This window comes from Suncus etruscus, chromosome 14 (assembly GCF_024139225.1).
Source record: "Suncus etruscus isolate mSunEtr1 chromosome 14, mSunEtr1.pri.cur, whole genome shotgun sequence".
NCBI classification, from domain to species: domain Eukaryota; kingdom Metazoa; phylum Chordata; class Mammalia; order Eulipotyphla; family Soricidae; genus Suncus; species Suncus etruscus.
In genome coordinates, this window is record NC_064861.1 from 64,123,331 (window position 1) to 64,367,358 (window position 244,028).

The window sequence follows — 244,028 nt, forward strand, 5'->3', positions numbered from 1 at the left end:
TACCTAACACAAAGGCAGACAATACAAACGAACTGGGGACAGCTGGAATGCTTTTGATTTTTTTTTCAGAGAGTTGTTCATTCTGTTTCTAATAAAGGGGTTTAGCCATAACTACAATTTAAAAAAGTAATCAACTTGTTCTATAAAAAACGAAGGGGAGACTTTATGTAAATTATGTTCTGAAATTCTCCTATAATAGTTTTAACTGACAGTAATTTGAGTCTGTTTTTCTTAACTCAAGTCTTGGAGCTGTGTTCCCTTTTTATATTTATATTATTCTTCCTATCTTTCCCACTTTCTTTTAAAAAATTAGTAATATATATATATACTGTTAGCTTTGTGACCCTGTAGCAACTTAAAAGGAAAAGGCCACTTTGGTCTGGGGTAACCCAGCAACTAGATCCTGCAGGCACAGGCAAAGGGGGAGGGATATCCTCATTCCTAAGATACAGGAAACAATGCATTTTATTTTTTTTCACGAACGGTGCTGTTCTGAAGTCTTCAATTTTCCCCCCTCTAATAGGAAACAATATAAATTTTATTTTAAAAAAAAAAGCAAACTAAAATTTCTTGAAATATCACTTCTCCCTGAGTGGTAATGAGTGTACTTCACTTGTCACCTCAGTGCTTTACAGTTTGAAGTAGTCACTTACTGATGATTCTCACGAGCCTTAGGCTTTCCAGGGTCATCTCATTGACTTAAAATGAAGAATTAACTCACGTTACATCTATAAAAAGCAAAATCACACACTCCAGAACTTGCAGTTGTAGCATTAGTTACACAGTTTTGGGTGTTCTCGCCATCTGTGGGATGCCTGCTTCTCACTACAACCTGTTGTCTGGATACATGCTTACGTCTTTCTTTACTTTTGGCATGTAGAAAGCTGTTAATACAGTTTACAGCCAAATTGTGTGTGGCTTCTATATGTAGATAAGATGTTTTGGTATTCTTGTCCATTTTATTATGATTTTTTAAGTGTACAAAAGAAATAGCCTGCTATATGTTTGTTGAGGGCTACTTTTCTGTTCCGGTATTTTGTTTGTTTGTTTTTCTATCCTATACATTTAGTTTAACTTTGTGGAATAGTGGTGTTGGTTTTGTTTATTCAGCCAGATTCCCCCTATCCCTTTTGTGATGGTCTTCCTTCATTCTTTGAATGTGCTATTTTTCTAATTTGCTTTTTCTCCTTATTCTCATATATTCTTCCCTAAACCCTCAACCTTTTCTTTCTTTCTCTCTCTGATTGAGAGGCATTGAATTACGTTTTCAGTAGTACAGGCTTCTTGCCGATATGAAGGGAACTTTTCAGAAAGAGACCTACTCTGGGTCATTTAATTTTGAATACAGTTTTCAATCGTTCAAGTTTTGGATGGTTTATATCTAATGTGTGTTTCATTTTTTTGGAAAGCTATATTTTGTATTTAGGAAATGGTATACTATTTTGCTATTTGTACTGAGTGAGTACATTGGCATAAATATAGAAATTTATATATATACATATATATAAACTATTCTTTTTTTGCCACACATTTTTGTGGTAAATTTGTGAGTTTGTCTGATGTTCTACCACAACGTGGCGTCTGATAACAGTGAGGGGGGGGTTTGTTATGTCTTTATTGAGTATTTAAGTATCTTTTAAAAACAAATGACCTGTTCATCGGTGGCCATTCCATCAGGCAGTTCTTAATGTTATTGGTGAGCTAAAGGCAACTACTGTGTGTTTGCTGATCTTTCACTCAGCAAAATGTTAGAGTAAGGAAACCCATCAAGGCCGTTGTGTCAAATGGTGTTTCACAGAATGAGCCATTCAGTCTTTGCTCACTCTATATTTAATATTTTATTATTCTTATTATTAATTGGCTTTCTGTATTCTATGCCTATTATTTATAAAGACACTAAAAAACATGTTTGTAATTTTAATAACATTTTCCCCATCTTGTAATATTCAGAACTACTTTATAAATTCTCTGAACCAAAAGCATTTTTCTCAGTATCTCTTCTCTCCACCCTTATTAGGAAAAATTATCCAGTATAGTTCAGGTTATGAGAAAGACCAGCCACACAATCCAGTGCTTCAATTTTAAAGTGTAAAAATCAACATCTGGGGGTTGTCTAGTATTAAAGAAAGCTTACCCAGCTGTTATGAAATAAGTAGAAATAAAATTGTGTTGAATTTATTTCTGTGTTTTTCTGAGTTTTTTTCTAACATCTTTTCAAAGATTACAGAGGAGACTCGGGAAATCTGTTTGTTCAAAAATTCCAATTAGAATGTTAATACTGCTTTGTGGATGAAACGATGGCAAGAAGACTGGCTTGTGTGCCTCTGAGTTCTGTTCTGTTATTTAGCAAAGGATTTATCATTGTAAAATGCAAGTTGCCAATGCCAAGTCACCAGGGACCAATATGCTGTTTTATAAAAACTAAATTTAGAACAGAACATATACCTGAACTGTAGTAGTATGATTGAATGGAGGCAGAAAACCCAATTTTTATTTTCATAAATTTTGTGGTTATTTATATAAGGGCTGTGCTATGCTACCATATGCTTATCCGGTAATGATGGATTTTTTATTTTTTTTTAACATTGTTAAATGTCCCTTACCCCTAAAGGTCAATGTTAATTAAGTACAGCATACTTAATGTACAATTTGGTCACAAAAAGTATTTGTCTTCTTATTGAAGAATTGCTCAGTGGTCAGTGGTTGATACTTGTGCTAATTAATAGTGCAGCTTTTAAGAGTCCTGTTACAAGTTGTTGCTTTTTTAAAGGAGAGATTCAGTGAGCCAACAAAGGCCTTGAAAACAATTTTTTTTTATCTACTTATGGCAGAAGGACTAAATTATGAACCACATTTTACTACTTTATACTGTTACATTCTTGCTTTTAGCAGCTCACTTTAATGCTTGGAGCTTATGTCTGTGTGTGTATGTTATTCCTTATTGTCATGCCATTGATAACAATACTGACAACGGGGGAAGATAATTATGTCATATTTTTGGTAAGCTTTTTCATGTTGCATTGTAATCAGACTTTCATGTCGTTGTTTAGCCAATGTAAGTTTGTTTCTTCAGTCACTCTAGAACAAGTTTTTTTAAAAGCTTTGTTTATTGTAAGTGGTGTTAATAGGGGACTTTCCTGCTTTCCTTTCCTTCTTTTTATTCCGCTCCCTTTTTTGTATTACTAAATATGTTATAGTTGAGAATTTTATTATAGTGTATGTTTTGCCCATCAGAACATGAATTTATGTGCCTACGAAAAATAGTGTCAAAGGAAATGTGAAATAAGTTATATCTGAGCCCTTCTAGAACTAAGATAATTCCTTTTGACCATCAAAGCCATTATAAATGCTTGTTTTAGAAATGTGAAATCTGTTCAGAAGCATCAATAATTTAAAAAAACTATATTAAATGCTATAAGGATCAGTCTTGAATTCAACATGGTTTATAAATATTCACTACAAATAATTTCAGAATGTTCATATTTCTTTTTTTTTGGTTTTTGGTTTTTGGCCCACACCCGGTGACACTCGGGTTTCTCCTGGCTATGCGCTCAGAAATTGCCCCTGGCTTGGGGGGACCATATGGGATGCCGGGATCAAACCAAGGTTCGTCCTGGGTCAACTGAGTACAAGGCAAACGCCCTACCACTGCGCCATCACTCGGCCCAGAATGTTCATATTTCTGATGAAATTTACTTTTCAATATGTTTCCTATTGCGTTTCTTTCTTTTTTTGTTTAGTTTTTGTTTTGGTGCCATACTTGGTGGCACTCAGGACTTAATCCTGGCTCTGCGCTCAGCTGAAAAAAATCACTCCTAGCAGGATCAGGGTACCATATGGGATGCCAGGATTGAACCTAGGTCTGCTGCATGCAAGGCAAAATGCCTTACCGATGTGCTATGGCTCCTGCCCCCTAGTGTTTTTCTAATTGAAAGATTGAAACCTATTCCTTTACTCTGCTTCATGACCACAGGCTCATCCTTAACCATTATATCTGTATGCCTTTTTTACATGGAGGAACACAGTGAGAAAGAGACTGTATAGTTTAGTGACTTTATTGTTTAAATTACTTCAAGTTTATATCCTAATAAGTGGGTTTGTAGAATCAAGATAAATTATAAAGAGGGTTTCAGGGCTAAAGTGGTAGTACAGTGAGGGGGTAGGGTGCTTGCCTTGCACACAGCTAACCAAGGTTTGATCCCCAGCACCATATATGGTCCCCTAAGCCCCTCCAGGAGTGATTCCCTGAGCACCACCAAGTGTGGCCCCCAAACAAGAAAATAAACAGTTTCTCCTGCCAATTAGCCTATGGCTAAATTGTAGAGCTTGTCTTTTTAATGTAATAAATATAAAAATACCTACAATATCATTTGTAAATTGTCCTAATTTTGAAATTCTGTTTTATATCTAAATGCTTATGGAAAAGTGCCTTTTTAACCATGATAGTGCTCCTTTCTTATAATTTCCCTTTTCACTATTGCCAAAACACAAAAAACAAGTGTTTTTAAAATATTTGACATTATATTTTTCTATTTTATCTTTCTCTTATCCATCTCTTGATTATTTAGAGAAAACAACTGAAGTTTCTAACTCCCTTTGGCATAAAGTATTAGAAAAGCTACCTGTTAAAACTGCTCCTTTGAGCCAGGTTAAGTAAAAGATCACAGAATTAGGAGTTACAGAATTAAGGCACTGCCTTGCATGCAACCACATAAGTCCCTGAACACAGCCGGGGTAAGCCCTGAGCGCTGCTATGTGTGGCCCAAACCACCACCACCCTTCACTTCCTCAAGACATAGTCATTCTATTTAGGCTTTATTAAATTAATTGTAATCTTCATTTCAACCAATTATTGGTAGTTGTTATTTGACTGCTAATTAAAGTTATACTATTTTTAGAGTCCATGGACACATATATGTTATTAAATTGTTTGAAGCATCTTCTGATATTAAATAAATTCTGATTAAAATAAATTATTTAGCAGGCCAGAACAGAGTACAGAAGGTAGGGTTTTGCCTCACACTCAGCTGACCTAGATTCAACTCCTGGCATCCCATACAGTCTCCTTAGCCTGCCAGGAGTAAGACCTGACAACAGAACCAGTAGTAACCCATCGATAAGTGTGGCCCAAAAACAAACAAACAAAAAATAGAAACACATTAAATGTAGTAGTGTCAATATTTCTAATTAGTGCTAAGTAATTCATTATAATGTATTTATCAGAACTTCAGTTACTCAGAAAAATAATGTCCAAGAAAATGAAAAAATATATATGAGTCCTCCCAATACTAAAATTTCTTTTGTAGGGGTGGGCCTACACCTGGTTGTGCTCAGGGATTACTTCATGGCTCTGTGCTTTGTAATCACTCCTAGTGGGCCTAGGGTATATAATATGCTTGGGATTGAACCTGAATGAGCCACATGGAAGGTAGCCTACTGTATTATTGCTCCAGCCCCCTAAAATAATTTCTTTTAACTTATTTTAGTTGGATTAAAATTTCTCTTGGGTTGGCTTTGTTTTGTTTTGTAATTTCTGCTGATGTTCAAGCTCCTTAACTCTATGGTAATACTATGAAGAAAGGGTCAACAACAGGGTAGGATCATAGAAGCTAGAAGCTAGAGTTACATTCTCTTTGTGAGTCGTTCTTGACTGTTAGTTATAATGAAGATTACTGACCTTTATGCAATATTCTTAATACACTATTGATATTATGCACTTTACTCAATCCAAAGAAGTCAAGATCTGTATGGTATGGTAATGATTCCTTCTTAGTACATCTTAACTATTTATACTATTTATGTTCCTTTTTATTTTGGTTAACTAACTTGGTTTAAATATTATATGACTATTTTCTAAAATGATTATATGGGGCCAGAGGGATAGCACAGTGGTAGGGCATTTGCCTTGCACGCAGCCATCCCAGAATGAACCTGGGTTTGATTCCTGGCATCCCATATGGTCCCCCAGCCTGCAGAGAGCGATTTCTGGACGCAAAGCTAGGAATAACCCCTAAGAGCAGCTAGCTGGGTGTGGCCCATAAACCAAAAGAAAAAGATGATTATATTTCAACGGATCATTTTAGAAATGCTCGTGTCCCACTTACTGAGTTACATGTTTGAGAGTTAAGACAGCCCTTTTTCTGTGTATTTTGTGTTACGTATGTAAAAATATATGGTACAGTTTTCTATCTATATACTATAGATAGAGAAATCAAAGTGTGATTCTTAAAGTGTGACTCCTCAGCCTACCAGCCAACTTCAGTATGCCACCTCTAACCTAGTTAGAAATATAAACTCCTGAGCCCTATCCCAGGCCTACTAAATCAGAGACTGAGTTTAGGCCAAGCAATCTGTCTTAAGCCTTCCAGGTAATTCTGTTGCATAGTCAAGTTTGGGAGCTGGTATAAACAGTATACATATAGTAAGATCTAGAAAGTTTTTCCCCCCGCTCTATATATAGATACCAATATACATTATTATTTATGTAAATGCAGCTTGACTTGATTACCCATAATTACCTATTGGCAATAACTTATTCTGAGGATTGCCTATAGAAATATGCTGTATTTTAAGAACAAACACAAATTTGTTATTGATAAGTTCACTTAGTTTGACATTTTTCTACCACTCACTAAAAAGTTTACATTAAATGACTGATCTAAATATGTAAGTGCAATATACAATATTTCTTTGAATTCTTAAGATATTTAAGTAGTTAAGATAATTGACGGGTGCTAAAGCTTCCTGTTTAATCCCTAAAATTGGTATTTTGAAGGCAGTGATAATACAACTTTATCATTCATTGCCTTTTTATGTACCAGCAAACCACATTTCTGCTTTGGCTAAACTCTCTGAATAATATTATTTGTCCTTTCCATGTACTCATATGTATATCTGAGATACCAAATAAAATGACTAGTCAGAATAACAAAGGATGCAATTTAAATTATTTTTTTAACAAAATAAACTTATTTTAGAGCTGGAGTGATGGTACTGTAGATCAGGTGTTTGCCTTGCATGCAGCTGGCCTGGGTTTGATCTCTGGCAACCCATATGGTCCCCTGAGAGCTGCCAGGAATGATCCCTGAGCAAATTTCCAGGCTAGGTATGATCCCTGAGCACTGCTAGCTGTGACAGAAAACAAACTTATTTTAAAATTAGGAAAAGAATTTGTGCCTCTGACATTATTTATTGAAATAAATCTTAACGGATAATGCATTATAAAATATAAGTGTTTTTCCTTTCTCAGTTATAGTAAATATAATGAACCACAAGATAAGTACTTTTCTTCATTTTAATTGTTCAAATCTTTCTACAGTTATTTACAAATAATCAGTTAACTCATAAAAGATAAATGCATATTTCAAAATAAAATGATACTAACTTTGGGACTGGAGAGATAGGCAGGGCATTTGCCTTGCATGTGGCCGACCTGGGTTCTATCCCTGGCATCCCATACGGTCCTCCAAGTCCCAACAGGAGTAATTCCTGAGCATCCCCAGGTGTGACCAAAACAAAAGCATCTTAACTTTATAAAAAGCACTGCTTTCTTTACTTAACACTAGCAGTGGAAATGTAAGTGGCTTACTCTACAAACTGGTGCTAGCAAATACATAAGCAAATTATTTGGAGATGCGCTAGCTACATTCTTCTTACTCCCTCTCCCCCACAACTCCATCTTATAGACTCATATATATTAAACCCAAAGGCTTATCATTTTATCATAATTATACTTGATTTCAACTTTTTAATGTCTCATTTTTCAGTGTCAGGGATCAATATATACAGATGGCATGTATATATGCCAGGGTCTCGTATATACAAAACATGTACTCTTATCACTGCGTGACACTGATACATCTTTGGCCTTATAGAGTCCTTTTAAAACCCCATAGTTAATCGTTTCAGCCCTGTGCTTGCTCACTCGCTCGCTAGCTCTCACAAGGAATTTCCCGGTTTTGAGATAATTTGTAGGAGTTTTTCATTGTTATTTTAGCTAATGAATCTCAGGACAACATACACACACAAACACAAACAACATATCAGACGTTTAAAAGTGGGTTTGGAATCAGGTGAATGCATTCAGTGAAGTACTATCTCACACTGAAATGACAATGACTTTAATTGCTACAGATGGATTCCAGTGACTTTAAGCTAATCTTTCGGTCTAATGAATGTATCTGCTCCCCTTGTTCCTTTACTTTTAACTAATAAGCTCCAAGTAATTGCTTACTTTTAGACATTAATTTTCTTTTTGTCTCTTCATATCTATAAATGTTAACCTATTACAAGTGGTTTAGCTGTCATTCTGCCATTTAAATTTTGTATTTAAGTTTATTTGCTTGAGCACACTGATCAACCACTGAACTGCCTTCTTCCATTGTTCTGCAATGACATAAAGGTCACATTTTTGTGTATATGGCTTTCATAGTTGAGATTTCATAGCACTGACACCAGATATTTTCATTTTGTTCTCTGGGGGAATTTAATTTGCATATATGTTTTTAGCTATCTGTGATAACTTGTTAAATATTAAAAAGATATTTTGCTTCTATCAGAACATTTGTATACTCGCAACTATATTTCTGTAAACAGCTGCAGTCAAAAATAAACATTGAAAGTTTTCATTTTGCAGTGTGTGACTTCCTTTTTCTCTCAAACTTTATGATGTCATATTTATGGATGTCACCTTTGAGCAACATGACTTATGTGGCTAACATTATAAAATAACAGTAAGATGAAACAGAAATATTTGAATGTATTTACTTTATGCCTAGAAGTTTGCCAATGTACAAAGTGACTTAGTGTGACAGAATTCTCAAATTCTTAGTTTAATGCCATGGTAGGGCTGGAGAGATAGCACAGTGGCGTTTGCCTTGCAAGCAGCCGATCCAGGACCTAAGGTGGTTGGTTCGAATCCCGGCATCCCATATGGTCCCCTGTGCCTGCCAAGAGCTATTTCTGAACAGATAGCCAGGAGTAACCCCTGAGCACTGCCGGATGTGGCCAAAAATAAAATAATAAAAAAAACTGCCACGGTAACTAGTCATGTAGTATAGAATTGTGTTTGTTGAGAACTGTCTTCCCACCCCTCAATTCTTTTTTATTTTTTTAAATTTTTTTTTCCACCCCTCAATTCCACATCTAGAGACAGTCTTTTTCTCATCTTCTGGAAATTATTTCCACATAATTAAATTAGTATTTATCAGAATATAATATATAAAAAGAATGTGTCACAAGACTGGAGTAATAGCACAACAGATAGGGAGTTTATCTTGCACACAGGCAACTCAGGTTTGGTCCCCGGCATCCTATATGGTCAGGAGCAATTTCTGAGACCAGAGCCAGGAATCGTAACCCTTGAGGGTCACTGAGTAAATGCCCAATTTTTTTTGGGGGGGGGGTTTTGTTTTGGGCCACACCCAGCGGTGCTCAGGTGTTACTCCTGGCTGTCTGCTCAGAAATAGCTCCTGGCAGGCATGGGGGACCATATGGGACACCGGGATTCGAACCAACCACCTTAGGTTCTGGATCGGCTGCTTGCAAGGCAAACGCCACTGTGCTATTTCTTCGGGCCCGTGCCGAAACTTTTTAAGAGAGATATCACGCTGGTCCGAGTGCAGTGGTGTTTACAATTAATTGATCACAGCCGGTTACAGATTTCTTTGTTCCTTCTCCACTTCCACTGCTTCACTTGACTAGACTAAAAAAAAAAAAAGGTATATCACTGGGGCCGGAGAGATAGCTTGGAGTAGGGCGTTTGCCTTGTGTGCAGAAGGTCGTTTGAATCCCGGAATCCCATATGGTTCCCATAGCCTGCCAGGAGCGATTTCTGAGCGTAGAGCCAGGAGTAACCCCTGAGCGCTGCCGGGTGTGACCCCCCCCCCAAAGAAAAAAAAAGTATATCAGTAATGGTACTCAAAAGCATGGGTAACTATTTTTTTGGGGGGGGGCCACACCCTGTGATACTCAGGGGTTACTCCTGGCTATGTGCTCAGAAATCGCTCCTGGCTCCAGAGACCATATGGGATGCCTGGAATCGAAATGAGGTTCATTCTGGATCAGCCACGGGCAAGGCAAACACACTACCACTGTGCTTATTGCTCTAGTCCCTGATGACTATTTCTTTTAAATATAAATAGATGTGTTTAAATGTGCATTAGGAAAAAAATTGTTTATACATAGTAGACTAAGGAAATAAGAATTAAAGGAAAAAATGTTAAATAAAAACTAATGAAGTGGGCCCAGAGCAATAGCACAGAGGTAAGACATTTGCCTTGCATGAAGCTGACCTAATAGATGGACCCGGGTTCGATTTCTGGAATTCCATGTGGTCCCCTATGCCTGCCAGGAGCAATTTCTGAGTAAAGAGCCAGCAGCTCCCAGGTGGGGCCAAAAATAACAACAAAAAAATTAATGAAGATAGTGCATAGAGAGTACCCTGAGTAATAGTATAGCAGGTAGGGCACTTAACTTGCATGACCCAGGCTAAATCCTGGCACCCCAAAATGGTCCCTTAAACTTGCCAGGAGTGATCCTGGAGCACAAAGCCAGGAGTACACTTGAACACTGCCATGTGTAGCAAAAAAATAAAGTGATGAAGATCATGAACACTGATTTATATATGTATATATGTAATTACAGTCTTCTGCTTCACTCCTAGAAGTGTGCTTATGCCTCATCAAAGGTGATACCTGGGGGCCCGGAGAGATAGCACAGCGGTGTTTGCCTTGCAAGCAGCCGATCCAGGACCAAAGGTGGTTGGTTCAAATCCCGGTGTCCCATATGGTCCCCCGTGCCTGCCAGGAGCTATTTCTGAGCAGACAGCCAGGAGTCACCCCTGAGCACCACCGGATGTGGCCCAAAAAACCAAAAAAAAAAAAAAAGGTGATACCTGGAGATAATACAAGTGGTAAAACACATGACTCGTGTAAAACTTGATATTACACTGCCTCCCCATCTGAACACTATTAGGTGGCACCAGAGCACTCGAGCATGCTCCCTATTTTATAAAAGAACAAGGGAATAGGGGCCGTGGGATAGCATGGAGGTAAGGCGTTTGTCTTGCATGCAGAAGGTTGGTGATTCGAATTCCAGCATCCCATCTGGTCCCCTGAGCCTGCCAGGAGCGATTTCTGAGCATAGAGCCAGGAGTAGCCCCTGAGCACTGCCGGGTGTGACCCAAAAACAAAAAAAAAAACAAAACAAAACAAAAAAAAAGAACAAGGGAATAAAGATAATCTGAGTTGGTCAATAATTAGTTTATGAGCTATCCCTGACAGTACTCAGGGCATATTCTTGGTTTTGCACTTAGCAATCACTCCTGGAAGACTTGAGGGACCATATAATGTGTCAGGGATTGAACCCAGTTTGGCCCTGTGCAAGTGTCCTGCCTGCTATTCTAGATATCTAGCCTACAAGGACTGCTTCTGGCTCTGTGCTCAAGGATCACTGCTGGCAATAATGCTGGAATCAACCAGAGTTGGCCGAGTGCAAGGCAAAGTATCTTTTTTTTTTTTTTTTTTTTTTTTTTTTTTTTTTGGTTTTTGGGCCACACCCTGTGACGCTCAGGGGTTACTCCTGGCTATGCGCTCAGAAGTTGCTCCTGGCTTCTTGGGGGACCATATGGGACGCCGGGGGATCGAACCGCGGTCCGTCCTAGGCTAGCGCAGGCAAGGCAGGCACCTTACCTCCAGCGCCACCGCCCGGCCCCCAGGGCAAAGTATCTTAACTCCCTATACTATCTCTGGCCTGGAAGTAGCCATTTTTTTTTTTCTTTTTGAGTTTTAGCCCACACACTTGGGCTACTCCTGGCTATGCGCTCAGAAATTGCTCCTGGCTCGGGGACCGACCATATGGGACACCGGGGAACGAACTGTGGTCCGTCCTAAGTCAAGGCAAACGCCCTATCGCTGTGCCACCAGCCCTGGAAATAGTAATTTTAACATATCCAAGTCAAAAACATTTACGTGTGTGTGTGTGTTTGCACATACACTATTTCCTTGTAAAAAGGCACACATATTCTTCAGCAATGTCAACATTGGGGAAGATAGTACAATGGGTACTATCCTTTTTTTTTTTTTTTTTTTTGGTTTTTGAGTCACACCCAGCAGCGCTCAGGGGTTACTCCTGGCTCTATGCTCAGAAATTGCTCCTGGCAGTCTCAGGGGACCATATGGGATGCCGAGATTCCGACCACCGACCTTCTGCATGCAAGGCAAAATGCTATCTCTCCGGCCCCAATGGGTACTATCTTACCTTGCATGCCATGAACCTAGGTTTGATCCTCTGTATCCCATATATTCCTCCAAGCCCATCATAAGAGATCCCTGAGGATAACAGGTGTGATCCAAAAACAATTAATTTTTCTTTTAAGGATCGGAGAGGTAGTACAGCAGATAGGGCACTAGTCTTGAATACAGCCAACCTGGAATTAGGTTTGATAACACAGCACCTGCTATGATCCCCTAAGCTCTGCCAGAAGTGGTCCCTGAGCACCTGTCGGATATGCCCCACCCCCCAAAAAAATAAACAATAGTAAAAAGTTTTCTCTTTAAGATTAGAAACATAATTCAAGAGATGGAGCAAGGCCCTAAGTCCAATGCCTAGTATCTCTGGGTATAAATCCTAGTGTACCCCAAGCATTTCTGGACAAGTCACTACCAACAGGGTAAAACTTCATAGGAAGAGGTCCCTCGACCACCCTTACCAGGCCTCTTTCTCACCACCAAAAGATTCCTAAGTGAAGAGAAATAAACACTGTGCAATGCTGGCCCAAAAACAAACATTTGGGCCCGGAGAGATAACACAGCGGTGTTTGCCGATCCAGGACCTAAGGTGGTTGGTTCAAATCCCGGTGTCCCATATGGTCCCCTGTGCCTGCCAGGAGCTATTTCTGAGCAGACAGCCAGGAGTAACCCCTGAGCACCGCTGGGTGTGGCCCAAAAACCAAAACAAAAAAATTTTTAATACAGAAAATAAAAATTCTATTCCATCTCTAACCCTTGTCTTCCTTTTTGTTTTTATTGTGGGGATTTTGTTTGTTTGGGGGCCACACTGGCAATACTCAGAGCTCTGCACTCGGGAATCACTCCTGACAGTGCTGGAGGTGTAGGGGAGAGGACATATACAATGCCAGAGATGAAGATGAAACCTGATTCAGCCTCATACAAAGCAAGTGCTATCTTATCTCTCTGTGCTATCTCTCCAGCATTGTCTTGCTTTTTCTTCCTAGCATTTGTTACCAACTGACGTGTTCATCTATCCTTCTTTGGAAATAGAAATGCCAAGTGCTTGGTGGGTTCTGGCAACTGAGGGTACCATTGTTCCTTGGCAGTTATGAGTGAGGTTGTTTCAGGTTTCAGGAAACCTTGCTTTGCAACATCTCTTGTTTTTTTGTTTGTTTTAGGGAGGTTTTTTGTTTGTTTGTTTGTTTTGGGTTTTGGACCACACACAACAGTGCTCAGGGGTTACTCCTGACTCTGCTCAGGAAGCATTTCTGGTAGGCTCAGGACCATATGAGATGCCAAGGATTGAATCCCGTTTGGCTGCTTACATTCTATCCCCAAAGTCATGGAATCAGAGAACGTGTGTGTGTGTGTGTGTGTGTGTGTGTGTGTGTGTGTGTGTGTGTGTGTGTGTGTGTGTGTGTTTTGGGCCAGAACCGGCAGTGGAGCTCCTAGCTCTGTGCTCAGAAATCACTCCTGCCAGGCTCTGAACCATATGGGATATCAGATTCAAACTCAGGTTGGCCGAGTGCAAGGCAAACACCCTACCCACTGTATTTCTGCTTACCCTTTGGGAGGTTTTTCTGCAACATACCTCAAAAGGGTGGGTTTTCAACATAACACTACTTGAATGATAACAAGTGGAAGTGAAAATACACTAGGTCGGTGGTTCAAATCCCGGCATCCCATAAGGTCCTCTGAGCCTGCCAGGAGCGATTTCTGAGAATAGAGCCAGGAGTAACTTCTGAGCGCTGCCGGCTGTGACCCCCCAAAAAAATACACTAGGGGCTGCAGTGATAGTACAGTGAGTAGAGCACTTTGCCTTGCACACAACTAACCCAGGTTGAATCCCTAGCATCCCAATATGGTCCCCCCAGCACCATCAGGAGTGATTCTTGAATGTAGTGCCAGGAGTAAGCCGAGAGCACTACTGAGTGTGCCCTCCCCCAAGAAAAAATGAAAAGAAAATGCACTTCTGTTTATTGGAGGTTTAAAACAGCATACCAGGGAAAGGCACTTATTTTGTGAGTTGAATGCCCAGTATTATATAGTCCCTCAAGCCTGCTAGAAGTGATCCCTGAATGTAGAGTCAGGAATAAGCCTTGAGCACAGCCAGCTGTAGCCCCTCCAAAGAAAGAACATTATGCCAAACTAGATTTTACGCTTACATTCTATTCCCAAAGTCATGGAATCAGAGAACATCTTTTAAAGGAAAGTCAGGAGCCAGAGTGATTCTAGCAGTGGGCAGGGCACTTACAAGCAGCTGACCTGGGTTTGACCCCCAGCATCCCATCTAGTCCACCAAGCACCACCAGGAGTAATTCCTGAGCACAGAGCCTGGAGTAACCCCTGCGTATCTTCAGGTATAACCCCCCGCCCCCAATAAAAGGAAAGTCAGAGATGAAACAGTAGCACAGCAGATAGGTTGTACCTGTTGTAGTAGCAACAGGTAGGTTGCTTGCCTTGTACATGCTCAACCTAGGTTCAATTCCCAGCACCTTATTTGATCCTGCAAACCCACCAGGAGTGATCCCTGAGTATATCCAGGAGTAAGCCCTGAGCATTTCTGGGGAAGGCCCCCCCTCAAAGGAGAGTCTCTGATTTAGCAGTGAAACCAGCAGATGTGGACAGATGTGTTTCAAGGTGTTAGTTTGGGGCCAGAGTGGTAGTGTAAGCGGTAGGGCGTTTGCCTTGCACGCACTGACCTAGGACAGACCACGGTTCGATCCCACGGCATCCCATATGGTTCCCAAGCCAGGAGCGATTTCTGAGCACATAACCAGGAGTAACCCCTGAGCGTCACTGAGTGTGGTCCCCCCAAACAATTTAAAAAGGTGTTAATTTATTTCTACAAACAGTAAATTTAGCAGACTAAGTTAAATAAGAGACTTTTATTAGCTCTTTATTTCAAGGTACTTGTGTATACTGTATCCAACAACAAAAGCTGAAGGGAAAGTAACGCAATTGGGCATGTCAGTCACTGCAGCAATTAAAGCCAATATGTATTTATATCTCATAAACAACTATGGATTACTAACACCAAAACAAATCCCTTAGGTCAGACAGGTTCAGTCATTTCTTTCTCTGAGAAAATTCCCTGTGGCCATACACCACAGAGAGGTAATTAAAAGAAAAATAGATAACTAAAGAGTTGAATGCTGTCAAATCAGATTTATTTTCCTAAAGAAAAAATTGGCTTTAAAAAGAAATCAAATGATGTAGAAAACATTAAATAATGCCCAGCAGCTCTCTACTTTTTACTGCTTTACATCATAAGTAGCCCCCTTGTGCCTAGTCACATTTTCCAAGATACTAAGAATCAGGTTTAATAATAAAAATTATCCCAAAAATGTATGAATGCAGTCTGTTTTCTCACACATCCCTGGAAGAGAGAATCACTTTCACCTTCTAGAGAAGAACTAAAGTCACACACCTGTGAAAGAAGACCAGGGGCCTGAGAGATAGCATGGAGGTAAGGCGTTTGCCTTTCATGCAGAAGGTCATGGGTTCGAATCCTAGCGTCCCATATGGTCCCCCGTGCCTGCCAGGAGCAATTTCTGAGCCTGGAACCAGGAGTAACCCCTGAGCACTGCCAGGTGTGACCCAAAAACCACCACCAAAAAAAAAAAAAAAAAGAAGAAGACCAGACCTGGATTTTTCTACAAAAAGAACCAAACTATTTGAACCTTATTTGATGGCTTTGATCTGGTTATCAGTTGGGATGGATTTGCCCAAGTGATGACCCACAGAAAGGCCAATTTTCTTGTTTTTCTGCTCTTCCTGGACATCCTTTTTCATTAAGAATCCTGCCTGGAAGTTTAGCTCAAAGAGGTTGCTTGGAGCAAAATAGAGTGCATTCTCATCCCAAATAGTCTCCAGGCGCTTCTTCCACCCTTCCAGGATCTGAATTCGAGCATCAGCAGGTGTGTGGCCAATGCTGTATGTCAGCTGCGGTGCTAAGACTTGGAAGCCGCAGAAATGCAGAATGCCACTCTGTGGAGACACAAAGCCATGGATTAATAACAGAACAAACCCTATTAGCCTGATCTAACCTCCCCAACATGGAGGCCAGAGCAGGCTCCTGGCCACGCTTCCTCCCCTTCCACTCCCCATGCCTACCCGCCTGTTGCCTATTTTAGCCCATTCAGCTATGCTCTCCTTTAAGTGAATAAAACCTTGAAACCATGCCAGCCCAGATTGTCTGCCAAAAGTGCCGGAAGTTCTATTACATCAGGGAGAGTCGCAGCTTCTTGGCAGGTGGCTTGTGCATTTCTCTGCCTTTGCACCCAACATGGCAGAGGAACTATAATCAATTATCTCACCTTTTTCCTCTGTCCAGGCTTGGCCACCTCATTTGCCCACCACCCTCTTTCTTACAAGATGTAATCTTGAGAGGGCCTGGCACCATCAAAAAGCTCATGTTAGACTACAGGTTTGTTCACTGGACCAAATCATCATGTAAGTGGCTTGAGCTCCACTAGCCTGGGAGATAGAGCAATTGGAAAGAATTGGGGTACATGGTTCTAGGAGCAGGAGAGAATGGGGATGGAGATGCTAGACTCTGACAGCTCCTCCACAAGCTTAGGGGTATTGGAAGACAGGGCTGTCTTAAGAGGAAGCCCTCGGGAGCTTTCCTGAGTCAGGAGCCTTTCAGCTTCACACCTCATGTCTGCTCTTAGCTGCTCTCTGGAGGTTCTGAAGCCCAGAGAAAGCTCAATTAATGAGTCCCCCAGAAGGTTCGTAGTCAGCGAAGTACCTGAATAGGCCAGAGAATAACATTCATGTCCCCATGGACACCCTGGAGAGAGTACATGGAGCCGCTGCCACCTGTGGTGATGGAAAGCAGCGTCTTCTTATTCTGCAAGAAACCAAGAGACAAGGTGTCATTGATGCTTTGCAGCTCAGGGGGTTCTGAACCGGCCCTGAACAAAGAACACACCAGCTTGGCCTGTATGTGTTTTCCCTTCCTTCACACTGGGACTCCCTCAGAAGTACCAGCCTGCTAGCTGAGCTAGCTCTGGCCAGTGAGGCACAGCCAGCTGTGCCACCTTCAGGGCCTGGACTTCCTATTGGTTGTTTCTCTTTCCCCTATCCCCAGCCTGGAGTTTCTCAGGGGTTACTTCAGCCTCTGTAAGGGGGACATGTAGTGCATGGGATCAAACCAGGCAGCCAGATTTGTCTCCAGCATCTGAAGACAGGCTTTCTCTTTTTTTCCTTTGATATTTTGAAAATCTCTGAGCAATTCTAGAGAGTGGTACAGGCACAAGCCTTCCCACACCTCACAGCTTCAACTCTGAGAGTCGTCCAGTCTCACCCCTTTGTGTCTGAGTCCCGTGCTTTATTTAGTTTTTGTTTTTTTAATTTGGGCCATGACTGGTTGTATTCTGGGCTCTCCACCTGGCTTTGTGTTCAGGGGTGACTCTTGGTGGTGCTCAGAGGGGCCATATTTGGATCAAAACCAGATTTCCTATTCTACTGTTAATCTGACTCCTGCTATGTTATTTTTGTTTTTGTTGGCAGTTTAAGGACCCACCCAGAGGTGCCAGGACTTTACTCCTCAGGACTACCCCACCCTGGTATACTTTAGTCCCACACATGGTTCCCCGGTCAGTGTTGCACCCTAACTGTACAGCTCACTTAAGGAGCCCCAGGATTGGTCTGGGTCCAACTGTGAACCTACCCGGAAAGGGCCCTTGTCATACATGGCGGCATAGGTGTAAGCAAACTCTGCAACCAGCACGCGTTCGAACCAGCCCTTTAGGATGGCGGGGACTCCGAACCACTGCAGTGGGAACTGGAGAACAGCATAGAGTCAGATCAAGTGCACAGCACCTCCAGCCGTGAGATGGCCAGATTCTCTTCTGCCGGCCAGTTCCTTCTGAAAAACTCAAAACAGCTTTACCCAAACTGGCCCAAACCACCCACTTCTCAGGTGGGGGAGCATCGGGTGCAGTTGGGGATCACTTTCTGTTGTTGGTTTAAAGAAGGAAGATTATATAGGTTGTCTCTAAGTTAAGTGATTTTTTTTTTCTAGAAAGATGGCACTAGGCCCTCTAATTGTGGGGAACCTCTGACTTAGCACAGTGAGGCAAAGAAAGTGCCTCTTTCAGTGCCAGTCAATTGTCTGCTTCTGTTTCTGATGTTAAGAGAACCCCCCCCCCCAAAAAAAAAGAAAGAAAACCCCAGGGGCTGGAGAGATAGGTAGGGTGCTTGCCTTGCATGTAGCTAATCCAATCCCGACATCCCATAGGGTCCCCATGCCTGCCAGGAGCAATTTCTTAGCGCAGAGCCAGGACTAACCCCTGAGCACCACTGGCTGTAACCCAAAAACAAAAACAAAAACAAAAACAAAAAAAAGCCCTAGCAAAAATAAATAAAATATTTTATGGTATTACTTTTGGGCCATACCCTGTGGTGATCAAGACTTATTCAAGGCTTCTTCACTCAGGAATCACTCCTGGTGATGCTCTGAAGACCACAAGGGATGCAGGAGATCAGCTGAGTGCAAGGCAAATGCCCTACCTGCTGTGCTATTGCTCCAGCCCTAAATAAGATCCATTTCTACAAAATCATGTTTGGCGGCAAAGCCACAGAGGCAGAGGTTGAAGATAAGGTTCGCCTGGATGTGGTGCTGTCAATCAGTTTAGGAGTGGCACCAAATGATAAACCTTGGACTGTGCTCTCAACCAGCTCAAATCCAGTCCCTCTGATCATGCACAGCCCCACACAGACACACATGCAAAGGATGCTGCATATCAGGGAACTGCAGGAGAGATTGTGTTTAGTCTACCGATGATGATGGCAGAGATGATCTTTCTCCTCCTCGACTCAGGAATTAAAAATCAATCACTTTCCTTGCCCAGAAGGAAAAGAGTACTGAGAAGGGATTTGTAGAAAAAATTCACAGCTTTCTACAGCATGTGAGGGGTCTGATGAATAGAAGAGGGCCAGTGTTATTAAATATGAGATCTGTGTTTCCACCCAGGCTCTCCCACCCTCTGCATGAGTTACCTTGTCTCTTAGGCACCAAGCTGGTCTGCAGTTCTGAGAGCTGCTCAGACTCGGGAGACAGTTTGCAGCTTCTCAGTATCACATTTGTGATTGCCCTGAGTTGCAGCTTTGGTTTTGTTTTGTTTTTGGGTCACACGCTGTGTGCTAAGGAGTTACTCCTGGCTCTGTGCTCAGAAATCGCTCCTGGCAGGCATGGGGGACCATATAGGATGCCGGGATTCGAGCCACTGTCTGTCCTGGATCAGCTGCATGCAAGGCAAACACCCTACCACTGTGCTCTCTCTCCGGGCCTTATCTGCAGCTTTTAAGGTAAATGTGTAAGTTGGCAAAATGAATTTGGTCCCTGTGAATGTTCTCCTGTTCAAGCTGAGGATAGAATTTGTTGACTTGATGGGGCTGAAGTGTTAGCGCAGCGGTAGGGCATTTGCCTTGCATGTGGTGGACAAAGGACAGACCTAGGTTCAATTCTCGGTGTCCCATACAGTCCCTGAGCCAGGAGCAAAAATAAAAAAGAATTGGTTGACTTGGGGGTATGGAAAATTAACTTTCTATCAAGGAAAAGTATGAAATGTAGTAGGGGCTCAGCCCCCAGAGCCCCCTGATGTGAGTTAAGATGCCCCTTTCTTAGGACACTTAACTCCCAAGTCCAGGAGCAAGCACAGAATATGCCAGGGTCACTGAGCTCTGACTTGGCCCTTATTAGGATTGGTGGAAAATTTGGAAGAGTCACTTCGTCAGGATCTATATTACCTTCAATATGCCTCTATTCTGCACCAGACAACCTATTCATTGTATTAAGGGTACAGGGAGCTAAGGCATCCCAGAGAAGCAATTTAGAGACCACAAATGTCCCTTCCACTACTGTAGAAAACACAGACCAAGACAGCCCTTTTGAGATACTAGCTGGTGGCATGCTTGTGCCTTACCTGCAGAGCACTAGGTCTTGGGGTAGAAGAAAGGACTTCAAAGGTTAGATTATTTGCAATGGATCAGATAATTGTAAAAACCAGAAAGAGTTATCAACCTGCTTGGGACATTTTTCTAGCATCATACATTCTACTTTCAGTGTCAGACACAGCCAAATGGGCAGAAACACACTGTAAGAGGCTCTTTCTGTGCTAACTGCTAAGTGCTGAAGGGAGAGGTGAGTAGAATTCTATAATTGCTGCTAGAACAAGGGCAGGAAACCTGCACAGAGCCATTAGCAATATTTAGGAGAGCAGGCAGTTTTGGGTATCAAATACCAGGCCTCCTATAGGCATAGCTGCAGCCCCAGCCCCCAGACCTCCACGATGTTGATGTTCCACCACACCTGGAAAATCACAAGGTCTGCTGCTTCCAGTTTCTTCTGCTCAGCCACAATATCTGGGCTCAATCTACCTTCTTTATATGCCAGGACAGACTCAACTGGGTACTGGAAGTTCTCAGGGTCCTTCAGTTTACCTGCAGGATAAAAAAAGAGAAACTGAGGCTTTGAGCCAAGGAGATTGGTGAGACCCAGGAGAGAGGGGGGAGCAGACAGACCTCAGAATTCAGGGCACTGACAGTACCTGTCATGTCGTTCTTGGAGATGAGGGGGTTGAAGTTCATAGCATAGAGGTCCGATTCAGCCACCTCCCAGCCCTTCCCCTTCAGAGCCTCCACAGCCGCCTCCTTCATGGCATAGTTGAAGGATGTCTTCTCAGAATGGGCCAGGACCACTAGTGCCCTCTTTCCTAGAGAGATGACACAGGCATGGTGGACAAGGTGGTGCTGGTAGACATTTAGTAGACTGTGTCTAACCAGAAACAGTAAACAAACAAACAAAAAAAAAAACACCATTGGTGTGTCAGGGAGATGTTTAAGAGACTGGAATGGTATGGTGGGGCCATAGCCAAAGTACAGTGTGGAGGACACTTGGCTTGCACACAGCTGACCGACCAGGGTTCAATCCCTGGCATACTATATGGCCCACCAGAAGTAATTCCTGAGTGCAGAGGCAGGAGTAATTTATGATCATTGCCAAGTATGCCCCCTTGCAAAGAAAAGAAAAAAAATTTTAAGGTTGGAATAAGGGTTACTCCTTGACCTCCATCCCATGGTCTCTCAGTACTGCCAGGCCCAAACCCTCAACTGTCTGGCCTAAGTACTCAACTGACTGAGCACTGAAAGGGAGACAGTGCTTAGGAGATGCCACCCACCCCCACAAATACCAATGGAAGAAGGGGACCTTTAAAGTTTAGTAAGAAAACAGTGGATAAATTGGGTGCTGGAAAGATAATATAGTGGGAAGGGTATTTGCCTTACACACACCCAACCTGTATTCAATCTTCAGCATCCCATATGGCCCCCTGAGCACTGCCAGGAGTGATTCCTGAGTGACGCCCTAAGCACTGCCAGGTATAAACCAAAAACTATAAAAAAGATTTTAAAAAAGAGAAAAAAATAATTAGAACACCCTACACATAGATACCCATAGCTAGTGAAATCCTAAATCCTTTTTTATTAAAACAAAAAAAGCATACAGGGCTGGCTCAAAGGGCTGAGCACAGGCTTGGCATGCAGGAGACCTGAGTTCCACCTCTAGTACCATGTGGTTTTCCAAGCAATGATGGGGAGCAACCACCAAGGTCTTGAATATTCTTGGATGTGTCCCAATATTCCTTCCCCTGCCCCAAAAAAAGAGGATGTGGGGAAAGAAGAGGCAAGAGAGAGAAGAGAGTATAGGGAGTAAGGAGCTTGACTTGCATTGCAGCTGACCTGAATTTGAATCCTCAGACCCATAAATTTCTCCCCAGTACCCTCCAAGAGCACACACTCCAGAGCACAATGCCAGAAATAGCTCCTGGTCACCCCTTGGTGTGGCCCAAACCTCCTTTCACCCACCAGTAAAGAAAAGGAAGGCCATGTTAGAAGGGAGATTTGAGGGCCCGGAGAGATAGCACAGTGGCGTTTGCCTTGCAAGCAGCCGATCCAGGACCAAAGGTGGTTGGTTCGAATCCCGGTGTCCCATATGGTCCCCTGTGCCTGCCAGGAGCTATTTCTGAGCAGATAGCCAGGAGTGACCCCTGAGCACCGCCAGGTGTGGCCCAAAAACCAAAAAAAAAAAAAAAAAAAAAAAAAAGAAGGGAGATTTGAGGTATTCAACAACATAGAAACATCTTTATCTATTAGCATTGCACGAAGGGAATCCAGGGAATGGGTCCCGATCCCACCTACACCTGGCAATTTGCCTTCGGTAGAGGCAGGTGAGAATTAGTGAGAAGTACCTGCAACTTTTTTAGTGGAAGAAAATAAATAGAAAGGGCCGAGTCAGCCAAGGCTCTTCCACCTTGTAAAGTTGCCCACAGCTGGGAGGGTGCCCCTTAGTTAAAGGCAGCAAGTGGGCACTGGGACAACCTTGAGTAAGGTGAATTCTCTGTGCTCAGAACCACGTAGGGCAGAATAGACTCGGAGGTCGCTTGGATTGGTGGAAGTGATTTCCTGCTGAGCACCTGGGGCTGGGAAGGCAAGTTGAGTCTTCCTCAACTGAGGACCTCACTTTTTATCTATAATGTGAGTGGAGCCAGTAGTAGGTGGGCAGGTGGCATTGATGGCAGGGTGCTAATTTGGAGCCCAATGCCCATGCCAGCTTGGCAGGGTTTGGTTGTCAGTGACTTGCTGGGTAAAAGTGGACCAACCAGCAGCTCTACAGCAGTGTCAGGGTTACCCCATGGGCCTCCCTACTTTTCTAAAGGTACATGAAAGCATTTCACTTTATGAAATACCTAACTGAAAGGATGTAGGCTTGTGTATGGGGAGAGACAGAGACACTGAGAGACAGAGAGTTTTGGTTTGGGTGCTGGGGTGGAACCCAGGGTACCATACCTATGATGTATGCACTCATCATCACTGAACTACATGGTTTTAGCTTTTTTTTTTTTTCGGGCCACACCCTTTTGATGCTCAGGGGTTACTCCTGTCTAAGCGCTCAGAAATTGCCCTGGCTTGCAGGGACCATATGGGATGCCGGGGGATCGAACCGCTAGCGCTTGCAAGGCAGACACTTTACCTCTAGTGCCACCTCGCCAGCCCCAGCTTTTTATTATTATTATTATTATTATTATTATTATTTAATAGTAGTAGTGGTGGTAGTGGTAGTAGTAGTAGTGGGGGGGGGCTTCTTAAGCCACACATGAAGATGCTCAGGGGTTGCTTCTGACTGTGCACTCAGGAATTACTACTGGTAGTGCTCTGGGTACCGTATCTGAGATATCTGGGATGGAACCTGAGTCAGCTGGTGTAAGGCAAACACACCCTCCTGCAGCCCTATCACTAGCCCCAAGATAATCAAGTTAGGAAGTGGGAACCAGGGTTGAGAGATTAGACCAGGCATTTGTTTGGAGTGAGCATTCTAGAAGCCAGTAGCACCCCAGCTGCAGGGCTGTCCTGGCAAACTCCTTCAAGAGAGCTACTTTCTTCAAGCTGCCAATCTCTGGGGCATTTCCAGTTTCCCTATGTGCTGCATATTATTTTAGGCTTCATGCTGTTAGGTAGGATTGGTAGGTTGTTTGGGGGATCTGAGGCTCAAACATTCTCTTTTCCATGGAAATTACTGGAATTAATTTTGATATTTTGCTCCATTTCCACTTATAAGAGATCTCAAAGGAACACTCTGATTCCAGGGAAGCTGGGAAACGGTCAGTCGAATTCAGTAATTTTCAGATTTTTTTTTTTTTTTTTTTTTTGGTTTTTGGGTCACACCCGGCAGTGCTCAGGGGTTACTTCTGGCTCTATGCTCAGAAGTTGCCCCTGGCAGGCACAGGGGACCACATGGGATGCTGGGATTTGAACCACTGTCATTCTGCCTGAAAGGCAAATGCCTTACCCCCATGCTATCTCTCCGGCACCCTCAATTTTTTTTTAACACTTGAGACCAGTAATTGAGATCAATGGTTAGTTAACAAGTGTAAGCTTACCATCTATCAATATGCATAATGTATATGGCAAGAATACTTAATTCATATATATTTAGATCTTTGGGGGGTCATACTGGCAGTGCTCAGGGGTTACTCCTGTCTCTGAGTTCAGAAGTCGATCCTGACAGGCACAGGGGACCATGTGGGATACCAAGATTCGAACCATTGTCTGTTCAAATCAGCTATTGTAAGGCAAACACCCTACTGCTGTGCTATCTATCTGGCCCCTTAATTCATATATATTTGTATTGGGTCTACTCCAGGCTCGGTGCTCAGGACCATGCAAGACTCCTCTATGCACAGTATATGGGCTCCAGCCCTTAGAACCAGATCTCTTGACCTATATATAGTCCTACTTTCTGTTTGGAGGGAACACACAATTGTGCACAGGGGTCACTCCTGACAGTGCTCAGTGGACCATATGTGGTACAGGGGATCTAACTGTGTCGGCCATGTGTGAGGGAAGTGCCTTAGCCTGAGACTCTCTCCCTGGCATCCTCTACTCAATATTAACAATCTTTTCCTAAATGATTTTTTTTGTTTTTGTTTTTTGTTTGTTTGTTTGTTTTTGGGCCACACACGGTGTTGCTTAGGGGTTACTCCTGGCTGTCTGCTCAGAAATAGCTCCTGGCAGGCATGGGGGACCATATGGGACACCGGGATTCGAACCAACCACCTTTAGTCCTGGATCGGCTGCTTGCAAGACAAATGCCGCTGTGCTATCTCTCCGGGCCCTCCTAAATGTTTAATTCAAAGCCACTTCCTAGAAAATGAGAAAGTTGAGCTTTCTATCCCATACTTCAAGGACTTCACCTTCTTCTATCTTGGGGCGTGCCTGTTATCTTTAAAAATAAACAACATAGTTGACCCATAGCACAGCAGGTGCTATGCTTTGCATGCAACGCACTTGGATTTAATCCAGCATTCCATATAGTCCCTGAAACTTGCCAGAAGTGATACTTGATGAGCACAGAATCAAGAGTAAGCCCTGAATTTTGCACTGCTAGCGGTTCAAAATTTTTACTAAAAAAATAATTTTGTTGGAGCCGGAGAAATAGCACAGCGATAGGGCAATTGTGTTGCAAGCAGCTGATCCAGGACGAACAGTGGTTTGAATCCGGGCATCCCATATGGTTCCCTGTGCCTGCCAGGAGCAATTTCTGAGCACAGAGCCAGGAGTAATCCCTGAGCACCACAGGGTGTGATCCAAAACCCCCCCAAAAAATTCTTTTTTGTTGTTGAGGGGCCAGAGAGATAGATAGTACAGTGAATAGGATAATTGCCTTGCATGTGGCTGACCCAGGTTCAGTCCTTGTATCCCATATAGTCTCCCTTGAGTCTTGTGTGTTTGTATGTGACACCCAACAGTGTTCAGGACTTACTCCTGGCTCTGCACTTAAGTATTACTCCTGGCAAGTGTGGGGGACCATATGCGACGCTAGGGATCAAATACAAGTTGGCTATGTGCAAGGCAAACACCCTCCCCAGTGTGCTATCTCTCCACCACCCATATAGTCTCCTAAGGCCATCAGGAATAACCCCCAAGCACCTCCAGATATAGCTAAAAAGAAATTTAAGATTAAAAAAACAAACAAAAATTGGGGCTGTGGCAATAACAGAGCAGGTTAAGGTGTTTGTCTCGCATGCAGACAACCTACCACAGCCAGAGACAATGACAAGGTGGCAACAACCCAAGTTTGATCCCCGGCATCCCATATAGTCTCCTGAGCCTGCCAGGAATGATTCCTGAGGACAGAGCCAGAAGTAACACTGGAGAGCTGCCAGGTGTGGCTCAAAAACCAAAAAATATTTCTTTGCTTTTTGAACCACAATCAATAACGTCATCTCAGGTGTTACCCCTAGCTATGCACTCAGAAATCACTTCTGGCTTGGGGGATCATATGGGATGCCGGGGGATCAAACCATGGTCAGTCCTAGGTTAGAGCGTTCAAGGCAAATGCCCTATTGCTTGCACCACCACTCTGGCCCTTTAAAATTAAATTTTTTAAATAAAATTAAACAACAGAGATAGAGACATAACTCCATAGGCTAAGCACAGGCAATGCACATAATGCGGACAAAAAACAAATTCTTGTCTTTGGCGGGTGCAGGTCTACTGTGACCTGTTGACTGCCCCTGGGGACTACCCTCTCCTCATCTATGCTTCCTCCCTGCAATGTTCTGCTTCCCCTCAGGCCAGACTGGAAGCAAGAGCTTTTCCTAACTAACTGTCCCAGGTCAGACTGGAGTGTACAAACCTGCATTTTCATTGACCAGGTAGTGAACAAAAGGTAACACTGGTGGAAGACTGTGATACCTCAGTGTAAGATCAGGTTGGTCTAGCTTCCTCTCTGTTAGGGCAGAGCTAGGAATCTGACGCTGGGCCTTCTACAGTCAAGGCAACTTTTCTACTACTGAGCTACATTCCTGGTTTTTTGGTGATGCTCAGGTGATATTCCTAGCTCTGTGTGCAGGGGTCACTCCTGGCAGTGTTTGAGGGATCATATGTATTGCTGGGGATTGGACTAAAGCCAAGGTAAATGCCTAACTCCCTGTACTGTTTCTGTGACTGCAGCCTAGTTATCTTTAACGGTCAAAGGGTTCTTACCCTCAAGATTGTTTTGGCAGGAAGACCAAGCAATTAAGGAAAATAAGCAATCATAACTACTAGGACAGGCTTTCAACCTCACTTCATGTCTACAGCTTCTCATCTCCCTAAAATCCCTAAGGGAGATAAAGGAAGAAGATGCTAATACCAAAGGTATTTTGTTTGTTTGTTTGGGGGCTACACCCAGCAATGTGCAGAGGTTACTCCTGACACTGCATTCAGGAATCACTCCTGGTGGACTGAGGAGACCAAATGAGATCCCAAGAATCAAACTCAGTTTGGTTGCATACAAAGCAAGTGCCCTATTTGCTGAGTGCATCTTCTGGGGGGAGTCACATCTGGCAGCGCTCAGGAGTTACTCCTGGCTCTGCACTCAAAAGTCACTATTGGCAGGCTCGAGGGACCATATGGGATGCTGGGATTTGAACCGGGATTCGTCCTGTGTTGGCCATGTGCAAGGCAAATGCCTTACCGCTGTTGCTATCACTCCGGCCCTGCATCTTTTGTCTATGCCCATCACACAGGATTCAGACCCTTCCACCATCCCTCCCATCCCTTTGGGGTAATTTGTATAATTTACATATAAATACAGCCATTCTGTAGGGTTACAAAATCAAGAAATTATCCTAGCTCTGTTAAAGGAGGAAGAGGAGGTTGAAGGATACCAGGAACTTTGTTAGCTGCTACCAAATACCCTGTCCCAGGGAACTTGGGGTGGGACCCCAAGACTCTACTGGTCCCTTCTCAGAGTCTAACAGTCATTTATCTCACACAGACATCTCTCTGCTTCTTTTCTTTCACTACTATGAGATTCTCCGCCTGCTTTCACAAGCCTCAGAGGGAAGGAAATGACCAAGAGGTTGAGTCCTGCCACAGTGAAGGAAGCAGCTTGCTTTCTGTCTACTTTGGTAAGAATCTGATCTCAAAAGGGTCTGTCTGGGCAAGAGTCCTCCACTAACCTGCTGTTGGGAACAGAGGAGGAGTTAGTGGTGGTGAGGAAGGGGAAGTGACCCTGGAAACCGATTCATCAGCCTTGCCTGATCAAAATCTCCCAGATGTACTTTCTCCTGGGCAGGCTTGGAGTCTCCAGTCTGTTTGATTAAAGCTCCCTACCCCCTCCTTTCTCTCTCCTTTCTCTTTCTCTCTCTCTCTCTCTCTCTCTCTCTCTCTCTCTCTCTCTCTCTCTCTCTCTCTTTCTCTCTAGCTTTAGCCTTATATTTATATTTTATTTTAGCCTTATATTTATTATTATTATATAGATTATCTTCTGTGCTGGGATCAAACTCAGGGGTTCTTGCACCTGCCAGCTTCTGCCACTGAGCCACATCTTTGTCATTTATACTTTGGTTTGGAGACCATACACGGCAGTGCGAGGGGAGGGGGGGTCATATCAAACCCAGAGCCCAATTGGGCCTCCTGCCCTTTGAGCCGTCTCCCTGACCACACACCTCATGTACTTGCTTCCCAGAAATGCAGGCCATTGTGGGGCGAGAGAAAGCTCAGCAAACTAAGTGCAAGCCTGAGGCCTGGGCCAGAACCTCCATCACAGAGCTGGGAGCAGAGTCTTTTTGTAGAAGGGAGGGATGGAAAAGGAATATTAATAATTCCTTCCAAACTGCCTTAGAACACTAGTACAGCGGGGAAGGCATTTGCCTTGCACACAGCCAATCCAGATTCAATCCCAGGGATCTCATATAGACCCTCTGAACCCTCCAGGAGTGATCCCCGAGTACTACTGGGCGTGACCTAAACCCTCATACACCCCCCCCAAAAAATACCTTATGGCAAGGACAGAGAAGTTGTATCCATGGCCAGATTTGTTTTCTGCTGGTCAAACTTAGCTATCCGTTTTAGAAAGGAAATGCTGAGATCAGAGTGATAGTCAGAGGAGAGAGTACTTTGCCTTGCATGATCGACTTCTATCTCCGGTACCATATAGGGTCCCCTGATCCCACCAGGAGTGATATCTAAGCACAGAGCCAGGAGTAAAGAAGCCCTGAGCATCGCCAGGTATGGACCCCAAAACAAAAACAGAACCAAAACAAAACAAAACCAAAAACAAAAAGCAAATTGTGCTTCCAAGATCAAACCTCCGGACAGCCACAGTCCTTGCAGGGTGGGTAGGCTGGGGAGACCCCAAACAAAAACAGAACCCAAAAAGCAAATTGTGCTTCCAAGATCAAACCTCCGGACAGCCACAGTCCTTGTGAGGGGGGTAAACAGGGGTCGGGGCTGGTGGGGCCAGTCGGGACCTGCAGCCGGACTAGTCTGGAGCTTGGAGGGAAAGAAAAATCCCCAGGCTCCTGCAGACGGGCGCTAAGGGCACTCACCGGCCATAGCTCTGGCGTGGCGCTGATTGGCTGGGCTGCGGGTTGCAAGGTGTGCTGGGCAGGCAGGTCCTCAGGTATTGAGACCCCAACTTGGCAGACGCTGTGCTGTGAGTGGCACTTGCAGCTAGCTCGCTCTTTCTTTATACCCAGCCAGCCCGGCCCACTGGAGCTGGGCAGCCAGCACAGGCGGGGCTACGGGCCGGGCCCTGGGGTGCAGGGTGGAGCCTGCATTGGCCGCAGCTTTAGGAAGGATGCAAAGTCCTGGGGTGGGATGGGGATGGGGGGCGAGGAGGGGAGTAGGGTTTGGCAGTCAAGGGGACTGGGCCTGGTGGGGACGAAAGGCATGAGGCCAGGCAACTACCTGGGCCCTGCAAGAGGAAGTTTCTGGCGGTGTGTGTGTGTGTGTGTGTTGGAGGGGTGTCCAGATTCCTCCTCCTCCCGCCTCCCACTTTGTGCTGGGTGCCGCTCCCCAATCGCAGACCTGCCCATCGCCCCAACAAAAGCTGCGGCCGGGGAACTGAGGGCCTTTCTGCGCTTGGATTGCGCTGAGTCACTGTGACTCCGGATTTGCCATGGGAAATGTGAGGGTGAAAGTCTGACAGCCTGGGCGGCCCCGCTGGGAAAGCGCCTGATCCAAGCACTTGGAGGGATCCTCGAAGGCACTGGGGGATGCAGGGGTGGGTGGTGGTGGAAGTATTTGTAGGTTCAGACCTCAGACCCCTCAGCACGGGACGGGGATGAATTGGTCCCCAGGAGCTAGTTTGTGACTGGTGAAATGGGCCCCAGGACCCCTGAGTGAATTGCAATGGTCAGCAACCTTTTTTTTCAACTGAGCCAAATCTCGCCAAAACCACGATTGACATTTATTTTGAGAGCCACACAGGGCGCGCACTGACAGAAGCTAGGAGCGGCCGCCCGGCACACAGAAGAGCCAAATTAAAAGTGGAAAGAGCCAGATGTGGTAGGGTAACAGCAGAACAGAGATGTTTCCTCTTATGGAAGAGAGGAGGCTGGTGTGAGTGGCAGGGGAGCCGCAGCAGCTTTTGGAGGGATAAATAAGCTTTAAGAGGAAGAAAGGCCCAGGCCGGAGCGATAGCACAGCGATAGGGCGTTTGCCTTGCACGCAGCCAACCCAGGACGGAGGTGGTTCGAATCCCGGCATCCCATATGGTCCCCCCATGCCTGCCAGGAGTAACCCCTGAGTGCCGATTTCTGAGCACAGAGCCAGGAACAACCTCTGAGCGCCGCCGGGTGTGACCCCCCCAAAAGAAAAAAAGAAAAAAGAGGACTAGGGGATATACCCTAGGAACACAAAAATACAATACAAAAATCCCTTCCTCACACCTATGTTCATTGCATCGCTATTTACAATAGCCAGACTCTGGAAACAACCAAGATGACCTTCAACAGATGAATGGCTAAAGGAACTGTGGTACTGGGGCTGGAGAGATAGCATGGAGGTAGGGCATTTGCCTTTCATGCAGAAGGACGGTGGTTCGAATCCCGACATCCTATATGGTCCCCTGAGCATGCCAGGAGCGATTTCTGAGCATAGAGCCAGGAGTAACCCCTGAGTGCTGCTGGGTGTGACCCCAAAAAATAAGAAGAAAGGAAGGAAGGAAGGAAGAAAGGAAGGAAGGAAGGAAGGAAGGAAGGAAGGAAGGAAGGAAGGAAGGAAGGAAGGAAGGAAGGAAGGAAGGAAGGAAGGAAGGAAGGAAGAAAGGAAGGAAGAAAGGAAGAAAGGAAGGAAGAAAGGAAGGAAGAAAGGAAGAAAGAAAGAAAGAAAGAAAGAAAGAAAGAAAGAAAGAAAGAAAGAAAGAAAGAAAGAAAGAAAGAAAGAAAGAAAGAAAGAAAGAAAGAAAGAAAAAGAAAGCAGAAACGGGTACATATACACAATGGAATATTGAAATATTATGCAGCCGTCAGGAGGAATGAAGTCATGAAATTTTTCTATACGTGGATATACATGGAAACTATATGTTAAGTGAAATAAGTCAGAGGGAGAGAGATAGACACAGAATAGTCTCACTCATCTATGGGTTTTAAGAAAAATTAAAGACATTACTGTAATAAGGCCCAGAGACAATAGAGTTAAGGGGCTGGAAGGGCTGGAAGGACTGGCTCACAATTTGAAGCTCACCACAAAGAGTGGTGAACTCTGTTAGGGAAATAACTACACTAACAACTAACATGACAATGTTAAAGAATGAGAGAAGTAGGGGCCAGAGAGATAGCATGGAGGTAAGGTTGTTGAAGACTGTTTGGCATAACTAAAAGCCCTTTATACTAAAATCAAAATGGAGTCTCTGAAAGTCTGAGCAAAAGTGCCTACATGACAATTAGCAGGAGCTGCCAGCCTGAGCAGCTAGCAAATGTGGCCTTTGCCCTTGGACCTAAAGAAAAGGGGAGTCACTGCATACCTCAGAGCTAGGGGAGTCAACCACAGGCACCAAGATGTTCCCATAAAGATAGAGGCTGGTGGGCCTAGGCAGAGATTAGATCTTATACTTTGTTGCTCTAACACGGTATGGGCCTCATGATTGATGAATGCCAATCTCATGATGTACAACCTTGTTAATTTTGAAAATTTTGAAAAAACAAGATGTGCCTGAAAAAACAAGAATGCCTTGCCCCTTTCTCTTTGTTTGGCCTGACTATAAAAAGCTTGCCCCCTCCCAGAATAAACGGACTCTTGATCGGAGCTTTTCACCTTGAGTCTCTTTATCTTCCCAGCCCCTCTTTTCTTTCAGGCCAGAATCCTCTTCGTGACTCGGGAATAACTGTTGTGGTCTCCAGCCTGGACGAGGTCTCTGGGGGGCTACATAAGGTGTTTGCCTTTCATGCAGAAGATCATTGGTTCAAATCCCGGCATCCCATATGGTCCTCTGTGCCTGCCAGGAGCAATTTCTGAGCATAAAGCCAGGAATAACCCCTGAGCACTGCCAGGTGTGACCCAAAAACCAAAAAAAAAAGAAAAAAAAAAAAGAATGAGAGAAGTAGAATGCCTGTCGTGAATACAGGCAGGGCTGGGGGAGGAGGGGAGCATTGGTGGTGGGAATTTTGCACTAGTGATTGGGGGTGTTCTATTTATAACTGAAATCCAACTACAAACATGCTTGTAATCATGGTGCTTAAATAAATATTTATAAAAAAATGAAGAGGAGGAGGAGGAAGAAGGAGTAGGAGGAAAAGAAGAGGAAAAAGAAGAAGAAGAAGAAGGAGGAGGAGGAGGAGGAGGAGAAGGAGAAGGAGAAGAAGAAGAATCCATTTAAAATGCCATTATTATAGGGCTGGAGAGATAGCACAGTGGTAGGGCAGTTGCCTTGAAAGCAGCCAACCCAGGACGAAAGGTGGTTCGAATCCTGGCATCCCATATGATCCCCAGTGTCTGCCAGGACCGATTTCTGAGCAGAGAGCCAGGAGTAACCCTGAGCGCCGCGGGGTGTGCCCCAAAACCAAAATAAAATAAAATAAAATAAAATAAAATGTCATTACAGGCCCAGAGGAATGGCACCGGGTTTAGAATGACTGTGCTTCGAGTGTGAGGTTGAGGGTCCAAACCCGCAGGGTACCACGTGCACGAACAAGATCTTGACAGCTCTGATGCTGGTGCTCCTGAGGCTGCAAGCGATTTCCAGCTGCATTTGGCCAGCTCTGTGAGCACCACACAAAGGGTTGCAACTAAGAGGATTAGTGTAGAGGGTTCCACCTGGCCTGGGCGCCAAGGGAACAGCTGTCCTAGCAGCGGCCCTCCAGCAGTGGGTCTTGCCTACTTGCTTGCAGTCCTGGCCACCTACTTCTCCTCCTCCCGTAGCAGCTGAGCTGAGCAACAGGAAGAGCCAAGGCTGGGTCCAAAACTGAAAAAAATCCTGCACAGACCCTTCAAATAGAGACCCCACTGCAGGCCACTGAACTGTGGGGGAGTCCACAGTGTGTGTGTGTGTGTGTGTGTGTGTGTGTGTGTGTGTGTGTGTGTGTGTGTGTGTGTGTGTGTGTATCTATCATTCATTCTTTCTTGCAATCATTCCTTCCATAATTCCCACCATCTATGTGGACACAGTGCTGTAATTTGATGTGGAGCTGATTTCACTGGCAAAAACTGGTGAGGGGCATTTTCCTCCCACACCTCAAAAAGTTTGGTAGACGCAATGTCTTCAAAAAGAAGCTTAAGGAAGAAATAAGACAAAAACAAACAAAAAAAAAACTAATTTTTTTTTTTGTTCTGTTTTTGGTCCACACCCAGCAGTGCTCAGGGGTTACTCCTGGCTCTCTGCTCAGAAATCGCTCCTTGTAGGCACGGGGGACCATATGGGATGTCGGAATTTAAACCACTGTTGGTCCTGGTCGCTCTACCACCATGCTATCTCTCTGGCCCCAGCCAAAAAAAAATGTTTTTTAATTTATGGACCACACCCAACAGTGCTCAGTGGTTACTCCTGGCTCTGCATGGCAGGCTCATGGGACCATATGGGATGCTGGGGATTAAATCTGGGTCAGCCATGTGCAAGGCAAATACTCTACCTGCTGTGCTATTGCTCCAGCTCCAGAAAGAAATAATTTTTAAAAGATCAGTATAGCCCACAAGGTTGTTATGTGTTGGGTGCACTGAACCCTGACAGGAGTGACCCCTGAGCACAGGGCCAGGACCAGGTGTGGCCTCCAAACAGAATTATATAAAGTGAACAATCCAATGCTCTTTAACAGTTTAGAAGTTGGCATTTGGCACCATAATCTTATTTTAGGATATTTGCAACCTGCCCCAAAGAAAAACCTTGCCCCCTCATCAGTCCCTCTCCTCTTCATGCCCTGGTCCTGCCCCTCCTTGCCTCTCTACCCTTGGACCTATGCAACTGCTCAGCCCTGCTCTTGGACTCTGGATTTGTTCATTCCGAGAGTTTCCTGTATCAGATGTTGGCCAGGGGTTGGCTTCTTTCTCTTAGAACTATTTCAAAGCTCATCTGGGTAGCAGCAAGTTCTCCACTTCTGTGTCACTGAGTGATGTTCTGTCCTGTGATGATCTTTGAGTGGCTCCGCCATTCCTCACTCTGATGAACGTGGGAGGCAGTTCCATTCGGGTTTTGTGAGCAATGCAGTTGGTACTGAATGTTTGAATGTTTGTGTCAAGCTTTTGCATGGACACATCTTTTCCCCCCTTTTTGTAGAATGCTAGACTTGCTTCCCACCTGTTCCCAATGTTACAGTCAACCCCACTGTGCCACTTGTGAAGGCGGGAGGGTCTCCACAACTACCTTTTTGTCACCTGGTTTAGTCACCTTACACCTGGTTTAGTCACATACCTTAATGGGTGTGAACAGTCCTTGTGTTGCATTTACTTAATAATGACTAATATTGAATTTCTTTTGTGCATGCATGTTGGCCATTCACAAACTACTCAGCTTTTATTTACTTGGGTTTTGAGGGGCAGAGTTGGGGATCATACTCAGGGCTGCACATACGCAAGGCAGGTGCTCTATAACTGACATACACCCCTAGTCCCAAAACTCAATTTTATTTATTCAGTTTAGCAGTCATACCTGGCAGCACTCAGAAGTGAACGTGGAACAATATATGATGATGGTGATCTAACTGGAGTTGAACTTGCTTCAGCTATAGCACAGCCAAGGAAAGGCATTTGCCTTGCACTAAGCTGATTCAAGTTCACCCCCTGCCATCCATTTGGTCTCCTGAGCCCTCCAGAAGTGAGTACTGAGTGTAGAGTCAGGAGTAATCCCTGATCACTTCCATGTATGGTCCCCAAACAAAAAAACAAATCACATCGAACATATACAACACAAGCATCTTAATCCCTGTACTATCTCTCTAGCCCCCCAGATTCACAACTTAATTGAGCAATTTGTCTTTTTATTAGTTATAAACCCTTTTTCCCCAAAAAAATTTATCTTGTTTTCTTTTTCAGTATTAGGAGCACTCCTGGTAGGGGGCTACTCCCAGCTCTGTGTTGTGATCATTCCTGACAGTGCTCTGGAAACCAATGGTGCTCAGTCAGGATTGATCCTGGGCCTCCTACATGAAAAGTATATGCTCAGCCCGTTAGACTATCTGAAAAGATTTTTTACGGGGCCAGAGCAATAGCACAATAGGGAGGGCGTTTGCTTTGTATGTGGCTAACCCAGTTTCAATCGCCAAAATCCCATAGGATCTTCTGAGCCTGCCAGGAATTATTTTTAAGTGCAGAGCCAGGAGCAACTTCTGAGTGCTGCTGGGTGTGGTCCAAAAATCTAAAAATAAAAAATAAAATAGAACAGACAAAATTAGGAGGCTGGAGTGATAGCACAATGGGTAGGGATTTGCCTTGCATGCAGCTGACCCAGGTTTGATCCCCCTGGCATGCACATGGTCCCTTGAGCCTGCCAGGAGTGATTTCTGAACACAGAGGCAGGAGTAACCCCTGAGCATTGCTGAATGTGGTTTAAAACAAACCAAAAAAAGGTATATTTTTACAAGTCCCTTATCAGATAGGTAGGTATCACAAATATTTCTTTCATTCTTTGCGTTTATCCCCTCAATTTTTGGACCACACACGGCGGCGCTCAGGGCTTACTCCTGGTTCTGTGCTCAGAAATCACCCCCTGGCAGGCTCAGAGGACAATATGGAATGTGGAGAATCGAACTGGGTTAGTCCTGGGTTGGTTGCATGCAAGGCAAATGCCCTATCCCTGTGCTATCGCTCTGGTCCTTCCCCCCACTTTTTTGTTTGTTTTTGGGTCACACCCGGCAGCATTCAGGGGTTACTCCTGGCTCTATGCTCAGAAATCGCCCCTGGCAGGCACGGAGGACCATATGGGATACCGGGATTTGAACCATCGTCCTTCTGCATGAAAGGCAAATGCCTTACCTCCATGCTATCTCTCTGGCCCCGAGGAATCATTCTTGGCAGGCTCGGGGGATCCACCCAGTAGTCAACTCCCTATCCACTGTACTTTTGCCCCTTGATAAGGTCTTTTTGAAATCTATAGTTTTCATTACAATGAAGCCTTCTAGGTCTGTCTTCCCATTGCTTGTGCTTTAGCACTGTCTAAGAAATCAATTGCCTAACATATAGTAACAGAGTCTTAAACAGAATGGTATAAAATCGTCATAGCTTTAGAGTTTCTGTGGTTCGGTCTCTAACATACTCAGATGTACTTTTTGTGTATAATGTGAAGTGGAAAATAAAGGCCATTTTAGAGACAGGAAAGTCGAAGTGGTGATTTGTCTGGGCCATCGCAGCACAATGTGTCACTGATGTCAGAACCAGAACTTGAACCCCACCTCAGCCCCACCCCAGCCCTGCTGCCTCTCACTCAGAATCTGAACTCTTTTTCTTTTTTTGGTCACATCCGGTGACACTCCTGGCTATGCACTCAGAAATTGCTCCTGGCTTGGGGGACCATATGGGACACTGGGGCATCGAACCGCAGTTCATCCTAGGCTAGCGCATGCAAAGCAGATGCCTTATGCTCTGTGCCACCGCTGTGGCCCAGAATCTAAACTTTTTTTCATTTTCGGTTTTTTTTTTGCACTCAGGGGTTACTTCTGGCTCTATGCTCAGAAATCGCTCCTGGCAGGCTTGGGGGACGATATGGGATGCTGGGATTCGAACTACCGTCCTTCTGCATGCAAGGCAAACGCCCTACTTTCTTGCTGTCTCTCGGGCCCCAGAATTTGAACTCTTTTTTTTTTTCTCCTCTCTGGCCTCAAGTTTTATTAGTTTTTTTATAATTATCTTTATTTAAACACAGTGATTACAAATATGATTATAGTTGTATGATTACAGTCATGTAAAGAACACCCTTCACCAGTGCAACATTCCCACCACCAATTTCCCAGATCTCCCTCCTCCCCACCCCCCCACACCTGTACTCGAGACAGGCTTTCTACTTTCCTCATTCATTCACATAGTTATGATAGTTTTCAGTGTAGTTATCTCTCCAACTGCACTCGTCACTCTATGTGATGAGCTTCATGTCATGAGCTGCACCTACCAGCCCTCATCTCTCTTGTCTCTGAGATGTCTTTCATTTTTCTTAAAGCCCATAGATGAGTGAAACCATTCTGCTTTCTCTCTCCCTCTGACTTACTTCACTCAGCATAATAGAAGAATCTGAACTCTTAAGTCTGACTCCAGGGCCCTGGCTCCACAGAGAACATGTGGATCTGAAGGGCCTCAGCTTCCAGGCTCTGCCGGCTTTAACTTGCTGTCACAACTGGACCATCCCATTCCCCTGCAGTCTTCTCAAAGCGGGCCCTGTCCCAGGAAGGTCTCTGTGTAGGGTGAGCACTGAAAACAGTGGCCTCGGGCTTCCCCAGGGAAGCACATGCTGGAGATGATGAAGCTTTGCTGGTTTGACTTCATTATCTAGATCTAAAAATCAGGGACAGGAACATCCCCCGGGGCCCTGTTCTCCTGATGATCAGATACAAATAGCCTCATTAGTCCCCAGCCCAAGTCCTGGTGTGCGGCTGATTTGTTGCATAAGAAGACCCCAAAATGCCATTTGCAGTCCTGAGTGGCGTGACTGGCTTCCACAGAACAGACTCAGTTGGAGTTGGGATTGGCGGCCCCAGGTACCCAGATGCCTGTTGTCCTCGATGGGCCTGATGACCACCTGCCCAATATCCCTGAAGGAGCTAGGTCCTCAATCTGAGGAGACAGGCACCTTCTGCTGTCACCCAGTCCCACCCTGCTTCAGTACCATCATCTCTGTCACCTGGGACATGACAGACCCTGGTAACAGAAAGGTAAGGTACCACCTGAACTCAGGGTAGCAGAGGGACGAAGTGCAGGTGAGAGAGAGAGAGACAGAGAGAGAGAGAGAGAGAGAGAGACAGAGAGACAGAGAGAGACAGAGAGACAGAGAGACAGAGAGACAGAGAGAGAGACAGAGAGAGAGAGACAGAGACAGAGAGACAGAGAGAGAGACAGAGAGAGAGACAGAGAGAGAGACAGAGAGAGACAGAGACAGAGACAGACAGACAAAGACAGAGACAGAGACACAGAGAGACAGAGAGAGAGACAGAGAGACAGAGAGAGAGAGAGAAAGCCCATCTATTTCACTACCATCCAGTGAAAGTCATTCCTCAGCCTCCTTGTGAACACACCCCACAATGGCCTGTGAGCCTCCTGTGAGCCTGGCAGAGCAAACTTAACTAGCAGAGGAAAAAACATTTCTTGCCCCGCCCAACTGTTTGCCCCAGGCACTCTGACTCACACATTTCGTGTCAGAAGCATTTAGAAAAGAAGCCTAGGAACCACTCAAGGGCTTCTAGGAGGAGGTGGCACTAAGAGGCCACACCCATGTCCCCAGTGTGCCAAGGCCTAGGGCCATGAGCCAGTGTTGTGGGGCAACCTGCTTCCTGCCATCCAGGTTCTGGAATCAGTCTCTGCCCTTTCAGTCAAGCCACAGGCTTCTATGTAGGACTTAACCAGGATCCTGCCAACTGCAGTCAGGAGACCTGGGCTCTGTTCCAGCACAGTGCCCTGTCCTGTCTGGGCGCTGCCAGACCCAGAGTTAAATCCATGAACTTAAGACACCAGGGTGCGGCAACTACCCCCTCCATTTCCTCACTCCAAGTCTGGATATACAAGGCTCTAGCAATTGGGTTCCAAGAGTTAGTACAGTGAATAAGTTTGAGGTCCTTTGCATTTGGTGAACCCCAGTTCATTCTCCTGCACCACATATGCTCCCCTGAGCATCACCAGGAATAGTCACTGAGCACTAAAAAACAACAAAAATCCCACTTTGCAGTTTGGAGCTGATTCCAGGCCCTGGGTCAGGATGGCTACTATGGACAATCTCGGGAATGTCAGCCACCGTGAACAAGAAGAGTGCATGGGGACTCTGCTGTGCTTCCAATGTCTTGAACCAAAACTTTCCAGGATGGTTTTCTGGCAGACAAGCTTGAGAGTCAGGTTTCTCCAAGCATGATAAATATGGAACTTCAGGGCTGGAGACTATGACAGATCTGTATGGCCAAGACCCGGGCTTGATCCCTGGCCCTGTTGGTCCTCTGAGCCCCGTCAGGCATTAGCCTTGAGCACTTCTGGTGTGGCCCAAAAACTTCTCACCTATAACTATGTCTTGGCTACAGCAGTTACTCTCTTTTTACTAACTCTAAATCAAAGATTTTGTTTTAGACAAATGATAGTCATTATCTGTTGCATGTTATTAAAACCATCCTGTACTATTTAGCAAACTCTAAGAGCAAGAAATAGCATTTAAATTTACCTTAAAAGCTTGTTTATACTGGGCCCGGAGAGATAGCACAGCAGTGTTTGCCTTGCAAGCAGCTGATCCAGGACCAAAGGTGGTTGGTTCGAATCCCAGTGTCCCATATGGTCCCCTGTGCCTGCCAGGAGCTATTTCTGAGCAGACAGCCAGGAGTAACCCCTGAGCACTGCCGGGTGTGACCCAAAATCCAAAAAAAAAAAAAAAAAAATGCTTGTTTATACTGAAATGTGTTTGATTAGAAGCAGATGGAAATTTATGGTGTTGTAGTTGTTAATATTTCCCTTCAAGATTTAGTTTTCGGGGGGCAAGAGCGGTAGTACAGTAGTTAAGGTATTTATTTGCCTTGTACACAGCCAACCCAGTTTCCATCCTTAGCATTCCATATAGTCCCCTAAACCTGCCAGGTCTGACCCCTGAGTGCAGAGCCAGGAGTAAGCCTACTGGATATAAGTACTGCTGGATGTCACCCCCAAACAAAGTATTTTATTTCTGGAAAAGTTTAAATATTTGATTAAAAGATCACAAAAGGAAAATAATGTCATATTTTTTGTTCTGGAAAGGATTAAGAGATTAAAATTTCCTTTCACAAAAACTTTGGTTTTGGGGTTCTCAGAGACTACTCCTAGCTCTGTATTTGGGGGTCACTCCTGGTAGTTCTTAGGGGACAACAGCATTAAAGATCAGACCTGTACCTTCAGCAGGTGTTCAGCTCATGGAACCTTCTCTTTGGCCCTTAAATTTTCAGAAACCTGAGTACACAGTTTCAAGTAGAGGCAGTGAATTCAACACAGGATGTTTGCCTTGATGTGGTCACATCATGGTACCGCGTATTGTTTCCAGAGCACTGCCAGACATGATCCTTAAGCACTGTCATTTGTAGTCCTAAATCACATTTGCCCTTCTTCCCCAAATACATAACTGGCAAAACTGAGATCACTTTTAACTTAATAAAGTGGTATAGCCTCATGCATTTAATAGAACTGGATGAGATCTGGAAGACGGAATAAGGAATTAAGACTATAAAGGAGTTAAGCCAGAAGCTACCCCTTGTTCTTACAGATTTCATGCCTTTTTGCTGTACTGGGAAACCAGGGTAAAGGGAAATGTGCTCTGTTGGGGCCAGGCAGTTACCTGGCAGAACATCTATCCTTCATCCCTTCCCTCATCCCTTCTCCCATTGCATCCTAGATTCAGTGAGAGGCAAGAGCATCCTGGAACTAGCTGCTCTTTCCTAGTGGCCTGTAGAGGGAGTGATGCCCTTTCCTGTTCCCTACACTAGAGGCAATAACTGGGAAAAGCCACTTTTCTTAATAGGGCTATGGTTCATGGTAGTGCACTGTCTCTGTGTGTGAACTGCTAGTTTGGTTTCTGGCAACACACATATACTTTTACTTATAGGGGTTGGAGAGAGAATGCAGGCAGTAAGGCACTTGCCTTGCATGTGGCTGTGACAGTGGCAGCGAGGAAAACAGGTAGAAATGGGGCCGGAGAGAGAGCATGGAGGTAAAGCATTTGCCTTGCAAGCAGGTCAGTGGTTCACATCCTGGCATCCCATATGGTCCCCAGAGCCTGCCAGGAGCGATTTCTGAGCATAGAGCCAGGAGTAACACCTGAGCGCTGCTGGGTGTGACCAAAAAACAAAAACAAAAACAAAACAGGTAGAAATGGGAAATGGTATGCTTGCTCGTAAGGTCTGACTATGTTCCCTAGGTCTAACCACTGACCCAGTGGTCCCCTGCTCTAACCCTGAGCTCCAGTTGCATGTCACCCCATCTACAGGCATTCGAGTATGAATTTTACAAAGATGGAGATGGGATTCACTTTGTGCTCTGAGTCCCACCTGTATACTTGTCAATTAATAGCAGATAAACTGAAATTGTCATCTGGACACTCAAGAGCTATGAGGCAAGTTTGGTCAAGTCTCAGGAACCTCTTCTTGTCAAGACTGCCTATGTGGGGCCGGAGACATAGCACAGCGGTGTTTGCCCTGCAAGCAGCCGATGCAGGACCTAAGGTGATTGGTTCGAATCCCGGTGTCCCATATGGTCCCCCGTGCCTGCCAGGAGCTATTTCTGAGCAGACAGCCAGGAGCAACCCCTGAGCACAGCCGGGCGTGGCCCAAAAACCAAAAAAAAAAAAAAAAAAAAAAAAAAGACTGCCTATGGAAGTCTTTAATTTTTTTGTGGGGGAGGCCTCACCCAGCAATACTCAGTGGTCACACCTGGCTCTGTGCTCAGAGAACATTCCTGGCATACTCAGGGGATCACATGGGATGCTAAGGATTGAACCTGGGCCAGCAAGGCAAACACCCTCCTCACTATACTATTGCTCCAGCTCCTTTGTAAGTCTTAACCTAGTCCTACAGGAGTAAAAGGGAGAATGCAGGTCTGTTAATTAGTGACTAACTGTAGCTTTTCACAAAGGGAGAAGGTGCACCTGAGTAAGGAAGCTAAGAACTGAGAGTGTGATGTCTGCTGTGAGGAGACCCTACAATCTTTAGCGACAGAACATAATTTAGCTTTGCAGAAGAAAATACAAATCATGCGGGTGTCTGCTGTCAGATGTTGCTTAACGGTCAGAGGACCCAGAGCACCCAGAGGTTTAGAAACTATGCTTTTGCAAGGCAAACACCCTTTTTTTTTTTTTGGGGCCACACCCGGCGGTGCTCAGGGGTTACTCCTGGCTGTCTGCTCAGAATAGCTCCTGGCAGGCACGGGGGACCATATGGGACACCGGGATTTCAACCAACCATCTTTGGTCCTGGATCAGCTGCTTGCAAGGCAAACGCTGCTGTGCTATCTCTCCGGGCTCCACAAACACCCTTTATACCTCCAGCCCAACTGTTTTATATATAAATTGACTCACTGACTAGCTATGTGGAGTATTGTTTGTTCACACTGACAAGCTGTGGGAAGGTTTCGTAAACCCATGGGGGTTTACAAAAAAGAAAAAAAAATTTTTAGAAATAAAAAAAAAGTATATATAAAAAAAAGAAACTATGCTATCGACTTCTCATTAACTGACCCTGTCACTAAGCACTGTTTTAGCAGATGAGCAGGACTGAAAGGAAGCAGAGGGTAGCAGCCCTCCTGACTTTTGGAACCTTGTTTTTGTATGTATAAAAAACAGAATGCGGGGCCGGGCGGTGGCGCTGGAGGTAAGGTGCCTGCCTTGCCTGCGCTAGCCTAGGACGGACTGCAGTTCGATCCCCCGGCGTCCCATATGGTTCCCCAAGAAGCCAGGAGCAACTTCTGAGCGCATAGCCAGGAGTAACCCCTGAGCGTCACAGGGTGTGACCCAAAAACCAAAAAAAAAAAAAAAAAAACAGAATGTGAGGGGCCGGGCAGTGGCGCTAGAGGTAAGGTGCCTGCCTTGCCTGCGCTAGCCTAGGGACGGACCGCAGTTCGATCCCCCGGCGTCCCATATGGTCCCCCAAGCCAGGAGCGACTTCTGAGCGCATAGCCAGGAGTAACCCCTGAGCATCACTGGGTGTGGCCCAAAAAACAAAAAAGAAAAAGAAAAAAAAAAAAAAAAAACAGAATGTGACGTGTGTGTGTGTGTCTGTGTGTGTGTGCCCGAGTCACACCTAGCAATGCTCAGGAATCCTTCAAGGGGCTTCCTGACCTATGCAGTATGAGGTATCAAACAGGGTCAGTGCTCTCTGGCCCCTTTTAAAGTTGGAGTAAGCAAAACATTTATATATACGGTTATTGGAAAAGGTGAGCCATTCAGGAAAAAAATCTAGTTCAGGAGCATTTGGAATTAAGTCAGCAACTAACACAAGTTAGTTTTAAGTTCCTAAGCCCTTTCCCACCTGCAGTTTTGCTCCACATGTTACAGTGAAGAAAACACTAAACTCAAGGAATAATTACAGCTGGTCGTACGACTCAGAAGCAGCCTCATACAAGGCTCGACTCTGGTGGCATCAAATGTTGGGTAGGAAAGTCATGTACAGTCCCTGGGGATTGTGAAAGGCCTCTTCCAGGTTGGGTAGGAAACACTTTTCCTAGGAGGCCCACAGTCACCTTGCAGTGCAGAGAAGCTTGCAGAAAACAACGGGTGAAGCTATTCAGCTCTGCTGAATGACTAGAGTATTTCAAAAATATCTTAGAGGGAAAATACTTGAAGGCCACTGCAGACACACCAAGAAAACCAAGAGAGACTGAGTAGGATCTCTGGCACCATCACCAGGAGTGATCCCCGAGTACTACTGGTGTGACCTCAAACCCCATCCAGCAGAGACTGGAGAGATAACAGAGCTGTAGGGTGTTTGCCTTGCACACAGCCAATCTAGGACAGATGGTGTTTTGTATCCCAGTATCCCATATAATCACCCAGTCTGCCAGGAACGATTTCTGAGTGCAGAGCCAGGAGTAACCCAAGTGCCACGGGGTGTGACCCAAAAACCAAAACAAAAAACAACAAAAAAACCACTTGTAGGTGGGCCAGCCAGGCTCTAATTCCTAGCACTGGTTGGACATTTATCTCCTAAGCGACCAACTTGGAGTCCATCCCTGGCAGCCCACATGGTCCCTGAGGCAGCCAGGAGTAAACCCTGAGCATCCCCCAGAATGGCCTAAAAGCAAACAAGAAACCCACTGTTATCCTTTAAATCCAAGATAGTTAACAATGTGGAACACACTGAAGCTTACAGTCACATTTATTAATAAGTACATAATCTTTAGGTCCATTCTGGAAAGGCTGAGGCCTGGCTCCAGGGCCTTGTATTTTGTCACTCTTGCTCCCTCAGGATGCCACGGAGAGCCCAGCTGTACCACAAACCCAGTCAAGGCGGCTGGGCCAGCTCCGCAGGAAATGAGCTGCCACACTTCAGTCATGCTCCAGTTCATCTGGGGTGCAGGCTCTTCACCTTTTCTTCACAAACTTTTTCCTGGAAGCATTAGGATTTAAGCGTCTCCTCCCGGCTCCCAGGGCACCGTCTCTGACCTGGAGGGTGGCTGAGCGGCTGGAGATGTCGTTCTCAGCGAAGGGCGATAGCCCGGCGATATAGTCAGGGGCGAAGACGTCGGTTTTCTGTCTGGCCTTCTGGGAGAGTCGCAGCTGAGGGAAGCGCTGGTCCTCGGTGAGATGGGGGTTGACGGCATACTTGCCCCCTTTGGGAGTGGGAAGCGAATACTGCCAAGGAGACCAGGAGAACCATAAGAAGGGGCTCCAGGACTAAACGTCACATCTTGCCCAAGGTGGAGGGGGACAGCCTGGCCAGGCCATGCTTGGAGCACTCACTGCCTGCCTCCCAACAGGCAGAAGCCTGCACATAGCCCTTTATAGTGCTCCAGAAAAACACACAAGGATGGAAAATGGAGGAAGGTTGGGTGGACTCTGGTGCTGAGTATCAGCACCTTAGCCTCTTAGTATCACCGGAATAGAAAATAGACTCACAAACACACTCATAAGCTGTGTGGAATGAGGGCTGAGTTTGGGGATTCCGTGCTGGGGACAAAGGGCTCTTCCATCAATTGGTATACGTCTTTGGCCCACTGCCAGCCAAAAACCAAGCTCAGCCTGGAACCCATAGTGCTGCAGTGTAGACGGTGCTGCTTTAATCAAGACTATCCAGGACCCAGCTGCTCTTGGGGCAGTCTGACGACAGGGTCACTACCTAGACCAAGACTTGAAACCATGCTCAAATGGTGAGTGGGTTCCAGGGAAATGTCAATGCACGTGAGGGACAAATAGAAGCTGACAATTCACCACTGGCAACTGCCATGGAAAAAACTGATTACAACTCTTATTTCTCGCTGTAGGCCACACCTGCCTGTGCTCAGGGGTTACTTCTGGCTCTGCACTCAGGGATTACTTCTGGTGGGCTCAGGGGAGACAATATGGGATGCAAGGGATTGAAGCCGGATCAGCTCTATGCAAGGCAAATGTCATACCCACTGTGCTATTACTCTGGCCCTGACTTCAACTTTTAACCACTGTAGCTTCATGAGGGGGCAGAGTGAAGAGGGTCAGGCAGATGCTCTGCCCCTAGTGGGCCCCTGATTCCCCCCAGCCTTGGTGATGATCTCACCAGTTATTTCACTAGTGACTAAGTGACTCTGCGGGAAGTCTGGATGGAGCCAGGCCTGACACTGGCAGGTTAGACAAGAGCTCTGTAACTGGGTCAGTAAGGCCTCTTGGGTGACACAGAGAACTACATCCCACTTAATCGGGTGACCAAAGCTGCTGTCAACAAACTTAGGTGCCATTACAGTGTCTGAGAGAGCACTGGCATCTGAATGACAATGGCAATGAATGACAGGAGGCTTCGCAAAACCATGGAGTCTACAGAGATCCTGGTGGTCTACCAGGACCAACCCCAAGGTCATGAACAGGTCAGGGAAGATGAGAATCGAAAAGCTGCATCTGTCCCTACAGCCCAAGCCCTACCCTCGCCTCTAGAAAGATAATCTGTGGTCACGTGGTATTGTAGTGCTGTGTATGTGAGACAAAGTCTTTGTCCAGGGGCCAGAGAGATAGCACAACAGGCAGGACCTTTATTGGGGCCGACCCGGATTTGATCCCTGGCATACCATATTGTCCCAACTCACCAGGAGTGATCGTTGAGCACAGAGCCCACATGTGCTGTCCCTACCCCCTTACCCAAATCAAAAGCTTTGTCCAGTAAAATAAATGCTCAAGCATCAAGGGGGAATCTCTGTACAGTTCACTCTCAAATAGTTTAGGACCTAAATACTAGGTAACCAGTGTGGTACTGGGGGGGGGGCAGAGATGGCTTCGAGGCCTGATTTTCTAGGCAGCTAAATGAGTTCTATCCTGGTGCTAAGGGGGTCATGTCCTGTTGCTGGGTGTGAGGCTCTGTTGCTAGGGTTAGGAGTGCATGTATCTGGAATGGGAGTGGGTTTGGGATGCGCGGATGTGCTCCACTCACCCGCAGGCCACGTGGGTTCAGCACCTTGGGGTTGCGGGAGAAGTGCATGTGCAATGCGCCATCAGTGCCAATGGTCACAGACACCTTCTTCAGGGTCCGGTTCCCACAGTGGGGGCAGAACACACGTGTCATGTCCGACGTTGTCCTGGAGACACAGGAGTGGCAGGGGCTAGAGTCTGCCCTGAGGGGCACAATCGCGCAGCAGGCAGAGGCAGGCGGTAAAGAAGGGGTACAGGTTGTGGGCCTGGCACATACCTGAAGCAGCCGTGGCAGCGCAGTACATAGTTGCGGGCTTCTCGAATGAGCTGTCCGTCCACCGCCAGTACATGCAGTCCCATCTGCAGCAGCACATTCTGCAGCCATCAGAGGACAACAGCTCAGGGCCACGGTGACCAACTATGGGACCACCAGCCCTGCTCTGCCTGCCAAGGGGTGTCTGTGCTAAAGGAAAGGAAGTTTGGGAACCCTCCCCCCCAATAGTAGGAGATTAAGGATGAGGCCAGGGCTCAACTTTAGATACATGATTTACATGTGAGAACCCTGACTTCCATCCCCTGCATTGGATGGTCCCCCAAGCACTATGGGTGTGGCCCCAAAGACAACAGCACATAGGATAGGAATCCTGACTGTCCCCAAAGCTGGGGACCGTGGGCCTTTATTTAGACAAGTCTGTTGGCACTAGCTGAACAGAAAGTCTATTCAGAGCCAGGAAGCAAAATCAGGGCCTCCTGTTTCATCAGTTAGATGCCTGCCTTGTGGGCTGGGAGTTAGCAGCTTTGACACCCCCAGCCTTGCACCGAGTATAGATTTGCACTAGCAATCAAGAAAAATACCCATGGGCCTCCAACAGCAAACACTCAGCAAACTAAGTCTTTTTGGGAACTCCCCAGTCTGGGTGTCCCACCCTCTATGGCACCTAGGGTCACTGCTCTGGGCCCACCCACGCACCTGCATGGCGAAGTCTGTGGTCACGCAGCCCACCCGCACATCCAGTGGGACGGTGCACTGCCCCAGCTCCTGTCGCACCCGCTGAATATTCCTGGGGGTGATCCACCCACCACTCTCCCCGTCACTATCTTCATCATTTCCATCTTCAGAATCCTCCTCCTCGTCCTCACTGGCAGCACCATCACTGTTACAGTCCTGGAACAACACAGCAACAGGGAGATCAGTGCCTGGGGCCATGGTGCAGAGAAGGCAGAGCCACCTGCTAGGGTCTCACCAGCAGCTCCTGAAGCTCCTGCTCAATGTTGGGTAAGGGGTTCCTCCAGTACACAAATGAGTTGAACTCCAGCTCCTGGGATGCAGCAGCAGGTTCCCTGGACTCCGTGGGTTGGCATGGTTGCTTAGGCTGAGACTGAAAGGAGAAGACATTTAAAACCAGACACCTGAGAAGGAACAAGGACAGAGGCAGCCAGCCCAGGCCTCACCTTGGAAGGGAGATGGAAGCCAGACACGTGCAGAGGTGTTTCTGGGTGCTGGATAGAGGAGCTTACTGTGACCTTTGAAAGGAAAAGGAAAAACCACTGATAGGGCAATGCAAAGCCATATGGCTTGGATTACCCCCCATCCTCCCACAAAAAGTAATTGAAATAGAAAGGGTTGGAGCCATAGTACAATGGGTAGGCATTTGCCTTACACATGGATAACCCGGATTCTAATCCTCAGCACCCCATGTGGTCATCTAAGTGAGTATAGCAGAAACAAAAAGCAAATAAAAAGCATGCTATCTATGACAATGTTAAAAAATTACTATCCACTCTGTATAGGTGTAATAGTGTTCCTGTGGTTAACTTTAGGGGAACTAAAGCAAAAAGTAGCTACCAGTGATATACCAGAGTTCCAAATAATGAAAAGATGAAAGCAAGGACCAGTGAGGTGGCGTTAGGTAAGGTGTCTGCCTTGCAAGCACTAGCCAAGGAAGGACCGCGGTTCGATCCCCCGGCGTCCCATATGGTCCCCCCAAAAAAGATGAAAGCATAAGTCATCAACTGACAATTATGGAAACAGAACACCAACACTGGATCTACTACTACAATCATTCTCTGCAGCAAAGTTGCCATGTCTTTTTTTTTTTTTAAAGAGCTAGGGCAAAAGAAAACCCAACAATGCTTATGTTACCTTCTCTGGTTCTTTTCTGAGGTGAGACACTCCCACAAACTCTGCTTCTAGCTGGTAAGTGAGAGCCAGCACCTGGATGTCCGTGGCAGAGAGGCTGGGATAGTCCCCGGTTTTCTTTGAAAACTCAGTTACTGCAAACAAGAAGGTTTCAAATTCAATTAGAGGTCCCCCTCTCCCCCAAAAGACCAGAAGACCACTCTGGCTAACCACAGTAAAAGTATGGGCAGCACATACTTCACAGGTGAACACTTTCGTACCTGTGAAGTGCTCATCTTTTCCCACTTGTACTGAAGAAACTAGACATTCTACTGTCAATACGGTTTACTGAGACCATCATTCTCCATGCAAAGAAAGAGGTCCTTAAAGTCATGCATGCGGTAGAAGGCCTGCTGCCAGTCTACTGTGTTAGAAGACAAAATCTCCTCTCCTATATTTAAAATGCTCTGAAAGTTTATTAAGCTACATTGCTTGCATGATCAGATTCCAAGATGAGATGGAAAATTTATTTTTACCAATAACTGGTTGTCTTTGATAAAATCAAAACACTGGGCTCCCCTGAAATACATATTGGACAATTTCGTGTATTAAAAACAAAGATGGTAGGGTGCTTGCTGTGCATGCAGCAACCCGGGCATCCCAAATGGTTCAACCATGCCAGGAGTGATTCCTGAGTGCAGTGCCAGGAATAAACCCCTGAGCACTGCCATGTGTGGCCCAAAAAGCAAGGCCAGAGATGAGACTCTCTATCTAACACAGAATAGATAGATGCCAGTCACTGCTATTCTCCTGAAACACCAGACACAAAGATTTCTGACACATTAAGGGAAAGTGTCTTCTGCTAAATTGCCTAAGGAAAAGCAGACTCTGTTAGTTTCCTAAAAATTGAGTGGCACCAATTTATTGGGCACTCTGACCAAATCCCAAGAAATAACAATAGTATTTCTGAAGAAAAATGAAAATCATGAAGGATCACACAGCTATGGATTGGGAAAATGACTCAAAAAAAAAAAAAAAAAAAAAAAAAGCCCCAACCAAGAAGCAACTCCAGATCCTAAGCTGCCGGAGACAGTGATCAGTAACAAACTATAATTGTTCACAACAGTCTCCTCTCTTCTACCTCAAAACTCTAAATCAAATTCAATACCTTGGATTTTTCCTGGGCATTGATACTTAGGTTCTAGTTTGTTTTGTTTTGGGGCCACACCCAGTGATGCTCAAGGCTTATTCCTGTCTCTGCACTCAGGAATTACTCCTGGAGGGATTCGAGGGGCCATATGGGATGTTGGGGATAGAACATGGTCAACTGCGTGCAAGGCAAACACCCTCACTACTGTACTATCTCTTGAGCCTCATCATCCCTTAGGTTCTCAAGAGGCCCACAGAACTGATTCCTGAGCCTATGGCCAACTGTTTGGTTTCCTTTCGGGACTCAAAACGGTCAGCCACCTCTTTCTGACTTGGGTGAGGCATCCTAGAACAGTCTTCACTCTAATAAGTGAAAAATAATTGGGTCGGAGCCAGATATCTGGGCACTTCGACTTGGAACGTAAATGCATTTCTCGATGCTTACAAAGAGTTCAACATTCCTCATCTATTATATAGATATTTATAAAAGAATAGTGGGATTTTTATCTTCCCTCTGACTTGAATATTATTCCTCTATATTGCATGAATGAGAGATTTCCATTGTTTCCATCAGAGTAATATACTTGCTTTGATTCTTAAAAATAAGCGAATAAGGGGCCGGAGAGATAGCATGGAGGTAAGGAGTTTGCCTTTCATGCAGAAGGTCGGTGGTTCGAATCCCAGCATCCCATATGGTCCCCGTGCCTGCCAGGGGCGATTTCTGAGCATAGAGCCGGGAGTAACCCCTGAGCACTGCCGGCTGTGACCCAAAAAACAAAACAAAACAAAACAAAAAGCGAATAAGATATAAAAATTATTTGCTGAATTACTTGTGAAGAATGCATTTAAAGCTAATTTAAATGTGTTTGGATTCATAAGACATTACTTCAAGTGGTGGTAAAAGTAGTCTTAAGAATTTGCAAATACTTTAGGTTTTCCAAATATAAATGAGAGAGAACATTGTATAACAACCATTCTGCTCTACTTTCAATCCAATCCAATAAAAATCTTAATTTTAACAAAGAGTCCAACATACATTTCGGTCAATGTGCCTACATTTGTGGAAAAAAGGAGCAAGGCCAAAATTCTGAGTGGTCATCCCGGGGCACAAACTTGGCAAGGCCTAGCTGCCTTCTGGTCCGGGTCCCACCACGACCTAAACTAGAAATTTCGTGCAGCTTCTAACCCAGTGCTTGTCAATTCTTTTCTGTCATAGCCCCCTAGGAAGAAGAAAACATGTTTGCAACCCCCCCGTGCGACTGTAAATAGTATCATTAAAAAAAAAAAAGCTTTAACCTGCAAAACAAAGAATATATAAAATAATTTGAGCTGATTTTTTTTTTTTTTTTTTTGGTTTTTGGGTCACACCCGGCAGTGCTCAGGGGTTACTCCTGGCTCTATGCTCAGAAATCGCTCCTGGCAGGCACGGGGGACCATATGGGACGCCGGGATTTGAACCACGGACCTTCTGCATGAAAGGCAAACACCTTACCTCCATGCTATCTCTCCGGCCCCTGAGCTGATCTTTTAATCAGAGGCGATGTCTGGATGAATGGCTGCAATGAGCCCGTTTTGCAAGGCAGAGCTTTGCAATGCAAGCGGGGTTGGCAGCAGGACACAGCAACTCTCCAACAGCTCCAGAGACATACAGAGACATAAACGCGGGGCTGAGCTTGTGATGACAGTGTTTGGGCCTTTGCACCGGCCCCGAGTCCGGGTCCTCTGGCTCGCACTCACCCAGGCGAACGTACTCCGGGAAGGGCTCCTTGAAGCGCAGCTCGTAGGGCAGCACGGCGAGCCGCCGGCGCGTGGCCTTGTCCCGGATCTCGCTCACCACATCCCGGATCGTGTAGATGTTCTTCCCGAAATCCTGCGGAGGGAGACACGGCCCGGCTCACACCCCGCTCCCGGGACTGCATTTTTTCTTTTTTTTTCACGGCAGCCCGCCCACAACCTGCAACCCCTCTCCTGCAACCGCCCTGGACCTGCAGAGCCGCGTTCCGCAGGAAAGCCCCGGTGTCCGCAACAACGTGCTCCACCGCCGCCATCTTGACCGGGCGCATGCGCACACGCGGCTCGAGCGCCCCATCCGGAACTCGGGGGCGGAACCAGAAGTTCGTAGCGGCGCAGGGCTCCCCGCGCGCATGCGTGCTTCTGTTTCCAACCCGGGCGGGCTCGAGCTACGGGTCACCTGGGGAACCGTGGCAGCTGCCTTAAGATTGGTCGCTCTTCCAGGGGCCGGAGCAGTGGCGCAAGCAGTAAGGTGCCTGTCTTGCCTGTGCTTAGCCTTGGACGACCGCGGTTCGATCTCCCGTTCGATCCCCCGTGTGTCCCCTATCGCCAGGAGTGTTTCTGAGCCAGGAGTGACCCCTGAGCAGCACCGGGTGTGGCCAATAAAGCAAAATAATAACAAGTTAAAAAATAAAAAAGTTAGCCAGGAGAGTCACTCCTATTTAATAATCTCAATGATTCTGGGAAACTGATGCTATTTTAGTTCTATTGTGTTTATTTGGGGCCCCGCACTCTATGGACCTCAGGGACTGCACCTGGTTCTGTGTTCAGAAGTCATACATGGCGATTCGAGGGGGACCATATACAGTGCCAGGACTGCTGCTTAGTACCCCGACTTTGTTTTGAGCCATTGGAGCCGAGTCTATGCCTTACCTACCATATCCACTATATGCCTTATCCACTATACTATTTCTGCTTCTCAGCCAAATTTTTGTTTGTTTGTTTTTGGGCCACACCCAGCAGCACTCAGGAGTTGCTCCTGGCTCTGCACTTGCTCCTGGCAGGCTCAAGCTTCTTCTGGTGATGTTCAGGAAACCAAGAAGTGCTTGGGATTGAGCCTGGGCCCTTGGCATGCAAATTTTGTGCTCCAGTCCTTTGGACTCTCTTTCTCTCTGGCCCTGATACTTTAGGTTTTTGTTTTCTGGGCTACACCTAATGGTGCTGTGGGGATCATGTAATTGAACCCAAGGCACCAGCATGCAAAGCATATACTCCAGTTATTTAGGCTATTATGCTCATAAATTTAAAAACACAAACAAACCTCAAGATCTTCCAATACTGTAAAATCCATAGCAGACAGTTTATTTTTCAGTGCATTGATGAATTCTTTAAGTTTTCTGGAGACCTCACATTGGAGTGCTCATTTGCTACTTCTGGATCTCTCTTCGAAGATCAAACCCTTTGGTGCTCAGAGGACCAGAGTACCTGATGGTACTGGGAATCAAACTGGGGTTGGCTACACATGAAGCAAAGACCTCAGTCTCTCAGACCCCAACAACAATTTTGTTTTGGGGCCATAATTAGCAGTGCTCAGGCTTACTACTATTTTTGTGCATAGGACCTGGGGTGCCGTATGTGGTGTTAGGAGTAGGACCTGGACTGGCCGTGAACAAGGCAAGAGTCCTACATGCTGTACTATTTCAATGTCTCCCAACAACAAAAATTTTTTTGAGTGGGCCATATACAGCAGTGCTCAGGGCTCACTTCTGGTGTGTACTCAGGGGTTATTCCTGGCTCTGTGCTCAAGGGTCATTCTTGGAGGTGCTTGGGGGACCATATGGGATGCCAGGGATTGAACCTGGGTTGATGGCATGCAAGGCAAATGCCCTACCTGTGTTTTCACTCCAGCCCCAGCTTCTTTTTTGGTCAACATGGATTACATATAGGAGTCAATAGGTTATGTAGTAAAGCCAAATTGTGTAGGTGTCTATCATCAGGTTTGTGTAATTACAGTGACATACTTTGACAAACTGTCTAAGATCACAATTACCCCAACACATCCTTACTAAGTGACTCGTGACTGCCCAAGTATGCAGATACTCATACAAAGGGTATGCGCAGTTCAGCATGCTTGGCTGTGGTCCTTTTCCTCACAACTTCCCATGCCCATGCCACCAGAATCAAGATTTTCCTGATGGGATGCATGCTGAGTTTAAGTTGTTGAAAGGTCAATATACCAACTCCTGAATTTGGAATAGGAACAGGAAAAAAAGAGAGGAAAGTGATTTCATTTGTTTGCATAAAAGGGCCCACCAAAGGCAAAGACCTCAGATGAATCATCGAACAGTGGTTAAGGCTAATTAGATGATTAGTATTAATTTTAATGGTGATTGTAAGTGAAAAATAGAACCTTTATTTAACATGTCATTGTGATTGGGGAGATAGCACAAAGGGCTGAACACATTTTGCATCTGGGAGCAGAGCAGACCCTGAGCACCGTGGCGTTAGCTTCCCACATAAAATTGACTTAAAATGGCTTCTATTGGAGTGCAGAGTGATAGTACAGTAGGCAGGGCTTTTAGCCAGTCACCATAAGTCTATCCCCAGCACTGCATATGGTCCCCTAAGGTCCTCCAGGAATGATCCCTACCCCAATTCCTAACGTTCATCTATTCTGTAGTCTTAGAAACTAATTCAGCGTGTTGAGGACATATTCTGAAGTTCATCTGCTCTTGTGTTACATCCAGAGAAAGAGACTCCACTCACTAAGGCTGAGCGTTTGATGTTTTCTGGAGCAGAGCAAACTGCCCGACACACACTTTAGCAGGCATAGGTCTGCAAAACGGAGCAAATAATACCAGATATTTAGTTAAATTTGGCTTTTTTAGAACTAACAATCAGTAGACATCTGATATATTCCACTCAATATTTGGGATGTACATCTTCCAGGCCTAATGATGAGAAAGCCAAAAATTCCCTGGGTGTCCTGCGTCATCTACTCAGCAGCTAGAAATACCTAATCATGGGCTGGAGAGATAGCATGGAGGTAGTGCGTTTGCCTTGCATTCAGGAGGATGGTGGTATAAATCCTTGCATTCCATATGGCCCCCTGAGCCTGCCAGGAGGAATTTCTGAGCATAGAGCCAAGAGTAACCCCTGAGCACAACTGGGTATGACCCAAAAACCAAAAAAAAAAAAAAAAAAAAAAAAAAGAAATGCCTAAATCTTCCTTCCACCTTCAGTGGAAGTTCCAGACGGTCTCTAGGTTGGATTGGATTGGATTGGAGACACGCAGGCCGGCCTCAATGCTAGTCAGTGGCTGTCCTGTAAGGGGCTCAGGCAGGCAGGCAGGCCTAGGTGTCCCAGGCAGGCCTAGGTGGCCCTTACCTGTGGGCCGGCCAGCCTCTTCCGGGTCAGGTGACCACGCGCGGTCACGTGACCCGCCCGGAGTGCGGGCGCTGGAAGGCGGAAGTGGCGAGGAGTTGGGCGCCGCTTCTGTGGCCGCGGCAGGGAGTGAGTGAGCGGCGGCGGCTCGGGGGGCGCGCGGGGGGCGGCGGTCCGAGCCGGGGGTGGGTGGGGGCGGCGCACGGAGCGGGCTGGGCCTGGGTGGGGTGGGGGTGCCCGGCCCGGGCGCCGGGGGGGCGGTGGCTTCCTGTGGGAGGGGCCTGGCGCGGCGGTTCCGGCCTCCGAGGAGGGGTGTCCCGGCTCCCGCCTCTGCAGGGTGGGCGCTGGGGCTGCCCGGGCGTCGCCAGTGGCGCCCCAAGGGCCAGGGATGCCAGGCACGGAGAGAGTGACCTTTGTGCAAGGACCGAGAGCGGAAGGAAAAGGGGGGACATCAGGCAGGGGTTTGGGATGCGCCTGCGAACGAAGGGGGTGCAGGACGGCGAGGGGAAAGCGCAGCAGACCCCTGTGCAAAGTGGGGATCCGGCCACCCCCCTACCCCGGATCACTGGCTCTTCTTTCTTGCTTTTTTTTTTTTTTTTGCAAACCCTGCTTCACCGAGACTCTGAGATCGGATACCTTATGCAGTTTTATTTGAAACTTCTCGAGGGCTCCCCGAAATCTTCAGCATCTTTGCGTCCGTCACCACACCCACTTTACCCCGCTGTGGAATGGGTGTTTCCACTTCTTGGGGTGGGGGGTATTTGAGCCCTTCAGCTTCTCTTTCTTGGATTTGATCTCTCTCCCCAGATCACTTAGGTTCAACTTGGAGGCTTAAAAAAACAAAACAAAACAAAACAAAGACTGGAGGACTCTTGGCACTGCTCAGTCTGCAGCGGTCTCCACGATTTGGCTAGGCGCGGGGGCGCCCCCTCTAATCTGGGTCTGAGGCTGCAACTTTTGGGACTTGGTGACTTTTCTTCTTTTCTTTTCAGTCTGAATTATTCAGCTGACCCTGCCACGTGACTGCTTATCTGCACTAGCTGAGACTCATAGGGAGACGAGAGAGATCTGGGTTGTGTTCCTGGGAACTGTGACCCAGACGATGGTTTTGAGATGCAAACACCCGTGTTGAGAGCTGTTTCTCTTCTTTTGCTTCGTGTTGACTGACATTCGTAGGAAGGAAAGTGAATTTCATGGATGCACCATGACAAATTGAATGTTCAGACTCACTTGGTCATGGGAGCCAGCGTCGTTGGAGGTTTTAAGTAGGGAAAAAATGGTACTTTGCGGCTGTGTTAAGCCACTTGGATTATTTGAGAAACATCAAACTATTCATTTTTTTTTTGAGCCAACCCATGAGTTAGAATGGGAAATGTAATTTTTATATCCCAGTGAATAAACAGTTCTTTGAGAGATGACTTGGACTTGCTCTTTCTTGTTTACAGGTTTCTTTCTCCAAATCTCTCAAGGGCAGGGATCTTATTTGGTTAGTTACCCAGGTGCCTGGCATATTTGCAGGTTCTTGGTAAATGTTGAATGTCTTGGTGAATAGAGGAATGACTGAGGTTCACGTAGCTGTAAGTGAAGACCCAGGGGTTTAAAGCAAGTCCTATCTCCTAACTCCTGTCAGACAACTTGATTTTTTCCCCCATTTTTTTCTTTTATTTGAGGGGGAATGAGGGATAGGGGTCACACCCAGCAGTGCTCAGGTTTCTGGCCCGGCACTTGGGGATCACTCCTGGTGGGACTTGGAACCATATGGGGTGCCAGGGTTTGAATCCAGATTATTGGAAATGGCTTAGATTGGCACCGGCACTTCAGTCTCTTGTATATTCTTAAGAAGGTTCTACCAGTAACCCAGTAACTCTAGAAATGGGCACCATTATCTGGGCAGGTTGATACTGTACTGTAGAACAGATAAAGAAAATGAGGCCTAGTGAAGTCCTTGTTTTCAGTTCCAAAAAGCAATTGCTCTTAGTGGTGCTCAGGGGATCCTGTGGTACTGGAAGTAGAACATGAGGGTCTAACATTTAGAGCGTACCCTCAGCCCATTGAGGACTCTCTATTTTTTTTTTTTTTTGTATTTGTTTTTGGGTCACAGCTGGTGACGCTCAGGGGTTATTCCTGGCTCTACGCTCAGAAATCGCTCCTGGCAGGCTTGGGGGACCATATGGGATGCTGGGATTCGAACCACCGTCCTTCTGCATGCAAGGCAAACACCTTACCTCCATGCTGTCTCTCTGGCCACAGAGGACTCTCTCTTTTTTTTTTTTTTTTTTTGGTTTTTGGGTCACACCCGGCATTGCTCAGGGGTTACTCCTGGCTGTCTGCTCAGAAATAGCTCCTGGCAGGCACGGGGGACCATATGGGACACCGGGATTCGAACCAACCACCTTTGGTCCTGGATCGGCTGCTTGCAAGGCAAACGCCGCTGAGCTATCTCTCCGGGCCCCGAGGACTCTCTCTTTTTTTTTTTTTTAGGACTCTCTCTTAAGGTTTACTTTAAATTAGTTTTTTTGGGGCTGAGGGGATAGTACAGAGGTAAGTTGCTTGTCTTGCACACGTCTGACCCAGATTGGATCCTTGGCATCTCAGATGGTTTCCTGATCATCACCAGAAGTGATTCCCTGAGCACGGAGCCAGGAGTAAGCCCTAAGCATTGCAGGGTATGACCCCAGAAAACCAAAAACCAAACAAAAATATTTGTTGGTGGGCTGGAGCAATTGCACAGCAGGTAAGACACTCAATTTGTAGGTGGCAGACTACATATGATGTCCTTATGCATCCCAGGAGTGGCCCCTGAGCACAGACAGAGTCAGAAGTAAGTTCTGAGCGCTGTTGGATGTGGCCAACAAGGATTAAAAAGCTTTTTTTTTCTTTTTCAAGTATCAAAAGTAAGACATTACAGGTCACAGCAAAAATTGTAAGTGAAGGAACTGAGTGATAGCACAGTGGGTAGGGTATTTGCCTTGCATACCTGGATTTGGTCCCCTGGCATCCCATATGGTCTCCTGGTCCTGCCAGCAGTAATTTCTGAGTGCAGGGCCAGAAATGATCCCTGAGTGCTGCCAGGTATTGCCCTAAATCAAAAAAAATAATTGTGAGTGGTGAATGCAAGTGAAAGTGTTGTGAAAACCCTATATCCTAGCTGATACTTTTTGGGGAAAATAGTCCTTTGCTTTTGCTCTTGAAGATTTAGAAGCACCTTGTTTGTGTCAGACTTTGTTTTCATGTTGCACTGGCCAGCTCTGTGGTCACTAGCCTGGGGACCTGTAGTGCTCTGGAAATATATATGGTTGTGAAACATTAGATTTTTGAAGACTTAGACTTAGTAGCAGAAAGTAAAATCTCTCTTTTTTTCTTTGGTGCCACACCTGGCAGTGCTCAGGGATCCATCCTGACAGGGCTTGGGGGAACTTAATGGGGTTGCTAGGTATCAAAACCAGGCAGGTAGTCACTTTACCCTCTTGCACTATCTCTCTAGTCTCCCAAACATACATACATATGTTTTTGGGATCACACCAAACTGTGCTCAGTGTTTACTCTTGCACTCAGGAATTACTCCTGGCAGCTTCTAGGGGACATATGGGGTGTGGGGATTGAATCCAGGTTGGTTATATGTAACGCAAGGGCCCTGCCCAATCTATTTCTTTGATTCCCCCTCCATCATATTTTTTAGGGATGGGGTCACTTGGCAGTGCTCAGGGGTTACTCCTGGCTCTGTGCTCAAAAGTTGCTCCAGGCAGGTTCAGGGGACCATATGGGATGTCGAGATTCAAACCACCATCCATCTGGTGTTGAGCATGTGCAAGGCAAACACCTTACCACTGTGCTATAGCTCCGGCCTCTCCATTAGATATTTAATATAATCATTTAATGTAAGCTGTAAGTGGGCACATTATATGTTTATTGGATTGAATACAATATAATTTAAAACTAATTTTACTTTTTAAAAATAAGTTTTTGGGAGCCTGGAGAGAGAGTACAGCAGATATGTGTTGCATGCACCTGACCTCGATTTGATCCTTGGCAACACATATGGTTCCCAGAGCACCATCAGGAGTGATCTCTGAGTTCAGAACCAGATGTAAACCCTTAGTACTATCGGGTGTGGCCCCAAAAGCAAAGCAGAAACAAAAATGGTGTATTTTTTTCCCTTGTAGGCCAGGGATATAGCTTAGTGGCAGAGCACACATTTCTCACATGTGAGGCACTTATATCCCTGCTACCAAAAAGAAGTGGTTTTTTTTTTTTCTTTTAAAGAATAAATTGTTCAGACACTGCTGTTCTAAATACTGTTAAAACAGCTCATAAGAAAGGCAGAAAGCCTGATTGCTGTGCATCTCATCAGCAGCATGTGGGCAAAGCCCCAGCCAGGCCCCTGCTGTCCTGTGGAACCTGAGATGTCAGAGCATCTGGAGTTGCTGTTGAGCAGGTCCTGGGCACTCTCTCTTTGGGTCTGCTGAGGGAACAAGGTCTGTGGTGATGGTACATCGTCCTGAGGCAGAGCAAAGGCAGGGCCAGTGGTACCAAAGAGGAGGTGTTTGGCTGGAGAGATAATACAATGGGAAGGGTGTTTGCCTGTTCACTCCAACCTAGGTTTGATCCCTGGCACCCCATATCTGATGAGAGTGATCCCTGAATAAAATTGGGAGTCCTGAGATCACCCAGTGTGGCCCCCAAATTAAAAAAAATAAAAATAAAAACAAAGAGGAAGTGTTTCTGGTGGGATCTTGGGCCAGCGAAGGAGGCATTATGACGAGGATTAGGAGTAGGACCCAGTGATGGGGGGTAGATAGGGTTCCAAGAGGGCTTGAGGGGAAAGAGAAATTTGGTGACATGAATTGGGGATATCTTTATGTCAAATGAGTTGGGGCACCTGGAGGACTTTGAGCATCTGCTTTTGAATATACCATTTGCCAAATGAGACAGTAGAAGGGAGCCAGGCAAGCAGCAGGGAGACAATAGCAGAACAGTGGCTTCATGTGGGGCTTGTGGGGGGCCGGCTGTGGACCATCCAGACTGTGCTTTGCAGTACAAAGGAGGTGAGTGGAAGAAGGCAGCCTTGGGCACAAAGCTGGCCTGAACAAAGCTATCTTTAAAGCCAGGGAAGGTCAGGGCACAGGGGACAGGAAGCCCATACTTCTCACACCAACTAGAAAGTACCTGTTTGGATCTGAAGGCAGGAGGTCCTGTGGAGACGAAGGCTCCAGAGTAGAGACCAGCTGAGGTCATCCTGTGCCATGTACTTCTTGTTGGTAGTTAAGTTAGTTGCAAAACAAAATCTCTGTGCTGCTCTACTTTGAGAATATTTTAAGTACAGCAGAACACTGCAGTGTGCCCTGGGTACTTGGTTTTTTCTTCATTGTACGTCTTAAAGACCCTTTTGAAAACCACCAGTTGATGGATTTTCAATGGTTTGGCTGGAGGATTCAGTTCTTCCAAGCGTGCGTCTTTGGTGCTGAAATGAGTTCAAGTGCCCATTTCTGGAATTATGCTGACTTTCTGGGCTGGTAAGTGGTTTAGAGACCTCCAAGGAAGACGGGAAAGAGCCAGCCAGGAACGATGGGTAATGGCTTTCTTTTTTCTTTTACTTTTTGGGGGGGTACACCTGCAGCTCTTAGGGGTTATTCCTGCCTCTGCACTCAGTCTCGAGGCACTCTAGAGGGACCATATGGGATGCTGGATGTCGAGTCTGGATTGGCTACATGCAAAGCAAATCCCCTGCCTGCTATGCTATCGTTTCAGCCCTGGTAGTGGTTTTCTAATGTTTAAAATAGATGTGTTCCCTAACTTGTAGTGGATACCCCTCTGTTTTCAAGACTGAGTGCAAAGCAGCCTTGTTGAGGTGATGTGACCCTGATAAATCTTCCAGCAAAGAGAAGGAAGCTGGGAGTTGAATCCTGCTCTCCTGAGTTGATGAAAATGAGTCAGATACACAGTAGCTGGGCCAGAGAGATGACTTGATAGGCTGAACACAGGCTTGTTTGCATGCAGGAGGCCCTGGCATCTTGCTGTTCCACAATACTACTGTGAGTGATACCAAACAGGAATAGCCCCTGATCCCACATACAGCTATGTGCTCTACCACTTAAGTCACATTTCTGGGCTACTTTTCTTTTTCTTTTCCCCTTTTAGATTTTTGGGCCACACCTTGTGGTGCTTAGGGACTACTTGTGGCTGTGATGGTCACTCCCAGCACTACCTGGGGGAAAAATGCAGTGCTGGAGATCATTAAATGTATGCTCCACAGGGGCCGGCATGGTGGCGCTAGAGGTAAGGTGTCTGTCTTGCCATCGCTAGCATGTATTACACTCGCCTTTAACCATTTCCCTGCCCATAATGAGATTTCTCTTTGTTTTTGTGGTGCCAGGGGTTAACCCTAAGCCTCCTGTATGCAGTACTTTGCCACGGAGCCATATTCGATCCACCGTGATCTACTCTGACCAACTGTTGGAACAAGAGGAAGGATCTTGTTTTCCTTAACAACAAACTGAGTTTTTTTCAGATGCTTGTAGTGCATGTGGGCCTCTCCCCAGCTTGTAAAAGCAGCATGCAGGGACCCAGTATTACTGGCTCCTTCTAGGAATGCCCCAAGTACCAACACTTGGCAGTCCTGCCCATGGGCAGGTCCCCTTCCTGTGTCAGTTGGATCTTTTGCTTCCTGTTTTGCCTTTCGATCCACCTCCTTGTCCCTAACTGGGAGCCTCCCACTGTGCTTCCAGCAGGACGGCTCCCACTCCCGCCCTTTCTGCTCTTAGTCTTTGTTTGGATGTCACTTGGCAAAGCTAGGTTCCTTTTGATTGTTTTTCAGTACGGGCCTTTGGAGAATGGGAAGTAACTCTATGCTGGACAGAGGAAGGTGGCCAAGAAGGAAGCCTTGATGTTGGAAAGAATGAAACAGCATAAGAGCAGGGAGGAAACGTGGGGTATTCGTAATAGATCCTTCTTGTCCATGTCTTCCAGAAAGTAGATCCCACAGGTGTACTTAGATCTCTAAGTAAGGAGCACTGTCTATGTTTACTGGCTAGTTGAAATCTGGGTTCTAGTGAGGTGTTATTTTTCTTCTTGGGCTAAACCCAGTGATACTCACAGGTTACTCTGGGCTCCACACTCAGGAATTAGTCCTGGTGCTGCATGGAGGACCATATGGGATGCTAGGGGTTGAACCTGTGTGCAAGACAAGTGCCCTCCTCATTCTACACTTGCTCTGGTCCCTGGCGTGTTGTTTTTGCTCTTGCCTGGCTCATTTGCTACATAGGTTTTTTTATTACAGAATAAGTGTCAGCGTCGAGGGGGCTCTTAATTTTTTTTTTTCTTTTTGTGGGCAGGGAGGATCTCATTCAGCAGTGCTGAGAACTTACACCTGGCTCTACATGAGGGTTCACTTCTGGCAATGTTCAGGGGACTATGAGGGATGCTAGGGATTAAACTTGGGTTGATACCTTATGAGGCAAGAGCTCTACCCACTATTTCAGTGTTGCTAAGTGTTGTTTTGCTTTTTGGGCCACACCTGGCAGTGCTCTGGGGTTACTCCTGGCTCTGCACTCCTGAATTACACCTGGTGGGGCCCATTGGGCCTTATGGGATACCAAGGATTGAATCTGGGTTGGCTGTCTTGTGCAGGGCAAACACCCTAACCACATACTATTGGCCCCTGTTGAGTGGTTTCTTAGTTTAAAGTTGGGTCAAAAATTCCACGACCCTGGGCCTATAATTTCAGCATTAAGAATTAACTTGGAGGGCTCGGAGAGATAGCACAGCGGTGTTTGCCTTGCAAGCAGCCGATCCAGAACCTAAGGTGGTTGGTTCAAATCCTGGTGTCCCATATGGTCCCCCGTGCCTGCCAGGAGCTATTTCTGAGCAGACAGCCAGGAGTAACCCCTGAGCACCGCTGGATGTGACCCAAAAACAAAAACAAAAACAAAAAAAACAAAACAAAAAAAAAAGAATTAACTTGGAGGGGCCGGGAAGGTGGCGCTAGAGATAGGGTGTCTGCCTTGCAAGCACTAGCGTAGGACAGATCAAGGTTCGATTCCCCAGCGTCCCATATGGTCCCTCCAAGCCAGGGGCGATTTCTGAGCACGTAGCCAGGAGTAACCCCTGAGCGTCAAACGGGTGTGGGCCCCCCCCCCCCAAAAAAAAAAGAACTTGGAAAAAATAAATTAATTTGGGGAGGCTGGAGCAGTGACACAACGGGTAAGGTGTCTGCCTGGCCTGTGCTAGCCTAGGATGGACCGCGATTCGATCCTCTGGCGTCCTATATGGTCCCTCATGTCAGGAGCTATTTCTGTAGTAACCCCTGAGCTTCACCGGGTGTGGCTCAAAAACAAAAACAAGGGCCCAGAGAGATAGCAAATGCCTTGCAAGGAGCCGATCCAGGACCAAAGGTGGTTGGTTCGAATCCCGGTGTCCCATATGGTCCCCTGTGCCTGCCAGGAGCTATTTCTGAGCAGACAGCCAGGAGTAACCCCTGAGCAACGCCGGTTGTGGCCCAAAAAACCAAACAAAAACAAAAACAGAAACAAAACAAAAAATTAGAACTTGGTGGGGGAGAGAGAGATGTGTGTGTGTGTGGGTGGTGTGTATGTGTGTGTTTCTGAGCAGCCAGACAGTGGGATCCTTCATGGCCACCTGGTAGTCCCAGGACCAGCACAGACAAGAGACCAGCTCTAGCTCAACTGGCTGGGAGAGGTCCTGCCAGGTTCCTGTTGAAAATGCCTCTGGCCTGTCAGAGTCGTGTGGCCACAGAGGCATTCTGCACCCCCCCTCCCCCCATAGCCCAGAGTTTAAAGTGGCCACAAAGTGAGAGATACTGTGTAACTTAACACTTTGACTCCTAAAATGTAAGTCTCAGTTCACTTGGGCATTGCGTGTCCAGAGCCTTATTAATGAAAATTCATAAGAGCCCAGTGGGGGAACAAGTCAGCGAATGAATTGAATACCTCAATAAGACGTGTCCTCTCCCTGCAGTGGACTGGATCTGATCAGGAAGGCGTGCTGTTTTGGTGCCTAGCCACTTGGATAAACCTTGACGACACCGTGCTGAGTGAAAGAAACCAGAAACAAAAGACCCTACATGCTATAATTGCATTTGTTGGAAATGTCCAGAATGAGCAAAGCCTTAGAGACAGAAAGTAGAAGAGTGGTTGTCAGAGCCCAGGGCAGGGAGGAGCAGGGAGCAGCTGCTGAGGTGAGGGTGTCTTTTCTAACACTGAGGAAAATGTTCTAGATTACAGAGTGGTGATGGCAGCATAGTTAGGGGACATGATAAACCCCCTGGAAGCAGAGGTTTGTGGAAAGGGTGGATTTGAGCCAAGAGAGAGCACAGTGGGTTGGAACACATTTTACATGAAGGATCCCGGACTCTGCCTGCAAGCACTCAGCCAGAAATAGCTCCTGAGCCTCACCCAGGTGTGGCCATCACCAGGGGGAAGGAAGGAGATTGGGAAGGGGAGGAGAGATTTATGATATGTAAATGTAAGGGAGAAGTTGGGCCATTCCTGGTGGTACTTAGCGCCTATTCCTGATTCTGCTTAGGAGTGACTCTGGCAGTGCCCAGGAGACCTAAGTGGTGCTGGGCATCAAACCTGAATCTCAGCCAAAGCAGCTGCATGCAAGGCATGTGCTTGTCCTCTTGTGTCATTTCTCTTGCCCTGCCTTGTATTTAGAAATTAATTTTGGGATTTGCAAGCCAACCTTTCTCAGTTTATTTTTGTCGAGACTTTTCTGAGACAGTTATATGTGGTGACATGTGTGCCTTGCCAGCAGGCTGATGTGTGTGAGGGAAGGGGTGATGCAGGTGGGGGCGTGAGAAGTGATTTTGGAAGAGGAGGAGCCCTTCCTTCTATGGCTAACCCTCCCTTCAATGGCCACTGACTACTTAGGCCTGCTACAGCCCGTCTACATGGAAATTGAGCTCCTTGGTTTAAGGCCAGGAAAGGACAGGAGGCTGATGGTGCCATGTGTCCTGCTTGTCACTGTCACCCAGAAAGCTTGCAAGATTAGCAAGCTGAGATCCAGGAAGGAGGGCAGCCATTGTTCCCAGGTGCACTGACTAGCCCTGCCTCCTCTGTGTTCTCTGCACCCAGAGAAATTACTTATATTTCCTTAGTGCATGCTTCCTGCAGAGCCTTTTTATGGTTTCAGTTTGACTTGATATTTATTTTTTAGTTCATTTATTTGTGGGACACAGCTGGCAGTGCTCAGGGACCATTCCAGGTGGTGGTTGGGGGACAGTATGTGGTACTGGGGAGCAGACCTGGGTTGGCCACTTGCAGGACAAGTGGCCTCCCTGCTGTACCATTTGGCTGGGTTGGGTACAAATGGCACTGAGGTGAGGAGGCCTCAGACTGGTGGGGTTTGTTAATGGTTGGCGGTTGCTGTAACTTTTGGAGGACTCAGGTACCTCCAGTGGCCTTCCCTTCATTTCCCTTGTTACCTTTGGGCTTTTTTTTTTTTAAGAATGTCTTGGGGGGCCAGAGAGATAGCATGGAGGTAAGATGTTTGCCTTTCATGCAGAAGGTCATTGGTTCGAATACCAGTGTCCCATATGGTCCCCCGTGCCTGCCAGGTGTAACCCAAAAACCACACACACAAAAAAGAATGTCTTGGACAGAGCCTGCTCCTGTTAGCTCTTTTAGTGAGTATTACGGTGGTTCTGGTGGATGCTAGATGGATGGGGGTAGGAGTGGCCAGGAAGAATCTATAAAGTGTATGTGGGGGAAAGTTTTGTAATCTTTGGGCTAAAGCTCAAAGTTTGAGCTAAAGCAATAGTACAGTATTCAGGGAATTTGCCACACATCACCCAACCCGGGTTCAATCCACCAGGAGTGATTCCTAAGTGTTCAAGCTAGGAGTAATCTCTGAGCACTACTGGATGTGGCCCGAAACCAGAACAAACCAAAACAAATTCCTCAAAGTTTTAGTGTGTCTGTGGTCGTGACATTCTCTGGTGCATGATAATGTTTTGAAGATTTCCTCCTTTATGTATTTGTATCTCTCTCAGCTAAAACTGTACCTCCAGTGGGGTTTTTGCAGATCATTTGCTCTCAAGTTGTTTAAGTTGCAACTATGTTTGGCATGTATTTATATGATGACATGACACACATTTAAAAGCACAATGCAATCAGTATTGTATGGAATAATACATTTTAGATGTGATTTCCTTTTTCTTTTTCTGTTTTTTTGGTTTTTGGATCACACCTGGCAGCGCTCAAGGGTTACTCCTGGCACTACTCTCAGAAATCGCTTCTGGCAGGCTGGAGGGGTGGCACTCAGGGATTTGAACCACCATCCTTCTGCATGCAAGGCAAATGCTCTACCTCCATGCTATCTCTCTGGCCCCTGATTTGCTTTTTTTTTTTTTTTTTTTTTTTTTTGGTTTTTGGGCCACACCCGGTAACGCTCAGGGGTTACTCCTGGCTATGTGCTCAGAAGTTGCTCCTGGCTTGGGGACCATATGGGACACCGGGGGATCGAACCGCGGTCCGTCCAAGGCTAGCGCAGGCAAGGCAGGCACCTTACCTTTAGCGCCACCGCCCGGCCCTGATTTGCTTTTTTTTTGTGTTGCAGTACATTTCATTAAAAAAGTTCTTATCAGAGGCTGAGAGATAGCATGGAGGTAAGGCATTTGCCTTGCATGTAGAAGGACCGTGGTTCGAATCCCGGCATCCCATATGGCCCCCCAAACCTGCCAAGCGCGATTTCTGAGTGCAGAGCCAGGAGTAACTCCTGAGCACTGCTGGTTGTGACCCAAAAATGAAAAAAAGAAAAAAAATGCTTATTATGTAGGGCACTTGCTTTGCATGTGGCCACCCTGCGTTTGATCACCAGTGTCCCATATGGTCCCCAAGTTACCACCAGGAGTAATTCTTTTTTTTTTTTTTTTGTGGTTTTTGGGTCATACCCGGCAGTGCTCAGGGGTTACTCCTGGCTCCATGCTCAGAAATTGCTCTTGGCAGGGACCATATGGGACGCTGGGATTCGAACTGATGACCTCCTGCATGAAAGGCAAACGCCTTACCTTCCATGCTATCTCTCCGGCCCCCAGGAGTAATTCTTGAGTGTAAAGCCAGGAGTAACCCTTGAGCATTACTGAGTGTGGTCCACTCCCACAATCCCAAAATATATATATTTTTAATATGCTTATGAACTAGAGAGATAGTTACATCACTTGACTTGCATGTAGCCAACCCTGGATCAAATTTCTGGCCCCACATATGGTCCTCTGAGCACTATTTGGTGTGGCCCCCAAGCAAAAAATGAATAAATGAATGATAAAAATTAAAAAGTGCTTGTGAGTCTGGTGAGATAGCTCAAAGGACCTGGAGCACACATCTGGCATGGAAAGGACCTTCTGCTATTCCCCAGCACCATTAGGGAGCCTCTGCCCAAATAAAACAAAAAAACAAAGAAGATGCTTGTCAAGGAGTGACACACAGTAGTTTGGACCTTACATTGATGGCCCTGGTTTGATTCCCAACATCCCATATGGTCCTCCAAGCCCACCAGGAGTAATCCCTGAGTACTACTGGGTGTGGCCTAAAGCCAAAAACAAAACAAAGTGAGTTAAAAACTCACTAGAGCTAAGCTCAGAGGACAGTGCTCTCTTTTTTTTGTTGTTGTTGTTTGTTTTTGGGTCACACCCAGCTGTGCTCAGGGGTTACTCTTGGTTCTGTGAGAGCTGGAGAGATAGCACAGCAGTAGGGCATTTGTCTTGCAAGCCGCTGGCCCAGGACCAACATTGATTCGAATTCTGGTATCCCATATGGTCCCCCATGCCTGCCAGGAGTGATTTCTGAGCACAGCCAGGAGTAACCCCTGACCAACAAAATAAAACCAAAAAAAAAAAAAAAAATAGAAATCACTCCTGGCAGGCTCAGGGGACCGAATGGGATGCTGGGAATCGAACCCTGGTCAGTCCCAGATTGGCGACATGCAAGGCAGATAGATGCCCTACTACTGTGCTATTGCTCCGGCCCTCAATAATCATTTAAATATTTTGAAAGGATTTTGGGCTTAACCTCCTCCTTCCCTGGGTGAGCCCATGGTTGGGTGTGTAGTAATGGATATAGCTGTGAATGGTCCCCAGATCAAGACTTCATCCTTGTCGCATCAGCGGAGTCTGACCAACTGGATTTGGGGAGATAAACACTTGAACTTGGTTCATTGTTCATAACAAATGGCCTGTCCTTGTGCAAGGGCACTAGAATGAGAGAATTTGGTGGTGTTACTGCCCTTACTCCAGCTCCTTCTCCTTCCTCCTCTTTCTCTTCTCTTCTTCTCTTCCTTCTTTCTCCTCCTCCTCCTCCTTCACTTTGTCCTCTTCCTCATCCATTTCCTCCTCCTCCTTCCTCTTTTCTCCTCCTCCTCCTCTTCCTCTTTCTCTTCCTCTTACCTTTCTCACCCAGTAGTACTCAGGGGTTACTCCTGGCTCTGCACTCAGGAATCACTCCTGGTAGTGCAGCGGGGACCATATAGGATGCTGGGGTTAGAACTTGGGTTGGCTGCATACAAGGCAAATGCCTTACCCACTATACTGTGGCTCCAGCCCCAAATGATCACTATTTGTATTTGTTTATGGTGTGTGTTGGGGGGGACACACCTGGCAGTACTCAGGGCTTAAGCCGGGCAGGTTTTGGTGATCATATGGGGTGCGGGGGATCGAAATCAGGTGAACCACATGCAAGGCAAATGCCCTGCCCACTGTACTATGGTTCCGGCTCCCTTCTGAGCCTTGTTAGAACTTATCCACTTGATTTTGCTGTGGGGCTGTGAAGTGTAGATCAAGAGGTTTCCTCTTTTCCCCATGGAAAAGCCGTTTGGGGGCTTTGACTTTTTTTCTCATGAATTCTGTCTCTGGAACTCACATCAAAGGCTTAAAACCAGCTCAGGGAGAATCGAGTTGGGAACCTGACCTTTTTTTTTTTTTTTTTTTTTTTTTTTGGTTTTTGGGCCACACCCTGTGACGCTCAGGGGTTACTCCTGGCTATGCGCTCAGAAGTTGCTCCTGGCTTCTTGGGGGACCATATGGGACGCCGGGGGATCGAACCGCGGTCCGTGCGCAGGCAAGGCAGGCACCTTAGCTCCAGCGCCACCGCCCGGCCCCGGAACCTGACCTTTGTTGAATTGCCTTTGGAAGGGAAGCATCCCCATAGATGGAAAGATTTCTAAAAGATACAGTAATTTTCACAAAGTTTCCTTTTGCTGTACTTAAAAATAATTTCATTATCATTTTCCTGTAAATAAATAATATAAAATATATTATTTTGTCCCTGTCAAGGGGGCAAGCTTCAGAATGGATGGGAATTTGGGGACAATGGTAGAAGGAATTTTACATTGGTGATGAGACTGGTGTTGGAACATGGAGTGGCAGAAACAGATGTATTATGAACAACTATGTAAATCATGGCCTTTAAATAAAATATAATTTAAAAAATTAAAGAAAAAATTCTTTTTTGTTTATTGTGCATATAAACCATGGAATTCTCACTTTCAGAGCCTTTGTTCCAGTTACTGGAAGACCCGAGGCTGAGTTTAAAGTTATTAATCTTTCCTTCATTACTCAAGATCTGATCTTTTCCTCCCCATAAAATGATTGTTAAATTGTGGAAAAGATCAAACGTATTAAATGGGTCAGAGAATAAGATAACAAGCACTCATAAAAGCCACCATCTGGATTTAATGAAGAGGAACGTTTTTGCCGTCCTGGCTTCAGCACTTGTTTCTTGAAAGCATCAACTGTTGCAGACAGGGTTGACATTCCCTTCATCTCGCCCCTTCCTCAATCCCTCTGTTCCCCATTCGCACCAGACGCCACTGTCTTTTGAACCTGATGTGGCTCTTTTGAGTTCAGGCCTTCACACTTTCACTCTGTCATTGGTGGTGCCCACAGTGCAGACGGTGGCTGTGTGTGGGTTCAGGGGTGTCCCAGAGGCATATCCTTCTCCCATGTGCTGCGTTTTATATTTTTCCTAGGATTTATAGTTCAGGATTTCTATAGTAGATTGAATCCTTTTATTTCAAGCACTATATAGTTTTGTATTTTTTAAACAGCCTCCAGGCTGTTTGCAGATTTTGCTCTTTTTTGGGGGGTAGGGCATACCTGATGGCGCTCAGGAGTTATTTCTGGGTCTATGCTCAGAAATTGCTCCTGGCAAGCTCGGGGGACCATATGAGATGTTGGGAATCGAACCCGAGTTTGTTCCGGGTCAGCTGTGTGCAAGGCAAACACTCTACTGCTGTGCTATTGCTCCAGCCCCTGATTTTGCTATTGTTAACATTGCCATGCCAAGTATCTTTCTACTTAAAAAAAAATTGGGGCTCAAGAGATAGCATAGCTAGTAAGGCACTTGCCTTGCACGGGGCTGACTTGGGCTCAATCCCCAGTATCCCATATGGTATCCTGGCCTGCCGGGAGTGATCCCTGAGTACAGAACCAGGGGTAACCCTGAGTGCTACTGGGTGTATCCCCAAAACAAAACAACTTAGTTTTTGGTGTTTGGGCTACACCCTATGGTACTCAGGGATTACTCCTGGCTTTGCTCAGGACCTACCCCCTAGTGGGGACTAGTGGTGGTGCTGTGACAGTGATGGTCTATTGCAGGAGTCCTCAAACCATTGGAGGTTCAGACTATAGTTAAAAAAAAAAACAAAACGGGGTGGGGCTAAAAAAAAAAAACTATGAACAAATTCCTATCATACTGCACATATTTTATTTTGAAGTAAAAAAATAGAACAGGAAAAATACAATATTTAAAATGAAGAACAAGTAAAGCTAAAATCAACAAACTTACCAAGCTGGAGAGATAGCACAGCGCTAGGGCATGTGCCTTGCAAGAGGCTGATTCAGGACAGATTTGGATATGATCCCCCGAGCCTGCCAGGAGGCAATTCTGAGCACAGAGCCAGGAGTAACTCCTGAATGTCGCTGGGTGTGGCCCCAAAACCAACAACAACAACAAACTTACCAGTATTTCAATGGGAACTATGGACCTGCTTTTAGAGGGCCAAAGTTTGAGGATTCCTGCCCAAGACTGAGAGCAGGAGTTGAGTTATAGAGAGAAGGGTGGGGAGTTGGGGTATGTGGTGCACATTCCACACATGTGCACTGTGGTCTCAGGATGAGTTGGTGGCTAAGCAGGACAGGCAGCAGTGGCCAAAACACCCAGCAGGCCCAATAAATGTCCTCGGCAGGCTGCAAGTGGCCCGTGGGCCATAGATGGACAACCCTTGTTCTATTGCATATGATAGTCCATTGCATTCAGGACAAGTACCTTAACTCCTGTACTATTTCCAGGCCCTTGAACATCTTTGTTCTTGACTGCTTCTGCCCGTGTTCTGCCAGTGTTGGTCCATTTCCCTCTGGCAAATTCCCATAGTGCGGAATCTTAGGGTCACGAGAGATGTGCCTTGAGCTTTCTCTATTTTCCCTCTCTCCATCCCTCCCTTTCTTCCTTTCTTCCTTCCTCCCTCTCCCCCCTCCCACTCTCTTTCCCTCTCCCCCCTCTCTTCCTCCCCCCCTACCTCCTTCCAGGGCTCAAGGAACTATATGTTGTGCTGGGGATCAAACATGGGTCATATGCATACAAGGCAAGTACCCTATCCATTGTAGTAGTACCTTTTCGACCCTTGTCTTGTGCTCTCTTGCAGTCTGGTTCCAGCTGATTTGCCATGGTTAGGGAGTCGGTGAGCTTTGCTTCTTCAGAGCAATTACCATCAGGCTGATCTGATTGATGCCTAGTGACAGCTGATTTTTTTTATTGCCTCACTAAAACAAATTTAGTCTAAGGGAGTCAAGACCTCATCCTTTTATATTCTTGGAAATGAATTTTCCTGGATTAGTATTAATGGAGAGTCTGCTAAGGGGTGGCAGAAGGGCGCTGCTGTACCCTCACTTTCTCGGGGAGGGAGACAGACAGTAAATAGCATCAGTTTGAGGGGAAGCTCACCAGGGATGCAGGCTAAGAAGTCAGGAGATGGGATGGACTCTAGTGTGTGGGGACAGTGGGGTTTCTAGTATGGTCACAGAAAATGTCATAGAAAGTGACATTTGATTAAATACCTGGAGACAGTAAAGGAACAAACCATTTATGTGGGCCACTGGGGGAAGAACATTTTATTTTATTTTTTTGGGTGGGGGGAATACCTGGCAATGCATGTGGGTTACTCCTGGCTTTGCACGAATTAATCCTGGTGGCGCTCAGGGGCCTATATAGGATTTTTGGATTGAATTAGCTTGGCAGAGTGCAAATCAAATGCCCTCCCATGGGACTATTGCTCCAGCTTCTCATGGTACTTATTTATTTATTTATTTATTTATTTATTTATTTATTTATTTATTTATTTATTTATTTATTGGTCACACCCGGCGGTACTCAGGGGTTACTCCTGGCTGTCTGCTCAGAAATAGCTCCTGGCAGGCTTGGGGGACCATATGGGACACCAGGATTCAAACCAACCACCTTTGGTCCTGGATCGGCTGCTTGCAAGGCAAACGCCGCTGTGCTATTTCTCCGGGCCCTCATGGTGCTTTTTAAAGCACACCTTCTTGGGTAGGGAAGGGTATTTGCCTTGCATGCAGCTGACCCTGGTTTGATCCCTGGCACCCCTGACTACTGCCAGGAGTGATCTGAACACTTCCTGGTATGGCCCCCACCTCCCTCACCCTAGGAAGCACATTCTGTAGGGATGGGGAGATGTTCAGAGACTAGAGCACACACAAGCTCTGCATGTGTGACCCAGGATTTGATGCCCAGCACCACACAGTCCCCAAAGTATGGTCTCTCTCCCAACCCAGATGAAAGAAACATTTATAAAAACACTTGACTTTTATTTCTGTTTTTTGTGGGCTATACTCACATTGTACTTAGGGGCTGCTCCTAGTTCTGTGGGGACTTGGAGAGAGCGTTGCTCCTGGTGGTACTTAGAGGGCATGTGGTACTGAGGCTCTAATTTGGTAGAGTGTGAATTTCGGGGCTGGAGAGACATTACAGTAGGGAGGGCACCGGACTCACACATGGCCAATATAGGTTCATTTTCCAGCATCCTATATGGTCCCTGAGTACTGACAGGAGAGATTCCTGAACACAGAGCCAGGAGCAACCCTTGAGCATCTCTGGGTGTGGTCCCAAAACCAAAGCCTGTATTTAGCCCAGGCTGGAATCTTGCACTGTGGTGCTCAGGGCATGTGTTAGCTGGTGGAATTTGGGAGGGGAATATTAAAACAGCTCAGGATTGTGGCTGGAGGTGCACTGAGTCAAGATGGGGAAGGCCAGAGGAACAGAGCCAAGACCCGTTTGTTGAGAGATGGAGAGGTGCTGTATTGAGGTTCAGGGTGAGGCTCTTCCTAGTCCACCAGTTTGGGGTTGTCCACAGAGAACTAATGTCCAAATCCAGGAGGCAGGATGAGCTCCTTGGGCAAGGGACTGCCTGGCTGGGGGCACTGGGGATGAGAGGGCTGATGGAGCCAGGTGGGATCACCTGGGAAACTGATCTTGGGAGATGACCTGTTTGCAAGGACCTGTTTGCAAGGACCAAGAATTCATCATCAGGCTCCCCAGCAGAGCTCTGGTCTCCTTTTTCTCCTTTTTCTTTAGTTTGGGGCCACATCCAGTGGTGCTCAAGCGCTACATCCAGCTCATGCTCAGTGGTGGTCCTGGTGGCAACCAGGCAGCTGCTTGGTGGCAGGATCAGGGCAGGTACCTGTCTTGCAGGCAAAGCTTGTGCTTAGCCCACTGGGCTCTCTCTCTGGCTACTCTTTAAAGATATTGTGAAGGATAGTTTCCTTTTGTTGGAGGAGCATTTTCAGGAATTTTCTCTGCTTTTCACTTATTTAGAAAACATCTCTTAGGGACTGGTTCAGAAAAAATGACTCACTTTAACATTTTTCTTTGGGCTGGACTTAAAAGCAAGGCACATTCTGTTTATTTTTTATTTGTTTGCTTTTTGCTTTTCCAAAATCTTGACTCAGGATATTATTTGATTTTAGTTGTAAAACTATCAAAAATCGGGGCCGGTGAGATAGCATGGAGGTAAGGCGTTTGCCTTTCATGCAGAAGGTCATCGTTTCGAATCCCGGCGTTCCATATGGTCCTCCGTGCCTGCCAGGAGCAATTTCTGAGCATGGAGCCAGGAATAACCCCTGAGCACTGCCGGGTATGATCCAAAAACCACACACACACACACACACACACACACACACACACACACACACACACACACACACACACACACACACACACACACACACACAAATCAAAATCAGTACCTCTTAGATGTAGTTCTAATTAATCCTGCTTTAAAGGGCTTAGAATAGTATGGCCAGTTAACATGGAGGCCACGCCCAGCAGTGCTCAGGGGTTACTCCTGATTCACTGCTTGGGGTTCACATGTGGTGGTCCTTGGGATATCCTTTGGTGCCAGGGATTGAAACTGGGCTTCTCTCATGCTAAACCTGTGTGCAGCCCATTAAGCTACTAGAGGTCCTAATGTTTTTGTTTTGTTTTGTTTTTGGGCCACACACCTGGTGACACTCAGGGGTAATTCCTGGTTCTGTGCTCAGAAATTGCTCCTGGCAGGCACGGGGACCATATGGGATGCTGGTAATTGAACCTGAGTCGATCCTGGGTTGGCTGCGTGCAAGGCAAATGCCCTACTGCTGTGTTATCACTCCAGTCCCGGGCCCTAATTTAATGTTGCTTGAAGTCTATACACTTCTCGCTGCAGAAGTTAGGAAGAAAGGCGGCTTACTGGGAGGAAGACCGGGAGGTCCCCCTGCAGGACTTTTTAGAGCTTTTCTCACAGTTCTCGGAATGGAGTCGGGTGTTTCTGTAGGGTCAGAACTACGTTACAGCAGCACTAATGTTGGACAGGCCTTTTTGCTGTGATTCCCTTTGCACCGATCATGTGAAATAGAGGCGAGGAGTACAGGGCTGCTGTGTGCTCTCTGTGTTTGCCTTTCTCCTAGCCAGAAAGGAAGGCCAAAGCCAGTTTTGCTCCATAGGAATATGCTTGACAAAGCAGATAAAAAGTGCTTGTTGGAGGTAATGGTCTTCCCTCTGTTAAGTCTTCCCTCTGGCACCTGAGCTCTGGCCCAGTGCTCACTGGGCCTCCTTTGCTGCAGTGTTTGCTGGGTGTTCATATTTTCAGTTGTGGAGTTCGCACATACCTGGAAATTATAGCCTATTGGAGAACCGGGGGTCCAGATAACAGACCCACCAGAATGGCAACTCAGCACACACAGAGAGCCAACTCACAGCCTTAGCATACAAGGCAGTGAGGCATCCTGTAGCCCCACCTTAGATTCCTGCAGGATCTGTCTTTCCAATATCCTCGGGGATAAAGCGGAAATCTTGCCTGTGCCATTTGTTCTGTGTGTAGCGTGATGTTTGTGCCAAGACAAAGCACCGAATAGAGAGCTGAGTGACTTTTGTCATGAAATACTATTTTTCACTTAAAACATGAGCCAAGCGAAGCTGCTCAGCCAGGCTTTGGCAGACGTGTTCTCAACAATGAATGAAGCAAGCCTGTCACTTCAAGGAAGACTCTGGCAGCATTTGTTGCCAGTCTTAGGAGTTTTAAAGTGGAAATTGGAAGCTTGGAACACCATCTGTCACCAAGAACTTGACAGCTATTAGTCAAGTTTCTTTGTAGTTTCTTCTTTTTTTGGTGGTGGTGGGGGGATGTGTGTGTCACACTAAGTAGGGCTGGGTGGACTGTGCAGTGCTGGGGATCAAACCCTAACCTCCTGCAGGCTAAGCATGTATTCCTCCAGCCTTTTGAGCTCTCTCTGGCCCTGCTTCCCACGTCTTAAATACTTGTCTGATGAAATTGGTGGTGGCATTCCTAAACAGAGGCTTTGATATTGTGCCTGAAATATGCCATAGTTTGGAATAGCTGTGTAGCTCCATGAACCACTATTTTTTTCTTTCTTTCTTTTCTTTTTTTTTTTTTTTTTTGGTTTTGGGGCCACACCCTGTGACGCTCAGGGGTTACTCCTGGCTATGCGCTCAGAAGTTGCTCCTGGCTTCTTGGGGGACCATATGGGATGCCGGGGGATCGAACCGCGGTCCGTCCTAGGCTAGCGCAGGCAAGGCAGGCACCTTACCTCCAGCGCCACCGCCCGGCCCCCCTTTCTTTCTTTCTTTCTCTTTCTTCTTCTTTCTTTCTTTCTTTCTTTCTTTCTTTCTTTCTTTCTTTCTTTCTTTCTTTCTTTCTTTCTTTCTTTCTTTCTTTCTTCCTTCCTTCCTTCCTTCCTTCCTTCCTTCCTTCCTTCCTTCCTTCCTTCCTTCCTTCCTTCCTTCCTTCCTTCCTTCCTTCCTTCCTTCCTTCCTTCCTTCCTTCCTTCCTTCCTTCCTTCCTTCCTTCCTTCCTTCCTTCCTTCTTTCTTTCTTTCTTTCTTTCTTTCCCTTCTTTCCCTTCTTTCCCTTCCTTCCTTCCTTCCTTCCTTCCTTCCTTCCTTCCTTCCTTCCTTCCTTCCTTCCTTCCTTCCTTCCTTCCTTCCTTCCTTCCTTCCTTCCTTCCTTCCTTCCTTCCTTCCTTCCTTCCTTCCTTCCTTCCTTCCTCTCTCTCTTTTTTTTTTTTTTTTGGTGGTTTTTGGGTCACATCCGGCAGCGCTCAGGGGCCATTCCTGGCTCCAGGCTCAGAAATTGCTCCTGGCAGGCACGGGGGATCATAGGGGGCGCCGGGATTTGAACCGATGACCTCCTGCATGAAAGGCAAACGCCTTACCTCCATGCTATCTCTCCGGCCCCTCTTTCTTTCTTTCTTTCTTTCTTTCTTTCTTTCTTTCTTTCTTTCTTTCTTTCTTTCTTTCTTTCTCTTTCTTTCTTTCTTTCTTTCTTCTTTCTTTCTTTCTTTCTTTCTTTCTTTCTTTCTTTCTTTCTCTCTTTCTTCTTTCTTTCTTTCTTTCTTCTTTCTTTCTTTCTTTCTTTCTTCTTCCTTCCTTCCTTCCTTCCTTCCTTCCTCTCTTCCTCCCTCCCTCCCTCCCTCCCTCCCTCCCTCCCTCCCTCCCTCCCTCCCTCCCTCCCTCCCTCCCTCCCTCCCTCCCCCTCCCTCCTCCCTCCCCCTCCCTCCCTCCCCCCTTCCCCCTTCTTCCTCCATCCCCCTCCCCCCTCCCCCTCCCCCCTCCCTCCCCTCCCTCCCTCCCTTCCTTTTCTTTCTTGACCATACTTCGTGGTACTCCAGGGTTACTTCTGGCTCTATGCTCAAAATCACTCCTGCGGAGCCTGAGTGCTATCCTTCTGCATACCTATATTCATTGCAGTGTTATTTACAATAGCCAGAATCTGAAACAACCCAGATGCCCGACAACAGATGAGTGGCTTAAGAAGCTATGGTGGGGCCCGGAGAGATAGCACAGTGGCGTTTGCCTTGCAAGCAGCCGATCTAGGACCAAAGGTGGTTGGTTCGAATCCCGGTGTCCCATATGGTCCCTTGTGCCTGCCAGGAGCTATTTCTGAGCAGACAGCCAGGAGTAACCCCTGAGCACTGCCGGGTGTGGCCCAAAAACCAAAAAAAAAAAAAAAGAAGCTATGGTGAGGGCCCGGAGAGATAGCACAGTGGCGTTTGCCTTGCAAGCAGCCAATCCAGGACCAGAGGTGGTTGGTTCGAATCCCGGTGTCCCACGTGCGCCCCCCCCCCCCCCCCCCGTGCCTGCCAGGAGCTATTTCTGAGCAGACAGCCAGGAGCAACCCCTGAGCATTGCCAGGTGTGGCCCAAAAACCAAAAACCAAAAAAAAAAAAAAAAAAAATGCTATGGTGCATATATACAATGAAATACTATGCAGCCATCAGGAAAAATGAAGTCATGACATTTTCCTATACATGGATGGACATGGAAACTATTATGCTGAGTGAAATAATTCAGAGGGTGAGAGATAGACACAGAATCGTCTCACTCATCTATGGGATTTAAGAAAAATAAAAGACATTATTGTAATAATACTCAGAGACAATAGAGATGACAGACCTGGGTTTGATTCCCAGCATCCCATATGGTCCCCTGGCCTGCCAGGAGTGATTTTTGAGCACAGAGTCAGGAGTAATTCCTGAGTATCATTGGGTGTGGCCCCAAAACAAACAAAACAACAATAAAAAGAAAATTATGTGAGCAAAAAATCTTTTCCCAGGGCGAGATGGACCCTTGCTTCTAGCAGAGATGGGATGGGTGACCATGTAGAGGATCTTTTCATTGGCTGTTTTGTGACTTTCTTGGAGAAATATCTATGCAGGTTTATTTTTGTGAAAAAATGGAATTGGAGGCTAGAGCAAAATAGTACAGCAGGTAGGTATTTGCCTTGCATGCAGCCGACCTTAGGTTCGACCTCTGGCATCCTATATGGTCCTCTGAATTAGGCGTAATCCCTGAGCTAAGAGGAATAATCTCTGAGCACCACTGGGTGTGGTCCAAAACCAAACACAAAAAGGAATTGAGGGACCAGAGAGATAACATAATGGGTAGGGTATATGATGGTACACGGTACATGATGGACCTGGGTTTGATCCCTGGCACTCCATAAAGACCCCCAGTACTGCCAGGAATGATCCCTGAGCACTGCTGGGTATTGCCCCAAAACAGAAACAAACAAAAACAGAAAACAAAACAAAAAATAGGATTAGACTGGAGAAGAATCCAATTTTTTTGTTTATACATGATTTTCTTTTTGTTGTTTTGTTTGTTTGTTTTGGGGCCACACCCAATGGTACAAGAGAAAGATGGTCGCTTTGTATGTGGCTGACCTCAGTTCTATCCTCACCATTATATGGTGTACCGACTGCACCAGGATAGGCCTCTGTACACCATTGGTGTGAACTAACTGCCTCCCAACAATGAAAACAAATTAGTTGTTTTAATTATTGAACTGGCTCTACTTGGGAATTACTCCTAGCTAGTCTCGGGGAACCTAATGGGATGCTGGGGGTGATAGTCAAACCCAGGTCAACTGTGTACATGGCAAGCTTTCTCTCACTGTGCTGTGGCTCTGGACCCTTGGCAGGGGTTTCTTCACAGTTGTGGTGCTCATAGGATTTTTGCTGTACATGAGGCAGTGACTGTGCCTTGTGTCTGTGTGCTCTCTAGGGACTGTGTTGCCTGGTCTGAGTGCTCCCTCCCCCAGTTTCATTTCTGGTTTTGGTGGGGTTTGCACCCCTTTTAGTTGCGATACTCACACTCACACGCACTGGCAGTCATATAGTCTGAAAGCACTTGCAGCTCTGCCAAATCTCGGACAGCAGAGCTGCCAGGTTCTAACAGCAGAGCTTTTAGGCCCATGGCTCAGCACCAGGGCTTGAACTCAGGACCTGTGCGTTATAGGCAGTTGCTCCAAGGAACTGAGCCATCCCCCCAGCTTGGATGTTCATGTTTTCTTGCTCCTGTTTTTTTATGTTTGGGTGGTAGCACTGAGTCTCGTTTCTGGTCTCTCAGCCCCCACTCTGCTGTCTTGCAGGAGCCTGTGATGACATGGCAGCCGCCAGCTCCAGCCGGGCGGGAGTGGCCGTGCCTTTTGAGAAGTCGCAGCTTACTTTGAAAGGTGAGTGGCGCTTGGTGGGTGTCTCTTAGGTGAGGTCCAGCCTTTTGCTTGGGAAAGGGGCAAGTGAGCCAGGTTTTGTCAAAGAACTGAAGGCTGTAACTTCATTCTCACACAATAGGATGTGTGTGTGTGTGTGTGTGTGTGTGTGTGTGTGTGTGTGTGCTCATGTGTGTGCGCGCATGTGCACATTTCCAAGAATGGAACCCAGGGGCTGGAGAGAGAGCATGGAGGTAAAGGTGTTTGCCTTTCATGCAGAAGATCGATGGTTCGAATCCTGGCATCCCATATGGTCCCCTGATCCTGCCAAGAGCGATTTCTGAGCATAGAGCCAGGAGTAACTTCTGAGCACTGCCGGGTGTGACACCCCCCCCCCCAAAAAAAAAAAAAAAAAAAAAGAATGGAACCCAGAGCCTCATTAATGCCAGGAGACTGCCCTGACACGGAGTCACTTCCCTGAGGAGCTGGACTTTTAGAAAGGAGAAAGAAATGTTGGCAGGAATGTCTGAATCATTTCTTTATAACCTTTATTTTATTTTATTTTAGTTTTGTTTTGTTTTTTGGACCATACGCAGCAGTACTCGGGTTACTTCTGGCTCTGTGCTTAGAAATTACTCCTGACAGGCTCTGGGGACCATATGGGATGCTAGGGATCTAACTTTTGTAGGCTGCATGTAAGGCAAATGCCCTACCCACTGTGCTATTGCTCTATTCCCTCTTAACCTTTTTCATCTATAGCCCCTAACTTACCTTATTTCCTTCCTGTGGTCCCACCATCCTACCAATTACCCCAGTCTCATTTCTTAGCCTCTTTACTCATGCAATTTTTATCTGTGATTTCATGAAAGATCCTGGGAGCCCACCAAAACTACCTGCTTCTCCCCCCCCCCTCCCCCCCCCCCCCCCCCCCCCCCCGGCTTACTTCCAGCTCTCTGGCTGTGCTCTGGGGACCATGTGTTGTTAGGGTTGACTACATACAAGGCAAGTATCTGAAGCCCTGCACTACCCTTTGGCCCCTCTATGGCTTTCAGTGACACCCTTACTTAGTCCTGCTGTGCTAAGTCTCTAAACTTTCTGGAAGGTTCTCTTCAGTAGAATATAAGTGCTCTGAGAAGATGGATTTCTGATGGCTTCACTAATGGCTGCGCAGGGACACCCTTGGTCAGAATTACTGGATGATTGCTCTAGGGTTTAGAATTGGGACTCCAGCCTGTCTTACTTTATCGAAGAGTTCACAAGCCTGCACAAACAGAAATCTGTTATGGAGCGTAGTGCTATCCTGGTTTCTGTTTCATTTCTTTAATAATATACGGGCTTCCAGAGATTTTGGTTACTTTTTCATTTGAGCATTTTCTTTTCTTTTTTGGGGGGTCACACCCCAAAATAAAAAACATGCCTCTCTAAACATTGATAACTTCCCCAACAAAAAACTCCAGGCAAGCCCTGGACATGCTTTGCTTAGTGCTTTTTTTTTTTTTTTTTTTTTTTTTAGTTTTTGGGTCACACCCTGCGGTGCTCAGGGGTTACTCCTGGCTGTCTGCTCAGAAATAGCTCCTGGCAGGCACGGGGGACCATATGGGACACCGGGATTCGAAAAAACCACCTTTGGTCCTGGATCAGGTGCTTGCAAGGCAAACGCTGCTGTGCTATCTCTCCGGGCCCTTGCTTAGTGCTTCTGGCACAGCAATTAGGGATCTGCAATTTTGGCAAGGTGCAGGAGACTGTGGGGGTACTGGGAGTAGAACCCAGATTGGCTATGTGCTAGGCAAGCACCCTACTTGCTGGGCATTTTCTTTTCTTTTTTTTTTTTTGTGGCTTTTGGGTCACACCCGGTAGTGCTCAAGGGTTATTTCTGGCTCCAGGCTCAGAAATCACTCCTGGCAGGCACGGGGGTGGGGGTGGGGGGACGGGACGACACGACGACGACCATATGGGACGCCGGGATTTGAACCGATGACCTTCTGCATGAAAGGCAAATGCCTTACCTCCATGCTATCTCTCCAGCCCCTGCTGGGCATTTTCTTACTAGTATGGTATAGATGACAATAATTCAGGTCATCTGTGTATTTAACAGACTTCAGGGATTCAGGATGATACCTCCCAGGAAAATGGAAGACAAGGAGAGAGAAAGAAGTAACTGAGTGGTTCTCCTGGTCTTTCACGCCAGCACCCCCAGTATAATTGGGACATACTGCTCTAACTTTCCCCCTCTGCTTTAGTTCCCTGTGTCTTTTTGTGGAGCACGACTATGGAGTTCTAATAGAGACTTTGATAAAACATCAGGGTCTTTTAAACAGAAGCTATTTTGTCTGATATTCAACTCAAGAAACATTGGAAAACCGAACGCTAAAAAAATGCAGCATGAAAATAAACTGGTGGTTTGGAACCTGTTGGAAGTTAGTCTGCCAGTTTCTTCTTTGCTGCCTTCCTAAAATTTTTCCAGAGGGCTTGTTTGCAGACCACATGTGATTCTTAAGTATAAAAGCTAAAGCCTATCTGAAGATGTGCGTCTATGGTAAGAAGTTGCCATTTAAATGTCGTCAAACATTTCATCAACTCTAGATCAGGTTACTTGTATCTTGAGAGTTTTGGCTGTCTCTTAAGAACAAGAAACATTTAACATGCCACCCATGTGATGATTTATACAGTGGAGAGGGAAAATATATCTATAGGGATTGACCTAACAGCACCTACACTGAGATCAAAGTGAGTTGCTCCTGGCAGAAGACACCTGGGTATGCACAAAATGAAACACACGGGGCAATAGTCTAGTTAGTATTTTTGATTAAAATGTTCAATTCAGATCAAATTGTGAAGAAATGATCAGAAAAATGCAAAATCTGGCACCTTTTCTCAAGGTAAGGCAAACGCCCTACCGCTGTGCTATCACTTTGGCCCCTATTTTTCACTTTTTACCTCTGAGGCACTGTGGTTTACAGTACTGTTACTGAGAAGCAATCATGCATAACTCTTTATCTCCTTTCAGCACCCTCTTTTTATTCAGAGTATCCACTTCCCTCTTTCACTGTTGTACTGATTTTTTTTTCTGGCCTGTATCACATCTCCTCCAGTGGCAAGTTTCTTACTAAGGACCTTTTCTCCTGCACTTCCTTCCTTTCTTAGCTTTTTTTTTTTTGGTTCTGGCTATACCTAGTGGTGTGCACGGGTTACTCCTGACGCTGTACTGAAGGTTCACTCCTAGAGGTGTTCATGGGATGCTGGGAATATAACTGGGTTGGCTATGTGCAAAGCAAGCACCCTGCCCACTGTGTGGCTATTTCTCTAGTCACCTCAGACTTTGTTTTGACATGGGTATGCTGGACGGTAAGCCTGAGGTCTCCCACGTACCCAACGTGTTCTCTGCTCCCCAGCTTGATCATCAGACTGTGGTCAGGCTAGGTAATACCATGGTTCTTAGAACAAGCTTTAACGATTAAGTTGAGGACCAGGAAGACTAGTCCCTGGTAGACAGCTTGCCAAAAAGAGTAGTGTGTGAAGTTAGGATAGGAAAAGGTCCATGGTGACAGTGATAGTTAGAACTGATCATTCTGGATAAGAACTGGGTGCTGAAAGGCGATGGAGTGATATACATGGTATCACTTAGCAATAGTGAAAACTACAGTGTAAAAAAATAAGAGAGAGGAAAAAAGAGAGAGAGAAAGAAATAAAATGCTTGCTCCAGAGGCAGGTGGGGGAAGGTGGGAGGGAGGGAAACTGAGGACATTGCTGGTGGGAAATGTGCACTATACCGCAAACCAAAGTGTCTAAAAGGAAAAAAAAAAAGAAAGAGATATATATGAAGAGAGAAGAAAAAAAATGTTTGTCCCAGAGACAGGAAGGGGAGGGACATTAGAAAGGTGAGAGGAAAACTGGGGATATTGATGGTGGCAAATGTGCACCGGTGAAAGTTGTACATTGTATGACTGTAACTCAGTCATGAACAACTTTATCTGTGAAAACAGCAACTGCATTATGAACAACCTTGTAACCACGGTTTAAAAAACTTTTTTTTTTTTAAAAGAAATTCTGAAAGGCGGGTCAGGAGAGATAGCATAATGTTAGGCCATTTGTCTTGCATGCATCCAACCTGGGATGGACTTGGGTTTGATTCCTGGTATCCAATATGATCCCCCAAGCCTACCAGGAGCGATTTCTGAGTGCAGTACCAAGAGTAACCCCTGAGTGCTGCCAGGTGTGGCTCAAAAAGCAACAAACAAACAAACTAAACAAAACCAAGTTCTGAAGGGACCACATGTGCGACTCACGCTCAAAGCTTAGCCAAAATGGCACATCTATATGAGGGTCTGGTGAAAGACTTAAGGAAATGAATGAGTGAGAAAAATGTCTTTACTGGCTTAAAAGAAAATATCTTGGAGTTGACCTGGGATCTGGCCAGCCATGTGAATTTTGGATATATTATTTCAACTCCTTGGGCTTTGGTTGGCCCGCTTATTAATGAAAGGTTTAAACTCGATGCCCACCGCTCTAGCTCTGGTTGGAGACCTAGTCCTTCCCTTTTTGCAAAGGGCTGGCATGCGGAGTCCAGCTGCCACCACTAGGTGGCGTCATCTCACCTTCCTCTGCGTGTCCAGCAGTCTATGTTCACTTTTCCAGAACTGTTACACTTCCCCCCCCCCCCCACCTTTAAACTTCTCTGAATCTTAGACTCCCTCTTCGTTGTTGTTCTTTGGAACCCTCCCTAATCTCTTTTTGTGAGGACAAGAATGGACAAAAACAGTCAGGTGGTAACTTTGCCTTTAGCCACACTCTCTGGGGTGAAGTCTAGGATTAGTAGCCGCGGGCTCCTGTTCCAGGCCACAGCAAGGAAGACATCCCTGGTGCGCTGTGTTCCAGTAGCCTGGGTCCCCCACCAGGGCTCCTGGCTGCCCAGGAGAGCGGCATGTCAGGTCTCAGGCAGGGACTTGCTGGGCATCAGAAGTGCCGCCACATGTAAGGTGTGGAGAGAAGAGGATGTACCGACCTCACTGTGCGTGGGGCAGAGGCAGTAACCAGGCTGACATGTAGCGGCTACTTATGCCCCAGCCTCAGTCTAGCTCAGCTTGACCTTCTGCCCCCAGCCCCTTGTCTCCAGGGACAATAAGAGTGATGGCTTATTTTCAGCCTCTTGGTTTTTCTGTGAGTGTTTGAAGAATGTGTGTGAAGAGTGTGTTTGTATTAAGTGCTTCTTCAGAGGCTGAAGTGATAGCATGATGGGGAGTGTGTTTGCCTTGCGTGCAGCTGACCAGGCTTCGATCCTGGTGTCCCATATGGTCCCCCAACCTACCAGGAGTGATTTCTTTTTTGTTTGTTTGTTTTTTGGTTTTTGGTTTTTGGGCCACACCCGTCAGTGCTCAGGGGTTACTCCTGGCAGGCACGGGGGACCATATGGGACACTGGGATTCGAACCAACCACCTTAGGTCCTGAATCGGCTGCTTGCAAGACAAACACCACTGTGCTATCTCTCCGGGCCCCAGGAGTGATTTCTGAGCACAGAGAGTAGTAACCTTTGAGCATCACTGGTGTAGCTCAAAAAACAAAAACAAGGGGCCGGGCGGTGGCGCTGGAGGTAAGGTGCCTGCCTTACCTGCGCTAGCCTAGGACGGACCGTGGTTCGATTCCCCGGCGTCCCATATGGTCCCCCAAGCCAGGAGCGACTTCTGAGTGCATAGCCAGGAGTAACCCCTGAGCGTCAAATGTGGCCCAAAAACCAAAAAAAAAAAAAAAAAACCAAAAAAAAACCCCAAAAAAACAAAAAACAAAAAACAAAAAGTACTTTTCAAGGGGCTGGAGCGGTGGCGCAAGTGGTAGGGCGTTTGCCTTGCAAACAGACTGCAGTTAAATCCCTGGCATCCCATATGGTTCCCCAAGCCAGGAGCAATATCTGAGCGCATAGCCAGGAGTAACCCCTGAGTGTGACTGGGTGTGGCCCCAAAACAAAACAAAACAAAAAGTTCTTCAATCTTAGCTCTTGTCTTTTTTAAAGAAACTTATCTATGGGGCTGGAGTAATAGCACAGCAAGGAGGGCACTTGCCTTGCATGTGGCTGACCTAGGTTTGATCTTCAACATCCCATGTGGTCCTCTGAGTATCACCAGGAGTAATTCCTGAGTGCAGAGCCAGGAGTGACCCCTGAGAATGGCCAAGACCTAAAAACAAAAAATGAAGAAACAAACATAAAAAAAAAAAGTATTTAATTTGCTAAGTGAAAAAACAAAACGCACCCAAATCAAAGTTACAGTATTCTGTAACGGGGTGGTTTTGTTTGAAGAGAGCAGATTTATGTAGAACTCTTGAGTTCACTCTTTCCGAGGACTCAGGCAGTTTTTTTTTTTTTTTTTTTTTTAGTGGTTTTTGGGTCACACCCAGCAGTGCTCAGGGGTTACTCCTGGCTCCATGCTCAGAAATTGCTCCTGGCAGGCACGGGGGATCATATGGGACGCTGGGATTCGAACCGATGACCTTCTGCATGAAAGGCAAACACATTACCTCCATGCTATCTCTCCGGCCCCAGACCCAGGCAGTTTTAAGAATTTTAAAATCAGCCGGAGAGATGTTCACAGGGCTGGTGTGCTCTACTTGTAGAAACTCTGGGTTTGATCCCCAGCACTGCATGTGCACCCCTGGGCACCACGAGTAAACCCCTCTTCCCCAAAGCATTGTAAATGTCCATTTCCTTCAGAAGACCTTAAAGCCTACTCAGAGATGCCCACGAACATGTAAATTGGCCAAGGCCTGACTGTCAGTGCCGTGGCAGCCGGTCACAGCTGACTTTGGAGGAGGCTTTCTTTTTTTTGTTTGTTTTTGGCCACACCCAGCAGTGTTCAGGAGCTGTTCCTAACACTGCTCTGGAGTGTCTCAGAAGTGCTCAGTGGACTGGATGTGGCGCTAGGAATTAGAAGCAGGGTTTACTAACCAGGGTCACTTGGTTTGGTTGTATACAAGGCCTTTCTGTACTATCTACCCTGGCCTCTGGGGGTATCAATTTTTAAAGAATTGGGGAGAGGGGGCTGGAGTGATAGTATAGCGGTAGGGCGTTTGCCTTGCATGCGGCCAACCCCTGATGGACTCTGGTTCGATCCCCAGTGTCCCATATGGTCCCCTGAGCCTGCCAGGAGCAATTTCTGAGCACTGAGCCAGGAGTAACCTCTGAGTGTCACCAGGTATGACCCAAAAATAAAGAAAGAAAGAAACCTTTAAGCAAACATTAAAAAAAAAAAAAAAAGAATTGGGGAGAGAAAAGAGGCATATTTGACAAGTCTGGATGTACTGACATTTAGACTTTTTGTTGTTCTTTGTTTTGGGGCTGACTCTAGTGGGGCTCAGGGGTTACTCTTTTTTTTTTTTTTTTGGTTTTTCGGGCCACACCCATTTGATGCTCAGGGGTTACTCCTGGCTAAGCGCTCAGAAATTGCCCCTGGCTTGGGGGACTATATGGGACGCCGGAGGATCGAACCATGGTCCTTCCTTGGCTAGCGCTTGCAAGGCAGACACCTTACCTCTAGCCCTACCTCGCCGTTCCCAGGGGTTACTCTTGACTCTGCACTTCTAGAGGTGCTTGGAGGACCATATGGGGTGTTGGGGATTTAACCTGGGCCAGCCATGTTCAAGGTAAATGTCCTGCCTACTGTATCTTTCTGGCTCCTAGACTTTGTTTAGAGGTGGGGTGTACTAGAGGGTGAACCCGGGATCTCCAACATACTCTCTGCCACTGTACTCCTGCTCCTGGATTGACTTGAAATCTGAGCAATGACTGTATAGTGGGGTTGAGTGATTTCTTTTTATTTCCCTGTAGAAGTAATTATCTTTTATTAGGTTTCACAATTATAAAAAAAAATCCTCACACTAAAAGAATTGTTTTTAGGCCACACCATTGGTGCTCAGGGTTTACTCCTGACTTTAAGCTCAGGAATCACTCTTGGTGGGCTCTGGGGACCATATTGGATGTGGAACCCAGGTTGGCTGCATGCAAGGCAAACACTCTACCCTCTGTGCTATCGCTTGGGACCCCCAAAAAAGAATTTTGAATTTTTAAACAACCAGGGAAAAAAGCCCCCCTCACCCCAGATTGTTTCGTTTTAGGAAGTAACATCTTGGGGCCGGAAAGATAGCATGGGGGTAGGGCATTTGCCTTGCATGCAGACGGACGGTGGTTCTAATCTTGGCATCCCATGTGGTCCCCCGTGCCTGCCAGGAGTGATTTCTGAGCATAGGAGGAATCCCAGAGTGCTGCTGGTGGGACCCAGAAACCAAAAAAAAAAAAAAAAAAAAAGTAACATCCTGGGGCCACAGTGGTAGCACAGTGGTAAGTAGGGGTTTTGCCTTGAACACAGCTGACCCAGGACAGACATGGGTTCAATTCCTGGCATCCCATATGGTCCCTCGAGCCAGAAATGATTTCTGAGTGCAGAGCCAGTGTGGCGCTGCCAGGTGTGGTCCAAAAAACAAAACCAAACAAAAAAAAGTATCATCCTAAAAGATCCAGGGCCACCTGCCACAGGGGGGCAGTTGGGAGCCTTGGGGCTCAGTATGGACTTTCTCTTCCCTGCAGTGGTGTCAGCGAAGCCCAAGGTGCATAGTCGGCAGCCTCGGATTAACTCTTTTGTGGAAGTGGCCGTGGACGGACTCCCCAGTGAGACCAAGAAGACGGGGAAACGTATTGGGAGCTCAGAGCTCCTCTGGAACGAGATCATCATCCTGTAAGCAAGAGCCCCTTTCTTTTTCAGTGGAGGAGGGGTGCACTGTGGGGACCACATGGGCTGCAGGAAGGTCATGCCTTCTGTGATGTCTTTCCTCTTTGACCCCTGTCCGGGTGCCCAAGGTGCCTTTCCAGACCTCCCCCTACTCTTAGAGGGAAGAGGAGAAGGGAGCAGCCCGCTGTTTGGGGCCTCCCCTGCCCCTTAAGATGTCAGCAGCGTAGTTTATCTGTTTCTTGTTAGTGGTCGGGGTGGTGGGGCAGGCTTGGAAGGGATGAATTGAGTGCTTGTTTTCCAGGAATGTCACAGCCCAGAGTCATTTGGATTTAAAGGTCTGGAGTTGCCACACCCTGAGAAACGAGTTGCTGGGCACCGCCTCGGTCAGCCTCTCCAGTGTGCTCAAGAACAATGGGGGCAAAAGTACGTATCAGCTGGCGTGAGCTGGGGGTGTGGATGGGCATCAGACCAATCAATCACTGGGGGTGCAGCTGTTTCCTCCAGGACTCTGGGGTCTGTCCCTGAGGGTCTCGAAGGCCTGTGGGGCCCTTCTCTGTTTCTACTTCCTCTGAGGATAGGTGAAGTGCCCGGTGGGGTCCCCAGGTGTATGCATCCCTTCTTCCGAGAAACAGGAGCCATATGGCCTGTAGAACTACACTGTCCAAAGCCTCCAACCTTATTCCTCCTTTCCCTGGAATTTTGAACAGAACAAGGGAGATTGTGTGTGTGCACGCACTTGTAGACACACTCTTTATGTTTGTGTGCACATGTGCATCTGTGTATTTTGTGTGTCTGGTGCCCGTGATAGGCATTCCCTCAGGACATAATCCCCTGAAGCCCGGAACCACAGTTGTCACCTTCCATGCTGTCCCGGACTGTGCTCAGCGGTTTGGTGTCTCCCACATAAAGACTCTATTTAGAGCGGCTAGGCTGGGCAGTGCAGACCACAGCCAGAAAGGCGCCTTCTCCTCTGTGCTGTTTAAAAGGTGTTTTCTGAAAATGGCCCCAGCTGGAGAGTGATGTTGGGGGCGCGGTATGGGGAGTGGCTCGCCTGATTCAACAAATCCTTCTTGGGTCCTTTCTTCTGAGAATCTGGGAGGGTCCCTGAGCCCTTTCTGGCTTGGCAGTGGCAGGAAACTTGGACTGTGCCTGTTTCAGATTAGTGGGGCCTTCAGTGCCTCAGCTATGAGTTTCCTGAGAAATTTTCTTTCCTCTTCTTGGGTCCCGGCTCTGACTGGCCATTGCTCGTCTGTCAGGGGGATTGTGGGTGCTGGCACGCTGGGGTGGCAGCTGAGGTGTATGGCCTGTAGTTCTTCCTGTCCACTCATGTGCTTTTATTCTGATTATAAAACTAATCCTAGGAGCCGGAGAGATAGCACAGGTAAGGCGTTTGCCTTGCATGTGGGCAACCCAGGAGGGACCTGGTTGATTCCCGGCATTCCATATGGTCCCCCAGCCTGCCAGGGGCGATTTCTGAGTACAGAAACCAGGAGTGACTTCTGAGTGCCACTGGATCAATAAATAAACAAATAAAGTTAAAAAAAACTAATCCTAGAAAAACCAGAAAAGCACAGACACAAAGAAAATGAAATTCGGGGCCGGCGCTGTGGCACTACAGGTAAGGTGTCTGCCTTGCCTGTGCTAGCCTAGGACGGACTGCGGTTCGATCCCCCAGTGTCCCATATGGTCCCCCAAGCCAGGAGCGACTTCTGAGTGCCTAACCAGGAGTAACCCCTGAGCATCACTGGGTGTGGCCCAAAAAACCAAACACCAAAAAAAAAAAAAAAAAGAAAGAAAGAAAGAAAGAAAATGAAATTTGCCAGTAAGCACAGTACCAAGTGGTAATTATCATCAAAGGTTTTTGTTTTAGGGATTTTGGGCCACACCTGGTGATGTTTAGGAGTTACTTTTGGCTCTGTATTTGGGATCACTCCTGGTGGTACTTGGGGGACTGTATAATACGGGATGCCAGGGATTGGACTGTGTGCAAGGCAAATGTCTCCTTTCCACTGTACTTTGGTTCCAGCCCCTGATAGATCTGTTACGGTGATAAAATACACTCCACATTGAATCTACCCTCTGGCACATGGCTGCACTGTAGATGATCTCTCACTTCCTCCAGAACCTGTTCCCCCCAAGCCAGTGGCAATTTCTGAGCACTTAGCCAGGAGTAACCCATGAGCATCAAACGGGTGTGGCCCGAAAAACTAAAAAAAAAAAATACTGGGGATGAAATTCAGAACCCTGACATGCATGGTTTGTTACTTACCGCTTGAGCTGCTTTTCTACCTTTACTCATGGTGAGCTGTGAATGTTTTATAACCTGGAAATGTGGTTACGAATCTCTCATTAGATTCTGCCTTCAAGTTCTTTCAGCTCAGCAGCTCCAAGTGGAATTGCTGAACTGCAGTCATTTTACTTAGATATGAGGGCAGAGTAGAGAGGAAATCCATGTTGAAGACAGAATACAGACTTCTCTAGAGTGGAAACAGGCTAGTAATGAAGCAGAGACAAGCATGCAAGATACTTGTTCAAAGGAGAACATGGGCTTGAAGCGCAAACTGATAGTCATTTTATTTTTTGCTTTTTCTAGCATTCAGTGTTCCGATACCAATACTACCAACACTGTCCCCAGCATCCCCTCAAGTCTGCCTCTTTAATAGGCACAACTTAATTACCTTTTATTGCTTGTTACAATAAAATGGTAAGTGAACCATATGGGACGCCGGGGGATCGAACCCTGGTCCTTCCTTGGCTAGCACTTGCAAGGCAGACACATTACCTCTAGCGCCACCTCGCCAGCCCCACATCCCCAGCATTTTATATTCCCCAATACTGGGTGCAGCCCTTGTTGAAAAAGGTGGCAGGGGCCCGGAGTGATAGTACAACAGGCTGAGTGCCTGCGTTACATGTGGCTGACCTGACTTTAAGCTGCAGTATCCTATATGGTCCGCTAGCCTACCAGGAGTGAGACCTGAGCATAGAACCTCAGAAGTGAAAAATAGTTCAGAAAAAGGAAATTTATGAAAATTTGAAAAAAGAAATGTGAAAATTAACAAAAAAGAAAAATTGTGAAAACTGTCACACCTCACAGTGGTATTATTAAAGAATTGATGATTTTCTGAAATGTTTGGTGTTAGTTGAACCTTCTATGTTTGCTTTATTTTGGGAGGAGGGAATTATTGAGTTTAGTGGGTCTCTATGTTTCTTTCCCATCTAATTTACTGTATTGGGGCCAGAGAGATGCACAGTGGTAGGGTGTTTACCTGGCACGTGACCAACCCAGAACAAACAGTGGTTTGATTCTGGGCATCCAATATGGTCCCCCAGCCTGCCAGGGGGATTTCTTAGTGCAGAACCATGAGTAACACTTGAGCGAAGCCAGGTGTGACCCCAAAACAAAACAAAACAAAAATTTACTGTGCTACTAGAGTATTGCTGAGCTCCAGGATCTGTAGAACTGGGACAATTGTCAGCCCACATCCATCCAACAAAGCCCTAGAGTTTTTAGCATGAGACAGTTGTTGCATCAGCTTGATATCTCTTCAGAGATTAGTTGTGAAGCTATGAAGTTGGGTTGTTTATATGATGGAGGTTGTGGGTGTCTTATTTATTTATTTATTTATTTATTTATTTATTTATTTATTTATTTATTTATTTATTGTTGCCTGGTGACACTCAGGAGTTACTTCTGGCTCTTTTCTCAGAAATTGCTCCTGAAAAAAGAAAAGAAAAGAAAAAGAAATTACTCTTTGTAGGCTTGGGGGACCATATGGGATGTCGGGGATCGAACTCAGGTCTGTTCTGTTATTTTTTTTTTTTTTGGTTTTTGGGTCACACCCAACAGCGCTCAGGGATTACTCCTGGCTCTGTGCTCAGGAATCACTCCCGGCAGGCACGGGGGACCATATGGAATGCTGGGATTCAAACCACCATCCTTCTGGATGTAAGGCAAATGCCCTACCTCTAGGCTATCTCTCCGGCCCCTATTTTCAGCATATATTAAAGAACATGTGTATGCTTGGGCCTGATTAAAGTCCTTCCATTTCATCCATTATTTTATCAGCCTTTTGAAATCACTCTGCCTTAGCTTTTGTATTATTATGTCTTAGTATCTGATATTCTGTTTCTTTGTTTCAGAATCTTCCAGCTTCTTGGGGCTGGGGATGTGGCTCAGTGGTAGAGTACAGGCCTTGCATGTGTGGGGCTTGGTTTTATCATCCAACCCACTGCTTGGGGTCAATTCCTGGCACCACAGGAAAATAATCTCCCTGTTTGTTTTCTTTGCATGTGTGAAACCGTCTCATGAAATTTAAATTATTTGGTCAAGTTTTTGCCTTTTCCTGCCTTCTTGTTCTTCACCAACCCATATCCTTTGAGATCTTAGTGTAATCTTTTTTCCACCCCCTTTAGTTTTTAGGCCTCAACCAGCTGATAGTCCTGGATCTATATTCAGGAATCACTTGTGGCAGTGTCTGAAGGATCAAATAGGGTGTTGGAGAGTGAAACCTAGTTGACTGTGTGCAAGGCAAGCTCCTTATCCACTGTACTACTGCTCTGGCTTCTCTTTAAATGGGTGTTTTGTTTTGTTCTGTTTGTTTCTTGGTGTGTATGTGTATTTTTTATTTTATTTTTTATTTTTTTTTGGTTTTTGGGCCACACTAGTGACACTCGGGTTACTCCTGGCTATGCGCTCAGAAATCGCTCCTGGCTTGGGGGACCATATGGGACACCAGAAGAATCGAACTGTAGTCCATCCTAGGCTAGCTCGGGCAAGGCAAACAGATGCCTTACCGCTTGCACCACCACTCCAGCCCTGTATTTGTGTATTTTAATCCATACCAGGTGGTACTTAAGAAGCTGCCCGAGACTTAGTGCTTGAAGGGTCACTCCTGATGATGCTCAGGGGCCCATTCAGTGCTGGAGTTTGAACCCAGGGCTCCAGTCTGCAAAACATGTGCTCCAGCCCTTTGAGTTCTTTCCAGCCCTAGAATAAAGGTTCTGATGTCATTTTTAGTGCAGTCTATTACTATATGTCTTTCTTTAGTACTGACTGGTATTGTGTATCTTTCTTACTCAGTGTTGTTGATATATAAGGATTAGCTAAGGCATTTTTCTTTGGTTATTTATTTTAGTGGAGATTTTCAGTAGCATCTTCTGGATTCTCTGGATATTTAGGTTGGTTTTTTGGTAGGGGGCATATCTGGTGATGCTCAGGGCCTACTAATGGTTTTGCACTCAGGAATCACTCCTGGCCATGTCTGGCGGACCATATTGGATGCTGGGGATCAAACCCAGGTACTGCCATACAGATTCCTGTTTTAGCAGTGTTGGGATGGACATTTTGGCCTGATTAGCAAACACTTATGCTTCTGGTGTCTAGAGATAAGGTTAGGTGTGAGTAATCTACCTAAGTTTATTTTAATTGAGGCTATTTTTATCAGAAGAAAAAATCAGGAAAGGTGTTAAAGTCTTCGTAAATATATTTTAAGCAATCATTGGGAAAAATAATTTGATTTTTCGCCTTTCTATTTTATTTTAGTTTTGATTTTGGGGCCAAAACAGGCAGTGCTGCTCAAAGCCTCTACTCAGATCACTTCTGGCCATAACTACCCTACTGTCTCTCTAGCCTCTCTTTTGAGTTTATTTTATTAATTTCTCAGTAGTAAGAATGTTAAAATTTCTAGAATGTGCCTAATTGTTCATGGTGCATTATTCCCTCAAACTTTGTTAGCATTGCTCATTCTTTATTTGAGGTTTTTTTCATCTGTATCCATAAGTAACATAAGTGCCTGAATTTTGTACTATTTTTGTCAGCTTAGATATTGAGGATAAGTTAATTTTATAAAGTAAATTAAAGCGCTTTCCAGCTTTTGGAACACTCTCTAACTTGGGAATTATCTGTTCCATGAGTGCGGGAAAGAGCTCACCCCTAAAACCAACAGGGTTTGGCAGTGTCCTTTGAAAAGATTCTTTGATGATTTTTTTTTTCAGGATTTTCTCCATAATGATTGGTTTGTTCAACTTTCTGATTCATCTTGCATCAGTTTTGTTAATTCATGTTTTCTGAGAAAGTTGTTTCATGAGATTTTTTTCAGACTTGGTAATATAAATAGCTTTTTTTAATTTTTAAATATAGCTTTTAAAATGACTTTCTTATTTAAAATATATTTCTAAGCTTTCTCCCTTAAAGTTTTTATTGATGTTTGTTCAATTTTCTTTTCCTTAATCAGCACAAATAATCTTGGTTTAGCCTTGGATTTCTGCTTTGTTTAGTTGCATTAAACCTGGAGGTGCTCAGATGCTAGCCCTGTATATGGTATGGGCACTTCCAGGGGTGTTGTGGGGGACATTCAGTGCCGGAGATCAAACCTGGTCCTCTTGCTTGCAAAGCCAATTCCTGCCCATTCAGCAATCTCCAGCTCTCAGCTTTAACATTTTATTTTGTGGGTGGGAGCAATAGCACAGCAGTAGAGCATTTGCCTTGCATGCAGCTGACCTGGGACAGATCGGGACAGACTTGGTTTGATCTTCGGCATCCCAAAAGGTCCCCGAGCGTACCCGGAGCGATTTCTGAGTTCAGAGCACCAGGTGTGATTTCTGAGTGCAGAGCCAGAGTAACCCCTGAATGTCAACGGGTGTTGTTCAAAAACGAAAAAAAAAAAAAAAAAAGATTGTATTTTGTTTTGGGGCCATATCCATCTGTGGTCAGGGGTATCTCCTGATTCTCCATTCAGGAATCACTCCTGGCAGGCTTGGGGATCATACAGGATGCTGGAGATGGAACTTGGTTGGCCTCATGCAGGGCAAATACCCTCTCTGCTGTCTTGCTGTTTGAGTTGAAGCTGTAGTACTTTTTTTTTTTGCCTTTTGGGCCACAACCGGTGATGCTCAGCGTATTCACTCAGAAATTGTTCCTGGCTTGGGGGACCATATGGGATGTCGGGGATCAAACCATGGTCCATCTTAGGCTAGTGCAGACAAGGCAGAAGCCTTACTGCTTGCGCCACTGCTCCAGCCCCAAAGCTCTAGTACATTTATTTTTATCTTTTCTTGTTTTTGTTTTCTTGGGTTTTGGTTTTTGGGTCACACCAGGCAGTGCTCAGGGGTTACTCCTGGCTCTATGCTCAGAAATCGCCCCTGGCAGGCACAGAGGACCATATGGGATGCCGGGATTCGAACCACCGTCTTTCTGCATGAAAGGCAAATGCCTTACCTCCATGCTATCTCTTCAGCCCCAATATCTTTTCTTGTTGAATAATGAAGACTCTCAATTTGACTTTGACCGGGCATTCAAATATTTGTCTTTTCAATGAAAATGCACAGAGTAAGTGATTTAGCTCAATGATGATTTATTCATTTTCCTAACAACCACTAAACTCAATAGGTAGAATCTTTTCAGGGCTCCAGAGCCTTCCCCATATTCCTTCCAGTTTCTTTTTTTTTTTTTTTTTTTTTTTGGTTTTTCGGGCCACACCCGTTTGATGCTCAGGGGTTACTCCTGGCTAAGCGCTCAGAAATTGCCCCTGGCTTGGGGGGACCATATGGGACGCCGGGGGCTCAAATTGCGGTCCTTCCTTGGCTAGCGCTTGCAAGGCAGACACCTTACCTCTAGCGCCACCTCGCCGGCCCCATCTTTTTCTCTTTTTTTTTTGGTTCCTTCCAGTTTCTTTCTTTCTTTTTTTTTTTTTTTTGGTTTTTGGGCCACACCCGGTAACGCTCAGGGGTTACTCCTGGCTATGTGCTCAGAAGTTGCTCCTGGCTTGGGCGACTATATGGGACGCCGGGGGATCGAACCGTGGTCCTTCCTTGGCTAGCGCTTGCAAGGCAGACACCTTACCTCTAGCGCCACCTCGCCGGCCCCATCTTTTTCTCTTTTTTTTTGGTTCCTTCCAGTTTCTTTTTTTTTTTTTTTTTTTTGGTTTTTGGGCCACACCCGGTAACGCTCAGGGGTTACTCCTGGCTATGTGCTCAGAAGTTGCTCCTGGCTTGGGTGACTATATGGGACGCCGGGGGATCGAACCGTGGTCTGTCCAAGGCTAGCGCAGGCAAGGCAGGCACCTTACCTCTAGCGCCACCGCCCGGCCCTCCTTCCAGTTTCTTACAGTATCTCTTACCCCTGCTATTCCAGCAGTGTGAGTTTGGATTCTTTTGGGTTTTCCTCCAATGCAACTGAACAGTGTGCTAGTTGGTTGCTGGCTTATTCTCCAGGTGTGAGACCATCCGTCCTTTCACATGGGACAGTAGTTGGCTTTTTTATTGGTGTATATAGTGGCCTCCTTTATTAATAATATGCTACAGTTGGTCTCTTCTGGGTGGGCTTCAGGGCTGAGCCCACATTTGGCCCACTTGTGTAGAGTTGCAAAGAACATTCTCTGCCACACGTATCCCAGGACCCAGCTGTACATTTCTGAGGAACAGATCCAGCTCTGGGGCCTTGGCTCTAAAGTGGGCTGTTTGGCTTTTGTCTAACCCTCAGACCCTTTTCCAGTAGTGATCAGTTAACCTTTGGCTTCTTTCTGCCCAGACTGATCTATGGTTGTCAATTTCTCTTTGGGCCCAGAGTAGGTTAGGCTAGGGTGGGTAAAGTGCATGCTTTGCATGTGGCTGTGCAGATGTCCAGTCTTTGGCATCTCATATGGTCCCCGGAGTCCCTCCAGGAGTGATCCCTGAGCTCAGATCCAGAAGTAAGCCCTGAGTACCATTGGGTGTGGCCTAATAACTGAGAAAAATAAAAAGTATGCCTTGCTTTTTTACTTGCCTTTTGTGGTCAAACTTTCCCAACTCTGGGATCATTTCTTCAACCCTAGCCTATGATTTATGTCGTCTGTGGCACTAGTGTTGCTGAAAAGTACACGTCAGACTTGGAACACTCCTGCTTTGTCTGCTATTTTCCTTACAACTGGATTCAGACTAGACATTTCTGATGGCTAAGAAATCATGGGCTGCCAGGCTTCCTATCTGGAGCTACATGGCCTGCCAGGTTTGGTTATCAGCAATATGAACAGTTTCTTTTCTCTTTGACACTGGGGCAGAACCTAGGGGCCTCACACATGTAGTACATGAGTTGTGCTTGAGAGCTAGACTTCCTGTCCTCAGTGTGCTCAAGTGCTGTCAGTCTCCTCCATTGTCTGTGCATCTACATATGGCTATTGGTGACAGGGCATGTCTCACACACCCTTGATTGTGATGCCCCACTGAGCCCCTCCAGGGCAGCTTGCCCCGTCATTTTGGTGCATCTTACAGTTTCTGTGGGGCCCATTGAGTAAGTCACACATGGCACTTGTATTTGCCCGCATATGATTAGGTACCCCTGGAGGCATTTTCTACTACAGCTACACATCCCAGACTGCAGAGGGACTATGCTCAGTGCACGTGGGGGGTTTGGGGATTGAACACACTTCCTCACACTCGTGAGCTCTCCTGGGCCACTGTTCCATTCTGTCTTTGGTCATTTGGTGACAGTGCTGTCTGCTTGGCCTCCCTGCTATACGATTACTGTTCATGATATTTATTTATTTATTTATATTTTGGGACCACAGATAGTGGCACTCAGGGGTTACTCCTGGCTCTGCACTCAGAAATCGCTCCTGGCAGGACCATATGGGATGCCAGGGATTGAACCTGGGTCCATCTTGGGTTAGCTGTATGCAAGGCAAATACTCTACTGATGTGCTATCACTCCAGTTCCCTGTTAATGTTTTATTTTTGGCTTTTGGGCCACATCTGGTGATGCTCAGGGGTAACTCCTGGCTATGCTCTCAGAAATCTTTCCTGGCTTGGGGGACCATATGGGATGCCAGGGAATCGAACTAGGGTCCATCATAAGTCAGCTACATGCAAGGCAAATACCCTACCACTGCACCACCACTCCGGCCCCCTGTTTTGTTCGTTTGTTTGATTGGTTTTTGGGTCACATCCGACAGTGCTCAGGGGTTACTCCTGGCTCTGTGCTCAGAAATCGCTCCTGGAAGGCTTAGGGACCATATGGGATGCTGGGATTTGAACCATCGTCCTTCTGCATGCAAGGCAAATGCCCTACCTCCATGCTATCTCTTGGGCCCCCTGTTAATGATTTCTTTTGGTTTGTTTTTGGGCCATACCCGGTGACACTCAGGAGTTACTCCTGGCTATATGCTCAGAAATCACCCCTGGCTTGGGGGACCATATGAGACGCCAGGGGATTGAACTGCGGTTTGTCCTAGGCTAGCACGAGCAAGGCAGATGCCTTACACCCTGCACCACCGCTCAGCCCTGTTAATGATTTTAAAACTGAAAAATTAATTACAGCAAGATAATTGGAGGCTTTGTGAATATTTGTCCCTCATTATACTTTGACTTAATAGTTCTTGCATTCATTGATGCTTTATTTTCAGGGAGGGGTATTTTGAGTCATTTCTTATCCTGTGGCTGTGGAAGGCTTCTCCCCAGTTTTCTCATTCCTTCATTTGCTCATTGGTTGACTGCACAGAAGCTTGTTTTCTTAGGGTGGGAGCAGTGGTACAGTGGTAAGATACTTGACTTGAGTGTGGCTGACCTGGGTTTGATCCCTGTCATCCCATAACTGAGACCTGCTAGGAGTGATCCCTGAGGGCAGTGTCATGAGTAACCCTGAGTACCACTGGTATGACCCAAAAACCAAAAACCAAAACAAAAAAGCAAAATAAAAAGTGTTTCCTTAATGAGCACATGTGAGTCAGTGCCTCCCATGGCGCCATTTGAGTTCCTGTGTGATATTCAGAGACATATTTATTACATTTTTGAGAGTGAAACACATGTAGTCTGGCAGTCTTCTACCTAGTATGGTGCTCACTGCCTGACAGAACTCCCATTTTTATTGAGTACAGAGATCACTCTTGGGTGGGGCAGTAAATCCACCCAGGTTTACAAGTAAGACAATCTTTGTTTTGGGTGAAACCAAGTGGTAAACAAACAGATATAAAGAAACCAGGGATAGGGGCTGGAGAGATAGCATGGAGGTCAGGTGTTTGCCTTGCATGCAGAAGGTTGGTGGTTCGAATCCTGACATTTCATATGGTCCTCCATGCCTGCCAGGGGTGATTTCTGATCACAGAGCCAGGAGTAACCCCTGAGTGCTGCTGGGTGGAACCCCCCACCAAAAAAAAAGAAACCAGGGATAAACTTTGTTTTAGGTGTAACCAACAATTGCCCCTTTTTGTTCAAAAAATTGAAGGTACATAAGCCATATTCTGTTGTTCTCTGCTAGAGGCAGGAACTCCAGATCTGAATTATCAAAAGTGGTTATTTTACATAGGCACAGTAAAAGTTGGCTGTAATTACATCAAATTTTAAACTGTATACATCATTCTCAAAACAATAAGCTTTTTTTTATATCTTTTTACATCTTACAACAATTTTCATAGACTTCTCTAAACATAAACATTAGAATCTTTCCGCAGATACACTTAATTAGAAAATTTTTTTTTTCTGGGGCCGGGTAGGTGGCGCTGGAGGTAAGGTGTCTGCCTTGCAAGCGCTAGCCAAGGAAGGACCTCGGTTCGATCCCCCGGCGTCCCATATGGTCCCCCCAAGCCAGGGGCGATTTCTGAGCACATAGCCAGGAGTAACCCATGAGCGTCAAACGGGTGTGGCCCAAAAACAAAAACAAAAAAAAAAAAAAAAAAGAAAATTTTTTTTCTAATTTTCTAATTGCTTGCCTTGCAAGCAGCCGATCCAGGACCAAAGGTGGTTGGTTCGAATCCCGGTGTCCCATAGGGTCCCCCGTGCCTGCCAGGAGCTATTTCTGAGCAGACAGCCAGGAGTAACCCCTGAGTACCGCCGGGTGTGGCCTAAAAACAAACAAAAAAATTTTTTTTTTCTTGTTTTTGGTTTTTGGGTCATACCCGGCAGTGCTCAGGTGTTATTCCTGGCTCTATGCTTAGAAAGTCAGAGGGAGAGATAGACACAATAGTCTCACTCATCTATGGGTTTTAAGAAAAATAAAAGACATTATTGTACAATGCCCAGAGATGAAGGCCAGAAGGACTGGTTCACGATATGAAGCTCACCTCAAGGAGGGGTGAGTGCTGCTGGAACACTAACAACTGTTAATGTTAATGAGTGAGAGAAGTAGAATGCTTTTGTTGAATACAGGCAGGGGTTGTGGGTGGAGGGATATGGGGTGAATTGGTGGTGGCAGTGTTGCACTGGTGAAGGGGGGGTGTTCTTTTTGTGACCAAAACCTAACTACAGTCATGTTTGCAATTACAGTGTTTAAATAAAGATTAAAAAAAAAAGATTAGCTTAGAGCAGGGGTCTCAAACTAAATTTAACTGGGGGCCGCAGGAGGCAAAGTCGGGGTGATCCTTGAGTGCAAAGTCAATAGTAAGCTTTGAACATTAGGGTGTGTGACCCAAACAACTAAAACAAAACATAACAAAACAAAAAAAAGATTCCTCTAGGGTAGGGCCACAAAATGTTGTACGGAGGGCCACAAACAGCCTGCGGGCTGTGAGTTTGAGACTGGCTTAGAGGAAAGTTAATTTTTTTTGGAGGTAACCCAGGTGCAGGAAGTTCTGAAAGCAGTTTCTCCTTTGTTGGTCTTCAGTTGCCTTGGATCCTCCATCTTTTCCATCATCACCTTCTGTGTTAGGCTGCTGGGGTCTCTTCGATAAGCTGCTGCATATTAGGGGTCTGAGGTCCTTGCAAAAGGCACTTCTGACTCAGTGCTTGGATGCTGGGCTTTCTCTGGTTGAGCCGTTTTCAGACTCTGCATCTGCAGAGATGGTAACTGGTTCATCTCTCTGGCTTAGTGTCAGTAGTCAATGATAAATTATCAGCCCTGGGAAGGCCTTTAGATAGAGAACTCATCACCATGAAGGTACTCTTTCCCTCTTATGGCATGCATGTAGGAGAATCTCTAGGGAGGCTGGCATGTAGAGTCCAGAGTAAAAAATGCAGATAGATGGACCAGAGCAACGTGAAGCCATTCAGAACAGGAGCCATGTTCACTGATGTTCCAGTGAAAGACACAGCACATTCAGTCCAGCTCGAGGGGGCTCTCATGGTGAGGTGATAATCCATCAAAAGGTCAAGTCACTCACCATCAATGCAGTCTTCTTGGGTCTAGGGTTCAAGTCAGTTCAGATTTCGGGTGCCAGTTGTTGAATCACCCCATGCACTGTATCTCCAAGCCCAGGTGAACGAGTCTGAATCAGGGTGCACATGAAATAATCCAGACCAGACTGAGGGTGAAACATGTATAGTCTGGCAGTCTTCTACCTAGTATGGTCTATTTATTACTGTTTCACTTCACCCTTGTCTGGCCAGTGCGGAGCAGGGGGGATGGGGACTCTTTTTTGTTTCTGTATTTCTTTAAGATGCCCACTTGTATACTTTGGGGATCTCCCAAGCAGTGCTCAGTGGCCACTCCTGGTGAGTCTCAGCCCACCAGGCTAGTGGCTCAATGCCAGGTCATAGTATGTGATACTGTTCAGCCCTGCAGTGCTGGTGACTCCCAAGGTCACCCCAACAGTGTTTGGGAGCCACAAGGACCGTTTCTGTTGATTCTTAGGGGATTCTATTGTGTCAGGGGATGATCAGGGTTGATGGCAACTCTGTGGTCTCCTGGCCTCCCTCTTCTATATTTTTGGCCAACTGTAAGTCCATTGTAGAGAGGGAATTTACTTTATGGAAAAGGTAGCATTTAGGGTTTGAAAAGTGAACAAATGGCCTTAGGACTGCAAACTAATAGTGCAGTGGCTTTCATCATGGTCCCTTCGGCCTCCTGGAAACATTTGAAATGTACCTTCTCAGGCCTCTGTCAATGGCCGCCATCAGGACCTCCTGGGTGGAACTCAGCAATCTCAGGTTTTGACTCCTTTGGAATGTCTGCTTTCTGAGCATGGCAAACCCTAGGAAGTAGTGAATGGGAATAGTGAGTGGAAAACAGTGAATTGGAAACTAAAACAGTGAATTGGAAACTGAAACAGTGAAGACAGTGAGTTGGAAATGGTGAATTAGAAATAGTGTATTAGAAAAGGGAATTAGAAATAGTGAATTGAAAACCAGTGAGTTAGAAACAGTGAGTTAGAAATGGTGAGTAGGGCAGCTCCCTTTTTCAAGGCTGCTTTTGGTTTTCTGTATTTTCCTCACTGTGGTGTGAGCCAGCACATATCGGGCTATTCTTGCCCCAACAGGCTGGCTGTTGGGGGACTTTTCAGGGAAGGTCCTTGTCAGACACAGTCTGTTTTTTCTTGCTGCTCTTCCTCAGAACAATCCTAGCTCTTGTACCCTCATTTTCCCTGGCAGACCGTTTGTTTTTCTCTGCCTATGTACATGAGCATGCACGTATCTGTTTATATACACAAACAGTTGTTTATGTATCTACATCTGGACACCCCAGGTTCACCTCCACACCTCTGCTGCTACCTCAACCCCACATGCTCTTCCCAGCCTCCTTCCTTCATTTGACCTCTGGACCCCTGATCTGCTCATTCTCTGGTTCCACAGTGCTTGGTAGGGTTCAGAACTACTGAATCCAACAGTGCACCCTATTGTATGGTACAGCATGCCACAAGGCCAATCCTGAGAACCCCTTTGCTCTGCCAGACATTTTCTATAAAGGCATTTCTTTGCTTTTATGTGTTTCCCAGAGTTTTGTTTTTGTTTTAGACCACACCCAGTGATACTCAGGGAGTAACTCCTGGCTCTGTACTCAGGAATCACTCCTAGTTCAGGGGACTAGATGGCTGCTGGGGACTGAACTTGGGTTGGTCACGTGCAAGACAAATGTCCTACCCACTGTGCTATCGCTCCAGCATTGTGTCTCTTAGATTTAAGAAAAAGAAAAAGAGGGGCCGGGCGGTGGCGCTGGAGGTAAGGTGCCTGCCTTACCTGCGCTAGCCTAGGAGACGGACCGCGGTTCGATCCCCCGGCGTCCCATATGGTCCCCCAAGCCAGGAGCGACTTCTGAGCGCATAGCCAGGAGTAACCCCTGCGCGTTACCGGGTGTGGCCCAAAAACCAAAAAAAAAAAAAAAAAGAAAAAGAAAGCAAACAACTTTCAGTTTATTTCAACATCTTCTAAGTGAAGGGCTGTTCTGTACCAGGGACAGAGAGGCAGGTCCCCAGGAGGCCCCCAGCCACACCCTTCCGAGGGTGGAAGGTTCTGGTGGGTGGACCAGGCATGTCCAAGAGGCAGGCTGGTGGACAGTGCATGCATTTATTTTAAAGTCAATACTATGTTGTTTTTCCAGTTTTTCAACTGAAAGATAAATAACTACCAATCTCTGGCACTTGGATCGGAGGGAGAAGAGAGAACTTATTTAAAAAACTTAAAAATAATTGCGCTTCAGTTAAAAGCAATTTAAATTTGACAAATTATTCACTGTTTCTTTAGCTGAAGAGCAGGAGAGCAAGATGCAAAAGTCAGAAGCAGCAAGGTTCCTGTGAGCTGGTATTATCATGATGGACAGTCTTTATCACAGGTACCAGAGCCGGGTCAAGGCTGCTGTGACAAAGACCCAGTACAGTAATATCCCACCAGCCAGATAGACGAGTGATTTCATCTTAGGGAATGTTCCAAGACACTGCTCAGACATTTTCTCTTGTGCCCCAAACTCAAAAATGATTTCTTTCTGATTTGAAAAGTACTACGTGCTCCTAATGCTGATGATTTGATTGTCATTTTTCTCCCAATTATTGTTGTTCCACACTTACTGGAAGAAAAGCATTCTGAGTGCTTAGTACACATCAGGCCACTCTTCTGAATCTTCAAGAATCCTTTGATCTGTATTTTAAACATATTTAGCCTTCATGCATGTACCTTTGAGGTGCAGCTTTGCCCTGCAGTGAGGATGGGCAGTTGGGGGCAGAGTCTGAGCTCAGTGCTTTTGTCCAGCACCCTTGCCTGCAGAGTTGTCTTCTAGGGAGGGAGCAGAGGTCACCTGGGTTTCTAGACTTCTGACTTAATTCTGTTACCATTTTGTTGAACCATTCAAACTTTTCTTTAGTGTATAAATCATACGTTTCTGTGTACATATAACTTCTCCCCTACCAGATATATTGCTTTATAATTTCACCTTGTTTTTTTCCTCATCTCAACAGGTATTTGTGTGTTTAATGTAGGACTTGGACCTATGGCTTCACTCTTGCAAAGCTTTTGTTCTGCCACTGAGCGACATCCCTAGCTCCAGAGTGGGATAGTTCTTTAATGGCCAAAATCTTATTTGGGGATACAGAGGCACTATAGTTTAACTTCTTCTGGGCTCTTACCTGAACTACATCTTTAACATTGTGTAAACACTTTGCGCTTTTGCATGGTTCGCCCCTTGGGCAGAGATTCCCCAGTCCCAAGGACAGGCAGGCTTCTGGTGTTCGATCCTTGTGGCCTGGGTTCACACAGACGGGACTCTGCATGCCCTCACCATGAATGAGCATGTGTGGGTACTTGTGTGGAGTATATGTGGAGCTTGTGTGAGCATGTGTATGAGTGTGCACAGGCCCTATTCCCTACCCTTCTGCCGCTGAGTACCCGAAAACTGACCCTGTTCTATTCTTTTTTGTCTTTCTTGTCCTTGAATTCAAGGGACTTCCCAGGAGCTTTGCCTTCACTGCCCAGGAAGCAGCTTTCTCTGGGGGTGCTGCTCACCCATTTGCTGAGCCCAGTGTCAGCTCTTTCCCTCTTCCTCCTCCCTTGCAGGTTGGATTTGAAGAGTCTTCTTGTTCTGAACCCCACACCCCTCTTGATTCTATCACTCTTTCCCTCCTGCCTTGGGGGTCTTTCCTCCATGCCTTGTTAGTTCTCATCTTGTCAGGATAGAACTTGGGGGGGACCCCAAGTGGGCTTATCCCTGCATCCCCCTATTAACATGCATCCTGGATGCTGCCACCTAGCCTCTGAGCTTTGGTTCTATGATGCCCATAGAATAAGGGCCATATGTCCTGTACATAGCCTCGGAAACACATAGTCAGAGCTGAGCCGGCTCAAGCCTGGCTGTGGCCCTTCCATCTACTCAGTCTTTTCTCTACTCAGCCTTGAGGGGCTGGAGAGGTAGTATAGCAGGTAGTGCTCTTGCCTTACACTCAGCTGACCTGAATTTGATTTGTGTCATCCCATAAGATCCTCCAAGCAACACAGGAGTGATTTCTGAGCATCACTGGGTATGGCTCCAGAACAAAAAACAAAGGCATCAGAGTCGTGGATGGTCCTGCATTCTATTGCCACCACATCCAGTCCATCAACAGAATCTGCCAGGTTCCTGCTGGCAATAACCTGCACCCATCCCAGCACCCATCCCCTAATTGCTATCACTTCTCAGCTGCCAGGAGACAGAGGCTGTCTAGTGAGTCTCCCTACATCACCTGGTCTTGCCACAAGACCTTAGAATTGGCAGCAAGAATATTCCAAGCCTGTCCGTGGGGCCCAGAGCCTTGAGTAGCTGGTGACAAGGTCCTTCCCTTCCTATCTCTTTCACCTGATCTCCATCATTCCCTGCACCACCATATTCACCAATGGCCCAGACCTCTCTGTCGTGCCTCCTCCTCATGCTGTTCTTGCCTCAGACTGAGCCACTGGCCCTCTAGTCCCCAAATACTCCTAATCACTTGTCCTTATGGCAGGCTCTTCCATCCCCTTTTAGTTCACCAACGGTATCCCCCAGACACCATCTCTGACTCACTGCCTGTTAGAAAAGTGTCCAGTGGTCAGTGTCAAGCTGTCCTGCTCTCACTTTGGACTTTTTTTGTCATGCCAATCAGATTGCCCCTACCTATCCCCAGCATCTGGCAACTATGAATCTGTTTTCTTGACGTGTCATACTACAGGAGTCATGAAGGCTGCAGAAGGCCTCTATCAAACTCTCTGGTTGCGAGTCCTCCCTCCCTAGTGAGTGCCTATTTCTGTGCTTGCTTTGCTTTCCCTGTTTGTCTCTACCCTGTGACACTCTGAATTTGTCCCTCTGTTTACTTCTGGGGTGCACTTCCACAGGTTCTCTCTGCATTATGTGTACCCTCCCAATGCTTAAACTCAGAGAAAAGGGCCGGAATGGTAGAATGGCAAGAAAGGCACTTCTTTTACACTCAGCTGACCTTGGTTTGATCCTCGTCATCTCCAATGGCCCTCTGAGCCCGCCAGGAGCCCACCACTGAGTGCAGAGCCAGGCCCCTTATCACCAGTGTGGCACCAAAACAAAACAAACCCTGACAAAATGTGGGTGCACACATGCACATGCACAAATACACACACACACACACACACACACACACACACACACACACACGACGTGTCGGATGTTGATGGCTGTTTGCTGTTGATTAGTGAGCGTCTTTTCTTGTGACTATGTTTTGTGGCCAGTGTCTGGCTTGGAGGCCCTGAAGGGACCTGGGGGTGTTGCGGGTGTTGGGGGCCAGTGTCCCCAGATCCTGGTGCTGGTCTGGCTCTGTTTCCTCCTCTGGCAGCTCCAACATCAGTGACTCCTGTTTCCTTGATTGGCACCAGATGCCCGGCGCTGGCATGTGAGACTCCCTTTAATAGTGCCTGAAAAGCTCTCTGTCTGTGGCTTTCCTTGGTCCCGCATCTCGGGTAGGCTCAGCCAAGCCCGAACCTCAAGGAATTCCCGAGGAAGCCAAAAGCTGCCCCCTCGTGCGCCCAGGCCCCCCAGTTCCAGCCTGACCCTGGCGTGGCGTTCGTGTCCGTGGAGATTTGAAAGAAAAGGCCCTTTTAGCTGGGACTCTCAAATGTAAACACATGCCCCCTCTCCCCACACTCCCCGAACCAAGGTTCCAGCAGACCTGCCTTGTGAAAGCTCGCTTGGAGCAAGAGAAACAGCTTTCTGTCAGGAGCCCCTTCCCCATGTCCCCTCCCCCACAAACCCCAGCTTTGCTGCCGCCTCTTGAAGGCACTAGGCCTTTTGGCCCTGGGAGTTGCCAGCCTTTTGGGAGTGAGTGTCCGAAAGGAGCCGAAGTCCACATCACTCTGCATTTGTGTCAGCTGAGGTCCCCCCTTTGTGCTTAGTTACCCCCTCACATACATCCCTATGACCTGGGGCCCTCTCGTCTTCACCCCTCTTTTTCTGTTTCTTTTTAGGTGTGAGGTTTCTCAGTGTGGGATCCCGGTTTTGTAAGAGGAAGTGGCCCTTTACTCTGCTGGGCACTTTCCTAGTGCTCAGAATTCTCTGGGGAACAGGGACTTTTATTCCCTTTGTTCACGGGACTCTGAGGCTCCATATTAGAAGCACAGCTGCCAGGAAGGTCGACAGTCATCGCCCAATTCAGGCTCCACAGATCAAAGTGGATTCACTCCAGCCAAAGAGCTGGGGAGGCCACCCAGTGGTGTCAGAGACAAGAGGGGGCTCAAGGGTGCTCTGGGGATGTTTACTGGGAGCATTGACTCACATAGGATGGGGGTGTTGAGGAAGACCTTTTAGCTGTGCTGATACTTGAATTCTGATAGGATGAGGGGTATCCTTCCCCACCTTTCAGGTGACAGGGCAGCATGTGGGGTGCTGTGAAACAGTGACAGACTTGGGGGTGTCAGCTGACCCAACAGCCTGTGGAAGGAACAAAGTTCATGGCTGTGGTGCAGATAGCATCAGGCTGTGACTGCAGGGCCACTAGGGCAGTGAGAACATCCTGCAGCCATGTTCAGGAAATAAGCACCTAAGACCAGGGATATGGCTCAAGTGCAAGAGTACTTGCTAGCACATCTGAGGCTGGGCTTGGACTCAACACCCCTGGGCCCCTTCAGTTCACTCTAGGTTTAACTTTGGGACCCTTTAAGCACCACATCACCAGCCCTTTCACACACTAGGTGTGACCCTTATTTAACTATTTTTTAATATTTATTATTATTATTATTATTATTTTTTATCTTTTTGACTTTTTTTTTTGCCATACCTGGTGATGCTCAGGGGTTATTTCTGGCTATGCACTCAGAAATCGCTCCTGGCTTAGGGGATCATATGGGATGCCAGGGATCGAACCGAGATCCGTCCTGGGTCAGCTACTTGCAAGGCAAATGCCCCATCGATGCACTACCACTCCAGCCCTATTTAATTTTTATTTTTTAACAACACAAATGCAGGGGGCCGGAGAGATAGCATGAGGCATTTGCCTTGCATACAGAAGGTCGGTGGTTTGAATCCCAGCATCCCATATGGTCCCCTGAGCCTGCCAGGAGCAATTTCTGAGCTTAGAGCCAGGAGTAACCCCCTGAGCGCTGCCGGGTGTGACCCAAAACCCAAAAAATACCCAAACAAACAAACAAACTCACAAAGGCAGGTGCCAAAGGGATAGAGCAGTGGGTAGGGCACTTGTCTTGCATGTGGTCGACCCAAATTCCATTTCCAGCGCTACATATGGTTCCTGGAGCCCACCAGGAGTGATTCTTGAGTATAGAACTAAGAGTAACCCCTGAGTACTTCTGGGTATGGTGCTTCTCCTCCCCCCTCAACTGCAGTAAAAAAAAAAAAAAACAGGTCTGATTAATTTGAATAATGTACTTTGTTTATTCAATATAATTATTGTCATTTTAACACAGACTGGACCAGAGAGCTTACCCTGCTCACTGTCGCCATGGGATGGGCTGTGAGGCCACTGCTCTCACCTGTCTGAGTTCCAGCTCCAAATTTCCCAATGGCAGAAACATATCTCGCCCCTGTGGATGTTCTTTCCTTCTGTTCTCTGGCCTCAGGTGCTCAGCTTGCTTTGCTTGGAGTAGGAGGCTGAATCTGATGGGCAGCGGGCACATGTGTTGAGAAAGCATCTCTAGAGTGAGGGATAATGCTAGTCGTTGGTGCCATTGTGGGGAGGGAAAGAAGGTGGCAGTTTTGGGTCTCATGTCAGCATTGGCTCCAGTTTGCTGCTTTGGCCAACAGGGCAAAATGAGGTGCTGGGTTCAGGGAGGCCGGTCCAGATGTGCTGTGCATGTGTGTACTGCTTGAGTGACTCAATTACCACTGGGCTTGAGCAGCATTGAGTGATCTGGCCGAGCATTGAACTCCTTGACTCTGACCCATTGAACTCTGGCCATATCCCTGAGAGTGGCCCAGACCCATGAAACATTGCTTGCGAGACCTCTCAAACCCCCTCACCCCCGCCCCAATTAAAAAGGAATGTGGTGTGTATACCTCTCTCTCTTGCAAGAAATATTTATGAATATTTATTTATACAGTTACTACATGATTTCATTTTCTTGGAGGGTAGACATCGTAATAAAGGCTGAATTCACTTTGCTTCCCCTGATTCTAAAACTGTCTTCAATGAATGGATTGTTTACATGTTTTATTTATTATCCTTTTTGGGAGTTTTGGGGACCACACCTGTTGGTGCTCAGAGCTTACTCCTGGCTCTGCATTCAGGAATCACTCTTGGCAGTGCTCAGGTGGCCACACTGTGGTGCTTAGGATTGAACAGGGGTCAGCCACATATAGGGCAAGAGCCTTAACCTCAGGACCATCTCTCCAGCCCTAATTACTAATTTATTATAGGAGGTGTCACACTTGGCAGTTCCTAGTATCTGAGGTGCTCAAGGGTCAGTAGAGTCATACCCATCAGTACTCTGGGTTCTTTTGGTACTGGGAATTGGTTACAAGGCCTTATTCAGGAGCCAGATCCTAGCTTCTGTTTTGTTTCTACCTCACAAACTGATCATCTGGTACTTGTCTCTTTCTTCTTTCTTAGCCTGTCTCTCTAGTCAACCTCATCTACACAAAGGCTGGAGTTCATCTTTTCTCAGAGTTGAGTAGTTTACATTGTTTATATATCTCATTTTCTTTAACCACTCTTACAGACTGGGTATTAGGGTCATAAATACCTATTTTAATAGCATTGCAGTGAAATTTAGGTGTGCATTTGTCATTTCAATGAATACTTTTCTTTTTTTTTTTTGGTTTTTTTGGGCCACACCCGGTAACGCTCAGGGGTTACTCCTGGCTATGTGCTCAGAAGTTGCTCCTGGCTTGGGGGACCATATGGGACACCGGGGGATGGAACCTCGGTCCGTCCAAGGCTAGCGCAGGCAAGGCAGGCACCTTACCTTTAGCGCCACCGCCCGGCCCCCGATGAATACTTTTCTAGTCTTTAGATAGACATCTTGGGATGGTATTGCTGATTATATGGTAAGTCTAGTTTTAGCATCTTGGGCAACCCATATATTGCTTTCCAGAGATGAGGGATCAATTTTCCATTAGAATAGAATGATTTCTATTCCTTTTACTACCCTATTAATCCCATGTGCCCTGGTGGTTACTCCTAGCTCTGCGCTCAGAAATCGTTCCTGGCAGGCTCAGGGGCCACAGGGGATATCGGGGATCAAACCTGGGTTTATCCTGGGTTAGCCACATGGAAGGCAAATGCCCTAATGCTGTGCTATTGCTCCAGCCCTATATACTTGGGTTTTTTTTTTTATTTTGTTTTAACTAAATAGGGCTTAGTTTATAAAGTTGTGTTATTTATTTTTATTGGTTTTAATATTATAGTGTGAATAATTTTCCATGTTGTCCGTTCTTTGTACATGCAGTTGCTAATTTAAGTCTTTTTTTTTTTTTTTTTGCGGGGGGCACACCCATTAACGCTCAGGGGTTACTCCTGGCTATGCGCTCAGAAATTGTTCCTGGCTTGGGGGACCATATGGGATGTCGGGGATCCAACCATGGTCCATTCTAGGCTAGTGCTTGCAAGGCAGACACCTTACCTCTAGTGCCACCATGCCGGCTCCTCTAATTTAAATTTTAATTGAGACCTACTATTCCATTTACCTAAAATTATAATTTTATTTTATTTTATTTTTTTGGTTTTTGGGTCACACCCATCTATGCTCAGGGTTACTCCTGGCTCTGTGCTAAGAAATTGCCCCTGGCAGGCTCCAGAGACCGTATGGGATGCTGGAATTTGAATTACTGACTGAATTGCAAGGCAAACGCCCTACCCCCTGTGTTATATCTCCGGCCCCAGTAAATGAAAAGTTTTAAATGGATTTGACTTTAAGAATTCTTCTCTAGGAGCCAGAGAGATAGTATAGTGAGTAAGACACTTGCGCACGGCCAATCTAGGTTTGATCTGGAGAACCCCTTCTGATACCTCTTGCCCAACAGGAGTGAGCCCTGAAATATGAGTTTCTTTTCATTTGTCATTATCCTCCAGCTATCTTAGTGTAGTACCTTTGGAGATAGAGCTTAGATAATGCTTTTAAACACACACTTTACTGTTTTTTTTTGGTTTTTGGGTCACACCCGGCAGTGCTCAGGGGTTACTCCTGGCTCCACGCTCAGAAATCGCTCCTGGCAGGCACAGGGGACCATATGGGATACCGGGATTTGAACCAATGACCTTCTGCATGAAAGGCAAACACCTTACCTCCATGCTATCTCTCTGGCTCCCACACTTTACTTTCTTTGAGAAAGAAAAAAAGAAAAAGAGCAATATAGAAACTGCCTTTATAATAGGAAGCTCTCTTCTTTGGGGTTCATGATACCCCCTGTAGGCCAGAACCTTCCTTTAAAGTGAGCTGTAGCAGCATGGAATCAAGGTCAGGAGAGGCTTTTCTTTACACCTTCTGTTCTAAGGGATCCCATCAAGGTATGTGTGATGGGGATAGAGAGGACAGGAATGAAGTACCTAATTTCCCAGCATTCTGGTGTTTCAGACCTGACGCTCTCATTAGTTAGAAAAGACTCTTGCTTATTCATTGCTGGCTAAACTGGAAAGCCAGAGGCCCTGACTAGTAATGCTTGAAGCCTCTGGCTCTCTGTTCTGAGATGGAAAGGTGGAAGGTGGAAGGACGTTCTTTTTAAGCCTGCGTGAGTTACGGGGAACCAAGGACTGGCAAGGAAACCGTTGACTGTCTACCATGCTGGCATTTCCTCCAGCCCTAGTCCTCTGTGCCCCAGTGTTTCACAGCTGTATGTGAATGAACACTTGAATACCCCCTACTTATTTTCACTGCTCCTTGTGGACCTATGTGCAGAGGGAGGCAGGAAAAAGGAGGCTTGTTTGTTCCACTGGGCAGCTCTGTTAGGGCCAAGTCAATCACGGCTCTTGGAGCCTCCTGAGACTCTCAGGCTCAGAGCACGTGGTTTCCCCTCAGACCTTTGTACCTTGTTTTATTTCCCCCCCAGCCCCAGGTAAACTCACATATTTACATCCCACATTTGGAAGAAAAGACAAGTTTTCTTTTTACAACTTTAGTGTGTCATGGTGGTCCAGGAGCAGGAGGGAACAGTGATGATATCTGGCCTTAAAGTAGAAGTTCTTTCTTCCAGATGCTTCCGAGAAGCTTGCCAGGCAGGCATTTTGGATTTTGTAACCAAGCCACACAGCCGTCACTGGTCTGGCAGTCAGGCCTGCGCTGATCTCCCTCTTTTTGGAAGAAGGAGGGCAACTTCCAGGCCCTATTTATCTCTAATTATCGGGACCATTTGCAGAGAACATATGAAAAAGGAAATGTTTCAGAGAGGGAAAAACTCTTAGAAAAATATGATTCATCCTCATTGTAGGGAACAGCCCTTTCCAATAGGAAACTCTTAATTGGGAGTCACTTGCAAATCCAAAGCCTTTGATGAGAGGAGAGGTGAGAGTTGGTTCGTCCTGGGTGGTGCTTCTGCCTCTCGTCCACCTTGGTTGTTTTCACGGCATAGACAGAACATTTATTTCCTACGTGTGTGGGTTCACTCTGTGCCCCAGGTATTCTGGTTTAAGAAAAATGGTTCTAGCAATGGTACCGCACACACAGAATTAAAAAGAATTGCCACCCTGCTCCGCGGCCCTCTCTCATGTTTATTCTTTCTTTCTTTCTTTCTTTTCTTTCTTTCTTTCTTTCTTTCTTTCTTTCTTTCTTTCTTTCTTTCTTTCTTTCTTTCTTTCTTTCTTTCTTTCTTTCTTTCTTTCTTTCTTTCTTTCTTTCTTTCTTTCTTCTTTCTTTCTTTCTTTCTTTCTTTCTTTCTTTCTTTCTTTCTTTCTTTCTTCCTTTCTTCCTTTCTTCCTTTCTTCCTTTCTTCCTTTCTTCCTTTCTTCCTTTCTTCCTTCCTTCCTTCCTTCCTTCCTTCCTTCCTTCCTTCCTTCCTTCCTTCCTTCCTTCCTTCCTTCCTTCCTTCCTTCCTTCCTTCCTCTCTCTCTTTTCTTTCTTTCTTTCTTTCTTTCTTTCTTTCTTTCTTTCTTTCTTTCTTTCTTTCTTTCTTTCTTTCTTTCTTTCTTTCTTTCTTTCTTTCTTTCTTTCTTTCTTTCTTTCTTCCTTCCTTCCTTCCTTCCTTCCTTCCTTCCTTCCTTCCTTCCTTCCTTCCTTCCTTCCTTCCTTTCTCTCTTTCTTTCTCTCTTTCTTTCTTTCTTTCTTTCTTTCTTTCTTTCTTTCTTTCTTTCTTTCTTTCTTTCTTTCTTTCTTTCTTTCTTTCTTTCTTTCTTTCTTTCTTTCTTTCTTTTCTTTTCTTTTCTTTTCTTTTCTTTCATATTCACATAAATCTTAGACCTGTTCCAACTATAAGTGTTTCCGTATGTATCTCTAAAAGGTAAAGAATAAGCTGGAGAGAGAATGCAGTGAGTGCACAGGGTGTTAGTCCCACATGGCCCTAGTCCCACATGGCTCTATGAGCCCACCAGGAGTGATCCTGAGCTCAGAGCCAGGTGTGGCCTAAAACCCTGGGAGATGGGGGGAAAGACTCTTTTCCTTGGGGCATACTGACCTGGGGTGAAAATGGCTCTTCTGAGTCAAAGAGGAGCCTGCTGCCCAAGAGGATAAAGACTCTTAAAAGCATATTACCACATTACCAATTTTCTCTCTACAAAATGTACTGGCAATTATTCAGTGCTGTCAAATGGCCAGTTGGGAATTACGTTTCTCTGGTTAAGTTAGAGAGTTTTTTCCCTAGCACTGACTTGTTTGAATTAGGTTGCAAATAAGATTTATATGTCTCATCTTTCATTTTCCTTTGCGGGGTTGGCTCATGCCTATTAAATCTGGGGGCTTCTCCTGGTGGTGCTCAGGAGTTTGGTTGATGCTCTGCCAGAGTTCAGAACTGGGATCCCACATATAAAGCATGTGATCTGGTCTTTTGTGTCTTGTCTTTCCCTCTCCACTTGGGAGGGGTCTCCCAGGCAGTGCTCAGGGAGTCTGGGTCTACTCCTGGTAATACTCTGCCAATTGGGCTGGCATTCCAGTGCATAGGCCCAGTCAGTGGAGTGGGACCACCAGGTGGTTCTTCGTTCTTTTTTTTTTGGTCACACCTGGCGACCATCAGGGGCTACTCCTGGCTCTGCGCTCAGAAATTGCTCCTGGCAGGCACAGGGGACCATATGGGATGCTGGAATTTGAACCACTGTCAGTGTTTCCTTGTTCTTTATCCAGTGTTTTCTCCTTCCTCTCTTCACCACTTGTTGGGGAAACTGGATGTTCTGCCCTCCATCTCCCTAATTTAAGGTTTCAAAACATCTGTGAAGTGGTGTGACATGTCCCCTGACTGTCCCTCTGTGCTCTGAGTAAACATCCACAGGTCTGGAGCTCTTTGATGAGGTAGCTTATGCTTTCGCCAGTAGCCCCTTCACTGGTCTCTCTTCTGAATTCTTTCCCTAGGTTCTAATATCCAGCCCTGCTGTTAGCTGTGGTATCCCGAGTTGAGAGTTCAGATTCAGGGCAGAACGTAAGGCCTCAGGCCCATAATTGAGGGAGTACTTTGCTGATTGCTGAAGCTAACAAGCTTAGAACTTCCACAACCCAAGTGGAAAGGAATCTCTTCTAGTAGAATAGTTTCTTCATTCACCTGTGTTTGATGTGGTCGTCTTAGATTATGGCTTGTGTACCTTGCCGGGAAGGAGGCCATAGGAAGCATCTCCCCAAGGCTTTGTGTTCCCATTGTGTTCCCAGCTTCCCCATGGGCTCCATTCACCCACTGCCCCATGGATGGGCCTCCTCCACACTCTGGCTTTTCTGTCATCCCCCAAGTGCAACCTCCAGGGCCTCTGCTCCCTCAACACTGAAGAGCTTTTTCGTCTCCCAGACTCTGATGTTGAGTTTCCTGCATTTTCTGTTCCTCTCATCTTCTCAGAGAAGCCTTTTCATACCCTACATCACCCTCAACACACATTCTTCTAGAACCCTCTATATACATTCCTCTGTTTTTTTTTTTTTTTTTTTTTTTTTTGGTTTTTGGGCTACATCTGGTGAGTGCTCAGGGGTTACTCCTGGCTGTCTGCTCAGAAATAGCTCCTGGCAGGCACGGGGGACCGTATGGGACACTGGGATTCGAACCAACCTCCTTTGGTCCTGGATCAGCTGCTTACAAGGCAAACACCGCTGTGCTATCTCTCCGGGCCAATACATTTCTCTTTTTACTTCTTTTTTTTGGGTGGGGGTTTGGGCCACGTTTGGTAGTGCTCAGGAGTCACTCCTGGTTTTACACTCAAGAATTACTCCTGGTGGGGCTGGGGGACCATATGGGATGCCAAGGGTCAACTATCCATTATTTCTCTAGTCCTCCCATTTGACACCTTTTAGGAGGTTATGTGGTTTACTTAATGCATATTATCTGCCCCACCCTCCTTCCCATTCCACTTTAAGTGCCCCGAGCAGAGGTATCCTATTATGTGTCCTATTCCTGTCCAGTCATAGGCAAGCAGGTGCCACAGCACACAGCTCCCTGTTTGCAGCCAGGCTCGCTGGCAGAGCACTCTTGATGAGCTTTCTCGACCAAGTCTGTCCCAAAGGATCTTACTAGGAGTCCAATCCCCCCGTACCCCCCACATTAGTTTCTTCACTTTTGAAGGTAGTGGGGAGACAGGGAGACAGGCAGGAGGAGAAAGGCGCTTTGTGGAGTCAATAGAAGCAGCAATGAGGCCAAAGGTCCCTCAGCAGCAAGGGGCGTGTGGGATTATTTTTAGAGAAAATTTTGGAGTGTGTTCTCCAGCCTTGCGACCCTTCTTCCAGCGTCTGCAGCTCCACTCTATTACTCAGTTAGCGCAGGGTTTCTTTAGGCCCATTATGCATTGTCAAGGTTCCCTGGCTCATGTATTTTTTTTTTTTTTTTGGAAAGAATAATGCAGTGTACTGTTTTAAGAAGTTTGATTTCCTAATAGCCTCACCAATTAAAAAAAAAACAACAACCACATTTTCCCTGTTTTTTATGATGACATTTTTAAACATGTGAAGGGATTGAAAATACAATGCCATGAATACACTCTATCCCTCCATCCCCTCACCCCCAGTGAGCTCCTGCAATGTGAACATTTTCCCCAATTGGTTTTGCCTCTGCCAGCCTAGTCAGAGCTGGTGTGGGTTTTTTTTAACCCCCCATCTTGAACCATTTGAAGGCCAATTGTGAATGTCATGATGTTTTTACTCCTAAAAACACCAGCCTGTTCTCCTAAGAAACCATTTGAGAATGAGCAAACTGTTGTCCAGTTTGCTCCTCTAAATAAGAAGTCTTTTTTGTGTGTAGGGGTGGGTTTGGGCCACACCTGGTGATACTTAGGAATTATTCCTGGCTCTTAGCTCAGGAATCATTCCTGACAGGCTCAAGTCAGGTCAGCTTTGTGCAAGGCAGGTGCCCGCCCCACTGTACTATTGTTCCAGCCCCTCCGTGTTTGTCTTTTGGTTCATACTGGCTGGTGCTCAGCCATTACTTCTAGCAGTGTTTAGTGGACCATATGTAGTACTGGTGATTGACTCCAGGTTAGAAATAGTGCCCTCACTACTTCTCGGTCCAAAAAAGAACAGTCTTCTATGAACTGACATAGCATTGCTGAACTTAAGGAAATGAACAGGAACTTTAGACATTCATGATGCACAATTTGAGTGCAAATTTCTCCAAGAAGTTGTTCCAAGAGTGTTGAAGAAAATCAAACCAAGCTTAGTCAAATTTTGCATAGTTATATTTCTTTAAGGATTGAGGAGTGGAGACTGGAACAGTAGAACAGCAGGGAGAGCAGGGAAGGCACTTACCATGTCTGCAGCCAACTAGGGTTTGAACCCAGACATACTATATGGTACCCCTGGCTCTGCCAGGAATAATTTCTAGTGCAATTAGTTGTAATATCTGCGCATTGCTAGGTGTGTCCTCCAAAACCAAACAACCTCTGGCATCCCATATGGTCCCCCAAGCCCACCAGAAGTAATTTTTGAGTGCAGAGCCAAGAGTAACCCCTGATCATCTGTGGGTAAACAAAAGAAAAGAAGGGGGGCGGAGAATAGCATGGAGGTAGGACATTTGCCTTGCATGTATTTTTTGCCTTGCATCCCATGCGGTTTCCCGAGCCTGCCAGGAGCGATTTCTGAGCATAGAGCTAGGAGTAACCCCTGAGCACTGCCGGGAGTGACCCAAAAAAACAAAAAACAACAACAAAAAGAAAAAACAAAACAAAACAACAAAGACAGGAACAGATAGATAGTCACAAGTATTGAGAGAGATACTAATTTTATTCATGTTTTGTCTTGTAGAAAACCAGTGAGACAGTTTTAGTAATACAGGAGCGACTGAGAAAGTGAGGTGTGTGTGTTGGGGGTGTGGACTTGGTGGTCCTTTCTCAAGATGGCTCTGTCAGGTCTGGGAGGCAGGAAGCTCTTTTGCAAATTCCCTAAACACTGCTCTCACTTGCTAATTAGAATACTTGCCCAAGTTTACAGCTTCTATTCACCACCCACTCTTAAGTTCTTAAGGCAATGTGATCACCCATTTCAAGCCCACTTAAGGCTTTGCCCTTACATCGGTCCATTTGTTTTAGTTCTCAGCAGTGAATCTGCTCACAGGGCTGGATTCATAACCTGCTCTGGGGCTGGGCTCAGTGTCACATGTCACAGGCCAGGGACAGCTGGTTCTACCTTCCCTATGATCCCTGGCCCATGTGACTGAGGGAGAAATTACCTGTGTAGAACTGGGAGTTTAAAAACATCCATATAAAACATTTTCAGGCCTGAACTTGGAAAACAAACCCAATCCATTTTAGCACAAGCAGGAATAAACTCTGGCTTCTTCATTTGGGCCACATTTCCTGGGCCACCCTTCTGTTTACCTCTTTATAGGGGCCAGAGGAAGGTAGTATCACAAGGAACTATTTCCTGTCCTGTTGTTTCTTCTCTTCGGGCCCATCGTGGAAGCTAAGAAATGACCGTGCAGCCATCACTCAGCTAACAATGCTTTCCCACTGACCAGTTTCAGCTGCTCTCTGCTTCTCTCCTCCATGCCCCTCCACAATTTGGGAAACACAGGGGAAAGTTGGCTGGGGAAGGCCAAGGAGGTACCCCAGGAGCTCCTGACCCCCAGAACCTCCACTCAGGGAAAACACACCTCAGACCATTCCTGTTGCCTTTTGTGTCCGGCAGTGGAGAACACTCAGCTGACGCTGAACCTGCAGACGGAGAACAAGGGCGGTGTTGTCTCAGGCGGTGAGCTGACCATTTTCCTGGACGGGCCTACTGTTGATCTGGGAAGCGTGCCTAATGGCAGTGCTGTGACGGACGGTGAGTACTGCCCTGCTCCCAGGGCTGTGTGGGGACATGGCAGGGTGGAGGCTTAAGGCCCCAGGCTTGCTTCTCTCCCAAGGGCCTGGGCTCCGGACCTGCTTAGCCCACTCTGGCCAGTAGATGGTCCTAGTTCTTATTATGAGCATCATAGTCCCCAGCAGAAACGGAACTGTCAAGGACTTGCTCTCTGGTGAGGGACCCAGGCAAAGGGTGGATCCTGTAAGAGCGCTGTTGTCTGCTTAAAATCTGAGAAAATCTTCTCATCACCCCCGGGTTTTCGGAAAGTAAATCGTCTCTCGTAAGTGGTTCCTGGGGCCCTGTTCTTTGTCCCAATCCAGTTATGGTGCCCCGAGAGGTGGAGGGTGCCTGTCATCATGGTGTTGGCCAGGAATGGGAGCCAGGCCTCTAAACCAGGCCTCTGAGATTGATGCTAACCACCAACATAAGCAGGACACAGAGCCTGTCTTCAGAGCATCTGGCTTCCTTTGATCTCGTGTGGCCTGACTCATTGGATTGAGTGGGGAATAATGTCACCAAGTCTGAAATGGGTAGGGTCTCTCCATCCTTTGTCTCATCAGGCCCCATACAGGTTTTTTGTGCTTAGTGGGCTGTGAGGAGACACAGGCAATGTAGAGCGAGGGCCAGTGGGTGGAATCTCAGTGACTGCAGGGGCTGGGCTTGCTCCCCAGAGCCTCCCTGCCTGGGACATTGGGACAACTGGGGACTCCCTATGCTAGTGCACTGTCTATTGCCTTCTGCCCTCCACCCAGGGTCCCTTACAGAGCTACAGTGTGAGCTGGATACTGGGCCAGCAAATTGCAGGCTGGTCCTCAGGTAGCTGCTCCCAGAGCTTGGACTCTGTGTGGCTGGGAGTAGGTTTTCCATCTCCAGCTAGTGGGACGCTTACACAGCAGCTCCTTCAAATTGGGGAGTCGGGGCAGAGAGTTTTCTCTGGGGAAGTGGGGGCCCACTGAACTGTTAGACAGACTGTTAGACCGAACTGTTAGAGACCAAATGGGTCTTGGGGTCAAGGGATATTGTTGTGACGGGAGTGCAATGGAGGTGGGTATAGACTTAATTTTTTTTTTTTTGGGCTACACCTTGTGTCGCTCAGGGGTTACTCCTGGCTTTGCACTCAGAAATCGCTCCTGGCTTGGGGGACCATATGGGACGCAGGGGATCAAATCGAGGTCCGTCCTAGGTTAGCGCATGCAAGGCAAATGCCTTACCTCTTGCGCCACTGCTCTGGCCTCTTTTTTTTTTTTTTGGTTTTTGGATCACTGGATTTTTAGATTACACCAGGGAATGCTCAAGGGTTTACTCTTGGTTCTGAGCTCAGGAATCACTCATGTTGGGTCTTGGAGAACCATATGGGATGCCGGGGATCGAACTCAGGTTGGCTGTATGCAAGGCAAGCACCCTACCCACTGTGTTATCTCTGTGACCTGTGGTTGGAATGGAAGAGGTCATGGGGGTCAAGAAGGGGCAGGTAAGGGGAAAAGCAGGTGGGCTTATGTTACTAGTCTTAAAAACCTTAGTAAGGACTTTGAACCTCAAAAACTGCGGAAGGGTTTTTGGTAAATAAGTGTTAAGCTTTTATTTTAGCTGATTCTGATTTGCCTCTTTAATGAATGAATAATTTACAGTCCACATTCGGTGTTGCTTTAGGTGGTACCAATAGGGCCATGTGATGTCAGGATTGAACCAGGGTTCTGACCAGCAGACCATGTGCTCTGACCCGGCTAAGCTCTCTCTCTGGCCCTGAACTGGATCCTTTTTTTTTCCTCCTATACTAAGTTTTTAATGCATGCATATTTTTATTTTTAAAATAATTTTTAAAAATTTTTTAATGATCTTTATTTTGACCAAAGTGGATTACAAATCATTCACAGTAGTATTTCAGGTACATAGTTACATTGAATCAGGGGCATTCCCACCACCAATGTTGTCCTCCTTCCACCCCTGTTCCCAGCATGCATCCCATATTGCCCCTCCTTTGCCCCCCCTGGGCTGCTAGTATAAGTGATCCCTTCTGTGTCTAGCCTGTTGTAGATTGGGTATCAATTCTGTTGTAGTTGGCTTTGGATTTGGTGCTGAACTGGATCCTTGAAGAGTTGCCGTCACCCCATTCCATATCCTTTCTTTGTCTCTCACTGGTGTGACTGATGCTCACTTAGTGTGTTAGACAACAGTGGATTCTTTCCTGCACTTGAAGATCCTGCAGAAAAAGCTCTCCCCAGGCTGGACCTCAACCAGTCTTGGCAGGTCCTGTGTCACCTGATTGTCTCCATCACTTTTTGTCAGACTGTTCATACCCCACACTTTCATGCTGGGGTGGTGGTTACCTGCCATCCAGGGTGAGCTGGTTCCCAGGCCCACATCTCTAACAAGGCTGAGCTTCTCTGTCTCTGCCTTATTCCAGGATCCCAGCCGCTGTCGAGAGATGCCAGTTGCACCACTGTGGCTTCAGAGACCAGGCACCAAAGCCCCAGCACCAACTGCTTTGGCGGAAGATCCCGGTAAGGCCCTGCTCACCAGAAGGGACCGTGTCAGGAGTGGGTGAGGAAAAGTATCCATTGAGTTACTGGAACTTCCAGTGCTTAGAGCCCTGTGGAGACTACATAATCCAGAATTTTGGGGAGGGTTAGAGTCTTTTCTCAGAGATGGGGCTGACCCGCTGGCGATTTGGAGAAACGAAGAGCTGGTCAGAGTTTGGCCACTTTTATAGACATCAGACGAAGCAGCCACGGCATCCTGCCAGGAGCACATAGGAAGGGAGGCTTAGAGCCGGGGTGTTGGGCATGTGACATTTCCTGTCTGTGCAGTTCATTTTGGGGAGTAATCGTGGTTCCCTTGGGCATGTGTTTCTACTTTGAGAGCAATGCTGGGACCCACCCACTTGGTCCTCTAGCTGGCTTGGGAGTTTGTGTCAGATACAGCCAATGTCACTGCATTGGGCAGAGTTCAGTTCTTAACATTTGGGGCACAGATCCTTCATATATCATTTTTATATTGCTCTCAGTTTCTCTAGTTGAAGATCTTGAAAGGTATACACACACAAATACGTTTTTCTGTGGCACATTAAGACAGCAGCAAGACTTGCTTTTGAAAAGTGTTTTTACGGGGCCGGCGCGGTGGCGCTAGAGGTAAGGTGCCTGTCTTGCCTGCGCTAGCCTAGGACGGATCACGGTTCGATCCCCCCGGTGTCCCATATGGTTCCCCAAGCCAGGAGCGACTTCTGAGCACATAGCCAGGAGTAACCCCTGAGCGTCACCGGGTGTGGCCTCCCCCAAAAAAAACAAAACAAAAAAAAAAAAGAAAAGTGTTTTACTTGTAATACCTGGTATATATTCACTTGTTTTATTATTTGCTTGTTTTTTGGGTTTTGGGCTATACTTGATGGTGCTCAGGGCTTATTCCTGACTCTGCACTCAGGGATCATTCCTGGAAGTGCTCATGGAACCAAATGAGATTCTGGAGATTAAACCTAGATTGAGCACATGCAAGGCAAGTGCCTTACTTGCTGTATTATCACTCTCTGTTTCACCAAATTTTACTTAAATTTATTTTAGGGGCCATACCTGGTGATGCTCAGGTGTGACTCCTGACTCTGCATTCAGAAATATCTCCTGGTGATGCTTGGGGGAGACCATATGATAGCCGGGAATCAACTGGGTTAGTTGTGCAGTTGTGTGCAAGTTAAACATCCTCCCCATTGTGCTATTTCTGTGGGCCCATTTCATTGTTTTAGGAAAATGTCCCCTCTCTCCACATGCTGGAAGGTTGTAGGTGTCTCTCTCTTTCTTCTCTCTCTCTCTCTCTCTCTCTCTCTCTCTCTCTCTCTCCTCTCTCTCTCTCCTCTCTCTCTCTCCTCTCTCTCTCTCTCTCTCTCTCTCTCTTCTCTCCTCTCTATCTCTCTCCCCTCTCTCTCTCTCTCCTCTCTCTCTCTCTCTCTCTCTCTCTCTCTCTCTCTCTCTCTCTCTCTCTCTCTCTCTCTCTCTCTCTTGGGTCACACTCGGCTGTGCTCAGGGGTTACTCCTGGCTCTATGCTCAGAAATTGTTCCTGGCAGGCTCGGGGGACCACATGGAATGCCGCGATTCGAACCACCATCCTTCTGTATGCAAGGCAAACACCCTACCTCCATGCTATCTCTCTGGCCCCAAGATATCTACTCTTGAGTCCTACAGGGACTGGGTTCGATGTGCCCCTTGTTTCCACTCTGCCCTGTGTCTCCAGGCAGAAGAGCAACCCCTGATGATAAATGAGACCTTGTTCAGGCCTTATCCAAAGTGCCCTATCATCAGTCCCAGAGATTTGAGTGTGCTGAGCTAACCTGGGGGTACTTGGCTGCAGTGGGGACCATTCCATGGCACTCACAGGATCCGCCCAGCAAATGCCAACCTGCACCAGGATTTCTCCCTCATGCACATATGGGCTGCGTGTGCTGATGGGCACAGGGAGTGCCCGGCACACCCTTTTGTCATTCCCCAATATTTATTTCCCTTTGTGGGAAGAAGAGCTGGCTTTGGGAATCATGCCTGAGTCAGCACAGGCTCTGAAGATCTCTCTGTGCCCAGTTTGGCACACACAGTGCTCAGGACTTGCCAGAAATGAACCTGTTTTCCACACCAAGTTCACGGTCTTCACATTATATGAGATGCAAAGGAAAAAGGCAGAACAAACTCCAGGTTGAGGATATAGAGTGAGGCGAGTGGAGCCATGCATAGGTGGGAGGTGAGAATCAGAGGCAAGGGCAGCGCCTCTTATTGCCACAGCTCTGGCCCAGCAGTTTAGAGACTAGACTAGCTAAAGGCTAGTGGGAAAAAGTCCCTAAAGAGAACCTCCTTGATGCTAGCAGCTCATTGTGGAGTTAGGATTGGTTAGAAATGGATGTGAGGGGCCAGAGAGACAGCATGGAGGTAAGGCATTTGCTTTTCATGCAGAATGTCATTGGTTTGAATCCTGGCATCCCATATGGTCCCCTGAGCCTGCCAGGAGCAATTCTGAGTGTGGAGCCAGGAGTAACCCCTGAGTGCTGCCTGGTGTGATGCAAAAACAAAACAAAACAAAAAACTAAATGGATGTGAAAGCCCAGAGTGGGAAGCCAGGACACCTTGAGCTGCTGTGTAGTTTGTTATTTATCTCCCATCTGATTTTTCCCCCTGCCTTCTTGGCCATAAAATCAGGGTGTCCACTGAAATCTGGAGGGCTGCCTGCAGGTGATGCCACAGCTCCCAGAACTGCCTGAGGGCTACAGGAATGATTCATCCTGAATCTTCAGTCCCTGTAGATTTTTCCACAACCTCACAGGGGAATGGAAATGAATTTGCTGTTGGGGCCACAGAGTTTGCCATTCATGGGCCAGGGTTCTTGGTGGAGAAAGTGGATGCCTGCCTTGGTGTCACCACTTATATCCAAGGCGTGTGTGCAGGGCCTGCCAGGTGCTTGAGTAGCTGAGCTGGGGACCGAGATTTTGGTCCCTGCCCCACCTCACTTCTGTAGTGCCATCTTCATGTCACTGCCGTTGGGATCCCATCCCCGTGCCACAGAGAAGCGTGAGTTGTCTGTAGCCACACTAGGGGCCATCACAGTTGAGGGAGGGTGCACTTTGGTCAGGGCAGGGAAGAGAGGAGAGAGCTATGTGCAGAGAAGTGTGAGGGAGTGAATGTGCCAGCTGAGCTCTTGGAAGTAGTCCATCTTATTTCAGAGAAGGGTTCCTAATGGAGAAACAGACCTTTTGGAAATCAGATATAAAACTTTCCCCTTAGTTAATTAAAAAGCTGTGTGTAGTAGCCTCAAAAGTCATGTGATTATGCAAAAGGGTAAATGAGTACATGTGAGTATGCAAGAGGGTGTATGAATGTATGGAACAGCTTAGAGGTGTGAGGGTGAGTGCGTGTGAGTGTGTGTGAGTCACACAAGATTTGAATATGTATTATGTATATGTAAGTGGTTTGTATGAAAGTGAGTGTGGTTGGAACAATAGCACAGCGGGAAGGGCATTTGCCTTGCATGCAATCGACCCGGGTTTGAACCCTGGTGTCTCATATGGTCCCCTGAGCCTGCCAGGAGGTATTTCTCAGTGTAGAGCCAGGAGTAAACCCGAGTGCCACAGACCCCAAATAAAAGTGATGTGAGCATGCATGACAGTATGTGTGTGTGAGCATGTGAGCATGTGTGAGGGTATGTGTGTAAGCATGCATGAGAGTGTGAGTGTGGGGGTGCGGGGGTGTGTGGTATCACTTTGCCACTGCTCTCTTGAGCTGGTGTGGGTCAGAATAGGTCCTCCACAGGATCTGAGTTTCAGGCTGTTATCCTGGCAGGACAGTGTTCATTCCTCTTCCATTATTCGATTTCCCTTTTTTTTTTTTTTGTTTTGTTTTGTTTTGTTTGTTTGTTTTATTGGTTTTTGGGTCAGACCCGGCAGTGCTCAGGGGATACATGGGATGCGAACCACCATCCTTCAGCATGCAAGGCAAACGCCCTACCTCCATGCTATCTCTCCAGCCCCTCGCTTTTATTCTTTTATTTTTTTTTTTCGGGCCACACCTGTTTGATGCTCAGGGGTTACTCCTGGCTACGAGCTCAGAAATTTCCCCTGGCTTGGGGGGACCATAAGGGACGCCGGGGGATCGAATCGTGGTTCTTTCCTTAGCTAGCGCTTGCAAGGTAGACACCTTACCTCTAGCGCCACCTCGCCAGGCTTTTCTTCTTTTATGATAAAAACAAATCACATTTATTGACATCATCCCCCGCCCCCCCCCCCCCCGCCTTTGCCTTGGCATCTCTGACCCTGGAGGCTTAAAGGGCTGTGATCTTGGGCACCGACAAGGCCTCCAGCTTTCTGGTGAACTCTAAATAACTCATCATGCATGTCTGCAGACAGCCTGTCCCAGGATGGAAAGAAAAATAAATTTCACTGGGTCTGAGTCTGCTGGGAACACTGTTGGGAAGGCCCCAGGGAATATAGGGGAGCCAGAGGAGGTTGGGGAGCAGAGCCAATGGGCAGTCAGTGGGATGGTAGAAACTTTCTGCCCTGGTACTTGTTTGGGATGCTGGCACCTGTCACCTGGAACATGGCACGGAACCCCCTACTACCTTCTAGCTTTCTCTCCACCTTTTGCCCAGATGCCGATTTTCCCTTTGTCAGTCTCCCCATTCCCTCTCTCTCTCTTCCCATTGTTGTGATGATGGGGATCACATGCACTTTGTTGTGGTGCTTATATCCCAGGAGTCCCACATTTTAGTTGTGATGTTCACTTGGCTGCAGCTTTTGTGCTTCAGGGTCACACTCAGCAAGTGGGACAGTGACTCAGGTCAGACTCATGGTCTCATGTCTCCATGGCTGAGTTGCATCCCCCAGACTCCTCTTTAGATCTCCCCAAGATTTGACCTGGAGGGACAGGAACTGGGAGAAGGAGCTGGGAAATTTGGAGGAATAAGGAATAAGCGAGACCAGCAACGTAGGGACTAACTGAGTCACAGTCTCTGTGCATGGGCAACTGGCAGGGCTCTCCAGAGACCGTCTGTGGAAGAGGATTGAGAATGTGGCCACGAGCCCTGCAGCACTGTCAAGGCCAGACGTCCAGAGGGAAAACAGGGAGATGGCGCGTGGTTGTTAGGACAAAGCTGCATTGTTCATGCTTGTAGGTTCATGAATTCAGTTCTGTTTACTTTGCAGGCTTATTGGTGGGGGTTTTTCTATATCAACTGAGAGGTGTGGTGTGCTGCCTTGGAGCTCTCAATGAACAGAGAGGCAGGTAGGCAGATGTCAGTAGTTGAGACAAGAACCAGTTCCCCAGTGCAGTGCCAGGCTCTGACATTCTGCCATGTCCCTATGTCAAGGACAGTGGCTTCTGCAAGTGAACAGACACCCAGGTGACATGCAGCTTGGTGTGTTGTCCCTGTAGGGTGTACTGAGTGCACATATAGGGGAATGGGGGGAAAGTCCCCAAAACCCGTTAGGGGATTTGGAAAAGCCTCCACTGTGAGACCCCCCCCCCTTTGAGTTGAAGGGGCTTACAGACCACTGTGTGCTGTTTCCAGGCCCTGTTACTTAGCAAAGGTTCTGCTTGTGAATCAGGAGCTGTTGCCGCTGTTAGGGCTCCTGCAGGAAACCATACCAGGTATTTTGAGCAGAAAGGGCTTTGAAGGGAGAATCCAGTGCTTACAAACAGCATTGGATGGGCTGGGCGGCAACGATGGAGGATGCAGGCCCCGGCCTACAGCTGCTGTCCAGATGTCTGAGAACAGCTGCCACCCAGCCCAGCCTTCCGTGAGTGGAACAGGAGTTCGGGCAGTGGAGCGTGGAGTCGGCCCCATGCCCTGCCACTCATCGCCCCCAGAAGCAGGGCCCACGCCTCCCATCTGCTTCCTAAACCTCCTGCAAGAGCTGTTTATCCATGTAGCCTACAGAATTCCCAGGGCTGGAGCCCTTTTCTTTCTCCTGCCCGGGGAGTCAGTTGGGCTGGGAGGAGGTGGGAGGTCCAGCCTGTGGAGGAAAAGAGTAGAATCCCATGAGAGCAAGGCACAGGAGCCTGGGATCAGTGGAGAATGGAGCCAGCACAGGACAAATTCTAGGTGTACCCCAGGAGGAGGCATGATTGTGGAGAAGTGTTGGGGAGGGCAGAGGAAGGGAACATGGACCCCTTAAACTCCTGAATAGTGATGTCACTTATAGAAGAGGATGGGAGGAGCCTGTAAGGGATCTCTTAGCTTGGCTGGCAGAGGCTCTCTGGCCTCATGGCACTTAGTGGCTCTGAAGCAGAGAAATTATTCTGAATGCTTCCCACCCCATCCCTGGCTCCATACTCCAACACTTATCCCTGCTGTGTGAGGCCCTGGGTCTGGACCCTGTGTCTACAAAGGAGAGAAATGACAGAAATACGCAAAGTGAAAATCAGCCTTACAGCTGCAGAGCCAAGATTCTTCTCATATCCTTGAACAGCGGGGTCCCATTGTTGAGGGCACAGGGTGTGGGGGTAGTTCTGTCTTCACCCTATCTCCATCCTGGGAAATCGTGAAGACAAGGGAAAGGGTTTAATGAGAAGCTCGTACAGACTCTGGGCTTGGAGCAGGGCCACGTTGGGAGCTTGGGTGTGTCTCGAGGGAAGCTGAGCATGAAGAGTGAATGCGTGGCTGCTGCGATGCTGGTGTTCGTGGCTGAAGTGTGGGATGAGGCGGGGTCTCACTGCTGGGTTCTTGGCATGTGGTGGCTCTTTTCACAAGTGCCAAGGTCTGTGGCAGCGGCGGGGGTGTGGGTTTGGGTTTTAGGGGCCGTTTCCATGACGTCTCACTTAACTGTCAGACAGAACAGCTTCTTTCCAGTGCTGCAGCTTATTCTTTTCCAATGTCACAGTAGATAACACGTAACTGTCACCTATCTGAAGTATAAGTATGATGTTGCTCTGTGGTCCGGCATGGGCTCCTGAGATCTTTGTCTGTCCTTTACTTACTGAAAATACAAAGAAGAGTTGGGCCTGGCTGAAGTATAGTGAGAGGGAATTTGTCTTGCATGTGGCCGAGATGAGTTTGATCCCTGGGATGGCATCCCAGAGGATCACTTGACCACTGCTGGGAGTGGTTCCTGAGTGCAGAGCCAGGAGTAACCCTGAGTATTGCCAGGTGAGGCTCTAAACAAACTAAACAAACAGACAAACAAAAAAAAAAAAGGAATAGGAAAATAGAAGATACCGACTGTTCAGTTGCTACCAGCTGGGTTCCCTTGCTCTTGTGTATTCTCTTCATTCTGGCATCTTCTACCTTCATTCTTCCCAGATTTAGGCCTCCAAGACTCACGTGAGCTCTCTGCAAGTTTAACTGTCCAGTCTGTTTTGGAAGCTTTCTTTGCTTTTCATTTCTTCTGCAATGATGTTGAACCCTAGAGCCTGCTCCTTTTGGTTTTTATTGATCTTGGTCACTCTTATTGACTGAGTAATATGTGAAAATGTGCTTGAATGGATGGCATAAAAGCAGAGTTCTATGTTAGATGAGTTCTTCAGAGAGATCAAGAAAGTGATCATTTTTTAAAGTAGTTTTTAAAGTAAGGACCTGTCATGTACAAAGTTATTGGGTTTTTATTGTTTGTTTGATTTTGGTAACTAGTGGTGTTCAAGGATTACTCCTGACTCTGTACTCAGGAATTACTTCTGGCAGGCTTGGAGGAACTAATAGAATATGGGGGCTTGAACCTGGCTCTGCATGCAAGGCAAATACCCTACCCACTGTACTATAGTTGTGGCCCATACAAAGTAATTAATAGTTGAGTTTTGGCATATAATATTTCAACACCATTTCTACTACCAGTGTCAACTCCCTCTACTAGTGCTCCGATACTCCATCATTCCCCCCAACCCCACTCCCTGCCTGCCATATTTAAGAGCTCATTGCAAAGTTCCGTGGTTGCAGCTTAGAAGTCATGTTTTCAGCGTTGCCGAGTGTGTGCTTTGGGTTTATAGCTATTGTCACACTCCCACATCACCAACATAACCAAAGTCCTGACTCCTACTCTCCTGTGATTTTCCCTTTTTCATCTCCCTTCTTGCCTTGATTTAGGAAAATGACCTTAAGCAGAGACTTGCAGAAGGTCAGAACTTTAGCCATGAAGCTGGCCAGGGAAGAATCAGTTGGGAGCAAGAACTACCAAAAGGAATTTAAGATGGGAACCTTTTTGGAGCCGAAGGCTAGTGGGGCGCCCATGAGTTGGAGGAAAGGGAGAGCAGGAGGGAGGAGATGAAGGGACTAAGATCCTGTCTGTGAGCTGGGGTCAATCTCATCCTGCTCACAGTATGTTGCTCACAATAGGACCTGAGTACAAATGAAACTTTGTATCTATAGCTACTTTACGTGTTTATGTCTGTTAAAATGTAATGGCTTAAGGCCTAAGAAAGGAATAACTTAAACAGTATGGTGGTGGCCCTCAAAAACATTATGCCTGGTACAAGAAAGCTATGCTCTGTTTGGCTTCATCCATGTAGCCCTCTGGAAAAGGTGGGATTTTAGGGATAGACACCCAATCAGCAGTTGCTGAGTTGCGAGCATGCAGTGAAGTGTTGGAGGCTGATGAAAGTCTTCTGTGTCTTAATTGTAGTGGCTGGAATGCAAGTTTGTTGAAATTGCTTCAACTGTGACCTTAAAGGGGTAAATCTTAACTGTACCTGAAAAGTTTGTTGGGTGGGACTTAAGTGATAGGCATAGTTCAAGTCATACTCAGAATGTGTGAAGTCGGGGCCAGAGAGATACACAGTGGTAGGGTGTTTGCCTTGCACGCAGCTGACCCAGGATGGATGATGATGGTTCGAATCCCATATAGACCCATATAGACCCCCAAGCCTGCCAGGAGTAACCCCTGAGCGCTGCTGGGTGTGACCCAGAAAAACAAAACAAAACAAAACAAAACAAAACAAAAGAATGTGTGAGATCCTGGATCCACAAACTTTCCCACACCTCTATGGCCCTTTAACAAAGCAATAGGGTATTTAAAGATTGTTTAGCCTATCATTATTAGCCTAGGTACCCCAACCTCCTTTTATTTTGCATTTGGCATCATTCTTCACCACCCCCGTGTAGTTTTGATTATTTTTGCCTTTTGATTATTTTTGCCTTTATATTTTCTATGGTGCTCCTCACTACCTCCCCGGATTGGATTTTTTAGCTTTGTTTTTTGGGCTATCCTCTCTCCCTGCTCCCACCCTGCACCCTGGTGCTTCAGGGGCTAATCCTGGAGCTATACTTGGGTCACTCCTGACAGTACTTGGGAAAGCATTTGGGTCCCCTTCCACTCTCACTGTCCTATGTCACCTGGCCCTGGCTTCCCATTTCTCTGTCTTATGGGCGAAAGTGCTCTTTCATTCAGTGATTATTTGATAAGACACTATGATGCTCTACATGGAAACATTCCCCTGGAGAGCAAGAATTCTGTCTTCATTGTCCCAAGATGCTGTTTGGCTGCTCCATGAGTCTTTGCCTTGGGGCTGCTCTGTGTGCTGGCACATGGCCTTGTAAGGGATGACTTTTTACAGGGGGGGAAAAAGTGAAGAAAATCTTGTGGAAACCCAGAGTAAGCTATGGTGTAAACAAAGTTTTATTTTAAACGAAGCTATGTGCCTTTGCTTTACCTTTTAAGACTGATGGCTTGGGGACAGGGGAGAAACTTCTTCCTGTTTTATGTACTTTTTTCAGGGGAGGTGTTGGGGATCCAGGGCAGGGCTAGCATGTGCACAGCATCTCTGCTGTGTTAGTTTGTGTGTAGAGTAGAGAAAGGTGCCCCTCTGCACGTAGCAGCCATTCAGTAAATATTTGTTGAGTTGAAAGACTCTTGTGTTCCAGTTCTTCATTTGCCAGGACTTCAGGGTGGGTTTTGCTACTGGTTTACATTCCTTGGCGCCCCGACTCTGGAGAAGGGATGGTTCCAGGGGCCCAGGGTGTGGGGGGAAACCTTTTATCAGGGCCGCCTTGTACTTTCCAAGGCTCAGCCTGACCGCCAAGAGCGCCGTCTCTGCACTTTCATCTGTTTTTCTCCCTCATGATTGATAGTTCCACATTGAGCCCTTTTCATAGATGATTCTCTTCAAGCCCTTGCAGTTTTTGAGGTTAGCACTGGAACCACATATGCACGCACACATGCGCGCACACACGCACACACACTTTGGAGAAAAGCATGTCAGCGCTGGGTACCTGCAGTCGAGCGCAAAACATTGCTCAAATTCATCAGTGATTGTTGACTCTTAGAAATGCCTGTTCCCTGAGGGGCTGGAGCTTTTTCCAATCCCTTAAATGCAGGCCCTGTTTCAGATGGGCACTTTATGTTCGTAGGGCAGTGCCATGCCTGAAGAAGGCCTTCCAGTGAAGGAATGTGGGCAGTGAGGGCTGTTGAGGCCTTTTTCTGCCATGGGCTTGCGGTCTATGTCCTCTGTGGAAGTTGGCATTATTGGGGACTGAGAAAACTGTTGTTTTCTGTCACTGTGTATAGAATTGCCTTAAACCTGAAGCGGTATGACTGATGGACTGGTCATTTTTTACAGGCCCACAGCAGGCTGGGCCAGGACTGTCTGTTTAGCAGAAAGTGCCAAGGAAGAACATGCTTCGACTCACTCAGATGCCGGTGGAATCTAGCCACTTGCAGCTGTGAGACTTACCTTCCCGTTTTCTTGCTGGCTCTATGTTGGGGCTCCTTTGAAGCTTCTCAAAGCCACTATAATTTCTTTTCTAGCCTGCACTAGGGTGCCGGTTTTCTCTCGTGTTTTAAATCCCTCTCATTTTTCTCTTCTGCCCTTCACTTCTGACAGCTGCCCAAGAAAGCACACAGGACACTTAGAAACCATCTTGGGTGTGGACCTCATTCCTCAAAGCGGTGACAGGAATTGGGGAGGGCAAGTAGTCATTAGATTGCCTTGAACATAGATAGGATGAGAGCATCTAGGCTCAGGAGAGCTCTGCTTCCACTCACTCAATATATATGGATTATGATGGACAGGCACAGGTGTGATATTGTTCATGCAAGAATATGGAGAGATAGCACAAGCCTTGCACCTGGCGGATCTGAGTTCAATCCCCAGCACCCCATATAGTTCCCTGAGCCCACCAGGAGTGATTCCTAAGCACAGAGTCAAGAGTAAGCCCTGAGCACTACCAGGTTGGCCCAGAAATCAAACAGAACAGATCTGTTCCCAGATCTTATGAGACTTAACACAGACATTAACAACAACTGTGCAAGCACATACACACTTAAAAGTGTAAGCATCTCAGAAGGAGTGGGTGCAGTGTGGGGTGAGAGAAAGCAAGAGACTTTACACAAGCCTAGAAATAAGGGTCTCTTAGGTCACCATCTGGATTAGGAACTCGTTGGAGGAAGAGCCCAGAGGGATGAAGCCAGGAGTGATCAGTAGCAACAGGTTTGGAGGGTCCCTTGGATCAGAGCCTTGGGGAATTTACCTCCTGCTAAATCTTATGCCTTGAGAGGTGTCAAACCCGGTATTCAAGTTTAGGCTTTGGCTACATCTGTAGTGGGCTGCCACCTGGGTTTTAGTAACCTCAAGATGGGGACGTTGAGTGGGAAATGGAGTGGAGGTGGCAAGAAAGAAACAGAACAAACACTTACCCATGTACTTGAGCCATCAAGTACATGAGGGCAGTGAGCAGTTCTTTTCCATCAAGCCCAACATCCTGCCTGGAATCAGATCAGCTGAAACAATACAGTGGATTGTCCATACCACGCTCTTGAGTTAGTCTTTTAATGCTGCCCCCCTGGAGAGCATTGCTCGGTTCCCCATGGATAAAAAGCCCATCATCTCTTCCTGTAATGTTCAGTGGGCTTGGCCACACTTTTATTTTTATCTTTCCTGCCATTTCTGAGGCTGGCAGCCCCAAGTGGGGTGTGGCAGGGAGATGTCATTGCCTTGATAATGGCTTCCATGGGTGTCTCACTTTAATGATCCCTTTTTCCTGCTCCGTTTCAGCCCCCCCCCTTTTTTCTGTCCCCATGTGTGAGGAAGCCACAGTGGCAAACAGGTATGGGTAGGAGAAGAGTGCATGCTGGTGGAAGCCTCTCCAAATGGTGGCCGTGGCTTCTCTTCCCTTCCCACTCCACGTTTCTATTTCAGGGCCTGTATTTTGCCGGTTCAGGCTTGCTGGAAAGGGGCCCAACCTCACTCAATTTTTTTTCCATGCTGCTATTAAAAGACAGTGCCCACTGGAGAGACAGGGCCAGCGCTTTTGGTTCTTGGTGCCCAGGCAAATATACTGACATACATTGAGTGTGGGAGGAATTCTCAGTGTACCAGGCATTTTTTTAAAGGAGGCACCTTTTTGTTTATTTATGATGGATTTACAGTGTGGAATTGTGCAGATTTTGTTCCTCCACCTGTGTTTGTGAGATTGTCACCCTGCAACCTGTGCACCAAAATTCCAGTGTCTTTTTTCTTTTCTTTTGTTTGTTTTTGCTGGCAGTGCATGGGTATTGTTCCTGACTCTGTGCTTAGGGATTACTCCTATCAGACTTGGCGATCATATGGGATGCTGGGGATTGAACTTGGGTCTGTCGCATGAAGGCAAGTGTTCCTTCCAGCTGTATTATTGTCCTGGCCCCTTTGTGCTTTCTTATAATACCCCTAACACTCTCTGTTCCTTCCACCCTGTCTCTCTGCCTGTCATGATACCCTACCCACTGTAGTTTTTCTGAGTTGATGAGTTTTGTGTTATGCATTTTTATTTTTTGCTAGATTTTCTGCTTTAGTTATAGTCCAATATATGCATAGTATAATTACCTCAAGTCCCATCCATCTTGTTACAAAAGGCACAATCTGATACTGTCTTTTTTTTTGTGGGGGGAGGGTTTGGGTGCTCATTTCTGACAGTGTTCAGGAGGCTGCTCCTAGATTATGCTGGGCTTCGGGTAACCTTCCTGGCTGTGTTCCAAGTAGCAAACAGTTCTAGGAATCAAACCAAGCCACCTGCAGGCAGTTTATGCTCAGCCTGGTGAGTTATGTCTCCCATTCAGTTTGCAGCTGAGCAGGGGTCCATTGAGTAACTATGGATAGGTCTGAATGTACTTTAAAATAAATAATTTGTATTCAAGCCCTTTATTAGATAGTTTTTGGGCATAAAGTTATTGTCCCAATTATGGATTGGGACAACCCCCTCCCCCCATTTTCTTGATAGTGTCTTTTGAAGAAGAGGAGTTTAGAATTTTGATAAAGTTACCAACTGCCTTTTTTTTTTTTTTTTTTTTGCTACACTCAGCTATGCTCAGGGCTTACTCTCCAGGATCACTCCTGGCAGTTTCAGGGTACTATATGTGGTGCCATTGATTGGCCATGTCCAAGGCCTAGCTGCTGTACTAGAGCTACAGCACCAGTCACTAACTACTTTTTTTTTTTTTTGGTTTTTGGGCCACACCCTGTGACGCTCAGGGGTTACTGCTGGCTATGCGCTCAGAAGTTGCTCCTGGCTTCTTGGGGGACCATATGGGATGCCGGGGGATCGAACCGCGGTCCATCCTAGGCTAGCGCAGGCAAGGCAGGCACCTTACCTCCAGCGCCACCGCCCGGCCCCAACTTTTTAAAATCTATTTTTAGGACTGGAGAGAGAGTAGTGGGGAGAGCACTTGCTTTGTGCCTGGCTGACCCAATTTAAATCTCTGGCATTGCATATGGTTCCCTGAGCCCTGCAGGAGTGATCCTGAGCCCAGAGACAATTGTAAGTCCAGCCAGATTCTAGCCAAACCCTCCTCCTCACAAAAAGCAATTGAAAAACAAATTTGCCACTTAAAGGACATGATCAACTTAATGATTGCAACTTTCTGAGCCACCATCAAAGTTAGAGTCTCCCTCTTTTGTTGTTTTTGTCCATACCCAGTGGAGGTCAATGGATCATTCCTGGCTCTGTAGAGGAGGTTACTGATGGCAGTATTCAGAGGACTATGAGGTATGGTGGATCAAAACCAGGCGTTCTGCATGAAAAACATTTGCTCAATCTTTTGAGCACACTCTCCAGGCCAAGTTCCATTTTTTTTTAATTTAGGGAAAAAAAGAAAACACAAACCAACAACAACTAGGTTCTGGCCAGTGAACTGTCACTTTTTTTGACTGTTCATTTTGTTTGCACTTATTTGCCCATGAAGGCTTTGGCTTCCTTTTAAAATTGCCCCTCAGAATTGCCCCTCAGAAAGTATTACATATCTGGCGAGTGAGAAGGCCCACATGTCAGCCTGTCATTTCCACACGGGTCCTCTCTGCCAGCCTTGTGGGGCGTGAGACATTCATCTCAGAGAAATGATCCGTCACCACCTTGCCACGAACACAGAAGCTCCTGGCAAAGGCTTAAAGGCCAAGACTCTTTTCTCTGTTGCTGGCAGCTCTCCTGCAAAGCCCTGGACTCTGGAATAAAGCATATGCTTTCCAGAAGATGCAAGAGACTAGGGGATGAGTGTGTCCTGTGGGTGAGGGTGGAACCCAGCCCTGTGACTGGCAGCCTGGGCCCCCTCTACAGAGCCTCAGCCATATCCCAGCTACTCTCAGGATGGTGGTGAACCCTAGTGCCTGATTGGTTTTCCTGGAGGAAGGCTTCTGTTCCTGAGGAGAGGACAAGCTGGGGAGAGAGATGGCCCTGTAACAAGGTGACAAGCAGGTGTCTGAACCCAACTGCCCTGGGCACCATACTGCTTTAATCCTCTCGAACCCCTGCATTGCTCCCAGCATGTTGGCATATCTAGCCTGTGAAGAGACAAGCTCTTCTCTGGAGTGTCACCTGGACCCCAAGTGAGGCTGTCGCTTCCTTGAGAGCCTTACTCGGAAGGTCACTTAAGAGGGAGGTGGGCAGGTCATGGTGGTTGTGCTTTCTGAGCTGCCCTCAGATTCTAGCTCCCTGGCTCTGGTCCAACCTTTCTTTAGTGGTCAGGTTCTTCTGGCAGTGCTCCTTTGCCACACTAACCCCACACCCTTGTGGGAAAGGGCGATAGCTTGGACAGATAGCTCTGTCCTCCAGCCTTGCTGCCCATTGCCTCCTGACGGGTGATCAGACCAAGGACTCCACCCATCCCCACTCCTTGTTGTCTTTCTAAGTGCATACATGTCTGAGAGAACCTACCTTTTAACCAATGTTCCCTCTCCCAAGCTCAGTGACTGTTTGTATGCACATATGTGTCTGATGCTCCAACCTTCCTTAGCCCCGAGTGTAGGGTCTTGACGTAGTTTGCTGGTGCAAGGTGGAGTTTGACAGCAGGTGATTTATGAAATTAGCTCAGGGGAAGAAGGAGATGGAAAGTGAGAGCCCAAATCAAACCTTTATTTCCATAGTTCACTGGTGTGGTCATGCTCCATTTTTCACTGTCCTGTAACAGTCTTTGGGTGTGAAAGAAGCCCCAGATTTTCTGGGTTTCTTCTTTGAATATGGTGGTAGTTAGGGGCCTAAGAACTCTCTCCCCCTTTTCCTTCCGTTTTATTTTTTTTAAAGTGTTTTTCAGCAAGTCTAACTCCTACACTCAGTGAATGCTACTATGGTTATTGGATAGAAAAGGGGCTGGAGGTGGGGAGAATGGGAGGAGGGGGTTTTGGTGGTTGAATTTTACTGAGACTGTAGGGGCAGGTACAGTGAATCCCTCACACATGCAGAGATGTACAGCTGTACCCGTGAGAGTCTAAAGTACAGTAAACTAAGGAAAACCTATTTTTAAAAAAGGAAAAAGGAAAAAAAGGAATAGGCAGAGATCTGACCTGGTCTCCACCGTCTAAGGAAAATGGTTTTAATCTTTTTTGTTTGTTTGTTTTTGGATCACACCCAGCGTGTGATAACCACTCAAGGATTATTCCTGGTTCTGTGCTCAAAAATTGTTCCTGGCAGACTCGGGGACCATATGGGATACCGGGAATTGAACTGGGGTCCGTCCTGTGTTGGCTGTGTGCAAGCCAAATGCCTTACCACTGTGCTATTGCTCTGGTCCCATGGTTTTTTGTTTGTTTTGGTGTTTTGGGGCCACACCTGGTGATGCTCAGGTGTTACTCCTGGCTATGCACTCAGAAATCACTCCTGGCTTGGGGGACCATATGGGATGCCAGGGAATCAAACTGTGGTTCGTCCTAGGCCAGCATGGACAAGGCAGACGCCTTACCACTTCGTGCCACTGCTCCGGCCCCTGGTCCATGATTTTTAATCTTTTTTTCTCCTTAGCAGTATATATGAAGAAAACTAGACACATCTAGAAAAACAAAGAGGAAAAGCTAAAAGCATCGATATTCCCAAAGATGGTTGATCACAGTTTTTATCTTGCCATGAGTGTTGGGATGTTCTCTCTTGTTGGGAACATCTTTGTCTTGAACATGAACAGGTAGCCGGTGTGAACACTTGTCCTCCTCCAGGAAATCTCTGGGTTTGTTGTGCTACAGGCTTAGCCCAACACCCAGAATGAGAGAAAGTCTGAGCCGCAGAAGCATCTGGTGGCTAGTGGGGCATCATTATCTCACCATGGGCTGGTGGTCAGGAACAATATAGTCAAGGAGGAAGGAAGCCTGCTCATGTCTTGTCTTCCCTCCCCCACTTCTAACTTAAGAGCACAGGTTCTTTTTCTTTTTAAGTGTTAGAAACTTTATGTAAACACTGTGATTTACAGAGTTGTTTACAATACAGTTGTTTCAGGCATTCACTATTCCAACACCACACCACCAGTGTGTCCAGTTTTTACCCACTATCCCAAGTTGCCACCTTAGAAGGCACACAATGACTTTATAAAATGACTTTATATTGCTTATTACAACAAAATGTCGAATGGAAATATCAAAAAGTAGTTGAGTGAAAGAAAACTTGTGAACATTATTATATCTCACAATGATGTTACTAAAGACATTGAGAATTTTCTGAGCTGTTGGATACTAGTTGAGCCTACAGTGTTACTGTTTTTTGCTCACTGAACTTAGTGGGCTTCAACTCCACTTTCCCATCAAAGTTGCTGTGCTTTCTCTGGACTGTTAGTCCTGTAAAATTTGGAGGTGTTACATGTGGAGTTTTTTTTTTTTTTTTTTTTTTTTTTTTTTTTTTGTGGGGGACACACCCGACGATGCTCAGGGGTTACTCCTGGCTCTGTGCTCAGAAATTGCTCCTGGCTTGGGTGACCATATGGGATGCCAGGGGATCAAACTGCGGTCCATCCTAGTTATCGCGTACAAGGCAAGCGCCCCACTGCTTGCGCCACTGCTCTGGCCCCCACATGTGGAGTTTATATGCTGGAGGATGTTGTATGTGTGTAGGCACTGGGCCTTGCAGCAGGGCGGGGACTCAGCCCACCTATTCCAAGAAGGCTTCAGAGTTCTCAGCCCGGAGACCACTCTACTTGGGACAAGTGGTTTGGCATCTCTTCAAGATTAGTCATGGAATTTGAATCTGGGCCCTTTATGTGCAAGGAAGAGCCTGAGTTCTTCACACCACCTGGATGGGTGTCTAGACTGTGCTTCTTGCTTTGCATTAGATGCCTCTAATTCTTCTGTAATGTGGTCCTAGCTAGTCTGAGTGATGTCTGGGGTTGCCATGTTAAATGGATAATATATGGAAAATACTTATTTTTTATTTTTTTTAGGAAAATGACTTTGGACCACACCCAGCGGTATTCAGGGGCTATTCCTGGCTCTATGCTCAGGGATTTCTCCTGTAGTACTCTGGGGATGAGATGTGGAGATGCGGTACCAGGAATTGAACCACTACTGGCCGCATGCAGAAAAAATGCCTTACTCCCTGTAGTATCTCTCTGGCCCAATACTCTATGGTTTTTTGTTTGTTTTGATTTTGAGGCTACATCAAGCAGTGCACAGATTGGCTCCTGGTGGTGCTGGAGGACCTTGAGATGCTGGAGATCAAACACGGGACTCCTATATACAAATTATGTGCTCAGCCAACGGAGCCTTCTCCATGGCCTTAGATGACCTGTTGGCTCTAAATAGAAGATCTTCTAGAGCCATTGCTAGCACCTGTTTGTTGTTGGTGCCCTCACTGCCCTACTTTGTAGGATCCTGCTATCCCTCCCTTCTGGCTAAAACTGTCCAAAGGACAGTCTGTTTCACTGCCTGAGAGAGGCTGGTCTTTTTGTCACCACTAATAGTGAAGTCCTCTCACTGGGAAACAGTACAAACAGTGTCTGAATAGTGGCCTAGCCTTGGGCAGGGAGGCTCAGTCAAGTGGGTGAGGTGCAACCAGAGGAGGATTGGAAGAAGGTGCTCTGTCTTTTGCTGGCTGGGACCTCATGTTCTCAGCACATGTCATCCAGGCTCCCTGTGAGCCTCGCCTTTACTCTGGGATCTCAATCCCTCCTCATCTGGCTGGATGGGCCTCTGAGCCATTCCTTCTGGATAAAACATGTCCCCACAGGCTTGGGCTAAAGCCACTTATTTCGTCTTTTGTCCTTAGAAGGGACTTATTCTCCTGGAGAAAATGAATTGGGATAAGTTTGGGGATCTTTTGAGAGAATTACTTCATCTGTAGCTTGTCCAGGGATTCTTGTTTATTTATTATATTTGAGCCCAATAAAAACAGCATGAGAGTCACAGGACAATTTGCACATTCTTCCAAATGTGCGGAGCATTCACTCTGGGCTTCAGGTGGAAAAGTTCACACAAAATCGCTTCTCTGTTGAGGGGCAGCTTTGGGCATCTAAGGCTTAAAGGCCAAATCAAGCTCTTACTCCATTAAAGCATGAGAGGAAACCTTGTGAGCTAGGTGGGTACACTCTGTTCTTCTTCCTAGTGACCTACTCTCATCCTCTTTCTACTCCAAACCTTCCAGGACGCACAGACATCCTGGTGGCTCCTCTAGAACTACCACAGCAGGCAGCGAGCAGAGCCCTGCTGGGGGCAGCCGACACCGCCAGCCCGTCAAGAACCCGAACCATGGTGGCTTGGCCAATGGCACAGGTGAGTGACTGCCCCATGCTGCCACAACCCTGTCAGAGCTGCCACCCCCATTATGGGCACGGAACAGAGTCTCCCGGGTGTGTTAGTGTGGGTGGATAAGACCAGACCCCTGTGCTAGGAGGGTCTGATTCTACCCATCTTTCTGTTGACCCAAGTTCTTGGGTTCTTGAGTCCTGGCATGTTCTCCCTAGCCAGAGTCAGTCTCGATCTTAGCATGCTTTTTGCTTAGAAATAAAAGGTTCAGGGTCAGAGCGATAGTACAGCAGGTAAAGCACTTGCATTTCACATCGCTGATCTGGGTTTGATCCTTGGCACTCCATATGATATGGCCCATTGAGCCTGCATTATCCCTAAGTACAACCCTGAACAGTGCTGGGTGTGGCCCAAAATCAACAACAACAATAAAAAAAAAAAAAGAATTTTGCTGGGAAGGTGATCCTTCTAGATAGCACATCTTTCATTTCTTGAAGGAAATAACAAATAACAAAATGCACATCAAGAAAAGAAAGGGGAAAAATGAAGAATTATCATCTTCAAAGAATTATTTGCCTAATAATGAAAAATGGAAAATCTTTAAAAAGGAATTACATGCACATGCATGTGTGCATGTGTGTGCACATGCATGTGTGTGTGTGTGTGTGTTGTATCTAGATCAAGTAGAGGTAAGGCTGGGGATCAGACTTGGAGACACAGGAGCAGGGCCATGGCAGGGGCACAGATATGCCAACTACCAGAACTCATGTTGGTTCTGTTCAAATCTTGACAACCTGTGAGGCTGCAGTCTGTGAGTTCTCCCTGGACGGGTGTGGGCTGGGGATACTGTGTCCCTTACTGCCCTCTCTGTGGTGGCTCTCCTTTCCCTTGGGCCTGGGTCATCTCCAAGCTTGGAGTTCACTTGCTTACCCTGAGTTTTGAGGCTGAGGGTGCTGTGGGAGTGAGGAAGCTGGGAAGCTCCCTCAGCCCACCCAGGCCCCTGTACTATCATGTGTAGCTGCCAGTCATGTGTGTGTGTGTGTGTGTGTGTGTGTGTGTGTGTGTGTGTGTGTGTGTGTGTGTGTGTGTTTTGGTTTTTGGACCACACCCAGCAGTTCTCAGAGGTTGCTTCTGGCCCTGCACCCAGGAATCACTCCTTGCAGTGCTTGGGGAGGATTATAATGGAATGTGGGAATCAAACTTGGGTCAGCTATGTGCAAAGTAAGCGCCCTACCCACTGTCCTATTGCTCCAGCTCTACCATGCATTGGCCTGGCACAAACTCTGGCTGCTGTTCTCTTTCAGTCATGGTCAGAGGATGGTATATCTTGGTTCCTGGTGGTTGGTGGTTACTCTTCTCAGCCTGTTTCAGCAGATCTGTATACCTCCCAGGGGCTTATTTTGAGCTGCTTTGGAGACTTGACCTTATCTTTGCTCAAGCAGATGAGGCAGGTGCCAGCAGCATCCCAGAAAGTCTCACTGCAGAGCCTGAACTTGTATCCTGGGCTGTGTGGGAAGTGCTGTGAGGGTTCTGCCTGTGTGGGACTGAACCTTTGGCTTGTGTATTATCTCCTTTCCCCAAAACAATTCTCCTTTCTCTTTTTCCCAGACAGCCCCAGAAAACCTTTCAGTTGGGGACCAGAAAGAAGCACCCTTGGGTGGGAGCTCAAGTCTTATAAGGGGGATTTGTGCCTGTGAGGGCAATACCTCCCTGGGTTGAGCTGCACTCCCAGAACAATGTTGCTGCATATTCCAGGATCTGGAATCAAGGAGACAGGCCTTCATTAGGTATTAAAAACACCTGAGGGCTGAGTCCCAATCAGTGGTACATAGTGGACCAGTTTGAAGTCTCCTGGTGTAGGACCCGAGAGTGAGTGGCTACTTGTCAGCATGAAGAGATCCTTTCCACATTTCCAGGGTGGGGATGGAGAAAGAGACTAATAGCTGAGAAGCGCTTCCCTGCAGCTTGTCAGCAATGGTTCACTGTCCGATTTTTTTTTTTTTTTTTTTTTTTGGTTTTTGGGCCACACCCGGTAACGCTCAGGGGTTACTCCTGGCTGTGCGCTCAGAAGTTGCTCCTGGCTTGGGGGACCATATGGGACACCGGGGGATCGAACCGCGGTCCGTCCAAGGCTAGCGCAGGCAAGGCAGGCACCTTACCTTTAGCGCCACCGCCCGGCCCCCACTCTCTGAATTTTTATTGAAATGTGGAATCCTAAGCATCTCTCACTCCAGCTTGGGATCTGTTTCCACACACATAGGTGTGGTGTGCAACTCCCTGTGTCCTTGTTAATAACATTTGCATCGTAGTATATTTCACATAGGGTTGTTATAGCGGGAAAATGATTAGGACCTTGTCAAGTGCCTGGAATGGTGCCTGGACAGTTAGCTTTTTTTTTTTTTTTGGGGGGGGGTCACACCCGGCAGTGCTCAGGGGTTACTCCTGGCTCTGTGCTCAGAAATCGATCCTGGCAGGAAACGGGGGGGGGGGGTCATATGGGTTGCCGGGATTCGAACCACCAACCGTCCTGGATCAGCTGCATGCAAGGCAAACGCCTTGCAGCTGAGCTATTTCTCTGGCCTGACAGTTAGCTTTTTTTTTTTTTTTTGGGTTTTTGGGTTTTTGGGTTTTTGGGTCACACCTGGCAGTGCTCAGGGGTTATTCCTGGCTTCAGGCTTAGAAATTGCTCCTGGCAGGCACGGGAGACCATATGGGGTGCCGGGATTCAAACCGATGACCTCCTGCATGAAAGGCATACGCCTTACCTCCATGCTATCTCTCCGGCCCCGACAGTTAGCTTTTTATCTTCATCATTTATTTCACTATTAAAATTATGCAGCCTGGGGCTGGAGAGATGGTCCTTGCCTTGAATCCCAGCATCTCATAAAAATCCCCAAGAATCTCGAATAGTTTCTGAATACATGACCAGGAGTAACTGCTGAGAATTGCCAGGTGTGACCCTAAAACTAATATATATGTTGATTTTTGGTTACACACACATATATACACAGAGCCTAAATAAATGTCCTTTTTCCCTTACTGACTTTTTTTTTTTTTTTTTGATTCAGGTAGCTGTGTGGTCTTCTTGTTCCCTTCTTTTCAATGGCCCCTTTCTACATCATAGTTAGCTCTTATTTAACCATTTACCAGCTCGTATGTATACATTTCTTTATTAGAAAAGAGAGCTTTGATGTAAATCAATGCCACCCACACAGCTTTGTTTCTTTTTAAGTTCTTTAGTGGAAGGAGATGAATTTTTACCTATTTTTATTTATTTTATTCTATTTTATTTGTTTTTTGTGCCACACCCAGCAAGGATTACTTCTGCTCTGTGCTCAGAAATTACTCCTGGTAGGCTCAGGGGACCATATTGGATGCTGGGGATCAAATCCAGGTTGGCTTTATGCAAGGCAAATGCTTTACTCTCTCTATCACTCTGACCCCCAGAATTGTATTTTGTTTTTTTTTTGTTCGTTTTTGGGCCACACCCAGCTGTGCACAAGGCTTACTCCTGGCTCTGCTCTCAGAAATCACTCCTGGCAGACTTGGGGGACCATATGGAATACTGGTGATCGAGCCCAGGTTGGCTGTATGGAAGGCAAATGCCCTATCTTTTGTGCTATCACCCCAGCCCCAGATTTTCATCTTTTTAAAAGTTTTATTTATTTGATTTTTGGACCATATCCAGCAGTGCTCATGAGTTACTTTGGCTCTGCACTTAGGCATTACTCCTGGAGGTTCCTGGGGGATGATAAGAAATGCCAGGGATTGAACCTGGGCTGGGCTCATGCAAGGACAGTGCCCTCTGCTGTACTATCACTGCAGCCCGGAGATGTGGATCTTAAAAGAATGAGTTCTAATCTTTATCACCTGATTTCCTTCTTGTCAGTCAAATCACTCATCTGTTACAACAAGGTGATATTGTTCCTCAAGTGTTAAACAAGCCTTATTTTTTTCCTGCTGCTTTGTAGATACCAATTTGTCATTTTAATAACAGATATTCTAGCCCTCACATTGCATTTCTGTTATTACGTACTTTTATGGTTTTGTTTTGGGTCCACACCTTGTAGTGCTCAGTCATTTCTGGCAGGGCTCAGGGGACCCTATAGGATGCTGGGGATCAAATCCAGATTGGCTGTGTGCAAATGCCCTAACAGCTGTATTGTTGCCCTGGCCCCTAAATATTTACTTTTTCTTTTCTTGTGTGACTTTTTAGTGTTTGCCATCTGCGCTTTGGAGATATAAAAGTTTTACTTTTGAGAGTTGATAGTCTTGAAACAAATTTGATTTTTAAATTGTGGTAAAATATATAACTTGAGGGCCGGGCGGTGGCGCTAAAGGTAAGGTGCCTGCCTTGCCTGCGCTAGCCTTGGACGGACCGCGGTTCGATCCCCCGGTGTCCCATATGGTCCCCCAAGCCAGGAGCAACTTCTGAGCACATAGCCAGGAGTAACCCCTGAGCATTACTGGGTGTGGCCCAAAAATCAAAAAAAAAATATATATATAACTTGAAATTAGCACTAAACCGTTCTTATTTAATGATTTTGCTTTTTGGGCTGCACCCGGTGATACCGCAGACTTTTTCCTAAGTTTGTGCTCAGGGACAGTATCTGTTGTGCCTGCTCTCTGGCCGCTGCACTGAAACCATTTAAGAGCATGTCATCCAGTGGCACCAAACACACTTGCACGCTTGTATGACGGCGACGATGTCCACCCAAGGGAGAGGCTTATTGTTGGCTCAGGCTGGACTTCTTGGCTATTGAGAAGCGCTGCTCCCTTTCCTGTCTTCTGCCCTCCGTGCCTGGTGGCCTCCAACTGACTTTTTGTTGGGAAGGGGGTCACACATGATGGTGGTCAGGGCATACTCCTGGCTCTGTACCTAGAGCCATAGGAGATGCTGGGGATCAAACCTGGGTCACCCGCAGCAAGGCAAGCTCTCTCCCCACTGTACTGTCACTCCAGCCAACTTTTTGCCTCTGAGAAGTCACTCAAAGTATGCACTGCCGATGGAATCATATATTTGGGTGGGGGATGGGGATTGGGTCACACCCAGTTTTGCTCAGGGCTCACTCTTGCTAGACTCAGGAGACCGTATGTGGTGTTGGAGATTGAACCTGGGCTGGCTGCCTACCAGATAAGCACTCTACCTGCTGAACTCTCTCTTCAGCCCCTGCCTTATTTTGGGGTTTTGCTTTGGGGCCATACCTGGCTATGTGCTTAGTACTTATCCCTGCTCTGTGCTCAGGGGTCACTCCTCAGGGAGCCAGGGAGACCATATGGAGTACAGGGGATTGAGCCTGGGTGGGCTACTTATAAGACAAGTGCCTAACTCAGTATATTTCTCCAGCATTCATTTGTTCTTTGATCTGGCTTATTACCTAGCAAAATGTGTTCTCAACATTCCTCCATTTTGCAAGCCTGCATAAGGATCACTGTTCTTTTCAAGGCTGGTATTTCACTGTGTGTTCTGACCATGTATTCTCTCTGCATTCCTGGGTTGATGGGTGTCCTACCATGCTGCTGTGAACATAGGTGCACAGTCCAGCTCTGCCTTCAGTTCTGTGGAATGGGCTCCTAGGACTGCACAGGACCTTCATGTTGAACTTTTTGAGCATTTGTCAGACTGTTTTCAGAGTACCTGTTTTAGGTTCCAGCCAGCACTGAATGCAGCTTCTGTTTTTTCCACATCCTTGCCAATGCTTGTTTTCTATTTCTTGGAAAATAGTCATCCCAGAAGGTGTGAGTAGATACAAGTTTTATTTGTTTGGAGGCTGGAGCAATAGTATAGCTATTTCCTTGTGTGTGTGTCTGACTTGGGTTTGATACTCAGAACCCCCATCTGGTTCCTGAGCCCCATCAGAAGTAATTCCTGTGTGCAGAGGTAGAAGTAAATCTTTTTTTGGTTTTTGGGCCACACCCGGCGGTGCTCAGGGGTTACTCCTGGCTGTCTGCTCAGAAATAGCTCCTGGCAGACACGGGGGACCATATGGGACACCGGGATTCGAACCAACCATCTTTGGTCCTGGATTGGCTGCTTGCAAGGCAAACGCCGCTGTGCTATCTCTCCGGGCCAGAAGTAAATCTTGAGCACCACTAAATATGGCTGTCTCTTCTCCCCTGCCCCCCCCCCCCAAAAAGAAATTTTTTTTTTGTTTTCGCCTTTCTAATGTTATTTTTACATATATAATTTTGCTTCTTTTAGTTTGTTTTGTAGAAAATAAGTTAAGATTTTTTTAAGTTAAGATTATTTAAAAAAGATAACTGATTACTTTAAAACCCTGTGTTGGGGCTGGAGAGATAGCATTGAGGTAGGGCATTTGCCTTGTATGCAGAAGGACGGTGGTTCGAGTCCCGGCATCCCATATGGTCCCCGAGCCTGCCAGGAGCGATTTTTGAGTGTAGAGCCAGGAGTATCTCCTGAGTGCTGCCGGTGTAACCTGAAAACAAAACAAAAAAAACAACAACCAACAAACAAACAAACCCCTGTGTCATTTCTTATTGCTTCAGCAATGAGATATTGCCCTTTATTGATAGATGGGATAAATAACTGATTTTATTTATTTACTTTTATTTATTTTTATTTTTAGTGTTTAGGCCATGCCCAGAACTCCTGGTTCTGCATTCAGGAATCATTCTTGGTAGGCTTGGGGGGACCATATGGGATGTGGGGCTATAACGTGGATCATCCATGTGCAAGGCTGTGCTATTTCTCCAGCCCCAGCATATTTTTGTTGTTGTTGTTGTTTTGTTTTTGGGTCACACCCGGCAGCACTCAGGGGTTTCTCCTGGCTCTATGCTTAGAAATTGCTTCTGGCACTCTCGGGGGGACAATATGGGATGTCAGGATTCTAACCACCGACCTTCTGCATGAAAAGCAAATGCCTTATCTCCATGCTATCTCTCTGGCCCCCAGCCCTAGCATATTTTTAAATGTTTAATAACTTCCCTGCTGGACTTTGGTGATATACCTGTATCCATACATACAGAAATATATGGAGGGATTTGGTCTAAATACATCTTTCTCTAGTGGAGTCCCATTTCCCTCAAAACATGAGCTCAGTTGTTGATTTCTTCCACAGCGTCTTCCCTTACTATGTTCTCTGTGCAGTGACCCCTCATTTCTGGAACCTGGATTCCTGTTTATTTCTCTCTCATTTGGAGGGTTGGAGATGGATCATTGATGTGTTAGTGAGATTCCTCTAGTGAGTGGAAAGGGCTTGTCCACTCCTGTTATGATAGTCTTGGATAGTTTTTTTTTGGGATGTATTTTTTTGTTTGTTTGTTTTTTTGGCCCATACTTGGTAGCGCTCAGGGGTTACTCCTGGCTTTGTGCTCAGAAATAGCTCCTGGCAGGCTTGGGGGACTTCTATGGGATGCTGGGGATCAAACCCGGATCTGTCCCAGGTTGGCATATACAAAGCAAACACCCTACCTCTGCGCTATCACTCTGGTCCCAGTTTATGCATTTTCTTTTTTTCTTTTTATTTATTTATTTATTTGTTTATGTATTTATTTATTTTTTGGGTCACACCCAGCAGCGCTCAGGGGTTACTCCTGGCTCTACACTCAGAAATTGCTTGGGGGACCATATGGGATGCCAGAATTTGAACCACCATCCTTCTGCATGCAAGGCAAATGCCCTACTCCATGCTTTCTCTCCAGCTCCAGTTTATGTATTTTCAAAGCATATTTCAAACGTGGGATACTTGGAAGCATGTCAGGTTGAAAATGGAGTGAATCTGTGTGCCATGGGGGGATGGCCTGAAGTTTCCCAGTTTTCTTCTTCTTTTCCTTCTAATTTAGTTACTTTTCTCGGGGTGGCCTCACCCATCCTGGGCACGCAGGTTATGGGATATTTCCCTTGCCTGGCTGCTCCCTGGAGGGCTGAGTGCTCCACATAGTAGAGAAGCTTTACTTGTGTCTTCTGGATGGATCGAGCTCATGTGTTTTCAGCCCATTCTGGATTTCAAAAGCCTCTATTCAAAAGGTTGCAAAGCACTTTCTCCCCGCCCAGGTATAGGGGCTGAAAGGACCAGTGTGTACCCCTCAGGCTGGGGCAACCCCTCCCATAACTAAGGATCTTAGAGTACAACAGTGAGGTGGCAGCTTGTCCAGGTGCAAAGGAAAGAAGATCAGAGTCCCAGTTTTTCTCCCAAAGTTAACAGTGAGTGAAGCATGTCTCTGTCCCAAGTGAATACCTAACTCAGAAAGTGGCACTGTTTCCCCAGCAGCACACAGGGCACCTTGTGAGCTGTTCTGCTGCCATGTTCAGTTATTTGCCATTGCAGCTTGGTTCCCACTCCTCTTGCCAGGGCAGCTGCCTTCCTTTCCCTTCCTGATCCAGCCATCACCCTGACTTCCCAGCCTTCTGGATGTGGGCACGATTTCTGCTGCTGGCTAATGTCAGGCCTGCCTGGGAAGTGACTCTGTGAGCCGCTGCTCCGCTGCCTGTACAATGGGACAATAACAGCATCTCCCTCATGGAGCAAAGTGAACTCTCTAAAGGCAAAGCAGGGTCCTGGGGTGGGTCTGGATCTGTGGAATAGCGTTAGTAGGAAAAGTCAATGGAAGCCAAAGAAAACCTGTCATTTGGCTAATTGTGTTCAACAGTGACAGATTTGGGGCATTGACCAATTTCCCCCATAAAGTCAGGTTGCAATACTAGTGGGAATTGGATGAAAGCAATAATCCTGTCTTTGAGACTTTTCACTAAATCTAAAATGAGAGAGAGAGAGAGAGAGAGAGAGAGAGAGAGAGAGAGAGGAAAGAGAAGAAGGAAGGAAGGAAGGAAGGAAGGAAGGAAGGAAGGAAGGAAGGAAGGAAGGAAGGAAGAAAGGAAGGAAGGAAGGAAGGAGGGAAGGAAGAAAATGTGCTCTGCAAATAAATGATGGCGTCATCTAAAGATTAGGGGGTCTTGTCTCAGCATCTGGTTGGTTTGATTTACAGTATTCTTTGATCTTATGCAGTTAAGGGGTACAGACAGATGGGCCTTGGTGTTCTTCTGAGACACCCAAGGCCACAGCATCAACTTTGTACAGAAGTCAAAGGAAGGTTGAGCCATCATCCACTTCCAACTCTTCCTGACTCAGGGCATCCACCTCTCCTCTGCAACCTCTGCTCCCCTGGCCCATTACCCATATTGTATTTTACTGTTTGATATTGCCTGTTTGTTTTCATTTGGGGCTCTATCAGTTTCTGCTCCTATGAGTAATATATGAAAGTGACTGGGGCCGGGCGGTGGCGCTGAAGGTAAGGTGCCTGCCTTGCCTGCGCTAGCCTTGGACGGACCGCGGTTCGATCCCCCGGTGTCCCATATGGTCCCCCAAGCCAGGAGCAACTTCTGAGCACATAGCCAGGAGTAACCTCTGAGCGTTACAGGGTGTGGCCCAAAAACAAACAAACAAAAAAAAAACAAACAAAAAAAAGAAAGTGACAGTGCTTTTTAATTTTTTCCTCTTCTCTGTATACTTAAATATTTTCATTCTTGCCAATCTGTAGAGTTAAAACATGGTAACCTAATGCTGCAGAGAAACAGGATGGAAAGTACTAGGCCTACATGTGCCGTCTCACCCACCAACCAGGTTCAAATCATATTCTCCATCAATACACACGCACAATCACACATGTAGGAAATTCTCTGCAGTAGAACTTATTTGTGGATTTAGTCATCAATCTTTCAAACCTTTTCTGATCCCGTTTTGAGGGAGAGGATGAGAGGATCCTACCTGCCCTGAGCTCCGTGTGAAGTCAGTTAGTACGAACAATGGTGAAACAGAACAGTCAGGAGGCTGGAACCAGCCAGCTCACTCACTCTCTTTGTCCATGTTACCTGGGAAACATCCTGGTCTCCTCTGGAGTCCCTTCTCTTATCTGGAGTCTTAATCTTTGCTCAGAGCTTAAAAGTCAAGGCAGAAACACATTATTGGAAGTTTCTAGCTTATAACATGCCTGGAGCTTTTTGGGCAGGAAGGTGCTACTTACATCACTCACATTCAGCAGACAAGTGACAAGCTTAAAGTGAAGTGTCTGACCTCCATTGACTTGGTTGTGCTCCATTCAACATTAGCACCCTCTCCTGTGGCATCCATCATTTCGGCCCTTCTCTCCTGGATTAGATGGCACCATGGTGTACTGGGGAAATGTCAGAGAGCCATTTTAGCTCCAAATCCCAATTCTCCTGTGAACAGATCTTCACTGAGTATTGCTATTTCTGTAGTTAGGGTGTTTGTTTTTTGGGGGGTGCACCCTGCTGTGCTCAGGGCTTTCTCCTGGCTCTGCATTTAGGAATTACTCCTGGGGTCAGAGGTGGCATATAAATTGCTGGGAATCAAACCTGGGTTGGATGCGTGCAAAGCAAGCTCCCTAACCACTGGACTATCTTTCCCATCCCTGTAGTTAGGTTTGGCACCACTGCAGTCAACAGAGACAAGATCATCGGTGCTGTGGGTCCCACATCCATTGAGAAGCCTACACAGCATCCCTAAAGCCAGGTGTCTTGTGTTTTTAGTGAATGATGACTCCGTGGCCACTGCCGATCCTGAAGACTCCTCGGTCATTGGTGTGACATCCTTGCCTGTGGCTGTGGCCAGTGTGACCACCAACCCTGCCGTCACGTCTCTCCCTGCCCCGGCCGTGCCAGCTGAAGGAGAGCAGCCCAGCACTTCAGGCACCCCGCAGCTCCCCCCAACTGTCCCTGCCCTCGATGTCCTACCTGCGGGGTGAGTAGCTCGTTTCCTGCCTCATCACATGAAGACCCAGTAAGGCCCCCTGGGTTGGGGTTAAGAACAACAGAGTTATTTATGGCCCAGCTATGGCTGGCCCCTGGGGAGGCCCGACTGGCTGGGAGGGAGGTGAGCTTGTTCTGCATAAATCTTCACGGCGTCCGCCGTCTGGGCGAGAATCAATGCTACCTTACACCGTGACTGGAAATGAACGGCACCACTCAATAGTGTGGCTCCTGCAGAACAACGAGCTCATTTTATCCTCCCACATCACTGCAGGCTGTTTGCCCTATAACGGCTTTTCTCTGCCGAGTTTTCCGGAGGACTTGAGGTCCCAAATCTCTCTGCTTGGCCATTCCCCCAGTCCAGGCCAATGCCAGTGCCAGTGCTAGCCCTGGCTGCTAGTTTACTCGTGTCCTTCTATTCCAAATCAATTCAGTGGGCAGTCCTTGGAGGAATTGATAGGACTCCAGGGCCCTAGAGGGAAGCTGGAGTTCGGCTGTAGAGGAAGCAGAGCTGAAGCGCACAGACATGGCAGTGGACTTTGTCAGAATGAGTCCCCCCACTCCTTCATTCTCCCTCAGCTTGACTCAGCTGAGGCCTCACTCACTGGTGTGCTGGAACAGCAGTTAGCAGTTGGACACACTTCTCTAGGAGCATAAGATGATGCTCTTGGTTGGCGGTGTCCCCTCCAAATAGCATTTTTGAAGTGGTGAGTGGAGGAACGATAAAAGCAGGGAATGGTCAAATCACATTGTGATTTGGGCAGGAAAGAGAAGGCCGGGCTCACTTTAGCTTCCTGCATATGCTCTGTGTGATGTTCTGTGTTCCTCTTCAGCCATGTTAGAACACCCCCCTCCCCCCCGGCTCTGTTAGACTTGAAGCCACAAATGATGTTTGTGCCCCTCTCCCCCACATTGCATCTTAGCATTTGATATATGCTCCTCCATATTTCTTAATAAAATACTAGAGTATGACGCACAAATGAAAAAGTAGTACATCTTTGACCCACAAAGATGCAGAAAATTGGGCCCGGAGAGATAGCACAGAGTGTTTGGCTTGCAAGCAGCCGATCCAGGACCAAAGGTGGTTGGTTTGAATCCCGGTGTCCCACATGGTCCCCATGCCTGCCAGGAGCTAGTTCTGAGCAGACAGCCAGAAGTAACCCCTGAGCACCGCTGGGTGTGACCCAAAAACCAAAAAAAAAAAAAAAAAAAAAAAAAAGATGCAGAAAATTGTGGGGGGATATTGAGGTGTTCAAGAGGTTTTGAGACATCTTCCATGAAGGTTTCGGTTTTTTTTTTTTTTTTTTTTTTTTGAAGGTTTCGGTTTTACAAAGGTTAATAACCAGTCACTCATGTCCATCTTCACCATACCCGAGACTTATTTTCTCTTCTCAGTGTGGTAAGGAATACTCGAAAGATCTTGTTTTTTTTTTTTTTTTTTTTTTTTTTTTTCATTTTAAATCTGCATGCTATAATTTGGGGAAAGTGGAGCCGAGCTGCTTTGGCAGAAAGGAGAGAACATGGCTGCCTGTGTCCCCCACAAGTTGTTTATTTTCTTTCCACTGAGCAAATGCCTGGAAGGCCCAGCCTCACCTCATCGTGCTGTCAGTCACAGGCAATTAGGACTAAAGGCCCAAGGAGTTCTTAGGAGGGCGGAGGGCATGTGTGAGGATTACTGTTCTTGGGATTGGGCTCTTCCTGTTTCCAGGCAGCTGGAAAACTCCAGACCCTGAAAATGTCCTTTATTTGAGCCTGACAGGATAGTGCCGCCCTCCCACCCAGGGATGTGAATCCCTGCCCGCACCCACCCCAGCAGAGGCACTTTTCTGAGTAGGATTTGAACCACTTTTCCTTTGGCCTCTTTTTGGGAACACGCCTCACTGTTTAGAGTGGGCATCCAGAGCTAGTTTTCCAGCCTAAACCAGCTTCTAGTTACTAGGAAAAATGATACTAAGAGAAGAGACACTTCTCTAATGCCAGAGAACAACCTCTCTGGGGTTGGTGGGGAGCCAGGCAGTGCTCGCTGCTCTGTGATGGCTCCTTTCTCGGGCCCATCTGCTCCCCAACCCCACTGTGTACAGGTTGGCAGGGCCAAATGGGAGGGTTCTCTAGTCTTACCGTGTTTTCTTCAGGACTCTGGAATCCCTTTTAACCTTCATAAATGAGACTCAGAGCATGTTGCACATCGCTAGCGTTCTGCCTCCTTTTAATTTTATTTAAAAAAAATTTTTAGGGCCATACCCAGTGATGCTCTGGGCTTTCTCCTAGCTCTGCACTTAGGGATCATTCCCAGCAGTGCTCAAGGGATCTTATGGAGTTCCAGAGATTGAACCTCGGTTGGCTGCATGCAAGGCAAGCACCGTACCCATTGTATTGTTGCACCAGCTGAGCCCATTTTCTTGCTGTCTTTGGGATTAATCCCCTTGGCATCTTGGGGACACAAATTCTGGTTCCTGCCCTAATAGCCTCATCAGTCCTTCTCATGTCCTTGCTTGTCAGTTCTTGAATTTCTCCCTCAGTCCCTCTCTGACTTTAACAGCAGTGCCATGTGTGGTGGGTCTTGACCCACACCTGTTGCAATGTCTGTGTCAGGTGAGTAGGAACCCTGGCACTCAGGAGGCCCCTTGATGAACCAGTGCGTAAACTCATGTCCCATCACTGTGTCTTTTCCTCAACTCAGGGGGATGTTTTTTTGCCTCTGAGATAGGACTCCTGCGTTTTCTGTCTGAGACCAAGAATCTAACACCACATTCGTGGATGTTTTTGTTTCAGAGCCCATCTTGGTGATGTTGAGGGATACACTGAGCCTAGAGATGGAGCCTGGGGCTCCCACATATACTCATGGCAGCCCCAAAGCTGTTTCCCAGTCTTTTCATGGGATTGGCTGTTTTGAGGTTCCACTGTGTACTTCCTGCCCTCATGTGTGGGGACACCCAGAGGAGTGTGTTGGTTCTCTATGAAGGTGGACAATCCGGGCCAGGCAGGAGGCTCGAGCACTTCTGAGACATCCAGCTGACGTGGCAGCTGAGACATCCAACTGATGTGGCAGCTTCTTTGCTTAGCACCCTTAGCCAGCAACATCTAGCCATGTGGTAGGGCTCCCAGGGGACCCCAAGGTCCTACTTTTCTTTTCTTTTCTTTTCTTTCTTTTTTTTTGCTTTTTGGGCCACACTCAGTGATACTCAGGGGTTACACCTGGCTATTTCCTCAGAAATTGCTTCTGGCTTGGGACGTCTGGGGATTGAACTGTGGTCCGTCCTAGGCTAGTGCGTGCCAGGCAAACGCCCTACTGCTCGCACCACTGCTCTGGCCCCAAGGTCCTGCTTTTCTAATTGTGTCTTTGTTTCTGTAACGTCTGTAGTCAGGGAGGAAACTGCTTCATCCCAGCTGTGCAGCCATCCAGACTTCTGTACAGTTTTAGGCTGGGCTGTCTTTTTCAGGTCAGGTTCCCCTTCTGACTTTTCCCTTCTCCCGTCCTGCTTCCCTTCCTGTTTGATTTAACTGTCACCAAAGCAGCCCACTGGCAGAGTGTGTTCTCCTTAGGTCCCAAATGCTTAGCAGAGAAGGGGGTGCCAGGAAGCCTTGGGAGAGCTGCGAAGATACAGGGGTTCCTGTAGCCAGCCCTGGGAGTGCTGCGGGGGAGACCACTTTGATGGTTGGCCCCACATCTGGTTTTTATCAGCCAGCACCCACTCAGGGGACCGCTTGCTCATTAACAGGCCATGTGTACATGGCTTAGATAAACGCCCAGTGTGTTGAGGCCTGCCGCTTGCAACCTGCACACAGAAGAGCATTATTTCCCCCTGGCAGCCGTGCTTGGCTGCCGCCGCTCACATAAGGGCAGCCCTTGTGCTCAGGCCGCTGACTCGCCTGCTCCATCACTTCACACCAACACGCGCCTTTCACTGGAGGCCAGAATCCACTGAGTCTCGGGACAGCATTTGAACCCCCTGTACCTCCCATACACATGCTCTCACTTATGGAGGGCCAGAAGCCCATCCTCCAGGTGGTTCTGGAGACAAACGTCAAGGACAATGGCTTGTAAGACACCCTAGCTGTCTTGTCTGTGGAGAGCCTTCAGACCCTGGAATGTGGAACTTCTCTACTGAGCTGTGGCTGGTGCCATTGAATTTCCTTCCAAACTTGGTTTTGGCACAGAATTTTTACCTGGGGAGTTTTGAACCAGTGCTTCTTATTTGCCCCATGAGGAACCAGTCCTTCCTCCCTGCCCACCCCACTCCCGGCTTACTTTCTTCCAGCAGTTTTCATCTATTATGAATTCTTCAGTTCTTGACTCTTCCATGAGGGAAATTGACCGATCAGAGCTGGAGGGTATGGTGATGTCAAACGGATTAACTCCCCACCCAGTCTTGTTTCCATTGTTTTTCAGATCCATAAGTACTTTTCTGATCTCTGAGAAGTGAATCTGGGCTGTGGACCATAGTTAGAGTAATACCAACTTGAAGAGCCATACTGGGCAAATGGGGTTACTTTGCTAACTCTGTGCTGGTCCTTGGCTCCGCTGTGGTTGTCACTTATTGAGGTAGAGCCCGGCAATGCCTATTTCTGCCATCTTCAACCTCCCTCAGCATGGTCCACACAGACCCCACTCGTGCTGGAGGCTGGCCCCTGAGAAGGGCCCCCCTTTCACTATGGAGGTCTTTTCATGCGACTGTGAGTTTCTGTGAGTGGGGATCACTATGCCTGTCTTTGTCAGCTCAGACCCTGGCATCATGCTTGGTTTCTAGAGAGCTGGAGGGAGATGTGTTAGTTAAATGAACTGGATGAATGATTTCATTCTCACTAGTCTATTAAACTTTTTTAGTGGTTTTTTTTTTTTTTTAATTAGAAAAAAAATAGGAGAACCAAAATACCCGCCCAGCAACAGCAACAAACAACCTCCGCGGGTGTCTTTTCTGGCCCTGGTGTCAATCTGCCCGCCTCCATCACTCAAAAGCATTTGCTGCTTGCATGGTGATGGAGAGATGGACCCTTTCATGCTGCCTTCACAAAGCTGCACAGGGCTTCTTGTTGTCCTATGTTCTCCCCAGACCATGTAAACTACCATGTACACATACATATCTATCAAAGTTGGTTCACTTCAGGGGCTACACTTCTAAAATTAATTATAAAAGTATCTTGAGCTAAAGTAAAAGTACAGTGGGTAGGGTTACCTTAGCTTGCTTACCTTGGCATGTGGCTGGCCCAGGTTTCAATTCCTGGTACCGAATATGTTCTCCCGAGGACTGTCAAAAGTTGTCCCTGAGTCCTGAGCAAGACCGAAGAGCAGATTGCCCTCCCCATAAGTTCCAAATAGTTTAAGCATTTTAACTAAAAATGGATAATAATATAAGTAGTACATTTGGGGACAGGATAGTACAGCAGATCACCTTGCATACAGCTGACCCAGTCCTATTCCCTGCATCTTATATGGTCTCCCAGACCCACTAGGAGTGACTTCTGAATGCAGAGCCAGGAGTAATCCCTAAACACCGCTGGGGGTGTGGCCCCCAAACAAAGCAAACAAACAAACAAACAAACAAGTATATCTGTGTGTGTTGTGGGTGATCTGTCAGTACAGGGTTCTGAATTGGAACCATAGCACTGAATGAGTCAGTTCCCCAGCACAGTTTTCTGAACATGCTCAAGCCAACCTGTGAGAACATATGCTGTGAGATTTTGTTCCCATGTAGTCTGTCTGGGGATTGTGGAGGCACCAATTTATGGCTTTCATTCAAGTATCCTCGGTTTCCATGGAGAGCGAACTTTTCTTGACCTATATTTTAAATCTCTCGCTTTGGTTTTCTTTCATATGACTGTCATACTCATTTATTTTTATCTATTTTTCTTTTTCAAATCATTGCAGGATTTTATTTTATTTCAGGGGAGTTATAGCTGTTGGTGGCTGGGGCCACTCCCAGGAGAGTTTGAGGTTCCAGGGATCAAACCTGGAAAGCATTTGGGCTAATCTCTTGAGCTGTCTTCCAGCCCAAATCAACAGGGTTTCAGGATCTCTCCCTCCCTCCCTCCCTCTCTCCCTCTCTTCCCTCTCTCTGTTCCTTATTATTATTATTATTATTATTATTATTATTATTATTATTATTTTGGTTTTGGGAACACACTTGGTGGTGCTCAGAGCTAGCTCTGTGGTGATGCTCAGAGCTAGCTCCTGTCTCTGTGCTTAGGGATCACTCCTGTTTAGGCTTGGGGGGAGCATATTGGGTATTGGGAATTGAACTAGGTTTGGCTGTGTGTCAAGTAAGTACCTTTCCTATTGTCTCAGACCCATGATTTTCTTTTTTAAAGTAATCAGGTCAGTTTTTATCTGTATTTTTTTTAATATTTTACTTATTTTATTTTTTGTTTTTGGGCATACCCAGCATTTATCATTGGTTACTCCTAGTTCTGTGCTCAAGAATCACTCTTTCTGGGGCCAGAGAGATAGCACAGTGGTAGAGCATTTGCCTTGCCCTGGGCCAACCCAGGATGGAAGGTGGTTGATTTCTGGCATCCCATATGGTCTCCCTGAGCCTGCCAGGGGCAATTTCTGAGCGCAGAGCCAGGAATAACCCCTGAGCGTCGCTGAATGTGACCCAAAAAAGAAAAAGAGAAAGAATCACTCTGAATCACTTTGCTGTTGTACTGGTGAATGGGGATGTTCTTTACATGACTGAAACCCAATTACAGTCATATTTGTAATCAAGGTATTTAAATAAAGATATTAATAAAAAAGAATTATTGTATGTCCAATAAAGTCATTACTACAGTAATAGAAAATAAACAATCACTCTTTCTGGGAATTGAACCTGAGTCAGCTGTATACAAGGCAAACACCCTATTCTCTGTGCTATCATTCTGGCCCCAATATTTTACTTTAAAAAATTGTGATAATGTGCATACCAAATTTTGATAATTTTAGCTATTTTGATTATACAGCTTAGTGATATTAAGCATATTAGCATGATTATCTTTTCACCTCATATAGCCTTTATTGAACAGGATTTCATACTTAAAAGGTACCAAATTAATTTTTTCTTGTGTCTTTTGGGTCTTGTCTAAAATCCTTCTTGAATCTGATCACAAAAATTTCTATATTAATCCCCTCCTTGTTAATGCATGTTGTTCCTTCATTTTAACTTCTTTAAATTTGAGATGTGGTTTCAAGTATTAAAATGTTACAGTTAGGGGCTGGCAAGGTGGCGCTAGAGGTAAGGTGTCTGCCTTGCAAGCACTAGTGAAGGAAGGACCGCGGTTTGATCCCCCGGCGTCCCATATGGTCCCCCCAAGCCAGGGGCAATTTCTGAGCACTTAGCCAGGAGTAACCCCTGAGCATCAAAAGGGTGTGGCCCGAAAAGCCAAAAAAAAAAGTTACAGTTAAAAAAAAAGATGTCACAGTTTAATTGACATAGTGGTGGGATTAACCATAGTGGTTAGATTAATTTATAATCAATAACATCTTTTTTTTTTTTTTTTTTTTGGTTTTTGGGTCACACCCGTTTGATGCTCAGGGATTACTCCTGGCTATGCGCTCAGAAATCACCCCTGGCTTGGGGGCACCATATGGGACACGGGGGGATCGAACCGTGGTCTGTCCTATGCTAGCGCTTGCAAGGCAGACACCTTACCTCTAGCACCACCTTCCCGGCTCCTCGATAACATCTTCGATCCAGTGATAAATAGTATCTTCATAGCTTTCAGGGCAAATATTCGTTATCTTGTGTACATTATTTCAAGCTTACTTTTCCTGCCTGAAACATAAATATCTGAATAAGCTATTATGATCTCCAATGATATTTTCAGTGATTAGATAGTTCCAAAAATAAAATGTAATATGGTTTACTAACACTCTATTTGGTATATTATTCAGCAGTTCTCAGTTGTTTCTGTAACATGTGGTAACATTTTGTAACAGATAGAGCTACATTTATGGGAAACAATTTATAACAGATATAGTTACACTGATGCTGTAACATTCTGTAATGGATATAGCTCCATTTTAAACACCGGTCATGTCCTAGTGTTAAAGGGTTTTTATGTAGTAGAGGTTTTAACCAAATGGCCCAAGTGTATTTGGAAAGAATAGACACAATATTACTCCCACTAGCTTTTTCTTTTTTAATGAAAGTGACTCTTTCCCAACATTGCCAAATCATCCACAGAATCTTTTCTCTGCCAGAATATTCAAAAAGTATTTCTATAAACACCATCTCCAGGAATTGTCTCTTCACTCTCGAAAAACTGATTTAAAAAAATTAGCTACTGTGAAATTATAGTTATTTCTGATTGAGTTTCAGGTATACAGAGTTTGAACATGGGTGCCTTCACCAGTGTGCTTCCTTCACCAATGCCTCCCACCCCCATTTGCCCTTTTTCATTCTGCTTGTACAGGGGCACTTTACTAGTCCACTGCCTTAACCACTCGGCCGAGACCACTTCAGAGGCACTTTACATATATACACCCATATATTTTTGCACTGTGTTTTATGGTACTGCTGTCAACAGGGTTTCATACTTATATCTTTACCACCTTTCAACACCTCTTCTTCCTCCTGGCTGAGTGCTTTCCTCCACTGGAGACATTTCCCGCTCCAACTTGTCCCCTAGCCCCTCAGGTGGCATGTGTCCTACAGAAGCCCAGTCCTCATTGCTTCCATTGTCTTCTGGCATCACTGTTCTACCATATTATTTCTTTATAACCTGCATACGAGAGAGATCATCCTGTGTAGGTCCCCTCTCCCTATACACAGCATGATGCTCTCCAGGGCCCTTTATGACTTTATCTTTTCTTTTGTTTTTGGGCCACACCTGGCAGTGTGGATCAAGAGTTACTGCTGGCTCTACACTCAGGAATTACTCCTAGTGCTGCTCAGGGGACCACCTTGGATGCCATGAATCAAACCTGGGTGGGCCACTTATAAGACAAATGCCTTTCCCTATCTCAGAGTATGATTACTCTGGCTCTGACTTTATCTTTTTTAGGGCCAAGTAATATTTTATTCAAAAGCCAATCTTTTGATGTCTTTACATTCCCCTGAAGCTTTCAGAAGATTATTCCAACGTAGAAAGGAGAAGAAAAACAGACTTTTTTTTTGGTTTTTGTTTTTTTTTGGGCCACACCCGGTGACACCCACCCAGAGGTTATTCCTACCTATGCACTGGGAAATCGCTTCTGGCTTGGGGGACCATATGGGATGCTGTGGGGTCGAACCACAGTCTGTCCTATGTTAGCGTGTGCAAGGCAAATGCCCTACCACTGTGCTATCTGACTGACCCCATCCCGATTTTTTATTTTTGGGCCATACCCAGGGGCTACTTCTGGCTATGCACTCAGAAATCACTCCTGGCTTGGGGGACCACATGGGATGCCAGGGGATCAAATGGCGGTTCTCCCTAGGTCAGTGGCATGCAAGGCAAATGCCCCACTGCTGTGCCACCGCTCTGGCCCCCAGAAAAACAGACTTAAACTGGGATCCTTAAGCTGACAGCTTAGTGACAGTACAGATTGGGGTGCAGGGTAGGTAACAATTTGGAAAAGTGGGTTTGTGTGAATGTGCTGGTATTTAAGGGGGAGCTCTGCAGCTTAGGGCTGTTGTTGGGAGAGGGCCGAGTTCCCATTTCTCCCCTGTTGTGCCGAAGGCTTAGGAACACCCATACCCTGGAGACAGGGGAGCATCTCATCACCTACAGTCAGGCTCCGGGATGCTCCTGGAAAGTTTGGGTTTATGCAGGAAGTGGCCAAAGTATAGGGATAGAATTTGGGCCCTTTATGATGGGGACCTACAAGAGAAAACAAGAGATCTCAAGAGACTTTGCCTGTGGGGAGCAGAGCTTCTGCACAGCCACTAAGAGAGCTCATACCTTGAGGTCCCTTTTCTAAACTTTGGTCTTTGTTTCTTAACTGCAGATCATCTTTTCTGTGGGGTACACAATGGTGCCAGTATAACTTGTTATTTTCGTGGGGAGGAGAAAGGGTAGAATTTGTGACTTAAGTTTGCCTCGATACTTCTGAGATAGAATGTTTTCTCTTTTTTGGAGGTGAGTGATGGGTCATATCCTGTGATGCTGGGGGAGGGGTCCCGTGGTAGCAGAACAGATATGGCCTCTGGTGAGCCACCGTAGCTTCACTAACATGTAAATATTGAGCCTGTTGATAGATAATTTGCCAGAGCATGTTAACTGAGATCCAGACCTGCAACCCTCACCTTCCCACCGTATCTTGCACTTTATGAGTGCATGATTCTGTCCAACATGTTCAGAAGCTCCCCAGGAATTGTGTATATGTGTATATGGGATGGCAGCTTAAAACCCCATGACCAAGGACTGGGAATTCATTTCCCAAAGACTCTTGGGAAACTTCTCACGAAACAATGTGCTTTAGGTTTCCCTCATGGTCCTGGGGGAGAAGTTGACAAATATTACCCTGATCATGGGGTTGAGGTATTTTGCCTTGTGACGAAGGGGTGGTATTGGGGGTGTGGGATGCAGGGCTCTTAGGACCCAGGGAAACCAAGTTAACTCAGGTACCAAAAGGAGAGGGGAAAAAGCCCTCAGGAGAGATTGATCTGGGAGGCTCCTTTGTGGGCGCCTTCAAGCACAAAGTCTTGTGTTATGTAAAGCCCTACTGAATGCTACTCACAGAAGGCCAAGGAGCAATGTGCTGGGAAGGGACTGGAGTTAGGCTCGAGGCTTTGAACATGGTTCCCGAGTGCATCAAAGAGAGCTGTCGAGTGGCGGAGGAGGTGACCTGTGTGGCCAGAACGTGGGGCCTTAAAAAGCCTTTTCATCTCCGTGTGCTCAGAAGGACCCTGGCTCAGCCCTAGCGGGCCAAGCAGATGAAAGGATCTCACTGCATAGACCAAGCCGAGGCAGTCAGAAGGCCTCATCTATGTGGGTCAGCAATGACCGAGGACAAATGAGCCCAGAAGTGGCCAGCTGTGCAGCCTGAATGGTGGGGAGAGGTTGGTTTGAATCCAGAGGCATCACGCAGGGTAAGGAGGGGTACTGGGTTCTCTGAGAGAAGCAGCTAGGCCAGGCATGGATCAGGGAGCACCCACCTGGGCATTTAATCCAAGCAAGAATCTCATCTTGAAAAGGGGGAGGGAGTTAGAAGAAAAAAACCCGAGAGAAGGGCTGGAGCAATAGCACAGTGGTAAGGCATTTACCTTGCATGCAACCAACACAGGACAGATGGTTCGAATCCCAGCATCCTATATGGTCCTCTGTGCCTGCCCGGGGTGATTTCTGAGCACAGAGCCAGGAGTAACCCCTGAGCGCCGCTGCTGGGTATGACCCAAAAACAAAACAAAACAAAAAACCTGACAGAAGAAAAGTCTGGCACCAACGACAACTACTTTCTGAGCTAAGTCAGTTGAAATGGCTTGCAAAACACGGAGGTTCCCTGTATGGTGGCAGGTCAGCGGGCATCAGAGACTGGCCTGAGGGAGTTCATCTAGGTGAGGAAAGAGCTGAGGCTCTGGTACACACCCATGGGAACCCCACACCTGTCTCCTCACTGGCTCACTGCAGGAGGCATTTCACACCCCAGCAGGACTCAGAACCCCCAGAGCCCTCCTGTCTGCAGGTGAAAATGCCTCCTGGTTTCCTTTGCAACTGATGAAGTGTGGATGAACCTGAGAGTGGAGACCCTTTAGCAGATGAAAGTTGCCTCTAACAAAAAATTCCTAGAGTAAAAAAAGCTGTTTCTCCCCTCTTACCCTCCAAATGGCCTGAGCACAGTCTTGTTGTTTCACTCAGCCAAGCACAAGGACTGACTTGTGGGCTCTTCCTGACTGGGGGGAAGGGGAGGCTCCAGGTAGAGGAGATACTCTACTGGGGACACTCCAGGATGAGGGGAACGAAGCGTAGCTATGTGAACGAGGACTTGCCATGAACGAGGTGTCCTTGGCTGAGGTGCTTCCACATGCCAGCTCCTGGGGCCAAACCTCAGCCTCACATGTACAAGGCAAATGCACTGCTGCCACTGAGCTCCTTCTGCTCTCTGGTGATACTGCGCCTTCCCAGATTATTTAACCTTCTGGAGAAGGTCAGGGGATTTTTCTCTGCTAACTGACTAGAGGAGTATAGGGGTTCCCAACACAGGCAGGGACACCATTACCATGTCTCCATATCTGGCTGGATCTCCACCTCTGGAGCAGCTGTTTATGATAGCTGGAAGGGAAGATTTTCCATTTTACCCAGGCTGCACTTCCCCAGGCTTTTTTGTTTTGGTGCCACACCTGGCAGTACTCAGGGCTTACTCTTTTTTGTTTTGTTTTGTCTTGTTTTTTGTTTTTTGGGCCACACCCGTTTGACGCTCAGGGGTTACTCCTGGCTATGTGCTCAGAAATCGCCCCTGGCTTGGGGGGACCATATGGACGCCGGGGGATCGAACCGCGGTCCTTCCTTGGCTAGCGCTTGCAAGGCAGACACCTTACCTCCAGCGCCACCTACCCGGCCCCCGGGGCTTACTCTTGTCTGTGTGCTGAGGGATTACACCTGGCAAGGTTTGGGGGACCCTATGGCGTGTCAGGTTGGCTCTGTGCAAGGAAGGAGTCCTGCTTGCTGTACTGTCTCTCTGAACTTATCCCCATTTTGGCCAGAATATTAATAAAATAGCAAGTGAATTGCAAGGATCTTCCCTGTGTGAGCTGGAAGAAAGGATCTAATGGGCAGAGTCGAATACCCAGAGCCTGAAGCTGGAGTGTTTGGTAAATAGATGGTTTGGGGATGTTAAATGGGTTTGTAGATCCCTATGCCTTGGCCAGGAGGGCTGGGAACATGGGGTCTCTGGACATCACTGGTTTCTCCCCCCCCCCCCCCCAGAAAAACCTCCCAGTGGTGTAGACAGTGTCTGAGTGGGCAGCAGTGATGGAGATGGGTCCAAGAATCCTCCTTCTCCTAGTGCTTGGGCTCCTCCAACCCCTACCTGGATGCCTATGTAAGGGCCATGTTAGGGTCCCCTACCCCCATCTACTGTGTCTTGGTTCCTTGTAAATCCCAGCTCTCTTTCCTCCCCCTCCAGTCTTCCTTCCAGCGTCATAGGGCAGAACTTCCTGGTGAGGGTTTCGGACTCAGCTTTCTTTTCTTTTTTTTTTTTTTTGGGGGGGTGTCACATCCGGCAGTGCTCATGGGTTACTCCTGGTACATACAGAAATCACCTCTGGCAGGCACAGGGGACCATATGGGATGCCAGGATTTGAACCAGTGTCCTGCATGCAAGGCAAACGCCTTACCTCCATGCTATCTCTCTGGGCCCTTTCTAACTTGCTTCTCCATGGGTGCCATTTTCCACTTTAGAGAGCAAAGGCTGGAGTGGCACAAGGCCAGTCTGGAGCCCAGAGCCCTGTGTAGATGGTGCTGTGTGTACTGGTGCCTCTTGTGTGTCTCTCATGTGCCGCTTGTGTGCTTCCACCTGTGCAGCAGCTTTCAAGGTGCTGCTCGGCACACAGTACACCACGGGACTCTGAGGGTTATGGGTCGTGGAATGGAACTGACTGTGACCAAAACAGGCAGCCAGGCTGGGAATCACAGATTTCACAGACTTTATGCCCTTTATTTTCTCTAGCTCTGCTAGCTGTGTTTTTCTCCTAATGGCTACACTTTGCATAGTCACCAAATCCAAACCTTGGGGCTGATAGGAGGAAAATAATGGTGAGGGGCCTGACCATCCAGAGCTTTGTTGGTGACACAAATGAAAGAAATCTAGAAATGACAATGGAGCAGTTGACACAGGTGAAATGGGGAAGAAACAGGGATCGTGACAACCCAAAAGTGGTGGTAGGAACAAGGGTTGTAGGCATCAGAGTGTTGAATAAGTGGTGTGAAGAGGGGTTCCCAATTCTCAGGAGAATTTTCTCCAGAGGGTGCTGGGCAGGGCATAGCCCATGGTCAGCTACAGCAGCTTCAGAATGGGGATTAGGTGGGCCCTTCCAGTCAACAACATCCATACAAAGCTCATCTCATTCACTCCTATTTTCATTGCATTGGATCAAATCGGCATTTTCAAGTCAAGAATTTCAACAGAAACAATGCACTAGCTTCCTGAAAATAAGGTCACCTAAAAGGTAGTGCCCTGATATTGAAAACAAATAAAGTGAGTGTACAGGGCTAAGAGGACTGTTGGGTCCTGTGTTATGTGATGGCCTGTAAGGCATATATAGGTCCTTGCATCTCTGCATCATTGCTTGCTGAGTCAGTGGGGTGAGGGCTGAGTGATCCTTAGTGTTCTCTGGCCCCTTCTGCTACCTGGCTTTAAAGTCTTCCTTTACATCTTGATCTCATGCACACACACACACACACACACACACACACACACACACACACACACACACCCCACATGATTGAGTGGAACCATTGACAAATAATCTGAGTGCTGGGTTTCTCAATAAAATGAATGCTGGGTTTCTCATTCCACCTAAGTTTCTAAGAAATCCTGTGATTCTAAAACAAATAGGGAGAACAGGGGTCATTGGCTGACTTGGTGGCTTTAAGAAAGAGCAGAGGGGGCCAGAGCGATAGCACAGTAGGTAGGCTATTAGTCTTGCTTGTGGCCGACCCATATGGTCCTGGCATCCCTTATGTTTCCCTGAGCACCATTGGGTGTGGCTCCAAAACAAAAACAAAACAAAACAAGATAAAAACAGCACCATAAGAAGGAGCTGAGGTTAAGATTGGAAGGGGGGGCCGGAGAGATAGCATGGAGGTAAGGCGTTTGCCTTTCATGCAGAAGGTCATTGGTTCGAATCCTGCCATCCCATATGGTCCCCCCGAGCCTGCCAGGAGCAATTTCTGAGCCTATAGCCAGGAGTAACCTCTGAGCGCTGCCGGGTGTGACCCAAAAACAAAAACAAAAAATGAAGGCTGGAAGGGTCTGGGATAAAATGTAGGCGGCATTCTTGAGCCTCTGGAATGACTTGCTATTTCCACTGCCATGTGCATATTGTGTGTGTAATTTGTACCGCTAAGCATGTCTCTGACCCCCAAATGGGCCAGAGACACCTATTCAGGAAAGTTTCTTCAAAGAGCGTTCGTTGGAACTGTTGAGGATGTACAGTGATGGATGTTACCCAGTACCGAAGTTCTAGAAGGGAGGGGCCTGGTTTGGGGTTATCAGGACATACATTTGGGGTTTAGAGCCCCCTGGGATGGGACTTGTGGGCATCTCTACTGTTTCCTCCCAACCCACATCAGTAGTGGGGTGCTCTCTTCTTACCCAGGTTTCTGCCTCTCAGTATCGATTCCTGCTCTCTCTGACTCTTTTGCAGATGGGAGCAGCGAGAACTGCCCAACGGGCGTGTCTACTATGTGGACCACAACACCAAGACCACCACCTGGGAGCGGCCTCTTCCTCCAGGGTAAGGCTATGCCCCTGTCCCTTCTCGATCTTCCTGCCTTCTCTTCCCTTTTTTCTCCTTTCCTTATGCATCTGTATTGGCCTGGGATAGAGTGCAGGTGCATTTCAAGGTGAAATTGAAAGCTGTCCCAGTCAGTCTCGGGGGCCTGGAGGAAGGAAGGTGGGGGCAGGCTGGGGGTCCATTGAGGCCTTCATTCATTTCATCTCCAGGGACCCCCAATTGGGGCCCTGGTTATTGTTGTTGTTTTCTTTTGATTTTTTGGACCATACCCAGCAGTACTCAGGAGTCACTCCTGGCTCTATGCTCAGAAATTGCTCTTGGCAGGCTCGGGGACCACATGGGATGCCGGGGATTGAACCTGGGTCTGTCCTGGGTTGGCTGCATTTCAAGTCAAACACCCTACCGCTATGTTATCACTCCAGTCCTGTTGTTGTTATTAAGTCCAATGATACTCTTGGCTCTGCTCTCAGGAATCACTCCTGGCAATACTTGGGTGACCATATGGGGTGCAGGGGGTCGAACTTGGGTCATCTGTGTGAAGGCAAGCATCATGCCCGCTATACTGTCTCTCAGCCCCAGGGGGCTGGTTTTTCTACTTCTGTAGAAGTAGCAGCATTCGAGGACAACGTACTTTTCCTGGCCTGAATTCTGCTCCCACTTTCCTAGGCCTCCTAGGACTTTGAATGGGAACGTGGAGATGCAAGAGATCAAGGGTGTTTGTTGATGGACTCACAGCTCCCCATGTCCATCTTCCCAGGGCCACCATGGGCTGCTGCCCTGAGAACCAGTTCGAGTTCTTTAGGCTAGCAGAAGAGAGATAAGTACATTCGGTTCCCTATCTGCCATGGACAGAAAGTTCTTTCACACTTGTGTGTCTCCCAGACCCATGTGCTTTTCTGCTCTTGGAATGAGTCTCTCCCAGAAGAGCAGCCATGAGGGGAGCTCTTTCCTGCCTGCCCCAGTGTAAGGAGGGGCCAGAGCCCAGAATCTCAGCAGGGGTGTTCCAAGCACACCCCTCAGCTCCTGGCCCAGGGCTGGGCTCGGCCTCAGGCTCTGTGCAGAGCTGTCAGCCTCCCCACTGCTCTAGCCTTTGACTTGCTGACCAGTGAGTTTACAGGGGGAAACACTGACTTATTAGAAAACCACCAAAGTGCCCGGAGAGATAGCACAGCGGGCGTTTGCCTTGCAAGCAGCCAATCCAGGACCAAAGGTGGTTGGTTTGAATCCCGGTGTCCCATATGGTCCCCCGTGCCTGCCAGGAGCTATTTCTGAGCAGACTGCCAGGAGTAACCCCTGAGCACTGCCAGGTGTGGCCCAAAAACCAAAAAAAAAAAAAAAAAAAAAAAAAAGAAAACCACCAAAGTTTGATTATGGCAGTAGTGGAAAACTTCATATCGTGGAACTTTTTCAACAGAGTTTACAATTGGGGCTTGGAGAGATAGCATAGTGGTAGGGCGCTTGCCTTGCACGCTGCCGACCTAGGGCAGAAGGTGTTCAATTCCCGGCACCCCATGTGGTCCCCTGAGCTTGCCAGGAGTGATTTCTAAGCACAGAGCCAGTAGTAATCTCTGAGTGCTGCTGAGTTTGACCCCAAAACAAACAAACAAAAATGTACAATAGTGGCCTGAGAGATGAGTGGGTGAGGCTCTTGCCTTTCATACAGCTGACTCAAATTAAATTTCTGGGGCCTGAAGAGATAGCACAGTGGTGTTTGCCTTGCAAGCAGCCGATCCAAGACCTAAGGTGGTTGGTTCGAATCCCGGTGTCCCATATGGTCCCCTGTGCCTGCCAGGAGCTATTTCTGAGCAGACAGCCAGGAAGAACCCCTGATCACTGCTGGGTGTGGCCCAAAAACAAAAACAAAACAAAAAAAAATTGGATCTCTGGCTCCCAATATGGTCCCTGAGCCTTGCCAGAAGTGATTCCTGAGCACTGCTGGATGTGGTCACCTGGAAAAACAGAGGAAGGAAGGAGAAAAAGAAGGAACAAAGGAAAGAAGGGAGAGAAGAGAGGGGTGGAATGAAAAGAAGAAAGGAAGAGAACAGAAGGAAGAGGAGGAAAGGAAGAAGAAAAGGAAGGAAGGAAAAGAGGAAGAATAAAATGTACAATTGTAAGAATCTTCTCTAGAAAACCCAACCAGAGCTTGAAGAGCGACTAGTCTGTGTCTAGTCCCATTCTTTGCCACAGGGCTGTTTTGAGTCTGTGCTGCCAAAGAGAGCACTGAGGGGCTGTTTTGGTGACTCTTGTTTCCCTGCACTATAGCCCCACCCATGTTTACACCTGCTAGGACTCACAGTGGAACTGTGAGGCTGTGTCAGAGACCGCAGGGCCCCAAATGTGCATTCAAGTTTCTTGTGTTTTGACTTTTGCAGCACAGGGGCTTGAATTCAGCTCCAAACACAAGCGAGGTGTGTATACTGCCCTGCACAGATTTTTGCTCAGAGGAAAAACAAGGTCATTTCTGATTCTAATCCTTACTTGTCCCTCCTCGGCCCCCTCCTGCCTCACTCTGAGCAAACCCTCAATATCACATCATTCTCTTCATTTTCCACGCATTTATTCACTGGTTGAAAATGAAAGCACCAGTATCTTAATAGTATTTCCTTCCCATTACTGAATGTAGCTGTGGGCCATACTTGAATAAGAAGAGGGTCCTCCAGAGTTGGGGAGCAGGGTGCCCCAAAAGGAATATGAAGGCTGTGCTGAAGAGTTTGCAGGAAGCATGACCCCTGAAAGAGAAGGTTGTGGAAATAGGGACACTTAAAGCGTGCCCGGCTTGGTCCTGGGGTTAGGCGTGCCAAGGCCCCCCAGGCCTCCATCCTTCTCTGTGTTGAGTGACTATGGGCCATTCCCAGGCTCAGGGGTACTGTTCCAGTTCCGAACCCTGCTAGTGCAGAGGAGACACAGTTACCTCAATGCATGGTCTTCCTTGAATCCCTGCTCAAATGGCAATAAAGAGTCAGAACCAAGTGCAGCCTCTCAGGGACCAAGGAGTGGAAGAGAAGTGGGTCCCAGAGATGTCAGCGGCTATGTGGGTCCTACAAGCTCCCCAGAGCTACACAGACTCTGTGTGTGTGTGTGTGTGTGTGTGTGTGTGTGTGTGTGTGTGTGTGTGTGTGTGTATTTTGAGACTAAAACTTTCATTTAGGACTTAGGAAGATGGCTCAAAGAGTGGATACACATGCTTTCTATGTATGGGGCTATAGGGTTTGAGCCCAGCACGCTGCCAGGATTAGCCCCAAGCTAAACATTCGGTTCGGTTGAAAATGGGCTGGCTCTGTGGAGGAGTGCCCACATGGCATGCATGTCTGCAAGTTCACCTCTGGTGAATACACACTGCTACACACTGTCCAGTGTGATCATTAACTCTGCCATTGCAACCTCACTGCACAAATGTTACTTCTAACATACCACAAACAAATGTGTGACCCTGTCAACACCACAGCAAAGTGTGTGATGACCCCTCTCCCCAGACTTGGCAACAGCAGCAACAATAAAGGAAAGGCAAGGGGAACAAAGAGAGTGGGGAGGGAGGGAAAGAAAGGGAGCAAAGGGGAGGGGAGAGAAGGGCAGGCAAAGAAGGATGGGGATAGAAGTGGGGAAAATGAAAGAGAGAGGAGAGGAGGGAAGGGAAAAGAAAGGGAGAAGAATGGAGGGAGGCTGAAGATAGGGTTGAATTCAGGAAAAGAGAGTATGGGAGACTATCTTGGAGCCAAGGTGGGAGGATGTTTGCTGGAGAGAAGGAGCTGCAGATGGTGATATTTCGGGATCTTCTCCCGGTGCAGCTGATGAGGCACCAGCTTCCAGCCAGCATGTCCATGGCTGACTTTTCAGTGTGAACCAGCAGACGGAGCAAATGGGATTTGGGGAAAACTGAGTAGGGAGCTGGCAAAAACGTTGACAAGAATGATGGAATGATAATTCACATTCTCAAAGATTTGGGGGAGGGCTGGAGAGAGAGTACAGCAGGTAGGGCACTTACTCCACACATGGCTGAGCCCAGTTTGCTCCTCACATGTGGTTTTTGAGCACCTCAAAGAGATATTCTTGAGCACAGAGCCAGAAGTAAGTCCTGAGCACCACTGGGGGTGGCCCAGGTCCTCCCCAATCTTCTCTTCCCCCCACCAAAAATTTTGGGAGGAATTGGGCATCGTGAAAGAATTGGAGACCATGACATGAAAAGCCTTGCATCTCCAAAAACCTTTCCCCTCCCTTTCATATAGATACTGGAGAGTTTCAAGCATATATTGAATTTGAGAGACTGAACTAATAAATGTTATCTTTCAGCAGCTTTCCCACACTTTAGGGGAGAGAACAATGAATTTTATAGCAAATCCCAACATTCTCTTCTTTAACCAGAGCTTAAGGTCCATAAACATATCAGATATTTCTCTAACATGATCTTTTTTTTTTGGTTTTGGTTTTTGGATTTTGGGTCACGTCCGGCAGCACTCAGGGGTTCCTCCTGGCTCTACACTCAGAAATCACTCCAGGCAGGCTCAGGGGACCATATGAGATGCTGGGATTCGAACCACCGTCCTTCTGCATGCAAGGCAAACTCTCTACCTCCATGCTATCTCTCCGGCCCCTAACATGAGTTTTTAAAGTAGTTTTATTGAAAGAAATTTATTTAGAGGAATGTGAGAAGAGAGAAAGAGAGAAACACATGTTTAGGAGAGAACACAGGCCTCTCCATAAGAGGAAAAGCCGTGAGTGAGTTTGTTTTAGCCGGGTACCATTATCCCATCAAACAAGAGTGAAAGTATTGCCTTATTTCATAATCATAACCAGTCCACATTTCATTTTCCCCATTTTTCATAAGTGTTTTTACATTTGATTTGTTTCAGTCAGACTCAAACTCAAGACCAGTACATTGCTTTAGGTTGACTTGTCTCCCAGGTGTCTCAGAACCTCTGAGTTGCCCGGAGTTGTTTGTTTGTTTGTTTATTTGTAGAATTTCTTGGATTCTAGTGTGACTGTGACTTCATGTTGTACTCTTACACTCTAAAAATCAACTCCAGAAATGCCCTTCTAGCCCTTTTTCTTCCTATAAACTGATAGTTATAAGAGGATGCTTGAGGGTCTGGAGAGATAGCACAGCGGCCTTTGCCTTGCAAGCAGCCAATTCAGGACCTAAGGTGATTGGTTCGAATCCCAGCATCCCATATGGTCCCCCGTGCCTGCCAGGAGCTATTTCTGAGCAGATAGCCAGGAGTAATCACTGAGCACTGCCGGGTGTGACCCAAAAACAAAAACAAAACAAAACAAAAAAAGAGGATGCTTGAGGGGCCAGAGAGATAGCACAGCGTCCTTTGCCTTGCAAGCAGCCAATCCAGAACCTAAGGTGGTTGGTTCGAATCCCAGCATCCCATATGGTTCCCCGTGCGTGCCAGGAGCTATTTCTGAGCAGAGCCGGGTGTGGCCCAAAAACAAAAACAAAAACAAAAACTAAAAAACAAAAAAAAGAGGATGCTTGTTTGGATTTTACTTTTTTTTTTTTTTAGTTGAAGAGTAAGTTGTACAGATTTCAGACAGTATGCTGAGTTTTGACAAATGCATAAATTCATATATTTCACATCCCTTCAAAATGTAAATATTTCCCTTGCCCCACAGATTTTTCTTTTTTTTTTTTTTTCTTTTTATTTGGGGGGGGGCACACCCGGTGATGCTCAGGGGTTACTCCTGGCTATGCGCTCAGAAGTTGCTCCTGGCTTGGGGGACCATATGGGACGCTGGGGGATCGAACCGCGGTCCGTCCAAGGCTAGTGCAGGCAAGGCAGGCACCTTACCTCTAGCACCACTGCCTGGCCCCCCACAGATTTTTCTGTGTTTTTTTTTTTTTTTAATTCTTCCATGCATGTGTGTGCATGTGCACGCGCGCGCGCGTGTGTGTGTGTGTGTGTGTGTGTGTGTGTGTATCAAGTTACACCTATCAGCACAACTGAGAGAATTTTCTCACCGGCTGGAATTAAGTCTTGTCTTCTTGTCTGGGGATGGATTAGAGCCAGAAAAGGTTGCTTCCTCCATGAGAATGAATGAGGCACTTCCTTCTGTTATCTGGACCAACTCTTTTTTCCTCTGGGCCATGCAACATGCTTTCACTTTAAGGAAAAGTTCAGTTGCAAGTAACACAGATTAGGTTTCAGATTTGTTTAAATAAGGTTCAGAATTAAACTGATTGATGTAACTGAAAATTGTAGGCATAGATACCCTGATTTCAGTGAAACCGGGCATAATGGTTCAGTGATACTACTGAAAGGCTGGTTTTCCCCATTGCCTCAAATTTCCCCACTTTTTCTTCTTTGTCATTGACTGGGCCTGTTGCACATGGTCTTGAGTTCAGGATGGCAGCACCCTTGTGCGCTGACACACTTTTCAGACTTTCTAGTGAAAGCCCCAATATCCATCTTTTTTTTTTTTTTTTTTTGGTTTTTGGTTTTTGGATCACACCCAGCAGTACTCAGGGGTCACTCCTGGCTCTACGCTCAGAAATCGCTCCTGGCAGGCTCGGGGGACCCTATGGGATGCTGGGATTCGAACCACCATCCTTCTGCATGCTAGGCAAATGTACTACCTCCATGCTATCTCTCCGGCCCCTCAATATTCATTTTGATTGGCTCATTATGGGTTATGTGACCCACTCTTAGCTCTCCTGTGTCCCATCTTTGGGATGGAGAGAAGGTGGTTCTTTCCCAGAGCTACATGGACCACTGCCATGGGAACAAAGAGCTGACATTAAGGAGGGGTTGTTGGTTGCTGTGACTATTGCAAATGTTCATTTTCATCTCATAGCCCTTAAAAGTTTCTGTGTCTGGCTTGGATTTGTCTCTTGGGAGCAGCGAGGCTCCCGGGCCAGACGCCCCGTGTGTTCCCCTCCCAGGGACCAACCCTCCTGAGCACTCTCTGGAGTTTGAGGGTATATGTGGAGGACAGGGTCTCTATGCTCATTCTGCACTTCCTGCTTTTAGCTGGGAGAAGCGCACTGACCCCCGCGGCAGGTTCTATTATGTGGATCACAACACGAGGACTACCACCTGGCAGCGGCCCACAGCCGAGTATGTTCGCAACTACGAGCAGTGGCAATCGCAGCGCAGCCAGCTGCAGGGGGCCATGCAGCACTTCAGCCAAAGATTCCTCTACCAGGTGAGAACTGAGAGCGTTGCGCCACCCCTTGAACTCATGGGGATGACAGAGGCTGGAAAGGACAGCCCAGTGAGTCAGGACATTTCACCCACTGCAGTGAAATTTCACATTTTCTTTGCGAGCACTTGTGCGAGAGAGGGAGTGCACTATATCCCTCATCAAAGCCTTTTTCTCTCTCCACACAAGTCAGTCACTCCACCTGGAACGCTGGAGGCTAGAGGGTGCCCTCCCTCCCCTTGCATTTCAACTTACCTAGGCAGAGCAGCCTTCTCAGTTCTCTTCCTGTTGTTGTTTTTGATTTTTCTTCTTATTTTTCTTTTTTCTTTTTCTTTTTGGTTTTTGGGTCACACCCGGCAGTGCTCAGGGCTTATTCCTGGCTCTATGCTCAGAAATTGCTCCTGGCAGGCTCGGGGGACCATATGGGATGCCGGGATTCGAACCTCCATCCTTTTGCATGCAAGGCAGATGCCCTACCTCAATGCTATCTCTCTGGCCCTTGATTTTTCTTCTTTCCTACATTTGAGAGATTTGCAAGGATGGAGGGACCTTGAAGGTTCATGTAAAACTGTGTTTCTTGGGGCTGAAGTGATAACACAGCTGTAGGGCATACAGCCGATCTGGGACAGGCCCGGGTTCTATCCTTGGTATCCCATATGGTCCCCCGAGCCTGCCAGGAGAGATTTCTGAATGCAGAGCCAGGAGTAATCCCTGAGTGCCACTGAGTATGTACCCCCCAAACCAAACCAAACCAAACCAAAAGAACCATTTTTCTCATTTTGAAGACTTTGATTCTTCCCTGAGACACCCCACTCCACTCTATTCTGCCAGTTGGCACAAATCTGCTGTGGCCCTGCTTATAACCATATTTCCTTAGAATATCTTGGAATCCTCTAGAGGCCATGTGCAATGCTGTTCTAGATCAAGACTCAGCATTCTGGGGTCCTCAGCCGAGCCAGCTCTTGCTCAGTCCTGTAAAGAAAGATTTATTGGCATGTAGCATGCTCAGTGGTTTCCTGACTGTGGCTGCTTTCATATGTGCGACCCTCCCGAGGGCCAGATAACCGCAGCTGAAGCTGGATCCTTGGAAAGCCTGCAAATATGTGCAGAAGCCCCAGGCCTGGGCTTGACTGCTACTCTACATGGGATGGGGAGGGGGAGTTTCTGAGCCCATCTCTTCTGCCTTTCTCCCTCCTCAGTCTGTGCCTCTTGCTCCACCACCGGGCAGTCTCTGAATATCGCTGTCATGCCATCATTCCTGGAGTAGTGCAGTGGCAGGTTTAAGGATGCAGGGCATCTTTTGTTTTGGTTTGCCATTACCGTTTTTATACCTGGCTCAAACTTTTCTATGGCTCAATCTTTTTGCGCTCTTTAGCTTCTAGTCTAGAAGCCAGGGGCTCCAGATGGACATATAGTCTCCCATCCCTGTGGCCCTTTGGGAACCTCCCCAGCCTACCTACCTGTCTCCATCCTAGAGCCTCCCGACTGGCTGGTGGAGGTAGGGATAGGGGCACAGCCATACAGTCTCTTTGGTCAGGAGAGGAGGAATGCCCAGTTGGACCCCAGTTGACATTTTCTCAGGGCACCTTGTGCATGCAGCAGGGCCCTGCAGCAAGCCCATAGAGGGTGAGGTCTGAACTGGCCCCTGACATTTAATCCTGGCAGGCATTGGCTAGGCTTTGTCCAATGACTTAGAGACAAGAGCACATTTTGGGGGTCTCACATGGTTTGGTCTCCCCACTCATCCACCAACTTCTCAAAAAAATCTTGGGACCGTAGGGCATTTGCCTTGCACACAGCCAACCCAGGACGGACCCCAGTTCAATTCCCGGCATCCCATTGGTCCCCTGAGTCTGCTAGGAGCGATTTTTGAGCGCAAAGTCAGGAGTAATTCCTGAGTGGTGCTGGTGTGACCCAAACCCCCCCACCCCCTGAATATCTTGAGTGGAGTCTTTTCTTTCCTTCCCCGCACTGCATGGTTGCAGCCAGTGGTGGTGTTTGACGTATGAACTTTCCTGCAGGGGCCCAGTACTCTCCTCACATCATCTCTCTTTTTTTTTTTTTTTTTTTTTGGTTTTTGGGCCACACCCTGTGACGCTCAGGGGTTACTCCTGGCTATGCGCTCAGAAGTTGCTCCTGGCTTCTTGGGGGACCATATGGGACGCCGGGGGATCGAACCACGGTCCATCGTAGGCTAGCGCAGCAGGCAAGGCAGGCAGGCACCTTACCTCCAGCGCCACCGCCCGGCCCCACATCATCTCTCTTGGGGCCGCATTGCTCCAGGGCCTGCAGAGGCTCTACATGCAGGAAGAAAAAGCTAGAGTGCCTTTCTCAGAGTGCTCTGATGTTCTTCTCCCAACTTGGCTGGGCTCTGGGGGTTTGGGGTCCTCTGTGGAGGGTTCCGCCCATGGAAAGGTCTAGCAGGACTCTTTCCAGGTCGGCTTCCTATGTCTGGCTGTTGCGTTCCCGCCCTCTGGCTTAGGGCCACCCGTCTTGTCTGCTGTGGTGCCATGTCTTGGTTCCAGAAAGAGCCGCTTTCAGACGCTTATTCTGGGGGTTGGACCAGGGCCAGGGTTTGACCTGCGCTGACACTATGCTACTTCCTCCCTTCTGCTGCTGCTGCTGGGCCCAGGCTGAGACTTGGCCCTTCCTCCCTACAGAGATCCTGAAATGGGGCTCACAATTGAAAGCAAGGGACCCTTCTATAGACTGCTCAATGCAGATCCTTTTTTGTTCCTTCTGATTGTGTTCCCTTCATTCTAGCTGTCCCCCCTCCCTACTGCTCCCTGCTTGTGCCCTGCTTGTCTGGCATTTTTGTGTCCATCCTAGTGTTTGCTCTGGGCAGCGACCCTCCACCCTCTGGTGCACAGAGGACTTCTGACCATGGGCATAGGACATCCCAGCAGTGCCCCTCTCAGCCCAATCCCTTTCCCTTTCCTGCTCCGTCCCTCTGGATGAGAACTGCTCTCTCTGGGACTCCTGCATCATAGAAGCCAGAGCGAGGAAGGATCCCTCCTCCCATGGGGGAACCTATGGCCAGAGCCCAGTGGGAAATGGACCTGCCTTCCACAGCTCAGTCTTGGGGCCTCCTGGGAGCCTTGGTGGCATTTGCTAGATGTTCTTTCTTTATTTCTGAGTTTGTGTCTTAAAATATTCCTGGCAGGCCTTGTGTTGATCCCAGGAGATGTAACCTCGCTCACGTGGGCTGCCTGGCTCCAGGCCTGTACCCCACATCTCCCAGCCCAGCGGCTTAGCAAGAGAGTGAGTCTGGTGCTCACCTGGGTCCCTAAGCAGGAGGGAGATGCGGGGGTGAAAGGGGACCTCTGCCCTGTTGCCCTGCGGTCTCCCTGTCTCAAGGGCTCTGACTGGAAGAGAAGGGGCTGCTGGCCTGCTTGTTATAGGCACAATGAGGAGGTGGGGGGGGGCGTGGAGCTCTGGGTTTTCCCACAGGGACGAGAGCTTTCATTTCTTCTTGGCTTCACTCACTTCCTCATCTGGTGGTTCTGGTTGTGGACACCGGGAAAGAATGTCCTGAGTAGCCAGTGCTCTGCTGTGCCCCTAGGGAGGGGCAGGTCCTTCTCCATTGGGATAGGGTCTCCTATATGCCTCCCCCCTCCATAGGTGTTTCTTTTCGCTTCTACGTATTTGGAAGAAGTAGGATGCAGAGAAGGACTGATAAATACTTGTTTCTAGTTCCGTGCAGGTCCTGGGCACTGCCCACAAAGACCTTTCGGTCTTTTGGTTTGGAAAGGAGAGAGGGTGCCCCCACGTCAAGTCACAGGCTGGTGGGGACCACATGGAGCTTATTCATGCCCCTTCACCTGAAGCTCCTTCTGGAAAAAGGGCTGAAGCTGCATAGCCAGTGCCGCTTCCTTTTCTGTATCCACTGCCTCTTCTAGGCCCTTCCCTGTGTGGCCCCCAACACCCACTCAGTTTCCTCCCTGCCCTGATGTGCCCATATTTCTCTCAGCCCTTTGGAGGTGGAGTGGATGCTCGATCCTCTGCTCTTCCTTCTGTCCTGCCCCAAACTTGGGCTTCACAAGCTTCCCCAGCACAACCAAATCCCCACCAGGATGGTCTTTGAGAATCTGGGACATCCTTTTGCCTGTCACACACCAGACACCACACAGATGCATATATGAATCATGGAGGTTCTGAGCATGTCCTTGAGCTTGATCACCCCAAGTGGAGCCTCCACACCTTGGCGCAGCTTAGCAGGCGGGTGGGGGGAGATCTCCCGCTGCTGCTGAACCCCCGGTTGCAAGACTTAAACGTCTTTGTCAGAATTTGCTTTGGAAGCGTTGCCTGTGCCGCCACCTTGGAAAGAAAGTGTCTGTGTCTCGTGGGCTGGGGGTGTAGGGAGGGCTGTGGAAAAGGGGGTTGCTACTTGGCAGCAGAGTCCCCCCCTAGTGTTTGCTCAAGCCCAGACTGAGCCCCATTCATCCTCCTGCCCGTGTGTGGCCCCATGGCCCCTAGAACTGCCCAGCCAGACATCCTGAGCCTGCTGAGAACTTAGTCCCCTGATCTAGCGATCCCATCTTAGTAAGTGAAGTAAAAAATGTGTGAGGAAGTAAAAAACACACACCCAGACACACACCCAGACACACACACACACACACAGACACACACACACACAGATACACACACACACACACACACACACACACACACTCTAAAAAAGTGGCCGGCCGGCCAGCCAGGCAACACCGAACAATACTTGTTTTATTTAACTTAACTGTTTCTGACAGCGCCCCCTTCCCCGCAGGATATGACTGCTCTGGGCCCCTCCCTGGGGACCCCAGAGCTGAGTGAGTATGGGGGTTGAGGGGTCCTAAAGTAAACAGTGACCCCAAAGCCCTGGGCGCAACCGCCATCCTGCCGCCCCTGCTCCTTCGCTGCCACCTCTGCAGACAGGCACCCCTGGGACACTGCACAACTTCAGGTCCAGCAGAGAAGAAAGGTGCTTTGTGAGGGGAAGTCAAACATTCCTGGGGGAGGTGAGGGGCCTGGGCCATGAATGTGCCCTCAGTGTGGGCTGCCCGCACACCGCTGCTGCCGGCTCCCTCTCCCGCACCCCCAGCCCAGGGAGGGCCCAGCCCCCCAGCCAGGAAGCACTGGGCGTGGGCAGGGCTTGTGGGAATGATTTCATTGGAAAGGCCTGCGATATTTTTTCCCCTCCCGTGTGTGGTTCTTGGAGAAAGTTGGAGGTGGCGGTGATTTCAGTCTCCTTGGCCCCCGGAGCTGGAGAGCTGGGCAGAGGCGGCTATCTATACCCGCCAGCCTGCCGCCTTCCTCGGTTGCCCCACGGGGATCCCTGCCACCTCTAGCACTTTTTGAACAGCAGTGTAGAGGTCGTCTGGGCTCCTCTATGTCCTGTGCCTGCGCATGTGAGCAGCGCCCATCCCTGCTGGTTTGGCCCGTCCGCCCCCCTAACCTCCGTGCTCTGCTATCTCTCCTGTCTAGTCCTCCAATGTGCCCGTCGACCAGGACCCTCTGGGGCCTCTCCCACCAGGCTGGGGTAAGTACCACATGCTCTATCCCTACCTGCCTTGCTTTCCCTGAGCTCCTCTTCAGCTGCTATTTGGGGTGTCCTGCTGGACCCATTGCAGGTGATGGGGCTGCATGTGGGTAGAGTAACTGTCCTCATAGCCATACCAGAACTGAAGGAGGGCAAGCAACAGGCTGGAAGAATCCACCACACACCTGACGGTCCTTGGGGTCTGGGCATCCCTGATGACTGTGGTGCCTGTCTGCAGCCTGTTGCAGGTCTGACGCCATGTGCTCTGAGGAGCTGCCTTAGTTCAGCTCTATTCTGCAGCCGATGCTCTGCCCTTACTTGGGGCCACAGAGAGGCAGATCAGGACACAGGCTGCAAAGGCTCTGGCTGTACATTTTCCCTGGGTCTCTGGGCTAACCATCCAGTTCTTGGAATGTGAGTTCCACTAGTAGGATGTTTGCATATTAGCAGGATGGACCCCTGTGACCTCTGGGTCAGCGATGGGCTTTCCAGGGTTTTGTGCTCGCAGCCCCAGTGCTACTTATGGAGGCAGCATTTATGGATTAGGGGGCCAAGAGTGGAGGAAGCATGGGTCAATTGGGTGGAATGGCAGGGGGCTGTGAGTGCTAGTTTGGTGGTGTTAGCAGGGAGGTTCACGTGGGAGCGGATGGTCCCCAGAAAGGACAGCCTCTGGGCTAGACCTACTCTGTAGATTCAGCCACTCGTTTACCAGGTTGCAGGTGTCACTTACGGCATCGCTGCTGCATTCCCAGGGCCGATGTACCTTTACCTTCCACGGCTCTGCCAGTGGGGTGAGAGATGGGGTCCCCCCTGCAACGTGTCCCCTGAGCTAGGAGATGCTCAGGTCTCTCAGTGCTGGACAAGCAAGAGGGTTGACCCAGGGCTGGACCAGCAGGGGATGCTGTTGTCTCTTTAAAGATAGTCTGTGGCAGCACATTACCTGATGTCAGCAGGTATCCCTGGGTCACTTCGGCCCTTGCAGTTGGGTGACTGGTTACTGTTTCTCTTCAGTCAGCAGGTCGGGGCAGAAGGTGAGGGTCATGGTGAGAGGGCCTGGGGAGGGGTTAGAAAACACAAAGGCTAGAAATTGAGAAAGAACTGGACCTCCAGGGCACCGTCCTGGTCAGAGTCTCTGGGCTATATCTTGGCCACCCCAAAGAGGGTAAGAACAGAGAGAGTGGCAAACCCAGGGGTCCCACCCTGGCTCCCCATGTTGAGTATCTCCAGCTTTGAACACACTGCTCCAGGCATCCCTGACCCTGGCCCTTGTGTCCTCTTTTGCCTCAAATGGGGCCAGACTCGGTGCTGACTCTGGAACGTCTCAGTCCACACTACTCCAAAATTGTTTAGCATAGCATAGCCCTGAGGGGTTGAGCCCTACCAGGGTCTGGGGCACAGGCCCTCAAACCAGCTGGATGGTCCCCCGATTTGCAGTTGGCTCTGACTGGCTGCTGGCAGCACAGTTTTGCCCAGGATCTAGTTCAAAGCAGAGGCTTCTGGGCTGGAAGCCTCTCGCCTGCCCTCAGATCACTGCAGCAGCTGCTTTTGCCTTGCTGGTGGCTGGTGTGGGACACTCTCCCCTCCCTGTCTATGCCCTGATGCTTTCCCTGATGGCAGAGAAACCTTAGGCCTGGGTGGTGCAGGGAAGGGCTGGGCCAGTGCCTGCCTTGGCTCTTGGCTTCCTGCACAAGGAGGGGATCTTCCCCACCCACTACAAGGGGCCACCCCATATCTTTCAGGTCCGCAGGTAAATTTGGCAGGGACGGACGGAGTGACCCTATCCTATCCAGCTTGGCACTGTCCCGAAAACCTCAGGCTGCCACTGAAAACCAGTCTGCCCAGCAGCTCAGACTTGTCCCCTTGAACCACCTTACTCCCCCTCACTCACAGCACCAACCCCATTGCATGGGCAGGAACAGGCCAGAGAACAGATGCTGGTGCTGAGAACAAGTGTCTGGGCGCCCAAAGTGTCAGACCCAGACAGACTTTGTTTGCCCACAGCCCCTGGGCTTAATTTGCACATGGCTTCGCACAGGTCAGACTGCATTGTGAGTCTGGACCCCAGCTTTGCTGTGGGTTGGAGAAAAAGAGAAGGTGGAGGCTTCATGTGCTTCAGGAGTGGGGCCAAGCCCCTCAGCCATTGACAGGGCAGTCCCCAGAGAACTGCGCGAACTGCTCGCTTGTTTGTAGGAGTGGGGCCGGACCCCCCTGTGCGGGCAGCTGGATGCAATTACGCCTCCAGTTTCAGTGGGGCTGTGCCCGCAGTGCAGCCACGCTGCCCCCTTCCCCCCAACCACCCAGAGCTTAGCTTGAGGAGTTGCAGGCGTGTTCGTCCCTCCCCCGCAGCGAGAGGGCCCCTTTGTCCTTCTTGTCACAAATACAGACTTACAGAGGGTGAGGGGGGACTGCATGGGGGGTGGTGGTCAGCTTCTCTCATAGCAGGGGTGGAAGTGGAGAGCCTGCAGCTGATATTTTATGGTGACCATCTCTCCCTGCAGAGAAGAGGCAGGACAATGGCCGGGTGTATTACGTGAACCACAATACACGCACCACCCAGTGGGAGGACCCCCGCACCCAGGGGTAAGCATGTGGGGCCCTGAAACACACCACCTTGCCTTTGCTTGCCTGCAGACCCCATGGAGCGGCTGGGTATGAGTGTGACTGCCTTCAGTGCTGCTGAGAATGAGGCGGCAGCAGCTTTAGGAGGTGGAGCCACACCCTGTCCCCACTGCCTCCCCAAAGGCAGTCTTGGGGCCTCAGAAGAGACGGGGTGGGGTGGGGTGAGGAATTGATCCAGTGACCTCTCTGTGGTGGGTAGGACTGTTTCCAGACTTTATAGGGTATGTGTTTGTGGGGGGTGTTGGGTGCTTTTCCTTCTCTTCCCACCCATGAAGCCCCTTCAAGGCCAAGGGAAAGCCTAGGAAACAGCACTTCGGGGCCGTCCTGAACTGGTTTCAATATCTAGGATGATCCAGGAGCCGGCACTGCCCCCAGGCTGGGAGATGAAGTACACTAGTGAGGGTGTACGCTACTTTGTGGATCACAACACCCGCACCACCACCTTCAAGGACCCGAGACCGGGCTTCGAGTCCGGGTAAGGGCCCTCCCCTCACGACTCCCAGTGGCTGATACAGTGCGCTCAGGGAGGAGGGACTGGGAATGACCCCTGGGCAGTGCCCCCAACCACCATCATCTGCTTCTCTGGGCGCCTCTGACCTACAGCAGCTCTTCATGGCTGTCTCAGCCTTTCTGTATTCTGGACACACTTGGCATTAACCTTCCCTGGGGCCAGCACCTAGCCCTGGTCCCAGCCCATCTTTGTTCTTTGCAGGACCAAGCAAGGGTCCCCTGGTGCCTATGACCGCAGCTTCCGGTGGAAGTACCACCAGTTCCGTTTCCTTTGCCACGTGAGTGCAGATCAGGGCTCCCTCAGGCATTTGCCTTACCCCCATCAACTCCCCACCACCTTGGGACAAGGGATCCTGGTCATGTGAAGGGAGAGTGGATGGGCCAGCCCCTCTCCCCAGGCCCTGCCTAAATTGGGGTCTTCTCTCTCTAGTCCAACGCCCTCCCCAGCCACGTGAAGGTCAGCGTGTCCAGACAGACACTCTTTGAGGATTCTTTCCAACAGGTCAGAGCGGCCATGGCACAGTGTCTCCCCCAACCCTATCTCTCTCCCCTGCCCCAGTACCCCCACCTGCAGTGCCCTTTCCACAGATGCTCTGTCTCCCTCAGATTATGAACATGAAGCCCTATGACCTGCGCCGCCGCCTCTACATCATCATGCGTGGCGAGGAGGGCCTAGACTACGGGGGCATCGCTAGGTGAGCCAGGTGCCCCGAAACCTCCCCTAGGTGGGTTTAGATACCACCCCTCAGTGTGCAGGTTTCAGAGAACTCCAGGGAAGAGGCTCAGGACAGTGGCTCCCTTCAGCTGCTGCCTCGCCCGTCCCCTGCACTGTATTCAGGGCCAGGGCTGAGATTGTCCTTGAGGGCCCAACGAGGGATTCTCTTCCCCTTGATTTGGGGTACACGAGGCTTCAGGCAACTGATGTGTGTGAGCCATATCACAGCAAGAGGCCTCGATCCTAGTGCTCAGTGATATACTCAGCACCGGGCAAAGAGTCTAAGGTGTGCTCATGTCCTCGCTCATGCCTGCCTCCACACCCTGCTGGGATCACAGCTCCAAGGCTGCTGCAGAGTGTGGAGTCCCCAGCCCTCCTGGTGCCATGCCTGTCCTCTCACGCTGTGGGGCGGCACCTCACTTGGTGGCCGGCTCACTTGCTTCTAGCCTCTTGCTCCGGGCCCGCTGGCTGTGGTGGGGCCGCTCTGTCCCCTTGGTGGCCTGGTGACCTGCAGCTGCGTGGTGGCTTCTGGTGCGGCCCGCCTGTGTCTGTCTCTCTGTGTCCTGCCAGTGGTTTTACCCTATGGTAGGTTACGTCATGCTGTTCTACCACAGGGTAGAACCACGGACAGGATACTGGGGTACTCTCTGCGTCCACCGACTCCTCGTCTGCCAGCCACAGGCACCGTGGGGTACCCTGCTCTTTTAGTTTAAGCCCCAAAGGGCCCCAATGTGCAGCTTGAAGCTTGTAGCTAGGGAATGGAGAGTGGCTGGGTGGGGGCAGGCTCAGCGGCGTACATAAAAGGGGCATGGGCCGTGGCAGTGAGAGCTGTGGTAGATTCGGGTGGACACTTTGCAATTGGAGACACATGGGGGCTGATCTCTCTACAATACTGGGTGAGGCTTAGGAAAGAGGTGACAGGGTTTTAGTATATCTCAAGACAGCTCACATGGGGCAGCAGAAAATAGACCCACTACACACTTTGTGGCTGCTTGCAACAATGTCCAAGCCCTAAACAGTGGATGCTACTGTGCCATGCCCTGGAACTTGGGGTGACGCTCCAGGAGGCAGCACCTGGAGCCCGAAAGCCCCCATGTGGGTCCTTCCAGATAGTCCCACCTGGAGGCTCTGTATGTCTCCAGCTGGCTCCGAAAGGCACGGCTGGTCTGTGAGCCCCAACCCACTAGTGCATTTCTCTTCCCCCAGGGAGTGGTTCTTCCTCCTATCCCATGAAGTGCTCAACCCCATGTACTGTCTCTTCGAGTATGCCGGGAAGAACAATTACTGCCTGCAGATCAACCCTGCCTCCTCCATCAACCCCGACCACCTCACCTACTTCCGCTTCATCGGCAGGTTCATTGCCATGGTGAGGCCCAGTGCCACAACCCTCCTCTCCGTTCCCCGTGCCCCCATATTAACCAGCTCAAAATGCTCCAAGCAAGAGAATTCCCAAAGCCAGGATACCCTTTCTCACTTGTCCCCTCATGGGCACTGAGGGGGTTTCAGTTGACTCATTGGGGGACTGAATAGGGAAGAACAGAAAAACAGGGCCCTTCTGTGCTCACCACACCCTGTGCACCCCCTGACCTGCTCATTCATTTTCTACTCTGGGGATCCCACCTCTGGTTATCCATGTTTATATGAGGCTCTTGGCTCTCTAGAAGGTGCTAGGCATCTGATACACAGTGAAAAGGGGTTGGGGTATGGTGGCACCGACATTTGCTTAGAAAGAGAAGTTTGGTGGGATACAGAGAGGAAGGCTGTCCTGGGAGCCACTAGAAGGTAAGAGGGTGGGTCTGGGAAGGGGGGTGCTTCTGGAGAATCCCACACACCCCCTACCTCCCTTCCAAGGACTCTGCTCACTGCCCTCTCAGGACACTGGCCCTGTCCCCTCCCACCACCGGGAAGCTCTTGGCGGGGCTCTGGGCTCAGGAAGTGGGCACATTCCTCCCGTGGGCGCCAGTCCGGCCCCGTAAATCTAGACTCTTACTCAGCGGCCCAGTGTGCTCCCCCGCCCGGCGTCTGTGTTATTCTTGGCGGCTGCCACTGTTCTGGCTTGGGGCTGCCCCCAGGATGGATGCTGAGCGCCTTCCCATGAGCATGAGCACCTCAGTACCTGCGGCTCCTGAAGGCCACTTGCTCGAGTCCCTGCAGCGGTCCATGGGTCCCCGAGAGGCCCATCTGGACAGACATGGCTCACTCCGGGCCTGGCCTGACCTTGATGCTGGCCTTGCACCCCCTCAGGCCCTATACCATGGCAAGTTCATCGACACGGGCTTCACCCTGCCCTTCTACAAGCGCATGCTCAACAAGAGGCCCACCCTGAAGGACCTGGAGTCCATTGACCCTGAGTTCTACAACTCCATCGTCTGGATCAAGTGAGGCCTGGTCCCTCCTTGTGTGGATGCTTCCCCATCTTTGCCTGCGTGACCTCTGGGTTCTGTGGGTGGACACTGGCCAGGCTAGGAGCTGTGGGCAGGATGGAGGGAGACCCACCCGCCAAAGCTTTGCCCTGCCTTGGCCCACAGAGAGAATGATCTGGAAGAATGCGGCCTGGAGCTGTTCTTCATCCAGGACATGGAGATTCTGGGCAAGGTGACCACACACGAGCTCAAGGAGGGCGGGGAGAACATCCGGGTCACGGAAGAGAACAAGGAGGAGTACATCATGTGAGTCGCCCCCTTCCCTGCTCCCACACATCCCCAGGTCACTGCCAGCTGTGGCTTGTGCACCGTGGCTGCTCTCACTGTCCTGTGCACTCCACGACCATGTGGGTTCCCCACTAATGGGGCCCCCCCACCTTACCTCACTCCTCCTTTCTTACACAGCTTGTGTGTAGAGTCTGAGGTTCAGGTTGGTGGGGCTGAGGTATACGGGTAGGGGGTTGTGGGCTATCCCACGCCGTGCCGGTGCCAGCAGCCCCCCACTGCGCCATGTTCGGACAGGCTGCTGACCGACTGGCGCTTCACCCGGGGAGTGGAGGAGCAAACCAAGGCCTTCCTGGATGGCTTCAACGAGGTGGCACCCCTGGAGTGGCTGCGCTACTTTGATGAGAAGGAGCTGGAGGTGAGTACTCGGCCCTGCTCTCCCCTAGCTCTCCAGGGCGTGGCGAGGCCCGAGGACCCACGGCATCTCTGTCTGCCCCTGCAGCTGATGCTGTGTGGCATGCAGGAGATTGACATGAGCGACTGGCAGAGGAACACCATCTACCGCCACTACACCAAGAACAGCAAGCAGGTTCAGTGGTTCTGGCAGGTGTGTGTGGGCCACAGGGCAGGCAGGAGATGAACCTGCAGTCTGGGGGTGTGGAGGTGGCGTCTTCTGAAATCAAGGTGGCACTTCCATCATGGTTCCCTGTGACAGAGCTTTCACAGGGAGGCAGACGAGTTGGTGGGAGGGCAGATCAGGTGCAACTCAGGGGCTGAAATGTGACCAGAAGAGTCCGTGGCTCTGCTGCATCTCATTCCTGCTAGCTTCCTCAGGAAGCCCAGCGGGGCCCCAGAGATCCTCCTGGGGGCCTTTTTGGGGTTCTCTCTGCCCTACCCCAGGATTGCAGAGTGACCGAGCCTGGGGATGGGGGACATGGCCATTGCAGGTTGTGAAGGAAATGGACAATGAGAAGCGCATCCGCCTGCTGCAGTTTGTCACTGGGACCTGCCGCCTTCCTGTTGGCGGCTTCGCCGAGCTCATCGGTACAAGGGCTCATCCTGCTGGGCGTCGGGTGTGGGAGCAGTGGAGGGCGTGGGAGCAGTGGAGGGCGGAGGGTGGGTGAGGGAGCTGGGATGGACTCAGTGTGGGGCAGAAACCTGGGGGAAGTCCTTTTGTCCTGCCCTGGAAAGGGACATATGTTTCTGTGACAGTGTGTGTCTCACTTTGAACAGGCAGCAATGGGCCTCAAAAGTTCTGCATTGACAAGGTGGGCAAGGAAGCCTGGCTGCCCCGAAGCCACACCTGGTGAGATGCAGCGGGGCTGGGCCCAGGGATGGGGTAGTGGAGGGACTGAGGTGTCCGGGGGTCTTGGCCCAGGCCTTATCGGGGTCAACTGCTCTCAGCACAGGGAGTGCTGGTCTGGTAGACTTGGAGTTGCCAAAGCCTCAGGGTCTGTACGTGGGTAGGTAGATAAGAGCGCAGGTATGCAAGTGGGTGCACAGGTGTGTGTGGAGTGGGTGGTGCAGAGTGGGCCGTGCTGGCCCCGAACTGCCGCCCCATGGTGCTGCTATCATCTCTTGGCAGCTTCAACCGCCTGGACCTCCCGCCCTACAAGAGCTACGAGCAGCTGAAGGAGAAGCTTCTCTATGCCATCGAGGAGACTGAGGGCTTCGGGCAGGAGTAACCCAACCCCTGTGCACAGTCCCGAGCCTGCTCTGAGGGTGGCCTGTGCGGGACTGTCGCCAGCTTGTGACAGTCTGGAGTAAAGCCCCCTCATCGCCTTTGACCCTGGCGCCTGTCCCAGAGTCTGGGGGTTGTCCCCTTCCCTGCCTCCTGAGGCCTCCCCATGGGCGTGCACATCTGAGGGCAGCAGGCTGGGTTTCAAGGAAACAAGGAGGTAGCCACAAGGGGGCACTGACCCATGGGGCGGGCCAGGGTCTAGCAAACAAACTGCTGTTTGCAGTGGAGTGAGGTGGGGATGATCACCCCACAGTGCCTCGTCCTTTCTGTGGGGGGCACGGGGAGAGGAGCTGGCAGAGCCTGGCACTGCTCCCCTGGACGCGAACTTGACATCTGCTGTATGTGAGGTTGCTGTTTCTATGGTCAGTGCACTGCTGCCACTTCCTCCAGGAGCAGAGCGCTGGGGCTGCCGGCACCTCGGACCCTGGCCATGTCCCAGACAGCTGCTTCTCGTGAGCAGCAGCTAAGCAGTGCTGAGGGCTCGGGCTAGCCTTTGAAAGAGGCCTGAGGCCTGAGGGATCCCAACCCCACAGATTGGGCCCTAGACAGGCGCTTCCTTTGCTGGTGGTGCAGCCCACCCACCCCCTGGGGAGGGGGATGAAGTGCATCCTGGTCCCCTTGGCAAGCCCCAGCCCTTTATGGGGTGGGTGTTGAGACCATCTGGGTGACCATCCATGCCCATGGGTAGCTGGAGTGGGGAGGGGGACAGCAATCAGCTTTTGTCCAAACACTCACTGCAGACTAGCTAGAGCAGCCAGACACCCCTCTGGGTAATGAGGCCTTCCCTGTCCTGTGCTGCCCTTCAGCCCTGGTGCCAGGGTCCTGGAGGTGCAGCCTGTGTCCTTGGGGCATATGTCTTTGTGAGGGACTCAGCTCATCTCCCCTACCAGCAGTGTCACAGTGGGTCCAGCACACATGCCCATGTGCGCGTGTGTACGAGTGTGTAACAGGTTTCTGTACGGAATGCCCTTCACTTGCTCTTGGTTGGTCACCAGGTGGTTTTGTGACGCCTGCCCCTGCCTCCTTGGTATTGCCAGTTTCTTGTGCAATAAACAGTCAGCAGCTCGGCCGCGTCTTTGTGACTGTCTGCGAGTCCTTGTGCCTCTGGTCGGGCGGATGAGCACTGCTATGGTGTGGCTGGACTTGGGAGTGGCATGCACCAAGAGCTACAGTTTGGCAGGCAACCGCGTTGCACCCAGAGGTCACTGGCCACCATCCTCACTCAGCCTGGGTGCTCCTGGGCTCCCCCATTGCTGACCATGGACACCTGTGGCTACAGGCTAGGCTTAAGAGAGCTTCTATTGCGGCCACTGCTGGTGAACTCCAGGCTGAGACGCTCCTGTTGGGGATGGCGAGCAGAGGGTGCTATGGTCACTTATATGCTGGCCACGTACTTGCTTGGCCCCTACACTAGACACCGTGGTGCCCTTTGTCCCACTCAAACCAGGCCTAGCTCTGGCACGGATTTGGGAGAAGGTTGGTTTGGTTTGGTTTGGTTAGGGGGCCAGACCTGGTGGTGCTTGGAAACACTGTGGTACTTGGGTTGGGGCCCAGGTCTTCCCCATGCAAAGCAACCCCCTGGGCTCTCTGGCCCCAAAGTGCAAAGATTCTACCAGACTCTCATCAGTTCAAAGTCCTCCCCAGGGAAACCGGGTTCCCCATCCTTATATCCCTGTGTGCTTCACCATGGACCTTCCAGATGAGTCTCTGTGTGTATGAAGATGAGGTACATGCGTGACCCCTAACAACTGTCTTGTCTCCCTGAGTGAGGTGCTGGGACTCAGCCCGAGCTTAGCAGCACCTGCCACATTGATTCCCTAACTCGGTTTCAGGGCTGTGTCCCAGCCCTGTCCCTTTATTTTATTTTATTTTATTTTATTTTATCACCTGAGTTGTTTGCTGTGAAAAAGAAACTCCCTTTCTGCTGTACAGCCAGAACCAAATCTAGACTTTCTCTCAAGATTTTAGTTAGAAAACCAAAAAACAAAAGCCTCCCGTCAGAAACTGTCAGAAATTTCTGGTCAGAAATCAACACCTGGGCCCGGAGAGATAGCACAGTGGCGTTTGCCTTGCAAGCAGCCGATCCAGGACCAAAGGTGGTTGGTTCGAATCCCGGTGTCCCATATGGTCCCCTGTGCCTGCCAGGAGCTATTTCTGAGCAGACAGCCAGGAGTCACCCCTGAGCACTGCCGGGTGTGGCCCAAAAACAAAAACAAAAACAAAAACAAAAAAGAAAGAAATCAACACCCAAGCACCAAGTGCAGCCTTGTGGCTTCTTCTGCTTCTGGGTCTCACCGGGGCTCTCAGGGCCCCACTGTGCCCTTAGTTACCCCGGCTATTTCTCTCCCTCACTGATAAACGTGATGGTTAGGGAAATACCCCCATTTCACAAGCCCCCAATATAATCATCTGAAGCTGCCAGGTGGTTTTGGAAGGGAAGGGCAGACTCATGTCCCTTTGTTGCTAGAAGTCCTCATTGTGTCTCCTGGGCACTCAGGCCTCAAGGAAGGTGAGGTTTCCCTGCTGCCTGCCCCATGTAGATGTTTTAGTGATGCACCCCAGTGACTCTGGAGCGGGGGCTAGTTTGAGCATCATATTCCCAGCACTTGCCTGTGGTCCCCTCCACCCCAGTCAGACCATGTGACTGCCTGATATGCTTCCTGTCATCCCCCAGCCTGACTCTCGTTGGGCTGGTCCTAGTATCAAGCTAAACCTCCTCTTGATGCTTGTCAGTATTTGGTTGCTTCCACCAGATCTATTGGGGCCCTTCAGGAAATCTCTGATGTCCAGATCCCAGCCCCAAACAGACACTATGCTTCTCCCCTAGGAGCCCAGGTTCTTTGGGGGGGGGGGAGGGTTTACACAGTTTTAGAAGCCAAAATGGATTCTTCTGCCTCAGTGGTCCAGTGGTTTCCACTTATCTGCTGCAAACGAAGTGATGCCACAGCAGTACATGGAAAGAGAAAGCGCTGTGGCCAGTTCAGAAACGGGATGTGGTTTCCCTGGGTGAGACAAAGCCCAGGCACGGTGTGGAGCAACACCGAAGCTTGGGTCTGTGGAGCAGCCTGCGCCTAGTGGTGGCAGGACAATCGCTGCTATGGGACAGGGGTTTCTTGGGAGGCTCCTGAGATGTCCTGATTCCTGACGCCCCTCATCTCGACAGCAGCCCACCTCTAGGCCACACTGCTAGGCCCAGAGAAGGATGAGGAAGCAGAAACTCAACCAGAACAACCACCCTGCTGCTTCTGGCTTAGAGCCGAGCTGTTTTCAGGCCACCTGGGCCAGTACCCCCAGCTGATGTGCAGAGATGAGACTCGGGGGGCTGGAAGGAGGGGGACCAGGTGAGCACCCACCTGGGAAAGGCAGGAAAGGGCACAAGTCATCCCGCACGACTCCCCAGGTTTGAGGTCTCTCCCGTGCTCTTTGCTAGGAAGGATCAGCTGGCTAACAGGCCAGCTCCAAGGCCCTGCAGATCAGAATATCGGCATGTGGGTGACCAGTTTCTCTAGAGACAGATCTTCTCTGCCCAAGTGGAAGGGTATACATACAGAGTCTGCTTCAGGCTCCTGGGTGTGTAGGGGCTGGAGGGATGCGTGCCCTTCCATCTTCCTGGGTCCCACATCCTCAGCCCCATACCTCACCCTTATTTCATGCCACTGTTCCACTTAACTGTGGAGGTCTGTAGCTGGGAGTGATGAGGGTGTAATGTGGGACCTGGGAGGACACAGGGAGTGCTCATCCATTGTTGAGAAACCTGATCACTTCTGTTTTCAACCCGAAAGTGCAGAGTCTGGGCATGTGCGGGCCATATCTATCATGCTCCAGTCCTGTCCCATCACGGTCAGGCCTCTGTCCTGGCCTCACTTCTGCTTCTGTCTGCTTGCTCTTGGCTAGACTTAACCCAGCATTCCTGGAGCTGCCAGTGGCTTTACTTGTGTGCATCAAGATTTCATCATTTTCTTCGCTGGTAAGTTAGCCCAGCTGCAGTGGGAGAGTGACAATAAACCAGCTTGGGTGCTTCATTTCTCTGGCAGCTCTGGGCAGAGAAAGAGGCAGCAGCAGTAGCTGGCGTTTTAGCCTCCCCAGAAATCCACCCCCCAACCCCTTTCTTGGCTAAATTCCTAGGCTGGGTCTTCCACAGTTGGTCAGCCTTGCTTTCTCAGTCATTCAGTGTTGTAAAAGGGAAGAGTAAAACCTAAGGCTACTTTGCATTTTCTTTCTTTCTTTCTTTCTTTCTTTCTTTCTTTCTTTCTTTCTTTCTTTCTTTCTTTCTTTCTTTCTTTCTTTCTTTCTTTCTTTCTTTCTTTCTTTCTTTCTTTCTTTCTTTCTTTCTTTCTTTCTTTCTTTCTTTCTTTCTTTCTTTCTTTCTTTCTTTCTTTCTTTCTTTCTTTCTTTCTTTCTTTCTTTCTTTCTTTCTTTCTTTCTTTCTTTCTTTCTTTCTTTCTTTCTTTCTTTCTGCCACACCCATTTGACACTCAGGGGTTACTCCTGGCTATGCACTCAGAAATCGCCCCTGGCTAGTGGGGACCATATGGGATGCCGGGGGGATGGAACCGCGGTCCTACGCTAGTGCTTGCAAGGCAGACACCTTACCTCTAGTGCCACCTTTCAGGCCCCTACTTTGCAATTTCATGCATCAGCCACATCAAGCCCATAACAGCTCAGCACCCCAAGGGCCTGAGCTGGCCACTTGCTTTGGGCTCCTTTCCTTTCCTTCCTTTAGGTCTGTGACCTCCAGAGCCGATGGTCCTTTCTCACCAAGAGGGATGTTTTACTCTGCATTTCCTACAAATATTCTTTTTTTTTTTTTTTTTTTTTTTGGTTTTTGGGCCACACCCGGCGGTGCTCAGGGGTTACTCCTGGCTGTCTGCTCAGAAATAGCTCCTGGTAGGCACGGGGGACCATATGGGACACCGGGATTCGAACCAACCACCTTTGGTCCTGGATCGGCTGCTTGCAAGGCAAACGCCGCTGTGCTATCTCTCCGGGCCCAAATATTCTCTTATTCTAAGAGCATCCCTTAACTAGGGACTGTGAAATTAAAAACAAAAAAACAAAAAAACAAAACAAAACAAAAATGAGTGAAAGTGTATACAGGGGTAAAGCCCTTCCTTTGCATGTAGCCCAACCCTGGATCTCTCCCCAGACTCATTGTATTGTCCCTCCAAACACCACCAGTGGTCATTCTTGTGCACAGAGCCGGAAATAACCTTTGAGTATAGAGTAGTGTGGCCTCCAAAGCCAAACTTCGATGAATGAAAACTCATGGACTGGGTGAGGCTCATGAGTGCTGCTGCTTGTGCTTTGTGGGTGGAAGGCCTCAGTTCAATTCCCACACCACAGAAAAGGAAAAAGAAATCTGCAGTGACCTATTGTGGATCCCTGGGGAGCTCCTGTTCCCGTCTGGGGGAGGTAGAAGCAGACTCTGGGGGCCTTGTCAGCCCCTCTCCTTGCATATGGGCTGGACTGTCATGGGGGGGATGAGGACACAGGAGTGTCATTTCTCTATTAACCATGAAGGATGGGAACCTCCTTCCCAGCTACCACTCCCCTGCCATGGACAGTGTGTTTTGATGGCCTGTGGTGTGGAGAGGCCCAAAGGGCACGGACAGAGCCAGCTCCAGCCCACACCAGTCAGCCACCAACTGAGGTAGGACTTCGGGCCAACATCACTTCCATGTCCCTGTCCTGCATGTGGCCAGAGTCTGTAATGGGAACCTCTTAGCCTAGGGGTGATATGCAATTCCCAGTCACACGGACCCAGAACACAGGCAAGACAATACAGGGAGCTATGAGGGTCCCCTTCCCAGCCCACAGCCTCACTTTAGGTGCAGGGGTCTCAAACTCAATTTACCTTGGGGCCGCAGGAGGCAAAGTCGGGGTGATCCTTGAGTGCAAAGTCAATAGTAAGCCTTGAACATTGGGGGGGGGTGACCCAAACAACTAAAACAAACAAACAAAAAAAAAACCACAAAGATTTCTCTAGGGCAGGGCCACAAAATGTTGTACGGAGGGCCGCGAGTTTGAGACTCCTGCTTTAGGGCCTCAGAGGTGGAGTCTGACCCAGCCTACAACTGGGCCTATGCCAGATGGAGACAGGGCTGCTTGGCCTCTAGCTAGACCCAGTTGCTTTCTGTCTTCCCAGGGCAATTGTGGGTGCACTTTATCTAACTGAGGGTTAAGCTGCAGGGGTGATGGTACCTGATGGCAGAATATTAACCAGAAGTCTTCATGGAGTTTTGCTGAGATGTGTCTGCTGCCTCAGTGGGCCTCTGTCTTCTGTGAACATCAGAGTCCTTCTGGGCAGTGGGTGCGGAAACTGCCCACCCCAAAGGTCTTTTTTCTATGAACTTGATCAGCTCACTGTGACCCTGTGCCAGTCCCACAGCTTGCAGATATTTTTTTCTCTGCTGCCAAAGTTTTCTTTGCATCTTGCCGATGGTTACTTTACTCTGCAGGAGACTAGTTTGCTGCTGTTTTACTATATATTGATTTTTGCTTTTGGAGTCAACTGAAAACAAAAAGCTTATGTCTAAGAACTTACTTGTTTACTTTCAGGAATTTTATTGTTTTAGGTCTCATGTTCATTTAACCCGTTTTGAGTTGAGTCTTATGTTAAGGCACAAGTCGAGTTTGCTTCTTTAGCATGTGGCTATATAAGTTTTCCCACCATGATTTATTTGATTACAATTTTTTTTTTTGGGTGGTGATGACAAAAGCAATGCTCAGAAGCTACTCCTGGCTCAGTGTTGGGATTAACTCCTGGCAGTGCTTGGGAGATTGTGTGGTGCTGGGGAATGAATGAGTCTCCTCCATCTTCCTGGCACCAACATGACTCACTAAAGGAATCTCCTTTTCTCATTATATATGCTTGGCTCCTTAATTACAAAATAATTGGCCATGAATGTGTAGGCTTATTTCTGGGCTTTCTGTTTGTTCCATATATCTATGTCTGGTTTTATGCCAATACTATATTGATTTTGCTTATAAAATGCTTTGTAAGATAGTTTGAAACCAGGAAGACAGAATCCTCTAGCTGGGGCCAGAGAGATAGCATGGAGGTAGTGTGTTTGCCTTCCATTCAAAAGGATGGTGGTTCGAATCCTGACATCCCATATAGTCCCCCGAGCCTGTCAGGGGCGATTTCTGAGTGCAGAGCCAGGAGTAACCCCTGAGCATTGCCGGTTGTGACCCATAAACCAAAACAAACCAGAATCCTCTAGCTACCTCCCCCGAAATTTTCTTTGTTATTTAGGATTTATTTTGTGGCTTCATACACATATTAGAGTTTGGGGGCCATATAGCACGAAAGAACTTGCCTTGCACATGACTTGCCCTGTTCCATCCATAACATCACAGAGCCAGGAGTGAGCCCTAAGCACTAAACTTTCCTATTCAATTTCAGAATTGTATTTTCCATCTTATTTTTATATGTAATTTATTTTTTATTTTTTAATTTTTGGAAGCCACACCTGGTGATGCTTAGGGGTTACTCCTGGCTCTGTGCTCAGAAATCACTCCTGGCTTGGGGGACCATATGGGACACTGGGGGATCAGACTGAGGTCCGACCGCGTACAAGACAAACACCTTACCACTGCACCATTGCTCTGGCCCCTATATGTAATTTCTGATTTCATTAAAATTGTTACTAGGAGGCTAGAGAATAGTCCAGCAGGTAGGCAACAGACCAAGGTTTGACCCCTGATATCCCATATTGTTCCCTGAGCACTGCCAGGAGTAATCCTTGAGTGAAGAGCCAGAAGTAAGCCCTAATACCTAGGTATGGCCCCAAAACAACCAACAAAAATTATATTAAAATTGTTATTGTGTTTTGCTAGGGGTTAAAATAGGCTATATATTGCTTTGGCCTGCGTCTTCAGTTTTTTTCATCAGATTCTTTGTTTTTACCGTACAAATCTTTCACCTCCTTAAGTTTATTATTCCTAGATGTTATATTCTTTTTTTAATGCAATTATAAACAGTCTTGTTCTCTTAAGTAGTTTCTCGTATAGAACATAACTAATTTTTGTGTTAATTTTGAATCAGCAACTTTACTGAATTATTCATTATAAAGCTTTAGAATTTTCTACATGTAATATAACATCTGCAAATAGAGTTTTATTTCTTCCTTTCTTTTCTCGGGGGAGGGTTCATGTCCCACAGAGCTCAAGGCATCCTGGCTCTGCTTAGAGATCACTCCCTCCTGGTGGGGTTTAAGGGCCATATGTGAGACTGAGAATTGAACTAGGTCCAGCCAAATGCAAAGCATGTGCCTTACCCTTATACTTTCTCTCTGGCCCTATGTCTCCTTTCCGATTTAGAAGCTTTTATTTATTTACATTCCTTTATTTTTTGTCACACCCAGTGGTGTTCAGGGGTTACCTCTGGCTCTGCACTCAGAAATCGCTCCCTTGCGGGACCATATGGGATGCCAAGGATCCAACTTGGGTCTGTCCAGGGTTGGCTCAGTGCAAGGCAAATGCCCGACCATATGCTGTTGCTCTGGCCCTCTTTTGATTCTTTTTCGGGCCAAATTTTCTGGCTCCTAGACCTAGAGCTAAGACTTGTGGAGTTATGTTGAATGAAGGTGGCAGATGTAGGGATCCATCTTGGTCTTTTTCCTTTAGTTTGGTTTCCTGTTGCCTGGAATATTTCTCTATCCTTCACACAGTCTGCATATGGCCTTTCGTGTGAAGCGCGTCTTGTACATGTAGTGCATGTGGGATTCTGCCAGCACATTACTGAACATGGTCTTTTTTTGTCTGCTCTTTTTCTTCTTGCCTTGTGTTGGGTCATACCAGCTTTATTGTGGCTCTAGTACATTTTATTGTGATGCTGCCGGGATGCCATAGGAGGACCTGGTCCTCTATGGGGGATGCACTCCCTTTGCTACGATTGTGCTTATCCTTACCACTAGAGGTCACTGCAGTGCCCACACTTCCAGACTCTGCTGCTGCCAGCACATCTTCTGGGCTGCAGCAGTGCCCTCTGGTGGCCACAGCCTCTCAATTCTCACGGTGACGTGGGGTGGGTCACAGCAAATCTGGAGATTCACACTTCAGGTAGCACCACGGACTTGAACTCGTGGCCTTAAATTCTCAAGGCAGGTGCTCCAAACCATTGAGCTATAGTCTTTAAAGAAACCAGGAGAAGACTGGAATGATAGTCCACTTGCCTAGCATGTGCCTGAATCTCAGACAACACATATGATCCTCAGAGCCCCTCCAGAAGTGATCCCTGAGCACAGAGCTAGGAGTAAGCCTTGGGCATAACCGCGTAGGATCCAAAACAAGACCAAAAGAAAGCCATTGGGCCAGAGTGACAGCACAGCGGGTAGGGCATTTGACTTGCATGCTGGTAACTGGGGATTTGGGGTTCGATTCCCCAGGCATCTCATATGGTTCCCCGAGCCTGTCAGGAGTAATTTATGAACAAAGAGACAGGAGTAACACTTGGTTGCTTCCAGGTGTTGCCCCAAAACAAACCAACAACAACAACAACAACAACAAAGGGAAAGAGAAAGGAAGAAAGAGAAAAAAGCCAGAAGCGATGGGTATGGCTGAATACAATGAGATATTTGAGTGCAATGCCAGGCCTGAGCATTAGCACTGTGTCCCCCCCCCCCCCCCTCTAACTACCTTCAGCCTTCAGCTTGTGTGTGTTGGTTTGTCCCCTGAATATCACTGGGTTCAGAAACTGCACTGCCTCTGGCCTGAGAATGGAACCATTAGGCCATTACCACTAGGCCAAGCATTGCAGGGAGAGGTCCTAGTTTAAAAAACAAACAAACAAACAAACAAGCAGGAGCAACAGTGAAAGCCTATGTGATTGTAACCCAAGTGAGGGGGCACCCTAACAGCCTAATGCAGTCCTTCTGAGCCGGCTACCTGAATTCCTTCAGAATCCTACTGGGCTGGTTGCAGTTAAAAGGAGAGTAATGGGAAGGGACTCCGGGGAGGGTCCTACAAATTCTCTTCTCAAAAGGGAAAGCACATGGTTCATTTGCAGGAGGCGAGTTGATGGCGCCCTCCAGTGTTGAAGAGCTGTGTGTCCTCCAGAGAGACAAGCCTCAAGGTGTCTGGCTCCTCTTTCCAGCTTCCTCTTGCCAGTTTCCCCTGTCTCCTCCCTCTCTTTCAACTTACTCTCCAAGAGCAGCCATCTCATTTCTGCAAAGACTGGGACTCTGTTACTCCCAGGCAAACATTGATGATGCCAAGAGTAGAAGGATGCCAAAATGCAATTCAGTGTTTGTCTTACGAACTTGCATTTACAATGCTTGCATTATGTACACTGTCTTGGAAACCAAGACAGTTTAGGGCAAGTCTGACAATCTAGGACAGCAGAGAGGGAATTTACCTTGTAGGCAACTGAACTGGGTTTGATTCCTGGCACTCTGTGGTCCCCTGAGCACTGCCAGGAGATATTCCTGAGTCCACAACCTGGAGTAAGCCTTTAGTTACTATGGTGTGCCCTCCCGCCCCAAACAAAAACTACTTATAGGCCTCATAAGCATATTTCTCTGCCTTCTCAACTTGCCCATCTCTTTTAGTTTCTCAAAACAAGGGCACTTTAGTGTGTTATAGTTTTACAAGCAAACTCGAACTGATTCTTCTCTTATATCTGCCATAAGACATTTTTTTGGGGGGCCACACCTGGCTTTGTTTAGGACTTTCTCCTGGAGAACTCAGTGCTGGAGTAAGGGTGTTGGGGGTCAAACCTGGTTTGGCCATGTGCTATTCTCTGGTCCCTAGAGACAATATTGTGAGGTAAATAGATGAGGCCTGTTCTCAACTTCCCAGTGAACAGAGAAGCCCCTTCTTTTATTTGACATGGAAGCTGTGGTGTAGGATTGAGGTCTCAGACTAAAGGGTCCTATGAAACCAGAGGGAGACTGGGGCTGCTAATCCAGTGTTTTTTGTGTATAACAGAAACAGCAATAGGACTTCCTCAGGAAGGCACCTTCCTGACATTCACTGTCTGGGCCCACAATGATGCATTCTGCTCGCTTATCTGTGTATTAAGGGTAACTAGCCCAGGGACTATAGTGAGAAGACAGTGGGGGAGGGCCCTTGCCTTGCATGTGGCAGATCCCCGGCATCCCTGGCATCCCAGGTTCCATCCCAGGAGTGATTCCTGAGTGCAGAGGAAGGAGTAAGTCCTACCTGAATATTGCTGTGTGTGCCCCCCCCCCCAAAAAAAAAAACAAACCTCCAAGAGGCTCCTGGATGTTTCCCATGTCAGTGATCTAAATGTCATCATGTGCCTTGTCTTGGGGACCAGAGCTAATTTTTTTTCCTTCGTTTTATTTTTGAGCTACACCTGATGGTGCTCAGGGAATCACCCTGGGTCACCAGCCTGTAAGGTGAGTGCCCCACTATTATACTAGCTCCCCAAGGCTCAGTAGCCACTGAGTTCTAACCCATCACTGCAGAGCTTGGACACGAAGTGGAAAAACCATGGTACCTCCAAGAAGATGAGAATCAAGAGTTTGATGCCTTTTCCCCAGGAACATTCCCAGTCTGATATCTTTGTCTCACAAGAAGTTTACTTAGAAGTACCATTTTGACACTTGGCCTTTTGAACACACAGCTTCATTTCAGGAGTGGTCAGTCTGCCATGAAGCCAGCTACTACTATCTGTTTAGAAACAAGATTGCTGTGACACTCAGGCACTCTGTAGGTCACTGATGGCTTGTTAGGTGAAACTAAGGATTGAGTGAGGAAGGTTAAGACAGCTGTGCCCAGGCACATTTAATAAATATTAAACATGACAAAAACTCGGGCAATTGCGTATCTTTTGGTGCTTTATAAACACCCCAGTTTCTGTCAGTCTGAAAATCTGGTGGCACTTTTGCTCCTGGCATAGCAGGGGGAGGCTTGTGACCTTCCACGAAGACTCACCGCCCTTGTTTGACATCTGCGGCCCCTGCCTAAGCCTTAACTATTGCAGTTGCTTCTTCCCTTTCTGGGGACAAAGTGAATTGGCAGTTTCAACATCTCAAGGGTAGCCCCACTGCTCCTAATCTTGGCATATTTCCCATGACTTTTGACTGCTCAGTTCTCTACTTTTCCCTTTAATCCCAGCAGTTGAATGACCTATGTAAGGATCTGTGCCCTGGGCCTGCTGCTTCCATGCATGAAAGTGTGGTGATCTTACTATTAATCCTGAATTCCCACTAGCTAGCTCTTTGGCAGGCATATGGAACAAAGATCATACTTTGGTGACTTTGAAGCATCTTGGCATTAGGGAATGGTTTTTTTGGGCCACACCTGGTGACACTCAGGGGTTACTCCTGGTTCTGACCCAGAAATCGCTCCTGACTTGAGGGACCATATAGGATGCTGGGGATTGAACCCGTGGTCTGTACTGGGTCAGCCATGTGCAAGGTAAATGTCCTACTGCTGTGCACTGCTCCAACCCCAGGGAATGGTTTCTTTTTTTTTTTTTGGCTTTTGGGTCACACCCAGCAGTGCTCAGGGGTTACTCCTGGCAGGCACAGGGGACCATATGGGATGCCGGCATTTGAATCAATGACCTTCTGCATGAGGCAAATGCTTTACCTCCATGCTATCTCTTCGGCCCCTAGGGAATGGTTTCTAAGTCAGCTTTCTTTGATGTCATCTCTTGTGTTTTGAATGTCCAAACACAGGTTCTATGTAAGTCCTTGAGTGTAGCACTGCCTGCTGGTGAGACTGTGGGGGACTAGTCTGTCTTCTGAAAACCCTGCTCTAAACTACATAGGAGGAATGAAGGCACAAGGACCCACAGCTGTTCATTTTGGGTCACACCTGGTAATGTTCAGGGATCATCCTGGCAATGCTCTATGGGATGGCCAGATAGAACCTGGTTAGGCTGCATTCAAGGGAAGCACGACGCCTTCTGTATTACTGCTCTGTAGTTTTTGGGCCACACCAGCTGTGCTCAGGTCTTACTATTGGGTTTGCACTCAGTGATCTCTCTTATGGGATTCGTCCTAGCACTAAATGGGGTACTGCTGTATTTATTATAACTCTCTGGCTCCAGTTTCTAAGGGAGTGAGGTGCTTTTGTAAAGATTTCAAATATGAAATAATTTTTTGCTCTCCATGTGTACTGAGGAGCAACCCAGGGCCTGATGCACACAGGGTACAAGCCACATCCCAGCCTCTGAGGTTAATACCTAATGGCAGCGTCAGCCAGACTATCTAGGCCCCTTCTGAAAACCATGGCTCAACACTCCCAGAGTCAAAAACGACAATACAGACTAAAAACCAAGCCGTTTTTATTGTCATTTGAAGGTAAACAGTATATTGAGCCGGAGCCATGCCCAGAGAAATGCCTGAGCTGTGGGGACCATAGAGTCCTATGGTACAATGTCCCCAATACGGAGCTCAGAAGGGTCAAGACTCAGGTGAGCTGAGGCAGAGCACGCAGGGGGATCCAGGTATTCCATTAAGCAACGTCACAAATGGCCAGAAACCCGAGTCCCCTGGAGATGGAGCCAGCGAACTCTGGGTCTTACCGAGAGAAGATTTTAGAGTGCCAAGACTTGGTGTTTACTTCACATTTCCCCCACAATAGTTGGAAGCCTCAACTATCACACCCCGAACTTAGAGCTGCAGCTTAGGTCCATGACCCATCCCTCGTCCCTCTGTCTGTCCACACTGGAGGGCCCCAAGCAGGCCCCACAGCTTTCGGACAAGCGCTGAAGTGGAAAGAACCCTCTGGCCGCACACTGAGTTCACCGATAAGATTTTAATTTACACACTGAAAAAGCTACATGGTTTACTTTTTCTCCTTCTTCTCCTCCTTCTTGACATCGCTCTTCTCTTTGTCCTTGTCCTTCTCCTTGTCATCTTTCCTATCCTTTTTGCTCTCTTCTTTTTCCTGCCCCTCTTTTTTTTCGGCGTCCCGGTTGGCGATCTTGTTGTTGATGAGGTTGTGCAGGGCGACCACGGACCTGATCAGTGAGGCCAAGTAAACGACCACCATTTGGTCGTTGGTCTTGAGGTAAAAGGCCTTGACGAACTCCTGTAGGCTGACATCAGGTAGCAGGTTGAAGACGTCCTGCAGCTGGTAAATGATCTGGTGGTTGATGGGCAGCTTGCCTGTGGCTACTTTCTCTAGATAGCTCCTGATGTCCAGGAGCTTGGAGTTGAGTCCCTTCAAGCCGTGGACCTGGTTCGTGATCCGCTGGGAAAGTGTGCCCACTGTGGTGTCCTTGATGTCTCTGGGGACACAAGGGGCAGAACATGGCATTAGGGGGCCTCACAGCTAACAAGATACCCAGCTCTGCAGGGAGGTAGTGGAAGGGTGAAAATGGGCTCCATGCATATAGAACCTTGGGACTAATCCCTGCTCCCCACAAAGGTTTTTCTCCATTTATAAAGATTTAACGGTTAAACTGCCCTCATTTTATTTTCCTTGGAAGGATTATATTTTCTCTTTCTCATAACAGGGCATTTTTGAAAAGAAAGTGAGAGCTACAACAAACCCATTCTCACCCTATATTGCCAGTGGTTCTCTGGGTAAATTTTAATTTGCTTTTTGTTTTCAAGTTAAACCCAGTATGCTCAGGGGTTACTCCTGGCTCTGCATTCAGGAATTACTCCTGGTAGATCATATGGGATACTGGGGATGGAACCCAGGTTGGCTGAATGAAGGCAAGCACTTTACCTATTGGGCCATCTCTCCAGCCTTTAAATTTTAATTTTCACTGAGCTTGCTACTTAATTTTCCTCTTCCTCAAAAGGCATTTTCTCCATTGTTTCTAAAAATTGTTGTGAATAGCTATGACTTTTCCTATTAAGTCAGTCATTGAAATCAAAGATTTCAAAAGAAAACCCACTGCAAAATGCAATCTTACAGCATGACCCAGGCTTATAACCTTCACTGATGAGGCTGGATGTAAGGATGTGGTTGCATGTTCTGTGCTCATCCTTGGGACAGGCCAATGACAGCTGTCAGGTAGGTGCAGTGCCCTGTTTACCTAGCCACAAACTAACCTGAGACTCTGGCCTAGGATCCTAAACTCCCCTAGAGCTGATCCCGGTTTTCTGGCCCTGACAGGCACCTCCCACACTGAGCAGCCTCAGGACATTCAGAACCAGGTCGGCCCTGGCCCCTCACCGCAACAAGTGTTCCACTCCTACTTCCTCGGCTTCCTCAGCTCCAATCTCGCTGGTCACGTGCTCAAAGGTTTTTGAGGTTGGGGTTCCATCCTGAGGGGAGAACGAGGGTCACAAATGAGTCGCAAACCAGAAATCACATGACTTGCGTCATAAATGAGGCCTGCTAATTTGCCTGGAGGTAGACAAGGATGGCCCTAAGCTCAGGCCATGTCACCAGCGACTAGGCTGTAAAGGCTTCATCAGTGGCTGGTTTGTGCCAAGTCTCACTGATTTCCAGTGTGCCGTTCTAGAACGGGATATAGTACGCCTTTGCTGAGGAAATCTCTCCCGTACAGGCCTATGGTCTCTTGATTCAAAGACAACCGAGCCCATATAGTGCCCCTAGAATAACTTTTTCTGGCAGCTGGAGTTAGTCAAAGGTGCCACCAGGCCCCCAAAGGAATGAGGAACAAATTTTCTCTTATGGCAACTGTGCTATCTTGCCGGGGGCAGAAGCAGTGCTGTAAGGCACAGGCAGAGTCACACTGTCAGTATGGGAATAGAGAAGTACTTAGTGGGTGCAAGGTGGTGTAGTTTTAGCAGTGGTGGTTTCACCCAGGAAAGCAGGAGCCCTGCACAGGCCACTGTCTTTCTGCCGTGCCTGCCAGGATGGTTGGTAGCTTTCAGAACCCCACAGGATCTCATGGCCCATCTTTTCAGGTACTAAGGCTTCCTGGCTTCACTGTCCCTTCTATCCTTCTCTAAGAAACATTTTCTGGGAGAATCTAATTTTTTCCTACACTTAAAAACTGAACAGTCTAGAGAGAAAGAACAGTGTGGAAGGCACTTGCTTTGTACTTGAGCACTGCTGGGTGAGGCCCAAGGTAAAATATAAACAAAACAAATCTTAATGTGGGACTGGAGAAAGAGGACAAGGGGTAAGAAACTTGGCCTTGGTCCCAGCCAACTCTAGTTTGAACCCCAGGACCATATGTTGTGTCTGAACACCACCAGGAATAAGTCTAAAGCATAGCTGGGTATGTCCCCCAATAACAATATAAGACTAACTACTACATAGTCAAATTCAAAGACTGTTAACCCAAACCTCAGACGTTCACTCTGGAAATTTGAGAATGAATTCTGCTCACCCTAAGCACAAATACTCAATGTTTTATAATAAAACATGAATACATTTTCACAGCAAATTCTATCCCGGAATCGGAGCTCAAGGAGCGCAGAGGTCAGGGCATCTGTTTACCTTTGTCAAACGTAACAAGCCACCAACGGGCACGGGACGCCAGCAAGCTGAGTAGTTAAGACTCACATTACTTTCTGCCACCAGTTTCTGGCAGCACTGACAACTATAATTTAGCCTAAAAAAGTAGAAATGTGGGTGGGGGGGGAGAAAGTAGAAATGTTTCAAGGAGAAAGAACTCTGGCTTGGCAGGGCCCAATTGTGAAAAGTATGTTAGACACAGACTAAATGCACCCGGTGCTGTGCCAGCTTTGCTGCTAACATTTATGGGAAATCATCTACTCTGGAACTTAATTCTGTAAAAGAGGACTTGGTACAGATTTCTGTAGCCCTCTCCATTTCAGAAATTTAGTGATTCAAAAGCTCCAGGTGAAAAAAGGGCATCATCAAATGATTGACAAAACAAAACAAAAAAAACCCCTCTTTTTGTATTGAGATGTGGACTTGATAATAGGAAAAGTAGCGAATCTCATCTACTGCTCAGACCAAACTGACTTACATCATGAACTTCTTCCACGGAGATATATGCTTCTGTGGGCAGTCCCAGGTCCTTTGGCTTCACATCAATGATGACTAATACCTGTGAAAAAATACAGCTCAGCAAACTGCACAGGAGTAATAACAGCCACACTGTGACTGGTTATTGGAGCTATTTCACTCATTCAAATGGACATGAACCCAGCTTTCTAGCACAACTGAGTCACATGTCAAAGGAGTTCATGATCTGCTCTGTTCTGTACCACCAGTTAAGTTGGAGAATGGGAAATTAAAAAGGGTAGAGACTACCAATATTCCCATCCTAGCCTACACTTACAAAACCCTAATAACCACTCTGAATCTTTGCAAAGAGGACAACAACCCATTATAGTTATTGAGATGACTAAGGAAAATAACACGTTTGGCATTCAGCAAGTATACTATAATTTACTAAACACACTGGCTGGCAGAAACCCCTAAAATGCAACGGAATTAGCTGACAGAAAAGCAATGAAATGATTTGTATCTTTTATACGATGCCCAGAATCTGAAGGACAGAATGCACTTACTGAGTTAGGGCAGTATCTTTTCATGAGTTCATTGATAGCGATGTCATTCTTGTGTAATTTAGGCCCAGTGTGGTACCATCCAACTATCCTTTCTCTAGCTGGGAAGGAAAAAAAAATTCATTGACATTGTTTAATAAAGAGCTATGAATTTCCTTTAAAAAAGGCCAAGGACCCTGGTGGGTAAGTTCTATACTTTTTGGGGAAAGTCTAGACATCTATTTATCTCTGGTGCCTGGGATGGAACCCAGGCCCTCTCACATACAAGACCAGCAGTGCTCTACTGCCAAGCCACACCCCTAGGTCTGGACATCTACCTCGGCCTTTACAGATTCAAAACCAGAGTTCTCAGAAATAAGCCTGTGTGAATCCCAGAAGCAAACTGACTTTTCTCTAGTTTATGAGAATCATCCTAAACTAGATGAAACAATGGGAAAAGAATGCCTAGCATCATCCATGAAACAATGGGAAAAAGTCATTTCACACAACTCTCAATGGTGAGGGAACAGACATTCCCAAGGATGCACATCACACAGGGCCCGTGGACCTTTCCTGGACAGAGAGCTGATCATGTGGCCTATGGTTCCTGCCAACCCGTCCCCAGCTGATGTATACTGATACTCTTAATTTCTCATAATTCTTTCACTACTGCCACATCTTAAATCTAAATGAACAGATTCTCTATGAGAGACAAAGAAACAGGAATATTTATAAAGTTTTTTTTGGGTGGTTACACCCAGCGGCACTCAGAAATCACTCCTGGAAAGCTGGGGGATCATATGGGGTGCAGGGATTTGAACCACCCTCTGTCCTGGAACAGCTACGTGCAAGGCAAATACCCTACCACTGTGCTATCTCTCCAGCCCCCAAGAAACAGGAATATTTAGACATCACTCACACACACCCCAATGTTGTGTACACACACACACACACACACATACACACCAATGTTGTAACTATGAAAAAAAAAAAAAAAAGCAAAGATGTACCATTGACTTTCTTAAACATTCCATACATGTTTTCCAAATAATCATGGTCTAAAAACCAGACAGAATCGTCTTTGTCGTCTTCATCAAAAGGAACTAAAGAGAGAAAAAGAAGATTCAGTACAGGCTGCTAGAGAGAATTCTCAAATATAGTTAACATCCAGGGACCCCTGGGCCAGACCTAACCCTTGTATTTGATTTATTTCCACAAAGACACATTCTTCAGTTAGAGAAAAGCCATCTTCCTTGTTTACCCATTTGCCAAATTCCTGTCTGGCCTTTTTGGATACCAGTGAATGATCTCCAGTGCAGAAGAGATACAGCAGAACCAGAAAATACCTGGAGATTTCTTATCAAGATTCACAAAATAGTAAAGGGACACAGTGCCTAGCTCCCTTTGTTTTCCGGCCACACCTGGTGACGCTCAGGAATTACTCCTGGCTCTGTGCTCAGAAATCGCTCCTGGCTTGGGGGACCATATGGGTCACCGGGGGATTGAACCGCGCGGCCCGTCCTAGGCTTGCACACACAAGGCAGATGCCTTAGGTACTGTGCCACTGCTCTGGCCCCTCCTAGCCTTCCTAGTTCCCTTTGGCCTGTCTGTAAAACAAGACTTTAGTGCAGTGATGACCAGCCACCTGCCCTATTTGCAGACCAATCATGTCTCCTCATTTCTGCTTACCGTCTGGGGTTGCTTGAGTGCTAAGGTAGCAGAGCTAGGCAGTGGCACAGAGAACGGTTAGCCTGAAAATTTATGTACTATCCAGTAAATAGGCTTTCTTTCTCTACATAACTGCAATTCTAAAATACAATTATTTTGGGCGTAGTTAAAAAGAGATAAATGGACCTGCGAGGTGGTGCTAGAGGTAAGGTGTCTGCCTTGCAAGCACTAGCCAAGGAAGGACCTTGGTTCTATCCCCCCGGCGTCCCATATGGTCCCCCCCAAGCCAGGGGCAATTTCTGAGCACTTAGCCAGGAGTAACCCCTGAGCATCAAACGGGTGTGGCCCGGAAAAACAAAACAAAAAAACCAAAGGAAAAAAAGAGAGAAACATTTCCTATAATTAGCATATAAACCACGGTCAGTAAGATGAAACCTTTTACCTGCAAAACTGTTGGATACATCAAGTACCTTCTTCTGCCATGACCCCAGCAACACACCAACCACACGTTTCTGGTTGCCAACTTTGCCTATTCTGAAAGAGAAAAGGAGAGGTTATTTTGAGAGACACAGGAACTCCACAATTACATACTCGATAGGAAGGCTGATGCTACAGTTCACCAGGGAGGGAGCCCCCAATATAAGGACCAGGTTAGCCTTAATTCCTAGTAAGGATAATATCAACATATGGACTCTATGCTGGCAGTTTTTATTCACCTTTGTTTGGGAATAATAAATACCCAAGAAAGACCACAAACTTACAGGAAACAAAAATGGTGAAAATGAAAACTCCTCAACTTAGGACTTTTAAATGTTACTTAGGGGCTGGAATCATAATACAGCGAATAAGACTTTTTTGGGGGAGGGGTTTGGGCCACACCAGGTGGCGCTCAGCCAGGGGTTACTCCTGGCTCTGGGCTCAGAAATCATTCCTGGAAGGCTCGGGGGAATCATATGGGATGCCAGAGATAGAGCCCGGATCCATACAGTGCCAGGCAAACGCCCTACCGCTGAGCTATCACTCCAGTCCTGAATAAGGCGTTTTTGCCTAGCACTGACTACTTGGGTTCCATTCCTGATACTACATGGATGGAGGCTAGAAGTCCCGCATACCAACTGGTATAGCACCCTCCCAAAAGTTACTCTGATGGTGTTAGAAAAAAATAGATCCTCACATTTAACTGTTTTTCTCTTTTCAACAACCCCCGCTCCCCCCGCACAATCCTCACTTCTTTTCAGGGATAAAGACGACCCGGTTCTGGGGTACCAGCTCTTTTCTGCACCATCCGTTCCAGGGTGACCAGCCTCACTAGACCAAGTCCCACAACGAGTTCTTGGGCCATCTGAGGGCTCAGAAAGTGACTCTGACCAGAGAGGCCTGGGCAAACTCTGCAAACTCTCTTTAGAGCTTAGTTCAGTGGGTAGAGATGGCGGCGAAAGATTTTCACAATTTGTCTTGGGATGGCACCTCCCAGGATTTTGATCCTGAGGAGGCCCAGATACGTGTCCCGCAAACTTTATTTAGACACGATTCAAATAACTTTTTAGAGAAAAGTCACCATTTAAGGGAGGCCAAATCCTCCAGCCACCACTGCAGGGCCGCCAAGTGCTGCTTTGTCTAGGAACATTTGCTCGGGCCAGCACAGGAGCAGAATTGGGGGTTTGAAAACAACAAAGTCAAACTCCTTGAGCTCCAATTCGGTAGATTCATAATTGGGAAGATGGGAAATCTCCGGCGGGGAATTTTCACACTTCATGCATAGCAAGCCCCCCAAACTCCCTTGGCTTCACTTTGGGTCTCTTAACTTCCAAATCTTGCCCGGGTAGGCTGCGGGGTCCTGCAAAAGTGTGCGTGGCAGAGCTTCCTCGAGGACTATACCTGAAGCTCTGGGAGTAAAACCCTTCTTTTGGGGGTGCAGGCGGAGGCCCAGACGCGGAAACCCTGCACCCCACAAGCAAGCAAGCCGCCCACTCGCTCGGCGCTCTGCAAACTTCTGGGCACCAACAACAGGTTGAGCGGGATGAGCGAGCGACTCCAGGAGTCCAGGACGGCGGCGGGGCACCCCCATATTACACCGAGTGTGGGTGGAGGATGGTGGGTTGTGGAATCTTTTCTTACCTGCTTCATCAGGCGGGGGTCTCGTGTATGATATAATGAAAGCACCCTCCACCCCGCTCAACCAAGCTTAGACCCGACGTCCACCGAGAAGCGAGACAAACGAGAGGCTCAGCGCTTGTAGGGGGGCTCGGAGAGGCGAGTTTGGGGGCCCGACTTTGGAGGCCCAGGAGCAGGAGCGTGCAAGGCCTCTCCCGGGGTGGCAGGTGGGGCGCCTGCCGCGGGGGATCCGGGGGATCGCTGCCTAATTTAGCCTTCCCTACGGACCCTGGGGTTCAATGGAACAGCAGCCGAGGGGGCCGGGGGCGAGGCCCGGGCTTACTCGGGCGGGGCGCTGGGGCCTCGAGGTGGGCCCGTGACTCAGCAGCGTCGGCGCCGCCGGGCCCTGCCTGCCAGGCCGCCCCGCCACGCCGCGCCCGCTCACCGGTTGAAATGATCCACCACACTGAGCAGCACCAGGGGGTGCACCACCACCTTCTGCACCGCCAGCTCCGGCATCGCGACGCCGCCCGCCCGCCAGGCCCGGTGCCGTCGCCCGCGCCCGCAAACACCGACAGCCACAGGCGCCCGCGACCGACTCTCGCGGATCCTCCAGGCCAGGCTCCTCCTCTTCCGGTCCGGCCGCGGCTGCGCAGACCGCCACTTCCGCTCCCAGAAGGCCGCGCGCGTCTTGCCCGGACTGTCGCTCGTGCCGCCATCTTGAGGAAGGGCAAAGGAAGGGCAGGGAAAAGGCGGGAGACAGGCGGGTCCCGCCTTCCTCGGTGACGTCAACGCCAAAGGGTTGCGGAGGGAAAGAGATGCGGGAAGGAGAGAAGTTGGATTTGGACCTTGAGTTTCTTCTACTCAGCTCCTCCACTTCACCGCTCTCTTCTTCCCCTTTCTATCTCTAAATTTTTTTAAATTTTTGTATTTAAACAACTTGATTACATACATGATTGTGTTTGGATTTCAGTCATGTAAAGAACACCCATCACCAGTGCAACATTCCCATCACCGATGTCCCAAATCTCCCTCCTCCCCACCCAACCCCGGCCTGTACTCTAGACAGGCTTTCTATTTTCCTCATACCTTCTCATTATTAGGATAGTTCAAAAGGTAGTTCTTTCTCTAAACTCATCCCTGTTTGTGGTGAGCTTCATGAGGTGAGCTGTAACTTCCAGCTCTTTTCTCTTTTGTGCCTGAAAGTTATTATTGCAAGAATGCCTTTCATTTTTCTTAAAACCCATAGATGAGTGAGACCATTCTGCGTCTTTCTCTCTCTCTGACTTATTTCACTCAGCATAATAGATTCCATGGAATTTTAAGAACCCTCCTAGAGATGTTCATCTTTTGCTTCCAGTGCAAACCCTCCTTAATGTTTAGATCAGTGTTTTTCTTTGCTCTTTATTAGATCAGTGTTTTTCAATCTTCTTGTGCAAAAGCACACTGTTTTCATAAAAATATAATCACTCAAAATAAAAATGATTTAAATTAAAAAAAAAAAGAAACAGAGAAAAGAGAAGAAAAAGAAAAAAAATGCCCCTGATTCAATGTTACTATGTATCTAAAGTATTACTGTGAAAGATTTGTTTGTAATCCACTTTGGTCAAAATAGAAATTATTTAAATTAAATTTAAGAAAATCACGAGGCACACCAACATTAGAAAATGTTAAAAAAGGGGCCGGGCGGTGGCGCTGGAGGTAAGGTGCCTGCCTTACCTGTGCTAGCCTAGGAGACGGACCGCGGTTCGATCCCCCGGCGTCCCATATGGTCCCCCAAGCCAGGAGCGACTTCTGAGCCCATAGCCAGGAGTAACCCCTGAGCGTTACCGGGTGTTGCCCAAAAACCAAAAAAAAAAAAAAAAAAAAAAAAAAGAAAATGTTAAAAATTAACTCTGTGCCTATATTGACTATATATAAAGGAATTCTCTTGAATAGGAATCAAATACACACAAATAAATTATTTTATAATGACTTTATTATGAAATAATCTAATGCTCGGTCTATTTATGAGCCGAAGCCTCATGTTATGTATGAAATTGGAATTTTCCCCACGGCACACCAGAGAATATCTCAGGGCACACTTGTGTGCCATGGCACAGTGGTTGAAAAACGCTGTTTTAGAGGAACTAACTTTGATCTCTAAGGTCAGCACATGGCCTTGAAGTAGCTTCGGTAACTTATATCCCATTATGGGGGTGTTCAGGTCAGGGAGTGTTCCCTTTGACTGGATTCTGGCCCCTTTGCAGCCTTTCCTCACTCTCTGACCCATCAGGAGGATGCAGATGGTTAACCTAGTTCCAGGGTGACCCTCAACTAACTGTTGAAATAGACTTTGACATCTAGCGAGAAAGAAGAAAAAGGGAGTCCATGAGGGAAATGGGGAAGACTGCACCTTAAACTTAGTTGCTGAAGAAGGCAAATGACTCAAAGTCCCTCTTTTCTGAGTCGTCTCAGTGTCTATAAACAAAAATAGTACTTCAGAGACCCGATCCAGTCTTTCTTAGCTTGCCCTTCCTTGCACCATCCTCAGTAGGTCTGAGTGCAGAAGACCAGGAGGCTTTTCCTCAGAACCTTCCTTGCTATCAGGGAGCTCTGGATTCTCTTTTTGGGTTCTTCTCCCATCTTGCCGTGACAGGAATGACACCTGCTTCTGCAGCAGACGTTGCTTTGGGCATTTCTTAATTTCTCTGAAGAAATTTGAGTCAGCAGTAAGAATTGGTCCTGCTACTTCAAGCACGGTTAGATGTAGATAGTTTAATTCGGCCTGCCTTGTGTGAGATGTTCAAGCAGGGATGCTGGGGTTTCCAGGCTTGATGGAAAATGCTTGCTTCACCTTTTCTAGGGTAGCCACACAACTGCTATGAAAAGAGCTGGGAAGGTGTCACTCCTCTGATTTTGTAAGGCAAGATATTAGAAGATCAGAGATTGCTTTGATTATTTTTTACCTATGTGCCAAGTAAGGCTTAAGAATTGGAGTCTAAAATAAAGAATCTTTAATCTATACAGAAGCTGAAGAGTTTTTAAGGGTTGGAGGACATGCTTTTGCATGCAGGAGGCCCCAGTTTGATCTCAGCACTACTTAGTGGTTCTTGGGGCTTCTCAGGGAGAAACTCCTGAGCAATAAATGGAATGGCCCCTGAGCACTACTAGGTGTGGCCCCCACACTGAAAACTAAAACACCAACCAATCAAGCAAACTCCATTCATACTTTTTTTTCTTTTTTCATTCATACTTAAAAATTATCTAAAGTATATAACTAAAACCCTGTGAAATTCTTTTTTGTTTCCTTCTGTTTTTGTTTTGGTGTCATACTCAGCTGTACGAGGGCTTACACCTGGCTCTGTACTCAGGTATCATTCCTAGTGGTGCTCGGGAGCCATATGGAATGTCAGGAATTGAATCTGAGTGGGCCACGTGTAAGGAAGTGTCCTACCTGCTATACTATCTCTTTAGTCCTCCATTTGAAATTTTATTTATTTATTTTTTGATTTTGGATCACACCCGGCAGCACTCAAGGGTTACTCTATGCACTCAGAAATCACCCCTGGCTTGGGGGGTCCATATGGGATGCCGTGGTACGTCCTAGGCTAGCGCTTGCAAGGCAGATGCTTACCTCTAGCACCACCTCTTCAGCCCCCAAAGTAAGAAAATTATTTTAAAATTTGAGCAATTTAGCAATAGAAGTGATGCTTTATAATAAAACGGAATGGAAAGTTAAAGTTAAGAGTTTTAAAAATAATGCATACAGGGGCCGGAGAGATAGCATGGAGGTAAGGCGTTTGCCTTTCATGCAGAAGGTCATCGGTTCGAATCCCGGCACCCCATATGGTCCCCCATGCCTTCCAGGAGCAATTTCTGAGCGTGGAGCCAGGAATAACCCCTGAGCACTGCCGGGTGTGACCCAAAAACCAAAAAAAAAAAAAAATAATGCATACAGGGACTGGAGAGATAGCACAGCAATAGGGCATTTGTCTTACATGTGCCACATGCGGCCGACCCAAGACTGTTGGTGGTTTGACTCCTAGCATCTCATATGATCCCCTGAGCCTGTCAGAAGAGATTTCTGAGCACAGAACCAGGAGTAACCCCTGGGCACCTCCAGGTGTGACCCCAAAACCAAAAACCAAACCAAAACAAAACAAAGGTAAAACATTGTGAGTGTGTATATATGTATCTATGAACATTGGACTGCAATTATTACGATGAGCTCCACAGTTCTTTTGGAGACTGTTGTGTGTACAAGGCGGGTCATTTTTGAAAAGTCATTGGTGTCTTTCCTGCCTTTTGATTTCTGTACAAAATATTTGCTCTCTGTTGGAGTGACTTTTATAGTGTGGGTCAAGAAAATGTGAAACAGAGAAAGATAATATTTAACTTCTGAAGTGCCAAGTTATGTAACAATACATCATATTAAATACATCTTAAAATAGCGTTGTAAGCTGGGCCATTGCCCAGCTTGAGAAATTATTTTCTAAATCTTTCTGTTCTCTTTGTGTTCACTCTAACATGGAGACCTGAGGAAAATCATGTCCACCACTATGCTCACCCCAAATCAGGAAGAAAGAAGATATGATATGGGGCACCTGCCTTTTCCTTTTGAGGAAAGTGAAGGCAGTTGCCATGGCAGGCAGTGAGATATGAGTGTCACTGTGCCCCTTCCCTGGGTTTGTCTCACTTTCGATGATGGTGGAGGAGGAATGAGGGTGCTGGAGGGCTGGGAGTGAATTTCTATAGAAGTCTGACTTGGGACTCTGGGCTACCTCGGCTTGCCTGGTACCTACCAGACTTAGTATGACTATGTAGGGAGGCAGGTGGGAGGAAGGTTTCTAGCTTAGTTCTCTGGGGCTTTTGTGTGGAGTGATCACAAGTAGTAGGCAGAATGACTGTGGTGCTTGGAGCTCACTGCTCTGCATGGAATCCACAGCAAAGAATGTCCAAGTAGGTCTGGACACAGTCCCAGGAACTTCTCAGAAGGGTTTAGGGGAATCCAGGTGGCCTGGGAGCACTCTCAGAACAGCCAGGCCCTAAGAAAGTTACCCTGGTACCTTAGTCATGAAACTGACAATGGCAGCCAACGAGGCCTTCTGTCACTTGGGAGTCAGAGATTGTCTCAGAAATGGGCAGAAACTGGCCCAGTTAGCACCCATGGGCCATACTGAGTTCTGGGTCTTTTCCTTGGTTGCCACCATTTCATGTCAACTCCACCCTCTTTCCTTTGGGAGAGAAAGAGGGCAAGGAAAACACAGCTCAGGGATGCAACTGTTCTGATTATGTGGCTAAATTTATAGCATCTATAGTGTGAAGTTATGTTCCACCTGCTAGATTGCATGCAGAAGCTGGCAAAAACATCCTATGTGTTTGAGAGAGGCAAATTAAGTGTTTTAGCCTTATCAGTGGCTCAGATTCTCCTCCCAAAGTCTGCATTTACTTTTTCTTATATTAATGTGTATGTATGTATGTATGTGTGTGTGTGTGTGTGTGTGCATGCGTGTGTCTTTGGGTCATACCCTGTGGTGTTCAGGGATTGTGCTCAGGGTCAGCAGCATGTAAGGCTAAATGGCTTAACACTGCATGATCTCTTCAACCTTCCTTTACCTTAATGAACATGGTCTATCTAAGCTCAAGAGGGAGACTGACTTCTGTGGGGGAACTTAGGCGACTCACCCTCATACAATTCTTCCTGAGTTTCCAGTTCTGAATCATCTCAGCCCCCTGGGCATCTTAAGTTGAGTAGGATAGGATGCAATTTTCCTTTCAAGGTACTTCTATAGAACTCAACAGCTGTTCCCCCGTTCATACCCCCTGCTTCCCTTGGTCTGCTCAGAAACTTAGACGTCACCTTAAATTTTTTTTCATTTAATTTCTTCAGAAATCAAATTAGTCAGTCAGTTCTTGCTCCTGCAGATGACTTAAAAGCCATCTGCCCTGCTGACACCTGCCTACTCTTCCAGCTTCTTAGCACCCCCTGTGCCCCAAGAAACAGACAGAGCAGGGGTTCCTTCATTCTATCTGAGAGCTCATGTTTTGCATACCTTCCCTCCTGGACTACAGCATCCATCCTCCTCTGGCTTGTTTGGAGAATTCCAACTCACCCTTTGGAACTAGGCTCAGGAGCCTTTGTGACAATCTTCTCCCTGGACACTTAGGCATGTTGGGTCAGGAAATGTTCTTCTCCCTCCATGCCCCCACTCTTTTGCCCCTCTTATTCAACCCCTGTTGGCTTGTTGGCTCCTCCAGTAGACTGAGGGACCCTCCAAAGAAGGGGTTTGAACTATTCATCTTTGTAGCACATGAAGAGAAGGGCTAGACACAGGACAGAATGAGTTAAGTGCTCAAAAACATGCTTCCAGATATTTCCCATAGCTTTTGTTTCTTTCCGGAAAGGTTGGTTAGTCTTATAGAAATGGTGGTGACCTTTTGGATGATTCCAAATCTTGTTAATGCTTCCCTACCCTTGCGGAAGTTTATATGCAAATTTACCTTTGAGAAAGCCTATCTGTAAATTTGGACCAGTGACCCTTAAATTATTCACTGTGCCCTGATTACAATTTGACTTCTCTGTGAATGAGTTTTCTATATAATTTACATGGATGTGAGAGTTTCTTGAGAAATGTGAAGTATTAGCTTTAGGAAGTACTCTGAGAATGAATACTCAAGTATTAATGTAAAATATTACTAGAGAAGACTGCAGAAAAAGCCTAGAAGGAAACAGACCAACCTGTTAACTAGTTGCTTTTGTTGCTACTGAGTGTTCATCTGGCCTAGTCACACCTGCTGGCGCTGATGTGTGTGTGTGTGTGTGTGTGTGTGTGTGTGTGTGTGTGTTTGTGTGTGTGCACATGCCCATTGAGTCACCTTCTGGGCCTAGCAGGAGTTGCTTGGGAATGGTGACAATAAGTGATGTGTTTCCTTTGCTTAACTGTTTTAAGTTTTACAAAGTTTCTGCAGTTATTTCTTATTATATGGGTGGAAATTGCTTCCTATTAGCAGGGCAAGAAAAAGCATGTATTTAAAAAGCGCAGCCTTGGAGCCGGAGAGATAGCATGGAGGTAGGGCATTTGGCTTGCATGCAGAAGGATGGTGGTTCGAATTCTGGCATCCCATATGGTTCCTCAAGCCTGCCAGGAACAATTTCTGAGCGTAGAGCCAGGAGTAACCCCTGAGCGCTGCCAGGTGTGACCCTCCCCCCCAAAAAAAGTGCAGCCTTCACAAGCAAACAGATCTCTGAATTTTATCATTCTCTAGTTCTATTTATTTATTTATTTATTTATTTATTTATTTATTTATTTATTTATTTATTTATTTAATTATTTTTGGTTTTTGGAGCCACACCCGTTTGATGCTCAGGGGTTACTCCTGGCTAAGCGCTCAGAAATTACCCCTGGCTTGGGGGGACCATATGGGACGCCGGGGGATCAAACCACGGTCCTTCCTTGGCTAGCACTTGCAAGGCAGACACCTTACCTCTAGCGCCACCTAACTGGCTCCTCTAGTTCCTTTTCTATGAACATGGATTCTAATACACTAGTTACATATCTGTGTGAAGCATATCTTTCTTTGATTCCCTTCTATTTTGGCTACAATGTTGATTTTGTGATCACCCTTAGATGAAAATAAAACCTCTTATAAATTAAAGTTCTTTAAAAACTATTAACAGTTTTGCTTATATGCAAACTATGCTTTATACTCTCTTCCCAACATCTCATCATTTGACTTGACACACTGGGATCCACTTTAGACTCATGTGTGGGGGCTAGAGACACAGGATGGGCCCCACATTAGGCCTGTGCATGGGGGCCAGGTTCAGAGACCTGCTGGGACCTGTTGTGGGCACAGGAGCTGGAGCAGCTGTACAGCTGCAGGGCCCTTGTTCTAAATGCTTATTTACTCCTATATCCATAGGGTCTGGATCTGGCTAGACTCTCTTGATTGCTCCTACTGGAGCTCTGCCTGACTAACAGAAGCACAGAGTGGGAATTCCTTATCTCATGATCCAGGAACTCCAATGATGTTTCTCCTTCTACCTTTCTGTATCAGAAATATTTCTTTCAGACCAGTCTCTTCCTAGTACAGGAAAATGAGTTAATGATTAGAAGTAACGAGTACCTAAGAGGAAATAAAAAGGTGGGGATGGAGGGGGGACAGAGAGACAGAAAAACAGAGAGAGACAGAGAAAAGAAAAGTGTCTTTCGGGGCCGGAGAGAGAGCATGGAGGTAAAGCATTTGCCTTGCATGCAGAAAGTCATTGGTTCGAATCCTGACATTCCATATTGTCCCCCGAGCCTGCCAGGAGTGATTTCTGAGTGTGGAACCAAGAGTAATCCCTGAGCACTGCCATGTGTGACCCAAAAACCAAAAAAAAAAAAAAAAAAAAAAAAAAGAAAAGTGTCTGTCATAGTAGTGTGGCTGTTACTTCTTGTCATATTTTATCTAAGTGCAATTTAAAAAGAACTAGGGTCTGGAACCATAGTATAGTGGGTAGGGTGCTTGTCTTGCATACTGTTTGATCTCTGGCACACCATATGGTCCCCAGGGGTGATTCTTTAGCCCAGAGTCAGACAGATATAAACTCTGAGCACCTCTGGCTTAAAACAAACAAACAAAATGGAAACAAAAATTGTAGCAGTTGGAGCCAAAGGGGTGGCACTAGAGGTAAGGCATCTGTCTGCCTTGGAAGCCTAGGATGGACTGCTGTTTGATTGATCAACTGGCATCCCATATGGTGCCCCCAAGCCAGGGGCGATTTCTGAGTGCTTAGCCAGGAGTAACTCCTGGGTGTCAAATGGGTGTGGTCCCCCAAAACCAACCCCCCCCACAATGGCAGCAGTGTCTAGTTTATATCTAAGGACTAGAGCTCTTCCCAGGATCCCTGTCCAGTGCAAACATGTAAGAACATTACTTCCATTATTCTTTGAAAGCTGGGAAGGAGGCCACTGTGCTGCTCAGTTCTCTTTTGGATGCAACCCAGACATCGGAGAGTGTAGGAAAAACTTCCCTTTAGAGAGTTGTATTTGTTTCAGGGTCTATGTTAGGGGCTGAGATTGGTTACAGAAACGCTTCTCACCAGAGGCTACAAGGGAAATCCCAGGAGGCGGCACACCTGGCCCAGGAACTGTGTTGGTCTGTGCCTCCAAGGCTTTTTGGTTCATTTATTTCTTCCTTGAGTCGCTATGCTTTCAGCTTTGATCAGAACTGGATGAGCAAAAAAAAAAAAAAAAAAGTAAATAGGTCTCTCAGTCCCTTTAATGTTTCAAAAGTGTCTCTGTGTTCTGACTTTTCTGAGTCACTCAGAATGGCTGTGTAAAATTAGACCTGTGCCTTCTTTTTTTTCTCAATTTTACCTGATTTAAATTAAATGGATTCATTTTTGCTTTTTTGGCCATACTTGATGGTGCCCACGGAGAACTCTGCACTCTTTGCTCGAGGCTTGATACTGGTGGTGCTTGGGAGACTATGTAGTACTGGCGATCACATCCAGGGCTCCTGAAAGCAAAGCTGCACTCTCACCCTGTAAGCTATCTCTTTTCCCAGGCATGCACAGATAGAATAAGGCCTGAAGAAAGAGGAAGCTAGTGTGTGTGTGTGTGTGTGTGTGTGTGTGTGTGTGTGTGTGTGTGTTTTGGGCAGCATGATTGGCAGTTTTCTGGGATTACTCCTATGCTCAGAGGGTCACTCCTGGCTCCTGGCAGTGTTCAGAAGACCATATAGGATTGTATACTGAACACAGGCCTCCTGCATGAGGGAAAGAGATGCTTTTACTTTTCCTTGTTTTTTTCTGAAGATGTCAAATCAAAAAAACCTGTCATTTTCTTTTCTTTTACTTTTCATTTCTTTAGTTTTTAGTATCAGGAAGCAAACTCAGGTCTGAGGAATACAGAGATGAACTTCTCCATTGACTCATATCCCTGTTCATTTTTCATTGGAAAAGTTAAGGCAGTTGTATTAAACAACTATTGTTGGAATTAAAAAAAAAAGAACCATTATACATAGACAACTATTTTTAGTCTTTATTTTCCCACCATCCATTTTTGGGCACATTCACCCATAATTCATTATGTTGAAGTTCAGAGTTCAATACAACCAGAAAACTTATGGAGAAGGAAGTCAAATTTGAAGCAAGTCAAACCAGTTTGAAGTTGGAATATCTTACATCTTAATATTGGGGCACTGGGCCTGGGACATGGCTCAGTGGTAAAGCACAGGCCTTCAATGTGAGTCTCTGGGTTTGATGCCCAGTGCCACACACATACACCAAGATGGAGCAAAGTATAGCAATAGTGAACTATTAAAATTTTGCTTGTTGTTTTGGTTTTTGAGACACACCCAATAGTACTCAAAGTACTACTGGCTCTACTTAAGAATCACTTCTGTCTGGCTTGGGGGACCTTATGAGGTGCCAGGGATTGAACCTGGGTTGGCTATGTGCAAGGCAAACACCGTATCTGCTTTGCTGTCATTCTACTGTTATTAAGATATTGCTTTCTATAGGAATGGGAAGGGGTAAAATTTTTGCACACAAACACCTTGCTTCTATCTTATCTGACACTTTCTTGCCTTTAACTGTAAGCTGGAGAGGAGTAGGCATTAATTTGAGTTTTGAGGTCATTGTTTTGTTATCCCAGACATACTATGTTGTTTCTCAAATATTCAAGTGCTCTGTATATCAGTGCTTGGCTACTGTGCTGTTTTTTTCTTTCCCTAGGATTATTACAGGCCACCCTCACTTGCCACTAGTCAGGATGGGACCATTTAACTGAATCTCCATTGTGAAGAGGTCATGTAACTTCCTAAAATCTTTCAAAACTAGCATCAGGTTTTAGTCCCTGCTACCATGAGGCTCCCTTCAAACCACGGGCTGTGATTCCAGAGGTCTTTGAGTACTGCTGGGTGGCCCTGGGGTTTCCCAGCATAGCAGGGCCCATGTAGCTATGCATTCTCAGGTTCTAGCCATGAACCATTTGAACCAGTTGGTAAGTATCACTGTGTGTGATCCATGGACCCTCTGAGATTTGCTTTGAGACCACTCCCAAATCTTTCAAAATCTTTCTATGATTTATAGGATAAAATAAATTATTCAAGATTTTCTTGTCTTGGCCCAAGACCTCTCAGAGTCTCATCTCCCAACATTGTTGCCCTTGGCCAAGACAACCAGATATTCATCTCTCCAACTCTCTTCCTCATCTCTGCTTCTCTGTGTCCACCCAGTCCCACTTCAATGCCCCAACCCAACCAACCTGCAGGAGAATTTCCAGGTCTTTCCCAAGGATCCCATAGAAACACTTGTCTCTGCCTTCCCCTGGTTATGTTATTCTTTCCTCCAAGTTTCCAGAGCATTACATGGCTTTCTTTTAGTGCTCACAATTTGGGATGTAATTCTTCATTTCAATGTGTCCTTTTGTCAAGGAGAGGTGTGAAGGCCAGAACCGCCTCTTGGCCATCTATTCTAATCTATACTGAGCAAGATTAGACTTTGGTTAGCAGTCTTGTGTAACTATGATAGTATGTTTCATAAACTTCCATCCCATGTGGCCAGCCTGCAGATAAGTCTTGCTATTCACAATGCAGATAAAGAATGCTGTCCCCTCTGGTTTCCTGACACAGGTGCAGGCGGGATGAAATTCCATACAGAATGAGCAAAGACCTTGAATTAAATATTTTCAGCCAGTAAATGAATTTTCTTTTAAAATCTACCCATTGTTTCAAATAGAAATGTAATGTGTTGACCTGCGAGTGAGAAATATATGAATAATAATTTAGTCCATTTGGGTCTGGGTAACTGTATTTTTGAGCGCTACTACGTACAATTTTAGTGCCAACCTCTTCACCTTCATTTCTCTCTTAACACCTTTTATCATAATTTCTGAAGCTCCTCTTTGTAGTTGGAGTTAAGAGTCCAGAGACAGGGCTCTTCAGAGCATTAACACCTGCTTAGGACGGCGCTGGCGGGGGAGAGATTGAAAAGCAGTGAAGAGCCTTTTCAATAAAGTACTTAGCATTTTAAATAGTGGATGTATGAAAAAAAATAATGGTAATAATAGTATTGCAAACTCTCATACCAGCCCTCGAAGAGAGGAATGCAGAGCTGTTTAGTGGATTAATACTTGGAGTTTTCAAAAGCCTTCATTTGCTAAGGTGGTTTAAACTTGATTTTGATAAAATTAAATGACTAAGAACATAGGCTCTTCTTTGAGTACTGGTTTATACATTTTCTTTAAAAATGTAAACCCTTTTCCTCCTGATACCAGAAATAATCTATATTCAAGGTTTCTAAATTCTTATTCTAAGTTACTTAAAAAAAAAAGGCAGCCAAAAACCCAAACCCAAAGCCTGGGATTAAAGTCAGAAAATTAGGAAGTGCTGAAATAAATTTTGGTTCTCACCCACTATCTGATATTGAATATAAAGTGACATGCTCCAGGTTAACTTTCTAAAAGGTTATACATATTCTTTAGTCCTTAATAAGTTTGTGTTATTCCTATTAATTTCTCAAGCATGCTAAGATTCACAGGCTTGGGATGGACTTTTTAAGGTCACATTTTTTTATGCCACACCCAATGGTGCTCAAGGGTTACTCCTAGTTCTGTGCTTAGAAATCACTCCTGGCAGGTACAGGGGATCCATATGCTATGGAACCTAGATATCAGACCTGGGTCAGCCACCTGCCAGGCAAAAGTCCTACCCACTGGGCTATCCCTCTGGCCCCATAAGGTCAAATCTTTTACATCTTAAAATTTTTTTTTCTTTATTGTTTTGTCACAGGAGGAAATTGTTTAATTTGTTTTCCCAGCAGAGGGAGACATCTGACCGTGAACGGGGGTATTGCTACTTGCCAGGAGTATTCTGTAGCCCATTTTATCAATATACATAAAAAACTCAATGTTCAAATTAACTAGTTCAATAAGTAATTTAGCTCATTGATTTTTGGGCATATCCTAAGTGCCATTACAAGCTACGGATATTTTAAATGCCATTACCTAATAGAAGGAATGTTTTAAGCACCTTTTATTGATTTTATTACTGCTTTATTTTGCTGTCTTGGTTTAAAATCATTTTAACCACTCTGTAATCAAGAAGAAATATATCGCTGGTGAAATACAGTCAATTTCCTAAAAACCTTTGACATCGTTAAATAAGGAATTACAGTTGTTAAATCATGTCAGGCAATAACTGAGGGACAGAAGAGATATAAAATTTGGAGCAGTGGGCCAGCATACCAGTAAGCTGGGATGACCTCAAACACTAAGGTTCTGTTTATGACAACCTCCCCCACCCCACTTCAGATTTGCTTATGGCTCCTACATCAGCAAGAAAGATGTAAAACCCCAGGTAGCCGGGGAGGTGGAAACAGAAGAGCCAAGTGTGATGTCGGGCAATGAGGTTTTTCTTTTTTTCTTCTTTGACCTCTTTGGACTTTTGGTTAAAATGATTCTTTAGGCAATTTTAAAACTTCATTTGCTTTCCTTGCTAGATTGGATTCTATTGATACTTGGCATCAGAAGGAACCAGAGAGCTCCCTGGGGCTTTGAGCACTTCCTTCATTGGCTCTTTTGATTTGATATTAGCCAGATTATTGAGCAGATCAGCTGGGAGACTCACGCGGAACTGGGTTCCTACTACCCTGCTCAATCAGAGCCCTGCGGAAGCGGGCAACGAGCACTGCGGCTGAGACAAGCCCGCTAATGAGTTGATTGCATTGACATTTGATGTAATTTAACTGCAGAGTGGCAAATATCAATACCTATGTATGATTTGGCTGATGGCTGTTGAACTGTGATTAGAAGTTTAGAATGATTCCCGGTAAAGACCACCTGGCAGTAACCCAAGAACAGGGAACTGAGTTTCCTCCCCATTAAATGAAATAGGTCCAGAAAGTCAAGTGTTTGGATCATTAATAGAATCTTCCCTTTTCTTTTAGCAAATGTGAGCTTCAGGAGGAAATTGATAATTATGCATGGGTCTATTAAGTGATCCGAGGGAGAGCTCTTTTCATCCCTCCCAATGAGCTTCCATCTATGGTTGTGGCAATGACTCTCCAGCAAGGAAAGAGAACTAGTTAAAATGCTGATCGGTGTCATTTCCAATATTCTGGGGATGTAGGAAGCATCTTTGTAGAACTAATCTATGTGAGGTTAAAAAACAGATTTGTTGTAATCAATGTGCTCATTCTATATTATTTTTAGAAATTTTATAGATATATAAAAGTAGTTTAAACTGCATTTGTAGTACATATAGCATTGCCTGGGAACATAATGGTGCTGCCTTCCTTACCCTGGGAAGGGAGGCAGGAGATGGCCATAGACTGCATGTCCCAGGAAGGTCTGGGTCAAAGGCTCGAGCTGTGGTAGCTCCAAGAGGACTAAGGTGCCATCTGTATGTAGGGAAAGGAATGGTGCTAGCAAAGGCGTTCTGGAGATGTCACTTGAAGTCAAATTTGAGCTGTTGGAGATGAACATTCCAGAAGAATAGAGACTAGTTAATGCAAAGACCAGACTCTTTAAAATGTTACTTTTAGTTGGCCTTATTTTTTTTAGGGTAGTTTTACTTTCATAGCCAAATTGAGGGTAAAAGTATAAAGAGTTCCCATATGTCTCCAAATCCTGTTTCTCCCACCATCCCTGAGCACAGCCATCTCCACTATTAACGCCCTATATCCTAGTGGTATATTTGTTGTAGTTAATGAACTTACAGAAACATGTTTACTCTTGTGGTGTACCTTTTATGGGCTTTGAAAATACATAATGGCATGTATCCACCATTATAGTATCATACAGAATAGTTTTATTGCCCTTAATTTTCTCTGTGCCTATTCATCTCTTCCTCACACCTCACCCCACCCCTGATAGACACAGAGGCCAGAGAGATAATATAATAAATAGGTAGGAATTTTGCCCTGCAAAAGGCAGACCTGGGTTTGATCCCCGGCATCTCATATGACCCCTAAGCTTTCCAGGAGTGATCCCTGAGTGCAGAGTCAGGAGTATCCCCTGATCACTGCTGGGTGTGTGTGTGGCTCCCACAACAAACTAAAATAAACAAAACACAGCCCAGCCAACCCTTGGAAGCTTCTGATATATATATACATATATATATATATACACATATATGCATATATATCTATCTTACTATAATCAATACAGAAAAGCTTTTGAAAATTTTAAAATGTTTAATATGCCACTATACATGAATGTTGGATCAAGTACAATGACATAAATAAGATGCATTCACTTAAGTGTGGTACAGAAGCTACTGATATTTCTGACATTTATCAATATTTTTCTGTCCTCTGCCTTGCCAATGCTTCACACTAAGTTGTTCAGAGCAATTCATGTCCTGAATCTCCTAACACAATAGTTCCATTTTTCTAATCTCCTCCCCCCCTTTTTTTGGGTCACACCTGGCAGTGCTCAGGGGTTATTCTTGGCTCTCTGCTCAGAAATAGCTCCTGGCAGGCTCAAGGGACCATATGGGATGCCAGGATTTGAACCACCGACCTTCTGATTGCAAGGCAAATGTCTTACCTCCATGCTATCTCTCCGGGGCCCCCCTTTTTTCCCTTTTTCTAATCAAGGTTATATCCTTGAATGGTGAAATGAAGGAAGTACTTCCTAGTGGATTCAGAGTGTGTGAAAACAATGTGCGAAGAATGTGTATACTTATACCTATATCTATCTAGAGCTATATATTTGTACAGAAGCGTGAGTCTTAGTTAACCTTAAATGACCATAAATATAATTTGATAAGTAGGAGATAGGAATTAGTTTCGTTAACAAAATTTAAGCTTCTGATCATTTGGAACTCCACAGCCCCTCCCTGCCCAATAGATCCAGACTGAATGATGAACCTAATCAGAGGGTTTTATGGCAGAGGGTTTTTATTGGCTAGAGAGAATAATTAAGAATTTTTGTGCATGCCGATGTTTACACTGGCATAGAATACTTATCTTTAGCCATAAGTATGTTAGATCAGAATCACCTTTTTTTTGGGGGGGGGGGAGGAGCCACAACCAGTAGTTCTCAGCTGGCTCTGTGCTCAGGTGCTCCGACTTGAACTTAGCCACATGCAAAGCAAGGCCTTTACCTGTTATAATATCTCTTCAGCTCCAGAATTGCTTTTTTTTTTGATGGTGGGTCCCAACACTTGGTGCTGCTCAGGGGTTACTTCTGGTTCTTCACTTAGGAATTTCTCCTGAGGAGCTCAAGGGATCATATGGGACACTGGGGATTGAACCCAAGTTGATCTCGTACAAGGTAAGTACCCTCCAAGCTGTACTATCACTCTGGCTCCCAAAATTGCTATTTAAGTTGGCAGTGGACATGCTGTTATCTACCCATTGTAGTGTTAAAGAACTTTAGAGAAGAATTTATTTTATTTAGAGACAATGTTATATGGAGAAAGTGGAGTTCAATGGTATAGATAAGAAAAAGCAAAACTGTATTCTCCCCTTCCCATTTATTTAATATATATTAAATAAACATATTATATATGTATATATTTATATATAAATAGGTTTTTGGGTCACACCTGGCAGCGCTCAGGGGTCACTCCTGGCTCTATGCTCAGAAGTCACTCCTTAGGCTCAGGAGACCATCTGGGATGCCGGGATTCGAACCACCGTCCTTCTGCATGCAAGGCAAATGCCCTACCTCCATGCTATCTCTCTGATCCCTAATTTATATTTTTTAAATAATTTTATTGAGATAACTATTTGTTAGAGTATAGATAATTATACTTGGAATGCATCTATTGTTCCAGACCCACACCCAGCCCTTTCCTTTTTAAAAATACCCAGTTTTTTGCCTAGATTCAGGTAAAATCATCAGATGCATCCTTAGCCACTCTTATAATTAAGAAGTTTATTCCAGTCACTTCTAACTGAAAGAACTGACTTATTTTAGAAATAAATATGACTTGCCTGGCAGAACATCTTGAGTCTTCTTGAAGCCCAGTAAACTCCTCATCCCCCTGCATTGAGAAACTCATGTGTGGCCGCCACGCTGCAAATGGTAGCAGGTAGGTCATTTGAAAGTCAGTTAGTGTTGGCTCTTGTTGCTTGGGGACAAAGCAGAGCTGAACCCCAGTTTGTAAACTGGCCAGTTGCTAATGTGTGGATAGTTATTTAGTTCATTTATATAGCACAGTGGCCTTTCCTTATTCTGTTGTGTAGAGATTGTGAGGGTGAAAGATGCTCAGAGTTTTTAGGTGGTGTGGTGTGAAAGAAGTGAAGTCTTATGAGAAGAATAAAACCACTCAGCTCCTCCTGACTTGGTTCTATGGAGGACTTAGCTATACTAAGGAAAACAAATTTATTTATTTATTTATTTAATTTATACATATCTATTTTGTGTCTTGGCTAGACCTCTGCTAGAAGGTACGAGCATAAAACCTTCTCTGTGGAATTTTTTAGACCCTTGCAGCAAAGTATTTTGAGCTCCTTGGAGGAAAAAGCTATGCACTGAGGTAGCTTTGTTATTCCTTTTAGCGTCAATTACAGTCTGAAATATGATTTCAGATTTTCAGGAGCCAGGACCTCTGATTGACCTGGCAGCTGATCGATACTGTGGAATTTAGAGTTCACTTTTTCAACACTGAACCCAAATTTGCTTTGGGTAAAAGAGGTAAAACATACACTTATGTTCAGAAACATAATAATAAATCTACTGTAACAACCTTCTTTCCACCACATATCTTTTCTGGTATTTATCTGAATATCCAACTTACAAGAACCCAGAAGAGATGATGATTTCAAGAGCACTGGCCACCCTTTGAGCATACAAAGCCATTTAAAGCATGATCTGCTTTTATTTTTTCCAACATGCACATCAGAAAGGGGTTCTTTCTTAGAGTTTGTAAATTAAAAAAAAAAAAAGAGGAGACAAACAGTTAAAAGTAGGCAAGTCCACATGCTGCCTTTTCTACACCTTGAGGACTAGCAAAATCTTTAATATGAGACTTTATTTGTACAAAGCAAAACTTCAAAACCACTCAAAAGCTTTTCTTATTAACTGCTGTCAGTCGTGTGATTTACAGAGGCAATAAAGAACTAGAGGGGGCACATTTATCACGGACTTCAGCACACCGGGAGCCATTTTCTCCAGCGGGAAAGGCAAGTGATAAAACGAATTCTTTTGTTCTATAACCAAGACACATTCTCTGTTCCCTGCTCTCTTAACTTGGGCGCACCAGGTCTCTCTGGTGACAGCCCGGCACCCTCTCATCCACAGCTAATGATAAATTGTCCACCGGAAAACACTGACAATACACCTGGAACACCTGGCCTTGAATGGCGGCTGTTTACCTTCCAGACACAATAGACAGCTGCCAGTGTATGTGTAGTGTTAATCCCCTACTTACTTTAATCACTACCTTGTGTGTACATGTGTGTGAATGTGTGTATACAGATACATATGCCTGCCTGTGTGCTCTTTTCTGTCTGAGTGGAGTAGCAGGGGATGCTAAGTAAGCAGGGGCCGATTTTATTTTGTTTTGTTTTGAAAAGAGTGTAACATTTTGGGTTTTGAATCTCTCTCTCTCTCTCTCTCTCTCTCTCTCTCTCTCTCTTTGTTAATTTAGGTGCCTCATTAGTAGCTACATACATTATTCCCTCCCAATTTACTGTGTTTTTTATATTTTAGGTACACAGGTATGATAGAGACAACTTCTTTTTTTCTTCCATACCCATTGGAGTTCAGGGCTTACTGCACCCAAGGATCACTCCTAGCAGGCTCAGGAGACCATATGGGATGCTGGGGATAGAACCAGAGTCAGTCGCATACAAGACTGTACTATTGCTCTGTACTATTGTTGTACTATTGCTCTGATTCCTAGACAGACACTATTTTTTTTTTTTAGGGGGGATCACGCTGGGCAGCACTCAGGGGTTTACTCATGGCTCTAGGCTCAGAAATCGCTCCTGGCAGGCTCCAGGGACCATATGGGATGCCAGGATTCGAACCACTGTCCTGCATGCAAGGCAAACAAACACCTTACCTCCATGCTATTTCTCCAGCCCTGACAGACACTAGTTTAAACTGTTCAAAGCACTTACCACACATCTATAGGTTTTTGAAAAGTACTCATCAGATTTTGAGTTAACCTGGATAACTGCAATGTTTTGGGAAGACAAACGATAGGACATTTTTGCATATTCTAGAATTGAATTCATTTCTCATCCAATAATCTTTATTTGCACTTACCTGTGCATGTCAGTGTGTTGGGCACAAATATTACTAGGGAAAAGGCTGATGATTTGGAACCAGAGATTGTGCTGGTGTTTATACTTGGGAGAAAATGATCACAAATGTTAAATTGTGAGTGTTATTTCTAACAGAGAAAGCTGCATCATTAATTTAGTCTCTGAAAAAGACAAGGGCACTCAAGGAAAATCTCTTGGCATTTCCCAATTATGCAATCATTATGCTCTTTATTACTGTATTACTGAAAAATAATGTCTCCAGGACACTGGGAAAGTAGAGGATGTGTAAAATCTAGAGAAGGCAAAAAATCCGGTCAGGCATATTTGTGATTTGTTGGCTATGCTTACAAACTTTCAGCCAGGAAGGAATTTGGAACAGTATTATATGGGAGTTTCATTTACCCATCCTTTCTTTGCAATGTATAATTTAGTGGTTAGAGTTATTCTCTTGCTTCTGTCACTATCAGTTTCTTCTCACAGGAAGGAGAAATAGGCTCTCTGTTCGTAATTTGGCCAAAGTGCTGAAAGCCCATTATCCCTGCTGGAGAGAGAGCAAACCTCCCTTGGTATATGAGGACCTGGCCAACTCCTTCAAGAGACTCAAGTCCAAGAAGAAAAAGCGAGGGGAGGAAGGAGAGGCAGACAGACAGACAGACAGAGAGACAGACACACACACAGAAACAGAGACAGAGAGACAGAGAAAAGAGAGAGAGGAGAAAGTGAAGAGGAGAGAAAAAGAGAGAAGAGAGAGAAGAGAGAGGGAAGAGAGAAGAGAGAGATGCTTTTTTTCTTTGTTTGCTTGCTTCCTGAGAGATAACACACACACACACACACACACACACACACACACACACACACACACACAGAAACAGAGACAGAGAGACGGAAAAAGAGAAAGAGGAGAAAGTGAAGAGGAGAGAAAAAGATAGAAGAGAGAGAAGAGAGAGAGGGGAGAGAGAAGAGAGAGATGCTTTTTTTTTTGTTTGTTTGCTTGCTTCCTGAGAGATATTGTTCATTTGTCTAATCAAATCCTTGGTCTAATGAACCCATTCTTAAATCCACTTAATGTTTTCTCAGAAAAATTGTCACCACTATTGCCCTGACATTTTTGGGCCATACCTGGCAGTGCTCAGACATTGTTCCTGGCCAGCTTGGGGGGACCATATGGGATGATGGGGATCAAACCTGGGTCTGTCCTGGGTCGGCAGCCTGCAAGGCAAACTTCCTACCACTGTGCCATCACTCCGGCTCCCATCTCCAACACTTTTTTTTTTATAAACAAATTTATTAGTATTGAAGATATATAAACTGGAAAAGGAAAAAAAGTGATCAGTTAGCTAAGGACTTCATGTCTCCATGGGTTTTATACTGTCACCCATGTTCTGTGAAAGAGGCTGCTAGTATCTGTCTGATCAGAGGATGGGGGGGGGGAATCAACCACAATAGTTCCTACTGTACTCCCTAGTCTATTTCCCCAAGAGGAGGCAACTGGTGTGTGGTAGGAGTCTATTATTATCTACCGGAGTGTAAGGCAGCCCAAAACTTTACCTAACTGAGATGTGTGGGCAGCATGGCAGAAAGACCATCTTACTCATTAGCTTCCATCTTAGGCCCACACTTTCTTGTTGTAAGAAGAAACTTTTTGGTAGAGGTTTTTTTATATGGCTTTGAAGGGAATTGCATTTTACTTCTGACACTTATTGTATTGTAAAATCTCTAGTCTCTGATATTTAAAGGTGGAAACTCTTAACTTTCTCTCTTAAAAAAAAAAAAACAAAACCAACCCCAAAATCAACTCTAGGGACTTTTTAGTACTACAGCCTCTCAAATAATTCCAAAGCTTTGAAAAATGAAATACTTTATTTTATGAAGCAGTTTTGGGGTCAGTTTTCCCCCCTAAAATGTATGCTTTTATGTTGGGTAGTTTAAAGACCAGCTGTTAAATGAAACCAACCGTCAACGAAGTTGCACAAAGTTATGTTTTCTATTAGTCTTGTATCTTTCCTATTAGTCATTTCTGAAAGGGCACAGGAACATCTAAGAGCGCTCCCAACAAAAAATGGAAAAAACAGATGTCGAAACCAGATTGGCTCGACAGTTTGCTATTTTTTTAAATAAAAAAAAAAGAATTTAATAATTATTAGTGAATTATAAACTAAGGCTAATGCCACAAAATTATTTGTAGTTGCTTATAGTTGAAGGTTGGTATTTTACTGGAATTCCACATCTCAAGAAAACAAAAATAAAAACAAAACAAGACAAAAAATAGGAGTGGATTCCTCGAAGCCTCACGAGGGAGGAAATGTGACATTTTCAACAGTGGGGTATGTCTGAGGTGCTAAAGGTGTGTTTATTATGTTGTCATGGTGAGCAGTGAATTAAAAAAATAACAAGACTGCTCCTTGGGTAGTTGTGACTTATTGGTAGTTATCTTTACAAGAGTTCCATGCTGACTTAAGTAAAGATCTTCGGGGGGGAAAAACAAACTTTATTTTTTTAAATAAATTCAGCTAAGAGCCCACAGGCTTCCATGACACCACACGGAATGATTATGAATGTGCACTGCTGTGAGAATAATGCCGGCTGCCATTGAACAATAACCCCGTCCTCTGGAATTCCAGGAAAGCTGTAGGAAAATGAGAGGCAGATTTAAGTGCTGCTGCCTGATGGGGCCCAGCATCCTTGCTAGTGCAAGGGAGTGGAGGAAGGGAACATTCTGTGGGGTCAGGGAGCATTAGGGGCTGGCAAGGGTGCTACAGAGATATGTTTGGATGAGCCAGGCATTGCTTCTGGCCAGGGAGAGGTTGGCTGAACTTGCTCTTTTTCAGGGATGCTCTCTCAATCCCAACAGTTACACATGCTAGTTCTCAAAGATCTAAATATGTCACTGACAGCAGTGTTTCTTCTAAAACTCAGATAGTGCTCACTAGAGTTTTCCTTCTTAGATGTTTACCAGGTTGGTCTTGAAGACCGGTATTATGAGTAGAATGAGCTTTTTTTCACTTGGAATTTCCTCATGTCAAGGTTCTCTGTCTTAGATACCTACCATTCCATCATTTTTACCCCTCTCCCCCTTCCTCCTTTCTTCTCCCCTTACCCCGTCTCCTCGATGAATAGCCACTCCAAATAGTCTCTCTGGCATCCTGCCTCTTGTTTGTCTAGTATTTTGTGTGCTGGCCCTAAGAAATTGTAGACCGTGTGTGTGTGTGTGTGTGTGTGTGTGTGTGTGTGTGTGTGTGTGTGTGTGTGTGTGCGCGCGCGTGCCCGCGTGGTGTTGGGGATCAAACTTAGGGCCTCACATGTGAAACATGTGTGTATTTTTAAAAAATTATCTATAAATTTTTATTTATTTTTGTGTGTGATCTCATTTCTTTTTCCCCACAGTTACAAAGCTGTTCATGATTGAGTTTCAATCATACAATGTCCAACACCCTTCACCAATGCACAATTTCCTCCACCATTGTCCTCATTTTTCCTCCTGCTTTCCCCTCTGCCCTCTTCTCTGCCTGCTTCTGTGGCAGATATTTTTCTGCTCTCTCTCTCTCTCTCTCTCTCTCTCTCTCTCTCTCTCTCTCTCTCTCTCTCTCTCTCTCTCTCTCTCTCCTTTTATATACTTTTTAAATACTGTAGTTTGTAATATTATTATTTTTTTAATTTTTTTTTGTTTTTTGTTTTTTTGTTTTTTTTTTGGGCCACACCTGGAGACGCTCAGGGATTACTTCTGGCTATGCACTCAGAAATCGCCCCTGGCTTTGCAGTATTATTTACCAAAGGGTACCATGCATATTTTGCCACTGTGATAGAGCCCCGGTCCACACTACTTTCTGTGGTTTTCTTTGTTTGTTTAAATCGTAAACTATTTCAAACAAATAACACATGCTGTCCTTTAGCGAGAAGAACTTCTGCGCGTTTAGATGTTAAATAGCAATGAACTGAGAAATGAAAGTGTTTCGGTCAGTTTCTACTATAATAACACCACATAGTAACCAGCCACCCCAAGATGCCAGCGATTTGGAGCCATAAACTTCCCTCTGGCCCAGGGGCGCTGTGGTCTGGCTTCATTTCAACTGCAGATGGGCTGGGGCTGCTGCCAGCAGGTACTCAAGCCTCTGTATCTGCCCCACAGCTGCTCCATACTGCAGCCACTCAGAGTCATCTAAACAGCATTCAGCACCTCCCCATCGTTTTGGGGTTCAGAAGGCCCAAATGGAGGTGTGGTAAGTCTGGCATCTTCCAAGGCATTCTTGGCCCTCAAACACTCTCCAAGTCCTTCCTTCCCTCTGTGTGTGGCATTTCAGTGCCTACATGTGACCTTGTCTCCACAGGACACCCCATGGGTGCTTCCTCTTATCGCTGAGCTCCTCACTCTGCCTCCTGGAGACCCTCTAGCTGAGGCCCAAGCTCCTAGGCTCTCATGCAGGCCTGCCGATTTTGGTCTTGTGGTTCTAGGAGCTGTAGCTGAGTGAGTCCACCATGGGATGCCTCTTCGGATACCCCGTGTGTCCGAATGAATGTCCAGAGTCCTTTGGGGTGGGGAAGTGGTGGGCAGGGTCCCGGGTGAAGATGGTGTGAAAAAACTCCAGCAGTGTGGAGAGCTACAAGGCACTCAGGGCACAGACCCTCGGTAGTGTTTGAACTGGGTAGTGCCACCTGCAGCCAAGTGTGGCCCAGGCAGCCCCACATGCTGTTCTAGTGCTCTGTTTTTTTTTTTTTTTTTTTTTTTTACCCTTCTGCTCTGTTCTTCCCCTGGACAACTGCCCTTACTCCCTTGCAGACTGGTTCCAAAGTCTCTTTCTTAGTTGAGGTGTCTGTATTCCCCCATCCTCATGCAGACTTTTCAGTTCTCCTGCAGCACTTCAGCTTTATTTAACCTTTTTTTTTTTTTGGTCACACCTGGCAGTGCTCAGGGGTTACTCCTGGCTCTACTCTCAGGATTCGCTCCTGGCAGACTCGGGGGACCATATGGGATGCCGGGATTTGAACCACCGTCCTTCTGCATGCAAGGCAAATGCACTATCTCCATGCTATCTCTCGGGCCTCATTTAACCTTTTCATTTTATTTATTCAACCTGGGACTTGAACTCGGGTCTGCCACCTGCAAAGCAAGCTCCTTAACCCCTGTACTATCTTTTCAGCTCCAATACTTTTTTTTTGAGCTATTTCCTGTCTTACTTAGGGGCTGCTCCTGGCAGTGCTCAGGGATACTCATGGCAGTAGATGGGGGACTCCCGAGTGCAACATCTGGGTGTAGCCCTTTGAGCTGTCTCCCTGGCCCTTATAACAGATTCTTAGTGTAATTCTTAATGTACTGCAGTGTCATCTGTGTCATTATATGTGCTCATCTGACTATGTCCTTGCTAGTCTCTGCCTGTCTCTCCGGCAGGCCTTCGTTTACATTTCATTTCTGTATTCCTCATATCCACTGCAGCACCTGGAACATAGTAAAAGGGTTTCAAATATGCTACCTGAATAGCTAAGTGAGGACAATTCGATGGTCTTTATTTTAAATTATAATCAGGAAGCCAATGGAATGTGAATCAGAAACAAGTGGCTATGTTCCCACATTTCCAGGCCTGAACTAGAACTGTTATTTTATTGAACCTGAACCTGAACTAAATTGAAACAAAGCTTCCTGATATTTTCATTGTAAATCAGTTAGAACTGCTTACTGGCTTGAACCAGAGATAAACTGCAGCACTGCTACACTCAGAGTGGAACTAATCAGGAAAATATCGCAGTCTGTTCTCAAGTTACTGACGAAGTCACTTGGACACCTGTAGGTGCGAAGGTGCCTTCTGGGTGCCAGTGGGTTTACATATATTTACTCACAGGTGAATGCTCAGTCCCAGTGAGGTACCTGATCCCCCTAAGACCCCCCTGGCCTAAGAGGACTTGTCCTTAGAATATTGTGGATAGTTGTATGTTTTTTTTTTCATTCATGTATTCACTCATTCGGTGCACTCTTGCTTTACAGCCTAAAACTCATTCTAGAAAGACTTACATCAATTAGTGAGAAAATCAGGGGATAGAAGTGGAAGAGGGGCAGGGAACCAAAGAGCACAGGAAAAATGGAAGAAAGCCAAAAAAAAAAAAAACCACACACACACACACACACACACATACACACACACAAAAAAAAACAAAAACCCTGTGTTTTAGAGGACCCAGAGTCTTCTGTATTTTGTTAAATGATCTTATTAGTACAATGAAATTAAAACTGAGAATTTGAAGCCATGATAATAATATGCAGTTAAATTAGTTCTAATAGAAATTGAATGAATGATGGCGGGAAATACTTATGTGCTTTTTTTTTTTTTTAATACCAATTCCTTTTTTTACTCCTGATATGTGAAGGATTTACTTTGGTTTACTGTTCAAAAACATTATTACCCCACCTCCCTGCTTCTCATATTGAATGTGGCAAAAAGACAAACTGAAACTCAGTGAATAACTATGGCTAGTGGGAGAGCTTTTATTTGGCTTGCATGTGTGAAATCCTTGGTTGGAAATTCCGGTATTGGAAAGCCTAAAGGGTCAAGTCATAGGAACTATTTTATTGTTTTGAGGCCACACCTGCCAGTATTCAGGGGTTACTCCTAACTCTGCACTCAGGAATCAGTCCTGGTGGATTTAGGAATATCGGGAATTGAGCCTGGGTTGGCCCTGTGCAAGGCAAGCATCCTACCTGCTCTGGCCCAGAAATGATTCCTTAGAAAATGCCATATGTTTTTATGCATACTTATAGTCTACATGCCTTAGTTTTATGGTCAAGTGTCACAGTGTCTCCTGTGTTCTCACAATCTGGAAATAGCTTCAGGAATTCTCTTATTTTTTTCCCCAGAATTTAGAAAAAGTTGATTAGTTGATTGATCTTAGTGAAGAAGATACTGAAAAGTACATCATTTACCAAATATTCCAAGTAGGGTATAAGGGTAACACCATAAGGGGGTACTATCATTTTATCAAATTTGTCCAGGTAAGTTGGCGCCAAAGGTGAAATGATCAGAGCCCATAGTTCATGTTAATATGGTAATACATCACAGCAAGTTGGGAATTAAATAAAATGATACAATTAATATACTTTTATGGGCCAAGGAAAGACTTAGGAAGGTCATTTGTAGATTATATTAGAGTCCCATTTAGACACGTTGGGTTTAAAATTCAGCGTTCTTTAAAGAAAGCAGCAGACACCTGACGTTTGCATTTTTGTGACCTTAGAATGAAGTAGCCAGCGTGTGGATCTTGATCTGGCTTCTTCAAATAAAGGGATTCTCTGGTCTTGCCTTTAAATCCAGCTCGGATCAAGCCTTTAGAGATTAATCTTCTAAGTGTCACCACATGGAAAATGTTGCAGATTGTTGCTCCTGGGAAGGATTTAAAAAGAAAGATATTTAATCAGAGAAGACTAGTTTCTTAAAATGCCTCAGATAGTGACTCTACAGTTTTGCTTGGTAGTCAGTTTGAGTAGCCTGGAATCTCTTTTGCTTGGACAATTTCTCCTTTTTATTTAATCTGAAGTATTTGAGGATGATTCTATGGCCAAAAGAATGCTAAAAATTGTTTTGGGGGAGCACTAGTACAGTTGGTAGGACATCTGTGATCTCTGGGACCCCGTATGGTCCCTTGAGCATTAGCAGGAGTGAACACTGAGTATAGAGTTAGGAATAAGTCCGGTTGCTGTCAAGTGTGTTCTCCAAAACACACAAAAAACAGTTTTTGTTTTTTTTTTTGAGCCACATCTGGGAGTACTCTCTGTGCTACACAGCTACTCTGTGCTTGGAGATCACTAAGGGGACCATGTGGTGATGGGGCTTGAACTTGTGCAACTTGTGCACTTGAACATGTGCAAACCATGCATTCAAATCATTGAACTATCCCTATGGCCCAGGAATTAAAAAAAACAAAATATAACATGCTATTATTCTGTGTGCTTATGTGCTAATTATAGCAGGAGCTACTCATTCACGAGCAGGGTGGATGAGGAGTTTTTGGAACACACTAGTAATTCATCTCTGTAGAAGAAGAACAACTCAGTATTTCAGACAACAAATGGAGCTGTTCAGTGTTATGTTATTCATCGCATGCTTCATACTTAGTATCATGCTAGGATGAAATGAGGCGATGTGGGTAAGCTGCCTGGCATAGGAAGTGGGTCATTGACGAGGGACTCACAGCCCTAAGGCTGCTGGAGACCTCCTTGGCTCTGTCAGGCAGATGCTTTATCACATTGCAAAATGCAACATCAGAGAACTGTGACTCCAACTCTCAGCTTTGCACAATTGCTGGAATTTCTGGTGAAAAAGCAGAATCATTTTTCTTGGAATCTTTCTATAATATAGAGTAGCAATTCAAGTTTTAAGTTTCAAGAATTTTTGCCTTTAAAAGTCAAATCAAAATGGATTAAAGATCTTGATATCAGACCTGAAACTATAAGGTACATAGAGGAAAACATAGGCAAAACACTTCATGACATTTTTATTTTTTATTTTTGGATCACACCCGGCAGTGCTCAGGGGTTACTCCTGGTTCTATGCTCAGAAATCGCTCCTGGCAGGCTTGGGGGACCATATAGGATGCTGGGATTTGAACCACTGTCCTTCTGCATGCAAGGCCTTACCTCCATGTTATTTCTCCAGCCCCTACACTACATGGCATTGAGACTAAAGACAACTTCAAGGAAGAAATGTTATTGTCCAAGCAAGTAGAAGCAGATACAAACAATTGAGACTACATTAAATTGAGAAGTTTCTGCACCTCAAAGGAAACAATAACTAGGATACAAAGGGTACCTATGGAATTAGAGAAACTATTCACCCAATAGCCATCTGATAAAGGGTCAATATGTAAGATATATAAAGTATTGACAGGACTGAACAAGAAAAAAATTTAACCCCATCAGAAAATGGGGAGATGAAATGAATAGACATCTCCTCAAAGAAGAAATACAGATAGCCAAAAGGCACATGAAAAAATGCTCCACATCACTAATCATTAGGGAAATGAAAATCAAAACGACAATGAGATATCGTCTCACACCATAGAGAATGGCACACATCATAAAAAAAAAAAAAAAGAACAACCAATGCTGGCATGAATGTGGGGAGAAAGGGAGTCTTCTTCACTGTTATTGGTTGGAATGGCATTTATTAAAACCTATCTGGAAAACTATATAGATATCCCTTTTAAAAACTGGAAATTGAGCTTCATTTTGATCCAGCAATACCATTCTTAGGGATATACCCTAGACACACAAAAACAATACAGAAATGACCTCTACATTCCTATGTTCATTGCAGCACTATTTTCAATAGTTAGAATCTGGAAGCAACCCAGGTGCCCAATAAAAGATGAGTGGCTAAAGAAACTGTGGTATATCTACACAATGGAATACCATGCAGCTACTAAAAATGAAATGATGAATTTTGCTTATACATGGATGCACATTGAGAGTATTATGATGAGTGAAATGCATCAGAGGTAGAGGGATAAACAGAATAATCTCACTCATCACTGGGATATAAGGAAAATAAAAGACAGTGTAGGAATGATATCCAGAGACATTAGAGATGAAAATCAAGAGGACCATTTATTTCATGGTAGGTGGCTTGCCACAAAGAGCTGAGAGTGCAATTAGTGTAGAGAAGGTCTAATATGGAAAGGACATTCATGCCACCCCTTCATTTGGTAATACAAACTCCAATGTCATCAAAGAAAAGAGAGGGGGAGAGGGAGAGAGTGATCAATAGAGAGAGAGAAAAAGAGAGAGAAGCAAAATTCCCCTGCTTCAGAGGCAGGTAGGAGAAGGTGGGTGGGAGAGAAGAGGGCATCAGGGAGGGTGAGAGGGAAACTGTTGATATTGGTGGCGGGAAATGTACACTGCTATAGGTTGTAATACATGGTATGACTGTAACTCAATCACGAACAACTTTATGGGAAAGAAACTTATGAGCAGGCTTGTAATCATGGTGTTTAAATAAAATAAAAAGGATGAAGAAATCAAGGTAAAATCAAGGTAAAAGAATTTGTGGGGCCAGAGAGATAGCATTGCAGTAAGGCATCTGCCTTGCATGCAGCTGATCCAGGACAGATAGTGGTTTGAATCCTGGCATCCCAGATAGTCTCCTGTGCCTGCCAGGATTTCTGAATGTAGAGCTAGGAGTAACCCCTGAGCACCGCTGGGTATGACCCAAACCCCCCCCCCAAAGAATTTGTGTTAGGCAGGGCATTTGCCTTGCATGCAGCCCACCCATGTTTGATCCCCAGCATCCCATATGGTCTCCTGAGCCTGCCATTAGTAATTTCTGAGTGCAGAGCCAGGAGTGTTTCTGAGATCACCAGTGTGGCTTTAGAACAAACAAAAAAAAAAGGAATTTGTGTTTTATTCTACCCCATAGGACTAAATAAATATACCTAATTTTATTCTCTCTGTGTCTATATATATCTATATATCTATACACAAATACAGAATATATACATGTATATATCTTATGAGGGAGAGGTGTTCAGCCCAGTGATAATGGAGTGGTACAGGGCAGGGGTGGCGAACAAGTTCGACACAAAGAGTCAAAATTTTAAACTGTGAGAGTCAGAGAGCCACACCACGCAGTGACCTGCCAAACAGACAAACACTCACACAAAAGCATATAATTTTAACAATAATATATTAAACACATATTTCATTTTGCCATTTTGAGTGAGAGTAAAAATCCTGTTCACCACCCCTGGTATAAGGGGTGCAGGATATAAGGATCTTGGGACCCAGGGAAGTCAAAATAATAATCTATATCTATATATCTATATCTATATCTATGTATGCTATACTCAACAGTGTTCAGAGCTTACTCTTGCCTCTGTGCTCGAGATCACTCATGGTAGTGCTCAGGGGACCACATATCATACTGGGCATCAAGTCCAGGTTGACTGAATGCAAGGCAAGTGCCTATCCACTGTGCTATTTCAAGCAAAACAAAGCCATTCTGGTATCTTAAGTGATACTCATCTAAAAACATAATTTGATAAGGGGTGCTTTATTCTTTTCCTCTATCTTTCTAACCCAGCAGGCTTTTTTGCTGGAAAACCTTGCATCGCTTCCACCCTTAGAATACTATTGATCTTGGCCTTGATCCCAAGATGTTTTAATGAGATCATACTCTTTTCTTGGCTCTTGGACCTCATGCTTGTTTCTCGAAATCTTTGCATCAATTTTATCTCTTGTAGTTCATTCTCATGCTACTTAATAGTTTGTCTTGTACTCTTCTTCTGCTCTCTACATGTCATTTCCGAAAACCAGTTAATCAGAATCTTTTCATATGCCCTGCTGCTTGTTGTCCTCATTGTCTTGACTGCAGTTTCCAGTTCTGTGGGGCTGTGAGCTATGTAGAACCAACTTCTTTCTATCTTTTCTTTCTTCTTCCTTCCTTCCTTCCTTCCTTCCTTCCTTCCTTCCTTCCTTCCTTCCTTCCTTCCTTCCTTCCTTCCTTCCTTCCTTCCTTCCTTCCTTCCTTCCTTCCTTCCTTCTTCCTTCCTTCCTTCTTCTTTCTTTCTTTCTTTCTTTCTTTCTTTCTTTCTTTCTTTCTTTCTTTCTTTCTTTCTTTCTTTCTTTCTTTCTTTCTTTCTTTCTTTCTTTCTTTCTTTCTTTCTTTCTTTCTTTCTTTCTTTCTTTTTCTTTCCCTCCCTCTCTCCCTCTCTTTCCCTCTTTCCCTCCTTCCCTCTCTTTCCCTCTTTCCCTTCTTCCTTCCTTCCTTCCTTCCTTCCTTCCTTCCTTCCTTCCTTCCTTCCTTCCTTCCTTCCTTCCTTCCTTCCTTCCTTCCTTCCTTCCTTCCTTCCTTCCTTCCTTCCTTTCTTTCTTTCTTTCTTTCTTTCTTTCTTTCTTTCTTTCTTTTCTTTCTTTCTTTCTTTCTTTCTTTCTTTCTTTCTTTCTTTCTTTCTTTCTTTCTTTCTTTCTTCTTTCTTTCCTCCCTCTCTCCCTTTCTCTTTCTCTTTCCCTCCTTCCCTCTCTTTCCCTCTTTCCCTCCTTCCCTCTCTTTCCCTCTTTCTCCTTCCTTCCTTCCTCTCCTTCCTCTTCCTTCCTTCCTTCCTTCCTTCCTTCCTTCCTTCCTTCCTTCCTTCCTTCCCTTCCTTCCTTCCTTCCTTCCTTCCTTCCTTCCTTCCTTCCTCCTTCTTCCTTCTTTCTTTCTTTCTTTCTTTCTTTCTTTCTTTCTTTCTTTCTTTCTTTCTTTCTTTCTTTCTTTCTTTCTTTCTTTCTTTCTTTCTTGCTTACTTCCTTCCTTCCTTTCTTTCTTTCTTTCTTTTTCTTTCCCTCCCTCTCTCCCTCTCTTTCCCTCTTTCCCTCCTTCCCTCTCTTTCCCTCTTTCCCTCCTTCCCTCTCTTTCCTCCTTTCCTCCTTCCTTCCTTCCTTCCTTCCTTCCTTCCTTCCTTCCTTCCTTCCTTCCTTCCTTCCTTCCTTCCTTCCTTCCTTCCTTCCTTCCTTTCATTGAGATTTTTTTTTTTTTGGTTTTTGGGCCACACCCGGCAGTGCTCAGGGGTTACTCCTGGCTGTCTGCTCAGAAATAGCTCCTGGCAGGCACGGGGGACCATATGGGACACCGGGATTTGAACCAACCACCTTTGGTCCTGGATTGGCTGCTTGCAAGGCAAATACCGCTGTGCTATCTCTCCGGGCCCTCATTGAGATTTTTGACTGAAAAATAACTATACGTTGGTGGCTAAAAGACAGAGTATAAATGAGCTCTGACACTCAACTTTTACAAGCAGGTTTCTAGAATGGGTGCCTTTGAGCTCTTCTGGTGGCAAGGATTGCCTATTTTACTCCAGACTGTTTCCCTAGAACCTCACACTTGTTACATGAGCTCATAATGACTATCTGATGAATGAAAGAAATCAAGATATGAACCCTGAGGCCACAGTGGGACAATTATGTAACACATCCCTCCTGATCAAGTGACTTGATCCCTTGCTTTCCCACATCCAGCACCTCTGACAGGACTGCAGCATGTCCCTTGTCACTGGCCCTATCCCTTGCCATATAGAATATTCCTCCAGGTCTCTAACATTACTAAGTAAAAGGTCTTCTTGGCTTCTATATTATTAGATTAGCCCTGAAGTCAGCTTGAGAAGGGAGGAAAGGGATAAACCGTTTTTTCTTTTCTTTAATTCTTCCAGCTAACTTGGGGATTAGTTGCCACAAGGGTTGAGGTTAAACAGAACTTTCCCATCTTATATAGACTGGTTTAAGAGTTCACAGAACAAAAAGGGGTAATTGATGAATATGACCTTGGGTGAGAAGAAGCTCAAGGGGGAAAAAATTACCTATGCCAGAAACTTGGTCTTCCCCTGTGTCATATCCATGTGGCCACCATGAATAAAGTATGTACCTCCTGAAAGCTCTCTTTCATCTGAGAGAGAGACAAAGAGAGAGAGAGAGAGAGAGAGAGAGAGAGAGAGAGAGAGAGAGAGAGAGAGAGAGAGAGAGAGAGGAGGTATGCTTGGTTAAGTTCACCCATGGCAGCTTCCCTTAGTATCCTCTAAGCCTGTATTTCTCAACAAGCTTACCTAGTGACATATGGACCCTGTGAACTATCAGGGTATTCCAAGAGAATTTCAGGTGAAAATTGCATACACTGAGGGCCATATTATAAAAGTAGGGGGGGGCAACTGATAATACAAGGGCCACAATATGAAGACTGAGAGACAGTGACCTAGAGAGCAGCCTGGAACTTAACAGTTCTGTGATCCCTCTTCCTTTATTTGTGCATTTCCCTTCACTTGAAATGTCCCTCCACCCCAATTTTGGGTCTTCCTATTTAGTTTAACTAAAGAGTCATGAAGGTCTTGTAGACATCATCTTTCATGCCCAACTTAGGTCACAACTCTTCCACTGCTCAGGGGCAGTCTGCCCACCCTTACTTGCCTTGCCTACACTTACCTCTGGTTCTGTGTTCCAGGGACTGTATATGGTATTGGGGATCTAATGGAGATTCAGTTAAGTATAAAACAGGTACTATCTTTCTCTCTGTGCCTTCACAGTGTTTCTTATTTTCTCTTCAGTATTTGAATACTGACAACATTAAAGAATTTACTTAAGATGTAATATTCTAATCCCCACAGTCATTTTACAGTGTCAACAGCACAAGCAGGTGACAAACCCATGCAGCATTTTTTGCAAAGCCTTCTCAGGGGAAGGGACACATCCCTAGGGCCAAGGAGCACAAATCTTAGCAGGGTGACATGCAGGCTGGGTGGTGACATGGTTGCAAAGTCCCGGCCAGCCTGATATCACTTTGTTGTTGCCTGACTCAATCTTGAAATCGGAGAAGTCCCTAAATTCTGTTTTGAACCCTGAGATGCAGATTGTTTTGAAAGTGTATTCATCAGAGAAGGAGAAGAGAACTTAATTTTGCCACATATGGAAAGGGGCCCTCCATCTGCATACTCTGATCCCAGGTCCTACAGATATAACAGGTGCTTGTTTTACTTAAATCTTAAAGCCACCCACCCATGTTTCCTTTTGGTTTTGCTTGCTGCATAAATATTTATCCTTTATTTTTTTTATTTTGGTCACACCTGGTGGTGCTCAGGGGTTACTCCTGGCTTTGCACTCAGAAACCACTCCTGGCAGGCTCAAGGGACCATATGGGATGCCTGGATTCGAACCACCATCTGTCCTGGGTCAATTGTGTGCAAAGCAAATGCTCTACCACTGTGCTATCTCTCCAGCCCCTTTACATTTTTTTTTTTGTTTTTGTTTTTGGGCCACATCCGGCGATGCTCAGGGGTTACTCCTGGCTGTCTGCTCAGAAATAGCTCCTGGCAGGCACGGGGGACCATATGGGACACCGGGATTCGAACCAACCACCTTTGGTCCTGGATCGGCTGCTTGCAAGGCAAACGCCGCTGTGCTATCTCTCCGGGCCCTTTACATTTTTTTTAAATGGAAATATCCCTTTTAATGGATTGGTATGAGTAATATTGTCAAAACTCTTTACATTTTTTTTTTTTTTTGGTTTTTTTTTTTTGGGCCACACCCTGTGACGCTCAGGGGTTACTCCTGGCTATGTGCTCAGAAGTTGCTCCTGGCTTGGGGGACCATATGGGACGCCGGGGGATCGAACCGCGGTCCGTCCTAGGCTAGCGCAGGCAAGGCAGGCACCTTACCTCCAGCGCCACCGCCCGGCCCCAAAACTCTTTACATTTTTTAAATTTAATTTTATTTTGGTTTTTGGGCCATACCCAGTGATGCTCAGGGATTACTTCTGGCTTTGTGCTCAGAAATTGCTCCTGGCAGGCTCAGGGGACCATATGGGAATCAAACCTGGGTCCACCACATGTAAGGCAAACTCTCTACTGCTGTGCTATCGCTCTGGCCTCTTTCATTTTTTAAAGGCATTATCTACATAGAAAACAATGCTCCAGAGGAGATTTCTACCAAGCTACAGATAATTTTCTCACATTCCCTCCAACCAAAGATTTGCCTATTCTGTGTGGGAGAGTTACTATGTTCTGGGACTAATAGGAGTTTTATATTTGGTGGAGAAAATGGAAAGGAGTAGTGAAAAAAAGGAAAGAGGTGATGTTTTTAATAAATTTGTAACCAGGCCTGAGCAATAGTACATCAGGTAAGGTATTATCCTTGCATACGGCTAGCCTTGGTTTAATTGTTGGCATTCCAAGTGGTTTCCTGAGCACTGACAATGTAATTCCTAAGTGCACAGCCAGTAGTAAGCCCTGGGCATTGCTATGTGTGGCCCCCAAACCAAAACCAAACAAACAAAGAACTAAAAAAACCCTCGAAGAGAGCCTTCAAAAGGCTGAGAAGTACATCCGACAAGTATGAGTCCCTAGACTGGCTGCCAGACACTGAGTGGCCTTCTGAGTCTCGGGATATAACTGTGGTGGCCTCAGCAGTGCTGCATAGACCTCTCCCAAACAAGACAAAGCAGAACCCACTGGCAAAGTAAATATACTCACTGGATACCATTTTGCTTCTATGAAACCTTTTTTTGATGAAATTTTCCCTAGAAATAGGTGTACAAATAAATAGCTATTTAAAAAATTTCTATGGAGTCTTGATAAGTATCATGGGGTTGTCCTTGATTATCTGCGCGAAGCTTTAATTAGAGGCAGAACATAGTAATGTGTTTTTCAAGCAGAAAAGACATAGGAATAAAAAATGCTGCAAATAATTCTTCATTCCTATTTAGCAAGATCTGATACAAGCAGAAATAATTAGAGTGATAAAGTCTAACTGGCACTAGTAAATTTGACTAAAAGCCAAGAGCAGCACAGCCAGGACACTTAAGCTCATGTTTAAATTACTCAAGTGCTTAATTGTATAATTTCGGTTTCAATTACCAAATGCCCTTCCTTTTCAAATGAGTCCTTTGAGTATTAGCTGCATGATGTTGTTATTAAAGTTGAAAATCTGCTATTATGGTGTAGAGGATTATTGCAAAGTTGTTGGCATATGTCTTGTTTAATAAATAAGTTTAATTGTGCATGGAATCTGGTAATTTAATAATGATAAATTATATTTTACAGAAATGTAGAATGTTTGCTTTTTTTTCTTAGGGTAAACAAAATTACTTTTAAGGATTTAGGTTCCAGAGGAAATATTGCATTATAAAAAAAATACCTCGGATGCCTCTTGTAACATTTACATATGCTGTTCTTATAACTTGTGAGACTTAATGGAAATTTTACATTAAAAATTTCCCCTCCCATATTAAAGAGGGTGAGAATAGAGAAAGGAAGTTCAATCAAAAGGCATGTGATGTTTACATATTGAATATGCCCTCTGTTTTCTTACCCTGGCAATACTGAGAGTATGATGGAATAATTCATAGAGTAGATTAGTATATTTTTATTCCATGAGGCATTTTCCCATTTGGATATGAACTTGCAATTGCTATTAATATTAGTGAACTAGTCAATAAATGACCTTAAGCTCCCTTGGAATTACCTTGTGCAAAACCAACTGCATTATATTGTTCAGGTTTCCCTCAGCACTGGTTGTCTCGAAGTCAAAGGAGGAAAAGAAAAGTCAATTGTTTTAGGCTTATATCTCAGAATAAGACATTTTGGAATTTTAGAATTTAAGGGCATTTCATTTTCTAAATGATGCTGGACTCTCAACTGGTTTGTAAGCAAAGT

The 244,028-nt window shown here is 46.7% G+C and overlaps 4 protein-coding genes across 5 annotated transcripts; 1 reads left to right on the plus strand and 3 right to left on the minus strand.

Annotated features, from left to right (window-relative positions):
• Positions 1–15,855: 15,855 nt before the first annotated feature.
• Positions 15,856–29,216, minus strand: NQO1 (NAD(P)H quinone dehydrogenase 1). Its single transcript, XM_049786445.1, has 6 exons — positions 29,114–29,216; positions 20,789–20,953; positions 20,551–20,681; positions 17,908–18,021; positions 16,984–17,085; positions 15,856–16,220 (listed from the first exon to the last, which is right to left on the minus strand). The coding sequence occupies exons 1-6, from the start codon at positions 29,118–29,120 to the stop codon at positions 15,915–15,917; spliced, it is 825 nt and encodes a 274-aa protein (XP_049642402.1). The 5' UTR covers positions 29,121–29,216; the 3' UTR covers positions 15,856–15,914.
• Positions 29,217–44,119: 14,903 nt separating this feature from the next.
• NOB1 (NIN1 (RPN12) binding protein 1 homolog) lies at positions 44,120–51,534 on the minus strand. Its single transcript, XM_049786416.1, has 9 exons — positions 51,472–51,534; positions 51,224–51,356; positions 48,362–48,492; positions 47,671–47,742; positions 47,463–47,597; positions 47,189–47,383; positions 46,496–46,593; positions 46,241–46,385; positions 44,120–44,481 (listed from the first exon to the last, which is right to left on the minus strand). The coding sequence occupies exons 1-9, from the start codon at positions 51,532–51,534 to the stop codon at positions 44,212–44,214; spliced, it is 1,242 nt and encodes a 413-aa protein (XP_049642373.1). The 3' UTR covers positions 44,120–44,211.
• A 3,131-nt stretch (positions 51,535–54,665) lies between these two features.
• On the plus strand, positions 54,666–187,070 carry WWP2 (WW domain containing E3 ubiquitin protein ligase 2). Of its 2 annotated transcripts, none has more exons than XM_049786347.1 (24): positions 54,666–54,730; positions 79,051–79,134; positions 87,681–87,828; positions 88,124–88,245; positions 118,084–118,221; positions 120,647–120,743; positions 139,487–139,614; positions 150,095–150,305; positions 165,577–165,666; positions 172,635–172,809; positions 178,270–178,324; positions 180,823–180,904; positions 181,290–181,418; positions 181,656–181,731; positions 181,884–181,955; positions 182,060–182,148; positions 183,375–183,534; positions 184,413–184,546; positions 184,697–184,837; positions 185,114–185,234; positions 185,319–185,423; positions 185,764–185,860; positions 186,050–186,122; positions 186,402–187,070. In XM_049786347.1, the coding sequence occupies exons 2-24, from the start codon at positions 79,065–79,067 to the stop codon at positions 186,499–186,501; spliced, it is 2,613 nt and encodes an 870-aa protein (XP_049642304.1). In that variant the 5' UTR covers positions 54,666–54,730; positions 79,051–79,064; the 3' UTR covers positions 186,502–187,070. The 2 variants fall into 2 exon arrangements, with proteins under 2 accessions (XP_049642304.1, XP_049642305.1); XM_049786348.1 differs by lacking the exon at positions 54,666–54,730 and adding an exon at positions 54,920–54,938.
• Positions 187,071–199,801: 12,731 nt separating this feature from the next.
• On the minus strand, positions 199,802–208,327 carry PSMD7 (proteasome 26S subunit, non-ATPase 7). The gene is made up of 7 exons (XM_049786437.1): positions 208,131–208,327; positions 206,034–206,125; positions 204,934–205,026; positions 203,948–204,045; positions 203,401–203,481; positions 201,666–201,757; positions 199,802–200,766 (listed from the first exon to the last, which is right to left on the minus strand). The coding sequence occupies exons 1-7, from the start codon at positions 208,202–208,204 to the stop codon at positions 200,322–200,324; spliced, it is 975 nt and encodes a 324-aa protein (XP_049642394.1). The 5' UTR covers positions 208,205–208,327; the 3' UTR covers positions 199,802–200,321.
• Positions 208,328–244,028: the final 35,701 nt, after the last annotated feature.

Bases quoted from the DNA above. Each gene is read 5' to 3' on its own strand.
- NQO1 (XM_049786445.1), bottom strand. The intron at 17,086-17,907 runs GTAGGTTCACAG...GGTTTCTTGCAG, and splicing joins ATGACAAGGGCCCTTTCCGG to AATAAGAAGACGCTGCTTTC. The intron at 16,221-16,983 runs GTACTTCGCTGA...GTGTCTCCACAG, and splicing joins TTATTCTCTGGCCTATTCAG to AGTGGCATTCTGCATTTCTG.
- NOB1 (XM_049786416.1), bottom strand. From the start codon at position 51,534: ATGGCGGCGGTGGAGCACGTTGTTGCGGACACCGGGGCTTTCCTGCGG. The intron at 47,598-47,670 runs GTGAGGCCTGGG...TTCTCCTTTCAG, and splicing joins GCTTCCATCTCCCTTCCAAG to TCTCAGCCTAAGCAACCATG. The intron at 44,482-46,240 runs GTGAGTGGAGCA...TCTCCTTGGCAG, and splicing joins TGAACCCACGTGGCCTGCGG to TATTCGCTTCCCACTCCCAA.
- WWP2 (XM_049786347.1), top strand. From the start codon at position 79,065: ATGGCAGCCGCCAGCTCCAGCCGGGCGGGAGTGGCCGTGCCTTTTGAG. The intron at 165,667-172,634 runs GTAAGGCTATGC...TCCTGCTTTTAG, and splicing joins GAGCGGCCTCTTCCTCCAGG to CTGGGAGAAGCGCACTGACC. The intron at 178,325-180,822 runs GTAAGTACCACA...CTCTCCCTGCAG, and splicing joins GCCTCTCCCACCAGGCTGGG to AGAAGAGGCAGGACAATGGC.
- PSMD7 (XM_049786437.1), bottom strand. From the start codon at position 208,204: ATGCCGGAGCTGGCGGTGCAGAAGGTGGTGGTGCACCCCCTGGTGCTG. The intron at 206,126-208,130 runs GTGAGCGGGCGC...TTTCTCTTTCAG, and splicing joins GTGGTGGATCATTTCAACCG to AATAGGCAAAGTTGGCAACC. The intron at 205,027-206,033 runs GTAAAAGGTTTC...TTCTCTCTTTAG, and splicing joins TGTATCCAACAGTTTTGCAG to TTCCTTTTGATGAAGACGAC.